The 288,358-nt window shown below is 38.8% G+C and overlaps 1 protein-coding gene across 1 annotated transcript; it reads right to left on the reverse strand.

Annotated features, from left to right (window-relative positions):
• Positions 1-2,364: 2,364 nt before the first annotated feature.
• Positions 2,365-235,115, reverse strand: TMEM131 (transmembrane protein 131). The gene is made up of 41 exons (XM_045980652.1): positions 234,801-235,115; positions 178,267-178,328; positions 156,951-156,991; positions 141,031-141,099; positions 124,887-125,010; positions 90,772-90,888; positions 88,422-88,544; positions 83,543-83,623; positions 80,939-81,089; positions 80,779-80,835; positions 79,514-79,575; positions 70,138-70,246; positions 67,429-67,537; positions 66,467-66,620; positions 66,199-66,369; positions 65,025-65,135; positions 64,800-64,934; positions 61,076-61,180; positions 59,626-59,712; positions 54,609-54,761; positions 54,433-54,508; positions 54,131-54,248; positions 51,926-52,064; positions 51,704-51,813; positions 51,155-51,221; positions 45,810-45,961; positions 45,032-45,174; positions 44,395-44,581; positions 42,830-43,015; positions 41,827-41,985; positions 40,837-41,420; positions 29,107-29,282; positions 18,268-18,389; positions 12,168-12,292; positions 11,810-11,959; positions 7,829-7,994; positions 6,569-6,690; positions 6,386-6,482; positions 5,552-5,649; positions 4,471-4,631; positions 2,365-3,422 (listed from the first exon to the last, which is right to left on the reverse strand). The coding sequence occupies exons 1-41, from the start codon at positions 234,979-234,981 to the stop codon at positions 3,138-3,140; spliced, it is 5,625 nt and encodes a 1,874-aa protein (XP_045836608.1). The 5' UTR covers positions 234,982-235,115; the 3' UTR covers positions 2,365-3,137.
• Between the last annotated feature and the right edge of the window lie 53,243 nt (positions 235,116-288,358).

Here is a 288,358-nt window from a genome sequence, read left to right on the forward strand (position 1 = left end):
GTTTTCATTTTCATTTGCTTCCAATATTTTTCAAATTCCTCTTTAATTTCCTGGTCAACCCATTCATTCTTTAGTAGGATGCTCTTTAAACTCCATGTATTTGAGTTCCTTCCAAATTTTTTCTTGTAATTGACTTCAAGTTTTAAAGCACTGTGTTCTGGATATACACATGGAATAATACCAAAGTTTTTTTTTTTTAACTGGTTGAGGCCTAATTTGTGATCCGGTGTGTGATCCATCCTGAAGAATGTTCCATCTGCACTTCAGAAGAATGTGTATACTGTTGCTTTAGGATGAAATGCTCTGAATATATGTGTGGTCCATCTGATCGGTGTGTCATTCAAAACCCTTATTTCCTTGTTGATCTTTTGCTTAGATGATCTGTCCATTGCTGTGAGTGGGGTGTTAAAGTCCCATACTATTATATTATTATCGATGTGTTTAATTTTGTTATTAATTGGTTTATGTATTTGACTACTCTGATGTTAGGGCATAAATACAATTGTTAGATCTTCTTTTATTATGATTTAGTGTCCCTCTTCATATTTTACTACAGCCTTTGGTTTAAAATCTAGTTTGTAAGATATAAGGACAGCTATCCCTGCTTTTATTTGATGTCATTAGCATGATAAATGTCCTCTACTCCCTCACTTTCAATCTGGAGGTGTCATTGTGTCTCAAATAAGTCTCTTGTAAGCAGCACATCCATGGGGCTTGTTTTTTTAATCCATTCGGATACTCCATGTCTTTTGGAGTATTTACATTTTAGTTTATTTTAAAAATATTATTTTGAGAGAGAGCAAGCACGAGCAGGGAGAGGGATGGGGGGCGGGGCGGGGGAGAGAAAAAGAATCCCAAGCAGACTTCTCATGGAGCAAGCTCAATCTCGATCTCACAAACCTGAGATCATGACCTGAGCTGAGATGAAGAGTTGGGTGCTTAACCGACTGAGCCACCCAGGCGCCTCCGAGCTTTTACTTTTTTTTTTTTTTAATGATTTTTATTTATTTGAGAGAATGATAGAGAAAAGGAGCAAGGGGAGCAGCAGGTAGAGGGAGAAGCAGACTCCCTGCTGAGCAAGGAGCCCAATGTGGGGCTTGATCCCAGGATTCCAGGATCTGAGCCAAAGGCAGATGCTTAACTGACTGAGCCACCCAGGCACCCCAAGCTTTTATTTTTAAAATTCAAACTCAGCTTTGTGCCAAGCAAACTACCATGCTAACAAGTTTTTCACCATGAACTGTTAGATTGAATCCTGTCAGTTCAGGTTAGGTGAGTCTGTTGCCAGGCAAACATCTCCCATGAGAGTTACTGGGAAGTAACAAAGTAACAGCAGAGGCTCTCGTTTTTATTTTTCATTTCATATGTTTGGTGTTTCTCAGTCCTGCTACTGTTAGCAACATGGGGTGAAATTAGAACTTTTTTTTTTTTTTTTAAAGAGGAAGGCATTTTTGGGAGAGTCAGGTGATTCTAATGAAGAAGTTCAAAGCCTTTAATGAGATACCTTTATTGTTTCTCTCGTAAATGAGGGTTAACAGGAAGCTCACCTGTTTCTGTTGGTCAATAACACCTGACTGGCTTTGGTGGAGAAAGAGAAGCTCCAGCCTTGAATGTGTGTGTCGCGGTTTTGCAAGTGCATACAGAAGATTTGCTAGTGAGACTGTCTGAGGGCCACGTTTGCCATGGGCTCTGAGCACCAGGGCTCCAGTCGTACAGGAATCTGGTGTCCCTGAGGGACAAAATATAGGTTGGAAAGGGGACGTGGCTGGTTCTACTGAGCCTTGGTGTAAAGCAGAGAAGAGGTGAGACTCAAATTCATTTTGTACGTTTCACCTAAACCACTTTGACCTTGGGGGATGGTTGGATTTCTTCATGATGTAATTGACCGCAAACAGAAAGTTTGTGTTTAATGTCTGCTGGTTACCCAGCAAGGCTGAGTGTTCAAAGGCTGGCTTTTAAAATGGACGGGAAATAAGTGGGGGAGAAAAGCCACTTGGAGCAGGCAAGATTGTGTGAGAGGGTCAGCCGGACTGACGCACTGTGGCGTACCCAGTGTGCCTGGTATGTGGTGTTTCTACAGGTTCCATTTGGAGCATCTGCGGGGATCTGAAAAATTGCAAAAGGGTCAAAACACTTCTAATTAAAAGGAAGAATAAATTTTAGATATGCCAATTATTTTCTCTCAAGGACCTTCAGTGACCACCATGGAAAGACATGGAATTTAATTAGACCACAGGGGTTTCCAGCCACGGTAAATCAAACTGCACAGAATAAGGCAATGATAGAACGGTACGCTCTGGGGTGAGAGAATCCAGTGATGAATAAATTCATCTTACCATAAAGAAGAGACATACAACAATTCAAGGCTTTTGAAAAAAGCATCATTTATTTCAAAGTACAACACAAAGTTGTATTTTTAAGAAATACACATTCAATCTTGTATCCCAAGACTTGGCTATGTGCATTTCAGTTTATCGTTAAAATAACTTCAGGTATACAAATGGTACATACCTCAAGTACAAACAGCACAGAAAATGCGTATGGTCTCAACCGAATGTTTTTACATTCATTCACGGTTCTTAAAGTTGACTTACATTTCTGTAATCTGCTTTTAAACCAAGACAGCCTTATTTTAAAAAAATACTCTGTATTTTTCAGCACAAAGTCCTCATACATTTTTAAAATTAGATCTTGGTGCATAATATTGCGAAATTATTAAAAACCAAACTTGGAAATTTAATAAAATTGTCACATGCCAGGACTTCTGAATCAACTCAGATTATCTCCTTAGCTGTAAATGTCAATTTGTGTTCAGACAGATAAATAAAGGACGGAAGAAGACAGGTGGTGGAGACTTGATAGCAGCTAAGGTTTTCAGATGCACAGGTCTTATTACAGTTTGTGGCTGAGTCCAGACTTTTCCCTAAAAGCACAACAGCAAATCTCATATTATCATAATTGCAAGAAAGATCTGAAAGAAGCGAGTGGTACAAGCCTGCCCTGCTTGAATCTGTTTTGCAAAGATGAGGAGGGTGGGGAGTGGGAAGCTACAGCAGTAACAGCCTTAAAAAGATGTCTCAAAAACTGGCATATCATGATCTAGACGAGGGCCCCCACTTTTGTTTTGTTGCCTAATTTCAATTCTCATGAGGAAAGTGTGAATTAGACCAAGGGTCGGAGCTTCTTCTTCCGATTGTGGGGCTCCATATCCGCCATGGGTTGTAGGTCTGCCCCAAGTCATCGGCTGGACTCGAGGTGGAGGGAGCATGAGGAGCAGAGGAGTTTTCTGTGCCCATAAGGCCAATGCTTGGCAGCGCGTTGGCTGGAGTGGTGAAGGGCAGGGTACTGTTCAGGTTGCTGGACCAGATCGAGTTGCTGAATGGAGTGGTGGACCACAAGCTGCTGGTGTTGCCAAGGATCGACTGACGAGACAGAAAACACGCAGCATGGAGCATCAGGACGGACAGGCACAGGGGTGCTTCGCGGGTGACGCTTATGCTAGAAACTGGGGCTGGGCCAGAAGTGCTTTCACCTTCTTTATTTTGAAACAAATGTGTCATACATACAGCCATCTCAGCATCTGAGCAGATGGGTCTGCTATCTTAAAGGGCTGGCAAACCACAGTGGGCCACATCCAGCCCTGCCTGTTTCTAAGTCAAAGGGCTGCGGGCACATGGCTGCCCCCCCTGGGGGAGAGCCCGTCCGGCCACGTCGGCATGACCGCAGCAGAGGGGAACAGATGCCAAGAAGCAGTATGGCCTGCGAAGCCTAAAATATTTACTGACCCATTTTAAAAGCAGCTTAATCATTCTTTAAAACTGAAGCCAGAATGATTTACAAGTAAAGAAGGTAAAGTATCTACTTTCAACCCTGCTTGTCTAATTTAGTTTTCCTGAGAATGAAGAAGGAATCACAGCAGGGTATTTTTCTGTCATCATTTTGTGGAAGCTGAAACCAGTAATTATCTTGGCAAGAATACTTCTTTGGAGCATGATCTCGACAGAAAAATTTAGCTGAAAAACCAACAAATGTACACTGGAAAAGCTCAAGCTAAGGTGCTTCCCCCAAGGAAAATTAATGCACCCTTCCAGCAGCTTGCTGCCGGGGGCCCGAGGGGCTACAGGTCATAGAGGGTGAAGGTCACCCTCTGCCGCTGTCTGGCTGCCAGCCACGGCTGCGGCCTGACTTGCAGGTTGGGAAGAGGCGGTAATGTTTTGGCTCAACTCGGAGACCCACCCAACAGGAGCTCACTAGTGCTTCCTATAGTTTCCTGACTGTAATCACTGACGAGTACGGGTGGGTCACTTGGGCAGAGTATGAAGACACGGCAATGAGGACCATAGAAGAACTAACCTGCCCCTTCCAGGCCGTGCTCCGGCCTCTGTAACGGCATCAGTGCTGCCTGAGGATCAGTGATAGTAACAGCAGGAGTGACGAGGGAGCAGGTGAGGCCGAGCCTCGAGTACTCACTGTGGCCGTGTGGGTCGGGGAACTGGAACTGGCTGGCCACGAAGGGCTGGGGTCCGTTGCTGGAGAGTCCCAAAGGTATGAAGGGCCACTACTAAACTCGTTCCAGCCTCTCTGGGAGGCCTGATTGCATGACCGAGATAACCCAAGTTTGCTGAAAACTTCTGCAAATAAGGAAGCAATCAAGTGTGTATTATTTTGCCATGCTCACTGGGGCATTCACTCAGAGGCACATGTCCCCCCAGCTCTCACTCGGGGCCCCTCACCTGCTCTGCCAGCTCCCGCCACAGCCTGGGGAGAACGGGGCACAGCGGGTGTTCCCCAGAACTCGAGCGCACGGCACGCAGTCTGAGCTCTTTACCCGGCCCGCTAGCTGGATGACACATGCAAACATCCCATTGCTAACGTGACTGCGGCTAAGGCAGAGCTCACACTGCAGCCTCTAGTCTGGGACACAAAGTAAGGAGCCCAGCGTGGCCAGGGGTCACCTTTCAGACACACAATCCCTTCCTGAAGTTCTTAAATAACCGCTGGGGACCACAAACCAGCTGGTACTCCTGGCACCGAGCTGGCTCTGCCGGACACCTGGGCTGCAGGCGGGTGGAAGAGGAGGCCCTTTAGAGAGGTTCCTGCTGGGCCTCCCTCGCTGCAGGCCGCTGTGCCAAGGGCTGATGGGGCCCGAGCCCAGGCATCTGTCTGGGAGAGCTGCAACAGCCCGGCTGCCCTGAAGCCAGCCTGCGTGTCTTCTGTCAGTGCCTGACTACAGGGATAAAGAAATGCGCTGACAAAATGACAGGCTGGGGGTGCCTGGGTGGACTAGTCAGTTAAGTGTCTGCCATCGGCTCAGGTCGTGATCTCAGGGGCCCTGCTTAGCACGAGGAGGCTGCTTCTCCTTCTCCCTCTGACCCCACCACTTGTGCTCGCTCTCTCACTCACTCTCAAATAAATAAAATCTTAAAAAAAAGACAAAAAAAGACAGGCTCTCCTAGTTCAGCGTGTTTCTCCACACATAAAACTAGACCTCATCCTCCCTTTTTCTTTGCCCACGGGCTTATTAGTTGCAGGTCTAGTGTTAAACACTCACCACCAGTTAGGTTAAAAGAATTTCCAAAGGCCGAGAACGAATTGAGGGGTGTGAAGTCAGGGCTGCTGGGGTTGCTGGCAGGACTCCACAAACCCGAGCTGGATGTTACAGGAGGAAATGCAACACACAGAGATGTATACTGGTTAGCGCGCACAGGCCTATTACACACAGCTTCGCAGACAGCGGGCGCTGCGTCACCCGGGGGTACTCCGGCTATGGAAGACAGGCTCCTGTGCCAAAAAGGGTTCAGGCACAGAGAGGTTCTGAGCTCCTAGCCTATGTGGGAGCTGTGAGCTGGGCTCAAAGCAGGTGTTCTGCGGAGAGACAGGTAGTCTTTTTTTTCCTTATGTTGATCTTTTGGTAATGGAAGATTGATTTTAAAAATTTCCAATCCAGCACTCACCCCATTCAGTACAGGGTAGGTCGAGTTGGGGCTGTATGGACAGTCTTTACTGTTACTGACCTGGGAAATCAAACCACAGCAATCGCTGCCCGTCAACGTGCCCAGGAGGGTTGCTCGGGGTCGGGAGAGCGCATCTCCAGTATTCAGTACACACTGTCCCGTACCAACTCTCAAGCATAGTTTGTTCTCCTCTATGTGCTCACATCCTTTCTTACAACAGACCGTGACAGGGAAAAAGGACGGACACACACCTGGCCCTCTGTCGGGGGAGCCACCGGGGCAAGTACAGCAACTGGGCCTTCTGCTTCCACCCAACAGACCAGAGCTCTGAGAGGATGGCCTACTTGGAATCTCGGGGGGAACACAGGTATGGATGGAAGAAGCTAGCCCTGCCTTTTAGCTTTCTTTTGATTAAGAATGGTATACTGTACCTGTCTGAGCCATCGCTGTCGACAGGAGTGTGCGAAATGCCAAGGCTGCTGGAAAAATCTGTTTTGTTTGAAGAAACTTTAGCAAAGCCATTCCCACCTGTAACAATGGACTCTGAATCAATCAAAGGTAATTCTACTGTGCCCAAAGCCCAGGTGTGACAGGTAGGACCCCAAGCCACTCACCTGGACTCTTGTCATACCCAGCTGTGACTGCAGCAAAAGTGGGGTTGCCGTTCTTGCCAGGGAGTGAGGCTGCTTTTGTCAATTTGTGTTTGCTTCCATTTGGCTGCTTGGTTTTAGGGTCACTTGAATGAAGAAGCAAAGAGAGGGCCATTCCTCATTAGTCCAGGCTGGAGGCCTGCTGGGGGCACTTGTCTTGGGCAGTTTGGCTGCCCTGAGACCGAGTCCATGCAGTGCCCTCACTGTACCTGGGCCCAGAGTTTGACGGGGAGCTGGAAACAGCCCAGGACAGCCCCCGAGTATGGCCTGGCCTCACCTAAAATGCTGCCAGACCTAAGACTGTGCCGTCTGATGGGACATAAGGGACCTGGGGGAAAGGTGTGAAAACAGAAGGCCCCTAGAAAAGAGACCAGGGCAGGGATGAGCATTTAGGGGCTGGCAAAGCTGCAATCCCATTTTAAAGACCACTGGATAGGTAGCCACTGGGTCGTGGGCTGAGGAGGAGACCAAGGGCTCAATGGCAGGCAATACTATGTGACAGGGTTCCAGTCTCTGGCGTGTCAGGACGTGGTAAGGGGCCCAGTACAGCAAGGGCCCCAAGCAGGGAAGCCTGCCCTCTGGATCTTTGGCAAGAGAGAAAAACTGGGCTGTCATGTCAGGCTGGGTGGTTCCCCAAGGGCAGAGCAGGGATGGTGACAACATTGGGCTCGGCTTGCAGGTGTGTGTGTGGGGAGAACGTGCAGCGCTGGGGGCATGCTGGCACTCACTAAGAACTCGTCCCGGGCTCCTCACTGTTACTGAGGTTGCTGTTATACCACGTTAGCCAAACACGGGGGGGCTCTGGGCCTCCACGAAGGAGCGCCATCGCTGGGTCCTGCCTGCCCGTCGGGAGGCTGCCGCCTCTGTGCATGGCATCTGGTGCAGCAGCCCTTGCGGCGGCCAGTCTTGGCCTGTAACTGCTGAGCTCTGCGGCCGTAAGGGCAAAATAAACATCCTGTAAAGCCGCTTCCTCAATGCACAGGGCGGCTGTAGACCTTAAATACTTAGGATGCTCACTGCCTCTTGAATTAGAAAGTAATTCTACTAAGTTAAATGATGCACAGCTGGGGTCGGGCACTAACCCCAGGAAAGGTCAGAAGATGGTAGAGGACAGGAATAGTGGGACAGGACAGCAGGCTGTGGCCACTGAGCGTTTCCAATCCAAGGGTGCAAGCATTTTCCGAACTTAGCTATCTGAAGGGTTGGGGACAGCCAGGGACCCACCTGCTGGAGCTGCTGTTGACGATGCTGCTGTAGCTGCCCCGGGTCGAGAACGGGCAAGGTGCAGCGGGGGGAGAGGGAGAGGCAGGTGTCGGTGAGGTCTGGCGTTGTTTCAAGAAAATGTCTGCGTTGAGGGTTTGCAGAGAAAGTTTATAAAGACTATCAGTAGCTGGAAATGAAAAATAAATGGTCTTGTTAATGTAGTGTTTTTTTACTCTTGAAATTACTTTTGATGTTCTGATAGAATGCAGAACTCAACCGCTTCTATAAAACAAAAATGAAAACAAAAACAGCCAGCAAGAAAGCTTTTACATGTGTTCTGCTTCAAGGTTTGAAAGGGAAAAAGGAAGTCCTGCGTCTCTCTGCCTAATGAGGCATTCCGATTCACTGCCATGACTCCTCACTCCTCCGTGCTCTGCCAGATGCTCCTGGACAGCTTCTCCTGGCTCAGGCTGGGAAGGCGGCTCTTCCTCGTCCTTCAGGGGTGGGCAGGTAAAGTCAGTGCCTGGGACCGGACAGAGTCCCTGTATTTCCACCCAGGCAGGTGTGGGGGTAGTGGGCAAAACATCCCTGAGTCCTATAGCTTGACTCTACCCTGCTGCTGCCCCAGTCCACGGCACAAGGATGTGAGCTCCTAGGAGAGTCCTGCTGCCCTTTAGGATAAGGTGTACACAGCTGTTTGAAAAATTTAAAAAAGAAAAAGCCTGCATAAATAAAATATTAATTCTGCACTCACTAAGAGGAAACACATAACTTCTTTCAGAAAACAGCATCATCTGGTGAGGTTGCATCCGGCCCCAGCCACGGGGGCTGTGGCCTCTGCGAGTTCAGTCCCCATGGGCTCCTGGGGTGTGTGGTTGCGCAGCTCCCCGCAGTTCTCCTGGCCCAACGGCCCATCCTGTCACCCTCCTTTCCCATCCCTGCCCAGCACACTCTTCTGCCGGGGCACATTCCCACCCCATCCCCGCCTGACGGCCTTTCCTGGCCCATGCAAGCCCTGTCTACAGCGAGGACAGCCTGCTCTACTTCCAGTCTCTGTGAACGGTCTGTTTCATCTCCCCTCCAGAAAGACCGGAAGCCGGCTCAGCACGGTGGTTCCAGTTCCCTTGTGATTCTCTCCCACACCCGTGCTTCTCCCCAAGCCCCCAGGGCTCAGAGCCCGGATGGAGAGGCATGTTCCCTGGCTGCGTCAAGGCAGCACCTATGGCACCGCCATGCGAAGCCGCCTTCTTCTCGAAGCCTGAGCCGTTCATTCCCCAGCTCTACTGACACCTTGCACCTACCCCAGGATTCTGGCATTCCTCAGTGGCGTTGGCCCCTCATTCCCTGTCCCTGCCTCCACTCTACCAGCTCTCACCCTTGACTATGTGGTTAATTCCTTTCTTATATGCTCTGTAGTCTGTTGACTTGATGCCCATGTTCAGGGACAGCCCATCTCAAAGCTCTCCACCGTTCTGCCTGCCTCGGAAGCCCCTACAGCGCAGTGTGTCTGGTATCACCTCTACGTGGCAGGACCATTATTTGTACAACTGTCCTGATCCTTCCCAGCCACCCCTTGCAGGACCCCTTCTCTGACTACCCCCTCCCCCAAAGGAAGTGAGCCGGGAACTGTCCGCAGTGGGACAGTCCTCCTTCAGTGGGATGTGTTTCCCTGGGCCCAGGAGTAACTTAGTAAATGTTGGAATGCAAGAGGGGAACTTAAGTCAGAAAAAGACTTTTTGGACTAACGCTTGAAGTAAGAAGAGAAGATGGGGGGAAGGTAGGAGGTGACCAAGAATAGCATAGGGCATGTGCAATTAGAGAACTTTTTGACTCAACAGAATTCCTCTGGGGCTTTCTGTTTGCCTTTCAATAAACCCTTGGATTTGTTGTCTTTTAAAGTCATGACGTTATTTGAAGAGAATTTTCTCAGCACCTCCTAGGGGCCCAGGGAACCATGCTACAAGGGGTCCTGCCTGGGGGTGGAGCGATCTCTCCACATGGTTTTCCAGTGAGGTGCCGGCTAGCACAGCCCAGTGGAGGATGGTCTACCCCCTGGGAAGCCTAGGAAGTGTAGCTCTGCTAGCAGGGGGTTTGGAGACTGGAGATCTCAGCCAGGTCAGTTATCAGTGAAGGGTGGAAAAGGGAGAAAAGAGGGGACAGGGAGTGTATTAGACTGATTCTTACTGGTTTCATGTAGCAGTTTTGTGTATATGATGGAGCCCTGCTACAACTTTCCAGTAAGGCTGGTGGAGAGAGTGGAGAGGTTACAGGATGTGGGACCAGGGTAAGGTATTCCTTGCTTGGAAAAGCACATAATCATTATGCAGATGTGGGCCTTGGAGCGAGTACACACTTTCTGCAGTGGCAAAGCCATCTAGCTGTCTGACAGGGAGCTCTGCCCTGAGGCACTGAGCTCTCGGAGGCATCGGCTGGCCTTCTTAGACAGGCCTGGGAGGAAACAGAGGCCCACAGCATTCTGCTTTCCAAACATTTTCTTCTCCAGACCGTTTGACTGGCATTTCTTACATTCCTCCCCTCCTGAGGTGGGGAGCCGAACTCACATGGGTTTGGATCTGGTCACCTTTTCTCCTCCATCCCAAACGAGGGACAACAGCATGTTTGTCAGGTGCCACTTGGTGGTGACACTGTCACGGCCAGCTATCTGGTCTTGAAGGCTGTGCCCGATTGACACCCCACCTCTCCTGTACCACGTGCTACTCATGGCAGCAGAGTTCACGCTGACCTAGCTGGGCTGCAGACAACCCTATGAAACTGGCTCCCTGGGAACCCGGTATGCCCAGTGCTGACAATGTCCCTCTGTGGGGGCGGTGATGTCTGTTTAATACGGCATGGCCCAAATCACAAAGTGGAAGCCAAGGACCGGTGTCCAGCTGAAACTCAGAGAGGAATCTAAGGAAACAAAAAGCATTCAGCCTGGACACCAGGACTACTGAGAGATTCGTTTCAAGATCTCTGAATGACCAGGAATTTAGGTTTGTATCTCATCCCAGGCAAAAAAAAAAAAAAAAAAATAGTATTAAAAAGTGCCAGAAAGTCTCATGACAAATAGGGGGCTAGAGGTTTTACCACAGAAAAGTGTCTCTTTCCAGTGAAAGAGGTGAAAATGTAAAAGTATTCATACAGGTGAAAATGTAAAAGGCGCCATGTTTCCTGTACACCGCACCTCGATTTCCAAGTTCTTTTCCTCCTTCGCTTTACTGAGGGCTCCAATCGCACAGTGTTCATTTAAATCCCCCTTTGCCCCAAACAATCTTTTGTTCAACTCTGATTTTCCCTTTGGCACAAACTGGCTAACTGTGGGTTCACTCTAACACCGTAGATGGGTTAGTCCTCAAGCTGGTCCTCTCTTGACCCTAAACACCTATAATTAGGCCCCTCCCTTGGCCTGTGTCTGTTGCCTTCTATTCTGGGTCGTAAGTATGTAAGGCGAGGACTGCTATCTTATTTTAGTAGCCTGTGCTACTGCCATGATTTACTGTTGGCCAAGTCTGACAAACAAGGTCAAGAAGCTAGTGAGTAAAATAGAGAAACCTTCACACAGGTGGTTTACGTAAAAGATGTGGGTCAAGCTGAAGGAAGACTGAATTTTTACAAAAATGATTATTACACTGGTAAACGTTATGAGGAACTAGTCAGGCAAAAAATGGCTGAGTTAACAATTTCCTAAAGAAGTATTTCTTTGGGTGATTCACCGCTCCAGACAGATCTTCCCACTTTGTACACTGGGAAGTGGTGTGGTCTAGAAGCTCTGGAAAAAGAGCCCTCATGTGAACTGTCTGATTTTTCTGGTGTAAACACTCCCGCCACGGTCAAACAAGCTACGACACTTTTACCAATGGCAGACTATTGAACAAGGGGCTTTGGCTGTCTGGTACAAGTGGCATCCAGCAGACCACAGATACCAGGCCTCCTTTTAAAACTCCATGGAGTTTTCCTCCCTCCATGGAGCGGACCCCATGGTTTCTCAATCCCCATACTTACAGCTGCCGGGCTTGTGAACTGGCACAGAATCCCATTCCGGGGGTGGAGAGTCTTTTTCACCTTCTGAGCTACTGGTGTTGCCTAGTTCTTGACTATTTGGGAGGAATTTTGCCAGGGCAGGTGGCCTGTTATCCACTAACTTATTTGTACCTACACAAAAATCATGAAACAAAAAAATCATTAACGGAGGATAATTCCTTTCTTTCAGGTCTGTTTCAATGAACCTTCTAATGAGGATGAGGATATCACTGTAGCCTTTTACAGGACTGATGACTACTAATCGATTACTGGTAACTCACAACTAATAATTACTAGTACAATGAATCATGAAAATATCCATATGGTCAAACAAAAGTACCTTTTGTTTTCTGGGAATTTCGTGATTTGGATCCACTTGTTAATGCAGTTGGAAGAGGAATCTTGGTTGGGAGATTTCTGCGTTGTTTACTTTCCAGTGGGGGGGTATAAGGGAGCTCTAAGGAACTGAAAGACAATCATGGATGGAAAATACAAATTTATGCCTTTGTTTTGGATCAGAGAGTAGAAGTCACTAATCACGCTACAATTTCCATTGCATATGTTTTTCTAATCTGGCTTCCTCAGACGCTATGTAGTCATGGTCCTAACTTAACACTGGCTGCTTTCCAAATGTTTCTAAGACTGCTCAGAAGACATGCAGCATTTGCAGATTTATCCTTTGCTATTCTGAGTGCTGACAATGAACTGAGGTCTGTTGTTTGATACTACGGAATGGGTTAGAGCACCTACCTCACATCGTATGTATAAAGGCTTTGGCAAAAACATGCTGTTTTGGGGGCTGCTAAATGCAGTCATTTTGCTTGTGAATGAGTCTCTCCCATTATCCGGACTACTAGTGGGATTCTTGAATGTGGAGATTCTGAAAAGTCTCCGACTTACAGTGTCAAAGGGTCTGCACATTTGTCTCATAGAAACTATGAAATGAACCAGGGCTAAGTTCCTGGGTTGCCTATGAAAATCCACTAGCCCACTGCAGAGCAGGACTGACAGATTTGCCTAAGCTCTAGGGTGAGTAGGGTGAGATGAATTTTCTTCTTTATTCTTAAACTCAAGGTTAACCCTGGGCAAACATTTAAGTATTATTTTTTATTCATTCAGAGTATATATGTGTTCTAAAAGATTCGGAGCTAAGCTTAACATAATAAACATTTATAAATAGAACTATTTGGCTCTGAACTTCCCGTCCAAGGCAAAATGGGAGGCATGCTGGGCTATTTTAGTTTCTATAGCCTGATGCAGAGAACATTAAAATCTGCTGGGAGAGAAGCAATCTCTAGGAGAAATGGACAGATGACCTATAGAAGGTAACAGTGTGAGGAATATAACTGTCTGGGCCATAAAGGTATTCTTTACGAAGTTGCTTCTGTAATGGTCACCAAGATCAAGTCAGAGGCTTGGGAAGGCCTTGGATGGGCTAACTGTGGTTATCCAAGAAAACACCCAAGAAGGGTGTTTTCCGGTGAAGGCATGAGACATAGCTGAGAGAACCCAGTGGCCTCTTACCAGGCTTCTTCCAAAATTTATCAGTTATCTCCACCATTCTGGTGATGGCCAGAAAGCTGTTGGTTCAAGGCTAAGCAGAGAGCTTGCTTTTCATTAAAAATCTGACCAAGGGACGCCTGGGTGGCTCAGTGGGTTAAAGGCTCAGGTCATGATCCCAGGGTCCTGGGATCGAGCCCAACGTCCGGCTCTCTGCTCCACAGGGAGCCTGCTTCCTCCTCTCTCTCTGCCTGCTTCTCTGCCTAGTTGTGATTTCTGTCAAATAAATAAAATATTAAAAAAAAAATCTGACCAAGTTTACATGCTGATGTAGATGTTTTAAAATGGGTGTGTCGCTGGCACTTTCCACCTTAGGGTACTTCCTGTCCTGTCCCCAACCCTCAGGTGTGTGACTCCAACACACCACTCTGGCCTCCCCGAGCCTGTCCTTCAGGTTCTTTTTTATGTACCACATCATCTTCCTTCTGTTGCTACTCCAAATTCTCACTCCTAGAAGGCAGCCTGTTTCTGTTAGGTTCTGGGATGGGGACAGCCCACCGTACTAATTCACGTCAGATCTCAAAGGTCAGAATGGTTCAAACCTTCCAGGTGACAGAATAATATATAAATATTAATAATAATATAAACAAACCCATTTTAACATAGGCTATTTACAAATATTTACATGGTAGTAGGTTAAAGTCATTTTCTTCTCTTTCTTTTGTATCTCTGCATTTCACAAATTTTCTATAATAAATATGTATTAGATTTGGAATCAGTAAAAGAGCTAACCAAAAATCCAAAGGGCTCTGTTAACCCAAGTAAGTAGAATTTTTTTGGCAGGTTAACAAACCAATGTGAAAAATTCACTTTTTATGGGCAAGAGTATTAATGTTACAGTTTTATAAATCTTCCATGTCCTTCCACTTCTGACAGTGTTATTTAAAAATTCTACCTAAACAACAACAACAATAAAGACTCCCATGAAACCCTCTGGTGCTGGTGGCAGAGGTGGGCGTGTGGGAATTATTTTTAGGTAAGTCATTTATAAGTATGGGGGTTAGGGGCTATTTATACAAAGCCTAACTCTGTGCCACTGTAAAATTAGTTGGTTTCTTAAGAAAAAAGATGTCAGACAACTATTTTATTTTTGCTGATTCATACTTTCCAAAATTAAGCTAAATGATCTTTATCAAGAAACCTTTTTAAAGGCTTCTGAGTAAAATAGGTAAGAGCCTACTTTATTTATAATTTTTTATTTTTTTAATTAACATAAAATGTATTATTAGCCCCAGGGGTACAGGTCTGTGAATCACCAGGGAGCCTACTTAATTTAAATGATTCTTTCTAAAAGGGAAAAACCATAAGGTGGTTCAGATGCCAGGCTTGATTTTTGCTCTGTAATATGGTCTGTGCCGCTGTCTGGTGAAGGGGGAAGGTAGAGAGCTGAAGCCAAGGTCAGGGTTTTCCCAGTGCTCACGGGTCTGGAGGCCAGTATGTGAAATGCGGTGCCCACGGCCCTGAGCTGAGTGAGCTATTACAGCAGAGTAGTAAAGAGGACAATTATTCTGTGAAGGCTCCCCCCCACACCCTCATTTTAGATTATTACATTTAAGTCGTATAAAGTGTTGATAAATAAATAGACAACAAAAGGATGAATGGATAGCTGCTTTCCTAAGCCAGGCTTGGTTCCACTGTGCCTGGGCTGAAACTCTCATTTCCTGGCCTCTTGGACCGAAATACAGTCTTTTGGAAGTCTACGGGTCCACTTACTTCTATGGTGTCGAAGCTGGCCAAGATGGACTGACTGGCTCTCTGCCATTGCAACAGCATGCTCCCCACTCCCAGGAAATGATTTTTTGAAGCGAACTTGAGGGAGTATAGTGGGAGGTGGCTGCACAGGCAGAGACCATGACTGAGCAGTGCTCTGGCTTTATCACCACCTATTTATAAGAAAACAGATTCCTCAACATTTCAGGATTGGGTCTTGTAGCTTAGAGATAACAGAACATCCCACTAATACTGACTATCAGCGTTTTGGTTGACTGATAGAAGGAACATTTATTCCCAATCATATAAAGCTTTCAAAAGAAGGTGATAATACATATATGCCTTATTAATGGTATCTCTTTTTAAGAGTGCACCTATACCCTGCAGATCATGGAATCACAGAGTAACACACTGACATAATTTCTGAGTGACAGGAGTTTTGGGTATCACTAACATAAGGACTGGCAGTGATTTTACCTGGGTGACAGAGCAAGGCCTTTACCGTCATAAACTCAGTGTAGACAGGGAACGGCTCTATTCAGAGAGGCCACATTTCTGGTTATTAAAAAAGCCAGTCTTTGTATGATCTCATGGATACGTGGAATTTAAGAAACAAAACAGAAGATCACAGGGGAAGAGAGGGAAAAAGAAAACAAGACAAAATCAGAGGGAGTCAAACCATAAGAGACTCTTAGTAAACAAACTGAGGGTTGCTGGTGAGGGGATGGGGTAACTGCGTGATGGACATTAGGGTGGGCACTGGGTATTATATGAGACTGATGAATCACTGAATTCTATTTCTGAATAATAATACATTTTTAAAATTTAAATTAAATTAGCATATAAAGAATATTTGGTCTATTCTTTGTGAAAACAAAAACAAAAACCAGTCTTTGTGTAACTCCATATCTGAGTGATGTACTAATGAATTTTGACTCTTTTAATAGATTTATCCCTGAGTTTGGAAAACCACAAAATAAAATTGGTGAGTTTAAAGAGATTAGAAGAATATGGTTGCATATGGATTTCTTCAGTTACAAAAGACAATTTAGAAAGACAATTCAGAGAACACTGCTTAAACTGTTTTGCTGGTAACGATTTTTCTCTTAACTATGCACCAAGAGGACATGAGTTATCCTTGTAACTGTCCCTTGATGGAGAGCCAGTAGAGAATGGCCGGTAGAGAATGGACTCCTGGAGCTTTCTTTTAACTCAAAGTCCTTATAAAATTAGTAGCATTCAAGTGAAATCTTTTATAAAATTTTCAAAATCAAATCTACTAATGGTCAACTGATTTTATAAAAAAAGAATACTGTAGAAGAGGAAAAGGGATGAAGGTAAAAATTAACATGTAGTATTTGTCTAAAATACCATGTCTCTGAGCTCAGGCATCAAGGCTAACACACAATGCAGAATGGGTAAAATCACCTGTAATTCTGCTAACGGTCAATTTATCTCATAAAAATTTGGAATATAACAGAAGTCAGTGGAAAAGGGATGAAGGTAAAAATTAACATGTACTATCTGTTTAAAAAATTATGTCTGACAGCTCACACATCAAGGCTAATCATGCAGATTTGGAAAAACCACCTATGGAATGATTTTGTTATGATAATTTTTAGAAGGTTGGTTTTTAAATCCGTGCTAAGAATTATAGCATGATTTTCTATTCTTACAAGATTTCCATGAAAACTATGGTTTTTCATAATCTGTATTTTTAGCCCCATTTACTTAAGAAGATCTTATCAATCACCTAAGCCTGCTTTAAAAGGCCTAGAAGGATAATCCCTAATCACTAGAGTGTTGTTCCAGTCCTGGGATGCCAGAATGTTGTTAGCACTAATTAGTGCCTCTGGTTGATTCTCTCAGGAGAGTCCAAGTGTGTCAACCATTGCTTCCAGCTGGATCAGATCTCAACAAACTGTGGGACTGGATCCAATAACAATTTGCACATAAGAGTGAATTTTAGGTCTAAATATTCCATTAGTAATTAATGACTGCCATATGCTGTATTATTTCATAAATTCAGAGACGAGCTTTCAATTCACTAGCATTAACACCTAATTTTTAGGAGCTGTTGATTCTGTGGAGGAGACTGCCTGTGCCTGAGTTAGGCCCTTCTAGGGAAAAGAGTCCAGTTTATTGGTGTTTCTGGAAAGCTCACGTATTATTCCCAGAATCAAAGAATAGATCTTCCCAAAATGTAAGGCCAATTCTAATGATAACAGTGCTTTCCTTTAGTAATTTATACCCAATTCTCTCAACCTCCTAGGTCAATGCTCACTTATCACACAAGAAGGTAAGTATCAGCTTCCATGCTAATGGCCATTTTGTACGATCAACTATGAAGGGCATGAACAATGCTAAAACTAAACTTAGCTTATTCGGTAGATCTAAGGTTTAGTGAAAGTAACCTTAGTTAATAATGACCTACTAGTTCAACTCCTTCATTCACTTGAGGAAACATTCTGCAGCAAGCCTTCCCTGTGGGGCCCACCAGAATCCTGTTCCATGGTGACTGGAATGGAGTTATTTCATAGTTAATTCTTGTCTGATAGGGGATATCTGCCCTAAGTTTATTTATTTTATCGGTGAGAGGGAGAGAATCTTCAGCAGACTTCCGCTGAGCGCAGAGCCCGACCTGGGGCTTGATCCCAGGACCCTGAGATTATGACCTGAGCTGAAACCGAGAGTCAGACGTTTGACGGACTGAGCCACCCAGGTGCCCGTTGCCTGAGCGTTTTTCAGGTAAGAATAAATTCTTTCAAGTTTTATGGCACAGAATTCTAGAACCCAATTGCAGCTTTGGGTTAGTGAAGAGACTCAGAGCTCTTTTTGAGAAAGTTGTGCTCCTATCTGTGGTTAAACCACCAAGGTCACCTTTATACGGAGCTGAAATGGCTCTCTGCCTGGGAACGAATTACCAACCTAAAATTTCATCCTAAATTTTCAGAACAAGTCCTTAACTCTGCCTTTTCCATGTCTGATATCAGCAGCATGTGGTCCTCAATCAACACCAGGCATTAGAAAAACCCTGAGAGGAGCATGATGTAGCTGTGGCTTTTGCTGCAGAAACCCCACAGTAACCAACCCACCACAAAAACATGACCTGATTCACCAGTCATTTCTTAGGTATACCTGATTTCTCTGCATACATTTATTTTTCTTACCTGGGTTTCACATCTGTTGGGATTTCTTTCTTTAAGGGTTTTTTGCTTTTTTGCTTCACTTGAGACATTTCATTTTCCTGTTTTTCAGGCATGGCTTGTTTTCCCTTTTGCTTTTCTGTATCCTGTAAAAAACGTACACTTAATTGCTATGAAGGATTAATAAAAATGAGTGATACAGCCCTATATAAGGCAGAGACACAAAATCAAAGAGGCAGCAGATACAACACGTTATATGTATAAAAAGAATAAACTTTTCCTATCTTTATTGTAGTTCTGTCAGTTTTTTTAGCCTTTGCTTTATTGTAATTATGTTTTGGAGAGCCTGAATTACAAAGAATGTTTTTATTTATACTCATGTTCTGCCTGGGGTGGGTGGTGGCAGTGGTAGGGGCAAATTGGTAGCTTCTCATTTTTAAGCACAGGGGTGGGTGTGTAAAATCTTGCTCTTTTACAAGAAAAGTCAGCTTGGAGTACAATATAAAGTCCTACACTTCCGGCAATGTTGCTAATCCTAAGTACAGGTAAAATCTGGGGCAAGAAAGCAGTGCAGGCAGCAATACACATTCACACCTGTTCACCAAGTGTTCACAAGCAACACCGTGAGCATGCAAGTGTTACAGTGGGTTTAATGCTAACCTTTCACCATCAACGAGAGGGGCTTCATTATTTATTCACTTACTCAACCAACACTTACTGGTCACCCACTTGGTGCTGGGCAATGGGGGCTTCCAGGGGCCGAGACCCTCTCCCCAAGGACTGTGAAGTCTAGCAGGAGGCAGACACATATGACGGTTGGATACTTGTACCCCCGTGGAGGGCTGTTCACGGGCTCTGACCACAGCAAAGAAGGGCTGTCTTACCTGGCCTGAGTGTGGAGCCTGCATGGAGAAGGCCACACCTAAGCTGTACCTTACAGCTGTGCTGTGTCACTGGTCTGCCTACTGCGGTTTCCGGTCCCTAACTGGGTAAGTACAGAAGCCACACTTAGGCATGTTTATAGTGAGTCCACACCGTTGTGGCATCCAAGCATGAGACCAGTGGCCTGGCCTCCCAAACAAGGCACAGATATGCTCAGGTCTTATTGAACTCATTGGGGAGTCCCATGTGGCATGGGTATGTACTACCTATGTGCTATAGGACCACCCACATGACAGACTAGAAAGAAACAACACCCTGGTTCTTCACCCCACAAAGCTGGAGCAACACGGTGTGCAGGGAAATACTGAGGCTAATCGGGGGACAGAAAGGGGAAGGATAGGCTCAGTCAAGCGGCACAGCTGTGGGTACAGGAGTTACTGGTACGGGTCAATGAAATGCTACCCAGCTTCACTGTTTATGGTCATTAAGCCACCCTGGGTTTTAACAGGTCGCATTAGATCAATCTGTTTAACTGTCAGGAGTAAATAACCAGAGAAAGGGCTAACCCACCCTCTTGCCCACATACCTTTTAAGACTATCCTGAATTATTCAAGAAGTATTTTTTTTTAATTTTTAATTTATTTTTTAAAAAACATATAATGTATTTTTATCCCCAAGGGTACAGGTCTGAGATTGCCAGGTTTACACACTTCACAACACTCACCATAGCACATACCCTCCCCAATGTCCAAAACCCCCCTCCCCCACAGCAACCCTCAGTTTGTTCTGTGAGATTAAGAGACACTTATGGTTTGTCTCCCTCCCAATCCCATCTTGTTTCATTTATTCTTCTATCTCCCTAACCCCCCCATGTTGCATCTCCACGTCCTCATATCATGGAGATCATATGATAGTTGTCTTTCTCCGATTGACTTATTTCACTAAGCATGATACCCTCTAGTTCCATTCACGTCGTCGCAAATTGCAAGATTTCACTTCTTTTGATGGCTGAATAGTATTCCATTGTGTATATATACCACATCTTCTTTATCCATTCATCTGTTGATGGACATCTAGGTTCTTTCCATAGTTTGGCTATTGTAGACATTGCTGCTATAAATATTCGGGTGCACGTTCCCCTTCGGATCACTACGTTTATATCTTTAGGGTAAATACCCAGTAGTGCAATTGCTAGGTCATAGGGTAGTTCTATTTTCAACATTTTGAGGAACCTCAATGCAGTTTTCCAGAGTGGTTGCACCAGCCTGCATTCCCACCAACAGTGTAGGAGGGTTCCCCTTTCTCCGCATCCTCGCCAGCATCTGTCATTTCCTGACTTGTTAATTTTAGCCATTCTGACTGGTATGAGGTGATATCTCATTGTGGTTTTGATTATTATTTCCCTGGTGTCGAGTGATGTGGAGCACTTTTTCATGTGTCTGTGGGCCATCTGGATGTCTTCTTTGCAGAAATGTCTGTTTATGTCCTCTGCCCATTTCTTGATTGGATTGTTTGTTCTTTGGGTGTTGAGTTTGCTAAGTTCCTTATAGATTTTGGACACTAGCCCTTTATCTGATATATTGTTTGCATATATCTTCTCCCATTCTGTCAGTTGTCTTTTGGTTTTGTTAACTGTTTCCTTTGCCGTGCAAAAGCTTTTGATCTTGATGAAATCCCAATAGTTCATTTTTGCCCTTGCTTCCCTTGCCTTTGCCGATGTTCCTAGGAAGATGTTGCTGCGGCTGAGATCAAAGAGGTTGCTGCCTGTGTTCTCAAGGATTTTGATGGATTCCTTTCTCACATTGAGGTCCTTCATCCATTATGAGTCTATTTTCGTGTGTGGTATAAGGAAGTGGTCCAATTTCATTTTTCTGCATGTGGCTGTCCAATTTTCCCAGCACCATTTATTGAAGAGGCTGTCTTTTTTCCATTGGACATTCTTCCCTGCTTTGTCAAAGATTAGTTGACCATAGAGTTGAGGGTCTATTTCTGGGCTCTCTATTCTGTTCCATTGATCTATGTGTCTGTTTTTGTGCCAGTACCATGCTGTCTTGATGATGACAGGTTTGTAATAGAGCTTGAAGTCCGGAATTGTGATGCCACCAACTTTGGCTTTGTTTTTCAATATTCCTTTGGCTATTCGAGGTCTTTTCTGGTTCCATATAAATTTCAGGATTATTTGTTCCATTTCTTGAAAAAAATGGGTGGTATTTTGATAGGGACTGCATTAAATGTGTAGATTGCTTTAGATAGCATAGACATTTTCATAATATTTATTCTTCCAATCCAGAGCATGGAACATTTTTCCATTTCTTTGTGTCTTCCTCAATTTCTTTCATGAGTACTTTATAGTTTTCTGCATATAGATTCTTAGCCTCTTTGGTTAGGTTTATTCCTAAGTATCTTATAGTTTTGGATGCAATTGTAAATGGGATTGACTCCTTCATTTCTCTTTTTTCTGTCTTGTTGTTGGTGTACAGAAATGCAACGGATTTCTTTCTATTAATTAATTAATTTATTTATTTTCAGCATAACAGTACTCATTGTTTTTGCACCACTCAGTGCTCCATGCAATACCTGCCCTCTCTATTACCCTCCACCTGGTTCCCCAACCTCCCCCCCCCCTCCGCCCCTTCAAAACCCTCAGGTTGTTTTTCAGAGTCCATAGTCTTTCATGGTTCATCTCCCCTTCCAATTTCCCACAACTCCCTTCTCCTCTCCATCTCCCCATGTCTTCCATGTTCTTTGTTATGCTCCACAAATAAGTGAAACCATATGATACTTGACTCTCTCTGCCCGACTTATTTCGCTCAGTATAATCTCTTTCAGTCCCGTCCATGTCGCTACAAAAGTTGGGTATTCATCCCTTCTGATGGAGGCATAATACTCCAATGTGTATATGTACCACATCTTCCCTATCCATTTGTCTTTTGAAGGGCATCTTGGTTCTTTCCACAGTTTGGCGACTGTGGCCATTGCTGCTATAAACATTGGGGTAAAGATGGCTCTTCTTTGCACTACATCTGTATCTTTGGTGTAAATACCCAGCAGTGCAATTGCAGGGTCATAGGGAAGCTCTATTTTTAATTTCTTGAGGAATCTCCACACTGTTCTCCAAAGTGGCTGCACCAACTTGCATTCCCACCAACAGTGTAAGAGGGTTCCCCTTTCTCCACAACCTCTCCAACACATGTTGTTTCCTGTCTAGAAATGCAACTGATTTCTGTGCATTGATTTTATATCCTGACACTTTACTGAATTCCTGTACAAGTTCTAGCAGTTTTGGAGTGAAGTCTTTTGGGTTTTCCACATATAGTATCATATCATCTGCGAAGAGTGATAGTTTGACTTCTTCTTTGCTGATTTGGATTCCTTTAATTTCCTTTTGTTGTCTGATTGCTGAGACTAGGACTTCTAGTACTATGTTGAATAGCAGTGGTGATAATGGACATCCCACCCGTGGTCCTGACCTTAGCGGAAAAGCTTTCAGTTTTTCTCCATTGAGAATGATATTTGCGGTGGGTTTTCATAGATGGCTTTGATAATACTGAGGTATGTGACCTCTATCCCTACACTCTGAAGAGTTTTGATCAGGAAGGGATGCTGTACTTTGTCAAATGCTTTTTCAGCATCTATTGAGAGTATCATATGGTTCTTGTTCTTTCTTTTATTAATGTGTTCTATCACATTGATTGATTTGCGGATGTTGAACCAACCCTGCAGCCCTGGAATAAATCCCACTTGATCGTGGTGAATAATCCTTTTAATGTACTGTTGAATCCTATTGGCTAGTATTTTGGTGAGAATTTTTGCATCTGTGTTCATCAAGGATATTGGTCTGTAGTTCTCTTTTTTGGTGGGATCCTTGTCTGGTTTTGGGATCAAGGTGATGCTGGCCTCATAAAATGAGTTTGGAAGTTTTCCTTACATTTCTATTTTTTGGAACAGTCTCAGAATAGGAATTAGTTCTTCTTTAAATGTTTGGTAGAGTTCCCCTTGAGAAGCCATCTGGCCCTGGGCTTTTGTTTGTTTGGAGATTTTTGATGACTGTTTCAATCTCCTTACTGGTTATGGGCCTGTTCAGGTTTTCTATCTCTTCCTGGTTCAGTTGTGGTAGTTCATATGTCTCTAGGAATGCATCCATTTCTTCCAGATTATCAAATTTGTTGGTGTAGAGTTGCTCATAGTATGTTCTTATAATTGTCTGTATTTATTTGATGTTAGTTGTGATCTCTCCTCTTTCATTCATGATTTTATTTATTTGGGTCATTTCTCTTTTCTTTTTGATAAGTCTGGCCAGGGGTTTATCAGTCTTACTGATTCTTTCAAAGAACCAGCTCCTAGTTTCATTGATTTTTTCTATTGTTTTTTTGGTTTCTATTTCATTGATTTCTGCTCTGATCTTTATGATTTCTCTTCTCCTGCTGGGTTTAGGGTTTCTTTCTTGTTCTTTCTCCAGCTCCTTTAGGTGTAGGGTTAGGTTGTGTACTTGAGCCCTTTCTTGTTTCTTGAGAAAGGCTTGTACCGCTATATATTTTCCTCCAGGACTGCCTTTGCTGTGTCCCACAGATTTTGAACCGTTGTGTTTTCATTATCATTTGTTTCCATGAATTTTTTCAATCCTTCTTTAATTTCTGGTTGACCCATTCATTCTTTAGAAGGATGCTGTTTAGTCTCCATGTATTTGGGTTCTTTCCAAATTTCCTCTTGTGATCGAGTTCTAGCTTCAGAGCATTGTGGTCTGAAAATATGCAGGGAATGATCCCAATCTTTTGATACCGGTTGAGACCTGATTTAGGACCCAGGATGTGATCTATTTTGGAGAATGTTTCATGTGCACTAGAGAAGAGTGTGTATTCTGTTGCTTTGGGATGAAATGTTCTGAATATATCTGTGATGTCCATCTGGTCCAGTGTGTCATTTAAGGCTTTTATTTCCCTGTTGATCTTTGGCTTGGATGATCTGTCCATTTCAGTGAGGGGAGTGTTAAAGTCCCCTATTACTGTATTATTATTGATGTGTTTCTTTGGTTTTGTTATTAATTGGTTTATAGAGTTGGCTGCTCCCATGTTAGGGGCATAGATAATTAAAATTGTTAGATCTTCTTGTTGGACAGACCCTTTGAGTAGGATATAGTGTCCTTCCTCATCACTTATTATAGTCTTTGGCTTAAAATCTAATTGATCTGATATAAGGATTGCCACCCCAGCTTTCTTCAGATGCCCATTAGCAGGGTAAATTGTTTTCCACCCCCTCACTTTAAATCTGGAGGTGTCTTCGCGTCTAAAATGAGTTTCTTGTAGGCAACATACTGATGGGTTTTGTTTTTTTATCCATTCTGATACCCTGTGTCTTTTGATTGGGGCATTTAGCCCATTAACATTCAGGGTAACTATTGAGAGATATGAATTTAGTGCCATTGTATTGCCTGTAAGGTGACTGTTAACTGTATATTGTGTCTGTACCTTTCTGATCTATTACTTTTAGGCTCTCTCTTTGCTTAGAGGACCCCTTTCAATATTTCCTGTAGAGCTGGTTTGATGTTTGCAAATTCTTTCAGTTTTTGTTTGTCCTGGAAGCTTTTTATCTCTCCTTCTATTTTCAATGATAGCCTAGCTGGATAGAGTATTCTTGGCTGCATGTTTTTCTCATTTAGTGCTTTGAATGTATCATGCCTGCTCTTTCTGGCCTGCCAGGTCTCTGTGGATAGGTCTGCTGCCAATCTAATATTTTTACCATTGTATGTTACAGACTTCTTTTCTCGGGCTGCTTTCAGGATTTTCTCTTTGTCACTAAGACTTGTCAATTTTACTATTAGGTGACGGGGTGTGGACCTATTCTTGTTGACTTTGAGGGGGGTTCTCTGCACCTCCTGGATTTTGATGCTTGTTCCCTTTGCCATATTAGGAAAATTCTCTCCAATAATTCTCTCCAATAGACCTTCTGCTCCCCTCTCTCTTTATTCTTCTTCCGGAATCCCAATTATTCTAATGTTGTTTCGTCTTATGGTGTCACTTATCTCTCGAATTCTCCCCTCATGGTCCAGTAGCTGTTTGTCCCTCTTTTGCTCAGCTTCTTTATTCTCTGTCATTTGGTCTTCTATATCACTAATTCTTTCTTCTGCCTCATTTATCCTAGCAGTGAGAGCCTCCATTTTTGATTGCACCTCATTAATAGCTTTTTTGATTTCAACTTGGTTAGATTTTAGTTCTTTTATTTCTCCAGAAAGGGCTTTTATATCTCCAGAGAGGGTTTCTCTAATATCTTCCATGCCTTTTTCGAGCCTGGCTAGAACCTTCAGAATCGTCATTCTGAACTCTAGATCTGACATATTACCAATGTCTGTATTGATTAGGTCCCTAGCCTTCAGTACTGCCTCTTGTTCTTTTTTTTGTGGTGAATTTTCCGCCTTGTCATTTTGTCCAGATAAGAGTATATGAAGGAGCAAGTAAAATACTAAAAGGGTGGCAAAGACCCCAGAAAAATGTGCCTTACCCAAATTGTGGGGGGGAGAAAGGGGATAAAAAGAGGTTCCGAAAAAAAAAGAAATTTTAAAAAGAAAACAAATAAATATAAAAAAGAAAAATATATATATATTAGATAAACTAGTTAAAAAATGTTAAAAAAGGAATGGGTAAAAGTTTTAAAAAATTTAGCAGAAGAAGAAAAAAGAAAGAAAAAAAATTGAAAAAAAAAAATTGAATTAACCGCAAGACTAAAGAATCATGGGGAGAAAGCCATGAGTTCCGTGCTTTGCTTTCTCCTCCTCTGGAATTCTGCTGCTGTCTTAGGTATTGAACCTGCTTTCCTTGATAGATGAACTTCGTCCTGGCTGGATATTTTGTTGATCTTCTGGGGGGAGGGGCCTGTTGTAGTGACTCTCAAGTGACTTTGCCCTAGGCGGAATTGCACCGCCCTTACCGGGGGCCGGACTAAGTAATCCACTCGGGTTCGCTTTTGGGAGCTTCTGTTCCCTGAACGCTTTCCGTAGAGTTCCAGAGGACGGGGATGAAAATGGCGGCCTCCTAGTCTCTGGCCCGGAGGAGCCGAGAGCCCGGGGCCCCACTCCTTAGTGCACCCCCAGAGGACAGCGCCCAATCACTCCCGCATCCCCAGCCTCCAGCCGCGCTCCGAGCTCACCCAGCCCGCGACCAGTTCAAGGTAACCCCGAGCTGAGAGTTCAGTCCTCGGCTCTGTCTCTGTAGCCGGCTTCTCCGTTCTAACACCTGTGAGCTCTGCGACACTCCGACACCCCCGATCCTTCTGTGACCCTGCGGGACCTGGGGCCACACTGACCCCGCGTGGGCTTCACCCCAGTTTAGTCTCTGGAGCAATGTCCCTCAGTGGAACAGACTTTTAAAAGTCCTGATTTTGGGGGCGCCTTGGTGGCTCAGTGGGTTAAAGCCTCTGCCTTCGGCTCAGGTCATGGTCCCAGGGTCCTGGGATCGAGCCCCACATCGGGCTCTCTGCTCCGTGGAGAGCCTGCTTCCTCCTCTCTCTGCCTGCTTCTCTGCGTACTTGTGATCTCTGTCAAATAAATAAATAAAATCTTAAAAAAAAAAAAGTCCTGATTTTGTGCTCTGTAGCTCCGCCGCTCGCCGGGAGCCGGCCTCTCCCACCGAGGTCTATCTTCCCTTCGTTTTGGATTCACTTCTCCGCCAGTCCTACCTTTCAGAAAGTGGTTGATTTTCTGTTTCTAGAATTGCTGTTCTTCTTCTCTTCAATCTCCCGTTGGATTTGTAGGTGTTTGTAATGTTTAGATTAGCTATCTAGCTGATATCCCGCTACCTGATGTAGTCTCAGCCTGCTACTTCTCCGCCATCTTGATTCCTCTCCTCTCAGGAAGTATTTCTTGAACACCTGACTCATCAAGCACTTTGTACACCATGAGCTCTCTGAGGATAAAGAGATGGTCTTTTTGTCCTGTTGTTTCCCATGCACAAAGTTAGCACTCAGGTGCTTAGTACCTAATTTTTTTTCATTTTAATTTGTCTTAAAAAAGACTGAGTATAGCTGACACATATATGACAAATTTCAAGTGTATGACATAGTGATTCAACATCTATGTTATGCTACGCTCATCACAAGTGTAGCTCACATCATCACTGCACAATGCTGCCGTGATATCATTGCCTACATTCCCTATGCTGTGCCTTCCATCCCTGTGACTTATTCAGATCACAACTGGAAGCCTGTATCTCCCACTCCCCCTCGCTCATTTTGCCCATTTCCCCTCCCACCTCTCCTCTGGCCACTACCAGTTTGTTCTCTGTATTTGTGGGTCTGATTCTGCTTTTTGTTTATTCATTTGTTTTGTGTTTTACATTCCACAAATGTGTGAAAGCAGGTGGCATTTGTCTTTCTCAGTCTGATTTTTTTTTTTTTACCTAGCATAACATCTTCCACCCATGCAGTCACATAGCAGGAGCTCATCCCCTTTTAATGGCCATGTAATATTCCACTCAAGCCTTCCTTTTTGAATGAATAGGCTGAGGAAGGTTGAAAACACATCTGTGGGATAGTGACCTGTCAAGTCTGTTATCTAGTTAGGAAGAAAACACAACTGGCAAGCAGATCAGTCAATAAGAAATAAAAGCACAGAAACTGTATGCAAGAGCACTGAGGAGGACGACTAAAAACCAATCCGGAGGGAGGACAGAGGTAATGGGGCCACATGGAGTCTGTACTGTGTCTATAAGAAACAAATGGTGGGGAAGGAGATGGGAGGAGCGGGAGGAAGCGAGCAGAGAGGGGAGAACGATGCCAGGGGTGCACAGAGAATGGTGGCAGATGGGGTCAGCTGGAGAGAAGCGTTAGGAGAAAAGCCAGAAAGGCAGGAAAGGAAGTGAGGAAACGTGAAGAAAGCCTGCCCAAAATGCTTTCCAAATGCTTATTCATATCACTGAAACCGCTGGGATTCCACTCAAAGACGAGTAGACAGCATTCTACTTCTATGAAGGAATCTGTTTGGTTATAATAAAGTACAGAACTCCAGGACTATGCACTGTCCTGAGGGTACAGGACCGTACGTGTGACTGGGGTTCAGAGCACCCCACCAAATGTGACAGACCCAAAGGGGAAGGGAGCTGACAAGAAAAATAAGTCACATGTAAATTTCATTTAAAAATTAACATGCAGATAATGCTATTAAACATCTTTAAGAAATGATTCCTTAGGTCACTAGATTAAAACTGAAAACGAAATTCGGGCCTATATTAGGATCATATTAAATTTGCAATATAGTTATCTAAAAATAAAAATGCCAAAACAGAATTATGCCTTCACTTTTCTGCATAGCACTTGTAACATACAATCTCAGACCTGTTCACAACAGTAACTTTACCTTCCATTTACCTAATACCTTTAGTACCAGGCATTGTGCAGTATTATCTGACACTAGTGACAACCCTGAGAGCTGAGGACTTTGAGAAGTGAGGCAGCTTTCTTGATCTGGTAATGTGTGCCAAGTAGAGTCCCTAGTTCTGGGTGACCGCTGAAGCCTGGGGTCTTTCCCTGGGCCACCTTCCTCTCTGCGACAGCCCCTGCCCTAACTGTGGGAGGAGTGAGCTGCTATTGATGCCCACTGTACCAGCAGTGGTAAGACAGAGTCCCATATAATTAAAATGGTCTAGTTCCTTCTCATCCTCTTTTGATACTTAAAATTTGAAACTGACTTCATGAGCCAGAGAAGTTACTATTCCAGACAGTCCCTGACTTTCAAGCAGTGTGTCCAATTTCTAACTACTTTACTTTATCAACATGCTTGCCAATGCTCCTGTCAGAGGGAAATGACGACCTCCAAAGTGGGGCCTCTGACTGCTTCCCGAGAGCCAGTGACTGTCCAGCCATGCCTATGCACTCAGAGGAGGAATTGCCAGAACATGTGCCTACATTAGAGATAAAGCCCGATTTATGAGACAGTGTCTCACGTGCTGCAGGGGACACTTCCCTCTCTCATTTGTTTATGGGAGACTGTCATACCTCCTTGAGGAGAGGCTCTGTGTCTGGGTTGGAGGTCTCCGTGGTGGTGGAGGAGCTGTCGTCATCAGCCAAGGAGTCTTTCAGATCGTCTTCCTGTGGCTTTCCCTTTCCCTTTTTCTCCTTTTCCTCTTGCTTCTTAGGTGGTTTCACCTTGCGCTGAAGAGGTTTTCCTTTCCCTAGGGATAAAAATCAAAGTAACTTCTTGATTTTTCAAATAGCTCAGAAAACATAGCCACTACAACTTTTCTCCAAGAGGCTGGACTCTCTCATTAGTGAAGGTTTCTTTCTCTACTTTATTTCTTCTCTGATTAAAACTTTCCAAATCGTGCTTGACTTCTTTGATGAGAATAGTTGTAAAAGTCAATTTTATTGAGGCACAATTTATGTACAATAACATAAACCCATTTTAAGTGCACAGTTCAATGATTTTTGGCAAACTGAGTAGTTTTGACAAATCTACGTCTGTTTTAGAATATTTTTTGATACCCCTGAGGACGATGTGGCTTTGAAAAGTGACAGAAGTGAAAAACAGAGATCCTTTCCAATCTCTTTGGAGCTGGAAGCTTGAGGGTGACACAGGATGAAATGTCCTTGGGCATCACCCGAGGGATGCTAAGAAGCCTGGTGCCAGAGCCATGCTGGCTGAGTCCAGATCCTGGCTCTCCCTAACCAGGTGCATGACCTTGGCCTCCAATAGGGGTTGTAATAAGGAATTGCATAAAGCCCTCAGAGCAGTGCCTGACACATAAACACCATGGAATGTTCTATATGGACGGAGTGAAACAGAGTTCTAGTGAGCTTAGTATTTTAAAAGATATGGATGCTCCCAAGACAAATGAGAAACCAACCCATAGCATATTTGAGTGCCTACTACTTCCCAGGCAGAGCTCCATGTCCTGGGAATACAACAGCCCCAACGACATAACCCTTGCAGCTTCCGTTCCAGCTGAGTTAGACAACGGCAGAGAAATTGCCAGACTCCAAAACCTGTGGAATCACCTAAAACTGCAGAAGCTACATGAACCACAGTCTCACCCACTGTCTACATGCCATTTGAAAATACAGCCTTTTGATAATGGGAGCTTAAACAAGTTATTTAAATCCTAATTAAATCCTAATGTCTCCTTGCCAGAAAATCCAACTCTGGCGTCTAGAACAGGGGTTGGCAAACGGTGGCCCTGGAAGGAATCTACCTTGCAGCCTGTTTTGTATGGCTTGTGAGGTGAGAATGATTTTTTTCATTTTTAAGTGATCAAAAAAAAAAGAAACAAAGAATATATGACAGAGACCGTATGTGGCATACCATGCCTCACGTACTTACTGTTTGGCCCTTTACAGGAAACCTTTGGTGGGCCTAATCTAGAAAAAGAACAGGTAAAGGTCTGACTGGATTTTAGGAATGACATTTTGTCATCTACTTTCACACTAATTCCAGGAGGTAATAAACTTGAAACTACAACTGGGACATTAAATCTCAAAAATCGAGAAGCCTTTGTTTTAGGAGAAGACCGGCCAGTTGGTTTAATTACAACAGCTTCTGCTTCACCCTGACGGCCTGGAGCTCCTTTCTGCCATGGCAAACGGGAAGGAGCCTGTCTGGCTCTGGCCCTCAGAGCCCCTGGATTTCTCAGATTCTGAGTTCAACAGTTCATGCTGCGAGTACTTCAGACTTTCCCATGTGCCTGAGATTGATACCCTAATGCAATGAACAATTCTGTCATGCTTATGAACATTCTCTGGGTGAGAAGCACTAGTTGTATAAATAACCAGTATTTACAGTAACTCAAAACCTGCTTAATTAAATAGGAAAGCATTAGGAGTAATTTTTTTTTTTTAAACTGGCTCAAATTTTGAAGATAAGGATACATAAAGGAGAAAAAGAAACACTTAACCAATAGTTAAGCCGGAAATTTGGGTAAAAAAAGCTTATTTCATGAAAGAAGCTTTTTATCTCCAAATCCCCATCTTTTACAAATTTCTTAATGTCCTGCCCTTGGACTTCTTCTCTTTAACTGTCAGTACCAATGATCTCTAATACTCCTCATTCTACAAGTTTGACTGGACACAGGACTATCCCTCTTCCCACTCCTGCCAGACCAGACATCATTATCCTTTTCTGATACTGTGATTCTTTTGGCAACGTTTTTTGCCAGCTTCATCTTTGCTGGTGTTCCCTAAAGATCAGCCCTTGGAACTTCTATTCCTCCTTTATATTCTCCCTGGGGGATGACTTTAATTAATTTGACATAAGCAATTCAAATCTGAGATGCCCCAAACTGAGTTATATATACTAAAAGTTTCTTTTGGGTTTTCAGTCTGTAACAATCATTCTTAATCTGCTGTACCTTAGCCGAAACCTAGGGAGCTTTTAACAAATATCGGTTTGTTTGGGCTCCACTCTGAGGTTCTGATGAAGCAGTTCTGTGTGGGACCTAGTGTAGGTAAGTATTTAAGCTCCTTAACTGATTCTCCTGTGTAACTAGGCTGAGAATCATTAGTCACGGTCTCAACACAGTCACCACTATATCAATCCAACAGCCCAGGCTAGCAGCTACTTCACTGTTCTGGATGGTTTCTTCAGCTGCTTCTGTTTCCAATTTCAAATGTTGGTGCGAAGGGAGAGAGCACACTTTCATCAAAGGACTAATAAGAATTCGGACTGGCTCAGCCCGATGACTGGCCTATGTGCCCTGCAAGGCTGTATGTATGGGGGGTGGCTTGTCCTTCTTGCCACTTAGTGCGGGATTTCTGAGGGAAGCTTGTTCCCAAGGATCTCTTCTATTCCTTAGGAACTGCTTGCTAGGGCTACAAATGGGCTCTAGGGAAAGACAGTCTAAAATGTTTTGCTAGGAGGAGACTGGAAAGTGGGAATCAGAAGTCAGAGGGAAACTGCCTTCTCAAAGATAAGTCATTTATTACCACGATACACAGGGGAGGACACAGGATATCCCATCTTAAGGGAACCATGCCTTAACTGGTGTATAAGCTATATAAAAACTAACCCCTCTAAATAATGACAGTAAAACTGGAAGGAGAAGCAGCTGAGAAAAACTGAGGTTTCCAGCAGTGGCCAAGGGATATACCCAACATGAGTGACAGGTTCCTCAGGTTTCACCCCACCATCTGGATGAACGGTCCCTGAGGCTACTCACACTCTGCCTACTTCCACCATCACCAAGCAGACTCGATTGAAGATGCTACCTGTCTACCGTGGGCAGCGCTTACCCCCTCAGTGATATTCCACATACAGTTTAAACACCTGAAGGGCAGTGATAAGCTTTACTGATCTCTCCATCCTCAGTGCCTTGCATGGTGCCCAGCACATAGCAAATGCTCAGCCAGTGTCTGCCAAGCTGTACAAGATGGTTTTGTGCCTTTGTAAACACTGAAATACGACTACAGTGTGATCTGCTCGGGGACTTGCCGCCTCTAGTCTAGAAGCTTATCCCATTTCACTCTGTCACGACTAACGACTAACGTATCAAGGGGACTGAATCCAAAGTCAGTCTTCGCAGCAAACTGTGTGATTCCACATACAGGACATCCTTGAAATACCATATTACAGGAATGGAGATTAATGGCTGCCAGGGGCTAAGGAAGGGTTAGGAGTGGGAGGGACGTGGGTGTGGCTAGAAAAGGACACACAGAGAAGGGATCATTATGGTAATGTAAATGTGCTGTATCTTGGCTAGATCAGCATCAGTACAGAAATACCTCTAGACATTGCAGGTTCGGTTCCAGACCATGACAATAAAGTGAATCAAATTAATTTTGTGGTTTCCTAGTGCATATGGAAGTTATCTTTACACTATACTGCCATCTATTAAGTGTGCAATAGTATTATATCAAAAAAACCAATGTATATACCTTATTACTAAAAAATGCTAACCATCATCTGAGCTTTCAGTGAGTTGTAATCACTGATCACAGATTACTAACCAAATTTAGTAATAGTGAGAAAGGTTGCAATATTGCGAGGATCGCCAACATGTGACACAGAGACACGAAGTGAGCAAATGCTGCTGGAAAGTGCTGTGGACAGACTTGCTCTGCGTAGGACTGCCACAAACTGTAGGAAAACTCAGTTATCTGTGCAGGGCAACAAAGCCAGGCCCAGGGAGATGCACGTGCCTGAACCCCAGCTGTGGTAACGTGCTGCCCATGAAGTTATGCCCAGCTGGTGGCTGCGATGCTTGCTCACAGAAACGATTCTGAGTTCAACAGTTCATGCTGCAAGTACTTCAGACTTTCCCATGTGCCATTTCTTCATTGCTTTAAAGCCCAATTAAGTATATTTTTTCTAATAATTGAGTGGATATAAAACTTTATTGGCAAAAGCCGTTTGTCCCTATCTGCAGGGTACCTCGGGACTGACCTATGCATACAGGGACATAAGGCAGGCTGCTAAACATTTGTGGCAGAGTACCATCTGCCTCTTACTGCTCTAGCATCCTGACTCAACAGAAAGTTCTAAGCCTCATCAAATAATCCAGCTACGAGCACTATATACATACTGTAGTCACCATGAGTACTGTGCACATGGGTGAGGCTAAGCATACATCTGCGTGAAGAACATTCTCATGTTCTCTCCAATAAAGACAAATGCCCATTGTATTAATCAGTGTCCTCCGATGGAAGCGGGAACTCTGTGCCAGCAAAGGCTGTTTTTTTTTTCCCCAGATGCAGTCTCAGGCTTCCTCTTCCTGCATGAGAACTACAGAACAATGTTTTACTTTGGGCCTTGCTGCCAGGAACCACGCTGCTCAATTTAACACTCAATGGTAACAACTCAGTTTTTTCTAGGTTTCTGAGGAGAGAGCACCATAATTAAAAACAAACAGATAAAACATCAAAAACTCCTTTCTGTCTTCACTGTTTTACCCAGGCTTTAATAATTTAAACCACCTCCAATTATTTTGAGGCAGCAAAGTATGAATTATAAATTTAAAGAATACATCCTGGTCATTTACTTTTTGTCTTCACTAAGGAGTGAATAAATTTGTAATCAACTAGTCTAGCCAAGCTGCTCTGGCTATCTCTCTCCCACGTTAAGTCATTTCATTAACTTCAACCCAAAAGAATTGTTTCAGTAAAGTTTCAATTAGCAGCAAGTGGTTTCTCTGAATATGTGCTGTCCCTAGCAGCGGCAGGCCCAAGGCAGGCCATGTAACAGCTGACGCTCTGGAGAAGCACTAATCCTGACAGAAATTTGTCTTCCTCCTCATGTTTTGGCTGCTGAAATGGTCTAAATGAGGCCAATAAATAATATAGACCCACACACAATTTACTGGGGTCAGTACCAGTCATGCAAATTTATTTCCCCACATAATAACTTTATATAAGCACGTTAAACTAAAACAAAACATGCATATGAAAAGACTTCCTCAGGAGTTCTTAAAGTTAAAGCAAATAATGGTTTTCAAACTTATTCTGTCTGATTAAGTTCTGTGCACAGACTGTGAAGATACTAGTTTAGCTCAATTCAAGTTAGAAAAGAAGTCCTTATTAAGTGAAATAATTTTACTTCTAACCCAGGGAAGGAATTCATGAATTTGTATGAATACCTATACTCTTTTTGTTCTAGCTTTTCTGGTACCTTTATAAGGTTGTATATACCAACTGTGGTGTGTGAGCAGAACCAGTAAGTTACCCAAGACCTTATTCGTGCACCACCAAAAACTTTACATTACACAGAATTCAATTATGTAGGGTTTTCATAAAATTATTATACTCAACTCATTTTGGATTTACCACAGATATTCAAAAGCACACTGAACTACAATTTAATGTTGGGAGAGGACAGCTTCTGTTCTGTCTAGGTATTTCTGTCCACTCCCTTTAAGGGCAACTCCCTGTCTGCCCAAAAACCACTAGAGGGACAGGTGCCCACCTCCCAAGGACATTCATTGGTTACGTTCACTAGTGGGTTAACACAGGTTATCCCAATCACCAGTGGACCTTGTTGAATGCAGGGTATGACTCAGCACTCTAGGCTGGGGTCCACAATTCTACATCTCTTAAGGCCCCCAGGTGATGTTAACTGTCGCCAGTCCCTGGACCACAACTTTCGGTAGCAAGTACTACGAACACTGCTCCCCTTGCACTGATACTAGCCCTTCTCTCTGCTTGCTCAGGTCCACTTCTCCACCCCTATTGGGCAAATCAGGTTAGATTTACTCCGAGGACTGGTTACCTTTGCCTGTGGGACAATATACACTAGTAGAGGAGGGACTGGAAAGTTTATCAACCAAGCCTCAGGCTTTACCAATACTTGGCAGATGCCATGCTTTGGGAAGCAGGTGAGTTTTTACAATGTTAGCTCTGAATCTAGTCTGTTTCCTTGCAGACAGCCCAGAAGGCAGATCAGATCTACGCGCACAGAACCCTCTATGTCTGTGACAATTGCACACACACTACATTCCTACACACTGTCTGGCCTCACCACTGTACCCTGCATGTCTCCAGTCCTCACTGAGGAGACTGACACCAGCCTCACGGACTTCTTCTCTCAACCTATCAGCTGGGATCCAGGCCTTGTAGGGGTCAGGTCAGTCATCTCTTCTCAGGACCTCTGAAATCCAAAAAAGCTCTCGGAGTTTCTCTCCCTAACGCATTCAGAAACAGAACTTGAGGCCTAAACTCTTAGTGCTGAACTGAAGTTAGACTTATGAATCACACGGTACATGCACTGTGTGCCTTTCCAGAATCTCAATTCCCAAACACGTGAGGCTTCCAGAAGGTTTTGTAAGGCTCTGTGGCCTCACTGTTGCTAATGGGCTTTACTTCCATATACCATTGCCAAGAACCTGTTACCGCCCAGAACTGCATTTCCTTGAAGCCCTACAGTCTCAGGTCTCATTGCAGACCACAGTCTCCGGTCTCACTTGCAGACCACAGTCTCCTGTCATTCCCTTGCTTCCACCATCTCTGCAGTTAGACATGTCGGATCTCCCATCCCTTGACTGTCCATGTTCTCCCCGTTTGTAGGGCTCCTTCCAGCCTCAGCTGGGACCCAATGTTACCTGTGGGGCTGCTCTGCACATCCAGCTCTCATGTCCCATGGACTCCCAGTCCACAGAAATGTGAGCTCCAGAAATGAGCACCAGACTACTCTCAAGTGTTTCCTGTTTCTGTCCTCCCACTTTGCCCCTCAGTCCCAGCAGCTGCGACTTCAGCTCAGACAGAAGCTCCTTGGACTCCCTGTACCGCTTCTGCTTCTCTACCCATTCATCTGCATCCACACACCTGTGGAATGAGTGTCTCATCTTCTGTAATCGACTGAACTGGGGCCCAGCCCACCCACCTCCTTGGGCACTTGCTTCTCTACTTTTTGGAGGCAGCAGGACAGTGTCGTTACAAGCTGAGGGCTTACAATTGGGCCTGGTCATGGCCTCCTGTAATGCCTGTTGCAACCTTTCTTTCTGGACTGAGTTTCCAACTGGAGACACAGGGTCACAGCAATGCCAGCCAACAGGGTGCACGAGGCATGTGCAGTCAGGCCTGGAACGTTAATAAGTGTTGACCAACATCATCGCTCTCAGCTCTACTGCCTTTTTGTCCTTCACTCACAGATATTTCCAAACGCCATGCTCCCCATTTTTTTCATTAAAAATACGACTACACAGCATTTTCATCCCGGGGCACCTGGGTGGCTGAGTTGACCAAGTGTCTGCCTTAGGTCCAGATCATGATCTCTGGGTCCTGGGGCTGAGCCCCGCATTGGGCTTCCTGCTCAGCGGGGAGTTTGCTTCTCTCTCTCTCTCTCTCTCTGTCTCTCCCCCTCTGCCCTTCCCCACTACTTGTTCTCTCTCAAATAAATAAATAAAATCTATAAAAAAAATATTCATTCCTCTGCATCTTTTTTTTTGTTGTTGTTAAAAGTTAAATACGGAAACTACAGATTAAAGAATAAATGCTCCCTTTCACTTACTTGCCCCCAGCGCACACCTAAGAAGTGGCCATTGTTAAGTCTGATGTGAACAGTACTCTCTACACCACAGTAACCTGGTTTTTCGTCCTATCACTTCACAGCAACTATCCTGCCAAGGTCAAGTAATGTCCTAGCTGCCAGACTGTGCAGCTCTGCTCTACCTTTATTTCTTCTGGCCTTGCTGGGAGAGGGCGACCACATCTTCTGACTGCTTTGTCACCCTGTCTGCTGGCCTTCTCCTTGCTGGCCCTGCCCTTAGGATTCTTTCCTTAGCCCTGTTTGTCCCATTTCTCACCTTTAAGATCAGTGCTGCGGTGTTCCACAGCTCCCTTCAACTCAGCAGGCTGAAGACCATGAGCACCATCTCCTGCCTAGTAACAGTCCCAGCAGGAGCTACGTCCCACGATGTAAGTAGTAGCTATCTTTTCCACTTTAAAGGTAACAAATGGGGGCTCAGAGATGTAAATGTCAGAGTCACACAGTTAGTAAGGAGCAGAGCCATGATTTAATCTGGGCCTGCCACATGTCTGAGCCTGGCCTCATGACTGTGTGCCACTCTGTGCCTCCCTACCCTAGATAAAGCTGCCCCTCATGCAACCGTAGCCAGAAATTAGCATGGCTGCAAACTACACCGTTTCTTCAGCTAATGCGGATACTGATAGGTGACTGCACCAGGTGCAGAGCTTCCTTAGGTTTTAACCCTCAATCCAGCAACGGCCTCCGTCCAGTGCCTAGGACTACGCAGCTATATGAGGCCCTGCTCAGGCTGCCTGTGAACAGAGGGCATTTCTGGGTGCCATCTTCCACAAGGAGAAGTGACAGGAGGAAAGACTAGGGAAATGGCTTGGATGGGCTACAATCTAGGTAAAATCTAGAGAGAGCTATTTATTTGAAGAGAGATCACTCTGAACAGGCCAAAAGAGAGAGCTTTTTTTTTTTTTTTTTTTTTTAAAGATTTTATTATTTGACAGAGAGAGAGATAGCAAGAGAGGGGATGCAAGCAGGGGGAGTGTGAGAAGGAGAAACAGACTTCCCGCTGAGCAGGGAGCCCGATGTGGGGCTCGATCCTAGGACCCTGAGATCAAGACCTGAGCCAAAGGCATATGCTTTAACGACCGAGCCACTCAGTTGCCCCAAAAGCTAGAAATTTCATAAGCTCATTATAAGGTAGACTTTTTGTCTGAGATACTGGGGAGGGACAGAGGGAAACAGGGTGCTTCTGAAAATAGAAGGTTCATATTTAATGTGAACATGATGAAGACTTGCAGGGGCTTGGGGTAAGCTTTAGAGAGCTTATAAAAGTTCTGCCCAGCTAAAAGCCTATGGTTTTATGACACACCACTGTTTTGCAACCTGGAGATCAACACCCACTTTTATAAGTTCTTCTAAGAGGCCAGTTTTCCACATGTATGTTACACTTCAATAAAAATACTTGCTAAAAAAAATTAAAGGTTTTGTTTCTTTCCTTCTTCCCAAAAAGCAGCAGTCGGAAGGGTAACAAATGTGATGTGATATAATGCGTGGAATCACTGTGTCCTTGTGGGCTCAAGAATCACTAACGATGTGGAGGTACACATACTCCATCTCCTAAATACCTTTTAGTAGGTCGACTCTAGGACCACTGTGACCATTAAAATCATTTTTTAGTTTTAATATTTATGTTCCAGATGAATATCATGAAAGTAAAAATGGACCTATCACACTGATGTTAGCAAACTATCTTAGACATAGGTAGTGAGGTATTCAGTTTGACTGCCAAATTCCTTCTGGTAAGAAATGATTATATATGTTGATTTCATTCATGCCCTCAATATTGAAAAAACTCATTAAGTAACTTGATCTAATAAAAAGAACTTTAAGGATTCATTTCCTGTTACTATAAAAATTACCCTAAAATAAGTAAGCTCTATTAATAATGAGTTAGCAAAAAATACATTTCTCTGGAAAAAGTTAAATAATATTTGAGACATTTTACTATTTTACAAATCCAAATGCATGTAATTCTAAGAGGACTCTACGTAACTAGTCTTCATATCCAAGAGTAGGAAATTCTCTAATAAAAGTCCTGGACTCTGGGACATTGGGTTTCTTCTGGTCTCTCACGACAGCCAAGCTCCCTGTTTCCCTGTGTAAATGAAAGGCAAAAACCCACTGGTACACGGGTACACCAGTGAGGGAGGTCCTGAAACAGGCTTGGAATCATGTGTACTGGCAGAGCTGCCATGGGAGAGAGAGGAAGATGCAAAAAGCTCGGGCTATAAAGGGATTAAACTGAAATAGAGCTACAGGCTGTTTATTGGTTTTTATATTTTGATTTTGGAAGTTACCAAATAGCCTACTTCTGTGTATGTGTTGGTAGGTCACGTCTAAGATCCCAGTACGCCCCTGCCTCTTGGTGTTTATGCTCTGTGGAATTCTCTCTCCTGGAGCATGGGTGGGACCACATTTCTGAGCAGCAGAACACTGCCAAAGTCATGTGATGTCACTTCTAAGATTAGGTCGTAAAGGACTGTGACTTCTGTCCTGCTAGCTTTTCTCTCTCTTGCCTTCTAAACTTCCTTGCCCTGGTGAAGCCAACTGCTTTAAAGTGCCACATGGAGAGGACTCATGAGGGTGGGGGTCACAGCCATCAAGGAACTGAGATCCTCAGTCCAACAGTGTATGGAGAACTGAATCCTGCCATCAACCACCTGAGTGAGCTTAGAAGCAGATTCACCTTCAGCTGAACCTTAAGATGACTTTAGCCCCAGGCAACACCTTGACTACAGTCTTGTGAGCCAGAGAAGCCAGCTAAGCTGCACCCAGATCCCTGACCCACAGCAACTCTGGGATAGTAAATGTGGGCATTCTAAGTGACAAAGCTTTGGGGTCATTTGTTACTGAGAAATAAGTAACTAAGAGCAGGGATCAGCAAACTTTATCTGTAAAGAGATAGATAGTAAATACTTTCAGGTTTGTGGACCTCATGGTCTCTTGCAGTTACTCAACTTTGTTGTTGTAGCATGAAAGCAGCCATAGACAATATGGAAATGAATAAGCATGGCTATGTTCCAATAAAACTTTATTTATAAAAACCGGCAGTGATTTGGCCCCCTGGCTGTAGTTTGTTTGCCAATCCCTGCTCTAAAGTACAGATTCTGTGGAAATATTATTATTATCATTTTTAAAGATTTTATTTATTATTTTATTTTATTATTTATTATTTTTATTATTTATAATTATTATTTTATTTTATTTATTTATATTCTATTTGAGAGAGACAGTGAGAGAGAGAGAGCATGAGCATGGGAGAGAGGCAGATGGAGAGGAAGAGGCAGACTTCCCCGCTGAGCAGGGGAAGGTGAGGGGCTCATTCCCAGGACCCTGGGATCATCACCTGAGCTGAAGGCAGATGCTTAACTGACTGAGCCACCCAGGTGCCCTGGAAATATTCTGAGTTAAAATGCATGGTCTCCATTTTACCACTGTATTAAAAATTAGTTTAACAATTAAAAAAAAAAGCTCAACCTATCACAGCACAACAATTACAGACAGCTGAACATGGAAACAGATGTCCAGGAAATTTCTAAATTTGGTAAATAACCTAAGAAGTTCAAATATTTTTTATGATAAGTGGATACCTCTCTATCTGCATCAGATATGGAAACGTTGGAAGTCCAAACTGGAGGTAAATTAGAGCCAGAAGAACACTTACTACATCAGCTGTTTACATCACAACTACAATCACAACAGCCCCTTAATCACGCACCCAATTTCCCCACATACATTATGCTTTTCTGCCAGCGAGAACTGATGATTACCTTTGCTTTTGGACAATGGTGATGGCGGCTGCTCTGTAAACACTTCTAGGGGTGGGGAATCGTGGTGGTCGAAGTCTTTGTCCATGGCTTCTATGAGACTGGTGATGTCTGAGTCCTCTGAGCTGTGCCTTGTGCTGCCGGCACGTTCTGGGTGGGCAGGGTGAGAGAGGGGGGCGGGGGACAGCCTGTCCAGCTGCGGCTCCTGGTGCTGAGGCACTGGTGGTGGGGGTGGAGGTGGAGAGTGCTGCTCCAGCGGGCTGTGGACATGGTGCTGACTGCTGTGCTGGCTCTGTTTGGCTCCTTTGGACTTTCTGCCTGCTGCGTGACCTTGGGCCACTGCACTAGAATCTAAGACAAGGGGGCTTGCTTTGCTAGCAGCTTGTGCAGAAGTCCTGCTAGAGGTACTTGAGCTGTTTTTTGCTCTGACGTTTTCCACGTCAGCTGAGTTTCTATTGCTGTGACTGCTGTGTGGGTGCACCGGTGGGCCACACTGCTTGTGACTGCCTCCACTGGTTCGGGATGACGAGCCGCCTGCTCCACAGAATCCCCTACTGTGACCGGGGTCACAGCTGAGTGTGTTCAAGCTGAAAAAAGGACCAACTGCAGATCAGTAAATAGCAACTTACAAAATCTAAGATTAAAAAAATGTTACCTCCTCAGGACAGCCACAAGAGAAATATAAATTAAGGAAAAAGAACCCAGCAAGAAATAGGAATGCTTTTCACAATTTTATAGGATCTGTTCTCTCTGAAAATTTAGCAATCAAGTCAGTGATCTAAGAATATTTTAATCCTTACTAACATAATAATAAAAACATGGGATTTGCTGAGTTCTTAGTAAAGAGAGCTATACACAAGCGATTATGAAGTTATTAGAATTAAGATTTCTTCCCCCTTGAGCAAAGATGAAAAGAAAAACTTATTTTTTCTTTTAATTATATCAGCCACATCTATATGTACTAGAGAATTTATTTCCAGCATGTGAACATACTTTCCTTCAGATGAAATACCAACGATTCTCCTGAGATCAAATGGTCTGCCCACATCAAAGGGTGGGTTCGAGGCCTCAAAGGATAGTCGCCTTCGAAATGGCTCCCAAATTCCTTGAGCTTCTAAATAGGCTGTTCCAATTACCAAGAGAAACAGTGCACTGTAGGGGCACAGAACGTGGAGAGTTAGGATTCACTTGTTAGTGTAAGGGTAACAAAATTTTATATTAAAGGCAGAGTTTCTTGGTAAAGTACAACTGGATATAAAAAGCAGAGATGCCTGAGACAATTTTTACTGGACTAGACAAAAAGCGTCATGAATAAAAGTCTGCAGGCTCCTTTTTAATCCCACTGAGCCATCCAGGCACCCCTGCAGGCCCCTTTTTATAGAATGCCAACTTACATGGAGGCTTATAGAGAAGAAATAATTACTTGTATCAGAACAGATACTTGGAGGTTACTTTTCCTTTTACGAAGAAGCTTTTACCTTGCGGTTTTAACCTTCTAGGCCAATTCTTTTCCCTTAAAGGATGTGTGGGGTAACTATGTAAATTTAGAGGCAAGTGTATCAGATCCTCTAAACACATAAATATACTGAAAAAAAGATAAGGTTGCTGAGGATTTAAAAAATATTTCTCATGTTTTGTGTTGCTTAGGCCTGCTTAAAAAAAATACTATATAATGTTGAGTAAATTACCTATGCCCAAATCAAGTAATTTTACTTGGCAAATTATGAGTGGTTTTTTTCCCTCTAAGAAATTAACATGTACTTAATTTCTATAAGAAATTTTAAAGTAGAAGATTTTTGCTTATTGTATATGCTACTCAACTGGGGTTCAGTTCTGACTGCTCCCACTAGTAGATGTGGTTTGATCGAGGCAAAAAGGTCTGTTCTGTTTGCTGACATAGTCCTAGCACTCAGAACAGTGACTGGCACACAGTGGGCATGCGAGCAATAGTGTCAAGTGATGCCTGAATACCAACCTCAAAAGAAGACACAAGTACCTCATTATTCCTGAGATGATGATGTACAGAGCCAGCTCCCAGTTGGGTCTGGGCAGGGCTTCTGCACAGGTTGCTAACATATGGTATGGAAGGGATGCATTCAATACAAATACAAATTCAGAGCCACTGGTTGTTATAAACTTCAGTTCACGAATAACTCTAGAAGCTGTGAAATCAGGAGTAAACCTGAAACAGAATAGCGGCAGTTAGACTAGTTTTAAAAATACACCACAGCAGGTTACATCTAATACCAGTCCCACACACCTCTGGTTCCTAAAGGGGAATTTTAGAGTTTGGTACATCTATTCAACTTTTTTTTTTTTTTATTTGTTTATTTCCAGCATAACAGTGTTCATTGTTTTGGCATCACACCCAGTGCTCCATGCAGTACGTGCCCTCCCTATTACCCACCACCTGGTTCCTCAACCTCCCACCCCCCCCCCACCCCCCTGCCGCCCCTTCATAACCCTCTGGTTGTTTTTCAGAGTCCATAGTCTCTCATGGTTCATCTCCCCTTCCAGTTTCCCTCAACTCCCTCTCCTCAACTTTTAAGACTTCATTTTAAGGTCTCATTTTAAGACCGAGAAAGCATTATCTATGAGGTTAATAACAAATACAACTATATTCTGTCAGTAATTAGTGAAACTGCATGAAAAAGAAGAATAATGAGCTTAATTATTAATTCAGGACGTGCTCTCTGAGCTTCTCTCCCTTCCTCTTTTCTCCTTTATCTGAATCCACTCTTTGTTATGTTATGAATATATCATATGTTAGGAATATATCCTGAGAGATAAAGCTAAATATATACATACAGAACCTGAGAGATAAAATAAAAAAAAACACACACACAGAACCAAAACCATCTTAGCCCTGGTGATCTTCTCTTCATCTCTTGTAGTACTGATTTCTGCCCTAATTACTTTGTTTTTATTTTTTGCTAACTGTATGCTCTCCAACCAGATGGTCGGCACCGTGAGGAGAGGCGTCTTATTCTCCATTGTGCCGTTAGGTACCAAGCACTATGCCGTACATGAGTACTATCATTCCGTACTGAGTGACTATCCATTGAAGATCATGAAAGTATCACTCAGTTAAGGGGACAGAGGTTACATTTTATTACACAAACTCTATAATCTAACAAGTTACCAATTAACTGTCAGAATAGGATGCAGCTATTCCCAATATAGGCATTAACAATGTCTTCTGACCAGAACATTATGCACTCCTCCATCGCACAACATAGAAAAACTGCATGTGTGCGATGCAGGGACCTCTCGTTACTGAGACTGAATTTATAATCAATTTCCTACCCAAACCGTATGCTTTAACACAGCCCTGGAAATAACTGTGAAACCGGTTTCTAAGATTATCTGATCCACTTTGGATATATAGGAAGTTTCACAAAGATACGAAGAAATAACTAAAGATGAAGGGGAAACAAATCAAATGAGTACATTTATGGATAAAGACTTTTTTTGTGATTATGAAAACTATCTGAACAACTGTACTATTTGAGGGTGATTGGGAAGCCAGTAATTCATTACACCTCCCAAGATAATACTTACAATATGATTATGTCTTTAGAGGCGTTGGCGCTTAGTGCAAACTCTTGACAATTAACAACTTTAAAACCGTATCCCTCACACGAGTACCCACTGACTTCAATGGTTTCTATGTGAATCTGAAGTTGTCCCGTATTCTCTACTTTAAATGTTCTTTTCAATGTGAAATTTGGTTCTCTTAGTTTCAAACCTAAAGGAAGGAGTATCAAGAGTATAAATCTTGTTAGCATGTGCTGTAGGTCCAAATGATTATCATATTCACCATAAATGTATGCCAAACATTATGAACCACCTCCTCATGCCGAAGAGATTAGCTGGTACCCAGACTTCATCAGGAAGTACTACTCCACTTTGTTGTACCATTTGAGATAGCAGAGATAGCAAAAGTTTAATTATGGTTTATTTTTCATACTCAGAGTAAATCATCTAAGACATGCAATGGAAATTGAACTTTTAAATATTTGAAGATTCAAATCAAACAACCCTGAAAACAAGTCAGGGTATTTCATTAAAAATCTTAAGTATTCATCACTAATATACACACGTGCACATAGAGAAATACTGTTTGTTTTGGGGGAACTATTTATTTTTGGAAACAAACACTGAAAGTTGCGCCATTGAAACTATTAGGAATACTTACTATCTGTACAATCTTTCAATAATGCTTCTGTGATTTTAAAGCGTAAGGAACTCCCTGGACCTGGAAGCTTGCCTGCCACCCTCAAGTTCTCAGTCGTTCCTTGTCCTTGGACCATCACAGCATCCACCACTGTCAGATTATTTCTGTGCAAGAAATACAGAATTTTCTCCCATTAAAATTTACGTTAATAAATTATAAATTTGTATAAATTATAGATAATTGATCTATAACTCATTTTTTAATAAACCATGTAAAAATGAATATACTAAACTTCAGAATGAAAACATTTACACTTCAAGAATTTAAAAATCTTTACACAAAGAGAAGCAAGAGTTTTTCATTTTTAAGAGTCACACATGGTATAGTAAGAACACTATTCAGGTTTTCAAGTTCTAAATATAATCACAGAGGTACATTTCATCAAGTGTGATATGTTGTGTGCATGTTTTGGACAAAGTGAATACCCTATTTATTTTTAATTTATTTTTAAAAAAGATCTTATTTATTTACCTGAGAGAGAGAGAGAGAGAGCATGGGGGGGAAGGTCAGAGGGAGAAACAGACTCCCTGCTGAGCATGGAGCCTGATCTGGGACTCGAGCCTGCGACTCCAGGATCACGACCTGAGCCGAGGGCAGTTGCTTAACCAGCTGAGCCACCCAGGCACCCGTTAATACCCTATTTAATAAATTAGATGCACAAACTCACATTAAAACAAATCAAATAAGGACTTCTGAGTAAGTACTAAAAATCAATGCACACTTAAATCACAGAACATACCTGATTATGATTAGTGAAGAAACAGTTCTGTTGTGAATTGGAGTAAACTTTACTTTGACAGATTTCTTTTCTCCAGGTTTTAAAATTAGGTTTAAAATTGAATGTCGAGAGAGGCCTTCTGTAAATCCTGTTGAACTCTGCAGTGGATGAGCCTTAAATCATTGGGTAAACAACAGAAGTCACTACTGTATTCTCTGGAAAGAAATTTTTTCTTTACCCCATCCACAGCCCAGTACTAGTTTCTTGAACTGATTAAACATGTGAACAATTTTATCCCTCATGATTCAGATACTGTTTAGCCTGCAGACAGAAGTAGCAACCAGTGATGGCCCTTCTCATTGTGCTTTATGTCCCCAAAAGGGCTTTGATTCCTTGTCACCAAAGTCCCTATATTTGTACTGGGCATTTGTTTTTGTATACATGTATCTTTTTATTTTTAAGACTAAAAAATTCTGAAATATAATACACATATATAAAAAGGACACAAATCTAAGAAGCAAATCTCAAAAATTTAGCACAAACCTAAGACCTGTGCAATCAGCACCCCAAAGTCCTATGTTGCCGTTTCCACTTTCATCCAATTTTCCTGTTCTTTCTCCTTCTGATGGGTATCAGCTGGAGTCTTCAGAGTGTATCAGATTTTTTTTATTTGTAAAAATATTTCCAACTCATATCTTTGAATTGAATTCAACTTTGAATATTATTTTGAAAGCTCAGCACATAATTACTGTTAACATTTGACTGACTGAAAGTTTAAATAATAGCTTAGCTTAATAATCAAAAGATGGCTTCTTGACAGCCAGTTACAGATAAGATTTAAAATATACTTTTTATTAAAAATATGATAGTTCACACTTAAGGATACACTGTTCTGATTTTTAAGCAACATTAAGTTTAAGCATTTTTGGTGTGTGGGGGGGAAAGGGTTGGAAACACTTGGCTACAAATGTCCACGGTTCTTCATGGCTCTGCTAACATGTGGAAGGGGAGTGAGGTTTGCATGACTTCCTGCTCCACTTGGCATAGTTAGGTTTAAAACATATAGATCTGGGGCGCCTGGGTGGCTCAATGGGTTAAAGCCTCTGCCTTCGGCTCAGGTCATGATCCCCGGGTCCTGGGATCGAGCCTCGCATCGGGCTCTCCACTCAGCAGGGAGCCTGCTTCCTCCTCTCTCTCTGCCTGCCTCTCTGCCTACTTGAGATCTGTCAAATAAATTAAAAAAAAAACCAAACAAACAAAAACCAAAAAACCAAACCAAACAAAAACATGTAGATCTATCTACTGTGTTGGTATGATTCTACAAACATAACTTACAGTCAATAGACTTAATGAAGCCACTATTTTTAAACTCATGCTTCTGAGGCAAAACATCTTCTTCTGCATCTAACCTTCTTCTGTCAATGTCTACTAGGACAACAGAATATCCTGACTGCTCCAAAATGGTTAGTCAGTAAGGTGTCTTTTAGATAAACTATTCTGAGGAATTGATGGACACATTATATACTATACATATATTCCCAATAAACACTAGCTAACTTAAATTCTGGTGACTTGGCAAACATTTGAGGATGTTGTGATACTTCAGGGATTCCATTAAGGCCTCAACTGATTCTCAGTAATTCTGCAGTTGTGGCTCTTTAGAGAGTGACCAGTGGGATCCCCAGGGTTCTCAGAATCTTTTCAGGATATCCATAGTGTCAAAATTATTTTTCTAACACTGACAGATGCTATCTGCCTTTTCCACTGTGTCAACATTTGCACCAGCGGTCAGCAAAATCGATGGTGGGTAAAACAACTGACCTTTCAGCTTAAAGTAAGGCAGTAGTATCTAACTTCCCTATAGCTACTGTCTTCCTCATTGGTATGTACTTGTAGTTTAAAAAAAAATTCTTACTGATTAAGCAATTAATGATATTAATAAATCTCAATCTTTGGACACACACATTTTTAGTATCGTCTGACAAAATGGGAAGTACGGATAAAGCACTCCTGCTGCCGACTGAAGCATCATGTTGTCTACCATTTGAGAGACAAACTGAACTGGCTGCTTTTCTCATGGAAGACCATTTATAGTTGAAAGAATGACTGATAGTCTGTGGTTGTTCAGACTTGGGTATTTGGTAGAGATTGTCACAAAAATGAAGTGTGTCTGTCCAATTAAGGAAAAACAACTGAAGTATTTGTTGCCCATGATAAATTTGAGTGAGAAAATTCAGAATTTTGGAAAACGTGATCTACCCCTGTGAACTTCACAGCTTTCCAATAGTTAAGGAATTCCTTGATGAGATTGGTAGTTATATAAATGAATATGATTTTTTGGATTTTGTAGAGTGAATCATGTCAACATTTGGAAGCTCTGCCTATCTAAGTGAACCAGTATTTCCTGAGTAACTGATGTATGCTGTTAGAATTAATTAAAAAGGCAGTTAAGATACTCTTTTTTTTTTTTTTTTTTTTTGGTAACTACGTATCTGTGCCAGGTCATGTCAGATATCTGTCATATACTTCACCCAAAACAATACAGCATGAAAGACTAAATGCAGAAGCAGTGGGGCTCTGTGTATTAGGTCTGAGAGCCATTAAAGAGATCTGTAAAAATGTAAAACAATCTGCTCTTCTTGCAAAAAGGCTTTTTGGGAAAATACAGCTATTTTTAATTTTTATGTTACCTTTGTTAAATGGAATGAGTTTATTCTTATTTTAAATGAATTAAATATTTTAAAGCTATTTCACAGTTTTTTCCCAGTTTTGAGAAATAACTGACATACATCACTGTATAAGTTTAAGACACAGGGGTCTCATTTAAATATACTGTAAAATGATTACTGCAATGGGCTCAGGCAGCATCCACCTTCTTATACAGACACAGTGAAAAGAAAAGAATGAAAAAAAGAATAAAAGGAAAAAAACTTTCTGTGATGAAAACTCTTCAGATTACTCTCTTAACAACTATCTACTCTATACAGCAGTGTTGGCTCTAGTCAACATGTTGTAATCACACATCACATCCGTAGTACTTCCTCGTCCTGTACTTCGAAGTTTATACCTTTTGACCACTTCTCTCCAATTCCCTCTCCCCTAACCCTTCTACCTCTGGTAACCACAACTCTGATCTCTTTTTCTAGGAGTCTGAGGTTTTTTTCCTTTTTTTAAGATTCCACATAGAAGTGAGATACAGTACTGCCTTTCTCTGTCTGACTTATTTTACTTGGCATAATACCTTCAAGGTCCATACATGTTGCCACAAAATGGTAGGAGTTCCTTTTATTTTTGGCTGAATAATATTCCACTGCATAAATATATACCATAAGTTCTGTATCTATTCACTCATTGATGGACACTTAAGATTGTTGCCTTGGCTATTACAGATAATACTGCAATGAGCATGGGGGTGCGGAGCGGATATCTTTCTGAGTTAGTGTTTTTGTTTCCTTTGCACATATTCCCAGAAGTGGAACTGCTGGCTCATTTGGTAGTTCTATTTTAAATTTTTTGAGGATCCTCTATGCTGTTTTCCATAGTGGTTGTACCAATTTATATTCCTACTCTTCTTTCCACAACCACACCAACATTTGTTATATCCAGTCTTTTTGATAATAGCTATTCTAACAGGTGTGAGATGATATCTTATAGTGGTTTTAATTTGCATTTCCTTAATGACTGTGATGTTGAGCATGTTTTCATATACTTTTTGGCCTTTTGCAGAAAAGATCTCTCAGTTTTAATTTTTAATATGGTAAATATTGAGAGATGTGACCCACATGAACAAAAAAAACTCTTTGGAGTCATGAATAATTTAAGACTGTAAAGGAGTCCTGAGACCAAATACTTTGAAAACCACGGGTTTTATAACCACTATAGAGAATGGTGATAGAATTCAACCTAACCTTACTCTAAGATCTAGAATTTCATATTTAGAATAAATTTGTGAGATCTAGAATATTCTTACTCATCTTCCTACCTTCATAGTGCCTACACTTCAGTGTTTTATACCTTGTAAATAACACTAAAGAACTTGTGTTTGATAAGAAAAAAAGGTAAATATTAGCTCATTTATTTCTTATGTGTATTTCCTCCCTTATAAAAACAGGGCAAAAGGAATCTCTGATTATTGAGCTTTCTAATTATTTGGAATCTAGATAACCTTGAGCTTATCAGGTTGTCATCTTATGCATTTTATGCATGGAAAAAACCGACCAGGAAAAGACTCCAAGAGAAAGGCACGAGACTAGAATATATGTCTACATTCCATGCTGGTGTTCTATTATTTGGCAGAAAAAAGATACATTGAAATTTACTTTCTTACATTGAAAATTACTTTCTTACACAAAATTGACTTATAGACAGTATAAAAAAAAACTACTATTCTACAAAGATTTAGCTTACACATGCCTTATAGACTAAAACACGAAACTATGGGAAAGAACACAAGTATTTCAAGAACTATAGAATATCTGGTTTGACAGGCTAATTAGGGACACTGACTATGTGGCATGACAGTATGGGGGAGGGCTCTGGGATCTGAGAGAACCAGACTTTTAATTTCGCCCTGCCAGTTATTTCATACCTGCTAGGTATGAACTTGGGGCAAGTTCCTTCCTTTTCCTGAGCTTTATTTTTCCCCAGCAACAGAACAAGGAAATCTTTACCTTTTGGGGTAGTCAGTAATTGCTCAGCCTGGCTGCTTGTAATGATTCTATGAAATTACAAATGTGAAGGTACCTACTATAATGCTGACACATACTAGATGCTCATGCAATAATGGAAGCATTCTTCAAGATGGCCCCCTAACACTGAAAACCTTCCTACTGCTTTTCTTTCCTGGCCTACTTAGCCACAGATTGACTTATCTAGTCAACATTCAGCACAGTCTTCCTGAGCACCAAGGAACCATTTGAAGGAATTCCCATGAGTTTGTTTAATCTGTTCAAGAACTATGGGTCTGGCTTTAATGGAGCTTATAATTTTATTTGGAAGTATCCAAAATAAAAATTTAAATGACCAAGCTCAATATTTTGAAGCTTAATAAAAATAAATCATGTTAGTATATACCTCATTTAGATATTCTCAGGGTTTCTGGTAGCCATTATTGTAAACCTTCATGGACTCAAGGAGTAATGCCTATAAACGGGAACCTTCTACCCAGTGTGCCTCGTGTTGATCTAAATCCCATCTATTCCTCTTGGGGTTTTTTTTCTTTGGCTTCTAATTTTTGGACTGCTCTGACTTCTTCAGTAACTTCCCATTCAGCCAAATTTAAGGATAATCAGTAGGTTTCCTCCATGTTTGCACTTATCATATCATAGAGTTACTTTTCAGGAATAGTATGAAGTTTGCATACTTACACTGTTTCTGAAGACTTGGAATTCTAGCGTTCTTAAATCTATCTTTGCCACCTTACTCAAGTTAAACCTAAAATAAAAAAAGTATATATATTTCTTCATAAACAGCATCATAATTAATGGGTAATTAGAGTAATTATCAAGTCTGTACTTTATTTGCAAATTACCTTTTGGCAGATTCTGAGGTCAGTATTACCAGATTAATAACCTTTCAAAAATTAAAGGCCACAACTTATAGTTAATATTTTGTTCAGTTTTTAAAACAAAAATATTTAATAGGTTCCACTTGCTTTCTCTTTATGATCTTTCATTTTTTTATATTTTTTTAGAAAGGCGTTCAACATTAATTTTTCTTGTCTTAAACTGAAAACTCTTCTAGATACTTAACACATTATAAATATCTCTCTCCAGAACCCCCTCTCAATTTTAATTACGGATTTAGAATTTCTCTAAGCCAAATCTATAACTATATAAGCTGCGACAGTTCTAAATGTGTAAAATAATAATTCAATGCTAATATAGAACATTTTGATTAATTAAAGCAGTGCTTACCTTGATATTAACTTATCTACAAAGACTGAAGGATTGGAATATAAAGCCAGAGGAATAAATTGAATATAGACAGGAACATCTGCAGGATTTTCCAAAGTAATCTCTTCTTCCTTAAACAAAGTAACAAAACAGTAAATGAAATGCTTCCATAGTTAAAAGTAAGAATAGATACTTCACAGCCCTGTTACAAATTTCCAAAAACCAACGTCAATGAATACTTACGGAGGAGCAGTTTGTATTAGTAAGTGGAAATTTCAAGTGCCGGGGTGAGCTAATTATAGAAGGCCAGGAGAGCTCAGCAGTGACTTTTGATAATATATTTTTTTGAAGGTCTGTATTTACTTCAAATAAAGCACTCAGTCTAGAAAAAAAAAATTTGTTAGTTACTATATCAAAATGAAATATCTGAGTTTTCTGAATATAAGAAATTCTAATTAGGCTTGTATACTTCAGAAATTTTATTCTGGCCCTGAATAAATACAGTTTTATTTGTTCTGACATTTTACTATGTTTTTAATAGACATCTATGAAGATGTCTGTTTTAGCACAAAGAGTTGCCAAAGTCTCTATCACTGATCACCTGTGTTGTTTTCGTACTGAATATGTGAAGGACAAGGCAGGCATATACGTATAACATATGGTGTTAAGGGATCCTAAAGGAACTTGCAGCCTAGTGGAAAGATCTAGACACCAAAAGCAGAGTGCTGATGAATATTCATCAGCAGAACTTATGAGAAGGCAGTGCATTGCTTGGCATATGGCTTTTTACCCCCTGAGATTAAAAAAAAAAAAGAAGGAAAATCTTAATATGCAACGAGGATGTCAGCTGAAGTGGTAATATATATGAGGGTTTTGTGCAGATATATGTAAAGTTATCAAAAATATTCAGGACCTCATTTGAATATTTCTCTACTTATGAGCATTCATAAGTCAGCTGTTTAGAACTCAAGAACATATTCCCTAAGGAAACACTATTACACACTGGGCTAAGGTTCCTGGGCCCAAACATGGAAGCCCACTTTTATTTATTTTTTTAAATTAAGATTTTATTTATGTATTTGACAGAGAGAGACAGAGAGAGAGAGAGGGAACACAAGCAGGGAAATTGGGGGAGGGAGAAGCAGGCTTCCCGCTGAGCAGGGAGCCTAAATCAGGGCTCGATCCCAGGACCCTGGGACCAGGACCTGAGCCGAAGGGGGACGCCTAATGACTGAGCCACCCAGGTGCCCCCAATGAAGCCCACTTAAACCCACAATACTACTGAATTGAGACACTCTAATATTGGTAAGAGTACAGATTTTATAAGGGGAAGAACAGAAATTCTCTGTAACACAAAATCAAGCAGCAGGGAGAATGCCACAGTCACTGTGTACCTGGGACATGATAGTATGGGACAGATGAGAAGCCTAGCTTCTTAGCTGGGGAGTGCTGGGCACACAAGGAGGAAGGGAGAGGTTTTGGTGGGGGAGAGGTGAAGAGGCTCTTCAGCACCGCTCCAAGTTTATCTATTCATAATGTTAACATTTGGAGACTGTCTATACACTGTAAGGTCTGTAATAGAAACGTAGGGGACCAAGAACTAGCAAATTCATTAGAGGTTTCGCTCTACTTATTTTCACCATTTTAAAGTAGAAATTTAACTCTTTTGCCTTAAGAAAATTTTTGATAGTAGGTAGTTCAGATAAACGAAACCCTCAGATTCAATCACTTATGGTTTGAAAAACTTATAGTACTATAAATTAGATTATCTTGATACTGACAAATACATTCAAATGAGTCAAGTGAAGAAGAGCAGTTTTTATCAGTTACCATGTTATCAATATTCTAATCAAATTCTCTTCTGGAGCACAAAAAAAATCGTACTTCTACCTTGCTGAGGAAGTGTGTTTCTGCTTTTGAATCCAGGTGTGGTAGGGTTTATCATTAGCACGTTTTCTGCCTGCCAGTGACATATGGTTGAGCCTCAGTGAACGGGGCTCTAGGTGCCCCCTAAGGGCTCAGCACTTGGAAAGGGAAGAGGCAGTTCTTTCACAGGGAAAGAACTGGTCTCCACTGTGGGATTCAACCTAGGAAATGTTTTCTCTGCCTGTAGCAGAGGGCAGTGGTAGCTCCTACGCAAATGGCTGTATCTCGAACAGTGTATGCATCCTCTATAAAGACAACTTCAAATAGTTCTTTGATTTTAAGGAAGTATCTCGAGCACTGAAGAAAAGAGAAAAATGGTAGTGTGTGTATTTCTGAGCAACATGCAATTAAAATGGCAATTTAAGACTCCTTCTTAATAATTTTCTGAAGATGAAGCACTATTTTCTTAGCTATAGAGAAGTAAAAGAACCTAATATAAGAGTAATATTTAGAAAGTAGTATCAACAGAGACATTTCAAAGTTGCAAAAATAGCTAAACATACTTAAAGCAAAACCACTCACCTATGACCTGAATTTTCCTTTATTCCCATCCATCCTTTGAACAGGCTTTGATGCAAATCCCAGTCAGCATCCCATATGTCCTCCTGCATGGCTACACCAGGTTGTACTTTGGGTTCAGCTAAAACAAGGACACATACTTTATGATAAACTCAGCCCTACAATCTACATCCACTTGTCAACTTTCCTTCAAATGATTTCCATGGTACCAAGGGATAGAGATGGACTTTGAAAGTGGCAGCTTTTCATCAAAGAATACTGTGGGTGGAGTCAAGGGGATGACAGAGAATAGCAAGATAACTTACATTTGGATAGAAAAGGCAAGCCAACATAGCAATGATCCCCACACTGCAGTCCAGGATCAAAATAAATGTTTGCAATCTACAAAGAGGCACAGGAGAACCGTGAATCCTAAATCCACAGAAGGTCACTGTAACACAATACTAACAGAAGGGAATCCTCAAATACAATGTTCTCAAACCTTTGACTTTTTTCCTGGCTCCAAGTCTTCCTTATTGCCCCGTAATCGTTTGTAGTAAAATCGCACATCTTCTGACAAAGATCGTATTTGTTGTATCTTTACCTTCTGTGAGAAGGAATTCATAATATTTAAGCTTTGATGAACTACTTTCCCCTGAAGAAAACAAACAAACAAACAAACAAACAAACTCATTAGTATATGGTTGGATTTTCTTAAGAACACACAATTTAGAGGTGACAGACATATTTTTCAGGAACCAAACTCCAAAAGACACTTGGAATTTTTATCACTTGATAATCTCTAATTTTGTAATCAGAGCACTCCCAAATATATCTATACTTATCTCTATGTGTGTGTGTGTATTTATATATATATATATAAAATTATTTTTTAATTTGGCATTTTCATGGCCTGTTATACAAAAATCAGCAGGACAAATCTCTATAATCTTGTGAAAATTAAATAAAATAAGAAAAATGTCCATATCTGATGTGAAAATAATGAGGCTGCCAACAAAGGTAATAAACAGAGATAGCTTTGAATAAAGGAAATGGTCATTGTCAGTTGTTTTTTTTTTTTAAAGATTATTTATTTATTTATTTGACAGAGAGAGAGATCACAAGTAGATAGAGAGGCAGGCAGAGAGAGAGAGAGGGAAGCAGGCTCCCTGCTGAGCAGAGAGCCCGATGTGGGACTCGATTCCAGGACCCTGAGATCATGACCTGAGCCGAAGGCAGCGGCTTAACCCACTGAGCCACCCAGGCGCCCCCATTGTCAGTTTGTTAAGCAAGATTTGTTTATACTAAGGCCAGGCTGCCCTCCAAGTATCTAAATTCACAATGAAATAATTTAGTTCTAAAATCAAAAGCCAAACAAGACAAGACAAAAGAAATCAGATTTATTTTACTCAGAAGTATTTTCTTTTTAAAAGAAAAAATATAATTTGTGCCAAAAACAAATTAGACATCTTTTAAAAATACAGGTTATCAACTATCTTAACACAGCAGATAGATTAAATAACCAGATAACCAATGACTGCTCTTATCAGCTGCATGCTTCTCCCTATGACAGGGTATCAGATTTTAAGTAAAAAATTAAATAATTTAAATAATCTTCAATAAGAATTATATTATAATCTTTCCTTTCATTTGAGTTCAGAATTCAATCTTATAATCTGATTCCTAGTCATTGGAAGAAGTCTCAAAAATTGCCATACCCACTGGGCTAATATCTGGTATAAGAAGACACAGAAATTAGGAGAGTACACAGAAAAAAGGAGTTGAAGGAGGGTGAGGTTAAAAGTAATACTCATCATTTGCACCCTAGGCAGAGGAAAATATGGCAGAAAGGTATCAGAGGTCAGGTATGGTGCTGGGACAGGAGAACAAAGGAGCAGGAAGCCGGTCTTTGACAGCCGGACAGCCTGAGCCTGGCCTCTAACCAGCTGTGTCTTCCTGGCATGCACTGGTAATAATCATTTTGCTCAAGTCCATGTTTTGTCTCTCAGGAGTGTGTGTGTGTGTTGGGGATGGGGGGAGGTCAAAAGAGGTAACAGGTACAAAAGTTCTTTTATGATAGTATTCAAATATTAAGTATTAAACTATGAGAACTTGAAATGCTAATTTGGATGTATTGTTTTCATCAACTGGTGCTAGTAAACTCCATTGAATAAGGATTTTACAGAACCTGGTGACTGTTATGGAATGAATGTGACCCCTCCCCCCCCCCCACCCCATTCATGCCTTTAAAATTCTAACCCTCAACTGACAGTATTAGAGGTGGGGCTTTTGGGAGGTGATTAGGTTATAAGGGTGAAGTCCTAATGAATGGAATTAATGACTTTAAAAGGAGAGACAAAAGAGCTTGCCCTCCCTCCCTGATCTGCTGGCTCTGCGAGGATACAGTGAGAAGACAGCCATTTGTAAAACCAGGACGAAAGCCCTCACCATATACGGCATCTGCCCAGTGCTTTGATCTTGGGCTTTCCAAGCATTCAGAACTGTGAGAAATAAATGTTTGTTGTTTAAGCCATCCAATCTATGGTAATTTGTTATAACAGCCTGACTAGGGCAGTAGCATCAAGTTAATTTGTGATTCCAAGTAAATAATCTGGTAATGTAAGCCATTTGAGGATATTTAAAAGTTTGATCCTACTTTGTTCAAAATCAACACCTTGTTTTTATACAGACGCTTTCTCATTTACTCCATCCCTGGGCCTTACACTGTGTCATCTACTGAATTATTCTGTTCTAGGATTTATGCTGTATTTAAGGAGATCATTGATTGAAAAGGCAAAGGAACAAGGTCTTTTTGGATAAATAATGAAGTCAAGTGCAAAGTGGAATGATAAGAAGACAAAGATTTAATTAAGAATCAAACAGGTTGAACCTATGAACTCAAAATTTATCTTTTTAAGGTGCTAAATTCCAAATTTTGGTTTTATTATATATAGCATTAAGATTTTTACAACATACTGTTTTCTCATAACCCACCATGTTTCCTTCCACACAGTAAGGGACACTTCTACATTTGCCCCCATGTCTCCTGAACTTACCACATCACCTTCCTGCAAAAGGCTGTGGCTGTCTCTTGGTTTTCCATTTCTTTTCTCTTTATTCTCTAGGTTCAAACTCTAAGTCATATTTTTGACTCTATCTACTCTACCTAGCTGCTTCAATTAGTAGGACCTTGTCAGGATATTCAAGCACAGTTTGAATCTGAAATGTCTCTTGCCTAAGCTCTCTTCTCCATTATTTTGCTAGTTCATCCACCCATTATCTACTAACTGCCTGCTTTGGAGATACAGGATCCCTTATTCCTTTCCTAGAGGATCTTAGAGTCTCATGGGGAAGACCAACACATAGAGCAATATTTTAAGCACATGTGACACCTGCTGCAAGGAGTAATTTAAAATCATTCCAAGATGTAACACTTAGTAACTACCTAGCAGAGTCAAGAAATCTTCAGAGAGGAGATGACATGGAATTGAATCTTGGAAAATGTGTAGTTCTTTGTCGGTAGGCCATGAGGAAGGGCATTCAAGACAGACTAACAGCCAAGGCTTAGAAGTATGAAAGGACTTTACTGCCTCTGCCAATGCCCTAAGCTCAAAGCCCTTCCTGACATTTTTCAAATGGACTATGAACAGAGTCCCTGGGTTGACCTCAGGCACTCTACTGTCACTTCCGTATGCAGCCTATATTTACTTCTGCCAGAGAAACAATGTTTAAAGCTCAGCTCTAATGATGTCATGCCTTTGCTTAAAAACTTCAGATTTTTACTTTTTTTTTTTTTAAGGTTTTATTTATTCGACAGAGAGAGAGCACAAGTAGGCAGAGAGGCAGGCAGAGAGAAAGGAGGGGAAGCAGGCTCCCTGCTGAGCAGAGAGCCCGATGTGGGGCTCAATCCCAGGACCCTGAGATCATGACCTGAGCCGAAGGCAGAGGCTTTAACCCACTGAGCCACCCAGGCGCTCCAGATTTTTAATTTCTTGAGGAATCTCCACACTGTTCTCCAAAGTGGCTGCACCAACTTGCATTCCCACCAACACTGTAAGAGGGTTCCCCTTTCTCCACATCCTTTCCAACACATGTTGTTTCCTGTCTTGCTAATTTTGGTCATTCTAACTGGTGTCAGGTGGTATCTCAATGTAGTTTTAATTTGAATCTCCCTGATGGCTAATGATGATGAACATTTTTTCATGTGTCTGATAGCCATTTGTATGTCTTCATTGCAGAAGTGTCTGTTCATATCTTCTGCCCATTTTTTGATATGATTATCTGTTTTGTGTGTGTTGAGTTTGAGGAGTTCTTTATAGATCCTGGATATCAACCTTTTGTCTGTGTGGAGATTCCTCAAGAAATTAAGAATAGAGCTTCCCTATGACCCTGCAATTGTACTGCTGGGTATTTACCCCAAAGATACAGATGTAGTGAAAAGAAGAGCCATCTGTACCCCAATGTTTATAGCAACAATGACCACGGTCACCAAACTGTGGAAAGAACCAAGATGCCCTTCAACGGATGAATGGATAAGGGGTACATATACACAATGGAGTATTATGCCTCCATCAGAAAGGATGAATACCCAACTTTTGTAGCAACATGGACGGGACTGGAAGAGATTATGCTGAGCGAAATAAGTCAAGCAGAGAGAGTCAAGTATCATATGGTCTCACTTATTTGTGGAGCATAACAACACGGTGGACATGGGGAGATGGAGAGGAGAGGGAGTTGAGGGAAACTGGAAGGGGAGATGAACCATGAGAGACTATGGACTCTGAAAAACAACCAGAGGGTTTTGAAGGGGCGGGGTGGGGTGGGGTGGGTGGGAGGTTGAGGAACCAGGTGGTGGGTAATAGGGAGGGCACGTACTGCATGGAGCACTGGGTGTGGTGCAGAAACAATGAAAACTGTTATGCTGAGAAAAAATAAACAAACAAACAAACAAACAAAAAAATACCACTTCAGATTTCATGGACTTACATGCATTTTTTTCATGCTATCGCTCCAACATGTCATTTCATCTCCTCTTACAATTTCCCTCGATTCTTGTCAAACTAGGCAACTTATTACTACATAAAGCCATCTCAGACTTTACTGCCTCTGTGCCTTCAGGTTAATCCCAGGGACCTGAATGTAAGTTCTGACTATCCTTCCTATCTATCCTGCCAAAAGAAATTCTAAGCTAGCTCACATGGACTTTCATCAATTACGTGTGTAGTTCACTCATAGCACTTCATTTTTAGAACTTTTAGAGCATTTTCTATATCCTGCTTTACATTTATGAATCATGGGTCCATTTCCCAATCTAAATAGAAAACTTTTCGAGCAAAGGGACTATTTCTTATTCCTCTTTATACCTCCTATGAAACCTAGTTCAATGTTTTACCTTAAAATAAGCAATTAATAAAGAATAACTCACTTTACTGTTGGATTCTAGGAACACAGAGCTAAAGGCAAAGAAAAAACATATATATATATACACATATAAAACCCCCATAAATTAAATCTCTTACTGGAAAGGAAGGTGGAAGAACCATATGTTTTGGGAAGCAAGTCAGCGAACCCACTGCAATGACAGCCTTCACAGGAATTGTTAGGATCTGTAAAGTGAAGAAGGAGACCATAAAGAAATGTGTTTAAGTATGAGATTGATCTTGATCATTACTGCATTATTCTTGAGAATATAAAAGAAGGTCATCTTGGGACTAATATTACCAATAACCAACTCAAAAGCAATATTAAAATTACCCATGAAAACTGTTCAATTTGACCAATGTACTCCATAAAATGCTCTGAAATACATTTCCATGTATTTCTCAATGATTCATTGAAAACATGGTAAATAAGATGAAACAATGGGGAAGAAGTGAAGAACAGATTTTTCATAATACAGGTTATTTTGTGGATGGTTACTTTAACAAGGAAAGCCAAACTGTACTCCTAAAACAATGTATGTAACACTTAGCATTTTCTAGAGTTATGTGATTCTAAATTTTTTGTATGCAGCAATTGACATCAACTTAATTTAAAAAATGAGTTTAACAGTATAGATGCTGAATATCAACTTACACTCTGTAACTCATAAAAATACTTAAGATATTTTTTCCTAATTCTCACCTTTATCCATACGAATAAAAATTTATCTTAGCTATGAAATGTACTTATTTCTCTCTCAGAGTGATAAACAAGAATTTTTCACTTCTGGAGGTAATTAGTTGACACACTCCCAACAAATCTATTATTATTATTACTATATATTATTTACATATATTAATATTAAATGACCAGTTCTGTTTATTCTGAATTAGCTTTCTTTTATGTGGGGGTTGTATGGGTTGAAAACAGGAGACTAGTGGAAGCAACTTGTTGAATTTGGCAGTGCTCAACTTCCTGAAGAACTTGTAAATATTAAATTAAAATCCTTAAGTGTGGCAGAAATATATCCATTAAAAAATTTGACTGAATGCAACATGTTAAACACCACAAAGAGTCTTTCAAAAGCTCAATGATTTTCACCTGCCTTTGACTTAGAATGACTCATGTAAATACAGTATCATAAAAGAACTCAAATTAAGATGTGATTTCTTGATTGTATCTTCCTTTTTGGGAATATTACACAGGAGTATATTAATGATTACAGAAGAATCAGTGATCTCATTCAGGAATTTCAGTCAGGATCTGTGCAATGCTATAACTATGTGTAAGCAGGTTTCCAAGAGAGCAATTAAAAATGTGCCAAAGCCATTTAAGTTGTTTTTAGTTAAGAGGTTTGGGTTATATCAGAAAACTAGGAGCTAATGAACACCAAGATTTTGTAAACTATTCTCAAAAGCTTAGTTTTTAAGGTATGAAACAGGTAAACTATAACTATTAGCAAACTTAGTCGTTTCTATAAAAACAAACAAACCAAAAAGACTGAATTATCAGAAAAACCTCATTGACATGAACCCCCATAGTCTTTACCTCATAGTCTGTGGTGATCTGTATGGCTCCATCGTGAATCCCTTCCAGTTTTTTTGCAGTAAGTTTGACTCTGAATACTGCAAAATAGCCTGAAGCTAATATTACCTGTACGTGGTAGAAAGGATATCATTCATTAGCCTCGCTAGCTGCAGTTTCCTATTAAAATGGCAAAGAATACTATTTGTAATGTCCTGACTTCCAAATTCTAACATATACTGTATGACACTGAATTACCATACCATCTTGTACAAATATCTCAAAATAATGCCCATTCTTAGATCCCTATTTACCACCCTTATTCCATGGCCACTGAGAAAACTGGCTCCCTGAGGAACAGATTCCCATCTGCCGAGGTGCAAAAAGGGTATGGTTCTCACACATCCTGCATGTACCTGCACCAACAGAGAGGGTGAGGGCTGGAGCAAAGGAAGTCAGATCCAAAAAAATCATAACCAACACTGATGTCAAGGGACTTGCTCCCTTTGTCTAGGAGGTTTTATGGGTTCAGGTCTTAAATTTAAGTTTTTCTTTTTTTTTTAAAGATTTTATTTATTTGACAGGCAGAGATCACAAGTAGGCAGAGAGGCAGGCAGAGAGAGAGGAGGAAGCAGGCTCCCCGCAGAGTAGAGAGCCCGACGTGGGGCTCGATCCCAGGACCCTGGGATCATGACCTGAGCCGAAGGCAGAGGCTTTAACCCACTGAGCCACCCAGGCGCCCCTTAAATTTAAGTTTTTCATCCCTATGAGTCAATTTTTGTGTGTGGTGTGTGACAGTGGTTGTCCCCTCTCCTCTGTCAGCACTTTTCAATTGTGAAATTCCCAAAGAAAAGTAATTCATTTTGTGACGTTGCACTTAAAAAATTTTTTTTTTTAAGATTTTATTTATTTGTCAGAGAGAGATCACAAGGAGGCAGAGAGGTAGGCAGAGAGAGAGGAGGAAGCAGGCTCCCTGCTGAGCAGAGAGGCCCCATGTGGGGCTCAATCCCAGGACCCTGAGATCATGACCTGAGCTGAAGGCAGAGGCTTTAACCCACTGAGCCACCCAGGTGCCCCTGAAGTTGCACTTTAATTATTAGTTACATTTTATCTAGAATTCATGGTTACCTTAAAATAAAAGATGGTGATACACCAAACATAGTCACTTTCTCCTTTTAAGAAGCATTTTCTGTGTTGGTTTTGTGCCTTTCTACTCTACTGTGTAGACTGCACATACCAGTACAAAGGTCTGAAGAACAGTGAATTGTTGGCAATGTGTGTTTTGTAAGGAATAGGATGATAATTTAGTTCATAGCTTTGGGTTTTAGAAAAACAGTTGAAAGTTTAAAAGTGTTATAAGCTTAAAGAAAAATCATTTTGTGGAGTTGCTATTTTGAAGTTGGCAACTCACTACAACTTCCTATTTTAAAAGTTCATAACAATGATCTCATCTTTCTGTTCCTTGTTTTTAATTTACAGTTTTATATAAAAGCTAATTCTAAAACCCTAAATTATCAAACTGGCTTTATGTTTTTTTTTTTTTTTTTTTTTTTTCCATTTTGGCTTTATGTTTTTAAATGGACCTTTCAAGTTTAAATAGGAAATGATCCAGATTTCTAGAATTATTAGATTTTTAATGTCTTCCCAGGAAACAGTAAAATGCAAACAGCTGGGAGTAGATATACATACACTTTTATTCTAACTTTACTGTTGAAAGGAATACATTAATGGCTGGCTTAATTATTACCCTTTTTCAGCATTCTACTTTTTTTTTTTAAGATCTTATTTATTTATTTGATAGAGACACAGAGAGAGAGGGAACACAAGCAGGGGGAGTGGGAGAGAGAAAAGCAGGCTTCCCGCTGAGCAGGGAGCCAGGTGCGGGGCTCGATTCCAGGACCCTGGGATCATGACCTGAGCTGAAGGCAGTTGCTTAATACTGAGCCACCCAGGCGCCCCTCAGCATTCTACGTTTATTAAAAATAAAACCTCAGCTGGAGTGACAAATATTACTTCTCACGGACATATATATATATATACTTGTTTTAAAAGGAGGCTTTATTTTTGAATCAAATTTAAAATGTTATAATTAAAATATAAACAGACATAAATTACCTCTGTTCACACATATCTGATTATGTAGCTTGAATGCTACATAGTTGCAATTAGAATATTTAGTATTGTTTTCCACTTTCTCATAAATCATCTTCCAACACTGCATCAAAAACTAATGATGTATTTTATGGTGACTAACAGGACACAATAAAAAAAAATCATCTTCCAAGTTTCTACACGCAATTATATAGTTTTTTTATTTGCTTCATATGCAATCATAGAATCATGATTTACTTTATGTATTTGACTGTTTCTAGGTATTTGAAATTATTAATAACACTATTACAAACATCTTCATTTTCACAGCTTTTAGGTTTTCTAAAAAATGTTTAATACTTTTCATTTATTCTAATGTATCCAAGTTATTAACATTTCAACATGTAATCAATATTAAAATCATTATCAGTAGTTTAATATTATTATTAACAGCTTACAATCCCAAACTAAGTCTTCAAATCTGGTGTGTATTTGACAAAAGACATCTTAACTGAGACTAGCCACATTTCAAAAGCTCTGTAGCCACATGTTAATTAGTTCCGACTGTCTGTCTGGGCAGCACAGTTTTATACCAGTGAGTTTTTAGCTCTTTAAATTACTTCCATGGGAAGAATTCCAGGAGTGGTACATAGTGCCAAAATGCCCTCCAAAATAGTTATTTTGGAGGGTCCTTCTGGCACAAACTATTTAAATAAATTGTTATAGCTGATGGCATCCCATGGAAGCATATTTGCCAACCATCTTTGTGCATAAGGACATTCTCTCTTTTACAAGACTGTCACAAGAAGTTCTATCCTTAACTTACAGACGAGGTATGTTACGCTCCTTCTCACATAAGGTAACTCTCCTAGTTCTGTTCTGAATCAGTATAAACTCCAAGTTCCACTTTCAGTAGTGGTAAGGCCTTTGACTGATATATCTGTTTTCTCTTGTTTCATGCTCTTTTATGACCAATTGTACCTATTTCTAAGACAGAGTTGAAGTATCTACGAAGGGATCAAACAAGGTTTGTCTCACTTACAGAAAACAGTCCAGAAATATTCTGTATAACTAAAAACACTTTCTACCAGTGCACAGGGCTATCTCTTTGGCCAAATAAATTCAATGAACACAGGGTTAGTGTAGTACCAATGGGAACTTCTCTTGTAATGACACTTGTGTTACAAAAAGATCATTTAAATTTTCTTTGTTACAGAACTTTTTTTTTTTTTTTAAAGATTTTATTTATTTATTTGACAGACAGAGATTACAAGTAGGCAGAGAGGCAGGCAGAGAGAGAGAGGAGGAAGCAGGCTCCCCGCTGAGCAGAGAGCCCGATGCGGGGCTCGATCCCAGGACCCTGGGATCATGACCTGAGCTGAAGGCAGAGGCTTTAACCCACTGAGCCACCCAGGCGCCCCTGTTACAGAACTTTTTATGACAAGCTAGAACTTAACTCCTTTGGGTTTCAAGTGCCCTCATCATCAAAGAAGGGAGTTGAAGTAGATTATCTATAAGAACCTTTTAATATCAAATAACTGATGCTATTAAGAGTCTCATAAAAACATTAGTTCAAGTACATGTCGTAGGAATAGTCTTTTATTTGGGGTTTAAACATACAACTAAGTTTAAGGAAACAATAAGAAAGTTTGCTTACTGATGACTGGTCTGATAAAGATGACTTTTCTAATTCCGGAAGGCTTGCAATTATTGTAGTTCTGTTGCCTCTTTCAGTAGCTACCAGTTCTATTGATAAACCGTCTCCTATGATGTGCCAACTTTTTATAGCCAACTTAAAAAAAGAGAAAGATATGAAAGGGATTACTATAGCCCTAGCATAAAATCCTTAAATGTGACTTAGAATAAAAACAATTTTTTTTACCTCAATTGGATTGCTGTTTATAATTGCAAATAAAATATTACTTGCTTCTGTAGCACTCAATATGCCAAAATCTATGAAACGTTCCTCTATTTTCGGGGGTAATACAAAGTACTGGAAAGATATTAAAAAAAAACAGATTAAACATTAAATCACACTTACATAAAAGCACGTTATCAAGAGAAAGTAGCTATATGGACGTACTAAGGTTTCTATATTTTATGTCAATATATACATAGATACAAATATATAAAATATAATTAAGAATTCTGTACAATGAAGTATTTTCAGTAATTAGAAATGAAGACGTTCATAGTCTCTACAGAATAATTATTTCTCCTCTAAAGACGCATAAAAGAAGCAGGAAGCTAAAGTACTAGGCACAGGTAAGTAGAGCCCCAGAGCTTAGGCAAAAAGTCCTTGGTCTCAGTAAACAACGTATTCATGAGAGCAGCCAAAAATGTGTAATCACTCAAGCAAAACAAATGAAGAAGGAGAGGGATAAATACTGAAAAGTCGCCTCAGCTCTGAAATTCTTACTGATGTTGGCTTTTTGGAGAACTACATCTCTATATGTTCTAATTTTCATTTTATCTTTCATTTCTTTCTTACCAGTTTTATTTCTTATCTAAAGTTCTTTCATTGATTATCCTAAGGATAGCTTAGTTTGGACCCCCACCCCGGCTCCTTTTCTGTATTCGAATGACCTTTATTCTTTTCTGCTATTCCAACTGTGTGTCTTTACCACCTTACTCTCTTATTATTTGGTTCTTTTCTTCATGGTGTATTTCCTGGTTTTGGTCACCACCTTCTTAAATAGTTTCCTCTTTGCCCTCCTTGTATTATTTTTTTCTTGCTTATTATTTTCTTCCACTTAGTTTGTTTTCAGTTTCCCCGTGACTATAACTGTTTAAAAGCAAAACCAAGAGAAAGCACAATGTGGAAAGATCTAAATGCCAGCTGTCACAAAAGGATTGAACTGTGTCTCCACAAGAGATGGCTACTGGGAAGGGTGAAAAACGAGTTACCTTGAAAGTACTAGGAGGAGAGATTAGAGCAACTTGTAGAGCTCAGAAAATGGCAAAGTTTAAGCGTGTACAAAATGATCGCCTAGTAATACCTGAACACACAAGAGATGGCTGGGAGCTTAAATGTTAAAGGTAGACGACATACTTACATCTAAAAAGCCTGTATATACCCGCACAGGTAAATGAAATTTAGAAGCATTGGTAATAAGTAAAATATTGTTATCTATGTGCATGGACAATGTGGAGGGCATAAAAAACAGAGTAAAAATGTATCCTGATTCGTTCGGGAGAATTAAGACTGGTTTGCTGAAGTTGTGAACCTAGGAAATGAGGGGAGAGAAAAAAACAATGGATCAGCATCATCTAGTTGGTAGATCAATAAAATGAAGAATACGGGGGGGGGGGTCCCAGACATACTTTAAACATTGTTTTGGTTTCTTCTGGTAGCAACACATCATGAATGAGGATAGCAAAGCTGAAAGTGTTAGTCAGGTAAATTGGCCTTTCCACAGGGTCGGCAGGACTGTCTCGGATGTGAAATAATGTGGCAGCATGATCAAATCCCAAATAACTATTTGAAAAAACATAAACAAAATAAATCATTTTTATCTCTACGCATTAATTTAAAATCCAAGTTCTTCTGTAGTAGTAATTTTACATTTAGCATTAAAGACTGCTACTGGAGAATTAGAACTATGAATATTTTAGAGCTTGAGCACACGATTTAAAATAAACCTTAGACTGCAAAATACTGACATGTAATATAAAAAATTATTCTCTATTGAATTATATGCAATTGAACAATTAAAATCAAGAATGTATTAACAGAAAGTTTTAAGCTACTTAAAGATCATGTTTATCATTTAGCTGTGACCAGCTTTGTTAAAAGGAGTTCCTACCAAGTTGCATATTAAACTATTATTGTTTTAAGTATAATAAAAAATGAACTACATTATATTATTGCCCATTTATAAAAAGTTGTAATTCTAGAACACTGTTTACGAGTTTATAAACGAATATAAATGATTTTATTTCAACTGACAATATGCTTTAATAACAAAACACAACCACTTGTATGTTACAAAAGGAATTACAGAAAGGAAATAGCTCCAATGACTTAAATGCTATTTAAAAATCATAGATTCCTTTTTCTATGTTATTACTGAATCACTAAGACTTCATTTAAGCCCAAATCATATCATCCCATTTACCTTTTTCTTCTAAAAAAGTAAAAACTATGAAGTGTAAGTTGTTTTTTCCAATAGTAATTCCATGGGGTTCATGTGAATTTGGGTACTACTTTTGCTAAGGTCAATTAGTAGAAAAACAATTTACCGATTAGTGAAAAGTTGTAAAGCTTATTTTAAAAAGAAACTCACCCATCTAAAACTTCTGCCTGATATGGTATTTCGAGTTTAGAATAACTCTTTTCTTTTGCTTTAACAGTTATTTTCCCAGAAAACTGAGATGGTTTTTTTGCCTTTGATGCTAAAAGGAAACATAAAAAATAATCTGTCACCTTTTGCTATGAGAGTTTCTACAGAGGTTGAGAGTGACTACAGACTGACAAAATCTTTAAAAAACAAAGTTGAGCTTTCAGATTGGCAAACAGGAGACTCTGACAACATTTTACATCAAATGTCACATCATTTTTCACCCACAAAAGGGAGAAATACTTTAATTTTCCTGTAATGGGATTAAACAGATAAGGAATTAGCAAGTGAACATAACTGAGGAAGAAAAAACAGTTATTTGAGCTGCTTCCGTGGAGTCTGAAGCTACAGCTTTCCTTACACCAGTGCTTTTCACACTGGGCACTACTAACATTTTGGGCCAGGTTAGTTCCTTCTGGAGTACAGGGGCTGTCTGTCCTGGCCATTGGATGATGCTCAGCTGCATCCCAGGCCTCTACCTGATAGACAGAAGTAGCAGCCCCCCAGATGAGACAACCAGCAATGTCGGTGGACAGTGCCGAATGTCCCCTGGCCTGGGAAGCAAAACCAGCTCCCATTGAGAACCACTGGTTTACGGCTGTATCAAGAACTAACACTAGAGCCATGTTATAAATATCAGTAAAGTAGCATGGGATAAATATCAGTAAAGTGTCATGGAAAAAGAAGTGTCAGGAGCTGCGAGCTCTGACTTCCTGTATTAGCCAAGCCTAACTCCAGAGTGTTAAGCCATCATGCTGTCCTCAGAGATGAAGTAAAATCTTTAAATTTTGTAGCATTATGAAAAATTCCATCTGGAATTACAGAAATAGATTCAGTTGGATCCATTCTGGGTACCCATTAGATGTTCTTTTCAAAGCAAATAAGGAAGCTGTTTATCTTTATCCCACTTAAGGTAGTTTAGGAACACTTCTAGTTAGGAGAACTTTATGTAAGTTCTGCAAATGTGTGTTATCCAACGTTAGCACAAAGAAAGAAAAATAAAAAAGATGGTATGAGATCTAGTATATGGCTATGTACAGACAGTGATTTCAGATTTTTAAAACTTGTATTAATCCTCATTTCTTTCTGTTTGCTGTGTAGCCCTTACTGGGCTCATTATCTTAGGAGGCTGTACAATATTCCCGCCATGCACTGGGGTGGTAGAAGGGGAGATGGGAGGTGAAAGGTGGAAGGATTTTCCCATGATGATAAAAACCACGTTTAAGAAAGATAGCATTGGTTTAAAAGATACATTTCCTTTTATTAATATTACATAATTTAAGAAATACTTTTTTGAGAGCCTGTGATCTCAGAAGAACTAACAGTACTGACATTCATTTATCTCAAGAAGGGAAACATTCACTGGGTTGTCGATTCAGGAGCTGGAGAAGAAGAGCTTGGGAGAACTATACAGCACACCTGCTCTTGGTCACACTCCCCCACTGCCTGAATTTATCAGAAGGATGGATCCTGAAAGTTTCAGGTTCAGGAACTACTACCAGCTGCTCTCCTTGTTGAGAGAAGAGAAGGTACTCACTGATGCTGATACTGGTAGACATGACTGTCGTTCTCCAGCAACACAGAAGACAATTTATCACAGATTTGGAAGTAACTGGGGCATCAAAACCTTCTACATTACTATTTCCCGATGGCTGGGTTATGAAAGTATGCCACATATTTAATCTTATTTCTTCAGGAGTTTTCTCTGAGCTCATAAGATGAACACTAAAGCTTGGCACCCAGCCTGTGCACTGCTCCAGAACCTCCCCAGAGCTCTTCACATACAAGGAGTAAGCACAGATGCTCTTACAAACACTGTGCAGAGTCTTCCAGTATTCTGCTACACTTGGTAGGGCAGAGTGATCAAATGCTCTTTTCTGATGAGGAGTTAGCTGTGAAATGTGGGCTATGAGTGGAGGTGGCTTCATCATAAAGCCGAAGTGTAAGCTTCAGGGCTCCTCATTTGCAAGGGCCCTTATGAGAAGAATCCCATTTGAGTGTCAGTTCTCATTAAGTACATTTAAGCAGTCACTAAATCACTATTTAAAAATTTCTGTGACAGCAAACTCAATAAATGTTCTAGTAAAGTGGGCAAAGCTGAATAAGAACATGCTATTAAAATATGGTAAAGTCTGGGTCAACATTTCAAATGTCAAAATATGTAATATACACGTCTGAAACAACAGTTCTCTAATTTGACAATGCTATCATGAAGGCTATTATTTTTAGGTTAGGCAGAACTGTCTGCCTTGTTTAAAAAGCCATTTTGTGAAACTGTTACAGAGAATACTTTATTTCTAGTCTCAAACTCAAACACGCTTCTGAAATCCATATACATTATCACTCAATTACAAAAAATAATGATTTCATTGTTAAGGCAAACCTTACTAGGTATATATGTGAAAACCCAAATTACAAAAATTTAATTCTAATCCTAATGTATTTGCTAATACTAATTGCAGTTTATGAACTTGCATTTTCTTTCATGAAGGAATCAAATAAGAGTTTGTGATGGTTTATAAGATAAACCAATCTAAGCAGTAATATAAAATCTGACTGTAAATGGTCAGTGTTTCTACACTAAGATATCAATATACCTGCTCTGGTTTATCAAAATAAGATCACTTCAGTAGAGAGAGAAAGCTGAATACTTACCATCAAAACTAATACTTGCAACCTTGGTATATTTACTTTCTGAAGCTTTCAGTGTAATTGGTTTAAAGTGTACCGTTATAGCGTCATTTTGTGGTGTAGGTCGAACACTCTGCAAACAGAAAAATATACACAGCCTTATTTTAGTCTAATGGCACAGTTACTTTATACTGGAGAGTCTACTGAAAAGTGAGGCAGAATCAAAATTGGAAAAGTTTAACTTTATGTGCTCCCTTTAAATAGAACAGGCCAAACTGACACAAGTTCACATTAATGTCATTAGAGTATCTTCATAAGCACTGGGTGTTGTACACAAACAATGAATCTTGGAACACTGCATCAAAAACTAATGATGTATTTTATGGTGACTAACATAACACATTTAAAAGAAAAGAATCTTCATTAAATAAAATGATGGCTAGCGGAAAAGTGTATGATAGGTGAGTGTAAAAATCCAGAGACAAGCTAGTACACTAGGTATGAAGACATAAAACAGAAAAGCATTTTCTAAACTAGTGCCCAGTTCATATTAAGAGAGAAGGAGACATGAAGATTCACGATAGGGTCCTTCTTAAAGAACTTCACAGTAACAAATGTAATATCCTGACTATGAAGAATGAACATGAATTTGGGAGCCAGTACCCCTTCGCCAGTAGTTTTGCAGATCCCACTTTTGGGGGTACTTTCTCTATGTCTCTAGGGCATGGCTGTGCAAGTGAGGCATGCTGCTGTTACTGGACAGGGCTGTGCTCCCAGCTGTGGGCCTGAACAATGGGGAGGACTGAAGGGCTGTGTAGCTTGGAGAGGTCAGAACAGTTTAAATTAAAAAAAATCAGATCTTTCTATTCACCAACTAAATCTATAATAACAAACACAGTAAAAGTTTGTAGTTCTGGAGCAAGCTAGAAAAATAAATGCATTTTAAGGTGCAGTTACTTTTTTTTTTTTAAGATTACATTTGTTTATTTGAGAGAGAGAGGGAGAAAGAGAGCGAGAGCACAAGCAGGTGAATGGGCAGAGGGAGAAGCGGACTCCCGGCTGAGCAGGGTGCCTGATGCGAGGCTCAATCCCAGGAGCCCAGGATCATGATCTGAGCAGAAGGCAAGACACCTAACTGAATGGGCCACCCAGGTGGTTTTTTTTTTTTTTTTTTTTTAGTTTTTTTTTTAGTTAGTTTTTTTTTTTTTTAATCTTTACTGACACAAAGCATTTTTCATTGGAAGGAACCTTAAAGATCCCAACCTGCTTCCCTGTTTTACAGATGAAGAGAATCTTGCAGTATGGAGAGATGTTTCAATACCTAGGCATCAAGAAGTGGGGCTGGAAACCAGGGGTCCTGACTTGATCCAGGGTCTGGGCCCTTTACTTGGCATCCTACTGCCTAAACATGTGTCAATGAAGTCATGGTACTGTACACAAATCTTGATCAATAATATTCCTTTAGAATTCAACTTGAATCTTACTTGGGTCTCGAAACCTTTCTAGGGTTTTTGCTGAATTTTCAGGGGCTTCCTGAACTTGTTGTCAAAGCCTGATGCTTTCCATAGAAAGAACTTCTGTGACACGGACCAGGTGTACCTGCTAACATGGGCACGGTCAGATCCCTGCAGGTCGCAGAGTTCTTTCCCCTGCTCCCTACCCACCCTTCCAGTTGATCTGTAGAAGTGGAAATCTGACTAAACCGAATGAAGGGCAGTTGCAGGAAGGCACAAGAAGCGCCTGAGAGAAGTATGAAGAAAAACTTTTTGCATTGTGTCCGTGATCCGAGGGAACAAAGCTGGTTATACACATAATGATTAAATGGTGGGGCATCTCCATTCCTACTGCTGATTCTTCTTTATTGGACCTGACGGTGGTTCTGCAGTTCTCTGAGCTGGAAATCTTAACAGCCTGAGCTCTTAGCCTTAGGCTCTCTCAGTAGTTTATCTTTCTTCTGAATTTCTCATTTGTTTTTGAATCTCTAATTAGAGCTGCAAGTGGATTTGTTCATACTGATATATTTATTATCAATAAGCTTGCTGTTAGTAGCAATCATTTAAAATACAAATCCCTTCCTTCCTTGAAGGCTGTGTGTGCATGTGTGTGTTATTTTAAGAATAAAACAACGCAGTTTGACCTGTGAGATAAACTACAAAATGGAAAGTTCTCATATACTATACTACTACACTAATATGTCTTCCAAAAGAATGGAAAGCAGTACAGAAGTATATGTGACAGTCCCATAGTGATGAGTTTATGCACAAAGAAGAAATTAACTATTTAAGTAAACTGTCAGTTTGAGTAAGCTGCCCATCTACTCTGGGCCTTATTTTTCCTGCTTGTAAAACACCAGGATTGGATTCAGTATTTTCTTAGATTCCATCTATCTACAAAGTTTTGTGATTCTATTAATTTTGTTCTTTTTCCAAATGAGCCACTTTTCTCCTGAGGTCGAGATTTGTTAGAGAGATGAGCAGATAAAGCTCTGTAGTTTGCAGAGGACTGCCACATGCTCTACTGAACGCGACAGAGCAGCAATGAAATCCTGACCATTTTCAAACATGCCTAAGGTGGCAGTTCAGTAGGAACAACCACAATACTTTTTGAGTGTTATCAGCCTGCACAGCAGCAAACCAGAAATAGCTAAGCAATGGTATTTATTAAAATATACTCACTCTAAGTTGTTAGTGGGAATGCAAACTGGTGCAGTCACTCTGGGAAACAGCATGGAGGTTCCTCAAAAAGTTAAAGGCAGAGCTTCCCTATGACCCAGCAACTGCACTATTTACCCCAAATACTAGCTATTTACCCCAAAGGATACAAACATAGTGATTTGAAGGGGCATCTGAACCCCAGAGTTTATAGTAGCAATGTTCACGATAGCCAAAATATGGAAAGAGCCCAGATGTCCACTGACAGATGAATGGATAAAGAGGTTGTATGTATATACAATGGAATATTACTCAGCCATTAAAAATAAATGAAATCTTGCCATTTGCAATGATGTAGATGGAACCAGAGGGTATTATGCTAAGCAAAGTAAGTCAATGAGAGAAAGACAAATACCATATGCTTTCACTCATATGTGGAATTTAAGAAACAAAACAGATGAACATAGGGGAAGGGAAGGAAAATAAAATAAGATGAAAACAGAAAGGGAGGCAAACCATAAGAGGCTCTTAACTATGAGAAACAAACTGAGGGTTGCTGGAGTGGAGATGGGTCGGGGAATAGGGTAACTGGGTGATGGGCATTAAGGAGGGCACTTGATGTAATGAGCACTGGGTGTTATATGCAACTGATGAATCATTAAATTCTACCCCTGAAACTAATTACAATATATGTTAATTAAATTGAATTTAAATTAAAAATTAAAAATATATAGTCACTGTAAGAAGTAAGATCTTAGAATACTTGATGAAAAATGTTTTTCTCACGTGAAACATAATACTTTAAGATTTTCCTTACCAGAGGAAAATGTTTATATCCAGTATTATTACATATATAATATATACGTATATATATTATAGCAATAGTAAGTATTTAATTGATTTGTGTTTTATATGAATGATCTGTTCACTTATTATCATTAAAAAACAAACAAACAAACAAACACCCAACCCTAAACCAGTTAAAATCCATTTTCTAAGGAAATAAAAACACAGCCAAACAAACAAAACACTTAAATAGTTGGCTCATTCTGGTGGCTTTAAAGGAAAAAGAATACATAATCATTAACTTGTATTAAGCATATTTACACTAACAATCTTAGTATCAGTCACTAACTGTTGCTTACTAAAGATAATTGAGAAGTGGAAAAAATATGGCAAGATTCCCAGGAAAGGCAGCTTGCACATGTTCTAAATATAGTTCTAGCCTTTTCTCATGATATTCATACCCAATTAAAGCTCAGTAACTCTCAAGTAAGATTCAAAGGCCCGAGACACTCTAAAACTACTTACAAAAACATTTGAGCAAGTAAGGAAAAAACCTTTCAGAATGTAACAATTGTATTTTTAACAGTAAAAATACACAAATTCACTAAAGCTCACATCAAGTTGACAGTGGTAAAACTGACAAATATATCCGGGCTTCTTATTCATTACCAGTAAGGAAACTTTATGCAAATGTTCCTCTTAAGCTATCTCATGCAAATTTATTCCATCATTTATACCACACTGTTTTTTAAGTGTTGAGGAAAATCACATTCTCAAGAGTTCTATTATATACCATCAATGCCAGGTAGGCTTGAACCAGGTATCTTGTCCAATTGCAGGTTAGAAACTTTTATTTTGAGACACTTGCTTCAGGGCTCCCATATTTAGAAAGATGAAGAGACTCTGAATTCCCTGAAGGGGAATTAAAAAACCCTCCAGCTTCTGATTAAGATGTTACATATTTGTGAAATGGACAGAGGCAGGGACACTTTTAAAAATGTGTCAGTCTCTATGTCTGGCATACTATGCAGACAGGGGGAAAAAACCTTAGGAAGCTCTCTTAAAACTCAGTTCCCATGGTAGATGGGCTTGTCCCCTGGCCGATAACGTAAGCAGTCTAAGCTAACACCATCTCAAGTGGACCAGTGCAAGACTCCCAACTCTATGTAGTGCATTCTCCACAAAGTAGCTACTATGACCTTCACAACACAGATGATGACCTTTACAAATCAGATGATGTCACTCCCTTGCTTAAAATTCTGTAATTTGCTGTTGCACTTCTAATAAAATCTAAACACTTCCCAAAGCCCAGAAAGCCATGATTAACTCTCTGGCCCTCACCTTATACATTCAACCCTTCCTTGTTTCCCATGACATCCAAAGTTGTTCCCGCCTCAGGCTTCTGCACTTGCTGTTCCCTTTGATGGGAACTTTCATCTGCCAGCTTCTCTTACGGGTGCCAACTGCTTACTCTTCAGTTATTACCTCAAACGTCAGCTCCTCAGAGACAACCCTATCTAAACCATCTCCCTCCCCCCACTTACATGCCATTCTGTTTCTTTTTTTGTTAGAACTTGGTTCAGTTTACAATTATGTTGTATACTGGTCACCAGTCTCCCAGCTAAAAAGTGAGCTCAATAGGGGTGGAAACCTTGGTTGTCTGATTTACTGCTGTGTTCTCAGTACTTAGCACAGAAGCTGGCATACAGCTGATGCTCATTAAGTATTTACTGGGTGAATAAAGGAAGAATGAATGAGGAAATATGACAAGACTACCAAAACACTGGCAGAGTTTAGGTTCTGGATATTAGAAAAAATACATACATGGGTAGCTACAGATGCAGATATACAGACAGGTATTATATAGATCAATAGGATTTTAGTAGAAATACTAAATATGAAATTAAAATGATATATTTGCAAAGACTTGATTGGGGTCATTATATACTAATATACTTTTAAATCACTTTTGAGTTTTTATGGTTGAAGAAGTCTTTAAAAAAAGTTCTGATTCATTTACCTTCTTTGGAAAATCAGAACCTGTGTATGTTATAGGACTGTTGTATTAAATAAGGTAACCCATGTAAAGAACCTAGCATAGTGCCTGACCTATAGTAAGAACAAAAATGTTGACTTATAACGTATCCTAAAACTCTCTAAGAAAAAGGAGAAACATGAGCCTCTTTCCTTCTCTTTTATAACTGAATTTCCGGGGCGCCTGGGTGGCTCAGTGGGTTAAAGCCTCTGCCTTTGGCTCAGGTCATGATCCCAGGGTCCTGGGATCGAGCCCCATGTCCGGCTCTCTGCTCCGCAGGGAGCCTGCTTCCTCCTCTCTCTCTGCCTGCCTCTCTGCCTAGTTGTGATTTCTCTCTGTCAAATAAATAAAATATTAAAAAAAAAAAGTTATAACTGAATTTCCTTCTCTTTCCTAACTATGGTATTTTTTCATTCATATTCTTATGATTGATAATTTCATTTTTAAGAAAATGTTTATTGAAAAAGGCATTAAAAAAAAAAGATTTTATTTATTTGTTAGAGCACAGGCAGGGGAGAGGCAGGCAGTGGGAGAAGTAGACTACCCCCTGAGCATGGAGCCTGAGGCGGGGCTCTATCCCAGGACCCCAGGATCATGAACTGAGCTGAAGGCAGACACCTGGGTGACTGAGCCATCCAGGCGTCCCAAAAGACATTTGTTTTGGTCCGTTTAACTGTATGTAAAAAGTTGGACAAAATTGCTTGGGCTAAGTAAAGTCATTTTCCCATTAGAGGGTTTCTCTAAGCCCTCACATTTGGAGAAGTGACTGCAGGCGTCAAGTGTGCCTAATAAGAAAGCTCTCACCAAGACCCCGCCCTGTGCAATGGCATCCCACAGAGAGAAGAAACCAACCATGGACAAACAGCATGGAGAACACACAAAAATAAAAATTATCAGGCATCTCGAACTGCGGCAACAGGCAGGTAATCTATCAGTGACAGCCAATGTCTGCCCTACAGGCGAAGAGCTGCCGTCTGCAGCAAAAGAGGGATCTCCCAGTGTGCTGCCAGGAAGCTGTGCTAGGAGAGGCTTTCCCAGTGGAGAAAGCACTTGAGTTCACCCCAGAGAAAAAGGGCTGGGAGGAGAAAAAGTGATGGATATACTACCACGGACACAGTTAATGTGCTCTATGTAGCCAACTGGGCTAAAGAAGAAATCAGTATCAAAAAGTTCAAAGAAGATAAGCAGGTTGTAGCCAGTAGAATCTAAATAAATCTAGCAGAAGGAATTATATTCTATTATGGAGGAAACCTAGATAAATGAACTCAGAAATGTTTTAACAAAAACAACCATAATTCTGGGTAAAGAAAGATTTTAAAATGTTAACATTTTAGTGATACAGAGGCCTTTGCATTTCATTGACTGGTAAAATGTAAAACATGTGTGTCTTCATGGTTGGAGAGGGAACTCTAACAGATTTCTATTTTTTTAATTTGCAAATGTGAGGATAATGGTGTCAAGGGAACAAAGGGGTTCTCCGACTCTCTACCATCTTTACTCATCAGCTAAAGGATGTTTTAATGGCAGACAAAGAAAAGCAGAGAAAATGAACAAAACCAAAAATTAATTCTTTTAAAGATTTTATTTACTTACTTGACAAAGAAAGAGAGAGAGAGAGCAACAGACTCCCTGCCAAGGAGGCAGCCCAATGTAGGACTTGATCCCAGGACTGTGGGATCATGCGCTACTGAAGGCAGAGGCTCAACCAATGGAGCCACCCAGCTGCCCTCTTTCAAAGGATCAACAGAAGTGACAAACCTTTAGCTAGACTGACCAAAACCATCTTTAAATACAGAGAAGACTAACTTACTAAAATCAAGAATGAAAAACAGGACATTGCTACCTATTTCACAGGGACAAAAGAATTGTAAGGGAATACTATGAACACTGGTATACCAACCAATTAGAAACTTGAGACACAGTGACAAAATCTCTAGGAAGACAAAAGCCACTGAAAGTGAGGCAAGAGGAAACAGACAATCTGAATAGGCCTAAAGAGACTGAATTTTAAAACTTCCCACAAAGAGAAGCCCAGGCTCACAGGACTTCATTGGTGAATTCTACCAAACATTTAAGAAGAGTTAACACCAGTTCTTCCAAACTCTTCCCAAAAATAGAAGAGGAGAGAATACTTCCCAACTCATTCTTCTGGAAAACAACAATTAACAAGACATAGCTACCTTTATAAGACAACAGATATTTTAACATCAAACAAAGAAAACAAGTATATTATTGTAGAACGGTCCTCGTCCAGAAGGGTGTTCATATTAACACACATATAACTCACATCTTTATAAACATTTACACTGTTCTTATTTTGCTCATTTTTCCATATACTTGTGAAAATGTCAATATAGTTAAAGAGACAAAATCAGTCCCTAACCCCTCAATATAGTAACAATCAGCATTACATATTTAGGAAAATGTAATTAATTATTGCTAAAATAGGAATTACAAAGCTATCATAGAACAGAAATATTCACTGTAATATTTTCTTATGTAAAAGGTCATTACTGGAGAACATGGTGACAGGTTCATTCCACAGAGACTTCGATGGTAATCTTTTCAAAAACTGAATCAAAAAAAGTTTTTTTAAAAGCAAGTATATAAAAATATTTCACTAAAATTGCTATTTAAAAAGAAAAATAACAAAACAAAGAGATATAATACTGCTGTTCATACTGTTGTGTTTTGTTTCAATGGTATCAGGGTGGCCAGGTCAAAAGAGCTGTTCCTTGTCATCTGTGGTGGGGTCCCAACCGTAAGGACCCCCTGAGAAGGACAGGTTCGAATCACACCAGACCCAGGCAACTGGACCACAGGTTTCTTTCAGCCTGCCAACAGTGGACAGGCAGGAACTCCAAGTGGGGCAGTTTCAGCTCACAGTAGAGTCGGGGAAGCTCCCTACCAAACCCCATCCCCCTAGTTCTTCTACTTAGCAGCAAAAAATTCTAGGTCAGACAGCAGGACACTGCCTGGACTATGATCAATGAGCACAGTTACTGCACATTAAAATATGGTTACCTGGGATGCCCATCTCTCGCTCCCTCATTTAGGATTTGTAAACTCTCCTCTCTATGGTCCATGCTACCAGCTGGCTATAAACTCTGGGTTTGGCTATGGATGGACAAAGGTCCCTAAGTCTCATGCCCATTTGATGTATCTCAATTTATCAGAATTCTCTGAATTTAGGCTACTGACATTAGCACAGATTATAATAAAAATGTACTACTTTCTTTTTCCATTATTTCCTATATATGTATCTTCAGGACTTCACCAGGAGGAAAAGTTGTGGACCAAAGGAAAATGTGGGTCCCTCTCTCTTTTTTCCCCTAAAATCGTGTAATGGCTCCCCAATTCCACTGTAAGGCCTAAAATTCACTTGTTCCATGTGTATGTGTGAGGGGAAGAGAGGACCCTGGTTGGTAGTCTGCTATCTAGCATGCTGTAGTAGTTGCCTGTTAGAAGGATACTTTGGACAAATACAGCATTCTCACATTACCTACCATATCTCTTTGCTTTATTATTATTTCCCAACTCATTTGAACCCTTTCTACCCCTCTCTCTTTACTTACCCATACCTTACGTCTAACAGCTAAACCTGATGGAATCATTATAACCCGTTTTTTTTTGCACATGGCACACATCCTAGGATTTATCAGAAATCCACAAGCTTCTTAAATGACAGCTAAAGAAGAACCTAAGGGACTTTGGTTCAGACTTGGCTTGGGGAAGATCATCTACTTTCCTTCTCATCTTTAAAGGTGGTTAGAGGAAGAAAAGGTTTCTCACATCACACTTAGAACCCAACTACACTAGGCCACCATAAAACAGAATCGTTTAGAAGAAGAGTTTAATTATTTTTAACTTTCTCTTAAGTTTAAAAACAGAGAATATATAAAATTGGAGAAAATAGATAAAAACTTACTGTTATTGGTACATCTTTTGTTCCTGAATTTAATAAATGAAGGTTTAAAACTTTTGGTAGATCTGTTAAAATTGAAGAAAAGAAATATTTCTTTAACATGTGTGCTTTACAGCAAGCTAGAATTTTTACCTTATTAGATATGAGACTGAACCTATTCCAGAACATGAAAAAGAACTACCGTTACACTAGTAAAAAGAATGCGATCCTACCCAGTTCATAAGGCTACCGTGTATTACAAGAACCACGCCTCTCTAAATAACCAGAAAAACAAAACATAATTTTTTAGTGGGATTAGACATTATTACTAATCATTTAGTTTTCCAGGAAAGCATAAGGAAACAAATTAATAATGTGCAATGTGAAATTATCACATTAAAACTAAATCTAATTTTCTAAAAGGGGTCTTCACAATCCTAAAAAACCAAATTCTAATTATACATGACCCACAGAAATCCCAAATTATAACTATTTCTATTTTTTTCTTAATAAATCCTTTAACTTGAGTGATTTCAATTTTAGAATTCAAATACTTTCTTTGAACATCTGGGACAAATCTAACATTATGTTATTATAATATAACTGAATAATTAATGTTAATAATAAAATATTAATAAAATTAGTAACAAAGTGGCATAATCTACTTCGAAGAATCCAGAAATAGTTTATTTTTTATTTTACTATTATTATTATTTTTTAAGATTTAAAAAATTTTTAAAAAGATTTTATTTATTTATTTGACAGAGAGAGAGAGACATCATAAGCAGGCAGAGAGGCAGGCAGAGAAGAGAGGGGGAAGCAGGCTCCCTGCTGAGCAGAGAGCCCCATGCGGGGCTTGATCCCAGGACCCTGAGATCATGACCTGAGCCGGAGGCAGAGGCTTAACCCACTGAGCCACCCAGGCGCCCCTCTTTTACTATTAAAAAAAGATTCAGAATAACTGAATATGTGACAAACTAGATTAAAAAACTCAGAAACTGTAACTTCTGTCTCATTGTTCTGTTTAGAAGACTTCACTTATCTCATAACCTTGCTTTCCCACCTGGTAAGCAATGGTGTCCCTCAGAGGAATGGGGTATGAACCCATGAGGGTTTGGAGTTCCCAACAGTAGGTTTCTACGAGATCGTGTAACTCACTGAAAGGTAACTCTCAAAGCTGAGTTACCAAGGAGTTAAAGAAGAGTCAGCCATTCAGCACTGTTCTGAACAGAGAGTTTTTTTTTGTTTTTTTTTTTAAGACTTGGAAAAATACTGTCTCTTTTCTTTACCTTGTGTTCGTAGTGTACCAAAATCTAACATTTCGGTTGAGGAATAAATTCCAGGAGCTTGGAAAAGAGAAAAGTAAACCATTAGATTTTACTTTGCCCAGAGTAAGATGTACTAAAAACAAAACAAACACATTTGCAGCTCCTTCGGTTTTCTACTAACCTGTTGTAACTTCTACCTCAACAGGAAGAATGATAAACTCTGTGCTGTCTGAAGCATTCGTTTTTATTCTGATGAAGGCTGTGTGGTTATCTGCTTCTCTGGATGAAAAGCTGGCTCTCATCACTCCCTTAGTTTCATAAGGAGGAATCTCCTGACAAGTTAACAGACCATATGTAGCAAAGACTTTGTAATGTTCCAAAACCACCACAGTTTAGTGAATAAGATGACTGTAAGATGCATTATTATTTTATATGCCTACTAAGAAAAAAATCACATAGCCACTTAAATATATTCCATGGATTGTAACACACTCCTATTTTGAAGAACATTAAATGTGGAAAAAAAAGTGCATCTTAGAATTGACGAAGCATGATATATAAAATCGAGCAAAGAAAAAAAATCATCTGGAAACAAACTGTCAATTGTAAAATTATCATTAAAAGACTGAATTATTCTATAAATCATTTATTCTTTAACGTGATGTTTGTGTATACAATTCACTCCTAAAATTCTCTAACAAATAGACATGTCACTAATGGAGGGAAATGCTTTTCCAGAAGTCTACAGAAATTTCTTTAAATAATAACTGAGAGAACTCTTTAAATGAAAGTGTCCATTCATTTAAAACTAAACACAACAAAGCTTCCCAGGCAATCACAGTTCACCAACTACTTTCAGTAAGGCTCTTAGCAAGTAAAATAGCAAACATTTTCAGGCCTGGAATGACAGAACATTCAGAAATACACTAGAAGGAAGATTCATCAGGAAAAAAAAAATTTTTCTTTCTAGATGTACTTTTTCCTGGTTTTACAACAATCTGGCTTCCTTGGGACTAATAGAATTTCTCTCCATCCACCTTGGGGCATATTTGAGGAGATCCCTGTGATATAGAATTTACTGGTCTTCACTTACCTCTATTCTCTTAACTTTTTAGCCTCAAAGTAGGAAAGAAGTGATTGGAACCCTCCTGGGGCCACTAGAGATGCACCATCCACTTCCCCATCTCTAGGGAGCTGACTGGTCTCTGGGCTTTTCTTATGTACACTGTAAATGGGCTGAGGGTGAGGTCAAGGCCAACTGACTTTTCTTACTCCAGGTTTGTAGGAATAAGAACAACTTTATCTTTTCTTGCAGCCACTGGGAGTCTTAAAACATTATGCCATCTCTGCTACCATTGATCACAGTTCTTAAGATAATTTTTTTTTTTTTAAAGATTTTATTTATTTATTTGACACAGAGAGATCACAAGTAGGCAGAGAGGCAGGCAGAGAGAGAGAGGAGGAAGCAGGGTCCCTGCGGAGCAGAGAGCCCGACGCGGGGCTCGATCCCAGGACCCTGAGATCATGACCTGAGCCGAAGGCAGCGGCTTAATCCACTGAGCCACCCAGGCGCCCCTGATCACAGTTCTTAAACAATGAGAAATCTCAATTCTCTGATGTTTTTTGGTTACCAATTATATTTCACAGTAAATTCTTAGTTCTTCTATCTAGAATTAGAATATAAGTTGAATAGCTACAGTTAATTCTCTGAAGCACTGTTTTAAATACTATTTCTCCCAAAGGCTTGTCAAACAATAACATAATTTCAAGATAAAATATTTTTGTGAAAGGATATACATGAACCATCCATTACATATTTCTACCTCCTAATGTGTTCCTCTATCGGAGGAGTTAACCAAATCCCTGACAAATCTGTTTCTAATTGCTCAAATCAACATTCTAAAAACGTCCCCTCTGCATCCCTTCCTAGGATGAGACTGGTCAGAAGACAGAACAAGAGGCTAGGTGTGTTTAATAGAGCAATTAATAAATAAATTTGATATTCTGAACGTGCTCATACCAGTAAAGTCTGTTGTCTCCAATTATGGATGAAGAGTGGTCTGAGTGCCCTCGGTACAAGAACTGCACCTCCTATGCTTTTCCCCTCTTGGGTTAAGGTGTGGTAAATAACATTTAAAGAAAAACCCTCTGATGACAGGAAACTTTAAAAATAAGGTAGCTGCTACATATTCACTGACTTGGCTAATATTTGCCAGTATTCTCTAAGAAAAAGTGGTTCTCTAAGAATTGACACAAACTAGTATTAACTGTTCAGTAATATTAAAGGTGGATGTAAATCACCTAAGAATTTAAAATGTTCTAAATTGTCACGAGGGCTTGACTACATTCCCTCTGAAAATGTCATCACTATCAACAATAAATCTGCATGTTCAATTCTCTACCTCAAACATACAATGGATCTTTCCCACAGCTTTTTTTTTTCTTAATCTTTGTATAAAGCACATTATAAACGATTATATTCAGAGACAACATTACTAATATAATTCTATGAAAGAAGAGTTGAAATCTCTCCTTTCCACATAGTGGGTTAAAGCTCCCACCAATTTTGTTCATTGCTCTTCCCAAAAATTACTACTTATACTTTTCTCTCCATGTATCATCCAATTTTCAAATATATCTGATGTAAATTTAAAATTAAGATATAATTAAGGGAAAGTCACCCACATTTATACAGCTGATAAATGTGGTGTATAATTTCTGGTGTATTTAAGAACATAATTGGTTCCATGTGACTACACATGAGAGAAAATACACCAGGACTCACCCACAGTTTTCTGGTACCTCCTTGTTGACCCGTTGGAAGTTCTAGGTGAAGATCTCCTCCACTAGAGTACATTTCTACAACCTATGACAAAAGAGCATGTGACGGTTAAGTTCAAAATCACATTCTCAATGTAACTGATTTGCTGTTAAACAGAAATACGTCTGACATCCTGTGTCTTAGAAAAACTTAAAAACATTTACAGATATAAAAGTAGCATAAATTTTATATCTTATCACTGGAGTCAGTTCTTCATATGTATGACCAATGGTGGTTATTTTTGATTAAAACAAAGTTAACTTCCAAAAATTAAATTTAGAGTATAGTTATATCAGACACTGGATTAAAGAAAATCCATCCATAGAACACCTTTTATTTTTTTCTGAAGGAAAAACAGTTTATGGAAACACAATTTTTGTACTTCTTATAGTAACACAGTGTCTTTTTTTAAAGATTTTATTTATTTGAGAGAGAGAATGGAGAGAAAGAGAGAGAGAACATGAGAAGGGGAAGGGTCAGAGGGAGAAGCAGACTCCCCACCGAGCAGGGAGCCCAACGTGGGACTCGGTTCTGGGACTCCAGGATTACAACCTGAGCGGAAGGCAGTCACTTAACCACTTAACCAAATGAGCTCCCAGGAGCCCAACACAGTGCTTTTTCAGCCACACATTTATATCAAGATTTAGCAGCAGATCTAACAACTACTATAATAGTGAAATAGTGAAGAATGCGTCATTCTGGGATATATGTAACATTTTTAATGCAATATGACAGTATTTGGTTTCTCTTGGTGGCAAAAATCACAGAACTGTTAATAATACCTCTGTGGTTTGCAGCTATACTCATGATTTTGCTGAGCTATAACTGATTACAATAAACTACCCATATTTCAAGTGCACAACTTGATAAATTCTGACATACATATATAGGTGTGGAGCTACCACTGCAATTAAGACATTAAATATAACCATTTCTCCAAATTTTCTTCATGCCCTTTGTAATCTAACTGTCTCTTTCTGCACCATCACACCCCCTAGCCAACCACAGAGCTGCGTCTGGCCACTCAAGATTAACTTGTATTTTCTAGAGCTTTATATAAATGGAATCAAACAGTATGCACACTTGTCCTAGCTGCTTTTACTCAGTGTAATTACTTTGAGATCGATCATGTTATTATATGTATTAATAGTTCCTTTCTTTTCTATGTTATGGTTATGCCACAATTTTTTTTTTTAAAGATTTTATTTATTTATTTGACAGAGAGAGAATCACAAGTAGACAGAGAGGCAGGCAGAGAGAGAAAGAGAGGGAAGCAGGCTCCCTGCTGAGCAGAGAGCCAGATGCGGGACTCGATCCCAGGACCCTGAGATCATGACCTGAGCCGAAGGCAGCGGCTTAACCCACTGAGCCACCCAGGCGCCCCATATGCCACAATTTTTGATCCATTCACCTACAGATGGACATTTGGATTGCTTCCAGTTTTTGGTCATTACAGATAAAGCTACTATGAACACTGCATTTCTTTAAGTCTTTGTGTGAACATCTGCTTTCTTTTCTCTTTGGTAAACACCTAGGGATAGAATGGGTCATATGGCAGGAAACTTTCCTTTAAGAGCAGGTAACCCAGTCTCTTAAAAAGAAAGAATATACTTAATTTTTTATTTAAAATTTTTTTAAAAAGATTTTATTTATTTATTTTAGAGATAGAGATAGGGATAGAGAGAGTGAGTGCACGCAAGTGGGGGAGGGAGTGGAGGGAGAGAGACAAGCGGTCTTTGCGCTGAGTCCACGGTGGGGTTTGGTCCCACAACCCTGAGATTGTGACCTGAGCTGAAATTGAGAGTTGGCCGCTTAACTGGCTGAGCCAATTAGGCACCCCAAGAATATTCTTAGTTAAATACAAATCTGGGGTAGAGTAAAAGAATGGGTGGAAGACCTTCACTTGTTTTACCACATAAGTCCTTTAGGGATACATAAAAAAAAGACAAAGCAGGAAAAACAGCAATACTTTAGTATAAACTTCAAGGTTTTTGGTGTATATTGTTAAAATAACACATTTAGCAAAGACTAACAAGCTAAGATTTTCTTTTGAGTATTACTGCCTGCTTTCTGTTTTATTTCAGTGTTCCCCTATAGTCCCAGTTGTATTAATAGTGATACCATCTAAACACATGGCCTGACTGTAGAACCTTTGCTGAAAAACCAGAAGACATCAAATACTATTTTGATAATTCTTCCAAGGTATTAAGGAAACAAGCATAACAATGTGTGGAAACAGAAGATTAAGACGTAGACTACTAATTGTAGGGAAAGGAATAAGGAAATGGGGACAGAAAAAGGCTACACTATAAAATTCAAAGGAAAGATCACATTAAAACTAGGAACACGACATATTCCTGATTTTAAGTCCAGTAATATTTATTCTAATTAAACAACATACAGAAAAAAAAGGAAGCCAACAACAGAGAATATAATTTATGTAAAAGAAACCTGCACAAGAATGTTTATTTTTGTGTCCACATATATATATATATATATATATATATATATATATATATGTAAATGTACTGAAAAGGGTGTAACAAGACACACCAAGATCATACCGGATAGTATCTATAAGGGGGGGTTTGGGACTAGAGCTAATACAACAGTTATCAGCTATGTGGTTATTTAAATTTAACTGAAATAAATAATAAATTAATAATAAATTAACTGAAATAAAATAAAATGAAATATTCAGTTTCTCAGCCACCCTAGCCACAAATTCAACTGCTCATTAGCCACATGTGGCTGGTGGCTGCTATGCTGGACAGAGCAGATACAGATATATCATTGAAGAAAGTTCTATTGGATAGCACTGGATTAAAAAGTGGAACTCAAGAGGATTTTTGCTTCATATGTTTGAGTTAACTTTTTTTTTTGCACAGTGAGAACGTACTCATGTTTGTGCTTTATCAAATCAGATGCAACCTGTGATTTACAGTATTTTCTTAAATTTAAGGATAAGACCAATGACACAGTATAACAGAACCATCAGGTTAAAGTGCCTTCCAGATAAATAATCTATACTGGTTCTAAGAGGGCAGCTTTGGCTTTTCCATTTGTTCTCCTGTGTGCTGGTGCCAAGTCCAGTGTGGGATATATTCTTCATTAAAATGTGGTAACTGGAAAAAGCCCAGATTAACAACAACAAAAATCAGTTGACTGAAAACAGACAAGGAAAGAAAGCAACAGGAATTTATGAGATTTCTGTATAATTTGTCATAAAAATTAGTCAGAACAGGGAAAATACGTAATTACCTAAAGTTAGCCAAAAGGATATAAGGATATAAAAGGACATAAATGATCAATTGATGATGAAGAGGAAACACTTTTCACTTGTAAAAACAGGACAGAAAAGCATTTTCTTCTCTTGTAACAAAGATATCTAGCTAAAAAATGATTAAAATTTGGGCAGAATATTCTGTAGCTATGTAGCTATGCTACTCATAAGTAGCTAAGTGTCGGGGAGAAACCCCTTTCTTGCTAATTCAGCATATAATTTCACAATTCATGTTCTAAAAATCTCACTATACTCTTCCTCACTTTCTGTTTATGAACATTTCTGCCAGTGGCTCTGGGATGACAAGAACCATTCTGGCTGTGAAAGCTCTGCAGTTCACCACAATATGCAGTGCTTTCCCTCCAATGGTTATGTTCAAACTACTGTTAAGGCCTGCAGCACTGGTCCTAAAGAACTCTGGCTGTGGATATTATGGACTATTCTGGAAAGCATCCACATCTCCTTCCAACCAGATGACACAAGTGGCAGCAAATGTCACGTAGTTGGAAGTCACTGGGGATGCAGGTGGAGATCTTAGGAAGTACATGAGGGAGGAACATCAGCCACTCCCACTGTGCAAGAGATGAGGAACTGGTGAGGAGATTTCAAACATGAAAACACTCAGTACTAAGACTGAGTAAGATAAGGAGTGGACTTTTTTTTTTTTTTTAAAGATTTTATTTATTTATTTGACAGACAGAGATCACAAGCAGGCAGAGAGGCAGGCAGAGAGAGAGGAGGAAGCAGGCTCCCTGCTGATCAGAGAGCCCGATGCCGGGCTCGATCCCAGGACCCTGGGATCATGACGTGAGCCGGGCTCAATCCCAGGACCCTGGGATCATGACCTGAGCCGAAGGCAGAGGCTTTAACCCACTGAACCACCCAGGCGCCCCAGGAGTGGACTTTTTAAATTAAAAAAATACGTTTGCTTTTATTTATTTTTTTTTTTAAAGATTTTATTTTATTTATTTGACAGAGAGAGAGCACAAGTAGGCAGAGAGGCAGGCAGAGAGAGAGGAGGAAGCAGGCTCCCTACAGAGCAGAGAGCCCGACGTGGGGCTCGATCCCAGGACCCTGAGATCATGACCTGAGCCGAAGGCAGCGGCTTAATCCACTGAGCCACCCAGGCGCCCCAATACGTTTGCTTTTAATCATGATTCTATAGTACCCTTCCCTTGGACTTCAATTTCCAGGCCGCCATCACCAAAAACTTATTACCAAAAGTAAGCATGAACAGTATTATAAAAAATTTATGTCATACTAGAAAAGTAGTGGCCTTGTGTATCTGAAAACTCCTAAGTTAAATGCAGACCTGTTAAAATCTAATACCAGAGGAAACACAGTTTTAGAAGTGGTCCCCCAAAATTCAATACTGGACTACTGTGATCCAAAACTCCAACCGCAACAAGCTGCACTAAAAGAAAGCCCCCACTTCTGTGATGCATCCATTCAACCCCACTATTTTAAGTAGTCTTGAAAACTCTAACAGACTGAGATTTCATGCTAAGCATTAGTTTTTGCCAAAATGAAACTCATTCAAAATCACCATCATAAACTCACCTGTAAAGGCTCACTGTGAGGATTGTGTATATTTATTATAGGTGAGAAACTGCTGTTCACAGGAACTCTGGCCCCAAGGAATGGCCTCAAGCGATATGGGTTTGGAACCCCAACACCAAATACCTATTTCAAAGATGAAAAAAATCTGAGTTACTCTGATAATTAACATTTTTATATTTATAACTGATAGATCCAGGGAAAACGAGTGAGTCTTATTTAGATGGACAAATCTTAACCACCTTTAAAAAGAGCACACATGTAGTTTCTATACTTGATTTGGCTACATATTTGATCGACTACATATATATGTGTATTTGCAATTATTTCTATATCAGAAATTAAAATGATAGCAGGCCTTCATGAGCTCATAGAATAGACGAAAGAAGAAAATAGGGACTCAAAAGATTTCCTTACTCTAACCATAAGGAGATGGATCTAGGGCCCAAGGGATTTCTCAAATATCAAGCTCAGCTCCAGGTCATACCAACATGGGAAGGCAAGGCCCTGGGTTGACTTACTAAACAGGGTGAGCCAGTCACTCAAATGACAAATATTTATTAAGTGCCTATGATGTGCTAGGCATAAATATACACATAGTGAATGATTTAATAGTGAATAAGAAAAATAATATGCCTGCTGTCATAAACCTTATATTCTAGTATGAGGAACAGACTGGGTAACAATAAAAAAGTTCCAAAAGCCAGGTAATGTGATATAGAATAACTGGCTGGGGTGAGGCTGGGAATATTCTTCTAGAGAGCATGGTCAGAGCAATCTGTTCTGGGGAAGTGATGTGGGCTGATGTCACCAGCAAGATGAGAAAAAGCTGCAGTGAGAGTGTATTCAGGCAAGGGGAAATATGCAAAGGGATGAGGCGGGAAAGGGGTTGACTTGTTTGAAGACCAGGAATGCCATGAGAAGCAGGGTCATGGGGTGAGGTAGCAGAGCTACGGGAGTCAGAACCTCAGAGCCTTGTCGGCTTTGGTCAGAAGTTTACATTTTGCTCTAAGAGCAATAGGACATTAGGATTTCCATGGGCAAGTTGACTAGATGTGATTTATGTTCAGGTCACTCTGATTACAGTGAATGATGGCCTATGGCAGCGATTGGAGGGATGTGGAGGGCTGGTTGGAGGCTACTGTGTCATCCAGAGAGAAGCAATGGTAGCTTAGAAGACAGCAATGGCAGTGAAGAGAAGAGAGGCAGACAGACTCAAGATATATTTAGGAGGGGGACTTTGTGAAAGATTAGATGTGGAGAAGTGAAGAAAGACAGTGGCCAGCCACTGAGGCTCTCCTTGAGAATGACCTGATCACAAGCCTCAGGTAGTCCAGCTTGGCCACAACCACCTAGGCAACTGGGAGTGCCTTTGTGGAGCAAAGGTCTTAATATTCTTATAATAGTCTTCATTTACTCAAGAGGTTCTTGTTAAATGAGTGTCATATATATGGTACTTCAAAGTTACTAATCTATGCAGGCTGCTTACTTACTTATTTACCATTAAAGACTTATTCACCAAACATAAACACAGGTGCCTGACTGATCAGTTTACTGTGACACTAATTTTCAAGATACATGGTATGTTCTGGGTCCTGGAGAAGAATGTTGAAAACCAAATCATAAACACTGTCAAGTAAGACATTAGCTGAGTAAGGAGTTAAACCAATGTGTTCTAAGCGCCATATAACACAGTGGTTAAGAGGATGGTTATTGTAGGTACAAAGACATGGGTTTGAATCCCTGCTCAATAATTTACTAGTAGCATAATCTGAACCAATTATTTAACTTTCTAAACTTCACCTTCCCTATCTAAAAAAATGAGGATAACGGTATCAATAACATAGGCAGAAATGCATACTAAGGTATGTATAGTGCCATATAAGCATTTTTTCTTAATAATCTTGATAACCTTGATATACAAAAGTCTTGATTCATAAAACATTAACTTTAATAACCTAAACAATAATTACATATAAGAAGAACAAATTTTAAACAATCATTTACTAAGAAAAGCAGGCATGTATATTTTACTCTTGAAACTATTATAAAAGTATAATGTGCAAAGTAAAATCTAAAAAAAAATTTAGTCAGTGTAAGATATTTTTTACTATTATTTTGCTAACCAATCTTACATTAATGCTTTAGCTGTAGCTTTAAAAGACTGTTCAGTCTGTTCTGAATAGGGATAGTCACAGACACAACAGTGAGTAAAAATGCTCTAAGGCTAAACTCTTATATTTCCTATTATCCCTGAGTTTTTAAAGATGGTTCTTGATAGGCTGTCATATGATACATCAGAGATGAGAACTACATTTTATAAAAAAATGAAAGTTTTACTCCTGGTTCTTACCTGGTAAGTAAATACCCCATGATTGGATGTGTTAATAAATAAAGTATTTTCTACATTTCCCACTACTCTTGCAAGAAAAACTACATCAAATGATGTATTTCCTCCTGGAAGTATTTTCTGAAAAAGAACAGCAATAAATAAAGTTAAATTAACAACTAAAAAATCCAATTGTGCTGACCACAGTCAAGTAGCTGAAGTTCTCTAAAACAATCATCTTAGAATTATTTCCATGAACTAGGTTCTCCCCCATGAAGGTAGAAGCTTTAAATTAGCTAAATTATTCTGCAATGGAAAAATAATAAAAAGATGTCTTCATATTGATGTATATAGTCATATAGCTTTGCCAATTACCAGCCTAAAACCCTGGAGAGCAGACAGTTTCCTTAGGTTCTGTTCCTTCAACAACCACTAGGCTGGAATGAAGTGTCTAATTATAGGCTGTTCCCTCAACACATAATCAAGCAGGGACTGAGCCAAAGCTAAACTTCTTATATAGATGTATTACTCTACTACTAAGCAGCAACTTGCACTATTCCAAAGAAGAAATAAGCCCAGGCCTCAACCCCCTGACCTACGTGACCCATTCACACAAGGCACTGTATGGGCCCACAACTTAAATTAGAAAATAAGGCAGGGGTGGCAGTTATGTGCAGAAACTCACTCCTGTTATTTTGTGCAGATTGAAGATGTCACTACAGTTAGTGAAATAAAACTTCGTTATGGGGCTCCTGGGTGGCTCAGTGGATTTAAGCCGCTGCCTTTGGCTCGGGTCATGATCTCAGGGTCCTGGGATCGAGCCCCGCATCGGGCTCTCTGCTCTGCGGGGAGCCTGCTTCCTCCTCTCTCTCTGCCTGCCTCTCTGCCTACTTGTGATCTCTCTCTCTGTCAAATAAATAAATAAAATCTTTAAAAAAAAAAAAACAACAACTTTGTTACAACAGAACAATTGGGTTACTCCATGGACTTCAAAGAGAATGTGACTGCAATTCTGTCTGCAATGAAGCCTTAAAATGTAGAGTCATCAACCTCTCTTTTCTGCCTCTGTGGCTCAAACTCTAAAACACTGCCCAGACTGTAGCTTAAAATACATGGCCTTGAGACTTCTGGCTTTACTTTAGGATGGAGAAAGCTGGAAAGAATGCTTCCCCCGCGTATCAATAACCAAAACAATAATTTACAAAATCATAACTTTTCTGGAACCTATAACGGATTTGTGTAAAAAGTAGTCCAAAATTTGAGGAAAGACATGCACCTCCAAGGAGACATGGGACTGTATTGGCTCACCATGGCAGAGAATGGGAAGATGAGGCTACCATATAAGAGGGTAAAATGTATTTAGCTAAAATGTTTACCCTCTGCTAAAAGCTGAGGGTGGGCTAAAAGGGGAGCATACAACCACTGGAAGCTGGACACACTAGATGGAGGTCACACTTGAACCAAAGTCAATAACAGAAAGATACCTGGCAAATCTCTAAGTAGCTTGAAATTAACACACTTCTAAATAACCCACCGACCAAAGAAGTAGTCACAAGAAAATTAAAATATTCTGAATCAACTGAAAATTAAAACACAACATATCACAGGGCATCTGGGTGGCTCAGTGGGTTAAAGTCTCTGCTTTCAGCTCAGGTCATGATCCCAGGGTCATCGGGATCTCCGCTCAGCGGGGAGCCTGCTTCCTCCCCTCTCTCTGCCTGCCTCTCTGCCTACTTGTGATCTCTCTGTCAAATAAATAAATAAATAAAATCTTAAAAAACCCACAACATATCAAAATACGTTGGCTACAGCTAAAGCAATACTTGGAGGGAAATGTACAGTATTACATGCTTATTTTGAGAAGAAATGCTTCAAATCAATAATCTGTGTTTCCAGAGAAAGGACTCAAATTAATAAAATCACGAATGAAAGGGGAGAGATCACAACTAATACCAAAAAGATAGAAGTAATTATTAGAAATTTTTACTAGCAACTATATGCCAACAAATGAAGCAATCTGGAAGAAATGGATGCCTTCCTGGACACTTAAAAATTACCAAGATTGAAACAGGAAGAAATAGACAATCTGAATAGACCAATAACCAGTAATGAAATTGAAACAGTAATCAAAAACCTCCCCAGAACACAAAAGTCCAGGGCCAAATAGCTTCCCTGGGAAATTCTACCAAACATTTAAAGAAGAAATAATACCTATTCCACTGAAACTCTTTCAAAAAATAAGGATTTTATTTATTTATTTGACAGAGAGAGAGAGAGAGAGAGAGCAGGAACACAAGCAGGGGGAGTGGGAGAGGGAAAGCAGGCTTCCTTCCAAGCAGGGAACCTGATGTGGGGCTCGATCCCAGGTTAGGGGATCATGACCTGAGCCGAAGGCAGAAGCTTCATGACTAAGCCACCCAGGCGGCCTGTTTCAAAAAATAGAAACAGAAGGAAAACTTCCAAACTCCTTCTATGAGGTCAGCATTACCCTGATGAACATGGATGCCAAAATACTGAACAGATCCTAGCTAAGGATCCAACAATACAATAAAGGATTACTCACCAGGACCAAGTGAGTTTTGTGCCTGGGATGCAAGGGTGGTTCAACATTCGCAAATCAATCACCATCGTAGAGCACATCAGTAAAAGAAAAGACAAGAACCATACAATCCTCTCAATTGATGCAGAAAAGGCATTTGACAAAATACAATATCCATTCCTGATTAAAACTCTTCAGAGTATAGGGATGGAGGGAGCAGTCCTCAGTATCATAAAAACCATCTATGAAAAGCCCACAGCAAATGTAATTATCAATGGGGAAAAGCTGAGAGCCTTTCCCTTAAGATCAGGAACAGGACAGGGATGCCCACTCTCACCACTATTGTTCAATATAGTACTCGAAGTCCTAGCCTCAGCAATCAGACAACAAAAAGAAATAAAAGTCATCCAAATTGGTAAAGAATAAGTCAAATTCTTCCTTTTTACAGATGACATGATACTTTATGTGGAAAACCCAAAAATTCCACCCCCAAATTACTAGAACTTATATAGCAATTCGGCAACGTGGCAGGATACAAAATCAATGCACAGAAATCAGTTGCCTTTCTATACACTAAGAATGTAACTGTGTAAAGAGAAATTAAGGAGTCAATTTCATTCACAATAGCAACAAAATCCCTAAGATACCTAGGAATAAACCTAACTAAAGAGGTAAAGGATCTATACACTAGAAACTACAAAACATTTATGAAGAAATTGAGGAAGACACAAAGAGATGGAAAACTAGTCCATGCTCAAGGATTGGAAGAAGAAACATTGCTAAAATGTCCATCCTACCCAAACAATTTATACTTTCAATGCCATTCCTATTAAAATACCACTGGCATTTTTCAAAGGGCTGGAATAAACAATCCTAAAATTTGTATGGAACCAGAAAAGACGCAAATAGCCAAGGAAATGTTGAAAAAGAAAAATAAAACTGGGGGCATCACATTGCCTGATTTCAAGCTATATTACAAAGGTGTGATCAAGACAGAATGGTACTGGCACAAAAACTGACACATAGACAATGGAACAGAATAGAGAGCCCAGATATGGACTTTCAACTCTATAGTCAACTGATCTTCGACAAAGCAGGAAAAAATACCCAATGGATGAAAGACAGTCTCTATAATAAGTGGTGTTGGGAAAACTGGACAGCTATATACAGAAGAATGATGCTAGGCCATTCTCTTACACCATACACAAAGATAAACTCAAAATGGATGAAAGACCTCAATGTGACACAGGAATCCATCAGAATACTAGAGGAGAACATAGGCAGTAACCTCTTTGACATCAGCCACAGCAACTTCTTTCAAGACAAGTCTCCAAAGGCAAGGGAAACAAAAGCAAAAATATACACAATGGAATATTATTCAGCCATCAGAAAGGATGAATACCCACCATTTACATCGACATGGATGGAACTGGAGGGGATTATGTTAAATGAAGTAAGTCAGGCAGAGGAAAGACAATTATCATATTGTTTCACTCATATGTGGAACATAAGCATGGAGGACCATAGGGGAAAGGAAGGAAATCCAAAGGGGGAGAAATCAGAGAGGGAAATGAACCATGAGAGACGGTGGATGCCGAGAAACATTCTGGGGGTTTCAGAGGGGAGGAGAGTGGGGAGAGGGTTAACAGGGTGATGGGTATTGAGGAGGGCACGTGCTGTGATGAGCACTGGGTGTTATACTGAACAATGAATCACTGAGCACTACATCAAAAACTAATTATGTACTATACAGTGGCTAACTGAACATAATTTTAAAAAATCTATTTTTCCCACCTTGAGAAACTAAAAACAGAGTATGTTAAACCCAAAATATACAAAACAAAGAAAATAATAGACAAAAGCAGAAAGGAATAAAGTAGAAAACAGAAAACAGCAGAAAGTCAATAAAACCAAAGATAATGCTTCAAAAAGGTCCATAAAACTGATAAAACCCTGAACAAAATGACCAAGATTAAAAAGGAAGAAGATAAAAACATAAGAAACTGAAATGTAGACATTAACATGTACCTTTTTTTTAATATTTATTTTTATTTGTTTATTTACAGCATAACAGTGTTCATTGTTTTGACATCACACCCAGTGCTCCATGCAGTACGTGCCCTCCCTATTACCCACCACCTGGTTCCTCAACCTCCCACCCCCCCCCACCCCCCTGCCACCCCTTCATAACCCTCTGGTTGTTTTTCAGAGTCCATAGTCTCTCATGGTTCATCTCCCCTTCCAGTTTCCCTCAACTCCCTCTCCTCTCCATCTCCCCATGTCCTCCATGTTATTTGTTATGCTCCACAAATAAGTGAGACCATATGATACTTGATTCTCTCTGCTTGACTTATTTCGCTCAGCATAATTTCTTCCAGTCCCGTCCATGTTGCTACAAACGTTGGGTATTCGTCCTTTCTGATGAAGGCATAATACTCCATTGTGTATATGGACCACATCTTCCTTATCCATTCATCCGTTGAAGGGCATCTTGGTTCTTTCCACAGTTTGGCGACCGTAGCCATTGCTGCAATAAACATTGGGGTACAAATGGCCCTTCTTTTCACTACATCTGTATCTTTGGGGTAAATACCCAGCAGTGCAATTGCAGGGTCATAGGGAAGCTCTATTTTTAATTTCTTCAGGAATCTCCACACTGTTCTCCAAAGTGGCTGCACTAACTTGCATTCCCACCAACAGTGTAAGAGGGTTCCCCTTTCTCCACATCCTCTCCAACACACGTTGTTTCCTGTCTTGCTAATTTTGGCCATTCTAACTGGTGTCAGGTGGTATCTCCATGTGATTTTAATTTGAATCTCCATGATGGCTAGTGATGATAAACATTTTTTCATGTGTCTGATAGCCATTTGTATGTCTTCGTTGGAGAAGTGTCTGTTCATATCTTCTGCCCATTTTTTGATATGATTATCTGTTTTGTGTGTGTTGAGTTTGAGAAGTTCTTTATAGATCCTGGATATCAACCTTTTGTCTGTACTGTCATTTGCAAATATCTTCTCCCATTCCGTGGGTTGCCTCTTTGTTTTGTTGACTGTTTCCTTTGCTGTGCAGAAGCTTTTGATCTTGATGAAGTCCCAAAAGTTCATTTTCGCTTTTGTTTCCTTGGCCTTTGGAGACATATCTTGAAAGAAGTTGCTGTGGCTGATATCGAAGAGGTTACTGCCTATGTTCTCCTCTAGGATTCTGATAGATTCCTGTCTCACATTGAGGTCTTTTATCCATTTCGAGTTTATCTTTGTGTACGGTGTAAGAGAATGGTCGAGTTTCATTCTTCTACATATCGCTGTCCAGTTTTCCCAGCACCATTTATTGAAGAGACTGTCTTTTTTCCATTGAATATGTTTTCCTGTTTTGTCGAAGATTATTTGACCATAGAGTTGAGGGTCCATATCTGGGCTCTCCACTCTGTTCCACTGGTCTATGTGTCTGTTTTTATGCCAGTACCACGCTGTCTTGGTGATCACAGCTTTGTAGTAAAGCTTGAAATCGGGTAACGTGATGCCGCCAGTTTTGTTTTTGTTTTTCAACATTTCCTTAGCAATTCGGGGTCTCTTCTGGCTCCATACAAATTTTAGGATTATTTGCTCCAGCTCTTTGAAAAATATCGGTGGAATTTTGATCGGAATGGCATTAAAAGTATAGATTGCTCTAGGCAGTATAGACATTTCAACAATGTTTATTCTTCCAATCCAAGAGCATGGAACAGTCTTCCACCTTTTTGTGTCTTCTTCAATTTCTTTCATGAGTGTTCTGTAGTTCCTCGAGTACAGGTCCTTTACTTCTTTGGTTAGGTTTATGCCCAGGTATCTTATGGTTCTTGGTGCTATAGTAAATGGAATCGATTCTCTAATTTCCCTTTCTGTATTTTCATTGTTGGTGTATAAGAAAGCCACTGATTTCTGTACATTGACTTTGTATCCTGCCACGTTACTGAATTGCTGTATGAGTTCTAGTAGTTTGGGGGTGGAGTCTTTGGGGTTTTCCATATAAAGAATCATGTCATCTGCGAAGAGAGAGAGTTTGACTTCTTCCTTGCCAATTTGGATACCTTTTATTTCTCTTTGTTGTCTGATTGCCGTTGCTAGAACTTCTAATACTATGTTGAACAAGAGTGGTGAGAGGGGACATCCTTGTCGTGTTCCTGATCTCAACGGGAAGGCTGCAAGCTTTTTCCCATTGAGGATGATATTTGCTGTGGGTCTTTCATAGATAGATTTTATGAAGTTCAGGAATGTTCCCTCTATCCCTATACTTTGAAGCGTTTTCATCAGGAACGGATGCTGGATTTTGTCAAATGCTTTTTCTGCATCAATTGAGAGGACCATGTGGTTCTTCTCTCTTCTCTTATTGATGTGTTCTATCACACTGATTGATTTGCGAATGTTGAACCAACCTTGCAACCCAGGGATGAATCCCACCTGGTCATGGTGGATAATCTTTTTAATGTGCTGCTGGATCCTGTTTGCTAGGATCTTGTTGAGAATCTTTGCATCCATATTCATCAGTGATATTGGTCTGAAATTCTCCTTTTTGGTAGGGTCTTTGCCTGGTTTGGGGATCAGGGTAATGCTGGCTTCATAAAAAGAGTCTGGAAGTTTTCCTTCTGCTTCAATTTTTTGGAACAGCTTCAGGAGAATTGGTGTTATTTCTTCTTCGAAAGTTTGGTAGAATTCCCCAGGGAATCCGTCAGGTCCTGGGCTCTTGTTTTTTGGGAGGTTTTTGATCACTGCTTCAATCTCATTACTAGATATCGGTCTATTTAGGTTGTCAATTTCTTCCTGGTTCAATTTTGGGAGTTTGTAGCTTTCCAGGAATGCATCCATTTCATCTAGGTTGCTTAGCTTATTGGCATATAACTGTTGGTAATAATTTCTGATGACTGTTTCTATTTCCTTGGTGTTAGTTGTGATCTCTCCCTTTTCATTCATAATTTTATTAATTTGGGCTTTCTCTCTTTTCTTTTGGATTAGTGTGGCCAATGGTTTATCGATCTTATTGATTCTTTCAAAAAACCAGCTTCTAGTTTCATTGATACGTTCTACTATATCTCTCGTTTCTACCTCATTAATCTCTGCTCTAATCTTGATTATTTCCCTTCTTGCATGTGGAGTTGGTTTGATTTGTTGTTGATTCTCCAGTTCTTTAAGGTGTAGAGACAGCTGGTGTATTCTGGATTTTTCAATGTTTTTGAGGGAGGCTTGGATGGCTATGTATTTCCCCCTTAGAACAGCCTTTGCTGTATCCCATAGGTTTTGGACCGAGGTGTCTTCACTCTCATTGGTTTCCATGAATTGTTTAAGTTCGTCTTTGATCTCCTGGTTGATCCAAGCATTCTTAAGCAAGGTGGTCTTTAGCTTCCAGGTGTTTGAGTTCCTTCTGAACTTTTCCTTGTGATTGAGCTCCAGTTTCAAAGCATTGTGATCGGAGAATATGCAGGGAATAATGTCAGTCTTTTGGTATCGGTTGAGTCCTGCTTTGTCACCCAGTATGTGGTCTATTCTGGAGAAGGTTCCATGTGCACTTGAGAAGAATGAATATTCTGTTGTTTTAGGGTGGAATGTTCTGTATACGTCGATGAGGTCCATCTGGTCCAATGTTTCATTCAATGCTCTTATTTCTTTATTAATTTTCTGCTTCGATGATCTGTCTATTTCTGAGAGCGGCGTATTAAGATCTCCTACTATTATTGTATTCGTATCAATATGACTCTTTATCTTGATTAATAGTTTTCTTATGTAATTGGGTGCTCCCATATTGGGGGCATAGATATTCACAATTGTTAGATCGTCTTGGCAGATAGTCCCTTTAAGAATTATGTAGTGTCCTTCTGTATCTCTGACTACAGTCTTTAGTTTAAAATCTAATTTATCTGATATGAGAATCGCTACTCTGGCCTTCTTTTGAGGCCCATGGGCATGAAAGATGCTTCTCCATCCCTTCACTTTCAGTCTGGGTGTATCCTTAGGTTCAAAATGGGTCTCTTGTAGACAACATATGGATGGGTCCTGTCGTTTTATCCAATCTGCAACCCTGTGTCGTTTTATGGGCGCATTTAGGCCATTCACATTGAGAGTGATTATTGAGAGATAGGTTTTTATTGACATCGTGTTGCCTTTGAAATCTGTCTATAGATTGTTTCTATATTTCTGTTCAATGATATTCTTAGGATTTTTTCTCTCTTATAGGACCCCCCTTAATATTTCCTGCAGTAACATGTACCTTTTTATACATAAAAAGGATGATTAAGGAATATTACAAGCAACTGTATGACCATAAATTTAATAACTAGAAGAAATGGACGCATTCTTTAAAAAACAGAATCTGCCAAAGCTCATTCAAAATGAAACAGATGATAAGGACAGACCTCTACCCATTAAAGAAGTTTGATTTCTCATTTAAAACCTTCCTACAAGGAAAAACCCAAGCCTGGATGGTTTCATTGGCAGAATGGTAGAAGTCTCTATCATCTATTTAAGAAGGAATTAATATCTATCTTACATACTTTACAGCACATAGAAAAGGAGAGAACATAGAAAAGGAGTAAAACAAAACCTTGTTTTACTGGCTTAGCATTACCCTGATACCAAGACCAAAGACATGATGAGAAAAGAAAAGTCAGTAAGTCTCATGAATGTGGACATACAATCAACTACAAAATATTGGCAAATTAAATCCAGTCGATATATAAAAAATGATAATACACCATATGACTAAGTGGGTTTTATCTTGACAATGCAACTCTAGTTCAACATGCAAAAGTCAAATCAATTTAATTGATACTATTAACTTACTGAAGAAAAAAAGTCAGATGGTCATTTCAAAAGGTACATAAAACAAATCGGCAAAATTCAATATCCATTCATGATTAGAAATCTCAGTAAGCTGGTATTAGAGAAATTTCTCAACCTGATAAACAGCATCTAAAAAACCCTAACTACCATATTTCATGGTGAATTACTGAGTGCCAAAATGTGGAACAAGGTAAGAATGTCCTCTCAGGACAGCTGAACAACATTATACTGGAAGTACTAGTCAGCGCAATGAGAGAAGGAAAAGAAATAAAAGGCATACACATTAGAAAGTAAGAACAATCTGTCTTTATTCACAAACAACACAGCTGTCAATATAAAGAACTCCAAAAATATCTTCAAAAATCCTTCCAGAATAAAAGAGTTTACCAAGTCACAGGAATCAAGGTCAATATATAACGATCAGTTGTATTTCCATATACTAGCAATGAATTTCAGAATTCTAATTTTTTAAAAAGCATAATTAACAATCACACACATGCACAAATACTGAAGTGTAAATCTATTAATGTGCACGTTCTGTAAGATGAAACCTGCACAATATTGCTGAAAGAGATAAAAAAAAAAAAGCCTTTAACATCAGGGAACTAAAAATCAAAACCAGTGAGATACTACCTCACACCCATCAGAATGGCTAAAATTAACCAGTCAGGAAATGACAGGTGTTGGCGAGGATGCAGAGAAAGGGGAACCCTCCTACGCTGTTCGTGGGACTGCAAGCTGGTGTAGCCACTCTGGAAAACAGTATGGAGGTTCCTCAAATAGATACAAATGCAGTGATCCAAAGGGGCACGGGCACCTGAATGTTTATAGCAGCAATGTTCACAATAGCCAAACTGTGGAAAGAACCTAGATGTCCATCAACAGATGAATGGATAAAGAAGATGTGGTGTATGTGTGTACACACACACACACACACACAGACACACACACACACACACACACACACAGGAATACTATGCATCCATCAAAAATTGAAATCTTGCCTTTTGCAACGATGTGGATGAAACTAGAGGGTATTATGCTGACAGAAATAAGTCAATCAGAGAAAGACAATTATCATATGATCTCTCTGATATGAGGAATTTGGTGGGGTTGTGGGGGAAGGGAGAGAAAAATAGAACAAGATGGGACTGGGGAGGGAGACAAACCATGAGAGACTCTTAATTTCAGGAAACAAACTGAGGCCTGCTTATGGACACTGTGGAGGATGTGTGCTATGGTGAGTGCTGTGAATTGTGTACGACTGATGAATCACAGACCTGTACCCCTGAAACAAATAATGCATTATATGTTAATAAAAAAAAAGAAGCCTTTAAAATGGAGATATACTGTGTCGCTGGATTAGAAGACCTAATATTGTTAAGATGTTAATTCTCCCCTGATTTATATATCCAATGTAACTGCAATAAAAATTTCAGTCTAAGGAGAAAAAGTTGCATGCAATGTGAGATAATATCCTACAGCAGAAAAAGTACAGTATTGATAGGAAAACTGATGAAATTCATATATTTTAGAAGATTTTATTTATTTGCGAGAGAGACAAGAGAGCAATCATGACAAGTGGGGGGAAGGGCAGAACGAGAGGGAGAAGCAGACCACTGTTGAGTGGGGACCCTGCCATAGGGCTCAATCCCAGGACCCTGAGATCATGAACTGAGCTGAAGGCAGATGCTTCAGCCACTCTGAGCTGACTGAGCCACTCAGGTGTCCCTCATATAAGTTTTTTAGTAATATTGTACTAATGTTAATTTCCTTGTTATGATAATTGTACTCTGATTATATAAGATGTTAGAACTAGGAGAGACTAAGTGAGGGATATAAGGAGTCTATCTGTACCGTTTTTTATACATTTAAGAGTATATCAAAATTGGAGGGAGGAGTCAAGATGGCGGAGAAGTAGCAGGCTGAGACTACATCAGGTAGCAGGAGATCAGCTCAACAGCTTATCTAAACATTGCAAACACCTACAAATCCAACGGGAGATAGAAGAGAAGAAGAACAGCAATTCTAGAAACAGAAAATCAACCACTTTCTGAAAGGTAGGACTGGTAGAGAAGTGACTCTAAAAGGACGGGAAGATAGACCGCGGGGGAGGGGCCGGCTCCCGGCAAGCGGCGGAGCAATGGAGCACAAAATCAGGACTTTTAAAAGCTGTTCCACTGAGGGACATTGCTCCAGAGGCTAAACCGGGGTGAAGCCCACGCGGGGTCAGCGTTGCCCCCGGTCCTGCAGAGTCACAGAAGGATCGGGGGTGTCGGAGTGCCGCAGAGCTCGCAGAAATTAGAACGGAGAAGCCGGCTACAGAGACAGAGCCGAGGAATGAACTCTCAGCTTGGGGATACCTTGAACTGGTCGCGGGCTGGGTGAGCTCGGAGCGCAGCTAGAGGCTGGGGATATGGGAGTGATTGGGCGCTGTTCTCTGGGGGCGCACTGAGAAGTGGGGCCCCGGGCTCTCGGCTCCTCCGGGCCAGAGACTAGGAGGCCGCCATTTTCATTCCTGTCCTCCGGAACTCTACGGAAAGCGTTCAGGGAACAGAAGCTCCCAAAAGCGAACCCGAGCGGATTACTTAGTCCGGCCCCTGGTAAGGGCAGTGCAATTCGGCCTTGGGCAAAGACACTTGAGAGTCACTACAACAGGCCCCTCCCCCAGAAGATCAACAAAATATCCAGCCAGGACGAAGTTCATCTATCAAGGAAAGCAGGTTCAATTCCTAAGACAGCAGGGGAATTCCAGAGGAGGAGAAAGCAAAGCACGGAACTCATGGCTTTCTCCCCATGATTCTTTAGTCTTACGGTTAATTCAACTTTTTTTTCTTTTTTCAATTTTTTTTCTTTCTTTTTTCTTCTTCTGCTAAATTTTTTAAAATTTTACCCTTTTCTTTTTTAACGTTTTTTGACTAGTTTATCTAAATATACATTTTTTTCTTTTTTATATTTTTTCTTTATTTGTTTCATTACTTAAATTTTTTTCTTTTTTTTCTGAACCTCTTTCTATCCCCTTTCTCCCCCCCTACAATTTGGGGTCTCTTCTGATTTGGTTACAGCGCATTTTTCTGGGGTCTTTGCCACCCTTTTAGTATTTTATTTGATCCTTCATATCCTCTTATCTGGACAAAATGAAAAGGCAGAAAAAATCACCACAAACTAAAGAACAAGAGGCAGTACCAAAGGCCAGGGACCTAATCAACACAGACACTGGTAATATGTCAGATCAAGAGTTCAGAATGACGATTCTGAACGTTCTAGCCGGGCTCGAAAAAGGCATGGAAGATATGAGAGAAACCCTCTCTGGAGATATAAAAGCCCTATCTGGAGAAATAAAGAACGAAAATCTAACCAAGTTGAAATCAAAAAAGCTATTAATGAGGTGCAATCAAAAATGGAGGCTCTCACTGCTAGGATAAATGAGGCAGAAGAAAGAATTAGTGATATAGAAGACCAAATGACAAAGAATAAAGAAGCCGAGCAAAAGAGGGACAAACAGCTACTGGACCACGAGGGGAGAATTCGAGAGATAAGTGACACCATAAGACGAAACAACATTAGAATAATTGGGATTCCGGAAGAAGAATAAAGAGAGAGGGGAGCAGAAGGTCTATTGGAGAGAATTATTGGAGAGAATTTCCCTAATATGGCAAAGGGAACAAGCATCAAAATCCAGGAGATGAAGAGAACCCCCCTCAAAGTCAACAAGAATAGGTCCACACCCCATCACCTAATAGTAAAATTTACAAGTCTTAGTGACAAAGAGAAAATCCTGAAAGCAGCCCGAGAAAAGAAGTCTGTAACATACAATGGTAAAAATATTAGATTGGCGGCAGACTTATCCACAGAGACCTGGCAGGCCAGAAAGAGCTGGCATGATACATTCAGAGCACTCAACGAGAAAAACATGCAGCCAAGAATACTCTATCCAGCTAGGCTATCATTGAAAATAGAAGGAGAGATAAAAACCTTCCAGGACAAACAAAAACTGAAAGAATTTGCAAACACCAAACCAGCTCTACAGGAAATATTGAAAGGGGTCCTCTAAGCCAAGAGAGAGCCTAAAAGTAGTAGATCAGAAAGGTACAGAGACAATATACTGTAACAGTCACCTTACAGGCTAATAATGGCACTAAATTCATATCTCTCAATAGTTACCCTGAATGTTAATGGGCTAAATGCCCCAATCAAAAGACACAGGGTATCAGAATGGATAAAAAAACAAAACCCATCAGTATGTTGCCTACAAGAAACTCATTTTAGACGTGAAGACACCTCCAGATTTAAAGTGAGGGGGTGGAAAACAATTTACCATGCTAATGGGCATCAGAAGAAAGCTGGGGTGGCAATCCTTATATTGGATCAATTAGATTTTAAGCCAAAGACTATAATAAAGAGTTGAGGAAGGACACTATATCCTACTCAAAGGGTCTGTCCAACAAGAAGATCTAACCATTTTAAATATCTATGCCCCTAACGTGGGAGCAGCCAACTATATCAACCAATTAATAACAAAATCAAAGAAACACATCAATAATAATACAATAATAGTAGGGGACTTTAACACTCCCCTCACTGAAATGGACAGATCATCCAAGCAAAAGATCAACAAGGAAATAAAGGCCTTAAATGACACACTGGACCAGATGGACATCACAGATATATTCAGAACATTTCATCCTAAACAACAGAATACACTTTCTTCTCTAGTGCACATGGAACCTTCTCCAAAATAGATCACATCCTGGGTCACAAATCAGGTCTCAACTGGTATCAAACGATTAGGATCATTCCCTGCATATTTTCAGACCACAATGCTCTGAAGCTAGAACTCAATCACAAGAGGAAAGCTGGAAAGAACCCAAATACATGGAGACTAAACAACATCCTTCTAAAGAATGAATGGGTCAACCAGGAAATTAAAGAAGAGTTGAAAAAAATTCATGGAAACAAATGATAATGAAAACCTAACGGTTCAAAATCTGTGGGACACAGCAAAGGCAGTCCAGAGAGGAAAATATATAGCGGTCCAAGCCTTTCTCAAGAAACAAGAAAGGGCTCAAGTACACAACCTAACCCTACACCTAAAGGAGCTGGAGAAAGAACAAGAAAGAAACCCTAAACCCAGCAGGAGAAGAGAAATCATAAAGATCAGAGCAGAAATCAATGAAATAGAAACCAAAAAAACAATAGAAAAAAATCAGTGAAACTAGGAGCTGGTTCTTTGAAAGAATCAATAAGATTGATAAACCTCTGGCCAGATTCATCAAAAAGAAAAGAGAAAGGACCCAAATAAATAAAATCATGAATGAAAGAGGAGAGATCACAACTAACACCAAAGAAATACAGACAATTATAAGAACATACTATGAGCAACTCTACGCCAACAAATTGGACAATCTGGAAGAAATGGATGCATTCCTAGCGACATATAAACTACCACAACTGAACCAGGAAGAAATAGAAAACCTGAACAGGCCCATAACCAGTAAGGAGATTGAAACAGTCATCAAAAATCTCCAAACAAAAAAAAGCCCAGGGCCAGACGGCTTCCCAGGGGAATTCTACCAAACATTTAAAGAAGAACTCATTCCTATTCTCCTGAAACTGTTCCAAAAAATAGAAATGTAAGGAAAACTTCCAAACTCATTTTATGAGGCCAGCATCACCTTGATCCCAAAACCAGACAAGGATCCCACCAAAAAAGAGAACTACAGACCAATATCCTTGATGAACACAGATGCAAAAATTCTCACCAAAATACTAGCCAATAGGATTCAACAGTACATTAAAAGGATTATTCACCACGATCAAGTGGGATTTATTCCAGGGCTGCAGGGTTGGTTCAACATCTGCAAATCAATCAATGTGATAGAACACATTAATAAAAGAAAGAACAAGAACCATATGATACTCTCAATAGATGCTGAAAAAGCATTTGACAAAGTACAGCATCCCTTCCTGATCAAAACTCTTCAAAGTGTAGGGATAGAGGGCATATACCTCAATATTATCAAAGCCATCTATGAAAACCCACCGCAAATATCATTCTCAATGGAGAAAAAATGAAAGCTTTTCCGCTAAGGTCAGGAACACGGCAGGGATGTCCATTATCACCACTGCTATTCAACATAGTACTAGAAGTCCTAGCCTCAGCAATCAGACAACAAAAAGAAATTAAAGGCATCCAAATCGGCAAAGAAGAAGTCAAACTATCACTCTTCGCAGATGATATGATACTATATGTGGAAAACCCAAAAGACTCCACTCCAAAACTGCTAGAACTTGTACAGGAATCAGTAAAGTGTCAGGATATAAAATCAATGCACAGAAATCAGTTGCATTTCTGTACACCACCAACAAGACAGAAGAAAGAGAAATTAAGGAGTCAATCCCATTTACAATTGCACCCAAAACTATAAGATACCTAAGAATAAACCTAACCAAAGAGGCTAAGAATGTATACGCAGAAAACTATAAAGTACTCATGAAAGAAATTGAGGAAGAAACAAAGAAATGGCAAAATATTCCATGCTCCTGGATTGGAAGAATAAATATTGTGAAAATGTCTATGCTACCTAAAGCAATCTACCCATTTAATGCAATCCCTATCAAAATACCATCCTTTTTGTTTTCAAAGTAATGGAACAAATAATCCTGAAATTTATATGAAACCAGAAAAGACCTCAAATAGCGAAATGAATATTGAAAAAGAAAGCCAAAGTTGGTGGCATCACAATTCCGGACTTCAAGCTCTATTACAAAGCTGTCATCATCAAGACAGCATGGTACTGGCACAAAAACAGACACATAGATCAATGGAACAGAATAGAGAGCCCAGAAATAGACCCTCAACTCTATGGTCAACTAATCTTTGACAAAGCAGGGAAGAATGTCCAATGGAAAAAAGACAGCCTCTTCAATAAATGGTGCTGGGAAAATTGGACAGCCACATGCAGAAAAATGAAATTGGACCACTTCCTTACACCACACACGAAAATAGACTCCAAATGGATGAAGGACCTCAATGTGAGAAAGGAATCCATCAAAATCCTTGAGAACACAGGCAGCAACCTCTTTGATCTCAGCCGCAGCAACATCTTCCTAGGAACATCGGCAAAGGCAAGGGAAGCAAGGGCAAAAATGAACTTTTGGGATTTCATCAAGATCAAAAGCTTTTGCACAGCAAAGGAAACAGTTAACAAAACCAAAAGACAAATGACAGAATGGGAGAAGATATTTGCAAACGACATATCAGATAAAGGGCTAGTATCCAAAATTTATAAGGAACTTATCAAACTCAACACCCAAAAGAACAAACAATCCAATCGAGAAATGGGCAGAGGACATGAACAGACATTTCTGCCAAGAAGACATCCAGATGGCCCACAGACACATGAAAAAGTGCTCCACATCAGTCGGCATCAGGGAAATACAAATCAAAACCACAATGAGATATCACCTCACACCAGTCAGAATGGCTAAAATTAACAAGTCAGGAAATGACAGATGCTGGTGAGGATGCGGAGAAAGGGGAACCCTCCTACACTGTTGGTGGGAATGCAGGCTGGTGCAGCCACTTTGAAAAACAGCATGGAGGTTCCTCAAAATGTTGAAAATAGAACTACCCTATGACCCAGCAATTGCACTACTAGGTATTTACCCTAAAGATACAAACGCAGTGATCCGAAGCGGCACGTGTACCCGAATGTTTATAGCAGCAATGTCTACAATAGCCAAACTATGGAAAGAACCTAGATGTCCATCAACAGATGAATGGATAAAGAAGAGGTGGTATATATACACAATGGAATACTATGCAGCCATCAAAAGAAATGAAATTTTGCCATTTGCGAAGACGTGGATGGAACTAGAGGGTATCATGCTTAGTGAAATAAGTCAATCGGAGAAAGACAACTATCATATGATCTCCCTGATATGAGGACATGGAGATCCAACATGGGGGGTTAGGGGGATAGGAGAAGAATAAATGAAACAAGATGGGGAGGGGAGGGAGACAAACCATAAATGACTCTTAATCTCACAAAACAAACTGGGGGTTGCTGGGGGGAGGTGGGGTTGGGAGAGGGGGAGGGTGTTATGGACATTGGGGAGGGTATGTGCTATCGTGAGTGCTGTGAAGTGTGTAAACCTAGTGATTCACAGACCTGTACCCCTGGGGATAAAAATACATTATATGTTTATTAAAAAAAAAAATAAAGGATGAATACTCACTTTTGTAGCAACATGGACGGGACTGGAGTGATTATGCTGAGTGAAATCAGTCAAGCAGAGAGAGTCAAGTATCACATGGTTTCACTTATTTGCGGAACATAACAAATGACATGGAGGACATTGGAGATGGAGAGGAGAAGGAAGTTGAGGGAAATTGGAAGGGGAGGCGAACCATAAGAGACTATGGACTCTGAAAAACAACCTGAGGGTTTTGAAGGGGTGGGCGTGGGAGGTTGGGGGAACAGGTGGTGGGTAATGGGGAGGGCACGTTTTGCATGGAGCACTGGGTGTTGTGCAAAAACAATGAATACTGTTACACCGAAAAAATAAATAAATAAATTTTCAAAAAAAGAGTATATCAAAATAACATAATAATAATTTCTTAGAAAGATTTAAAACAAAAGAAATTGACAAGCTAATTCCAAAATGTAGATGGCGAGAAAAGAGAATAAAAAGAGCAAAACAGGGGCGCCTGGATGACTCAGCTGGTTAAGCGTCTGCCTTCAGCTCAGGTCATGATCTCGGGGTCCTGGGATTGATCCCTGTGTTGGGCTCCCTGCTGAACAGCGGACCTGCTTCTCTCTCTCCCTCTGGCCCCCTTCCGTGCTCATGCTCTCTCCCTTACAAATGAATAAAATCTTTTTAAAAAAATCTTTAAAAAAAAAACAAAAAACAAAACAATTTTCAAAAAAAACCCTGGAGGACTCACAATATCTAAGAATTATTAAAAAGCTACAGTAAACAAGAAAGAGTGGTATTGATGAAAGGGTAGACATTTTAGAGTCTATTAGATACATATTAGGACATAATGGAGAGTCTAAGAAACAGACCCACCCTTAGGTCATCTGAGTTTTGACAAAAATGCAGAGGGGTTTCAATGAGAAAGACTAGTCTTTTCAACCAATGGTGTAGGAACAACTGTGCATTCATATGCAATACAAAACGAGCATGAATCTCAGCTCATCCCATAAACAAACATTAACTCAAAATGGATCACAGACCTAAATATAAAATCTAAACCTATTAAACTTCTGGAAGAAAAATAGGAGAAAATTTTTGTGACCTTGGTTTGGGCAAAGCTTAGCTACAAGTCCAAAAAGCATGACCCATAAAAGAAAACTTGATAAAATGGACTTCACGCAGATTAAAAACTGTCTTTGGAAACATTCTGTAAGGAATGAAAAGATATGCTTCCAACAGGGAGAAAAGATGTGCAAATCACATATATGATATGGACTTATATCTAGAATATATAACGAATTCTAAAGAACTCAGTTAAGAAAACAAACAACCCAATTAAAAAAACAGGCAGAAGAACTGAGCAGACATTTCACCAAAGAAAATATATGCATGGCAAAGAAAATGCACGCATCAAAGAATATAAAGGGGCATTAAAGATGGTGAAAAGATGTTCACCATCATTAATCAGTGATGAATGCAAATTAAAATAAAAATGAACACTACAACTATTTGAGTGACTAACACTAAAAACAAGCAAACAGAACGCATCCTCATAATACGGAGTACTAACGAAGATGCTGAACAACTGGAACATACATTCATTCCTGTTAGGAATGCAAAATGGTACAGTCATTATGAGAAAGCATTAAGCATATACTTAGTGTAAGACCAAGCAATTCCACTCCTAAGTATTTATATTAAGGGAAATGAGGAAAAGAAAATTTATGTTCACATAAAAATCTGTATGTGAATATTTATAGTGGTTTTATTTATAACAACTCCAAAGTGGGGAGAATGTAAATGTCTCTGGTGAATGGATAAACAAACTGTAATGCTGTCATCCAGTGAAATATTACTGAGAAATAAAGCAGTACAAAGAATAGATACATCCAACTACCTGGATAACATGAAATGCATTATGCTAAATGAAAGAAGTTGGACTCCAAATGCTAGGTAATGCATGGTTCCTATTTACATAACCTCTGGAATAGGGTATACTCAGAGGCTTGAATTGACTGAGCTGTCAATTACAGGACTATGAATTTTTGAAACTCAGAACTATACATTAAAATGGATGAATTTTGGGGCACCTGGGTGGCTCAGTGGGTTAAGCCTCTGCCTTCAGCTCAGGTCATGATCTCAGAGTTCTGGGATCGAGCTCTGCATCGAGTTCTCTGCTTCCCTCTCCATCCCCTTCACCCTCCCAGCTCCCTGCTTCTCTGCCTACTTGTGATCTCTGTCAAATAAATAAACGAGTCTTTAAAAAAAAATAATAAAATGGGTGAATTTTACGGAAAGTATGCCATAATAAAAATATATACATATATACATTTGCACATTCACTCGAGACAGTATTTTAGCCTGGAACTTTTTTATAAGGGTCTCAGTTTTTATAAGGGTCTTCCAGTTTCCTGGAGCAAGGACAAGTAACCCAAAGTTTAGGTTTCACTATCAGTAGGCAAGAGTAAACTCCAATCTCCTTTAAGACAACAAAAATCTCTAAACAAAATGGGTAATTTCACTGAGCACAGGCAGTCTGTCCATAATTCCCAATGCTGTGAGTTTAACTATAAGGGGTCATATTGTTGGCCACCTACGTACCATCTTCATGACTCCTGACAGTTCAAGGACTTGTTGCTGACACCAAAGGGCACAGAGAGGAGCCTCAAGGCTCTTTGAGAAAAGAATGTCATTTTCCCCATCTAAGATACCAGTGCTTGTAACAGAGATGTTTAATTTTTTAACAAACCAAGAAAACAAAAAGGAAAGAAAAACACACTAAAAAATGCAGAGTTAAGCAGAAACTTCCATATTTTAAAGCAAGGAGTGAGGTTAACAGAAGCCTCACAGAAAGGGTCAGTGAAGAAGTGTGTATGGCTCATTTTGGACACTGCATTAAGGTAGGAAAACTCATTTACTCTTAGCATTTCAACTATAACTCAGGACTCATGAAGGTTTATAATCTGATTACAGATTATAATTTTTTCTTGAGGGTGGTCCCTCAAAAACCTCAAGCAGTAAATGTAATGTTCAGTTGGTAGCACTGAGACAGAGTGATAGCCATCACTCTGGGGAAAATGCAACTTCAACGCAAGCTAACAGTGACAGTACTATGCCCTTTACTGTAAGATGTGTTCCAAGTTCAGAGACATAAAAATGTTGAAAAAATTGTTTTAGAATCAATGAGTATGGTATCCCTGTTTGACAACATTTCTAATGTCAATGAAGATATTTGTAACTTACTACAGGGAAGTTTATCCAGCCAGAGAAAAACTGGTTTCTTTTAAAATTTTAATGGGAACTTACATATACATTTATTATCTTTCTATATCTATATTCTATATATCTATATTCTATTATCTATATTTTATATAATATTATCTTTCAAAAGTCCATCTAAATTCAAAAAGGAAGGAAAATGATCATGGAACACTTAATTCTTAGTATAAACTTTGGCTACTACCAGAACTGGATATCTAGTCTTGAGTAAGTAGGGGATGTATTAGAGACCGGAGTTTCTAGTTCTGTCACTAAGAAACTGATTTTGGCAAATAATTTAACCTCTGTAAGTTTCAACTTCTCCTAAATTCAAAATGAGCCATTTTTTTTAGATGATCTCTGAGATCCTAATTATTAAAGAAACCATAAACATGACCAGTCTGTTTAATTCCTATGGAAGATAAGGCTTGGCTTCATGATGTCATTTATATCTGAGGAAGGACAGGAGGAATCTAGAAATGAGAGTGTAAGTTCTCTTTCATAGTTCTCAGTATCTATCAAGACTTGACTCTATTCTTATTTTAGTACTTGAAGAAGATGCTGAGACAGAACAAGTATTTCCCTCCCTCCCCTCCTCTCCCCACTTTTTCTTCTTCTCATCCTCCTTCTCTCACCACTCCCCCCTAATAACAGGGAAAATCTAATTCCAAGTGACACTTAAGGATGTAACAAAACAGAACAGCAGGCCAAGAACATAACCTTCCCGTAAGAGTTCATCAGATTTGCTACAATTTATCCTTTGTCCCCTTTCCTGTACGCTTTCTAAATTAGATGAATTGGTGTGATAAAAAATTAGACAACAGTATAAAGTAATGAAGAACAAACAAGGTGTGTTAGCTTTAACCCAACGTTATCTGCAGCTAAGTATTTTACCTTTGTACCACTGCTTAGTCCCTGCCTGGCTCTCTCAGTAAGCTCAACCAGGTCCACGACTTCACCAGTGACTCTTAAACTTCCATTTTGAATCCAGTCTTTTCTCTTATAATCTAAACTCAGACACCAGCTGGCACTTGGCACTTGTACCTGGATGTCTAAAAGACATCTCAAATCTAACACGTCAAAAACTTAACTACTGATTATACTCCTGAAATCTGCTCAACCTTCAGCCTTCTTCATCCCAGTTGATGGCAACTCTGTCCTTTAGTAGTTTGGGACAAAAACTACAGTCAATCTTGACTCTCCTCTTTCTCTTGGTCTCACATCAGGAAATCCTGTTGGCTATGTTTTCAAAATACATCCAAAATCCAACAGCTTTCTTCACTTTTTTTTTTTTTTAAGATTTTATTTATTTGACAGACAGAGATCACAGGTAGGCAGAGAGGCAGGTGGAAAAAGAGGGGGAAGCAGGCTCCCTGCTGAGCAGAGAGCCTGATGGGGGAGCTCGATCCCAGGACCCTGAGATCACGACCTGAGCCGAAGGCAGAGGCTTTAACCCACTGAGCTACCCAGGCGCCCCGCTTTCTTCACTTCTTCACTCTTGTCAGAGTAACTGTCTTTTACCAAGGGGTATTGCAGTAGTTAATGTAACTGGTGTCCCTGATTCTCCCCTTGTTATTCTGCAGTCTCTTTTTGATAAATAGTGATCCTTTTAAAGCATAAGTATCATTTAATTTCTCAGCTCAAATCTGTGAAGGCTTCCAATTCCAATCAGGATAACAGCCAAAGTCGTCCTCATAGCTAGTAAGAGCCTTCACAGTTTATCCCCTCCCATCCCCATTCAATTCCCTCACTCTTGGTCACTCTGGTCTAGCCACACGGTCCTGTTTGCGCACAGGCAGGCTTTCACATCAAAGCCTTTGTACTGCCTGTACCCTGTCTGGAATGTTCTTCTTACATATATTCTACTTCCTTCCACTCAGTACTTTCTCTCACCTCTTTCAAGTCTGTCCAAATGTCACCCTCTAAATGAAGCCTGTCCCATCTTATTTACAATTGAAAGAGTGATGGCAGCATAAGATGTCAGCATGAGACTGACACGGAAGCATAAGATGTTCTTCCTTTTTGTCCCCCTTTTTAAGCTATGGATTAGAAATACATCCAAAAACAGAAGTGATTTTGTGGGAATTGTGGGATTCAGCACCATATGCCAGGGGACCTGGGAGTTGTCTCAACCACCTGTGCATCTGGTAGTAGGTGGGCAGACTTCAATATGGGTTGCAGAATCAGTCCACTTGCCCCAACCACTCTTGCCATAATGGGAAAAAAACCCAAAGAGTGCTGACCTAGGCAGATACCCATACAAGACAGATGTTTAAAAAAAAAAAAAAAAAAAGGCTGGTCACAGTGAAAACTGTAAGAGGAATTTTCCCAATGCCACTTCCATTTCCCCTATTCCACCAAAGCCAGCACTCCATGGGAATGAATTACCCAGCAGGGGAGACCTTTACAATAAGGGAAAAGGAGAGCAGTGAGTGAGTACCCAACTAGCCCCATTGTGTAGGGTGTGGCAGGAGAAACCAGTTTCTTTCCAGCAGCACCCAGAGTACTGAGGCAGGACCTCCAAAATTGGGGAAGGGAAGAGAGCAGGAAAGAGAAAAGCATATAAAGGGGCATTAAAGATATACAGTTACTGGTAACTGTACTTAGGACTTCAGCAGGAAGCCTGCCCATGAATACTTCGCCTGAGGATACTCCCCACTGCACTGGGTCTATAGGCACCTCAATGGCCCAATTGCTAAATCCACATCTTGTCTCACTGTGCAGAGACTCCTCGTGCTCACTCCCAAGTGCAGTGGTGAGAGCAAACCCAGTAAATGGAATGTTATCAGGAAAACAGCAGGATGTGTGGGCAAGTGAGAAACACAAACTTGAGCACCACCTTCTGGAAAATCTAAAAGGTGGAGAAAATCCAAATATAATAGCACCAACAAAGAGTATACCACATCTGAAGACAACTAGTAAAGATTCAGGAAGGGGTCTCCTACTTCAAATACAAAAGCAGAAATGCAAAATTTCAAGAAACATGAAAAATTGAAAAAACATGATCACCAAAAGAACAGTAATTCTCCAATAACCAAAAGCACAGATTTTTGCAATCTAGCTGTTAAAAAAAAAAAAGAACTACTTGAATTCTTTAAGATTTTGTTTATTCATTTGAGAGAGGGAGAGCACAAGCAAGAGGAGCTTCAGGCAGAGGGAGAAGAAGCAGGCTCCCCACCAAGCAGAAAGCCTGGTGCGGGGCTCAATCCCAGAAGCCTGGGATCATGACCTGAGCAGAAGGCAGACGCTTAACCAACTGAGCCACCCAGGTGCCCTCAAAGTAGTTCTTCCGAACAAACTCAGTGATATACAAGAAAACTAAAAAGGACAATTCAATGGAATCAGGAAACAATACACAAACAAAATATTTAAGATATTTAACAAAAAGAAGAAACAATAAAAAAAGAACCACACTGAAATTCTGGAGCTTAAGATTTCAATGATTGACATGAAAAAAATCCAACAGAGAACATGTATGGCAGAGTACAGCGAAGAAAATGCAAAATAAATGAACTAGAAATTTTGAATTATCAATTAGAACAAAATGAAAAGAATTTTAAAAAGTGAAGAAAGCCTATTGAATCTATCTAATTCCATCAAAGAACAAATATAATAATCAGACTCCCAGAGAAGAGAGGGAGAAGGGGGCAGAAAGTTTATTTAAAGAAGTAACAGCTGAGAACTTCCCAAACTTGGGGAGAGACTTGGACATCCATGTACACGAAGCTAACACATCACCCTATTGTCTCAATGCAAAAGACCTTCTCCAACACATGGCATAAAGGAACTGCCAAAAATCAAAGACAAAGAGAGAATCTTAAAAGCACCCAGGGAAAAAAGGAGTGTAATCTATGATAAGGAACTCCATGAGGCTATTAGTGATTTCTTAGCAGAAACCCTACAGGCCAGGAGAGAGCGGGATGACATACTCAAGGAATTGAAAGAAAAAACTGCTAGCCAAGAAGACTTTTATCTGACAAAATTATCCTTCAGATGCAAAGGAGAAATAATTACTTTCTTGGACTAACAATTCACTGGTAAACTCTGAGGAAGCTTATCCCTGCTAGACTTGCTTTGTAAGAAATGCTGGAAGGAGTTTTTCTAGTGTTATTAGATGTTACCAGTGATACAAAAACATATGAAAGTATACAACATACTGGATAAAGGTAAATACATAGTCAGACACAGAAAATCCTAATTCTGTAAGAGGATGGTTTATTAACCATTTAACTGTACTAGAAAGGCTAAGGAGAGTATTAAAAATAATGATAGTTACTATAATTTGTTAATGAACACAGTATAAAAAGAGGTCAATAATGACATCAAGCATATAAAAGGGGGAAGAGTAAAAGGTGATGCTTTTACACAACTGAAGTTAATCAGCTTAAAATGGGCAGTTTTATAAGATGTTTTATGTAAGTTTCATGGTACCAAAAAGCAAAAACAGATTCACAAAAGTTAAAGAAGTAGGAAACAGAATGGGGGAAAAAAACCCACAAATCTAGAAAGGTAGGCAGAAAAAGAGGGGAAAAGAATCAGTGGAAACACAGAACAACCAGAAAGCCATTAAGAAGACTACATTTTAAGTCCATGCGTATCAAGAATAACTCTAAATGTAAATGAACTGAATTCACCAATCAAAAGGCACAAAGGAACTAGATAAAGAAATGAGACCCAACTCTCTATTGCCTACAGAAGGCAAACTTCAGCATTAAGGACACATACTGACTCAAAGAGAAGGGCTGCAAAAAATATTCAATGCAAATGGAAACCAAAAGAGAGGGGCGTGGCTAGGCTTGTATCAGATGAAACAGGCTTGAAAAGCCAAAAATGCTAACGAGAGACCAAGAAGGTCATAATATAATAATAAAGGGGTCAATGAATCAAGAGGATATAAAAATTGTAAATATATATGTGCCCAACATCAGAGCACCTAAATATATTAGCAAATATTGCCGGATGTGAAAGGAGAAATCGACAACACAACAACAGCAGGTGACTTCAATACCCCACTTTCACCATCAGATAGATCATCCAGACAGAACAAAAGCAAGGAAATGTTGGATTTGAACCATACATTAGACCAAATAGACCTAGAGACATTTACAGATCATTCTATCCTAAAGCAGCAAATATGTGTTCTTCTCAAGTGCACACAAAACATTCTTCAAGGCAGACCATATGACAGTGCAAAGAACAAGTCTTATGGCAAATTTAAGAAGACTGAAATAATACCAAGTATATTTTCAGACCACAACGGTATGAAACTAGCAATCAGAAAAGGGAAGCTGGAAAATATACAGATGTGTGGAAATTAAACAACATATGCCTAAGAAACCAGGTCAAAAAAGAAATCAAAAGGGAAACAAACAAACAAAAAAACTGAAACAAATGAAAATGGAAACACAACATACCAAAACTTATAGGATGCTGCAAAAGCAGTCCTAAGAGGGACTTTATAGTTATAAATGCATATAAGAAAATAGAAACATCTCAAATAAACATCGTAACTTTACTCAACGAATTACTTAACTCAACGAATTAGAAATAGAAGAACAAACCTGAGTCCAAAATTAGCAGAAGGAAAGAAATATCAAAGCAGAAATACATAAAATAGAGACCAGAAAAACAACAAGGAAAAAAACAGTGAAACTAAGAGCTGGTTTCAAAAAAATAAAACAAATTTGGTAAACCTTTAGCTACACAAACCATGAAAGAAGACAATATTCGAAGTCAGAAATGAAAGAGGACACATTGCAATTGATATTAGAGAAATACACAGGATCATAAAAGACTATTATGAACAATTATATACCAACACATTGGATAACCCAGAAGAAATGGATAAATTCTTAGAAACATACAACCTACCAAGACTGAATCAGGAAGAAACAGAAAATCTGAATAGACCAGTGAGTAAGGAGACTGACTCACTAACCAAAACCTCCCTACAAAGAAAACCCCAGGATAAGCTGATGTCACTCATGCATCAAACTCTTGGGTGGGATGCCAAAACAATGAACACTGTTATGCTGTAAATAAACAAATAAAAATAAATAAATAAATAAAATTAAAAAAAAAAAAAGAAAAAAAAATCTAAAGGGACAGAACACTTCAAAACTCATTTTATGAGGCCAGCATTACCAGGACACCAAAGCCAGATAAGGATAAACAAAAAAACAAAAGACCAATACCCTAGATGAATAGATGCAAAAATTCTCAAAAAATATCAGCAAACTGAATTCAACACACACTGAAAGTACTATTCACCATGACCTAGCAGGAATTCTGCTTGGGATGAAAGAATGGTTCAGTATATGCAAATCAATAAATAAACATTTAACAGAATGAAAGATAAAAATCAAATGATTCGTCTCAATAAATGTAGAAAGCATTTGACCAAATACAACACATTTCCGTGATAAAAGCCCTCAACAGATTAGGTACAGATAGGACACAATTCTACATAAAAAAGGCCATACAGGAAAATCCATAGTTCACATCATATTCAACAACAACAACAACAAAAATTGAAAGCTTTTCCTCTAAGATCAGGAACAAGACAAGGGTGCCCACTCTCACCACACTTACTCAGAGTAATAATGGATGGCCTGGTTAGATCAATTAGGCAAGAAAAGGAATAAAAGGAATCAGAAAGGAAGAAGCAAAATTGTCATATTTGCAGATGATCTGATTTTATACAGACAAAATCCCAAATAAAGACTCAACCAAAAAAACTGTTGGAATTAATCAACAAATTCAGTTTATTTGCAGGATATAAAATCAACATACAGAAATCAGTTGTGTTGGTACAAACTACAATGAAACACTTGAAAAAGAAAGAAAACTATCCCGTTCAAGTGGCATAAAAAAACACTTGGGAATAAATTTAACCAAGGAGGTGAAAGATCTGCATAGGTGAATCTCATTTTATTGTGCTCCACTTTATTGCACTCCAAAGATACTGCCTTTTTTTTTTTTTTTAAACAAATTGAAGGGTGTATGGCAACCTACAAGTCTATTGGTGTAATTTTTTTTTTCAATGGCATTTGCTCACTTTGTGTCTCTGTGTCACATTTTGGTAATCCCTGCAATATTTCAAACTTTCTCATTATTACTATATTTGCTATGGTGATATGTGATTAGTGATCATGACTCACTAAAAACTCAAATAATGTTTGGCATTTTTTAGTGATAAAGGTCTATGCATTGTTTTTTTAAGACATAATAATACTGCACACTTAAAAGACTACAGTACAGTGTAAACATAAATTTTATGTGCCCTGGAAAACTAAAAAAAAAATTTCATTGTGATAGTCACTTTACTGTAGTGATCTGGAATCAAATCCATAATATCTGAAGTATGCCTGTGTTAGGAAAACTACTTGATGAAAGAAACTGAAGAAGAGACAAACAAATGGGAAGATATGCCATGTTCACTGATGGGAAGAATCAATATACTGATAACTGTCTGTTAAAATGTCCATACTACCTAAAGTCATCTATAGAGTCAAGGCAATCCCTATCAATGACCCAAAGGCATTTTTTTTTAACAGAAATAGATAAAATAATCCTAAAATTCGTATGGAACCAGAAAAGACTCCTAATTACCAAGGAAATGTTGAAAAAGAAAAACAAAGCTGGGGACATCATGTTGTTTGATTTCAAGCTGTATTACAGAGCTGTGATCACTAAGACAGCATGATACTGGCACAAAAACAGATACATAGACCAATGGAACAAAATAAAGAGCCCAGATATGGACTCTCAATTCTATGGCCAACTAATCTTCAATAGAGTAGGAAAAAATATCCAAAGGAAGAAAGATAGTCTCTTAAATAAATGGTGCTGCTGGGTGTGATGCCAAAACAATGAACACTATTATGCTGTAAATAAACAAATAAACAAAACAAAACAAAACAAACAAAAAAAGAAAATACAAAAAAAAATGGTGCTGGGAAAATTGGACAGCTATATACAGAAGAACGAAGCTGGGCCATTCTCTTACACCATACACAAAGATAAACTCGAAATGGATGAAAAGACCTCAATGTGAGACAGGATTCTATCAAAATCCTAGGGGAGAACATAGGCAGTAACCTCTTCAACATCAACCACAGCAACTTCTTTCAAGACACGTCTCCAAGGCAAAGGAAACAAAAGTGAAAATGAATTTTGGGGACTTCATCAAAATAAAAAGTTTCTGCACAGCAAGGAAATAGTCAACAAAACTAAGAGGCAAACCACAGAATGGGAGAAGATATTAGCAAACGACACTACAGACAAAGGGCTGATATCCAAGATCTATAAAGAACTTCTCAAACTCACCACCCAAAAACCAGATAATCAAGTCAAAAAATGGTTAGATAACATGAGCAGACAATCCTCCAAAGAAGACATAAAATGGCTAACAGACACGTGAAAAAGTGTTCATCATCATTAGACATCAGGGAAATTCAAATCAAAACCACATTGAGATACCACCTTATACCAGTTAGAATGTCAAAAATCGAGAAGTCAAGAAACAACAAATGTTGGAGAAGTTGAAGAGAAAGGGGAACCTTCTTACACTATTGGTAGAAATGCAAACTGGTGCAGCCACTTTGGAAAAGAGTGTGGAGATTCCTCAAAAAATTAAAAATAGAGCTACCCTATGACCCAGCAATTGCACTATTGGGTATTTACCCCAAAGATACAGATGTAGTGAAAAGAAGGGCCAAATGAACCCCAATGTTCATAGCAATAAAGTCCACAATAGCCAAAATGTGGAAAGAGCCAAGATGCCCTTCAACAGACAAATGGATAAAGAAGATGTGGCCCATATAAACAATGGACTATTACTCAACCATCAGAAAAGGTGAACACCTGACTTTTGCATCAACATGGATGGGACTGGAGGACATTATGCTAAGTGAAATAAGTCAAACAGAGAAAGTCAATTATTATATGGTTTCACTTATTTGTGGAGCATAAGGATTAGCATGGAGGACAATAGGAGAAGGGAAAATTGAAGGGAGAGAAATTGGGAGTGGAAGATGACCCATGAGAGACTATGGACTCCGGGAAACAAACTGAGGGTTTTAGAAGGTAGTGGGATGGGAGAATGGGTGAGCCTGGTGATGGGAATTAAGGAGGGCACGGATGGAGCACTGGGTGTTTATAAGCAAACAATGAATGAAACACTACATCAAAAATGATGTACTGTATGGTGACTAACATAACACAATAAAATAATTAAGTAAAATGGGCAGAGTAACTAAACAGATATTTTCCCAAAGAAGACATAGCCAACAGGTATACAGAAAGATGCTCAACAATTCTAATCATCAGGGAAATGCAAATGAAAACCACAATGAGATATCATTCCATAACTGTTAGAATGGCTATCATTAAGAAGAGAAAACAAGTGTTGATGAGATGTGGACATAAGGGAATCCTGTACACTGTTGGTGGGAATGTAAATTGGTTCAAAACAATACGGAGGTTCCTCAAAAAATTAAAAACAAGAACAACCATATGATCTGGCAATCCTACTTCTGGGTATTTATCCAAAGGAAATGAAAACAGCATAGTGAAGAGATATAAGCACTCCCATGTTTACTGCAGCATCATTCACAATAGCCAAGTGTCTATCAATAGGTGAATAGATAAAAATGATATGATATACACACAAACATTCCCCCCATGGAATATCAGTAAGCCATGAGAAAAAAGGAAATCCTGCCATTTGTAACAATATGGATGGACCCTGAGGGCATTGTGCTAAATGAATTATATAAAATCATTCATTATATAAAAATATTCATTAAGATCTTCAACCCATGAGAAGAGATTATATTAAGAATAGTAAAATATGTGGGCTAAAACATTTTTAGTCTCAGATCGAGACAATGTTTTCTCAGTCTTCAAATTATCTGAAAATTTAATCAAAATGTTCTAGACAATCAAGGAAAAAATAATCTGTGTTGCTTACCTATATCTAAAAGGGACTACATTTTTATAATTCTTACCATAATCCAAATTAGACTATTATATAGAGTATTTAAAAAATCTGTATTCTTTGATACAAAACATGTATTACATGTTTCTTTTTAGTATTACATGTTTTATGGCCAATATACAATATAGTCATGAAAGATGAATAGGTCTAAATTGCGGTCATAATATTATGGAATTTTAAATTATAAGTATAATTAACTAGACAATTATAGCTTATTAACAGGTAACTGCAAGTAACATAATTAATTATTAGAAGTCACAAACAGAAAAACAAATTGTCACACAACCACATTCTTTACTACCCTTATTCTTCTTGATTTTCAGGTTAAAAAAAGACCTTACCAAAGGGGTTATTTGCCTGTGGGTTATTATATGGTTATATAAAACTTGGCCTTTTAGAAAAATAACTACTCTTTTCTCTATTTCCTACTGGTGAGTTAACATAGAGATGATACTGGTAAATAACTGAAAACTTAAGTGAGTTATAGAAAATGTTTTATTTTCAGGGATATAAGATCTGACCAGGAATTTTGAAGGTGACAAAGAGTTAAAATAAAATTTCAGAAAGGGTCTGCTCTCCAGGACATGAGAAGACTCTTTTCATCTTTCACCAAAGGCTCTTAATGTAGGCATAAAAATGAAGTGGAGGGGAAATAAGGTTATTTCTTCCCCCAAGAATTCATTCCATTTCTCCCCTCCATTCTTCAGCTGCTGGAGTCCACACCTTACTTCAGGAAATTAAGATGGAAACCAAGAGGAAGAAGAAGAAAGAGAAGACAGCATAGACTTTGGCTATCTTCTTTTGAAACTAAATCTAGGTGATTCAGCTGTAGATTTTGGTAGGTATAGATTATTTTTATTGTTTAATTTCACTCCTGACAATGGAAAACAAATATTGATTTTTAACTTATTCTTTGACTAACATACAGATTTACTTTATCTTTTGAGGAATTTTCAGAAAAACACTTCTCTTTGCATAAAATTCATGTGTAGAAATAAGTCCTGGGGGAGTCTAATTCGGAAATGTCAAGCTAGTGGCCGTTAGCTTGTTTCGTTTGGTCCACACCATCTGTCTTTTTAAAACTGAATTTATTTTCAATGTGTAAAAACTGGAAGATATCATACAAAAATTCCTACTTCTGATTCTTTTTGGAACATAAGAAGAACCATGGATGTGCTTACATTCCTACATGGTTAACCACTGGCTGGACCTGAGTGCGGGCTGATCCCTTTAGACTGGCCACATGTTCTCCAGGTCACCCTCATTCCACGTGGCCCACTTCTCTCATTTACATTATTTATATGGTCCCTGTTAGTAATCTTTATTAGTAATTCTTGGCCTAGTCTTTGTCTTATGATAGAAACATGAAAAAAGTGAAAACCCTGGCCTTTAACAAGGGTGAAGCTTAGGCATTTTGAAACAACAAAACATTGCTTGAATTAGCAGAGAATGTTAACGAGTTAAAAATAAAATCTGTACTGCAGTTGTGAACTATTTTTAAACTGTTTCCATTTTCACTTCCCTATTTTGCTCTTGAACCCAACAAACAAGTCTCTGCACACTGGCCATTCCCGGAAGTTGGATGGTTGCATTTACACATAAGTGCACCTCTATACACAGGTGGTAGCATATACATCTCACATCACAGCTTAATATGATACAAATCGCTGGGTAGGCCAATAGAACACATAGACACTCATCTTGGATCTTATCATTAACTGCATGACAGGGGCAAACCCTTCTGAAATTGAGCTCTTTCTTCCTTTGTATAATGAGGATACTGGACTAGATGAATATGTAAATCTTTCCCCAGCACAGCCACTCTATTGTTTGAGAACATCAGCATGTTTATAAAAGCTCTGAAAACATCTTTTAAGTAACAACAAAAAAATAACTTCAGGGAAATTTAAGAAATACCTTAGAAAAAGGGACATCTTCCATGAGAACCACAAAAATAGAATTTTTATTACTGAAAGTAACATGCTAACTCATCAGTTCCTTGCTAATACCTTTAAATTTAAAAAAGCCAAATTTATGTAATTTTATTTTTTACTCCAGAGGTTGCTAGCTAGGAACAACATATGATGAAACAGAATTTTTGAAAGGAGAAATGTAATATCTAAATAAATTCTATAATTTTAGCTACTTTAAAAAAAGATCCTTTTTATTTGGTCCTATCTCTTCAAAGGAGTCAGTGGAAACTCTGGGAAGATGAAATTAAGTTCCACTCACTTATCTCCCTCTGGTGTTTGTTATTTAGCTTTTTTGGAAGCTCATTTATTAGTTATTTTAGGAGCCTATCAATTATTAAAGCTTAATGTGTGCATTGTCTCAAATTCAAAATTTTTGAAGGCCCAAGTTTTCAGTCAGATATTTTTTTTAAATTACAAGTTTGCATACTATCTACAAAAATGATTATAAAGTTAAATTTCAGAGGATACTTGTGGTAGACAGAACTCTAAAACAACCCCCTAAATTTCCTGCCCGCATCTCTGAGATTGTGACTATGAGGAGATATCACACCTGTGGTTATTTGTATTACACAATAAAGGGGAATTTGCAAATGTAACTGAGGTCATTTTAGTTAGTTGACGCAGTTCATCAAAAAGGAGACTATCAAGGTAGTCCTGACCCGATTATACGATTAAGGCAGAATTTTATCCACTGGTGGCAGAAGAGGAAGCCAAAGAAACCCGAAGCATGAGGGAGATATACTCCTGGCTTGAGGGTGGTGACAAGCAATGTGGGCGCCCTAGGAACTGAGAGAGGTCCCTGGCCAAGAGACAGCAATGAAATGGGGACCTCAATTCTATAAGCATAGGAACTGAATTCTGCCGAAAATTTCAGTGAGTTCGGAAGTGGATTTTCCCTGAGTTTCCAGTCAAGGACGCAGCGCAGTTGACATATTAACAGCTTTATAATACTCTGAGCAAAGAGCCCACTGGACTTATGACTTAAAAAAACTATGTGCTAGTAAGTGGGTGTTGTTTTAAGCTATCACGTTTATAGTAGTTTATTATGAACAACAGAAAACACAGTGCTGAGGAATTACTTATTTTTAAAAAGGAAAAAAAATCAACTAAATATCTGACTGCTATATTTTCCAGAGTGCCTAGGTTCAAACTGGAATTAAGCTGTTTCATGTTGAGAAGAACAATGTGTGTTTAAGAGTAGAAGTGATAATTCTTAGGAAATGGGGCAAACTGAAATCCAGAACAAATATGAAACACTCACATTGGATTTTAAGTATAGCAAAATGAAATTATACATAAAAAAATCTAGCTATTTCAATTTCAAACTTAAGGGAAACATTTATTGTAGAAATACTTACCCTATTTTGAAAAAATGATGCATGAAAATGTGATGTTGTAGCAGATATTGATACTAAAGTAATAGTTTCTTCAGAACTAGGATTATGTAAGTAAACTTTTTCCATTTTTGGCATTCCAACTGGCCTGTAAAAGCAAAAAACAAAAAACACAACAATAAAAACCTGTCACAAATACTTCATTAGATTCCTAGTTGTTAAAAAATTAAATATCAAAACCATTAGACAAATATACATCCAAACATATAAAACTATTTATTAAATTGGTTTATATTTAAAATTACACATGAAAATGCACTCAGCAAATGTATAGTGAGTGCCAATTTTATGTCACACACCGAGCCGGGGACTGGGATATGATAAAGAAAATCTCTGCCTGAAGGAAGCTTATAGTCTAGTGAGGAAGCAGGCAGGAAACAAAATGGTCAGATCCTTTCATTGCTTTCTGTAATACCGCCCTGCTTTCCTACTAATTCTGAATCATGTCCTCTTCTTCCCAAATTCCACTGATAAATGCTCTTCAGTTTAGGAGAAACTGAGTGGCAAAGTTATGTGAGCAGATCTGCTTTATGAGTTAGGGGGCATTATTGTCCTCATTTTATAGATGAGGATACTGAGGCACAGAAAAGTTATTTAACTTATCCAAAGTCACACTTGGAATCTAAGTTTGAATCCAGGCCACCTGGCTTTAGTCCATGTTCTAACCCATCATACTAAACTGTCTCCTCTCAAAGGAATAACATAAACCACAAACTCAGTGGTCTGATATCCACAGATGCATTTTAATGTTCTCCTTGGCATCCACATTATAGTTTGTCTCAAAAATGAAATCTCCTCAGTTATATAGTCCATTAAGTACGTACACAGCTAATCTTAGTTGTACAGGCCTCCTGACTCATACAGCGTTAGAGAATTCTGCATATAAATTACACTTCTTGGGGCGCCTGGGTGGCTCAGTGGGTTAAGCCGCTGCCTTCAGCTCAGGTCATGATCTCGGGGTCCTGGGATCGAGTCCCACATCGGGCTCTCTGCTCAGCGGAGAGCCTGCTTCCCTTCCTCTCTCTCTGCCTGCCTCTCTTGTGATTTCTCTCTGTCAAATAAATAAATCTTTAAAAAAAAAAAAAATTACACTTCTTCTATGCTCTCTAATCATTTAATTGGCACCAGTCTTACTTCCTCAACAAGATTATCAGTACTATTTCGGACAAAGGTTACATTATATATGCACCGTGTGGTCTCCATGTTATCTAGCACAGACTCTTGTTAAGAGGGTTCATGGGTGAGCTGCATCCCCCCACACCCCTCACCAGTGGAAATTAAGGTATTCCCTAACCTGACATCAATCAACCTAAACAAGTGACTAATGCCTTGTTTTTACAGCTTTCCAACCTGGCTCAAGCTGGTCTCATGTGCACAGCCCTCATGCCTTTACCAATCTCTTTGTTCTGTGTTTTCCTCTCTATCCTCTATGCCAATCCAAATTCTCATTTTCTAATTCAAATACAGTTTCTTTCACAAAGTCCTCTCCTCAGGCAACTATTCTGGTCCACATTTTTATTTTATTTATGCTACTGCTCTCCTCGAACACCACATCCCCATACACACACAAACAACAATGCTGGAAAATTGTAGAAGCTAGAGAAAGGTATTGATCCCAAGTATTAACTAAAAAATAGTAAGAAACCCTTGGGGGAACAGAAGGTTGCCTTGAACTGGAAGGTGGGGAAAAAGCAAGGGACAAAAAATAGCCTAAGCTGACAATGAAAGGCTAGGGGTTAGGAAGTCTTCAAAATTTCATTCTTCTCCATTTCCTTCCCTGCTTGCCTTGGGACAATCAGAGCCTGCCCCCTCAAACTAGAATACCAGAGGGCGGGCCTTACAGAGATACAAAGCTGATAATCAACTACCCTGGAGCTTACAACCTCTAAGTCCTCTCTTTGGTCCTCCAAAGACTAAGACTGATTACAGTTTAGGAAGACACCTCCATCCAGATGCTTCTGCGTATCAGACAGAGTGGTGGCCAACACAGGACAAATAACAGTTTTCACACATAGGTGAGTGTGGAACTGGATCCTTTTTCCTTGGGGATCATCTTCCTTCTTAAATTCATAGGAGATAAGAACCAAAAGGTGTGGTATTCTGCCTTTCCTCAATATGCATTACAAGAGGAATGCAAGCGAAACTCTTAAGTTCACACATCAAAATTAACATGATCTGTAAGTGGTATAATCAATCAGAAAACATACCATGTTGTGGTAAACTGTAGTGTTCCCAATCTGCTGACAGAACCTGTGAGAGGATTATACTTCTCCGCTTTAACATTAGGCTTGGCCGTAAGATTTTCTTTGGCCATTGAAATGTGAGCAAAAGTGACATGTAACATTAAGTTTTAAAAGTCATCTTTTACTCTTTACTCTTGCACATTGTTCCAAGAAATGGCATTTCTCAGATAGGCATGCTGATTTCAGTCTATATCCCACTAAGACTTTGGGGCTGGTTGTGGTCATAGTATATATATAACTTGGTAAGTTCTGAATAATACACACTTGAAGTTGGTAAAGTTGAACCAAGAACTAAAAATAAGCACAATGTGATATATTTAAGGAGCTATGGCAAGATATTAGTAAAAGGAAGTAAGAAACCATATAGAAAAAAAAGAAAACATTAGTATAAAAATACAATGTATAAAGGCGGATCGAAAACTATTAGTGAGTTGGAAGATCACACTGACAAGTTAGTTGAGAATTCAGCAAGAAAATACATATATATTTAGAATGTTTTAAAAGACTAAAAAAAAGAGAAGCAGAGATAGGGCATAACTAGAAATGGTAATATTTAGAAGAATACTTAGGAATATTTAAAGAGTATGGATAAAATGAATGGGTAAAATCCAAACTTTAAAAATAACAAACTAATTCTTTTTCTTTAAGGATTTATTTATTTGAGAGAGTGCATGCACATGCGTGGGGTGGGCAGAAGCAGAAGGAGAGAAGAGAAACTTTAGCAGACTACACTCAGCAAGGAGCCCAACCCGGAGCTCAATCTCATGATCCTGAGATTGTGACCTGAGCCCAAACCAAGAGTGGGAGGCTTAACTGACTATGCCACCCAGGCACCTCAAATATAAACTAATTCTTAATTGAAAGGCTTTATTAAAGTGTCAACAAGGAGAGATAAGGAAACACTATACTTAATTAAACACAGAGTAAAATTAAAGGCATTGCAAGAGTTCCTTATACAATGTAGATATCAATTGTCCCAGCACCATTTATTGCAAAGACTATATCTATTTAATTGTTTTGGCACCCTTACCAAAATCAAGTGGCAATAAATGTGAAGTTCTATTTCTGGAATCTAAATTTTATTCCATTTATTTATGTCTTTCCTTATGGCAGTGTCACAGTGTCTTGACTAAAGCTTAGCCAAGAAAGTTTCTGATATTGGGGGGAGCCTGAGTGGCTCAGTGGGTTAAAGCCTCTGCCTTCAGCTCAGGTCATGATCCTGGGGTCCTGGGATCAAGCCCCGCATAGGGCTCTCTGCTCAGAGGGGAGCCTACTTCCTCCTTTCTCTGCCTGCCTCTCTGCCTACTTGTGATCTCTGTCTGTCAAATAAATAAATAAAATCTTTAAAAAAAAAAAAGACAGTTTCTGATATTGGGCACTGGAAGTTCTCTCTCCTGTTGGTCTCCTTTTAAAACAATGGCTGCTCTTGTGTATATATACCACATCTTCTTTATGCATTCATCTGTTGATGGACATCTAGATCCTTTCCACAGTTTGGCTATTGTGGACAATGCTGGTATTAACATTCGGGTGCACAAGCCCCTTTGGATCACTATGTTTGTATCTTTAGGGTAAATACACAGTAATGCAATTGCTGGGTCATAGGGTAGCTCTATTTTCAACTTTTTGAGGAACCTCCATGCTGTTTTCCAGAGTGGTTGCACCAGCTTGCATTCCCACAAACAGTGTAGGAGGGTTCTCCTTTCTCCACATCCTCGCCAGCATCTGTCATTTCCTGACCTGGTAATTTTAGCCATTCTGACTTCTTGCCTTTATTCTAGTAACATGGTGTATTAATTGAATTTCAGATGTGGGGCTTGAATTCATGATCTGGATATTAAGACCTAAGCTGAGATCAAGAGTCGGTTGCTTGACCAACTGAGCCACCCAGGCACCTCGATATATAATCATTTTTATGTGTTGCTGATTTTGGTTTTTATTATTTTGTGGAGGAATTTTAACAAAAGGGGTATTGGTCTGTAGTTTTCTTGCAATGTCTTTGTGAGGTTTTGGCATAATGGTAATGCAGGCCTAAAACACTGAGTTGGGAAATGTTCCCTCTTTTATAGTTTGGAGGAGTTTGTAATGGATTGGTATTAATTCTTCTTTGATTTCTTGGTAGAATTAATCAATAAGGCTTTCTGTGCATCAGAACTTTCACTCTGGGAAGTTTTTTGATTATTAATTCAAACTCGTTACTTGTAAGTCTATTCAGATTTTCTATTTCTTCTTAGGTCAGTTTCGGTAATTTGTCTTTTTACGAATTTGTCCATTTCAACTAAGTTAATGAATTTGTTAGCATATAGCTGTTCCTGGTATTCCCTTATAATCCTTTTTTAAAATTCTGTAAGGTTGATAGTAATGTCACTCTTTCATTTCTGATTTTAGTAATTTGAGAGTCTTTTCTCTTTAATGCTTGGTCAGTCTAGCTAAGGGTTTGTTGATTTTGTTGCTCTTTTCAAAGAACCATTTCTGTTAATTTTCTCTATTATTTTTTTTTAATATTTTATTTATTTATTTGACAGAGAGAGAGATCACAAGTAGGCAGACAGAGAGAGAGGAGGAAGCAGGCTCCCCGCGGAGCAGAGAGCCCGATGCAGGGCTCAATCCCAGGACCCTGAGATCATGACCTGAGCCGAAGGCAGCGGCTTAATTCACTGAGCCACCCAGGCGCCCCTCTCTATTATTTTTATCTCTTATTTATTTCTACTCTAGTCTTTTTTTTTTTTTTTTTAAGATTTAATTTATTTACTTGACAGAGAGAGAGGGAATAAGCAGGGGGAGTGGGAAAGGGAAAATCAGGCTTCCTGTTGAGCAGGGAGCCTGATGCAGGGCTTGATCTCAGGACCCCAGGATCATGACCCGAGCCAAAGGCAGATGCAGATGCTTAACCACTGAGCCACCCAGGCATCCCTACACTAGTCTTATTTCCTTCTTTGTAATTTTTTTTTTAACGTGCTTTTCTTTTTCTAGTTTCTTAAGGTGCAAGATTAGGTTTCTGATTTGAGGTTTTCTTTGCTGATTAAGACATTTACCGCTATAAGTTTCTTCCTGGGCAATGTTTTTGCTGCATTCCATAAGTTCTGGTATGTTTTATTTTCATTTCATTCATCTGAAAGTATTTTCTAATTTCTCTCTTGATTTTCTTCTTCGATTCACTTGTTATTAAGTATGTTGCTTAATATCTCAAGATTCCTTTTGTTCTATATTACTTTCCAGTTTATTTAATTAGAGAATGAAGTTACCAGAAAACATACTTTGTATTACTTCAAAAGTTACTGGGGCTTGCATTATGGTCTATTATATCCTGGAAAACATTCTATGTGTGTGTGAGTAGTGTAAGTACTTTGTTGTTGAGTGGAATGTTCTATAGATGTCTACTAGGCCTAGGAGCTCTGTACTGTTTTCAGCACTTCTAATTCTTTTGTTATCTCTTGGCTTAGACAGTCTATCCATTATTGTAAGTGGAGTACTAAAGTCTCTATTAATACTGAATTGTCTATTTTCCCCTTCAGTTCTGTCAATTTTGCTTCTTATCCTTTGGGTTTCTGTTGTTAGTAGAGTCTTGCTTTTTTAATCTGAAAATCTTGGTCTCTTAATTGGTGTGTTTAGACTATATTTAATGTTTAATTGGTGTGTTTAGACTATATTTAATGTAAGTATTGATATGGTTAAAGTACCATCTTGCTAGTTATTTTCTATTCTATCTCATCTTTGTTTATAACTTTTATATTCTTAACTCTCTAGTCCTGGACCAATTAAACTAGAAATGAACAACAAAATGGGGTAACTCGATTCCCTATGAATATGTAAATAGATCAATGAATGTGTAAATAACCCATGGATCAAAAACAAAACCTGAATAAAAATTAAGAACTATCTGGAACTGAATGAAAATTAAAAACTGAATTCATTAAAGCTTGTATAATACTGTCCATTCTGTGCTTACAGAAAAATTCATGAACTAAATCTACATATTTGAAAAGAAAAAAAACCCTAAAAGTTAATGAGTTAAGCATCCATGTCATTAGATAAAGAATAGCAAATTAAATTTAAAGAAAGTCCAAAGAAAGAAATGTTAAAATAGGAATGGAAATCAATGGAGTAAAACATGTAAAATAGAGATGATCTACGAAATCCTAAGTTCACACGTCTTGGGAGTAAAAAACTAGTAAGCTGATAACTACCTGACAAAACTGAGAAAGAAGAAAGAGATGGCACAAAAATATCAATATCAGCAATGACAGGAGTTACAGCTACAGATGCTGTAGACATTAAAACAATCATAGAATGATATTAGCAACTTTATGTTAGTAAGTTTGAAAATTATCCTGAAATTGCCAAACTCCTGGAAAAACATAGCTTACCAAAACTGGTAAATTAAAAAAAATGTATGTAAGCGTTACAAAAATAAAACTATTAAAGGGGCACGTGGGTGGCTCAGTTAAGTGTCCAACTCTTTTTTTTTAAAATCTAGGTTTTATTTTATTTTTAAAGATTTTATTTATTTATTTGACAGAGAGAGACACAACGAGAAAGGGAACACAAGCAGGGGGAGTGGGAGAGGGAGAAGCAGGCTTCCCACTGAGCGGGCAGCCTGATGTGGGGCTAGATCCCAGGACCCTGGGATCATGACCTGAGCTGAAGATAGCTGCTTAACGGCTGAGCCGCCCAGGCACCCCAAGCGTCCAACTCTTGATCTCAGCTCAGGTCTTGATCTCAGGATTCTAAGCTGAAGTCCCATATTGGGCTCTACACTTAAAATGAAACAAAAAACTATTAAAAGAAATTAAATTCATAATTTAAAACCTTACCACAAACAAAATTCCAGTCCAGGAGTACCTTCTACTGGCAAACTTTACCAAATATTTAAAAGTAATATTCTACCAATTATTTGGGGGTGGACAGTGAAATGCAGGTACAAAATGGGGAAAAATGAGGAAGAACTCTATGACTTTGGATCTGTGTTGGGAAAATATGAATTAGAATTATCAGTATCAGGCATGATTTACATATATGCATTTATTTTTTAATTAAAACATTTTTTAGAGAGAGAGTGTGTGAGTGGGGTGGGAGACGGGGGGCGGGGGGGGGAGAATCTTAAGCAGGCTCCATGCCAGGGTGGAGCCCAACTTGGGGCTTGATCTCATGAGCCAGATGCTTAACCAACTGACTTATGCAGGTGCCTCTACACATATGCATTTATATATATGCATATATATATATATCTGAACAGATAAAGATATGGTATGTATATATAGAACGAAATATTATTTGGCTATGAGAAAGGACATCTTGCCACTTGCAACAACATGGCAGTCCTTGAGGGCATGATGCTAAATGAAGTCAGAGAGAGAAAGACAAACACTGTACATCACTTATATGTAAAAAAGCTGAACTCAGAGAAACAGAGACTTAAAATAGCAGTTACCAGGGGCCGAGGAGTACAGAAAGAGGGAGATATTGGTCAAAGAGTACAAACGCTAAGTTAGAAGATGAGTAAGTTCTAGGGATTTAATGTCCAGCATAGCAATTATAGTTGTTAATACTGTATCATATAGTTGAAAGTTGCTAAAACCTCCAACGTTCTCATCACAAAAGAGAAGTGATAAGTATGTGATGTGATGAAGGTGTTACCCAACTCATTAGCTCTTCAAACTTAGTGGAATTCCTCTTGCCTCTGGTAAAAGGAGCTAGACCCCTTAACAAACAGGCTCATCAATACCAGGCTGGAGGTCACGGACCATGAAAGTAGGGAAGTTAAGTATAGATCCTGCTGGGGCCTCAAATTTGGGGCATGATGCTGCAGGAAAAAGCTGTATAAAGATAGCATGGAAGATAAAATTCTTTTCCTCAAGCTTTATATAGACATAGAACAACAGTACACAGAAATAAAAATGGCTTTACATCCTAAAAGTTTACCACTAACATGCTTTCTTCAATAAATACGCTCTTTCACAATTCAAGTGTTCTGTAAGCTAACTGGCAACAGTCATTCACCTCCCTATAAATTTGACTTACTTAATGTTTTCCCTCCTGTGGCCTTAGTAATAATCAATCTCAGTTAAGATAAAGAAGACAGAGTATACGAGGGACAGGTAGTCTGGGGGATTCCTTCAAGAAAACAGGACTGGAGATGGCCTGCTGCAGGAGCTGACCACGGGGTAAGTGAGTAGCTTGGAGGTACTTGGAGCCTGGAAGCAGGGAGCAGATCAGAATGCTTGGTGTGCAGTGCTGCTGAGGCTGGCCTTGCCCTTTTTTCCAGGGATCAAAGAGGAAAGGCCCTGGTCACACACTACAGAAATGAACTTTTGCTCAGAGGAGAAGGGTCATCTACTTACGTTGTTCAAAGAGGTTTGGAGTAAGAGAACAGAAGGAAGATCTCAGGAAGGGTGTTAGGAGGCTACTCTAGCTAATGTGGGTTCAGACAGAGCAGGCTTCCTGTAGCTCTGGGCAGTCCACATCACAGGAAGCAGAGGGAGGCCTCCTTGAACAGACCTCATATAAACAGCTTCCCCTGGTCCTCCCTCTCCTCAGTTCCCTTGAGGATGTGAACAGGATCCATGATAAAGTGGGAGGCTTGAAAGAAAAGTCACACTAAACCATGAAAACTTTGGCCAAGTACTAATGCCTGCTTACTTGTAAATAAATAAGCAGTGCATTAATTTTCTGCAACATAACAAATTACCTCAAACTTAGAGGCTTAAAGCGATACCCATTTATTATCTTACAAGCCTGTAAATCCAAAGGCCAAGCCCAGTATGACTGGGTGATGTGCTAAAGGACTAACTCACTCAAGTTCAAAGTCCTCTTCCAGGCTCATGCAGGTTATTGGCGATCTTGAGGTTGCTCTCAGCCTCTTGCCACATGGCCCTCTTCAATTCCAAAAGCAGCACAAGAAACTCCCTTGCATCAAACACCTCTCATGCTTGAAATCACTGCATTTCTGTCTATGACTGCTAGAGACAAATGTTGAGGGCTCATGACATCGGCTCAGGGCCCCGGATTATCTCCCTAACTTAAAGGTCAACTGATTTGGGACCCTAATTACATCTCCAAAATCCTTTATGGCAACATCTAGATTCGTGTTTGATTGGGAGGTGTGTGTACATATTGGAGGCCAGGAATTTGGAGGACCATCTTAGAATTCTGCTTGGCATAAGCAGCACGTGTGACTGGAGGGCTAGACAGGCAAGACCCTGGGTGGCTCGGTGGATTGGGCCGCTGCCTTCGGCTCGGGTCATGATCTCGGGGTCCTGGGATCGAGCCCCGCATCGGGCTCTCTGCTCCGCGGGGAGCCTGCTTCCTCCTCTCTCTCTGCCTGCCTCTCTGCCTACTTGTGATCTCTGTCTATCAAATAAATAAATAAAATCTTAAAAAAAAAAATAAAGCAACATGGGGGGGTAGGGGGATAGGAGAAGAGTAAATGAAACAAGATGGGATTGGGAGGGAGACAAACCATAAATGACTCTTAATCTCACAAAACAAACTGGGGGTTGCTGGGGGGAGGTGGGATTGGGAGAGGGGGAGCGGGCTATGGACATTGGGGAGGGGAGGCGAACCATAAGAGATTATGTACTCTGAAAAACAACCTGAGGGTTTTGAAGGGTCAGGGGTGGGAGGTTGGGGCAACCTGAGGGTTTTGAAGGGTCAGGGGTGGGAGGTTGGGGGAACAGGTGGTGGGTAATGGGGAGGGCACGTTTTGCATGGAGCACTGGGTGTTGTGCAAAAAGAATGAATACTGTTACACTGAAAAAATAAATAAAATGAAAAAAAAATAAAAATGAAACACAGATTTTTCAAATGGCCTGCAGCACTGGTTCTGTTTGTTTCTACTGTCAGCTCCTCCAAAGACAGAAGGAGGGCCAAAGGGGAGAGAGAATTATTTATAGATAAACCAAGCAGAATCAAATATATGGCAGTTCTCTGTGCTGTTTTTGCACAGCTACTGACTGCCCATATTCCAGAAGAGTCTGAGGTGCAAAAGAATTAGGAAGCAACAGCCATGAACTAGAGACGAGCATGGAAAGTAAGCTGCAATTTTGTGGTCAGTGGCAAGTTTCCCATGCCACAGAAAGACAAAGCAATGCCAGGAAACAGCTGCAGAAATGGCTGAGCAGCTACCCTCAGACAAACCTTATGAATGGTAGTGACACAGCACTCTACTAAACACAACTTCTGGCAGGAAACTGGGCCGAATCAATATGCAGTACTTTGTACCACTCAATGACCACAAAATTCGAGCATCTTCTTATACACATTTGAGACTGAGGGCTGAGGGGACAGCCTTGAGATTGGGGGGGGGGGGGGGGTGGAACAGTTAGAAACTGAAAAAGTGAAAAGGAACCAAACATGCCTTCAGAAAAGAGAACCTACTTGATTTTATCCAAATATGAAAAAATGATTAGAAGAAACACCTTTCAAGAACTGAATTTAACTTGAAAATAAAGGCCTCTGTTTTTATCAACAGACTATTCAGTAACTTCCATTTTTTAAGCCATTAAAAAAGGTCTCCATTTTAAGCTTCAGATTTGAAATCAAGATTTCCTGCACTTAATAATTACATAAACCAAAGAACTCAGTAAACCAAGTTTCAACCCAAAGCAGTTTTCACAGTCTGCAATAAATGTCTGAAAAAAGGAGTTGTTATGGAAACAGAAAAATATTTAACAGCATTGGCATAAATAACTAAGAGGGATGCAAACGGACGGGGGGAGGTGGTCATGCCCAGATTTTTCCAACTAATCATTAGAGAGAGAGCAGGGAAGGGAGAGGGGGAAAGTAGTGGAATTAAAGAATAAATTTAAATATAAAGGATGAAAACAAAGAAAGCCTAATTTTGAAGAAAGTTAACTTGATTTACTGTGGAAGAAGCTCTAGACGGCAGTAGGGCTGCTCACAGTAGTGAGAGGAGTCAGTACAGAGGGGTCCAGAAGGGGGCCAGGGTACATCCTAGAGCTGATCCTCACTAAAGGGCCTGGAGCTTTCCTGGAAGCCCTGGGTGACCATCAGATGCAACTTAGAATGGTAGATTCTATCCAATTTAAAGTTTATCCAGATACTGCAAATGATGTTTTAAAATTATGAGTGACTTCTGGTTTAGCAAAAAGACCACAAACAGTGTGGAAATAGTTCAAAGAAAATATAAGGCAAAACTTCAGTGCATGAGTCAAGGTAGTAAGCAATGATAAGTCTACTTACAATTTTTGGAAAAAATATTATGAAGTGTTAAGGATATTCTTCTCAAGTCCTAAAATTACTGCTATACATATCAAGTCAATGAAACATTTATAGCATGGGCATTAAGACAGTGCACTGCCAGATCAAGTAGAAAAGTAAAGCAAATGTTCAATGTAGTCTGGCAAAAAACACTTGATAATGTAAACTTAATAACTGAGATGAAGAAAATCAACAGGCAATCTTACTGGACTTAAAGATAACGTACAGTATATAAGCATTAAGTGTCAGATATGTGCCAGAGAGACAAAGATAAATAAATTATCTTCACAGCCTGGTCTAGAAGGGAAGCAGACACCTAAACAGACAATCAGAGCAATAACCAGCATGCAGATAGAAGGTAGTATATGTCATGAGTAATAAAGACTGATTCCATTTTTGATGTTTGATTACTGACAGCTTTTAAGCCCCATAATATCCCCTCACTTTATATGCCACAACTGGGCAAGCCGGTAAGAGAGCCTGTACTCTTGCTCTTAGATGCCATGAGTTCAAACTTTCCAAGTCTGCCCCAGCCTCACCTCCAACCACAATAAAAGTCAAGCCCGTCTCCTTTCTCTGCTCTCTCAGGTCATTTTTCAGACTTGCTTGGGAGCCCACCCAGCTCTCCCCAGAATGCTTTATTCTGTGAGTAGAATAAACCTTCCTGCACCCTCTTCACATGTGATGTCATCAGTACTGAGTCGGTATTCCCCCCAAGATAGGTTCATTTTTGCCTCATCTAGTTTCAGTCAGATTTCTATCACTTAGAACCAAATAACTGGAGTACTGACCAAAACAGAGGGAATAAAGGCACTCTGTAATTTTTGTCAATTTTCTTACAATATGAATAGCAGTAGTGTAATTATGTAGAATGTCCTTACAGACAGAAATGTGTGCTGAAGAGTATAGGAATAAAATGTTATTGTGTCTGCTTTCAAGTGATTTAAAATGGACAAAAATATGAATATGGCAAAAATCTTAATTATTGAATTTAGGTTAAGAGTACATTCATTACCTATTCTTTGTTCTTCGTTTGTTTTGATTATATGAAAGCATCCATACAATTCTTTTTAGAGGAGAGACTCAAAGTATGTACAACATGGCTAGAGCTTAAAAAGACCACTTACTTTCGCGAAGTGATTTCCTTTGGCAATCCGTTACTTCCTAACCTACCAATAATTCACCTTTTGCAGTAAAAATGCACAACCTCACTTTCTTTGAACTAGAATTTCTACTTTCAACTTTCATAAAAAGAAACTTAGCTTGAAAATGGCTAGGCAAATCCTTCCAATCACATTGCCTGTGATCTTCCAGGGTTGAAGTTCTAAATTTAGGGACCTCTCTGTTTACATCCATGTGGCAGCTCTGTGGTCTATCAACTTGAGTGGGCTGAACTATAGTTCCCAGAATTCCCTCATACATTTCTGCCTAGGGTGGGTTACGTGTGATGCTCTCTCCTGAGAGCTGGAACATGGAAGGGAGGCAGCTGCCATTCTGTAGTACATAGTAACTTCTCCCAGTTATTCACTCAGACACTAATGTCGGTGCTGCTGGGAAGGGATTCTGCAGGTGTAATCAGTTGACTTTAAATTAATTAAAAGAGAGATTAGGTAGCTTGTCTTAGCTAGGTGGAAGCCCTTTCAAAGAGAACTTAGCCCTTGCCTGAGCTAGGAGACTTGAAACAACAGATGGATCTGCAACTGCTCAACTTCCTCAGGATCTTCCCTGAGAGCCTGCCTGTGGACATCAAGCTTCAGCACTTGCTCACGATCTTCCCTTCCTGTGCTGTAAATAAGAGCTCATGCTATGCTTCAAATAATTTTCTTCACTGTATTACCCAGCCCAGTTTGCACTGGAGTTCACGTGTCCATTTGCACACCTTCATTAAACTTTCAGTTTCTCTCATGAGATTTCAGTTCCAGTCTCTTAAGAAAATCCCATTTATTTCCTCTCTAGTCATACATTAATTCATGTATTCCTATCAGTTCTCTTTGTTCATGACACCAAATTATTCTCTAGCTTAAATATTAACTGAAAACCTTTAAATTCTGCGTATCACTTCATCCCACAACTCCATTCTTAGGACTCTCTCCTGAGAAAACTCATGCTGTGTTTAAATCATTAGTTTCAGCACTGATTATAAGAATAAAACATTTAAAGCAACACAAAACAATAAACAGATCCATACAATTTGATGTTTTCTAATACCATAAAAGAAAGTAACAGATAATTCAATAGAATAATGAAAAAATGCAAAACGTGTTATATTTAGAAAGCAGGTTATACAACAGTTTATGTTCAGAAAATACCACTGTTTTTTTGTGACTCAATAAATAAATAAAGATGCACAGAAGAAGGACCTGAAGGATAAAAGCTCAATGTTAATGTTTCTGCATGGTAGGACTGCTAGTAATTTCTTACTTTCTTCTTTCTCCTGATTAGTAATTTCTAAGTTTACTACAGTGGACATGCACTGCTAGTATAACAAGCAAAATCCCAGTAAGTTCTGTACTGGTGACTTAATAACCTGTGGCCTCGAAGAGGAATTCTTCACTACCTCTGAAAAATCCAGTATGGACTTTGAGAGGGATGTCCAGAAAACCCCTTAACTTGTATGCGCAACACTGTCTGTAGGTGCAATGCTGTGTGCCTTTGTGTGCATTTGGAGAGGTGAAGAAAGAGGTTCACAGCTTTCATTTAGTCCTCAAGAGATCCATGATCAAAAACGGTTAAAACTGGGGTGCCTGGGTAGCTCAGTGCGTTAAGCCGCTGCCTTCGGCTCAGGTCATGATCTCGGGGTCCTGGGATCGAGTCCCACATCGGGCTCTCTGCTCAGCAGCGAGCCTGCTTCCCTCTCTCTCTCTCTGCCTGCCTCTCTCTCTGCTTGTGATCTCTCTCTGTCAAATAAATAAATAAAATCTTTAAAAAAAAAACAAAAACAAAAAACGGTTAAAACCACCAGTCCAGCATCTTGCATGACCTTACCTCAATTTCTCCTATTTCTGGGGTAGGGTATTATTTAAAGAGTCCAGGGAAAGGTAATTTGGAACAGAAATTTCCAATTACTACTCAGGCATTTTGTATAGCTGAAAATATCTTTATCTCAAGTGATATATAAAATCTATAAAACTCTCTCAAAAATTATAAAATAAAAAACAGCTGGGTATAACTTTTGACAAGAACTCTCTAGAGTGGTTACTGCTAAGCTTTCCAAGAAAGAATACTCTGTTTGAGACTAATGATTTTGGTGTTGTATGTCGACCTCCTCTCCTTACCCTCACCAGAAATACAGCTCATGCCCTTGTCTTAGAATGGAGTTCATTAGTCTCTGTTCTGGGCCACTCTAGAGTGAGCGAACATATTCCAAGAGAATTTTACTGTACAGAGAAAACTCACTAGTAGTTAGAAAATAATGAACTATTTTATGGAGATCAAAATATGTGCCATGTTTCATTAAATATCTTGCATTTGACAGAAGGAGACTGTGGGCAACACATTATTGTGATGTTCCTTGCAATCTTAACACTGTACACTTAAGCCGTTTTTGTAAGACAGAAATGACAGTGATATGTTTCCCATATAAATATTATGGTCTTTAAATCTAACACCCAGAAGATAATTTTACTTACACAATGACTATTCTAAAATACTGATTCCATCTAGAAGTGCACAAAGATCCACACAAACTTCTCTCTACACCCCTACCCCTAAAATCCATGATCTCTGTAGGAATATAGTCTTAAAAGATAGGAGTTGCTATCAGATATCTTGCTTTTTATGCTAGCTACTCTACCATGGTTCTGTACAAATACAATTAGTATATTATTTCAGGTTTTGAGATTATAAATAATTTATTTGAACTTAATGTGTTTACTAGTAAAAAATGGTTAATTACAACGTTGACAACATTAAAGAAATTATAATTTTCACTTACTGAATCAAAGAGATCTAGATACAGTTTCTCCACCACTTTTTTTTTTTTTCCTGCTAGTTTACCAGAGTGGCATGGCTCTAGCAGTTATATCACTAAGAAGTTCTCTTTGTCTACTTGCTGAATTAGATTAGAACCAAATACAGGTGAACACTTGTCTTTTCTTAGTGTATCTGAGACGTGCAAAACCTGAGACTCAGAGGTAGAAGGGAAGCCAGAAATATGGTTTGAGGAAGCAATTCTGTGGTTGAACCATGTCTTTCCGTGGGATTTTCTTTTGTCTGCTCTTTTGGGTTAGTGATGATTATATTTATTTGGTGATGCATAAGAGTCTGTACTTTAAAAGCACATGCAAATAAATAAATAATATATCTTTCTATATCCACATGAAAAATCTTTAATAGTAGAACTGGAAATGAATTACTAATCACAAAAGTAACCTAAAAGTATTATGCTGCTTCTGAAGATAAAATCCTTTGAACCAGGGAATTTATGAGGTGGGTATCTTTCAAATTTTAAGAGTTAATATTATATGATAGACTCGTAACAGATACTGGCTTCCCATTTTCAAACCACATTCAACAACATTGCTTTCTTGTACTTAAAAATGTAACTTTCTCAGAGAGATGATACAGATAAAAACCAAGACAAATGCATGCATAAAATACACATAACAGTTTAATGGGAACCTGTGGTCTGAAAATTTTAAACTTACTGTTCATGGAAATCCAGCATTGGTGGCTCAAATCGTATAGGTCTGCAATTACCCCGGTACAGAGATATACTGTAAGTAAAAAGAAAAGAGCATAAGAAACAATTCTTTAAAAAATATGTATATCCCAAAACTGAAGTCAGACACTTGAGTTTTGTCACAACAAACTATCTTTAAGGAAAGTGTAGTCTAATATTCTGTTGGGAGTGTGCATTACTTTTCTTAGTAAAGGAAATCAATAAATATGTATTTTTAAAAATGAAAAAAAAAGAGTATTTTTCCTATTCAAAGGCAAGTGAAAACAGAAAATGCTCAGGTAGACTCAACGTTGAAATTTATGTGGTTGAAATACTTGATAACAATATATATCTTAATATGTTCACTTATTTTTTTTTGATACATGCACCATGAACAATAGTCAACACAATTATACATACTTGGCAGACAATACAGTATACAGACAAAAACTACAATGACATTTTAACTACAGTGGCAAAGGAAATAAACAAAAATGAATTTGGGGATAGAAACTTTTAAGAACTGAAATATCTTTTCCATCTGAGAGTTTAGAACATACTGATCTATTTAAGTATCACTTTTCACCATCCCACTTGATACTAGAACTTCTCACTAAAACCAATTTCTGAACAGCAAGCCTCCTAGTCATCACCATGACCTAACAATGATGTGATACAGAAATGAAATGGGGGTTTGGGGGATGTCCACATACCTCAAGTCATCTGCTTAAGTATTGAGAGAGTCAGAAATTCAGTAAACCACTGAAGTTTCTAAATAGTAAACGTTTATCTTTCTGTTGTATTTTAAGAAATGATATTAGAGCAAAACCATTCTGTAAAACTTTATTTCCATCAACACAATTCAGAAGAACACAAGCTTCGAATGATATAGTAATTTTTATTCAGGAAATCCAGGACATATATTAGAAATAGACAAGGACATTCAGAATATGCAGGAAATTTAGCTTTAACTCAGTTCTTTAAATGATTTAGACTATTTAAAGATTAAACAGTCTGAGTAGTAGATCGAAGCACTAAAAGTAATGAAGTCTTAAGGTGTTTTTAGCTTGAAATCCCTCTACACATGCTGAGCAGAAAAAAAGGAAAAACACAAGAAAGGCGGAAAACAGCAAATGTAAGACTACTTTACTGAAGCACAAGTCTAAAGACACTGGGACAAAGGCGACACAGTTCTCCCCCAAGACAGGAGCCACATGCAGCAAGAGGAACAAAATCTATTCCCTCTTGATTTCCGCTCTTCTTAGGCATGATCTAACAAGGACACTTTCTGGCATCTTTAAGAGATGCCCATCAGCTCATTCGTTTCAAGGGTATGAAACTCAAACAATAAAATCTTAATCCAATCAAGGAGGAAAAATATAATGCATGAAGTGAATGCGTGTAAGTCATTAATTCATATATATATAAACACTGACTCTATTAGATGCTAGAGATACAAAGAAGATTAAGATACTGGTTTTTTTTGTTTGTTTGTTTCACAGAAATGAGCATCTATTTCCCAAGTTGCACATGGAAATGTCTAAAGTAGCCAGGAAAGGTAAGAAAAAAGCAAGCCATATATATTGTGTTGATTCAACACAAAATCAATGAACACGAAGGGGGCTGTCTAGTGGCTGGGGCTATGGAAACAAAGCAAAGAGCCTGTTCTCATTGCACTAACATCCAGTAGGGGAGACAAAAGTAGAACATAACAGGTAATATGGGACAAATAAAAACAAACCAAGCACAGTAAGAACAGAGAAGGTTTTTCTGAGGAGGGACGTTGGAGACGAGACCCGAATGGCAGAAATCTGGGGGAAGAAAGGAGATCTACTTGGCATGCTGTGGAACAAGAGGGCTGAGGTGGCCAGAGTGACCGGAGGGAAGGGGAAGGAAGGGGCTGAGATCAGAGAAGTACAAAGGCCAAGTCTCCATGCAGGAATTGGGATTTTATTCTAATTATGACAAAGAGCCTCTATAGTGTCTTCTGCAAGGGAGTAACATCATCTGACACATCTGAAAAGGTTAATTCTGGATGCTGTGTCAAGAACAGATAGTAGGAGACCCAAAGCGGAAGCAGGAAGTCTGCAGAAATCCAGACAAGAGGTGATGGCAGCAGTGGTCTAGGGAGGATTACAAGGCAAGGTGGGGAGAAGTGGCTCTTCTGAATATATGTAGGAAACTAAAGGAAACAGTCATGCAGATGGATTGATTTTGAAATGTGAGAGAAAGGAGAGAAATCAAGGATGACTTAATTCTAAACTTTTGGCCTGAGAAACTGGAGAGAGTCATGACATGGGAAGAGTAGGTGAGAGATAGGAAGGATAGATGGGTTAGACGTTCAAGAGTATTTATTGTTTCAGACATTTAAATCTGAGATGTCTTGAATTTGAGATGAGATGTCAAGCAGGCACCTGGATATACAAGGGTATTGCTTTCTATTAAAAAGTTACTGATTTTTGTGTGCTGATCTTATAGCCCAAGTCACTTTGGCAAGTTAATTCTAACAGTTTGTCTATAGATACTCCTAGATTTTCTCAGCACTATATGTGCTGCCAAAAACAATCACCACCTTGGGTTACCTCTGTAGATAAATCACCTGCAAGTAACAATCACACTTCTTCCTTTTAATCCCTAGACCTTGTTTTCAATTTTTATGCCTCATGTGGGCTAAGATCTACCAAAAAATACTCCACAGAAGCCATGTCCAACAATTTTTCTTTACAGATTTCTCACAAAATATGATAGAGGGACCAATGCATTAAAGAAGATTCCCTCATAAATAAATGTGTATTTTCTAAACAATAGCAAATTTATGTCTAAGGAACAGTTTAATATTTGAGTGGGTACAACACAAGTTGTCATAGGTATAATCTTATTTAAAAAAAAAAATTCAGTAACATAGTTTTCATGTATCCACAGCTGACTGAGATGCTTGCCACTATGCCTACTTTAAAAAGGGATGGCACTGTTTAGCATTTTATTAACAGAAAGCAAATGTTTGCAAATCTTTAATGTTGAATAATAAACTGGGGCAGAAGTAATGTGAAAAGTGTACTTTACCAATTTCAAAGAAACAGAATCTGAGACATTATAATAGTATATTGCATGATTTTTAACCTTTCCAGTGACTGTATTTGTTTGAAAGTCTCAAATATTTTTATTCTTATTATCCACTTGGGAACAAGGAGGTACAAAAAAACTGTTTTCTGACTTCAAGCAAGGGAATGACTAGAAAGACAAAAGAAATCTTGTGGGCCATGGTCTATGGTGGTTGGTGGACTGTCAGGTTAAAGTTAAGCAGGTAGCTCCCCAATGAAGCAAATAAAGGCTTCTTGGAACTTTGGGAATTTTTTTAAACTAGGAAATTTTAAATGTTTTCCTAAAGGCAGTTACTATCCTAACAAATGGTACTCTTCAGCCAGTATTTCTTAAAGAATGGGTTGTGGTCTACCTACACCATAATCAGCTAGAACGCTTGTAGAAAAGCAGATTCCAGAGCCCTACCACCATAATGTGATTCCTTACATCTAGTCTGAAGTCCAGAAACAGTGTTTCATGTACACTCCCACATTCAGGAACTACTCTTTTGTCATCTTGATCCATAACAAGTACTGCAGGCAGACATAAGAGGGGACAAAAGTACCTTAACAAAACTTTTAAAGTCATCAATAGTTTAAAATAGAATTTTTATTAGAGACAGCTAAAAAAAACCATGACTTAAGAGAAATTATATAGTTTATACATTTTAGCTTAAATTTGCATTTCTCTAAGGACTGAAAATGTTGAAAATCATTTCATTTATTTATAGTCCAACTAGATATCTTCTGTAAAATGTCTATTCAAAGTTTTTATATTGGGATGTCTGTTTTACTGAGTTATATGAGTTCTTTACAGATTCTAGATATACGTCCTTTATCAAATATATGTCCTGTGAATATCTTCTCCCTCTCTTTCCTATTACAAATAGTATCTTTTGGGGAGTGATTTCATTGAGATGGTGAGATAGGCTGTTGCTAACTTCAGTCCCCTTCACAAGAAGATCAATTAGCAACTCTTCATGGATAGGACACTGTTGTAAAATTCCAGAACACAGGGGTGAGAGTGAAGAACCCTCCTGGACCACAGAGGCTGAAAAGGACTATGCAATAGAAAGGTAAGAGGAATGGCTGCACTCTGATCACACTGCCCCTCCAAGGCAGGCATAGAGCCACAGTAAAAGGGTCTCCTAGGCATACAGTTTCTCCAGAGGGAAAGAGACCAAGGTGGATATCCAGCTTCTGCTTCCCAGAAGGCCCACTTGGGTCTTGTCACAAGGGGATCACAGGAGGAAACTGTGGGGTGAATCTGTAGGTCTTGACTACTGGAGAGCATATTGGGATACAGTGGAGGACAGGATATACAGCAACCAGAACTTGACAGACCACCCTCCTCCTTGAAACAACACCCAAGTGGAGATCTTAGCCAGTGGCTATACCCACCTACAAAGTCAAACCAGAGGCCCCGTCTGGCCAGTGATCTCGGTGGACAATTTTACATGATTTGTGTCCCCACCCAATGAGCCATACCAGCCATGAGCCTGTTCTGCAGCCTCACCTAGGCTGGGAAGCAAATTAAAAGACCTGCCTAGGGTTGAATATAACCTCCAGCTCCACCCAACCAGGAAGCCTAACTAGAATATCTGGAAGCTGTATAACTCAACCTGCAGGCCTGCTTAAAATGGCACTTAGCAGAGAACTCAGTCAGTGGCTCAGCTCACCTGCAGAGCTGAGCTGGTGGCCCTGTCTGGCCAGGGAGCTTGGTGCGCAGCTTTGCTACATTTAGGTCTCCAGCCATCAAATCATAATGGTCATGGAGCCTGTTTTATGACCCCATCCAGGCAGGGAAGCAAATTCATAGTCCTAACTGCTGAGTAAAGCATGCAGTCCTGCCCAACTAAGAAGCATGAGCAGGCACTGTGGAGGGCATGTTCCAGCTATGCATGGACAGGGAAGCAAGTCAGTAGTCCTATCCACCTGTTCCCAGCCAGTGCAACCCTGCTGACATCAGAGCTCCATTAGCATCCTTGCCCAAATAGAGACCGACTTGGCCACGGACATTATCAGCTGACTCATCAAGAACCCCAAGTTAAGCTGACTAAAGAACTGTCTCTGCAAAGACACACACAAAACCAAACAAAGTTTTTTAAAAAATGCATAAATGAAATGAAAAGTTCAACAAATAGAGGATTTCTATTAAATGAATTATATATTTAATACAGAAAAACAACTACCAAATAGAAACCCTAGGGTTTCTTCATCCTAGGGATGAAGAATATACAATATATACAATACAAAGAATATACAATGACTTGACTGAAGAATTCAATAAAGAGCTTCAACAACAGATCTGACCAATCAGAAGAAAGAATCAATGAACTGAAAGGTTATTTGAAATTATCCAACAAGAGGAGCAAAAAGGAAACAATGAGAAAAAGTGAAAAAAGCATGCTGATTTATGGAGTAACTTTAAGAGAAACAATATATAGTTGATCTCGGACAACGTGGGTTTGAACTGCATGGGTCCACTTACACGTGGATTTTTTTACATGATACTATTTTTTTTTTTACATGATACTATTTTAAATGTATTTTCTCCTCCTTAAGGTTTTCTGAATATTTTTTCTAGCTTATTTTATTGTAGGAATACAGCACATAATACATAAAACATATAACACATATGTTCCGGTCAACAATAGGCTATCAGTTAAGTTTTCAGAATGTTGAAATTACATGTGGATTTTCAAAGGCATGGGGGGTTGGTGCCCCTTACCCCACTGGTTCAAGGGTCAACTATAGCTTTCAGTGTATGGATTTCAAAGTTCTTTTCATAAATTTATCCTCAAGTAGGTAACATCTTTAGAGGCTACTGTAAATGGATTTTTTCTGTAACATTTTATGGTTGCACTTGTAATACAGAAAAAGACTTTCTGATATTGACTATATATTTTTCAATCTTACTAAATTCACTTATTCTCATAGCTCTTTGGGTATATTCTTTAGGATCGTCTATACAATCATTTTATTGACAAACACCTTCCTTCTCTTCCTTCCCAAATGATGCCTCTTATTTCTACTTTCTGTCTTAATGTTACTGACTAGCACATCCGGCACAATACTGAGTAGAAGTGATGAAAGTAGACATCCTTATCTTGCTCTCAATAGAAAGAAAGCATTCAATCTTTTGCCATAAGCATCATGCTGATTTGTTGTTGTTGTTGTTGTTTCCAACAGATGCTCTTTATCAGACTGAGGGAATTCTTTTCTATTCCTAGTCTGCTGGATGTTTTAAATCAAGAATATATGTCGAATTCTGCCACATGTTTTCATTTCAATTTTTTAAATTTCCCAAATTGTTAATGACTTCTAATTTAATTCTACTATGTCAAAGAACATGATTCTGATTGCTGAGTGCATTGTTGAATAAATATCTATGAAGAAAAATATTATTACAGTAAGTTCATTGATAGTGTTGTTCAAGTCTTTTATACCTTTACTGATTTTCTGTTTGTCAGTTATTGACAGATGAGTGTTGAACTCTCCAACTATAACTGAGAATTTATAACTGTGTATTTACCTTAATTTCTGTTTATTTTTTCTTCATGCCTTTGGGAGCTCCGATACTAGGCTTATACTTAGGACTACTGTATCTTCATGATGAATTTTCTCTTTTATAATGATAAAATGTCTCTCTTCACCTCTGATAATATTCCCTGTCCTAAAGTCTAATTGGTCTGATAATGTTATTCCCCACCCTATCTTTTTACTTTTAACTTACTTGCATTTTTATACTCAAAGTGCATTTCTTCAAAGTCAAATCTCTCTGAACAACAGGGAGAAAATATTTGCAACACAGGACTACTACCTCTAAGAAGATAAACAGTTTAAAATGGAAAAAATAAATATCAAAGGTCTTATGGAAAAATATGTAGAATAAAGACAGACAACATCAAAAAATAAATATAAGCATGGCATAAAATATGTAGAAAGATATACAACCTCACTAATAACTAGAGAAAGACAAACTAAAACTATATGAAAAATTTCTGACCTATCAGACAAAAATTAAAAAGTATGATAATATATTCAGTAGGAAAAGTTGTAGGAAAATAGGGACTTTAATTCATTGATGAGGGTTATGCAAATTGGTGCAGCTCTTGAAAGAGAATTTGGCAACATTAACAAAACTACATACGCATTTACCTTTTGACTCACCAATCCCATGTCTAGAAATTTACCCTAACCATGTACTTTCAACAATACAAATTACATATGCACTTATTTTCTTTTTAAGATTTTATTTATTTATTTGACAGAGAGAGATCACAAGTAGGCAGAGAGGCAGACAGAGAGAGAGGAGGAAGCAGGCTCCCTGCTGAGCAGAGAGCCCGATGTGGGGTTAGATCCCAGGACCCTGGGATCATGACCTGAGCCGAAGGCAGAGGCTTTAACCCACTGAGCCACCAAGGCACCCCCTAAAGTATATTTCTTATAGACAGCATATGCTTTGATCTTTTTAAAAAGATTTTATTTATTTGACAGACTGAGAAAGACAGCAACAGAAGAATACAAGCAGGGGGAGCGGGAGAGGGAGAAGCAGGCTGATGTGGGGCTTGATCCCGGAGATCATGACCCAAGCTGAAGGCAGACGCTTAATGACTGAGCCACCCAGGCGCCCCAGATCTTTCTTTTTTAATACAGTCCAATAACGACTTTGAAACTTTTTACATTTATTCTAATTTTTTATATAGTTAATTTCGGTCTACCATCTTACTATTTGTTTTCTATTTTTTGCCATCTGCTTTTTATTCCTTTTGTCTTCTTTATCTGCCTTCCTTTAGATCAAGTATTCTTTTAGTATTTCACTTTATATCCATGACTGCTCTGTTAGATCTCTTTGGGTTTTTTCTTTTTAAATGATTTTAATGTATCTTCCAGTATTTGTTTCATTTTTTCACAGTCTAACTCCAAATAATATTATACCACTTTACATACATGTAAGAACTTCACAACTCAATTTTCCCTCCTCTTGTCCTTTGTGTTGTCATCATACATGTAATGTGTATAAGTTATCAATTTCATAAAACATTGTGATAACTTTAGGTTGTCAAGGTCAGTTATCTCAAAAAAATTTTTTTTAATGAGAAAACATGTCTTTTATATTTTTCCACATATTTTCACCTTTTTGGTGATCTCCATTATTGTATCTAGAGCTATGTTTTCATCTGTAATGGTTATTACCTTCAGAATTTAAAGGAACTGCCTTAACATTTCTTATAGTGACAGTCTGGTGGCCACATGTTCTTAGCTTTTGTCTGGAAATGTATTTGTGGAAGATATTTCTGCTGGATGTAATATCCTGGGTTGACAACATTTTCTTTTGATATTTTAAAATATCAATTTGCTGATTTTGTGTTTGCACTGTCTCTGATGAAGAGCCAGCAGTCATTCCCAGCTTTTGTATCCCTACATGTAATTTATTTCTTCCTGGCTGCTTTTTGTCACTAGTTTTTAGGAACTGGAATATTATGTGATTTCGTGTGGTTTTCTATGTGTTACTTGTGCACTGGGTTTAGTGAAGTTCTCCAACAGCTCTCCCCCGTCCTCCAATTCCTGGAACTTAATTACACCTGTGTTAAATTGCTTGCCATTGTACCATAGGTCACCAGGGGTTTGTTTATTCTTTTCCAGTCCTTCTTTTTTCTTCCTGTGCTTCAGTTTGGGTTACTTCCATCACTATGTCTTCAATTTCACTTTTTTTTTTTTTTAAGATTTTATTTATCCATTTGACAGACAGAGATCACAAGTAGGCAGAGACGTAGGCGGGAGTGGGGGTGGGGATGGGGGTGGGGGAAGCAGGCTCCCTGCTGAGCAGAGAGCCCAGACCCTGAGATCATGACCTGAGCTGAAGGCAGAGGCTTTAACCCACTGAGCCACCCAGGCGCCCCAATTTCAATTTTTCTTTTGTAATGTCTACATTTTTATTAATCCCACTCAGTGGAATTTTCATTTCAGAAACTGTATTTTCCAGCTCCAGAGTTTCCATTTTTTTTTTTTACAATGTCCATTTTTCCTTCATTATATTCATGTTTTCCTTTAAATCTATGAACATATATAATGGATGTACTGAATTCCCTGGGTGCCACTTCCATCATCTCCATCATTTCTAGATTTTTTTCCCCCCTTGGCTATGAGTCCATTTATTGGTTCTCTACACATTCAGTAATCTTTGATAAAAATAATTATTTCTATTACATTATTACTATTCTAAGTTACTTTCATTTCCATATGAATTTCAGAATTAGCTAAACTGTAGGTAATCTCTACAAAAAAAAAAAAAAGCCTATGGGGATTTTGATTTGGATTGCATTGAAATATACAGATCAACTTGGAGAGAACTGACACCTTAATATTGACTTTTTATCCATGAAGACAGTATTCTCCCTCCACTTATTTGGGTTTTCTTTATTTACTCTTGGTGATGTTTGGAGATATCAGTGTACAGTCTTGCACATCTTTGGTCAGACTCAACCCTAGGTTCACTGACTGCCAAATCTACCCAGACTAGGCTACGCCTAGGAAGCTAGGGCATATGAGGCCTGCCACTCAGCTGCTGAGCACACCAGGACACAGAGCTCTCCAGGACACAGAGCTATGTAGGAAAGGGGGACTGTTCTTTTCACCAGCTTCCCACTCTAATGTCCATACTTGTAAAGGGTGGCGGGAGGGCAGACAAACATCACCTGATTGCCACCAACCACTCAAAAGCCTCTACAGCATGGAGCCTAGGGAAAATGAGATCTGCCAATATTCTCTGGCTGCCATATCCAATTGGAATAACTGTCTCATCCCAGTGAGCTGGGGGAGATGGGAATACCTACTTGTCTGCCAAGCCCACTGAAACAGTCTGATGCAAGGCAGAGCTGTGGAGTGATGGATGCAGTCTCTAGCTTGAATGCTATGATCTCCCACACCGTTCTTACCACGTTTATACAGATTTTGTTGAATAAATGTTTCTCAGTTCATTGTAGGTCCTTTGAAGTATCTCCAGATACTCTGTCTTTGCTAATTTTAATCATCCTTACAAATGTTTCTTATGGGGAGAAGTCCGCAAGCTCCTCACACCATCATTCCAAAAATCTCAATTCTGTCACACTTGTATTTAAGTTGAGAATAATGTGATGCTTTAAAAAAATAAGTGAAGTAAACTGGCCCACTCAAAGGAGCTTACCAACATCTGCTTCTGTGGTTTAACGCAAAGTTAATCCTATCTTTACCTAAGCTCACTTCTGGTAAGTTGACTTCCTATCATCAATTTACTACAGTCTTCAAGATTTATGTAAAGTAGTGCCTTTTTTGGGGGGGGGGGGGGGCGCACATATCTGTCACTTCATGTGCAGCTAAAAGCTCCAGAACTAGAAAATAAAAGTACAAACCCCAGTGAAATCTTTAAAAAACAACAACAACAACAACAAACAGCAACAGCTTAAGGACATTTAGCTTTTTTTTTTTTTTTACAAAATTTAAAACAGGTATTAGTGAAACTGTAAATATTAGCAGATTTTTATCTTCCACTAAAATATTACCGAGTTTTGGATCTAACTACGATCTTCTGGATGCTTATGGCTACTATAGGCAACCAAAAGAGTTGTACTTAATAATAAGGAAACTATACAGTCAATTAAATAATCCCAACACCATGTATTTCGCAGCCCAAAATAAGACAAAAATGGCTTATCTGGCTTATTTCCCAGGTATACCAGGAAACTTAAAGATTAGAAGAATCTGGTTCTTCTCATGAACATTAAGTGTATACACACACATATACACATATATCCTTCTTACCTAGCTGTATTCGCTAACATTTTCAGCTCTTATGAAAATAACAACTGTAGCAGGATTCCCAACCCAAGAGCTCTGCATTAGCTGCTTCTCTGTCTGAAATGTTCTTTCCTAAGATTTTCACCAGGTAAACTTAAACACCATTTCAGAGAAGCCTTCCTTAACATCCTATCTAAAGAACCTATGGAGTCCTGTCTATTCCAGACTACTCTCAAGCTGCATTTACTTATTTAGTGGCTTACTGTCTGTTTTCCTCATTCGAACATAGGCTCTACACCAGGGCAGGAGTCTTAGACTATCTTGTCCATCCAGCACTGTAGCAGTTTTAAAATATGGCCATAGATTCTCTGATACTCCTCTCTTCAAGAGATGGAGCTTAATTCCCCTGGCCTTGGGGGTGACTTCTTATGAATGGAATATGGCAGAAGTGATGGTGTATGACTGTAAGACTCAATTACAAAAGACACTGTGGCTTCCCCCTCATTTCTCTTGCATCACCTGTTCTGGGGTCACCAGCTGTCGTGATGTGGCAACATTTAAACAGCCCTATGGATGGTTCAACATGGTGAAGGAAAAAGGCCTCTTGCCAACAAGCCAAAAAAAAAACTAAGCCTTTTTTTTTTTTTTTTTTTAAGATTCCACTTATTTATTTGACACAGAGAGAGAGAGATCGCAAGCAGGCAGAGAGGGAGGGGGAATCAGGCTCCCTGTCGAGCAGAGAGCCCGATGTGGGGCTCAATCCCAGGACCCCGAGATCATGACCTGAGCCGAAGGCAGAGGCTTAACCCACTGAGCCACCCAGGCGCCCCTAAAACTAAGGCTGTTTGCGAAGAGTTACATGAGTGAGCCATCCTGAAGAGGATCTAGCTGGCCCAGGCCTTCAGATGTGGGTTGTTACCTAAACTGCCATCTCAGGAGGGATCCTGAGCCACAACTGCTTTACTGAGGTGCTTCCAAATTCCTCACTCCCAGAAACAGGAAGATGATACATGCTTGCTGTTTGAAGCCGCTAGGTTTGGGGGTAGTTTATTACAAGGCAAGAGATAAACTACTAAGTCACCAGTTCTTACAACAAAGCCTGGCATACCCGAAGATCCCAGCAAATGTTTGCTGAGTGACTGAGCAAATAAATGATCACACACCCACAACTTACATTCATATAACATTTTAAAGTTCGCAAACTACAGTTGGCCAAATAAATCTTCTCATTTGATCCTCACAACAACCTTATAGAAATACATAACCTTATTATCATCTGTAAGATATACCAGGCAGAGAAATAATCTTCCCCAGTTTGCCAATGAAAGTCGTGCTCAGAGCAGTGAAGTAGCTGCTTTCTAGGCCCCAGAGACGGTGAACAGAGAACTCAGGACTTTTGACTCCTCATCTTCCACCACAGGGCTCCACACTCCCAGGAAAAGTCAACCATGAAAGATGGTCTCATGTCACAAAATACTCAACCATTACTGGTATTTATTGTAATATTTTGGTGTTCAACTCAAACACTGATGGAGCACTATCCGCACATCCTCTACCATTCTATCATTGTAAACAAAATATTGTCACGTAATAACCATATTAAGACAAATCAGAAGGGGTGAGCCAGAATAAAGGAGAGGAATAGGAAAAGAGGATACTGGAAAATTGTGTTTTCCATGGTTTTACTTCCCACAATTCTGAGGTCATGAAAGCAGCAGTTCATTCTCTTGCAGAGTATCCTGAAAGCCCATGGAGCCAAACCTGTCCCCAGAACTAACACAGATGAGAAGGGTAGGTGGTGAGGGGGAGGAAGGAGAGGAAAAGGCCAGGGAGAAAGAAACGGTAGCCGGAGGCTAGCATCTACAATTGTACTGCTATACAATCCACTAGGTACAGAATCACTCTATTAGCTGAGCTTTTCATGTTACAAATTTCCCTGGGGCAGGTAAAGTTTCACTTAAAGAGTGAGAGTTTTGATCCAAGAGATCATGTACAGGAATTTTAAGAAAGCATGGGGCAGAATCTACTGGCTTACTAATAAAGCCAGGAGGCAGGCAGCATGTGGCTTATACATCTGGGGAGCACTAACAGTGAGAAATTGATGCAGAAAAGACAAGAGAAGTTCAAAAGACAAAGTGTCCCTCCCAGCAATCTAACGCTTACTGGACACTGGCCATGCTGCAAGGGGAGACTGGGTAGAGGCCGTAATCTCCAGAGGTGGACCAGGCTCTGGAGTCAGAAGCCAGCCTTCACCTCAGCTATGCCTTGGGCCTTGTGGATCATCTTGATGATGCAAGTGAAGGGCATGCCTGTGTCTTATGTACCTTGATCCCTACAACCCTTTATGACATCCTTTTCAAGTGTGCTTTTTTTCCCACACAGTAGGCTGTGTTTTGTCACTTTAACACCTGTGCTCTCTGACCTCATCAGAAGGGATGTCTTCATTGCCCTTCAAGACGCCTAAAGGCAGGGGCTACACACACAGTCCCAGCACTGAGCAGATACTTTCAGAAACCTCTAGGAATATTGGCTGAAAAAGAAAATCCAGGGAATACAGAAGGACTACATACTTGCTGTGCACACAGTCAGAGTGAACACAACACAGGACTGGCAATCAGAAGATGACGAATTCTAACTGAAACTCTGCTGCTTTCACCGCAAGCATGAAAGGGTCTCAGCTTCCTCGTGTGTCAAACAAGGGGCTCAATAACACTACCTATTAGGGTCTCCTGTACTTAGAATCCTTTGAAATCATGTAACTTTCACCTTAGTCAAATTTTGAAACCCAAACCCAAATGCTGACATTTTTACAGAATAGTTTTTTAAACTGAAAAAAATTATAATTTCTGTTGTGTTTACAACTACACATTTTATTTACAACTTCTGTTGTTACACAACTGCATACTTATATTTTCATTCACACTTTATTTTACATATGCAATTTTATTTAAGTTATTCTTACTTAAAGGAGAGCTCTGGCAGTGTTTACTTTGTGTAGCACTGAGCCACATGTTAAAAAAAAACCAGCTAAATGTGTGCAAGCTATGTTCTGATTATGTTCTTGTAAGTGCGGAGGCTGTATCTGCTTTTCCATGTCATGTGTATGTTTTAAAATAACTTATTAAGGGTGAGTCACAAATATAGTCCTTTAGTTTTTTGTTAGCTGATATTAGGTTCAAAATCTAAATTTAAGCCTGTATATTGTTATGGATTGTATTCCCCACCAAATTTGCATGTTGATGCCCTCCCTAACTCTCCGATATGATAGGCCATGCCTTGAATCAAGACCAACCTAAGCGACTGGTTGAACAGCAGCAGCCAACAGAGGTAACACTATATGACTTCAGAGTGAAGGTCAAAAAAAGTGATACAGCTTTTACTGGCTTCTCTTTGGGATGTTCACTCTTGAAATCCAGCTATCATACTGTGAGGGAGCCCAAAGAAGTCTTTGTGAAAAGACCACACAGAAGGGCCCAAATGTAGGCATTCTAGGTGACAGTCTAGCTGAATTCCAGGTAACAAGCTAACATCAGCATGCGAGTGAACATGCCTCCAGCTATAGAGTCTCCCCAGCTGAGGCCCCCATCACCACAGAGCACAGACAAGCTGTCTCTGCTGTGCTCTGTCTAAACTCCTGGCTTACACAGTCTGACAGCATAATAATATGATTGCTCTATGCCAGTAAACTGGGCTAGTTTGTCAGGCAGATGTGGATCACAGATAAGTGGAACATGAGATCAGAATATAATTATGTATTGATGTAAATTCTTCATTATACTAGGAAAATAACTTAAAGCCAAATCTTGATCATGGATGAATAACATCATCTTCATAAATGTGGCCAATATAATTTCATAGCTAATTTCCTAACTGCTGGGATAAAGTAATAAGAAAGTAGCACAAGATAACAGGTGTGCCTTTCTTCCAACTAGTTTAGCTCTAGAGGAGTCAGGGGGTTCTAGTGTTCTCAGATGGTCTAGCCAAGGTGGCATCAGGCTAGACATGGAGTATTCTGGAAATAATCCACCCCAGTCCCAAAAATATTTGCGAAGGGGTAGAGGGGTAGAAGGGTGGCATGAGGCTTTATAATATGAGAGCGGAGAAGTCTACATCTTAGTGTAAGTGGTGGGTGTGTCTTTTGGGTAGGGTTCATGGTGTAAAGCAGGTCTCAACAGGGCATATAAAATTAGGCAGACGGACAGAACAGTGAGGAAGTAGGGTCATGTTACTGCAGATCTGAGAGTGAAAAAAGCAAAACCAGTGAATACTGAAGGAGTTTCATTATTGTATTTATGAAGTTGAGTTTTAATTGTCTTACTCTGAGTATGTGCTACTTCTCTCTCAGAATAAAGTTCTTTGCTGATGAAAACTGCATTTCACTAGGCCAAGGACATTCAAGGATATTTAATTCACAGCTCTCATTCTCCTTTAAATACCAGGTACAGACCCTCACTGGGTATGGAAGTTCATCAGGATAGTAACTTTCTGTTTGTATTGTCTCCCTTTAGATGTGAGAAGCTACCAAAAGACCAAAGAATTTGGATGTGAGAAGGATATCTTCAAATTCACATGCATGTACCTATTTTCATAATACCTAAGGGTAAAACAGCTCCCTTGTTTGTTTTCACAGAGAAGCTGTGTTCAAAAGGGGTCTCTTTCAGTGACTTATGTTTCACAGCTCTGAGCTCCTCCCCCAGAGGCCTGCAGGCAGACACCTTATGGTAACTAAGGGCAGGAACAGTCAGTCCATAATAGGTAGCAACAGCCAGGGGAAATTACTAGGGAGTTACAAAGCTGACCCTCCCCCGATATCATGGGGAGAAAGCCTATATGATACCTCACCTGCAAATTCAGATCTCAACCTGGTTTTCCACACTTGAAATACATGATATAATGTGATTTATAACTTGCTTTTTCCTCTTCACCAAAAAAGGTGGTGCAAGAGAAGGACAGTATTGCTGGAATCCCCCAAAAGGAACTGAAATTATGTTAGTATCTTAATAAATACATACAATTTTATGTTATAAAATATACATATATTCCTTACCTTTTCTGTTGATACGAACTGAGTCCAAGTGTTGTCTCAGTCTGTGAAAGGAAGAAAACAATGAAAATACTGAAACCTTTCTACTACAGACAAACAGAACATCCAAAATATACTGCAGTTTCAACTTCGATCATATACTCACTTAGATTTTCAGGTTAAACCCAATCCTTAAATCATAGGAAATGATATGTCACATTATGTAATTCAGTAAGAGAATAACTGGGGATTAAATTTTAAACATACATGAAAAGAACACAGAGTTATGTGATTTTTAAGAGTTTGCTAAACCAATACATCCTGTGAGAAGAGTCCGCTATGCAATCACTTTGGGAGGCCAGCTGTGCCTCTCATTGCTCACTGCTTACCAACTGTGTGGCTGGTGCTGGTGTATAACGGCTCCTGCCGCCATGGAGCTCAAGGGTGTGGGGGCAGAGCCATTTTAAAACTAAATAAATATAGGAGCACCTGGGTGGCTCAGTTGGTTAAGTGTCTACCTTCAGCTCAAATCATGATCTGAGGGTCCTGGAATTGAGTCCTGTATTGAGCTCCCTGCTCAGCAGGGAGTCTGCTTGTCCTTCTCCCTCTCCCTCTGTGTGCGTGCTCTCTCGCTCTCTCAAATAAATAAATAAAATCTTTAAAACAACCTAAATAAATATGAAAGAACTATGAAAATATTGGAAAGGTACTGTGAAAGAAAATAAATACGTGATGTGTTTCAATGTATCATGAGGGAAGGCCTGTCTCAAGAGATCATATCTACACTGAATGTGGTTAAGTGTAAAAAAGCTGTGTGTGCGGCAGGGATGTCCATTATCACCACTGCTATTTAACATAGTACTAGAAGTCCTAGCCTCAGCAATCAGACAACAAAAAGAAGTTAAAGGCATCCAAATTGGTAAAGAAGAAGTCAAACTATCACTCTTCGCAGATGATATGATACTATATGTGGAAAACCCAAAAGACTCCACTCCAAAACTGCTAGAACTTGTACAGGAATTCAGTAAAGTGTCAGGATATAAAATCAATGCACAGAAATCAGTTGCATTTCTGTACACCAACAACAAGACTGAAGAAAGAGAAATTAAGGAGTCAATCCCATTTACAATTGTACCCAAAACTATAAGATACCTAGGAATAAACCTAACCAAAGAGACTAAGAATCTATACACAGAAAATTATAAAGTACTCATGAAAGAAATTGAGGAAGACACAAAAAAATGGAAAAATGTTCCATGCTCCTGGATTGGAAGAATAAATATTGTGAAAATGTCTATGCTACCTAAAGCAATCTACACATTTAATGCAATCCCTATCAAAATACCATCCATTTTTTTCAAAGAAATGGAACAAATAATCCTAAAATTTATATGGAACCAGAAAAGACCTCGAATAGCCAAAGGAATATTGAAGAACAAAGCCAAAGTTGGTGGCATCACAATTCCGGACTTCAAGCTCTATTACAAACCTGTCATCATCAAGACAGCATGGTACTGGCACAAAAACAGACACATAGATCAGTGGAACAGAATAGAGAGCCCAGAAATCGACCCTCAACTCTATGGTCAACTAATCTTCGATAAAGCAGGAAAGAATGTCCAATGGAAAAAAGACAGCCTCTTCAATAAATGGTGCTGGGAAAATTGGACAGCCACATGCAGAAAAATGAAATTGGACCACTTCCTTACACCACACACGAAAATAGACTCCAAATGGATGAAGGACCTCAATGTGAGAAAGGAATCCATCAAAATCCTTGAGGAGAATGCAGGCAGCAACCTCTTCGACCTCAGCCGTAGCAACATCTTCCTAGGCACCACGGCAAAGGCAAGGGAAGCAAGGGCAAAAATGAACTATTGGGATTTCATCAAGATCAAAAGCTTTTGCACAGCAAAGGAAACAGTTAACAAAACCAAAAGACAGCTGACAGAATGGGAGAAGATATTTGCAAACGACATATCAGATAAAGGGCTAGTATCCAAAATCTATAAGGAACTTAGCAAACTCAACACCCAAAGAACAAACAATCCAATCAAGAAATGGGCAGAGGACATGAACAGACATTTCTGCAAAGAAGACATCCAGATGGCCAACAGACACATGAAAAAGTGCTCCACGTCACTCGGCATCAGGGAAATACAAATCAAAACCACAATGAGATATCACCTCATACCAGTCAGAATGGCTAAAATTAACAAGTCAGGAAATGACAGATGCTGGAGAGGATGTGGAGAAAGGGGAACCCTCCTCCACTGTTGGTGGGAATGCAAGCTGGTGCAACCACTCTGGAAAACAGCATGGAGGTTCCTCAAAATGTTGAAAATAGAACTACCCTATGACCCAGCAATTGCACTACTGGGTATTTACCCTAAAGATACAAACATAGTGATCCGAAGGGACACGTGTACCCGAATGTTTATAGCAGCAATGTCTACAATAGCCAGACTATGGAAAGAACCTAGATGTCCATCAACAGATGAATGGATCAAGAAGATGTGGTATATATACACAATGGAATACTATGCAGCCATCAAAAGAAATGAAATCTTGCCATTTGCGACGACGTGGATGGAACTAGAGCGTATCATGCTTAGTGAAATAAGTCAATCGGAGAAAGACAACTATCATATGATCTCCCTGATATGAGGACATGGAGAAGCAACATGGGGGGGGCAGGGGGATAGGAGAAGAATAAATGAAACAAGATGGGATTGGGAGGGAGACAAACCATAAATGACTCTTAATCTCACAAAACAAACTGGGGGTTGCTGGGGGGAGGTGGGATTGGGAGAGGGGGAGCGGGCTATGGACATTGGGGAGGGGAGGCGAACCATAAGAGACTATGGACTCTGAAAAACAACCTGAGGGTTTTGAAGGGTCAGGGGTGGGAGGATGGGGCAACCTGAGGGTTTTGAAGGGTCAGGGGTGGGAGGTTGGGGGAACAGGTGGTGGGTAATGGGGAGGGCACGTTTTGCATGGAGCACTGGGTGTTGTGCAAAAAGAATGAATACTGTTACGCTGAAAAAATAAATAAAATGGGGGAAAAAAAAAAGCTGTGTGTGGAAACAAGGCTGTGTAGTGGTGGGGAAAATAACAGGCACACAGATCCGACTTCAGAAAAGAGCCTGGACATTCAAGAAACAGACAGAAGGTCTATTTGGATGGAGCTCAGAGGGATGGGGGGAAGAAAAGTAGAAAATGAGGTTGGAGGGCTGGATGGGGGCTAGACTATGCTGAGTCCTGGTAAGAAGCCATGGTAAGAAGTTTGAAATTTGATCTACTCTATATGTGATACAAGGGATCTGAAGGAGTAAGAGAGACAGAGACAGACATGGTCTGATTTAATTTTAAAGACACTATTCTGGTGGCAGTGTAGAGAGGATGGAGGAGAGGAGAACAAGACAGAAAGCAAGAAATTGGTAGACAACTGAGGAAGGTAAGTTCTTAATAATGATATGTGAGAAAATGCCAAAACTCTAAGGAATATCATCAGTGAACTTATCCCAAAAGGTTAGCTTCTAGGTGGTAATTAGAAAAAGCAGAAGAGTTGGGGCATTATTTTTCCCATTAATATATGTTATTTCACAATGGTATTTTTGGAGACTGTATATGAAGAAATATGACAGATGTGGGAAAACGTCCTTAGTGTTTGAAAGTGAAACCTTGGGTGAGGATGAAGTGTCAGGATGTCTGTAATTTTCTTTAAAATGTTTCAGCAATATGACTTGCATGTACATGGAAGTATGTGTGTATATAAATACAAATACAACAAAATGTTAATAATCTATCTCAGTAGGTAAATGGGTATTCATTCTTAACTCTTATTTTCTGTGCTTAAAAATGTTTAACTTTTCATTATGAAAAAAATTTTTAAAAGAATATTTATTTATTTGAGAGAGAGAGAAAGCACAAACGAGGGGAGGGGCAGCAGGAGAGGGAGCTTGACACAGGGCTCAATCCTAGGACCCTGAGATCATGACCTGAGCCAAAGGCAGACACTGCACTGAGCTTCCTGGAGCCCCCCAAATTTTTTATTGTGGGAGAAAACATTTTCAAGTTATGTATCTGATAATGGGTTAATATATAAATATATAAAGAAGCACTAAAATTCAACTTTGCTATTGATAAATAGCAAATAAACAAACCTGATTTAAAAATGGGTGGGCGGGGGCCTGGGCAGCTCAGTAGGTTAGGTGTCTGACTCTTGATTTTGACTCAGGTCATGATCTCAGGGTCCTGAGATTGAGCCCTGCTTTGGGTTCCACTTGGCATGGAGTCTGCCAGAGATTCTCTCTTTCCCTTTCTCTCTGCCCTTCCCCTGCTTGCATACTTGCTCTCTAAAATAATAAATCTTTAAAAAAGGGGGGCGGTGCAAGCCTGATAAACATTTCTCCACAGAAATATACAAATGGCCAATGGTCCCATGAAAAGATGTTCAACATCACTATTAGGGAAATGCAAATCAAAACTACAATAAGACACCACCTCACTCCCATCAGGATAGCTACTATCAAAAGGCCAGAAAATAACACGTGCTGGAAAGGTTGTGAAGAAATTGCTATCCTTGTGCACTGTTAACAGGAATGTAAAAGGTGGTGCTATGGTGGAAAATGGTATGGTTGTTCCTCAAAAAATTAAATATAGAATTACCACATGATCCAGCAATTCTACTTCTGGGCATATACCCAAAAGAACTGAAAGCAGAAAGCAGGGACTCAAATAAATATGTAGATATCCATGTTCATTGCAGCACGGTCCACAATAAAGTGTGGAAGTAATACAAGTCTACTGATGGATAAATGGACAAACAACATGTGGTTTATATGTAAAACAGAGCATTATTCAGCCTTTAAAAAAAGGAAGAAAATTCTGACATATGCTACAACATGGATGAACCTTGAAGACGAAGTCTATACTAAATGAAATAAACCAGTCACAGAAAGACAAAGACTACATGATCCTATTTATATGAAGTACTTAGAACAGTCAAGCTAATAGAGATAGGAAGTAGAATGGTGGTTGTTAAGGGTTAGGGTGAAGGGAATGAGGAGTTATTGTTTAATGAGTACAGAGCAGTTTCAGCTTGGGATAATGAAAAAGTTCTGGAGCTGGATGGTAGTGATGCAAAAACAAATATGAATGTACTCAATGTCACTGAACTATATAAAATTAAAGTGGCTAAAACAGTAATTTTTATGCTACATATATTTTACTACAATTTTTTAAAAAGTTACAGTAATGATGACAGTGTGCTACTGCCATAAAGATAAGACAAACAGATCAAGAGAACTGGAGAAAGTCCAAAACTGGACTTACACATGTACAGTCATTTGATTTTCAACAAGGCATCAATGCAGTTAGTTCAATGGAGAAACCTTTATCTTTTCAGCAAATGGTGCTGGAACAACAGGACAAACTTATGCAAGGGAAAACTGAGCCTTTATCCTTATGTCACACCATGTACTCAAATTACTTTTATACTTATAGTTTTAAGCACAAAAACTAATTATACAGTTTCAACAAGAAAACATAGGAGATTATCTTTGCAATTCTGGAAACAAAGATTTTATGAACAGGACAAAAGCAACTAACTGCAAAAAAAAAAACAACAAACTGACAGACTAGACTCCATAAAAATTTTTAAAATATGCTCACCAAGAGACATTGTTATGAAAATGAAAAGGCAAACTGTACACTGAGAGAATTTTGCAATCACATATTTGATGAAAGACTTGTATACTGAACATATAACTTGTGAATATAAATTTAAAAAACAACACCATTTTTTAAAATAAGCAATTATAAAAATGTCAGTTAATCACATGAAAAGGTGCTCAGCATGTTATTAAGGAAAAGCAAATTTAAACTATAATGATATACTACACATCTATTATAATGTCCAAAATTGAAAAGACACTAAGAGTTGGAGAGAATGTGGAAAAACTACAACTTCCATACATTGTCAGTGGGAATGTAAAATAGAACCACCACTCTAGAAAAAGCTTGGCAATTTTTTACAAAGTTAAACACACCCCTACCATATGATGATGCCTCTCCACTCCTAGGGCTTTACGCAAGACAAACACAAGAAAAGCATGTGCACAAGAATGGTTACAGCAGTTTTATCTTCATAGCATGTCTATAGCAGGTCAATTCTGGGACAACCCAAATTTCCATTAATAAGTGAATGGATAAATGCATAGTGGTATGTCTACACAATGGAATACTACTCAGCAATAAAAAGAGAATAAAGACTGGGAAAGTTTCTTGTTTCCTTAAACATTTCTTTTTCATTTTATAATGCAAACATTTTTGAAAGCAAAAAATAACATTTGAGCAGAAAAAAGAATAAACTGATGATACAACATAGATGAATCACAAAATAATTATGCTGAGTCAGACACACCCCCACCCCCACCGAAGTACATTCTGTGTGAATGCATTTATATAAAATGGTTTATAGTATAAAACGATAGTGACAGCAGAACAGTGATTGAAACTGCCTAGAAATGGAGGGTGAGGGTGGAGGGATTACCAAGGGTCACAAGTAAACTTTTGGGTGCGATGGATATGTTATCTTGATTGCAGTGATGGTTTCACAAGTGTATAAATATTTAAACTCTTCAAACTGTATACTTTAAACACATACAATTGATTGTGTGTCACTCATACTTCAATAAAGAATGTAACCTAAGAATTCTAGAACATGCAACACTGTGGTTCTTATGTGAAGCTGACTAAAAGGGAACTCAGAAAGTTTATCACCCATGTACACTTTCTTAAGAGGGAAAAATTCTTCATGAAGACAATCTGGCCAACAAGATTACTCATGAAGAATTGCAAATGAGGAAGCTGTCTTGTGAAAGATAGGCAGATGGTCACGGCAAAGGAACTGTGGAAATAAGATTAGAAAAGCAGAAAGTAAATGTTGTTTTTAAAGTGTAATCCACAAAACAGAAAAATGATTTAATCATAATAAACAAGAATAAAAATCTCAGCACATGCCAACAAAACACCCTAGGTATTAAAAGAGAAAGATCACAATAGATACGATTTTGTTTTTGAAGTAATTTGAGAAATAAAGGTTTAAACATAATTAAAATGTGTATCTGAAAATTAAGCTCCTAAATCAAGAGAAAACAACAAAGATAAAAATTACATGGAATAAATATATATACAGAACGATGAAATGAGGTAAACTCATCCATTTAAAAAAAGACTAAAGGATTGTGTTAGAAAACTAAAGCCCAACTATAAACTGTAAATACCTAATACAAAATGATGCAGAAATGCTGACAAACAATGGGCAAAAACAGGGTAAATGCTCCTACCCCCCAAAAAGGAAGAGAAAAAGCACACAGATAAGGGTTACAACACTAATAATCTTACAATGAAAAAATTTGTGAGTTTAGGTTTTAATCTGTATTTTCTGGGTGGATAATATGGTTGAGCAGTTTTCAAATGTCCTTTCTGCCACCTGTACATCCTTTTCAGTGAAATGTCTGGTCATGTCCTTTGCTGATTCCTGACTGGATTTTATTATTGAGCTTTGAGAGTTCCTGATAAATTCTATAAACTAGGTCCTTTGTCAGATATATGGTTTCAAATATTTTCTCTTGGTCTATATTCTGGCTTTTTATCTTTTTCACGTGGTCTCTGGCAGAGCAAGCTTTTAATTTACAAATTTTTCCTTTATGGATTATACTTCTGTTATCAAGTCTTTGGTGTCAAGTACTCTGCTAGCCCTATATCCTAAAGCTTTTCTCCAATGTTTTTTTCTAAAAGTTTTATAGTTTGGGGGTGCCTGGGTGGCTCAGTTGGTTAAGCGACTGCCTTTGGCTCAGGTCACGATTCCAGAGTCCTGGGATTGAGTCCTGCATTGGACTCCTGGCTCAGTGGGGAACCTGCTTCTCCCTCTGATCCTCTCCCCTCTCAGGCTGTTGCTTACTCTCTCCCTCTCAAATAAATAAAATCTTAAAAAAAAAAACACCAAAATAATAAAAATAAGAATTTTATAGTTTTATATATTTTTGCATAGTTTTATATTTAAGTCTACAATCATTTATGAGCTAGTTTTTGTATAAGCTGTGAGAGATGTCTGTGTATTTTAATACTATTTTAATATCTTTTGATGTTCTTTGTTCTCAGTTTTTAAGGCTATTTTTGAGCCAACTACTTAGCTTTTTTGGTACCATTTATCTTTAAAACAGAGGGTATGAAATGGTAATGTGAAGAGAGTAAAGAGTCAAAAATGGGCATGAGACAGAGAGCAGATAGTTCTGAGAAGACTCAGAATTTGAAGTAAAAAACAAAACCAAAGAATCTGTGTTCAAATACCAGCTCTGCTCTTACTAGCCAAGTAACCCTGGGAATATGTGAGGAGGCTTCCTGTCAGCTGTGAAGAGCTGTACAGATGTTAGCCTCTACTGAGGGCCTTCTAGTGTCCCAAACATTTCTCCACCTCCAACAAGCAATTAATTTGACATGATGAGAAATAACTGCACTGGGCATTGAAATCAGTTGTTATACTGTAAAACTTGACTATGCAGAATGAGAAATCAAAGCTATGTCCACAATGAAAATCATGGAAAATTAATAAATGAAACTATTAACATGTACTGCATTTGGGTATTGGGATATAAGGATAACTCCCCAGTTCCCACTCTAGAGTACAGTGGTTTAGAACTTACGCTTTAGAGTCCAAAAGCTTGGTATTGAATTCTAGCTTTACACTTACTAGTCACTTACTAGGTTAAGTTACTTAAACTCTCTATTCTTTAATATCTCCCTTGAAAAGTGATCATGTAGTTAATAACTATCTCATGTATTTAAGAATTAAAAGTGCCAACCTGGCACTTGGCAATATCCAATAAACATTACTTAGACTTATTATTTTTCCAAATTTTCCATATTTTTTACAAGCATGTATTTCTTTTGTAATAGAACCACTTTCTTAAAAGAAAGATGAATACTTTTATAATTCTGTGTATGTCAAAATCACAGCTCCCTCTTCCTTTATCTCAAGAAAACACTAAGGCCATTCCCAAGAAAATTTAGAACAGTGGTTGATAATCTATAGTCCATAAGCCAAGTCTAACCTGCCACCAAATTTTTGTTTTTTCCTTTTTTATTGTAGTAAAATACACATAATGTTAAACTTACCATTTAAAAAAAAATATTTTATTTATTTATTTGACAGAGAGACACAGCAAGAGAAGGAAGTAGGGAGTGGGAGAGGGAGAAGGAGGTTTCCTGCTGATCAGGGAGCCCATGTGGGACTCGATCCCAGAACCTTGGGATCACAACCTGAGCTGAAGGCAGACGTTTAATGACTGAGCCACCCAGGTGCCCCATCTTAACTATTTTTAATTGTACAGCTCAGTGGCATTAAATACATTTGCAGTGTTGGGCAACCGTCACTACCATCTATCACTAGAACTCCTTTCTTCTTGCAAACTTCAAACTCTGTACCCACTAAACAACTCTCCAGTCCCTCCTCCTTCCAGGCCTGGCAAGCACCATTCTTACTTTGTCTCTACAATTTTGACTAGTCTAAGTACTTTGTATAAGTAGAACCATACAGTATTTATCTTTTTGTAACTGACTTATTTCAATTAGTGTATGTCCTTAAGATTCACTCATGTTATACCATATGTCAGGTTTTCCTACCTTTTTAAGGTTGATAAGTGTTCTATTATATGTATGAACTTCATTTTGTTTATCCGTATTATCTGTCCGTGGATCCCTGAATTGCTTCCATGCTTTGACACAGTAATCATCCTTTTTTAAAGCTGTTACATTCAGTTTGCTAGTCTTTTGTTGAGGACTTTGCATCAGTGTTCATAAAGGATACTATCTCTACTTTTCCTTCATTGTCGTGCCATTGGCTTTGGTATCAGAGTAATGCTGGAATTATGAAATGTTCTCTTCCTCTTCAATTTTTTGGAAAAGCATAGGGAAGGATTGGGAGTTTTTCAAATGTTTGATGGAATTCACCAATGAAGCTATCAGGTGCAAATTTTTTTTGTTGGGAGATTTTGGATTACTGATTGACTCTTCTTACCAGTTATATAGGTCTCTTCAGATTTTCTATTTCTTTATGATTTAATCTTGGTAGGTATTGTGTTTCTTAGAATTTGTCCATTTAATTGAGGCTATACAATTTGTTGGTGTACAACTGTTCACAGTACTCTCCTATAATTCTTTTTATTTCTGTATGATCAGTAGTGACGTCCCCACTTTCATCTCTGAATTTAGTAATGTGGCTGCCTTTCATTCTAAATCCACATAGGTAAGACTTTGTCAACTTTGTTGGTATTTTCTAAGAAGCAATTTTTGGTTTCATTTATTTTCTCTATTTCTCATATTCTCTAGCTCATTTATCTCTGTTCTAATCTTCATTACTTCTTTCCTTTTGCTACCTTTGGGTTTAGCTTATTCTTATTTCTGTAGTTCCTTAAGTTGTAAAGTTAGGTTATTGATTAGAGATCTTTTTTCTAACATCAGCATTTACAGCTATAAATTTCCTCCTTACCACTGCTTTTGGTGTATTACATAGTTTTTTGGTATGCTGTGTTTTCATTTTCATTCATCTCTCTATAGTTTTTAATTTCCTTTGTGTAATTTCCACAAATATGTGAATTTTTCAGTTTTCCTTCTGTTACTGATTTCTAATTTCATGTGATTTCTTGTGATTGGAGATGATACTCTGTGTGATATCTATCTTTTAAAAACTATTGAGGACTTCTGGGAAGATGGCAGAGTAGGAGGATCCTAACCTCACCTCTTTCCCACAGACACACCTAGATAACAGCTACATGAGTGTACTAACCAAGAAAACACTGTGAAGACTAGAAGAACAGACTTGTCACAGTTAAATGTTAAGAAGAAGCCACACTGAAAAGGGTAGCAGGGGGAGAAACGTGGTCGGGAATCAATCTGCCTGCAAGGCTAGCCACAAACAGGAGAGACACCACAAACACGTGGAAATGTTAGGAGCAAACTCCACACCAGGCACCCCAGACATGGGGACCTACCCTAAGAAGATGAGACCACGTAACATTTGGCTTTAAAAACCAGTGGGGCTTAAATTTACAAGTTTTAAGATTAGTGGAGCTTTACTCTGGTTACTCTTAAAATCAACAGTCTTAGTTCTGGGAGAGCTAGGGGCCTTAGGAAGCGGAGTCCCTGCCTTTAAAGGGAAAACAAGACAATCCCCCGGAGATAGTTCATAGAAGCAGCAGTTTGAAAAGCATGTGGGGTATATGTGAAGATGATTATTTATTCAGAACATATGCTGGAGGAGCTGGGCTCGTTAGAACACTTCTCTAAGAACAAAAGAACTTTCCGTCCCCCACCCTCCCAAATAGCAGGATACCTGTGAGAGCCAGTGAAAACACCCTACTTGCTAAGACTGTGCACCACACAGATCTTTTTTTCCTGCAGATCTGCCTGCATCCAACCTGCCCTACTTGGTAAGAGTGTCTTCAAAGTGGCTCCTGCTCTGTCACTTCCAGCAAGTAGTCCTGGAAGGGACCAGTACCACTCCAAAGTAACTTCTGCTCTGAGAAAAGGGGGAGATAACCACACACACCAGTTTAACTGCAGCCCCAGCATGTGAACTGGGAGTAGACACCTGATCTGACTGCCAGCCCTGTCCACCAACAAAAATCTCTCAGGGGGCACCATGAGACAGCACTGCAGTTCCATGTAACGATAGACCGGGGAAATGGGCTGTGGGCAGGCATCTGGTCTGACCACTAGATACTACCCAGCTACTTTCAAAATTGGAAAACAGGGATGATTTTTCTTAATACATAGAAATAAACACAGGGTTAGACAAAATGAGGACACAGGAATATATCCCAAATGAAGGAACAAGACGAAAACACCAAAAGGGGTACATGAAATGAAGATAAGCAATAGACCTAAGAATTCAAAATCATGGTCATAAAGATACTTACTGCACTTGAGAAAATAGTGAAGGATCTCAATGAGACCTTCAACAAAGAGGCAGAAAATATAAAAAAAGAATCAATCAGAGATGAAGAACTCAATAACTAAAATTAGAAATACATTAGAGGGAATCAACAGCATATTAAAGGAGGCAGAACAGATCAGTGAGCTGTAAGAAAGAGTAACGGAAAGCGAACAACCTGAAAGAGCAAAAAGAAAAAAGAACAGTAAAAAATGAGAATAGGCTGGGGGAATTAAGAACAACTGCCTTACAGGGATCTGAGGAAAAGAAAGAGAAAAGGGGGCAAGAACTTTATTTGAAGAAATAAAAGCTGAAAATTTCCTGATTCTGGGGAAGGAAACAGAAATCCAGATCTAGGAGGCACAGAGAATCCCCAACAAAATCAACCCAAGGAAGTCCACACTAAGACACATAATAATTAAAAGGGCAAAAAAACTGTGATGAAGAGAGAATTTTAAAAGCAGCAAGAGGAAACAGTACACTCAGGGGGAACCCCATAAAGCTGTTAGCTGATTTTTCAGCAGAAACTCTGCAGGCCATAAGAGAGTGGCAAAGTATCTTAAAAGTGCTGAAGGGAAAAAACCTACAACAGAAAATACCTGACCCAGCAAAGCTATCATTCAGAATAGAAGGAGAAAGAGTTTCCCAGTCAAAACTTAGAGGAGTTCATTGCCACTAAACCAGTCTGCCAAGAAACAGCAAAGGGAATTCTCTGACTGAAAAGAAAAGGCCATAATCAGAAGTAAGAGTTTTAAAAAGAAAAATTTCACAGGTAAATGCAAACATAATAAAAGTAGTAGAGTCATCACTTACAGAAAGTTACAGACATTAAAGCACAACAACAGCAAAATCAGCTACATATATAAAAATGAGTCAAAGGATACACAAAATAAAAAGGATGGAGAGTATGGCATTATATACATAGGATGTGGGTATGAGGGGTAAAAATTTAGTGCTTCTAGAATCAATTCAAACTTAAGTGATCATCAACTTAATATTGACTTCCATTTGCATAAGGCATGTACATTAACCTAATAGAAACCACAAATCAAAAACCTGTATTAGATGTGCAAGAAATTAAAAGGAAGGAATCGAAGCATATCACTAAAGAAAGCCATTAAGCAAGGGAAAAGAGCACGAGAAGGAAGGAAGAGAGAACTACAAAAACAACCATATAACAAGTTAACAAAATGGCAGTAAGTACATATCTAACAATAATTATTTTGAATATGAATCCATTAAGTGCTTCAATCAAAAGACACAGGGTGATGGAATGGATAACAGAACAAGACCCACCTATATGCTGCCTACAGGAGACTCATTTCATACCTAAACACATATGTAGAATGAAAGTAAAGAGATGGAAAAATATGTACCAGGCAAAATGCAATTAAAAGAAAGCTAGATAGCACACTTTTATCACAAAAAAATGGACTTTAAAACAAAGACTAACAAGAGACAAAGAAGGACTCTTTCTACATGACAAAACAACCTAACAAGAGAAAAAATAAAGACATTTTCAAACAGACAAGATTGTAGAGAATTTGTCACCAGAAGATTTGCACCAAAGGAAATAATGGAGGATAATATTCTTCAGGCTGAAGGTAAATGGTCTCAGCAGCTCAAACATACAAAGGATAAAGAGCATTAAAAATAAAAATATGTAGGGGCACCTGGGTGGCTCACTTGGTTAAGCATCTGACTTAATTTCAGCTTAGGTCATGATAACCTGAGCAATAACAACTATAAATATTTAAGTACCAAACATGCACCTAAATATATAAAGCAACTATTAACAGACATAAAAAAAAATTGAATGCTCTTCCTCCTAGATAATTCCAAATAACACATCTTCACGTTTGCTCATTCTTTCTTCTGCTTGAAAAAAAATCTGCTTTTGAACCTTCTAATAAATTTTTTCAATTCAGTATTCCTGTTTGGTTCTTTTTAATTTTTTCTATCCCGATTTTTTTTTTCCTCCATGAATGGGTCACACTTTCACATTTTTTTGTATTTTTTTCTGTTGAAAACCAGACATGCAAATCTAACAACAAAACAACTCTGGACATCAGATTTTCCTAGGGTTTGCTTTTTTTTTGTTATTTTCTCTTTACATGTGAAGGGTATTTTCACTGCGTATAGAATTCTAGTTCTAATTTGTTTTCAGTAAATTTTATTATTTTTTGCTCCTCCTTACTTGCCCTCAAGTAAATCCCTAGTACTTCTCTGACTCTACAAGATCTTGCTGAGAACCCCAACTGACACATATGATAAAGGGTATCTACTGGGGTGGAGAAAAACTATACTAAACAAACACTTAATGAAATGCTGGAGGTTTTCTCTCTGAGACGAGGTATCAAAGTAGGGTCAAAGATACTCACAAATACCACTTATATTCAACATCATGATTGTAGCCAGTAAAGTGAAGCAAGAAAAAGAATTAAAAAACTAAAAGGATTGTAAAGTTAGAAACACAATGTTATTAACTTAAGACTATGATAGTTTATGGACCTGGTCCAGAGCATCTACAGATAAGTTTTTAGAAACAACTAGCAATTTAGCAAGTTTGCAGTAATAGTCAATATATAAAAAACAACTGCATTTCTGTATTTTATGTTGGCCCATAAGAATTTCCACTTTCATAGAACAGAAAAGGCAACCGAGCCCAGAAATAGATTCATGCATCCATGGATCCTTGACTTATGCATAAAGTGCCACTGAAGAATACTGGGGAAAGAAAATATTGGGGAACAGTCAATGAAGGGTACTGGGACAAGTCAATATCTATATGAGAAATAAAACTATGGCCTCACACCAATAACAAAGTCAATTTCAGTTAGCATTACAGCTATAATTATGAAAGGCAAAACAATAAATATCTGTATTTATTTTTTTTTGACCTTGGATAGGAATATATTTTTTTGACCTTGGATAGGAAAATATTTTCTTGGCAGTACACAAAAAGTATAAACTGTAATGGAAAATAGAGCTTAAGCTACATTAAAATTAATTAAAAGTAAGAATTTCTTACTTTTAAGTCACCATTATGTGTGGAAAGGGTAATCCACCAAATAGAAGATACTTCTAATATATATAACCAGAATTGTACCAGATTTAAAAAGAACTCCTATCACACAAGAGGAAAAAAGACATGCAACCCAACAGTTATACAGGGCAAAAGATTTAACTGAGATTTCACAAAAGATATCCAAATGGTCAAATAAACATGAAAAGTTACTCCACCTTGACTATGGACTCTGAAAAACAACCTGAGGGTTTTGAAGGGACGGGGGTGGGAGGTTGGGGGAACCAGGTGGTGGGTAATAGGGAGGGCACATATTGCATGGAGCACTGGGTGTTGTGCAAAAACAATGAATACTGTTACGATGAAAAAATAAATGAATTAATTAAAAAAAAGAAAGAAAGAAAAGTTACTCCACCTTATTGGGAATCAGAGAATTGCAAATTAAAAGTACAATAAGAGACTATCACTCAAACTTCAGAATACTTTAAAAAAAATATAAAGTACTGCAGAAAACTTCCTGATGATAGAACTGTAAGTTGGAACAAGCACTTTGGAAAACCATATGGCATTACGTACTAAAATAGAAGATTCATAAACTATATCCCAGCATTACACTCAACTCTACCAGAAATTCATGTTCAACAAAGACACCATTTATTTTTTTTCCCCCCCTGTGGGTTTTTGCTGCCTTTTTTTTTTTTTGGTTTATTTACAGTATAACAGTGTTCATTGTTTTGGCATCACACCCAGTGCTCCATGCAGTACGTGCCCTCCGTATTACCCACCACCTGGTTCCTCAACCTCCCACCCCCCCCACCCCCCACCCCCCGCCACCCCTTCATAACCCTCTGGTTGTTTTTCAGAGTCCATAGTCTCTCATGGTTCATCTCCCTTTCCAGTTTCCCTCAACTCCCTCTCCTCTCCATCTCCCCATGTCCTCCATGTTATTTGTTATGCTCCACAAATAAGTGAGACCATATGATACTTGATTCTCTCTGCTTGACTTATTTCGCTCAGCATAATTTCTTCCAGTCCCGTCCATGTTGCTACAAACGTTGGGTATTCGTCCTTTCTGATGGAGGCATAATACTCCATTGTGTATATGGACCACATCTTCCTTATCCATTCATCCGTTGAAGGGCATCTTGGTTCTTTCCACAGTTTGGCGACCGTAGCCATTGCTGCAATAAACATTGGGGTACAAATGGCCCTTCTTTTCACTACATCTGTATCTTTGGGGTAAATACCCAGCAGTGCAATTGCAGGGTCATAGGGAAGCTCTATTTTTAATTTCTTCAGGAATCTCCACACTGTTCTCCAAAGTGGCTGCACTAACTTGCATTCCCACCAACAGTGTAAGAGGGTTCCCCTTTCTCCACATCCTCTCCAACACACGTTGTTCCCTGTCTTGCTAATTTTGGCCATTCTAACTGGTGTTAGGTGGTATCTCAATGTTGTTTTAATTTGAATCTCCCTGATGGCTAGTGATGATAAACATTTTTTCATGTGTCTGATAGCCATTTGTATGTCTTCGTTGGAGAAGTGTCTGTTCATATCTTCTGCCCATTTTTTGATATGATTATCTGTTTTGTGTGTGTTGAGTTTGAGAAGTTCTTTATAGATCCTGGATATCAACCTTTTGTCTGTACTGTCATTTGCAAATATCTTCTCCCATTCCGTGGGTTGCCTCTTTGTTTTGTTGACTGTTTCCTTTGCTGTGCAGAAGCTTTTGATCTTGATGAAGTCCCAAAAGTTCATTTTCGCTTTTGTTTCCTTGGTCTTTGGAGACATATCTTGAAAGAAGTTGCTGTGGCTGATATCGAAGAGGTTACTGCCTATGTTCTCCTCTAGGATTCTGATAGATTCCTGTCTCACGCTGAGGTCTTTTATCCATTTCGAGTTTATCTTTGTGTACGGAAGACACCATTTATTTATAATAGCCAAAACTGGTAACAAGTGAAATGTCCATAACAGCATAAATTTTATATAAATTGGGCCATATTCATATAATGCAATACTATTTGGCAAGGAAAATGAATAACCACAGTCACACTCAACAGCACAAAGAATCTTTGAAACTTAACACTAACAAAAAGCTGGAGAAAAAAAAGAATACAAATGGTATGAACTCCGAAAAACAGATGAACTATAGTGTTTAGAGACACATGTTTAGATAGTTAAGACTTCTAGGGAAAGAAATTATCATACACTTCAGGATTATGACCAAATCTTGGGGATAGTGACTTAGAGAGAGCTTCAGGGGAAACTTATAAGAGTGTTGGCATGTTTTTAGTTTTTAACTGGGGTGATGTGTTTGCTATACAAAAAAAATCCCCATATTTTATGCATGTACATATGAATTATATCTCACGACAAACACCTTAATTAAAGAAAAAGAAATTAATCAAATTTTTAGATGTCTTTATACTCCTTGCAGGAAGACTCAATATAGGATCCCTGAGTACTTAGACCATTCATACCTGTCTACGTCTAGAATAAACCAGATTCATTTTCTAGAATGCACAGCTTCCAATGGCTTCAACTCTAACTCCTTTTAGTTACAGAAACTAAAAAAACTTGTTTAGGAGCTCAAGTTATTCCCAATAACCTCTTTACAACTCCTGTTAAGTTTTACTGTGGCTATCTTTAAAAATTATTATCTTTTAAATGTAAGCTCACCCAAGAACAAGAGAACTACTAAACAACCAAACTACATGCTCACTTGCTTATTCTATTGAGTGTTTTGGTGTGTTGCAAATAATTGTCTAGTTAAGGAAGGTCTCCATAGTCCTTTCCCAACCAACTTGACACAGAATAGTAGACAAAATTTCCATAATCTTTTCCCCAACTTTCCTCTGAGAAGACTGGGAAAAGAGTTATTTCTATAAATGAACAACTTTGGCTGACTAACCATGGTCCTGCAGCTGAAATAATGGGGGCACAACGAAGTGGAATCTGTTATCTATGATGTATGTATGAAAAGATCTCTTAGACCTGAACTGTCTTCTAAGCACAGCAATCAGGAATTTACCTCCTTCTTCTAAGACAATCTTGTTATTAACCTTCAGGCAACAGAGCAATGGAAAGTATTAAGTGTTATGAGCTTTAGAATCAAAATTGCTTCTTATTCTTCTTGGACCCCTTATTAGTACTGAAATTTGGGGCCACTTAATGAACTAGCTGAGACTCCAGCAAGTACTTAAAAAATATCAGTTCTAGCTAATCCTGCCTTAGGTACCTGAAAGCCAGGTAGTGAGCAGAGATAATAGGTGCCTATAGGTTATGAGAACGACCAATGAGCATACAATGAAAAGAACATTTCTGTTTCTTGACCAGTGAAAGGGGAGGAGAAGACAGGAGAGGAGAGGAGAGGGGAGGGGAGGAAGGAGGGGAGGGAAAGGGGAAGGTGGGGAGGAAAGGAAAAGAGATGAAAGGAAAAGGAAAATACAAAGCTAGCCTTTTCCTTGGGCTTTATCTTCATTTGTTTATAAGAAAGTTAGATTAGGAAACAGATTAAGGCTTTTAAGTATATCTTTTGTTATTCAATCTTATAATTGATCAAAGGAACAGGTCAAGAAAAGCCAACCACTCATATCAGTTAGGGTTGGAATGGTAGTTTGAGATAATTCTTGACCTGCAACCCCTATGGTAAAGAGTCTTGTATTGACAAGCAGAATTCTCAGGGTCTGTGTTCCTCTTAGGAATTATTTATCTTTCTATATTCTATATACCAAATCTTAGTAGCCCTGCCGAACAGGAATGGCAATGGCCAAAGCACCAACTACAGAAAACATGTGCTAAGAGGATTACTGTGATTTCTAATCACAACCTAATATTATTAGTGGTAACCCAGGCAATGCACTGGGAGGACCTGCATATTATATGTGGTGCTGTGGAAAGAGCTCTGAAAGCAGAAAGGCTGGTTACTTACTGAATGCTGGAATCCTGCACTAGTAATTGAATACTGAGCAAATTATTTGGTGTCTATGAGCCTCATTTTCCTTATCTTTAAAAAACAAGGAAGGTAAATCCAAAGTTTCTAGCAATTTTTTATGAGCTTTGGCAATTTTTATGGACTTAACATCAATTAATTTTGGGGGGCTTAAAAAGTTACTATGAGCCAAGCGGCATGAATGTAACATAAAATTCAGGATCAGAGAAGGAATGGTCTCAGGCAAAATTCTCATTTTAAATAATGCAACACAAGCCTGTTGCTTCGACTCTCTCCCTCATTTAGTTATAATTTAACTCGAAAAACCTTGATAATATATTCTGCCATAGGAATGCTACATGTAATTACTTCTGTTCTAATCATACCATAAGAAACCCAGGAAGCTGAAACCCAGGAGTTGTTTAAGAAATGGTTTAAGCCACTGGCAAATTATCATTAGAAAGAATCATTATGTCAAACATCAAAACTGTTGTTCCTAGGAAATGTTCTTCAATATTAAAATGAACAATTTACACGCATCTATTCAAAAGGGTCTTATATTCTGCTACCTGGGGATAAATAATACACTACAGCATCTTGACATTAGATGTACTGCAGGAGTCTCAGTGAGGTTTCACTGTGGCTGAGGTAACCAACTGGTACCACCTACCCTCAACATTGTTCCTGTCTAAAATTACCTCTGCCAGGGAAACTCTTGAGAGGACTTAACCGAGGTCTCAACCAAGCTCCTGCCCAAGCATTTTGAAAACTCAAAGAGGATGAGCAAGACACATCCCAGTCTACAAGCTCTTCCACAGCTAAATCCATGTAGACAGGGACCGACAGCCTCCCCCGACGAAAACACCAATCAAGCTCCAGAATTTTCAAAATGAATTACCATTTGCAACCTAGATGTCTAGTTCTTAAAGAACATGGGTCCTTCTTCAATCAATCAATAAAGGAGAATTTTTCCAGAAATTCAGTCCTCATTTGCCTATTATCCAGATCCTGCAAACCACCTAAAGGGAGGTATTTAAAATAGTCATTCCTATAGGTTCTCTTAAGTTCTCAGCTTGCAACAGATTAAAGAACTAGAAAAAAGAGACTAAGCTCATTTTCTAGTAAGGTGGCTTTACAAAATTTGAGATTATATATCTTAAGTTTTTATTCAGTTTTTCAATATAAAAAGCTGTACAAACACTTTTCTGCAAGTACCATGCAGACACTGCCTGCTGTGTTTCTCAACATCTCTTATGTAAAGGTATGAATGATATGCTTATTTAAAAATTTGGAAGCAAGAAAAAAGTTATTCAGAACACTTACTTGCTTTATTGCCAGAGAACAAGAACCTTAAAACCCATCACTTTTTTCTTGTTCTCTTTGGTTTATGGTCTGAAATCTAAATTTATGATAAAATGCAAACAGAAGTCTTATTTGAGGTCGCTAGCACAATTATTTTTTCTCTATTGCCTTAATCTAACTTTTAGTTTCCTACCATTATTACAAGCTACAGGGAATAGCTTTTCAGAACTGCTTAACTTGTGTACTTGGTTTAACTAAGTAAATAAATACATCATAGGAAGCATCACATAAGAGAAAGACAAACAATCACACCTGGAATGAGAAGACGAGAATTCTAATACTAGCCATTACCATAAAGTAATGGGATCTTTGGCACCTTTCTTAATCTAAACCTTGGGAAAACTGTGAGTCATGCTACCAAATAGATGGTACTTGAAAACACATGTTATAATTACAAAAGTGTAAGTATTATAAAACAAGCATAGAATATAATAAAAGTTTGGAAGAAGGAAGAAAACATCTCAGTCATAAAAATCAGAGGGGTGGTTAAGATGCCTTTACTCTCTTTTTTAGCTCTGAAATTCTAGAACTAATTTTTAGCTAGGGAGACTAAAATAGGCTTCATGGGATATCTGTGCTAGGTGAAAGGCAGGACACCAGATTATACCTTCCAATTTTATGTATAACATATTTAAAGACGTGGCTTAAAATGGCAAGTGGAAAGATGATACAGATGTATATTTACAGAACTTATACTCTAGAGAAGTCTTCTTCCAGATAAATATTCTGAGGTCTGACATTTGAACTGAGTACTTCACTCACTGGTTCTATACTCACAGAGTTAACCACCAGTTCCACTGCCCCTGATCTGACTCTCCCCATGTAACCTCCCAAACCACCCCCAGAAATAATTAATTTAAAAGATAATTCATATAGCTAAGGAGGTTTTTGTTACGGAATTGTCTGCATATAAAGCTCATAAAATATATTTCACAGAAACCAGTTACATTTCTTAAAGATAAATAACAATCTGATAAAATTCAAGGTTTGACACTCATAATTTTTCAGCTTAAAATAAAATTACCTGTAGTAACCCTCCATCATCAAACCGTAGTACTTCTATTATGCTCTCCGACTGAATAAATGCTGTGAAGGAAACAAAACATACTATCACTTTACAGAAACATGAATCTGATTTAAATAAATATCTTTTACCTTAAGGTTAATAAATACAATTATATATTTTAAAAAACATACTGCTTGAGGGTGATGGTTAAAGAGGAAAGTGCAATCCTTCAGGATCTTAGCAACTATAAAATACTATGAAATAAAACAAGACAACCTATTTAGAAAGTAGTGGTTACAAACTATAGGCTGTGTAAGCCACCTGCCAAATATATTTCTGCCATACTTCCAGAAAGCACAAAACAAATTCAACTAGATGCAGCTGATTATTTTCACCAACAGTTAACTGAAAATATCACAAGCACATGGAAAAGATCATCAAAGGGTTCTATTACCAAAAAAAAGAAAAGAAAAAGATAAGCTCTTTTATAGCGATAATAAGACCTGGAATCAACAGTCAAAAGAGACTTGGAGGGAGAACAGGCAAAGAAAATGGGAAGGGGAGATTATTGCACTCCAAGAAACTACGTACAATGCAAAGAAAAGATATTTAAAAAGCTCACATACTTTTGTCATATGATCTGGTTGTTGTACTCACAGATATTTTCCCAACTGATATGAAAACGTATGTCCATACAAAAAGCTGCAAGCAATTCTGTATAGCAATTCCATTCATAATCACTCTAAACTGGACACAGTCGAGGTGATGTTCTTCAATAGACGAGTAGATAGACAAACTACAGTACCTCCACAAATGAAATATTATTCAGTGATAAAAAGTAAAATAAAAAGCAACATACTGTTTGATTTCAAGTGTATGACACTCTGGAAAAGGTTATACTACAGAGGTGGTAAAAAGACCAATGACTGATAGAAGTTTGGGGAGAGGAAAGAAGATGTAAGTGAAGCAAAGGAAATCTTTCAGAACAGTGGAACTATTCTGAAGGACACAGGAATGGAAGCTACACAGCACTATGCATTCATCAAGACAGAACTTTAGAGTGAACTTACTGTATGCAATTTAAAAAATCATTTAGGAAACCAGGGGGTCCTGAGGTGAAATGAATATGACAAAATAATTTAACTATATTACAAATGTATGAAACCACCTTTCTAAAGTGTGGGTTAGAATGGAGAAAGGTGCTGACATGAGTCATGCGAAAGTGAGTGGAAACTATAAGACTAAAGGTAAAAGCCCAAAAGAAAAAGAAACTGTAAGCACTATACCCTAATTGATAAAGTCATTTCCCATGGGAGCTTGGGTTAACAATTCTTTTTTTTTTTTTTTTTTTTTAAAGATTTTATTTATTTATTTGACAGAGAGAGAGATCACAAGTAGGCAGAGAGGCAGGCAGAGAGAGAGGAGGAAGCAGGCTCCCCGCAGAGCAGAGAGCCCGATGCGGGGCTCGATCCCAGGAGCCTGAGATCATGACCTGAGCCGAAGGCAGCGGCTTAATCCACTGAGCCACCCAGGCGCCCTGGGTTAACAATTCTCAAGTCACTTCCATGTTTACTGGAACTGAACAACTGAAGACACAGAAAGGAAAAGTCAGACTTCTCACTACTGGATTAAGGGTATATGCCAAAGCAAGGGGAAGAAGCGATCATGATCCATGTGGTACTGAACTGAGGTGGCAACATCAGTATGAACTCATATTTAGTTTAATATAGATGTATAGAAATATTCATGTTATGTATAGAAATAATCATAAATATGTGTATATGAAAGGGTTAGTATACACACATATACTTTCTTGCTTTGTCAGTTGAGAGGGCCTAGAAGTAATGACACCCCAGCAAGTGCTAACCATCCAAAAAACCCCCAAAATACTGTACTGATGAGAATTTGTCAAAGGGATTTAAGAATTAACAGAAAGAGTTCCCATATAGCCAAACCTGGAACAACTTGAGCAGTACAACAGTGCTGGATTACAGCCCAAAATATAAAATAAATAGCCATGAGTCCATGCTCATGTAAATAAATGATTGAATAAATAAATGGGGGAGAAGATACAAGACTCCCAGGCAGAATTCTAAATAATTTATGGATTTAGAGATGGAGGATAACTCCCCATCTTTTAACAAGTGTGGGATGCACATAGGGACTTCCTTCCAAAAACAGTATGTAAAGGAGGGGAAAAAAGAGTAATTTTACAGTGGAGAAATCTGACAAATGTGACCTCAGTCAGATGATCTAGGTCGACATCCTAAGTGAAACGTCATGCTGACAGTACGTACCCTTCATGTGACATAATAAAAATGGTATTTTATCTTTGTGGTCTTCCTCCCCAAATCACATAACCCCAGTCTCATTATGAGAAAAACAGACAAATCCCAACCAAGAAACATTCTACAAAATATCTGAGCAGTACTCCTGAAAACTGTCAAAGTCATCAAAAAGAAGTAAAGTCTAAGAGACTATCTGTCACAGACTGATGCAGCCTAAGCAGATAGGACTACTAGATATAATACGTTACCTGGGGGTGGATCCTAGAAAAGAAAAAGGAAATTACGTAAAAACTAAGGAGATCTGAGTAAAATATGGACTTTAGATAATAATCAAGCATTAATGCTGGTTCATCACTTGTTTAAAAAAAAGGTACCAAATTAATGTCAGGTGTTAATAATAGGGAAAAGGGTGGGGAGGATAGAAATTGTGGTATCTTTAAGATGTTTATATAAATCTAAAGCTGTTTTAAAATAAGTTTATTTTGGGGGGCTGCCTGGATGGCTCAGTCGGAACAGCATGTGACTCCTGATCTTGGGGCTGCAAGTCTGAGCCCCACAGCAGGTGTAGAGATTACGTAAAAAAAAATAAAAATAAAAATAAAAAACTTTAATGAAATAAAAAGTTGACTTTTAAAAACCAACATTCACTGACTCCTCTTTCTTGGTCTTTGAGTATTTGTCAGGGAAGCAGCTTACTATTTCATCCCACAGACCTGGCTTTTCCAGGCTGACTAAAGCTGAAAGTCAAGCAGCAAGATAGTATACCAGCTAATTAGATTACCTTACCTAACTGAATGGCATTTCCTGCCTGCCAAGCATCACTTTTCCCTTGTTTTAGGAACCACATCCCGATTTTATTTTGGGTAAGTCCTGTGTCAGTCTGCTCCACTGCTCATTCCCCATCAGTTCTCAATGTAGAGAACATTCCATAAATACTGAGTGCAGGAGGGAAATCCCACCTTTTTTGTTCAGATGCAAGTACCACTATTTGCATTTGTTGATGCAAATGACCTCTTTCCGGTTTGTTATCTAGTCCTAGCTTGTGGTTAGTTTCAGATACAAACTGTGAAGGTAAAAGGTAAAAGACTCTGCCTAGGGGCACCTGGGTGGCTCTGTGGGTTGAGCCTCTGCCTTCAGCTCAGGTTACGATCTCAGGGTCCTGGGATCGAGTTCCGCATCCAGCTCTCTGCCCAGCGGGGAGCCTGCTTCCTCCTTTCTCTGCCTGCCTCTGATTCTTGTGATCTCTGTCTGTCAAATAAATAGAATTAAAAAAAAAAGACTCTGCCTAGCTCACCCAACCCATTACCCTCCCTTCCTCTACCTTTTAACATAAACTGAAATTTAGATGATCCAGAAAATATCTTTCAGTTATACTCCTGTTGAAGACAGATTTACTGATGTAAGAACACAATGAACTAACAAGAATTAGCTGAAGAGCCAGATGCTCACAATGGAAGAGACAAAAAGTAGGAGCTCCCAGTTGGAAGCTTTCAGTAAGAAAGTACCAGAAACATGATCTATTTGGAGGCTGCTATTAGAGTTATGCTATAATGACTATCACCCAACTTCCCATCATCAAGCTGTATCAGACCTTCAGCTAACTGAGAACTTTCCTACATAAAGATAACGACAGCAACATAATTTGGTTGCATTGTATTTTTAATTAGGAGATTTTTAAAAAATATGAATTACCTTAGTTGAAAAAATTAGTAACAGCAGCTATTTCATAAAGACCTAAAAGGAAAATACTGTGTCATATATCATCAGTTTCTCTTTAAAGATATAGAAATGAATAGGATTCAACTCAGGCATGAAATAAAGTTAAGATATTTCACTTTAAATGGCCAGTTTTAAGAACTTCAAATTTTATACCTAGAAAAATACAACTGACACCAGATAAGTACTTAATCATTTAAAGTATTAACAGTGTTAGACTGTGAAATACAAAAAGTAACCTAAGCAAGCCAAATTCCCCTGTTTCTGGATTCAAAACGACAACTTACAGCTATTTCCTCTCCTAAGAACTTTCCCCCTAATTTTGTATTTTAAATGAATCCCAGATTGTCCCAATCTTCCCCAGTTCAAACGGCAACCAGATGTAATAGAAATGAGAATAACATCCAATAATTATCATCACTATGTTATTATTAGCCTTCAAACTAAAGCTATGACACAGACATAAGAGGTTTCATTTTAAAATAAGTAGGCACAATGAGGCTATGCTTCAGGTCACCGAGCAATAAAAGTGGCAGAGACAGACTATAAATTTCAGCAAAAGGACCCCAGAATCTATGGTTCTAAACCCATCACTATTTACTTACAAAGTAAATTTGACATTATGACTTAATGGTACCTTGAAGCAACCTAATTTCTAAAATTAGGCATATATTTCCAATAACAAGTGAGGAAAGAAGGAAGGGATTTATATTTCTGGCTTTTATGATTTTGCAGGCATTAACTGTGAACCTGGGCTCCATAAGATGTACTTTAAGGTCCATGTATCCGCCCACATTCCCATGATGTCTGAGAGGAACAAAGACATTTCCATACAGTGTAAAAATCTCGTATGTCGGTCTTTAATCATTTTCAAAACAGAAGTTTAGAAATTGAGTTTGTTTAATTCCCTATTTCATTTAGTAATAACACAAGCAAAATACCTTTGCTTTAAAGGCAAATTTTTCTCTACTATAATTTCTTTCTTTTAGCTAGAGATTTCTTTTCCTGAATGTTACAATCTGCCTGTTTTCACACATCTTTGGATATAATGAAAACAATGAATGTAAATAAGCAGTAGAAATATGTGTCAGATGGGTGTATGTGCGCGCACGTGCACGTGTATGTATACCAGGCATTGGAATTCTAGGCTGTCACCACTGATTCTCTACCTTCTAGCCTTCATGGTCTCCTTACCCATAGGGAAGGAGGTTGGGCTAGTTAAGTAAGTGACTTCTTTTTAATAACCAGGAAGCAAAGAAAGGGCCACACAGGCAGGACTTGGAAGAGCACTCAAACCTGTGTCAAACAACCACCCTGCCTGGAATATTCTTCTCCTGGCTTGTGTCTTCTCCTTCAAGTCTCTCCCAGAACACCATCCCTGAGCCAGGTTTCCCATAACTGTTTCAAGCACCTCTCGGTCATCCTCTATCATCTGCCCTATTCTAACTCATCACTTGTTCCTGGTTTGCTTGTCATCTAGCACAAAGTCTGAAAAACTGCAGATAAAAAAAACTGGTTAAAATAATGGCATTATTATTTCAGAATTCATCATTATTAATATTATCTCTTACAGTTACACTTGCTCAGGATTTTATTTCAACAAACGATCACTAACAAAAATTTTTAAACATTCTGGACTAGATTTGTGTGAGTCCCTTCTATCTGTAAAGATACCCTGACTGAAACCTTGTTTCTCCCCCTCATTAATTTTCTTTTTTTTTTTTAATATTTTATTTATTTATTTGACAGACAGAGATCACAAGTAGGCAGAGAGGCAGGCAGAGAATGAGAGGAGGAAGGAGGCTCCCCACTGAGCAGAGAGCCCAGTGCGGGGCTTGATCCCAGGACTCTGGAACCATGACCTGAGCCAAAGGCAGAGGCTTTAACCCACTGAGTCACCCAGGCACCCGTCCCCTCATTAATTTTCTTATCTGAAAGATGTAATATACACCTAAGTTATCTTCTTCCCACATTAAAAAAAAGGAATTTATATACGTCAAATTCTAATTTTACCAAGATCACTCAATATTACCAACCCCTTAAAAAGGCTGTGTCCATGTTATTTACTCCAAATCAAAATATAGATTTATGCAACTCAGATGTGCCAGATACACACCACATATCCAAAGAGGTGTGGCATATATTTTCAAAATTAACTTCACAGTTATGATAAAATACCATAACTAATTTTCATTTTATCCTGAAATGCTTAATTTATATAAAATGATCAATAAACTTAAATTTTAAAATGAATGTCTGAGAACTACCAACGACTCTAAATAAGCAACAGAAAATCACTAATACACTGAAGCATATCCTACTTTGTTCCCCCTTCCCAGCACAAGCAGGGATTAGGGGGAGCACTAGAGGCACTATATAAAACAAGCAGATCAAAATAATAATATAAAGGCTCTTAAACTATTCTGCAAAAACTATTCTGAAACCATAGCTCACAAAAGGATCTCTGTGATAAACCTAAACAGGCTGACTGCCTGCTAAAATAAAAAAATTTAAATAGTATCCAAAAATAATAGAATCAACCCAAGTGTCCACCAACAGGTGAGTGAACAAACAAAACCAGATATATAAATACAATGGAATATTACTCAGCAGTAAAAATGAAGTTCTCATACACGCTACAAACACGGATGGACCTTGAAAATATTATGCTAAGTGAAATACATCAGACCCAAAAGGACTAATATTGTGATTCTACTTAAATGAAATACTTAATATAGGCAAATTCACTGAGACAGTAAATACATCAGAGGTTACCAGGGGATAAAGTTAGGGGGAGTGGGAGTTGTTGCTTAATGGTTACTGAGTCTCTGCCTGGGATGATGAAAAAGTTTTGAATAGATAATGGTAATGGTGGCACAACAGTGAATATAATTAATGTTATTCTATAAAAATAATAGTGAACTCTGTGTTACAAATATGTTAAATTTTTTTTTAATTCCTGCAGACAATTAAAAAAAAACTACACACTACATCTCATTAACTTGAACCAAAAAACAAAACACAAAAACACAACAAACTATTAACAAACTGAAACCGGCAGTGTATAAAAAAATTACACATCATGACCAGTGAGATTTAAGTTGTTTTTAAGTTTTAAGCCAGTCTTGCACAATCTATTTAATTCACCACCACCAAGAGGCTACAGAAGAAAAATTACTTGACCGTACTGATTGAAACAGAAAGTGTATTTGACAAAACCCAACACACACTCATAACAAAAACTCTTAACAAGATTGGAGAAAAGTAGATCTACCTCAACCTTCAGGTAATACCTTACTTAATGGTTAAAGAATGAGACTGGGAACATCAGAGATGTGGCTCTTGCCATTCTTAACACAATACTAGAAGTTCTAGTCACTACAACAAAGCAAGAAAAAGAAAAACCTACGCACTGGAAAAGAAATAACACTATCTCTATTTGCAGGTTACATAACTATCTATATAAAAATCCCAATGACTCAAAAGCAAACAAATAAAAAACCACCTATATCTAATAAGCAAATTTAGCAAAGTTGCAGAATAAAGGTCAAATCCCAAAAATCAATGCATTCTACATATTAACAACAAACATATGGAAACCAAAATTAAAATGACCATACCATTTATAAATACATGAAATAATTATATATTGTCTAAGATAACAAGTACAGAATAATATACCTAAATGCACTAAATGCCAATGAAAAAAAATCTTAAAAAGACCGAAATAAATGTGGATATACACCATGTTCATGGATTGTTAAGAGTCAAAATAGTAAAGATGTCAATTCTCCCCACACCAACCTATAGATTTAACACAAATCCTATGAAAATACCAGGATGATTATTTGCAGACAACACAAGCTTATTTTAAAAATTAGATGGAAAGGCATAAACCCAAGAACTGCTAAAACAATCTTCAAAAATAAGAATGAATTGGAGGAATCACTCTAACAGATATTATATCTTACAATACCTATATCATTAGAGCATGCTATTGTGGACAAATGGACATATAAACCACTCGGACAAAAAGAAAACCTAGAAGTAGACCCAAACGAATATCCCCACCTGATTGACAAAACTACAAAAGCAATTCACTGGACAAAGTACAACTTTTCCAAAACACAAAAAATCAACTAGACATCCATAGGCAAGAACCAAAAAACCTTACTTCTTTACAAAAACTAACTCAAAAGGGATCACGGATCTAAAATGCAAAACTGTGACACCTTAAAAAAATAACTGACGAGAAAATCTTCACGATCCAAGGCTAGGAAAAGAGTTGTTAGAATTGACACCAGAATCACAATTCAGTAAAGATAAAACTGAAAGACTGTACCTCATCAAAATCTAGAACTTTTACCCTCCAGTGATCTGTTAAGACAAGGGCAAAAACTATAGAAGGTGAAAATTAGGGTGGATATTTGTGTAAACATATATTCAACAAAGGGACAGAATCTAGAATACACAAACAACTCTCAAAACTGAAGAAATAATCCAATTAGAAAAGAGGCAAAAGAGAAAAACAGACGTTTCACCAAAATAAGTATTAAGATGGCAAAATGAGTGCAAGAAAAGGCAAGCAACATCATTAGCCAACAGGAAAATGCAAACTAAAACCACAGTATCAGAATGGCCAAAGTTAAACTCATCTATCAGAATGTCAATACCCAAGTCATGATAGTGTAGCATTCTTTCACAAGATGTTGCCATTGAGACAATCTAGGTAGCCTGAGGTGATGGATAAAAGGCCAAATGATAACCTAAGGCTAGAGCTTTTTAAAAGGAAAAGTTGGGAATGAAATGTCCACATGGGCTTTAAAAAGCTATGGCATCTTGGGTCGCCTGAGTGGCTCCGTTGGTTAAGCGTCCACCTTCTTCTTGGGTGGTGATCCCAAGGTCCTGGGATCAAGTCCAGCATAGAGCTTCTTGCTCAGTAGGGAGCCTGCTTCTCCCTCTGCTTCTGCCCCTACCCCTTGCTTGTGCACTCTCTCTCTCCCAAATAAATAAAATCTTAAAAAACCAAAAACCAGAAAGCTATAACATCTTCTAGGCAATCTAGAAGGCCTTGTGCAAGGGGGCTGTACATATACTCAGGAAAGACCTGAAGGCCTAAATGCTCTCATACCTGACTGACCCTGACTGAGGCACTCTCTGTGTGAGCAGGATGTGAAGGCTAAGGCCTAATGGTCAACTGCCTGGATAGTGAACGTGTGTGGCAAGAGCCTCTGAGCAGAGACTGAGAGAATTACTCATTCCAGGCATTTAAGGCAATCTCTGTTCAATTTACTGGCTGACCATAAGACTAACCAAGCCAACTGCACTGACCATTTATGACAAAGACTTAAAAGAATTAGTTCAGAAAAGACAAAAGAAAACAAATAGCAACAACAACAAACCTGAGGAGGGGAAAAATCTGATTGTCAGTTGCCACATTACATATTACTTTAAATGTCCAGTTCTCAACATAAAGTTGAAAGGCAAATGTATGGCCCATACAAAGAAGAAGGAATATTCAATAAAAAACTGCTGCTGAAAAAGCCCAGATGTTGGAATTATTAAACACTTTAAGTCAGCTGTATTAAAAATGTTCAAATAATTAAAGGAAACCATGGGTAAAGAACTAAAAGAAAGTAAGAAAATGATGTCCCACAGATAATATTAATAAGGAAAACGAATTTGTTAGAAAATCAAACTAGAAAATGCAGTAACTGAAATCCCCTAGTTTTTAATGAACTATTATAAGCAATATTTTAAAAGGGAGGGGGGCAAAATGTGGCCTATACACAGGGAAAAAGTACAGTGGATAGAAACTTCCCTAAGGAAGTCCAGACATAGAACTTATTAGGAAAAAATGTTCCATAAACTACTGTAAGTATGTTAGAAACAAAGGAAAATATATGCCAAAAAAAAACTAAAGGAAAACATGAGAATGTTGTCTCACCAAACAGAAAACATGGAATAAAATCAGAAACCAATAACGCAGTATAACTAAGGAAACTCAAAGTACGTGGAAATCAAAAAACAATCCTATGAATGGATACAGAAGATGTGATACATACACACACATGCAATGGAATTACTTGCCATAAAAAAGAATGAAATCTTGCCATTTGCTACAATGTGGATGTAGACAGAGTATTGTGATAAACAAAATAATTCAGAGAAAGACAAATACCCTATGATTTCACTCATTTGTGGAATATAAGAAATGAAACAAATGAACAAAGAAGAAAAGAAGAGAGAGGGAGGCAAACCAAGAAACACACTCTTTTTTTTTTTTTTTTTTTTTTTTTTTTTTTTAAAAGATTTTATTTATTTATTTGACAGAGAGAGATCACAAGTAGACAGAGAGGCAGGCAGAGAGAGAGGGAGGGAAGCAGGCTCGCTGCCGAGCAGAGAGCCCGATGCGGGACTCGATCCCAGGACCCTGAGATCATGACCCGAGCCGAAGGCAGCGGCTTAACCCACTGAGCCACCCAGGCGCCCAAGAAACACACTCTTAACTATAGAGAATGAAGTGATTAGCAGAAGGGAGATGGTGAGGGGGAAGGGTTAAATAGGGGATGGGTATTAAAGAGGGCACCTGTGATGAGCACTAGGTGTTGTATGTAAATGATAAACCACTAATTTCTACAACTGAAACTAATATTGCACTGTATATTAACTAGCTGAAATTTAAATAAATACTTGGAAGAAAAAAAAATCCTAAGTAACTAATGTGTCAAATAAGAAATCAGAAGAAAAATTAGAAAATATATTTTGAAGGAAACAAAAACCAAGGCACAAAATACCAAAACTTACAAAATGCAGGGAAAACAGTGCTTAGAAAATTTATAGCTGTTCTGTGTCTATATTAAAATAAAACTAAGATCTCAAATAGCCTAGCCTACCATCTTAAGAAACTAGAAAAAGAGCAAACCAAGCCCAACCTAAGTAGAAAGAAGAAAATAATAAAAGTTGGAGTGAAAATAAAGAAAATTGAGAAAAGAGAAATTAATGGAACAAAAATATGGTTCTTTTGAAAACATCAAAATTGACAAATTTTTAGCTTAGGCTGACAAACAAAAAAATCATGAATGAAACAGGGAATATGACTGCTGACCTAACAGAAATAAAAAAGAACCTTACACAGAAGTAATTATAGAAGAGTAACTAGTAACAACTACACACTAACAACTTAGCCCATATGAAATGAACAAATAAATACCTAGAAAGACACAAACTACTGAAATTAACTGGAGAAGAAACAGAAAATCTGAATGGACTTATGACAAGAGGTTGAATTAGTAATCAAAACATCTTCCAGCAAAGAAAAGCTCAGGGACATATAGTTTCACTGATGAATTTTACCAAATGTTTAAAGAATTAACAATATTTCACAAACTCCTCCAAATTTTAACAGAGAAGGAAACAGTTCCCAACTTTTTCTATGATGCCTTAATACTCTGAAACCAAAAATCAGATAAAGCCATCACAAGAAAAGAAACTATAGACCAATATCCCTTATGAATATGGATACTGAGTTCTCAACAAAATACAGCAAACCACATCCAGCAACATATGCAGAAGATAATCTAAATAAATGGGAAGACATTTGGTGTTAAAAGTTTGTAAGTAAAACTTAATAATGCGGAGATTGCTATATTCCCCCCAACTGCTTGCTTTTTTCTAAATTGATAATTTGACCCTAAAATTCTTAAGAAAATGCAAGAGACCCATAATAGCCAAAATCATCTTGAAAAAGAACATAGTGGAGGACTCACATTTCTTGATTTCAAAACTTACTGCAAAGCTACACTAGTCAAGACAGTGTGGTAGTAGGAATAAAGATAAATGTACAGATCAATGGAATAGAACTGAGAGTCCTTAAAGATCAATCACATTCATGAGCAATCGATTTATGAAGGAGTGCCAAGAAATTCAGGGGAGCAAAGGATGGTCTTTTCAACAAACAATGTTGGGAAAACTGACTAAATGCATGCAAAAAAATGAAGATGGACTCTACCTCACACCACATGCAAAAAGTAACTCTAAATGGATCGAAGACTTGAGTCTAAGTGCTATAAAACCCTTAGAAGATGACAAGTGAAGTCTTCCCAACCTTGGATTAGGCAATATTTTTCATCTAAGATAGCTAAGCAATCAAAGACAAATACAGACACACTGGACCTCAGAATAAAAGCCTTTGTGCTTCAAAGGACACAATCAACAAAGTAAAAAAGATAAACCACAGAATGGGAAATTTTTGCAAATGATACATCTGTTAAGGATATGTACACAGACTACATACAGAGAACATCCACAACTCAATTAAAAAAAAAAAGACGAATATCCCAATTTTTAAAAATGGATAAGGAATCTGAATAAACATTTCTTAAAAAAAAAAGGGGGGGGGAATAGCCAATAAATACATGAAAAGATACTCAAGAACAGTCCTCAGAGAAATACAAATCAAAACCAAAGTAAGAAATAAGATACCACTTCACACATTCTAGGATGGCTATAATCAAAAAGATTTACAATAACAGGCATTGGCGAAGATGTGGAGAAACTGGAAACCAGTAGGCTGCTGGTGGGAGTAAAAAAATGGAGCAGTTACTTTTAAAAACAGTTTGATAGTTATTCGCAGAGAGAGTCAAGTATCATATGGCTTCACTTATTTGTGGAGCATAACAAAGAACATGAAGGACATGGGGAGATGGAGAGGAGAAGAGAGTTGTGGGAAACTGGAAGGGGAGATGAACCATGAGAGACTATGGACTCTGAAAAACAACCTGAGGGTTTTGAAGGGGTCGGAGGTGGGAGGTTGGGGAACCAGGTGGAGGGTAATAGGGAGGGCACGTATTGCATGGAGCACTGGGTGCGGTGCAAAAACAATGAGTACTGTTACGCTGAAAATAAATAAATAAATTTAAAAAAAAACTGAAAAAAAAAACAAAAACCAAAAACAAAACAGTTGGACAGTTATTCAAATAATAGGTGAATCTGGTAAAGGAATGTGAGTATTTTTAATTCTGTTTTGATTCTTAGAAATTTTCTGAAAGTTTGAAAATATTCCAAATATTATAATTTAATTATAAAATATTATAAAATTTTGGATGTTTAAACATGTTTACTCTTTTAAAAAGCCATGTATCATGCTACAGTAAATGTCCACTTGGAAACAGTGGTTACTGCTGACACAGATTAACTTTGGAATAATAAACCAGTCAAGTGTCTGTGACTACAAGTGGTATTACAGCCATCTTAAAACTGCCTTTAAAATAATATGCCGACTCACCTACTGTATAGGAATTTTATCTTGCATGTATTTCCACTATGCAATCACCTAAGACATATAGCATATGTAGATAACATCTGCATTGCATCCATATATACATAATACATAACATCACATTTCAACTATTTAGATAAGTAATCATCCACATCTTATCAATATAATTTTTATTGCACATGCCCAGAGAAATGACCAATATAAGAAATTAGAAAATGAAGAGCAAGTTAAGCCTAAAATAGAAGAAAATAATAAAGAATACAAATCAATGAAATAGCAGAAAATAAAGAAGAACCAAAGAAATCAAAAACTTCTTAAAATGTTTGAAAAGTTGAATAAAATTGATAAACCTCTAGCCATACTAGTCAGCAGAAGTCACATATTAGAAATGAAAGAAATGAGAGACTGGACACAACTATACTTTCTATAAACAAAAGGCTAATAAGGGAGCATCATTAATAATTCTGTTAATTTAGTCAACAACTCAGATTATGAGATTGACAAATTCTTTCAAAAATTCAAAATGCCAAGGATTAGTCAAGAAAAAATAGCTAACTTGAATAGCCCTAGATGTATTAAATGAATTATTCTCCAGTTAAAAATCTCACAAAGAAATCTCTAGGCCCAGATAGATTAACTGATGAATTTTCCCAAATATTTAAGAAAAAAAATACCAATTTAACACCAAATCTCCGAATATAGAAAAGGAGAAACTTTCTAACCATTTTATGAAGCCAGAATTACTGATACCAAAAACATACACTTTAATGGAAAAACTACAGATAATATCTTTCATTATTATATATGAAAAAATTCTTTTTTTTTTTTTTTTTTTTTTAAATATTTTATTTATTTAACAGAGAGAGATCACAACTAGGCAGAGAGGCAGGCAGAGAGAGAGGAGGAAGCAGGCTCCCTGCGGAGCAGAGAGCCCGATGCGGGGCTCGATCCCAGGACCCTGAGATCATGACCTGAGCCGAAGGCAGAGGCTTTAACCCACTGAGCCACCCAGGCGCCCCTATATGAAAAAATTCTTTAAAAAATTCTTATTAAAATTTCAGCAAATGTAATCCATTAGTATACAAAGAGGACAAATACATCATGACTATGTACAATTTATCCCTGCCATGTTGGTTTAACATCCAAAATAATAATAATAATGATGATAATAATAGTGTAATCCAACTTATAAGACTAAAAAAACAAAAAAAACAGGCATCTCAAAAGATGCAAGAAAGACATAGGATTAAAATTCAACATACTTCCATCATAAAAAGATCTTGGGAACGTAGGAAACAAAAAGAACTTTCTTACACTAATAAAAATTATGTACCAAAGTCAAAGCTATTGCCATACTAAATGGTGAAAGACAAAATACTTGCCCTCTAAGATCAGAACAAAGTTAAGGATGTTTCCTCTCACTACTCCTATTCAACATATTGAAAGTTTAGCCAAATCAAGAAGAAAAAGAAAAGTATCTAGGGTGGAAAAGAGAAAGTGAAATTGTCTTTAGATACAGGTATCATCATATTCAAAGCAGAAAATCTCAGAAATCCACAAAAATCCTACCAGAATAAGATTAGCAAAGTGGCGGGATATGATAGCAACATACAAAAACCAACTATATATCTAATACTAGCAAGAAACAATGAGAAACTAAAATTAAAACCATTGACAGTATCATCAAAATAAATGAAAAGAAATATATTTGACAAAACATGGCTGGGAGAAATGAAAGAATACCTAAATAAGTAAAAAATACCTAAATAAATGGAAAAATGTACCATGTTTGTGAATCAAAAGACTTTTTTTTTTTTTAAGATTTATTCATTTTAGAGAGAAAGCATGCAAGTGGGACAGAGGGAGGAGGAAAGAGAATTCCAAGTTGACTCTGCCCTGAGCACAGAGCCTGATATGGGGCTCAATCTCACAACCCCAAGATTACACAACCTGAGCTGCAACCAAGAGTCAGAAGCTCAACTGACTGCACCACTCAGGTGCCCCAAAAGACTCAATATTGTTAAAACACCAATTCTCCCCTGACTGAGATATTCTGTGCAATATTAAAGAAAATCTCAGCAGACCTTTTCATAGAAATTTCAAAATGATTCTAAAATATATAAAGAAAAACAAACAACCCAAAGTTTAAGATAGTTTTGAAAAAGAAAATAAGCATTGGAGGACTTAGCACCTGATTTTAAGACCTAAAGCCTTTGTAATCAACACAGTAGAATACTGACACAAAGACAGTAGATAAATGGAACAGAACTAGATAAATGGAACAGAACAGAAATTTCAGAAATAGACCCCCATATATATGGTCAATGGATTCTGACAAAGGTATCAAGGCAATTCAATTTCTCTAAACAATGCTGGTACAACTGTATAGTCATATGGGAGAGGGGAAAAAAGAACCTCAACACCTCAACACTTAACAAAAATGAACCTGAAATGAATGATAGAACTTAATGGTAAGAGCTAAAACTCCAAAACTGCTAGAGATTAACAGAAAATTTTAGTGACCTTGGGTTTGGCAAAGATTTCTTAAGTAGGATATAAAAAGTCATTAACTATATATAACTATATATAAATACAAAAAGATACATTTCACTTAATTTTGTTTTTAAACTTTTCTTTAAAAGATGGTGTTACAAAAGTAAAAATAGAAGACACAGACTAGAAATAAATAGAACTTGACAAAACATTTATCAGACAATGGATTCGTGTCCAGAATACGTAAAGAGCTCCTGCAATTAAATTTTAAGAAAACAACACAATTTTTTAAATGCACAAAGATTTAAACAAACGTCCAAGCAAAGCTACTATGAATGGTCTGGGGGGGGGATGAGAATATGAAAATATGGTCAAAATTCTCATTCAAGAACAACAAATTAGAGGGCGCCGGGGTCCGTCAGTGGGTTAAGCCTCTGGCTTCGGCTCAGGTTAGGATCTCAGAGTCTTGGGATTGAGGCCCACATGGGGCTCTCTGCTCAGCGGGTAGCCTGCTTCCCCCTCTCTCTCTGCCTGCTTGTGATTTCTCTCTCACTGTCAAATAAGTAAATAAAATCTTAAAAAAAAAAGAAAAGAAAAACAAATTAGAAACACAATGAGGATACCAATACATAACCCACGAAATGACTAAAGTTAAAATTAAAATTTTTTAACATACCAAATGTTGGTAAGGATGTGGAGAAACTAGAAGTCTAACACAGCTGATGGAAATATAAAATGATGCAACCACTTTGGAAAACAGGTTAGCATATCTTTTTTTTAAAAATATTTTATTACCTATTTATTTGACAGAAAGCATGAGCAGCAGGGAGGAACAAGGGGAATGGGAGAAGCAAACTCTGTGCTGAGCAGGGAGCCCAACACAGGACTTGTCCCAGGACCCCGAGATGCTTAATCAGCTGAACCACTAAGGTGCCCAGGTTAGCAGTTTCTTAAAGTTGCATTATGCTCCAGACATTCTACTCCTAGATATTTACCCAGAAGAAAATGAAACACATGTGCATACAAAGATTTGTGGATGAGTATTAGATGAAGCCTTATCTGGAATAGCTCTAAAGAGGAAATTACCCACATTCCCATCAATGAGTGCATGAATAAACTAGTATAACCACACAATGGAATACTATTCAGCATTAAAAAGAAACAAACTATTAAAACATAAAATATCATGAATGAATCTCAAAATAATTATGCTGAGTAAAAGAAGGCAGACAAAAAATACATACTATATGGATCTGTTTATATAAAATTTTAGAATACGCACACTGATCTATAATAACAGAAAGCAAAAGGGAAGTTGCTTGGGTCTAAAGTAGTGGGAAGTAGATTACAAAGGGTCACAAAGAAACTTTAGTAAGAGGGTGTATAATGTTCATTATCTTTAGTGTGGTGATAGTTTCACCTGTTTATACGTGAGTCGAAATTCAAACTGTACAGTTTAAATGTGTACGGCTTACTATACATCAATTTACTGCAACAAACCTTCCTGTAAAAGGTCAAAATTCCTTTCTGTATTCTACACATGGTTTGTTTCTTTTTATACAACAGTTTTTGAAGGATTCCAAATCACACCTCATCTTAACTATACGGAGGGTTTTCTTCATAGGTATAACCATTCTCCTTGTCTTATTCCTTGCAGCTGCATACTCAACCAGCCTATTACATTGAAATACTTCCCCTCAGAAATACATAACTTTCATGTGATGATGATGGCTATCAATCTCATTAAGCTAAACAGAATCTTGTAGAATATCCAAAATTTTAACACAAATGAGACAGACAAATAAACGCCTATCAAACCAATATTTAACCATAGCATTAAAGCAGTAAATGGGTGGGGCACTTAGGTGGCTCAGTTGGTTAAGCAGCGGACTCTTGATTTTGGCTCAGGTCATGACCTCAGGGTCCCCTACACTGGGCTCCTGCTCAGCAGGAAGTCTGCTTGGCGATTCTCTCTCCTTCCCCCGCTGCCCCTCCCCCACCCTGCATGTGCACATGTGCTCTAACAAATAAATCCTTTAAAAAAATGAAGCAGCAAATGGGAAAAAGGAGATTTGTATTCTACATTTGTATTTGTATTTGTATTCTACATTTGTATTCTACATTTTCATCTAGATGGCAATTACAAAGCATATACATATATAAAAATGTAAAAAGCCATATTTAAGGATGTATATTCTTTAATGAATGAATATAAGTTATGCTTCAATTAAAAAATTTAGTCGACATTTGAGGGTACCAGTTCTATAGTTCACAGACATTCCTACCTTATCCCAAACATGTCTCTGTGGCTTTGGAGCTCCAGTCCTCTCTCCAGTATGCTCTGAGCCCACATCCCTAAACCTCCTATCCCTCTTGGTACCCCTCCAGACTCCAGTAAAGACCATCAGGCAAGGGCCTCTCTATAGGATATGCTCACTAAGGTGGTAACAGACTGGGGATGCAGTAAATCTCAGTAACCTTGCAGAAATACTGTTTGACTTTTTTTTTTTTTTTTTTTTTTAAACATTAAGGGTACCTTAGAAATCTCACAGAAGCCGAATGAGTTCAGAGCCAGTACTAGGACATCGGTTTGCTGATTCCTAGAGCCCCATATTTACACATCTACATCCTAATTTATTAGCTCAGATTCCAAACTAGTCTTTTACACAACGCAATTAAAAACTACTCAGTTGTAAACCTGTAACCAAAGATAACTAAAATTTGAGCAATAAATTCAAAAAGAGGAATTAACTTTATGAGACACTAATGTCATCATAACAGCCTAAATTTACAATAGAGGGAAGTACAGTGAACTAGGACATAGCCAACAAACCAAGAGGAACTCATTTCCTAGAGAACATAGTTTTAGGATTTACCAGAGTCGCCCATTTTTAAATTAAAATGACTAACCAATAAGAATGGAACCAAGAGGGGCGCCTGGGTGGCTCAGTGGGTTAAGCTGCTGCCTTCGGCTCGGGTCATGATCTCGGGGTCCTGGGATCGAGCCCCGCATCGGGCTCTCTGCTCTGCAGAGGGCCTGCTTCCTCCTCTCTCTCTGCCTGCCTCTCTGCCTAGTTGTGATTTCTCTCCGTCAAATAAATAAATAAAATCTTTAAAAAAAAAAAAGAATGGAACCAAGAGGGGTGCCTGGGTGGCTCAGTCGGTTAAGCATCTGTTGTCAGCTCAGGTCAGGATCCTGGAATGCAGGAATTCAGCCTGTCATTGGGCTCCCTGCTTAGCGGGGAGTGTGCTTCTCCCTCTGCGCCTCACCCTGTTCTTGCTCTTTCTCTCTCAAATAAATAAATAAAATCTTTAAAAAGGTAAAAAAAAAAAAAAAAAGGGAATGGAACCAAAGGGATACAAATAAACCAACAACTCAAGTGATGGTGGAGACTCACATGAAATACCATCTGACATATTTTAAATGGTAAAATTACCTTTGATTATGTGAAATTGATCTCAAGTGGTTAGAAAAACATGGTCTCATTTAAATTTGGCATGTAGGTTCTGGTCTACTTTTGTGGCCAATAGTTCCAAAGACAATTTAGTTTTGTAACAAGCCTTTGTAATGCTAGGCTTAACTGTTTCATTCTTCTAGCCCTGCCTGAGCTCCCAGTGGGTAACTTCTGGGGACACAAAGGGGTGGAAGGCACTTCCTTTGGTCCCCATGGTATGATTACATGACTGGATGGAGGAATGCCAGGCCTGTGGGTGAAAAGTATTTATTGTGGCCTGTTCTCTTGGTCATCCCATTGGTGAGTAAGCCTCCCATTCTCTCTCTATTGCCGTGGGCAGACCAGGACCATCGATGCCGTTGGGTAAATATCTCATTGCTAGGTCCCCTTTCCTGGTTTTTCTGTTTGTCTATGTCTGTTGACAATTCTAAGTTTTAGGCCCCTCCAGTGTGGGATATATAGGAAACAAAAAGAAAATATAGGGAATTTACCATAGTGTCATTCTTCAAGTCCTAAAGTCCCTAGCCAGTCCACCTTCTTTCTACCTTTCAGAATCTTTTAGTGTTTGTCTATTAAGTTGTTTCCAAGGTATTTCGTTTAATTTAGAGGTGAAGAACAGGGAAAAGTAAGCCTATGCCATCCCACTAAACCTAAAAAAGTAAATGCCTGGTAAAATAAAGATTTAAATTGACCCAGAGTCTCCTAACAGACAACATGTTCAAATACAATAGGAAATGACTCATTACAACACAAGACCACACAATGTAAATGAGAAAAGACAATCAACTGGAGCCAAAACTAAGACAAATCCAATGTTGGAACAGACAAAGATTTTAAAGCTGCATAATATTAAAAAAGTAAATAAAAATGCATAATATTGTTTCAATAAGTAGTTACAAATTCCTTTGAGAAAAATGAAAAATACAAACCTCAGTTAAGAAATACAAGTTTAGGGTGGGGGGATGAGGCAGTTCGGTGATGGGCATTAAGGAGGGCACGTGATATGATGAACACTGGGTGTTATAACAACTGATGAATTGTAGTGATGAACACTACATCTGAAACTTATGATGTACTGTATGTTGGCAAACTGAATTTAAATAATAATTTAAAAAGAAGTGTGTTACTAAAAATGTAAATTATAAAACTGAAGGCTCTTAACTGAAAATTGAGGAATTAAAAATAAGATTCTGTAAGATCAAAAACTCCCCAAATTTGGTGAGAGATATAAACCTACAAAACAAATCCCAGGCAGGATAAACCCAAAGTTCATGCCAGGACATGTCACAAGTAAACTGCCAAAAACTAGATAAAAAGTCTTAAAAGCAACCTATGAGAAATGTCATATTACCTACCGAAGAACAGCAATTCTTAGGGCAGTGGATTTCTCATCTGAAACCACGAAGGCCTGAAGGAAGTAGCACATTTCATAAGTGCTGAAAATACAAGAACTGTCAATTGTGAATTCTACATCCAGCAAACCATCCTTCAGGAAAGGCATAAAAATTAAAATATTATCAGATGAAAAGAACCTAAATAGTTCATCACTACCGTGTCCACCCCTAAAGAATGGCTAAGGAAACCTCCACCAAAAGAAAGGAAATGGTAACAGATATGGAAACAAGAATTACGTGTGTGTGTGTATATATATACACACACACACATATATATATATGATCTATATACTGAAAACTACAAAATACTGATTTGAAAAAAAAAAGGCTTAAGTAAATGAACATGCATACTATATTGATGGATTGGAGTTTTCAATGTAGTATAAATGTCAATTCTCCCAAATTAGTATACAGATTTAATGCAATTCCTACAAATATCTTGGTAAGGTATTTTATAGACCCAGACAACCTTATTCTAAAATATACACAGAAGGGCACATTCCCTCAAGTAGCTAAAATAATCTTGAGATATAAGAATAAAGTGGAATGAATTACTCCACCCAATATTAAGGCTTATTAATAAAGCTAAAAGCACTCAAAGGCAGAGCGGAACTGGAGGGATATGCAGAGATCAATAAGATCCCACACAGAACCCAGGAACAGACCCACACAAATTATTAACTGATTCTCACAAAGGTGTAGAAGCAATTCACAGGAAGGATAGCCTTTTCAACAAATGCAGGTGCTACAGCAACTGGGACGGGACACATATAAGAAATAAGTATTTAGTATCTTAGAACCAATTTATTTTGCTTGTGCTAAGCAGAAACATAAAAGTTATAAAATATTTACAATGTCCCATCAGATAACTTGTTGATTATACAGATAACACCCCCCCTTTTTTTTTAATTGCATTCTTTGTTTTAACTCATGTGGTGCTCATCTCCTATACTCTGATCAGTTTCGGGAGCAAATTAAATTCTAGTTTCTTTCAAGGAACTCTTATAAATGACAGGTCATACTCCATAAGTGGTAAAAGGATAAAGGACTTAGAGTTAGGAAAATTATCTTGGACCCAGTAGTAATCGGAGGAAAACAGATAAATGTCAAAATGAAAATGTGTTATAATTAGAAATAAAGAGTTAAAGAACATTTCCTTTTTCAGTAAACAGTGGAAACTAGACATTTGTATTAAACATGATTTTTGTAAATGCATGATTTAGTATTTTTATTCACTATCAGTCTTTAATAGCTTCTTTAATAGCTTATTCCCTACCTGACATAAATTTTAAGTTTAAAAGATTATTCAAAACACATTAACTTAAAAATAAAATTAGATGTCCAAATAAATGTGAGATGTTTTACAAAGAAGAAAAAAAAGTTGAAGACACCAATTTGGTAGGTTCCAGACCAAAAAAAAGAAACAAAAATCCTATTATCCCCAAGCACTTAATGTTTTACTTAAATATAAATTTTAATAATACTATGACTTCTAATTTTGTTGTTTTTAAATTTTATTCACATATTTTCATGTTATCATATGATTATATAAATACAAAAATACATTATACATATTTTTCCCCTCTAGCAATGAGGCACAAACCTTAATTTACCTCTAGTCTGTCCTGGTTTGCTTCAAAGCTCTAGGGATACCATTTTTGGCACTAACCACTGGATATAAACAGAAGGTACCAGCTAACTCACAGGATAGGAAGGGGCAAGGTTACTTTATGATCTCATTGTGGGGTGGGTCAATTACAAACCTAAACTTAAAAAAAGAAATGAGTTACCTCTTCAGACACTAGCGGGGGGGGGAAATGTGTCCAAGCACTAAAATTTCTATTCCAAAAGGACATAGACTTCCTGTTTTGAAAATGTGCTGGAAAGTTTCCTACCTGTTGTCACAGCTGCCAAGTATGTTGACAAACAAGGAAGAAAATTCATAATTAGGCCTCCAAGATATAATTAGCTAGTGCCATAGTAGGTACCCTGATCATTTATATTTAAAAAACAAACAAGAAAACTTTTGACAGGAAATATGACACACAGACTAGGGGCTACAGCTAGACATTGCCTGTCTTCAAGGAGCTGCCAGACCAAGAAGGATAAACACAAACAAATCAAGTACTGGGGGCTCCGGGTGTGCCATCACCCAACTAAGCCGCAAGTCTTCAGATGCCTCCAAGTAGTGTTTAAATGTGAAACACAAGTGAGAGGTGTGCCTTCCTTCCAAAAAGCACAATAGGCCAAAGGAATCAGAGGTATGAGAAAATATGGTACTTTCATAAAATAACATTTATTAGGTCTGATATTTAAGAAGCAGTGGAGGAATTAGAGAAAAATCTGGCTAGGGAAGCAGAGGCTGAGTCACACCCCATGCTAAGCCCTGGAAGTTATAGGTTATTTTTTCCCATTTTTCTAGTAACTTGCTCAAAGCCACAGAGCATGTAAACAGCAAGGTCAGGATGAGAGCCCGTCTGTTTTTCGACAATATCCCATACTAATAGGGACAGAGGGTCCTCTCAAAATTGGCTTCTTGAAGGTAGAGGAATCCCATGGTGAACCAGTAGACTAACTAACCCTTAAACTGGTCATTAAAACAGCAGTTCTCAGGGCGCCTGGGTGGCTCAGTGGATTAAGCCACTGCCTTCGGCTCAGGTCATGATCTCAGGGTCCTGGGATTGAGCCCCGCGTCGGGCTCTCTGCTCCGCAGGGAGACTGCTTCCTCCTCTCTCTCTGCCTGCCTCTCTGCTACTTGTGATCTCTCTCTCTCTGTCAAATAAAATAAAAAAATCTAAAAAAAAAAAAAAATACAGCAGTTCTCAAAGGATGGGTCCTTGGATCCTTACATCTAATCCCCTTGGTGACCAGTAAAATGGAGATTCTGGGTCTACTTCTAAATCCACTGAATCCTAGTCTCTGGGGCTGAGCCTGGGACTTTGCATTTTACAGTGATACACACAAGCTTTGGAGATTAGTGATTTAAAGCCCTTTTCAACTGAAGCTAGGTGGATGACCAGATTTGAAGGGGAGTATGAAGAAAGGAAAAAGGCTTAATTCAACCTCAGACTACAGGATTTAAGAGAACAATGGAATATGCAAGTGAAAATGCTGATGCAGGCAGTCCCACAACAGTGTTTGAACTTGGGGAAAGAGGTCAGAACTGGAGACATTCCAAAAACAGATGAAAACTGAACTTCCTAAGCTTTAAAAAAATCACCAAGGTGGGGGGGGGGGGGCGCCTGGGTGGCTCGGTTAAAGCCTCTGCCTTCAGCTCAGGTCATGATCCCAGGGTCCTGGGATCGAGCCCCGCATCGGGTTCTCTGCTCAGCAGGGAGCCTGCTTCCTCCTCTCTCTCTGCCTGCCTCTCTGCCTACTTGTGATCTCTGTCAAATAAATAAATAAAATCTTTAAAAAAAAAAAAAAGTCACCAAGGAAGAAATGGTAGAGAATCCTAGTCTATATTGTTCACAGATAGGGTAATTATAGACACGTGTATATAGCTTAGTCAGGGCAGAATGTCCCTTGGGAGCAATGGAGTTACTGAGAGTCGAGGTATCTGAGAAAGAGGACCAGAAAAGCAAAGCATCTTCATGGAGGCCAAGAGAGGAAGGTTCGACAATGTCAAAAGCTATCATACAGAGAGGATGGAAGGAAAGGGAAGTAGAGACTAAAATAAGCCACCAGATTTGGCCAATTGGAAGTCACTATTAAGTCTTGAGACAGGTTTCTGAGTGGCAGAGGAGGACAACTAGTTTTATGTTGATCCAATAATATTAAAAAAATATGTAGCACACATTTAAGTTTATCTCAGTTGCCGACCCAAGTGTTGGATATTTTTGTGCAGTTCAGAATCCAATTGAGGATCATGCATTACAAATGGCTGTAATGTTTCTTTAGTCTTTCAATCAGAACAGTATCAAATATTTTTTGTCTTTGACAACATATTTTTAAAGAATCCAGACCTAATGTTTTACAGAATATCCCACAATCTTCATTTACTTTACCTCAAATTAGATTCAGACTGAACATTATATAGATGACATGTGCATCCCATCATTAGGCAGATTAGTTGATTTGTCTGCTATTACCGGTGATGCTGAATTGGATCACTGGACTAATACAGTATCCACCAGATCCTTCCATCAGAACTAGGTTTTCTTTTTGTAAAAAAACAAGTAATTCATACAGAGAACACTGAGCTAGTAGGCATCTATCTAACCAACAACCTTTCATCAATGATTTCAGCACCCACTGATGATTCTTGCCCAAATCAATTATTACCCTGGTGGTTATAAAATGGTAATTAAAAAAATAAATAAATAAAAAATAAAATGGTAATTTTCTAATTCAGTCATTCCTTGTACATTTACTACATGACAATTTTTGGTAATGCCATTTTCATTTCCCTCCACCCTCTTCATTTCTGAGTATCACTATACACTCATGGGTTTTTCTCTGAATATAATTAATTACTACTATTATTCTTTTGGGATACTCAAAATGTCCCAAATTTGGTCAAGTAGAGTCCCTTCAAGCCAGCTCTTGTGTCCTTATGCTGTGTTCCCATTCGTCCTTGAGCACATCTTTGCTTGCTGGCAGACACACACAAAAGTGTTCCAGGATCACCTTGTAGTTTTCCTGTCTGAGCTCTAGATGGTTTCCTGACAGGTTTACACACACACACACACACACACACACACACACACACACACACACCACCACCACCACCACCACCACCACCACCACCACCAGACCAATTCTATATACAAATAATTTCCACATTAGAGGGGAAATATGTCCTATTTAATTTTATGAGGTCAACATTATCCTGTCACCAGAAACAGACAAAAAAATGCTTTAAAAAACTAAAACCAATATCCCCCATTAACACTGATACAAAAACGCTTTAACAATGTTTTCCCATGTTGATGTCAGCAGTATTTTAAAAATAAGTAACATAATGACCAAATGAGGATAACACCAAGAATGTAATGTTGGTTTAACATTTTTTTTTAAACGTTACCACATTATAACATACTCAAAAAAAGACCCATCTACAACCATCTCAACAGATAAGGAAAAGGCATCTAACAAATTCACCAAGTTGTAATGAAAACTATCAATGAACTAAGAATATAAATGAACTTCTCCAACCTGATTATGAGCATCTATGAAAAACCTGCTATTATCATACACAATGGTGAAAGACTGAACACCTTCCCCCTAAAACTGAGAACAAGGCAAGGATGTTCGTTCTTGCACTTTTGTTCAAGTGTTCTGGAAGTCTTGGCCATTGCATTGAGGCAAGAAAAAGAAGCAACAAAGTGCAAAATACAAATATGGGGCAACTGGGGGTGGCTCAGTCGGTTATGTCTGATTCTTGGTCTCAGCTCAGGTCTTGATATCAGGGTCATGAGTTCAAGCTCACACCTAGCACGGAGCCTGCTTAAAAAAACAAAGACAAAGGAAGAGAAAAGAGAAAGGCATGCATATTGGAAAGGAAGCTGTAAAACTGTTCTTAGTCAGAGACATGATCATGTATGAATCTACCCAAACTAGATGAATCCACATATGAATTTGCCTTAAGGCATTATTAGAATTAATAAGTAAACTATTACAAAGTCAACATTCACAAATGAATTACATCTCTATATACTAACAATGAACAAATGAAAAATAAAAATACAATTCTATTTACAATAGCATTCAAATACATAAAAGAGAATAAATTTAACAGAATACATGCATACTTATACACTGAAAACTATAAAATACCACTTAATGAAATTAAAGACCTAAATAAACCAGAGATGCACCATGTTCAAGGACTGAAGATTGAACATGGTTATAATGTCAGTTTTTCTCCAAACTGACACAAAGATTCAAAGCCCCAACAGCCTTTTTTCTTTTTTTAGGAAACTGACAACTTAAGTGTGAAATATATAGAAATGCAAATAAATTAAAACAGCAGTGCAATTTTTTAAAATAACAAAGTTGGAGAACTTTCACTACCTCTTTTAAAAGACTTATTAAAAAGTCTCAGTAATCAAGACTGTGTGATACTGACAAAATGACTAAATCAATGGAATAGAATTAAGAAACCCAAAACACACACACACATATATATGTTATATACATATATATAGTTAACTGATTGTGAGAAAGATTAATTCAGAAAATCCGAATTAATATACATATATATAGTTAACAGATTATGAGAAAGATTAATTCAGAAAAATTAATTTCTCCCAATTAAGTAAGATAAAGGAAACTCTTTATAAATGGTACTGGAGGGGCGCCTGGGTGGCTCAGTGGTTTGGGCCGCTGCCTTCGGCTCAGGTCATGATCTCAGGGTCCTGGGAACGAGCCCTGCATTGGGCTCTCTGCCTGGAGGGGAGCCTGCTTCCCTCTCACTCTCTCTGCCTGCCTCTCTGCCTACTTGTGATCTCTCTCTGTCAAATAAATAAATAAAATCTTTAAAAAAAAAAAATAAATAAATGGTACTGGAACAACTGAATACCCACATGCAAATAATGAATATTTACTCTCACCTCATATCAGATACAAAAATTAGCTCAGAATGGGTTATAATCCTAAATATAACAACTAAAACTATAATATTCTGGAGACACACATAGCAGTAAATCTTTGTGAATTTGTGATAAAATTGTGGCAAAATTGTTACAGGTCTCACAAAGCACAGAACCTTGCATGAAAAAGGTGAAAAATTTAGACTTCACTTAGCTTAAAAAAAAAAAATGTAAAAAATGGAAAGGCAAATAATATACTCAGGAAGAAATTATGTATAGGATAATAAGTAATGAATAAAATAATAGTATTAGCTATATATCTGATAAAAGAATCACATACAGAATATTAAAGAATTTATAAAAATTAAGACCATTCAATAAAAATGAGGCAAAAGATTTAACTAGAAACTTTATAAAAGGAGATCCATGAATAACCTAGAACCACATAAAAAGATGCTCATATCATTAGCTCTGAGGCAAAAGCTAATTAAAACCATAGTGAAATACTGCTACACATCTACTAAAATGACTACCAACACCAAATGGACAAGGACGAACAGCAAGAACAGCTGGAAACCTCATGGTGATGGCAGTTTGACTGCTTCCTATAAAGGTAAAATGTTAAAAAAAAAAAAAATTTTTTTTTTACTTGGATGTTCATGAGAACTTTAATCATACTGGACCAAAATGTGAAACAACCAAAATGCCCGTTAACAGATGAATAAATAAGTTGTAGTATATCCATATAATGGATCGCTACTTGGCAATAAAAAGAAGTGAACCACTATGCATGTAACATCAGTGAATCTCATAATCACTATGCAAAGTCAAATAAGTCAAGGGAACAACTGCAGTGCAATTCCAGTATGACTCCATTTATTCTGAATTCTATAAAGGACAAAACTGTCAGGAGAGAAAGCAAATCGGTGGCTGCCTGGGGCCAGTAACGAGAAGAAGGCATTGACTGCAAAGATGTTCAAGGGAATGTTTTGATTTGATCAAAGTGTCCTGTTATTACAATGGTGGTGGTTTCATAACTGGGTATATCTGTGAAACTAATCAAAGTACTTAAAACTGGTGAATTTCACTGTACGTAAATTACTTCAATAAAGTTGGTTAAAATATGAAATAAAGGAGGTAGGCACAAGCTCAATAAAGTTCACTTATCTTACAGGGCTATTTTAGGTACACAGTGCTCTACAGCCTAATATACTCTAAATACCCCTAAGGCAAACAACTGTCATGTGGTTTTTGTCTTTTATTATCTCCTATCCAGTGAGGAGAGAGAGAAAAAGTTATGCTGCCTAATTTTTTTTAAGATCTTGGGAAGTAGAGAGATTAAAAAAATTTCTTCAAGATTGCTAGAACAACTTTAATTTTTCCACTTTAAACACCAAATAATGTTTGTACTACATCATGTATTTTTAAAAAGGTTTCACATCCGGGTGCCTGGGTGGCTCAGTGGGTTAAGGCTCTGCCTTCAGTTCAGGTCAGAATCTCAGGGTCCTGCGATCAAGCCCGGAGTTGGGCTCTCTGCTCAGCAGGGAGCCTGCTTCCCCCTCTTTCTCTCTGCCTGCCTCTCTGCCTACTTGTGATCTCTGTCAAATACATAAAATTTAAAAAAATAAATAAATAAAAAGGCTTTACATCTATGCAAATGTATCGTGGTCAATTTCTGTTAAAAGTTCAAAATATCTGAATATGGAATGAACTAATATTTGAAAGAATGTTATCTTTTCAAATATAAACATTTTCCTCAGTCTGGTTTTCTGACCCACAGGCATACATAAAAGTGACACAGGTATAGTAATGTTTTACAACAATTCAACCCACCTCCAGGAAAACTAGCAACCCAAGCTTTCATATTCCTACATGTTCTGCCAATAGGACAGTAGCAATCCCTACACACCCATTACTGTAACACAGCTCAAAGGCCTCTATTTTTCAGTTAGAACTCCTATGTCCCCGGATAAAAGAATATAAAGAAGACCACCATCTAAAAGTTTCAAAATACTGCTCTAACATTTAGGAAATTAGGAGACTTGTTAGGCATTCTACTGGGTTTATTCAAGACTGACAATTATGCTGTCACTTTTTTAAGATTTTATTTATTTATTTGAAAGAGAGAGACAGAGACAGCATGAAAGAGAGAAGAGTGAGGGGATGGGCAGGGCAGAGGGAGAGAAGAAGCAGGCTCCCCGCAGAGCTGGGAGCCAGATGTGGGGCTCCAACCCAGGACCTGAGCCAAAGGCAGACTTCTAAATAACTGAGCCACCCAGGTGCCTCCTCATGTTACTTTCTATTACTGAAACTGGTATGCAAGTCACACACTTTCCCTTTAGAGTAAATTCAGTCCTACTGTAAACAATTACCATCTGGGGGAATATAGTTAGAGAAGAAGTCAATATTTTCCATAATTTCTTTCAAATAGGCAAATAATTCTTGCTGAGGAAAGCAAAAACCACATGTAGCTGGGAATGTAGCTTGCTAAATACATAGTTAAGATACAATGTCCTTGACTAAGTCAATTCTACTACAGATTGTTTTACCCTTAGACTATACCTTCACTTCCAGACAGAAAAACACATCAAAATAAAATGACATCTACTGAATGCCTTCTACCTACTGAGCACTGAACTAGACAATTTGCATGCACTATTCTTTTTTAATCCCAACAAATCCTGGGAAGGACAATATTAATCTCTAAAACAGGGAGATAGGGATAATGATAAATCATTATCAAATGATTATGATGATTAAAAATACACTATTAACTACTCTCAGGAAAATCTGGGAAGACACTGCCTCACATAATCTTTAAACCCCAGCCCCTTCACCTATGAAATACATATGTATTTCCTGTTACAACAGGCAGTACAGTAAAGTACCTGGCATATAATAGCCACCACTTACTTACTAAGCATCTATTATCAAGATTATTTATGGGGCTACTCAGCTATGCACCAAATGGAAACCAGGAATAATGAATGTAGACGGTGTGACAAGTCCTGTGACTGGGCACCAACTCATCTGATGTCCTAAACAGTACAGATTATTTAAAAATTCCCTAATGTAATGAAAATTACTGCTTCTGGAAATATGAAGAAATTCTCTAGTGAATTTTGATTTGTAAGCTGGCTTACCCCTAAACAGGCTAACTTTGAAAGCTAGCTTCTACCTTTTTTTAGTCCACCATGGAGAAATGATCTAAATATAATTCTGAAATCCACATAAAGGTAGCAATAGATGGCACTGGCCAAGTTTCCTGGTGTGGCTCTTTCAACTAGATCTAAAAATGTAAATGAGTAGAAAAAGAACAGTAATGTAAGGATGATCCAGTAACAGAATAAGCAGAACCTAAAGAAAAAATTAAGCAGAAGCAAAATCAGAAACTAAAGAAAAATTTTACATGTGAGGCTAGCAAATTTTTTCTATGATTTTATTTATTTATTTTACAGAGAGTGCATGCACATGAGCAAGCAAGTGTGCACACCTGCACAAGCAGGGGGAGGGGTACAGGAGGGAGAAGCGGACTCCTGGCTGGGTGTGGAGCCCAAGATGGGGCTGGATCCCAGGACCCTGAGATCATGACCTGAGCCGAAATCAAGAGACAGCTGCTTAACCGCTTAACCCACTGAGCCACCAGACACCCAGAGACTAGCAAATTCTTACATTTAAATTGCCATCATTAATTTAACAGGGCTAGCTGTATTTTTTCCCTTGTCATAAAACAAGCTTCTATCATGGATGTCTCATGTTAAACTGTCTGATTACTAAGGCTGACACAATGCATACACCAAACATATACGCCTGGAAGAGTAAGTAGAGCAGTTGCTCACTGTGACATAATTCAGCAGATGCTAAACCTGTGCAGTGTCTGGCACTCAACTCAGCTGCAGTCTTTCTGGGTGGTTCCCAAGGTCCAGGAAGGGCCATTTGCTTCAAATACCTGATATTTTACTTTAAGAAAACCCTTTTTAAATTTTCTTATTTCTTCCCATTTTTCAAATCTAACTACTTAAATGTCCTGATCTTAAAAGTACTCCGGGAAAGCAAAGTACAATACAAATAAAAAATATAAACTACTCCAGGACAGGAATCACCTCTTATTCGTCCCTGAGGCCCCAATGACCAACCCAGTGTCTGACACGCTACTTGGCCTTTAATAAATGTTTGCAGAGCTGAACACATGGAATACCTTCAGACCAAGGTGTCATCCTGGTCCAGCTGAAAATAACTGCAATTTGGCTAGCCTGGTATTACGCAAGCAGTCCAGACTGAAACACAGTAGAATATGGAAGGACAAGAAGAGGTAGCACTAATCTAGCACTTACTACATGCCAAGCCTTACAGATGATCTCATTCAGTCGTCATATCAACCCTCAAAGGAAGGTACTCGTACCAACCCCATCAAAACATATGAGGAAGCTGAGGCACGCGGGCTGGATAACCTCCTCCTGGTCACAATCAAAATGGTATTCCAAGTGACCTTTACGTCTGGTCTCTACAGGGTAGTAGATAGGAAGCCAAGTTCCACACAAGACTGATAATTTATCAGGAAGACATGAGCTTGCTCTGACCAAACTTTTTCCAGGAGTGTTCAAAGATCTAAATTCAGTCACACCCACTCACTACAAACAAAAAAGGCACACATGTTAAATGGGTGGCAGTGGTGATTAGTGGTGATTAGAAAGCAACTATGAAACTGTTTTGACTCATTCTAAAACTGGGTTACGTGGATCCAGATCTAACATCCTTGCTAGTATTGTTCTCTCCACTTTATAAACTGACCAACATAACTTCATTTATACAATCAACCTAAGTCTTTCCTGTGGGCACACAACCTTGATACATATCTTTAACCCCACATTGTAATTATTTGTTTATGCCTGCTACTCTAGCAAGAAATTCTTGGAAGCTAATGACTAAGTCTTACTCATAAACATATTCCCAGAGCCCAGCAGTGTGCTCAGGAAAAATTGGTTGCATGAGAAACGCAAAGTAAGAGAGAACAGGAAGTGTAACTTAGTACCGGGTATATAAAGTATTCACCTATGACTACAGAATGGAAGGCTTGAGAGGGCTCCATTTATTTAAATTCCCTGGGTATAGACCAACTGGCAGAAAGGAGTTAAAAATCAAAATATGAAGATCACATGGAAATAAGGAACTTTAATAATTAACAAATTATAATTTAAGAATTACATACTTAAAAATCTAAAGCTTACAATGGGGAATTTTTCAAGAGGGTTGATACTGAAGGAGAGACCGTGATGGTAGATTCATTAAGCATTCTCAAACCAAAAGTCTAAACTCCTCAACACTCCATAAAATTTTTTTAAATGTAATCTAAGAAGAAAAGGACTCTCAGCATAAGTAACTTGTCCAAGGTCACAGAGGTAATAAGTACTAGAACCTCAGTGTTTTTCATCAAACCATGCTGTCTTCCCACATAAAATATCGTGTTGAGAAGTCTTAAAGAATTTATTTAAGGTGGGGGGAAGGAAGAGGTAAAGGGAACCCCCAAACTCCCTCTTTGAGACATAGACACATTATGACAAAGCTAGTGTCAAGCCTAAGACCTAAAAATGGGTTACCCGTTCTAAGCAAGGTCAGTTCACAGTGTGTTTGCTTACTTATGGACCCCAAAAGCTTTATTCGAAGACAAACCTTCTGCTTATAAGGAAAAAATGGTCCTGATAAGAAACGTGTAAACTGGATCACACTGAAATGTCTTTTCTCATTATTCTCAAGTAAGGTCTTCTGCCTCCCACAGCAACCCTAGTCTACTTATTCCTGTCCACAGCAACTGACCTATCCTGGGCAACCACTTGGAACCTGTAACTCAAGTGTCTGTCTGCAGGCCTGCTCAGCCCACTATGCTGGAGGCTTTTTTAGGGCCAGAACTGTGTCTTTATCTTTTAGACATAGGCTAGGATATAACACCCACTAAATAGGAAGTAATGAATTAATTTGCCAGTATTCAGCCTCGTCTGGTGACCAAGTAAGAACTCGGGTGTGACTACCAGATAAGGGCTCAGAGGGTCTGTGTTTAAAAACAAAACAAAACAAAAAAAAGGAAAACAAACAAACAAAAAACAATGTTGTGTTTTGATGTTTTAAGTACTAACATTTTGAGAAACCAGCATGAAGTTCCGAGGTAAACAGAGGGATGGTTAGGAACTAGCCCACAAAGTATATATAATTCAACACAAGACTTTCAACTGAGTCAAGATTTTCTGAACACTTGCTGTGTACCATGCACAATGCAGATAACAGTGGGCTCCTATCTCTCTATAATGAGTCCTCTAAGAACCAGTTCCACCCTCAGAAAGAAGATAATCAGATACAAACATAAATCTTCTGAAGGTATGCCAAACCATGTTGGCATATGCCTGCAGGGAAGACTACACAAAGCAAGACAAAGAGTGACTTCCAACAGCTGTGGTAAACAGAGACCGGACCATAGCAAGCTTCTCAGCTGCCAACATAACGGGGACCCCTTCTCCAAATCACTAGCCAAGGCAGTTTTCGAAGGCACAGCCTTCCCATCAGAACATCCCAACATAACAAGTTATGCTCAACAGCTGACTTAACTCACTAAAGAACAATTTGTTGATAGGTAATAATTACCAAGCATGTGTAAGACTTTTATTTTCAACTGTCTGAAGACAAATCACTCCGTATGTGGCACTGATCTTAAGCCCCCTAAAGATACCCAGGCGGTAGGTGGTGGGGTATAGGCTTAGACCACTGTTTTATCACCAATTTCTTCCAGGCCCAGGCCAACAGCCCCTGTTGCTTAGGACTTTCAGCCTAGCCCCATTACCTCCTTCCAAACTTCTCTCTCCTTGCATTATCGCTTTCCGACCCTGTGTCTGCAACCCAATGCCTACTTCGTGTTTTGAAAACTTTTCCTTTTCAGAATCTAATTAATGACACTCATAGGCCTCCTCTGTTACCTTCAAACGTATCTTTCTGTGCTGAAGCTCCTCCAAATAGGTTGTTACCCCAAGGTCTTGGAGCACTCATTCTGCAGTGATTCAGAAACCTATCTACACACCCATCTGTTGAAGATTATCCATATATTGCTGTATATATAACCTGCTCCAGTTTAAAAAAACAAAAAACTGATGCACAAAGAATCTAGAGGAACAGAACCACTAAGCTGAAAGCCAAAGCCAAACACCTTCTGCCACAAGTAGCTGGAATCCACCATGGGCTTTCACCTCGAAACAACACTGGATAACCTGGTTACTGCAACTAATACAAAATTGTCTACTTCTCTACATTTTCCCAGGGCCTTTCACAACAACTTGTCTGATGCTGTGGTGCAGGGACCCCAGGTTAGTAGTCTACCTCTACAGACCAAGACCCTGGAAACATTCCATTCCATTCTGATTGTTGACTTGAGAATTCTTTAAGAGTGCTGCTGTAGCAAGTAAAGAAATGTTTCCAGGAGTGTGCTGCTATGAACTAGAAGTAGGAAATATGAAACATCTTTCAGGAGTATCTGCTTAGGAAAAATTGTTTTTCTATTGAAATCAGCATGGAATGAAATGCAAAATTTGCCTATATGATTAAAATAAAACCTAACAACCTTAATAAAATGGCTATCTCTTTGGGGTTTGTCCTTAGACTTACTATGCCCCCCAAGGAACACCTTAGTATGGAGCATGAGAGTGTTAAAGACTGATGCAAGAGGAAAAAGCTCTAGGCACAGTTTCTTCCCCTAGGTGAAAGGAGCAGGAAGATATAAACAGAGCCACAGGCCAAAACAAACAGCACAGGAAAACACTTTTTTTTTTTTTAGGGTAGGAAGTATTCACTAAAGATATCAAGAACTAACATTGAGTACCCATGTTAAGTGCCTAAAAACTCTATTAAGCATGTGTATACCCATTATATAGCTGAGAAAAGTCAACAATTAAATAATTTGTCCCATGGACACATACAGCTAGAAAATGATAAACCAATACATGAAGAAAAATCAGCCATCTGCCAAACCTTGATCTTGTCTATTTACCAGGCACCAGATCCCAGTCAGAAACCGGCCAAATGGAAGAAGTGGTGCTCGGCCAATCTGGGTCCAGGTCCCAGAACTGTGGCCAGAGGAGGATGACAACCCTGAGTCTTTTCCCACAACAAGAACCAAGTGCTGAGTTCTTGGCCAACTTCTTATTCATCAGCCATGCCCAGTACATCTAACTTACTTCCACCCAGGGGCATGCCAGTGGCAGCAAAGCAAAACAGAAGAAAGAAGCAGCAGAAGGCTTCATAAACAAATGTCACTGACTTCACTACGTGGTCTAAAAACTGGCCCTACTGACCCTCAACTGTGCTCGGCCATACAAAAGCTTAGTTTGTTTTTAGATGTGGGGGGCGGGGTAATAAATAATGATTAAAATCTGCTTCACCGTTCTGCACTATTATTTGTTTTGAGCCTTGACTTCTGGCTCAAATACTATAAAGAAATATTGTATTCAACAACTACTTTAGAATTTCATTGATAATTATTTAGACATATGAGGAATATGGGAACCACAACACAAAGGCAGCTATGGAAGGAAAAGTGAAACTTAATCACAGAACTGCTGTGCATAAATTACTCTGTCAATATTAAGTACACATAACCCTTCCCACAGAACCTTGGGTAAAGGTCAGGGAGAAAATCATGGGTCTGCAACACTGACAGTTGTCAAAGAGTACAGAAAATGCTGACATGCGGGAGATGACACTGACTCAGTTAGGTCTTGCCTTAGCTGCTGATAAAAATTAGTCCTAGACTGAGCACTGCTCCAGATCCACCTAACAAATCTTAAAAACAATACTCCAAAAAAAAATCAAACTTTCAAGAAACTTAGTTGCACCTTAGAACAAAGCTCAAGAATATTTCTACGAATTCAAAAATACAGCACCCAAAAAGTAAAATTCACAACACCTGGCATTCAATTACAAACAACTGAGCAATGAGGTAAGAAAACATGAACCAATAGGAGGAGAATAATCAGTCGGAACTAACCTGGAACTGGCACAAAAGTTAGAACCAGCTAACAATAAAAAAGGTTTTGTAAGGGTGTTCCATATGTTCTAAAAGTAGAGAAATAAAAGATATAAACAATACTGAACTTACACTTCTAGAGATGAAAACCACAATGTGTGAGATGAAAAATACACTGGATAGGATTAATGACAGATTAAACATTGCAAAAGAAAATATTAATGAACTCAAAGGCACAGCAACAGAACCTATCCAAAATGAAATACATGCACACACACACACACAAAAATGCAGAAACTGAATTGTATACTGAGTTGTGGAGTCAACTTCAAACTACCTAATATGTGTATTAACTAGAGTCCTTAAAACTGAGGTTGGGGGTGACAGGAAAAATATTTAAAGAAATAATAGCTGAAAATTTTGCAAACCAAATGAAAGCTATAGATACACAGATCCAAGAAACTCGGTAAATCTTAATCACAATAAACATGAGAAAACTATACCAGGAGATATCAAATTGCTCAAAACAAGGGGCAAAGGGAAATCTTAAAAACATCAAGGGATAAAAGATATGTTACATAGAGAGAAACAAAGATAAAGATGACATCTAATTTCTTATGGGAAACAATACAAGGGAGAAGACAGTGGAAATGACATTTTTAAAGTACTAAAATAAATAAAAACTTGTCAATCTATAATTATATGCCCAGCAAAAATATCTTTTAAAAGCAAAGACAAAATAAATACATTTTCAGACATAAATGCTGAAAACAATTCATACACACTACAAGAAATGTTTAAGGAAATCCTTTACACAGAATTGTGGACATAAAAAAGAACGAAACTCACTGGAAACGGTAACTAAATACTAACTATACAGACTAAATGTAAATATATATATTTAAACAAAAACCATAATGATGTATTGTGGGACATAAAACATGTAAAATAAGAAACATAACAGCAGCATAAAGGAGCAAAGAGAAAAATGTAGGTAAACTATTATAAGTGGCATAATATCACTTAAGGTGGATTGTGATAAACACCTATACTATAAATCTTAAAGCAAACTTTAAATAATGTAATTTTTTAGTTATAGCTAATAAGTCAAAATGAGATAAAAGACAATAAAATCATTAAATAGTCAATTAATACAAAAGCCGGCAAGAAAAAATGGTAAAGGGAACAAAGAGATGGACAAATGGTAACAGAGCAAGATGACAGACTCAACGCTAATCATATCATTAGTCACATTAAGTGCATCCAGTGTTATGGCAACTAAAAAGCAGAGATTATCATATTGGGTAAAAGCCAGACAACTCTATAAGCATCACATTTTAAGTAGAAAGACACAAAAGACACAACTAGGTTAAAATCAAAGATACAAAAAAATGTACACTATACTAAGACTACTCCAAAGAATGCTGGAGTGGCATTAACATCAAAGTGGATTTCAGAGCGAGGAATATTATCAGGGATAAAGAAGGTCAATTTACACTGATAAAGTGGTTAGTTCATCAAGAGAACAGAACAATTCTAAACATTATACACCTAATAATAGAGTCTCAAAATACATGAAACAAAAACTGATTAAATCATAAGGAAAAAATAGATAAATCCAAAATTATGGTCAGAGATATTACTACTCCTCTCTCGATACTTGCTACAAGTAATCAGAAAGTCAGCAAGGAAAGGGTAAACTTGAACAACAACAATGATCAATCTGATCTGACTGATATTTGTAGAACACTCCAACAACAGTAGAATCCACATTCTGCTCAAATGCACATAGAACACTTGACAAGATAAGTCCATCTAGGCCATAAAACAAATCTTAAATTCAAAAGGATTCAAATCATACAAAGTAAACTCTCTGATGAATGGCATTAAACTATAATTCAATAATAAACAAATCCTTGGTAAATCCCCAAGGGCCTCAAAATCAAAGATCTCGGTTCCTACCTTAAGAAATTAGAAAATGAGAAGGAAATTAAGCTCTAAGTAAGCAGAATAAAGGAACTAATAAAAATCGTAGTGGAAATCAATATAAAGAGGGACCGGAGAGGAAGAAAAATACCACCAAAAGCTGTTTTTGAACAGAGTATTAAAACTAATAAACCTCTGAACAGATTGATCAAAATAAATTAAATAAAGGGGGGGGGCACAAATTACATAAGGAATGAGAGAGGTGTCACCTCTACACTCTACAAATATTCAAAAGATACTAGAACATTATGAACGAACTTGTCAATAAATCTGACAACTTAAATGAAATGAACGAGTTCTCTGAAAGACTTTAATTACTAAAGCTCACTCAGAAAGAGATAACTTGAATAGCCTTTTACTATAAAAACTGGCATTGTGGTTAAAAATCTCCCCACAAAGAAATTCAAGGCCCAGATGGCTTTAATTCTTATCACACATTACAAGAAAAATAATTCCAATTCTATTTGGACTCTTCCAAAAAATTAAAAAGAAATACCTCTCAACTATTCTATGAGGCCATTATTACCCTAATACCAAAAGCAAGTACATTACATGAAAACTTAACATTATCATGACCTCATGACCACAGACATAAAAATTCTAAACAAAATTTTAGCAAAAATAAAGAATCCAATAATATGTTACAAGAAAAATACATCATGATCAGGTAAGAAACTCAAATTGGTAACTTACCATATTAACCTAAAAAAACAAAAACAAAAACAATATAAAAACCCTCAACAGACACAGAAAAGCCATTTGATAAATTCAGCATCTATTTGTTAAAAACCCTCAACAAACCAGATGTAAAAGAGAACTTCCTCAACCTGAGGAAGAGTATCTATGAAAAATGTACAGCTAAAATCACACTTAATGGTGAAAGACTCACTGCTTTCCCCCTAAGATAATGAACAAGACAGGAATGTTCACTCTTAATTACTTCTGTTAAACACTGTCTTAGAGGTTCTAGCCAGTACAATCAGGCAACAAAAATAAAATGTAACCAGACTGGAAAAGGGGAAGTAAAATTGCCTTTATTTGCAAACATAATTATCTATACAGAAAACACAATGGAATTTACAGAAAAGCTATTAGAACTAATAAATCAGTTTAGGAAGACTACAGAATACAAGATCAATATACAAATATCAATTCATTTCTATATATTAGCAAAGAACAATAACAACTGAACTTTTAAAATACCATTTAGAATAGTATCAAAAATATGAAATACTAGGGGCACCTGGGTGGCTCAGTAGGTTATGCATCTGCCTTTGGCTCAGGTCATGATCTCAGCAACCTGAGATGGAACCCCACATCTGGCTCCCTGCTCACTGGGGAGTCTGCTTCTTCCCTCTCCCTCTGCTGCTCCCCTTGCTTGTGCTTTCACTCACACACTCTTTCACAAAAAAACAAAAACAAAAAACAAAAAACAAAAAAAATCACAGTGAAATACTGGAGATAAATCTGATAAAAGGTATAAAAGATTTTTACAGTGAAAACTACAAAATACTACAAAGAGAACTTAAAGTAGACCTAAATAGAGAAAACGTCCCTCTTCAGAAGACTATTAACATGTCCATTCTCCCCGAACTGATCTATACATTTAATACAACCCCAATTAATATCCCAGCAGTCTTTGTTACAGAAATTGATAAACAGGACTCTCAAATTCTTTTTTTTTTTAAAGATTTTATTTATTTATTTGACAGAGAGAGATCACAAATAGACAGAGAGGCAGGCAGAGAGAGAGAGAGGGAAGCAGGCTTGCTGCTGAACAGAGAGCCCGATGCGAGACTCGATCCCAGGACCCTGAGATCATGACCTGAGCCGAAGGCAGCGGCTTAACCCACTAAGCCACCCAGGCACCCAGGACTCTCAAATTCTTAAGGAAATGTGAAGGATATAGAACAGGCAAGACAACTTTAAATAAGAACAAAGCTGGAGCACTAACACTGCTTCAGTAATTATTGCAAAGCTACAGTAGTCAAGATAGTGTTGGGCATCCAGATAGACAAACAGATTACTGGAACAAGAAACTGGATATAAACCTATGCATAGGCAACTGACTTTCAGTAAGTGCACTGACAATACAGTAGGAAAAGAACAGCCTTTTCAAAGAAATGGCACTAGAACTGGATAAGCATATGCAACAACAACAAAAAAGAACTTGGATTCTTACTTTGTTTCATATATAAAAATAACTCAAAATGGGGCTTAGATCTAAAGGGAAGACCTAAAACTATAAAACGTTTAGAAGAGAACCTAGGAGAAAATATTTGATACCTTGAGTGAGGCAAAGATTTAGCTGCAATACCAAGAAAAGAACAACTATTAAAGAACAACTTGAAAAACTGGAACTTAATTAAAAACTTCTCTTCAAAAGACATCTGTTAAGAGAATGAAAATACAAGATACAGACTGGAGGAAATCTCTGCAAACATGTATCTCCAGAGGACTCAGAGCCAGACTATATAAGGAATTCTCTAATTCTCAAGTCTCAATTACAAAACAAATAATGCAATATAGACATGGGCAAAAAAGAGCCACTTTACCAAAAAAGATATAGGGATGTCAAATAAGCACATGAAAAGATGCTCATTATAATTTTTCACGGCGGAACAACTACTTTGGAAAACAAATTAGCAGTTTAAGTTAAACATACACCCACTGCATGATCCAGACTTTCCACTGATAGGTATTTATGCAAGAGAAAAAAAAAAACACAACAAAACATACGTGCATACAAAGACTTGTCCATGAATGTTCATAGAAGCTTTAATAGTCACACACTGGACTACTACTCAGCAATTAAAAGGAATAAACTGTTAATACGCACAAGAAGTTGCACGAATTTCAAAGCATTGTGGTAAGTAAAAGAAACCAACTCCAACATCATAGTCTCAAAACTATATACACCATAGGATTTCATTTACATGACATGCTCAAAAAGAGAACTACAGTGATGGAGAACACATCATTTGCCAGGATTTAGAAGTGTGGACAGAGTGTGTGACTATAATGGCAAAGCACAAGAGAGTTTTGGGGGGTAATGCAACTGTTCTGTATCCTGATTGTGGTGGTAGTTACACAAATCTATACATATATTTATAGAACTACACACCACACATACACATGAAACATAAAAACCAAATTTGTTACAGGTAGCATACTCTACACACAACACAGACCTGTTCATTCCATCCCTCTCTCCTGCTCTCCCTCCCTTTCTTTCTCCTTGGTTTTTTCTTCTGCTTTCATTCTGCAGTGTATCAGGTAATCATGAATAACAGACGCCAGAGATCTGCATTGTTTGTTTGTTTTTTAATTTTTTAAATTTTTATTTATTTGACAGAGAGAGATCACAAGGAGGCAGAGAGGCAGGCAGAGAGAGAGAGAGAGAGGGAAGCAGGCTCCCTGCTGAGCAGAGAGCCCGACACACGGCTCGATCCCAGGACCCTGAGACCACAACCCGAGCCGAAGGCAGAGGCTTTAACCCACTGAGCCACCCAGGTGCCCTTATCTGCATTCTGTTTTATAAGTATATAATAAGAATCCACTATGGGATGTAATACTAATTTATTCAACTACATATGGATATTTAGGCAGTTTTTCAGTATTTTTCAATTACAAACAATCACATTATGAATAACCTTGTGCATATGTATTTGTACGTCAGATGTGTACCTTCAGGGTCAGTTTCTAGGATTGGGATTGCTGGGTTAAAAAACTTAACATGTATGTAGTTGTGTCAGATAATGTGCCAAATTTCATTCCAGTAAGGCCATACCTTTTTGTGTTCCCACCATCAAAGCTGTGCTTTTCCACAGGCTCACCGAGGTGTTATCAAGCTTTTAAACTGTTGCCAGTCAGGTAGGTGAGAAGTGGTAGCTTATTTGTTGTTGGTTTTTTTTTTCTTAGACAAAAAGGACATTTGTCAATTTTTAAACTTTTTAAGTAACTTTATTGAGATATAATTCACATTCTATGGAATTTCTCATTTAAAATACACAATATACAGTTTTTAGTATATTCACAGAGATGTTCAATCTTCGCCACTAATTCCAGGACATTTTCATCACCCCAGCAAAGAAACCCCAAACCCTTTAGCAGCCATTCCCCATTCCTTCCTCCCCCCGTCCTAAGCTTTCTCTCTCTACTGATCTACTTTCTGGCTCTAAGGATTTGTCTATTTTGGACATTTTTTTGTGGTCATACATGGTCTTTTGTGACTGGCTTCACTCACTAAGCATGTTCTCAAGGTTCATTTGTAATTATAGCCCACATCCATACTTTCTTCTATGGCCGAATAATATTCTATTTTATTATTCATTCATGAGTTGATGGGACGTTTGAGTTATTTCTATTTTTGGGCTATTGTGAAAAATACTTCTAAGAACATTCCTATATGAGTTTTTGTATGCACATATGTTTTCATTTCTTTTGGGAATATACCCAAAACAACTGCTGGAACATACAGTAACTCTATACTTAGCATTTTGAAGACTTGCCAGCCTGTTTTCCCAAAAAACCTGCATCATTTTATATTCTCAGCAGCGACGTATGACATTTTAATTTCTCACATCTTCACCAATACTTGTTATTATCTGTCACTTTTATTGTAAGTGTATCAGTGGGTGTGAAGTTCTATCTCATTTTCATTTTGGTTTGTATTTCTCTGATGGCTAATGACACTGACCATCTTTTATGTGCTTATTGTTTGGAGAAATGCCTATTTAGATCCTTTGCCCATTTTTAATTGGGTTGTAAGAGTTCTTTACATGTTCTAGATACATATTCCACATCAGGTATGTAATTTACAAAAATTTTTGCCCATTCACTTTTTTGACATTGCCCTTTGAAACTCAAAACTTTTTCATTTTGATGATGTCCAATTTACCTATTTTTCCTTTCACTGTTTGTGCTTTTGGTGTCTTATCTACCAGGGAAACTCAAGCACACACTCAAGGCTGTGACAGGCTAAACAATGGCTCCTCAAGATGTCCACATCCCAATCCCCAGAATCTATGAATGTTACTTTACATGGCAAAAGGCATTTTGTGGATGTGATTAAGTTAAAGATTTGAGACAGGGGGATCATCTTGGATTATCTACAGGAGACCAATGTAATTATATTAGTCTTTACAAGAGGGAGGCAGATAAGAGGATCAGAAGGCAATGTGACAATGAAAGAAGCTGGAATGAATGAAGCAAGATGGAGTAATAAGAGGAAAGGACCATGAGCCAAGAAATGCAGGCAGTCTCTAGAAGCCCACAAAGGCTCTCCACTTAAGCATCTGCAAGGCACACACACCTGTCAACATCTTGATTTTTATAATTCTGCCCCTTAGAACTACAAGGCAATAAATATGCATTGTTTTTAGGACACTAAAAACTGTGGTAATCTGCTACAGCAGCAACAAGACATTAATACAGGGTACAAGGTTTTAATTGGGGGGCGGTCATATAGGCACTCCCTTACTCACACATTCCAGACTCCCCGAAGGAAAGCAGGTATATAGCATAAACCACATGGACTTAAGATCTGCTTACAGAATTTCTATTCTATTCCACTTATTGGTCTATATACATACACCAATACCTTACATTTTGCAAGTATATAATTGCTTTACAGTATGTTTTAATAACTGTTTGTGCTAGTCACACCTCATAACTTTTCTTTTTCAGCAATTCCCCAGCATTCCTACATGTTTATTTTTCCATATGAACTTTAACATCAACTTTCCTAACTCTATAAAAAGTTGTGTTGGTATTTTTTAATTGCATCTGTGCCAAATTAATGTTAACTTGGGGAGAACAGACATCTTTATGATGTTGAGTTCTCCAATCCAAGCACAAGGAATGTCTTTCCACTATTCAAATCTACTTCTCTGGCTTCAGAAATGTTTTAAAGTTTTCCTCAGATTCTGCACATTTCTTGTTATTCTTAAAACTACTTTTTATTGCTGCTATTACTACTGATAACTTTTTGGCAGTGTCTGAAATATTTCAAAAGCTTTTAAAAGAGTTTGGTAAAGAGGGGGAAACAAAAAAAAGAGAAAAAAGAAAACCATAAATAAAAATGTACACATGAGCTAGAGGGAACAAATGTGTGAATATGTGTGAGAGTAGCCTGTTAGCAGTTAACAGCCCAAGTTCAATGGGCATCATGGACAGGTTTTCTAAAGGGAACAGAGATATGGTTTAGTTCACCATGAGAGTTCAGTGGAAGGAAGTTAAGATAATTGCTGCTGTAATACAAATAGCCAAAATCAACAGCTTAGAGTAAAAACCATAAGAAAAGTTCACCTGATACAGCATTAACATCTACCCCCTACTAACTCTTAAGACTAAAACTCTTTAAAATGTAAGAAATCTTCTATTATCAAAAACATCTAATATCAACCAACTGCCACCATCATACTTCACAAGAGACACTGAAGGTATTTCCCTATAAAGATAAAAAAAGATAAGGCCTGCTTTTTCACTATTTTTATTTAAGTATTCTAACACTCTGGCCAATGTAAAAATTAATGTAAATGTACATATTAATATTATTCAATAAGTTGTTATTCAATCATTTGGAGCCTAGAAAAATGGCAATTTCAAATGGTTTAACTTAATGTGTGTGTATGTGTGTGAAAGGAAAATAGAAAATATTAAAAAAGAAGTCCACAAATTTGTTCCACAGAAGTTCCAAATTTGTCTAATATTTTAATGCAATCCTGATCAAAAAGCAAACAGAGGGGCACCTGAGTAGCAGAGTCAGTTAAGCGACTGCCTTTGGTTCAGGTCATGATCCTAGCTAGGGTCCTGGGAGCAGGGAGCCTGCTTCTCCCTCTGCCGCTCACCCTGCTTGTGCTCTCTTCTCTGTCAAATAAATAAATAAAATCTTTTTTTAAAAAAAGCAAATAGAAATTTTACATTTTCTTCAAAATGATTTTAGGGTTTGTAGAGAGTACAAAGAAAGTGTTTTTCAAAGAACAGCAATTTAGGGGGAGAGAATGACCTGCTAAGCCAGCTAATGAAATGGACAAATGAATAAAATAAGAGAGATGTAATACTTAAAATAAATTTAAAAGAAAAATACACATCAGTTAGGAAAAAAACGGAAGATCAAGTAATGCATTCAAGTATGTGACGACTTTGCATGAAAAGGAAATACTGTGTTTAACTCAATAACTGATATTAAGGCAACTAACCATTTGAAAAAAATAGATTCCCTACCTGATACCAACAGACTGATGAATTAGAGATTTTCATTTAAAAATAGAATTTGGGACGCCTGGGTGGCTCAGTCAGTTAGGCCGCTGCCTTTGGCTCAGGTCATGATTCCGGCATCCTGGGATGGAGTCCTACATCAGGCTCCTTGCTCAGTGGGGAGCCTGCTTCTCCCTCTGCCTGCCCCTATGTCTGCCTGTGCTCACTCTATCTGACAAATAAATAAAATCTTTAAAAAATAAAAATAAAAATAGAATTATAGAGAAAACATATTGAGTATGTTTTATGCATAGGGCTTTTTACACATAACAACAAAGGCAGAAATCATAAAGAAAAAAGTGACAGATTTGGCCAATAAATTTTAAAACAGTGATAATAAATAGAAAATTGAAATGTAGAAAATTCAAATGCAAATGGAAATATGGGAAAAATGAAATCCGTAACTGTTCATTTAAGTCAAAAAAGAAAAATCTAAACCCCAATGGAAAAACTGACAAAAGACAGGATCAAACAAATACAAAAGAAATATAAACAGTAGGGCATTGTCTGGGTGGCTCAGTGAGTTAAGCCTCTGCCTTTCGCTCAGATCATGATCCCAGAGTCCTGGGATCAAGCCCCACATTGGGCTCTCTGCTTGCCGGGGAGCTCCTCTCTCTGCCTGACTCTGCCTACTTGTGATCTGTCTGTCAAATAAAATAAAATAAAATAATCTTAAAAAAAAAAGAAAACAAACAGCTAGCAAATGTATAATAGTATTCCTAGTAATTTTTTTAATGTGTCAGACACTGTGCTAAGAGCTTTTCACCCACCACCTCTGTAAATCTTGCAACAACTCAATGAGAAAGATGCTCTTATCATCCTTACTCTATGGGTAATGAAACTTAGACACAAAGTGGTCAATCATATTTACCAAAGTCACACAGCCAGAAAGCAGAAGATGACTAGAGCCCAGAGCCACACTGTGAGTCACTATTTCCACTTCCCAATGATTACCTCTTAGAGTCCTAGGCAAGGCCGTGAAATTCTCTCACTGACTTAGGTCACTCACAAAGCACTTCTGATATGTTCTCCAACTCATTGCCATACACGGAATGGTAGTTCCCAGAATTCTTTCCTCACTGACACACATTTTGACCGAGGTCCATATGCAGACTACTACCTAGGATCACTCAGAATTTCCTGAGGTTCTGTGAATCTCTGAATACCAATTAGAGCTCTTGACCCCTCCTCTCTGAACTTGAGGTACTTCTTACACCTAACAGCCAAAACCAAGAGTTGGACACAACCAACGGAGCCACCCAGGTGCCCTGGTTCCTCATACTTGATGGACAGAAACTGTTCTCCATTTACTCATTCATATTTTATAATTTGTTCAAGTTTTACAATGAACATGAATTTTTTGTGGAAGCGAAAAAAGGTTTTCCAAACTGACCTCCAAACTGTATGCATAGGAAGACTTACTATATATTATACTGTCTCATTTTACTGGAGATTAAAATCAGGTATTATACTATCATAAGCAAGCACCTGCCAAGAGTACTGACAACCACAGAGGAATTGTAAGCAAGAAAAGATGTGAAGAGTTAAGAAAGAAGGACTAGCACCCCACACAGGGCTAATATGAGGATTAAATGAGATAAAGTATGCAAAGCAATTAACACAGTGAAAATACTTGATAAACATTAGCCATCATCATTAAGTAGTTACAGGCATTACCAATTATAGGCAATAACTGCAAACATAATATATTTCCCAAATGGTGAAAAATCAAACTTGTATAGACACTAGCATTTCAGTAATACCTCTTCTTCTTCAATAGGTTCGTCTTTAATTGGTTATGGTTCACTACTTCTCTGACCAAGAGAGGACTGAATGTGTTGAAACCCTTAAAATGCTTGGTCCGGGAAGAACACGACCCAGTCCTTAACCTAACCTCCAAAAGTTCATGCTCCTATACGAGCACAAATAAACCCAAATGCAGTTGGGAAGGAACTAACAATATTCAGAAATTTTCTATTTACAAGAATTTCTAAGATCCTATTAAAATTCAATCTAACTCCAACCTGCTTCCTTCTTACATCTTCTTCTCTTCAACATGAGTCTCAAGTAACCTTTTGTCACATCCGGACAGAACCCAAGAGAAGCCCCCAGTACCATGAGGTAAACCTTTAAATATGAAATAACTCCCCTACATGTGAAAGATCTGAAAAAAGAAACTGACTTGTGGTAGTGCTATCTACTACTTCATTTCCTATTTGCAAATGAAGAAGCAATACTTCAGATGAAGTCACCAATTCACCAAGCATTTTTTAAAGTGTTCCAGTCTGAAAAGTGTTCCACTGCCCTCTCTCTCTCTCTTTTTTTTTTAATTTGACACAGAGAGAGAGATCACAAGGAGGCAGAGAGGCAAGCAGAGAGAAGAGGGGGAAAGCAGGCTCCTTGCTGAGCAGAGAGCCCAATACGGGCTTGATCCCAGGACCCTGAGATCATGACCTGAGCTGAAGGCAGAGGCCTAACCCACTGAGCCACCCAGGCGCCCCAACACACTGCCCTCTCTTATGCACTGCTCTACTAAAAAACTTCTGGAATGACAAACTTTACTTACAAAGAGCTTTGAGATGAAGCTTAACTTCTAGACAGCACCTTTCTACTATAAATAATTCCCTAGAAAATCTTCTGCTTCCAACCATTCCCAAAAAAAGAAAATCCAGCTAGGGCCCTTGCCATACCCTGGATACTAATTGCTAATTAATTTGCAGCAGTAGAGTTGTCTTAGCCTATTTCTCAAACTTGACTGCTGCAACAGTTTTTCACTATTACATGTTTTGATCCAAATGTAATACTGTAACTATATAAAAACAATTAGTTAAGAACCAAAGTTAGACTGTCATAACATTTTGCAATCGTAACTGATTTAGAAAAGTCACACATTTCTTAGAACTTAAGATGACTTAAAATAACATTTTGATTTTTAAGTAAGCAATCTAACGAAATACTTTAAGCATGTAGAATTTTTTTGTTTCAAATACAGAGCTTGTTTCTTTTCTCAAACGCAGCAAGTTCACGACACGCAGTCACACAATAATTGAAATAATTTGTTCAAAAATGCAGGTTTGATTTATAGCAGCATAAAAAATAAAATACCTAAGAATAAATATAGTAACCAAGAGGAGGAAGGCTTGTACCCATTGAAAACTACAAAACACTGCTGAAAGAAATTACAGACAACACAAATAAATGGAAAGACATCCCATGTTCAGAAACTAGAAGACTTAATACTATTTAGATATCCAAACTATCCAAAGCAATTTCAAGATTCCATGCAATCCCTATCAAAATGACAAGAGCATTTTTCGCATAAACAGAAAAAGCCATCCTAAAATCCATTAGGGATTTCAAGGGACCCAAAACAGCCAAAACAAACTCTGAGGACTTACATTCCCTGATTTTGAAACATGTAACAAAGCTACAGTAATGGAAAGTGTGCTAACTGCATAAAGAAACAAATAGACCAGGGGCGCCTGGGTGGCTCAGTGGTTTAAAGCCTCTGCCTTCAGCTCAGGTCATAGTCCCAGGGTCCTGGAATTGAGCCCCATATCAGGCTCTCTCATGCTTCCCCCTCTCTCTGCCTGCCTCTCTGCCTACTTAAGATCTCTGACAAATTAAAAAAAAAAAAAAAAAAGAAAGAAAGAGACCAGTGGAATAGAGCCCAGAAATAAATTCTTATATATAGTCACATGACCATCATGCAAGGTTTCCAAGACCACTCACTGGAGAAAGGACATCTCTTCAACATCTCTTAAATAAAATCTTTTTTTTTTTTTAAATGTGCATGATCCAGAATGGCCTGTAATCATTTTAATGGTTAACAATATGGATGATACGGATGTCTAAAGTCGTTTTAAAAAAAAAAAATGGTGCTGGGAAAACAGGGTATTCACGTGCAAAAGAATGAATGTGGACACTCATCTTATATCTTATACAAAAATGAACTGTAAACAGACTAAATAGAAAGATCTGAAACTAAAATTCCTAGAGAAAATGGGAAGCGCTTCATGACATCGGATTTATCAATGTTTCCTCAGTAGAACATTAAAAGTACAGGCAGCAAAAGCAAAAGTAGACAAATGGAACATCAGACTTAAAAACTTCTATGTATCAAAGGTTACAATCAAAAGAGTAAAATTACAACCAACCCATGGTATGTGGGAAAGCATTTGCAAATCATCTATCTGATGAAGAGTTAATAACCAGTATATATAAAGAACTCCTCCAACTCAACAACAGAAATAACCCAATTTAAAGGTGGTCAAAGGACTTGAATAGATACTTCTCACAAAAAAAAAAAAAAAAAAGAGAGAGAGAGAGAGAGAGAGATGGCCAAAAAGCCTATAAAAAGATGCTCAATGTCACTTACAAAAATGCAAATGAAAACCAGAATGAGACATATCCTTATATTCATTAGGATAGCCACTACTAATGAATAAAAACAAGTGTCAGTGAGAATGTGGAGAAACTGAACCTTTGTGAACTGTTGGTAGAATTGTAAAATGGTGCAGTACTATGGAAAACAGTATGGCAGTTGCTTAAATAATTAAAAATAGAACTACCATATGACCCAGTAATCCTACTTGTGGTATATATCCCAAAAGAATTACAAGCAGGATCTCAAAGAGATATTTGCACACCTATGTCCACAGCAGAATTATTTGCAAAAGCTTTCAAGCAGCAAAAGCAATCCAAACGTCCATTGACAGGTAAATGGATAAATGAAATGGAAAAAAATGGTCTATAAGTACAGGAGAATATTATTGAGCCTCAAAAAGGAAAGAAATCCTGTCACATGCTACAATATGATGAACCTTCAGGACATTATGCTAAGTGAAATAAGCCAGCCACAAAAAGGTATTCACTCTTGGTATCTGCATGATACCTCTTACATGAGGTATCTAAAATAGTCAAGTTCATCAAAACAAAGTAGAATGATGGGGCAGGAGCAGGGGAGAGGGATAGGGAGTTGCTGTTCAATGGATATGGATAGAGAGTTCGGGAGATCTATTCCACAATGTGAATATACTTAATACTACTGAACTGTACTCTTAAGATGGTTAAGATGGTAAATTTTATGTTACTTGTTTTCTTACAATTAAATAGAAACAAAGCAGGTTTGACACTTGATTGTGATAGACATGTCAAGGATCCTCTTAGACCTTAGGCACTTTTCAGACCTTTGCTCTAAGTGCTAAATGTAACAAAATGGATCACACAAAGAGTTATGGCTTTCTAAAAATCTTTCTAAGGCAATCTCACAGGAATGAAAGAGAAATTGATTTAGTACTACAAATGAAACCATGTAACCCAAAAATGTCTTCATAAGAATGAACAAAGCATTAGAAATGAACATCTTTGGGAGCTCCTGGACCTCTAACAGAAGTCTCAGAGATTTCTGCATTGTCAAACGCCGATGCCACTTCCAGCCTTTGGATTAACTCTAGTTCCTTTTAATCAGGGCTAGTTTCTGAGACTATCCCACATGTTTAGATTAACCTATCATACCAATCTAAAACTAAGGACTGTTCACAGAATTTTGTCTTAATCTTGACCTAAGATTATATCAGGTTCTTAAACCACTGAGAACTGAATCAGTAGCTTTCACTACCAAGTATCTATTCCCTAGATTATCCATTCATGAGTTTCCTTGGTTTCCTTTTACAAATGTACATGACTGGGGTGCCTGGGTGGCTCAGTCATTAAGCATCTGCATTTGGCTCAGGTTGTGATCCCAGGGTCCTGGGATCGAGCCCCCACACCAGGCTCCCTGCTCAGCGGGAACCCTGCTTCTCCCTCTCCCACCCCCTCTGCTTGTGTTTCCTCTATCGCTGTGTCTCCCTCTGTCAAATAAATAAAATCTTTTTTTTTTTAATGTACATGATCCAGAATGGCCTGTAATCATTTTAATGGTTAACAATATGGATGATACGGATGTCTAAAGTCGTTTAAAAGAAGTGCACTTCACTGGAATAACAATACACTGCCTCTGCAGAAACTGGCAGTTCTGTTTTTTATCCAACTGGTATATATCAGAATCTTCGACCTTAAGTACTCATCCAGGATTATGTATTTGGTTCTAGGAACAGACAGCTTTGGATGGAAATCTGGCTCAACTACCTACGAACTCTGTTACCTTCAGAATACTACTTAATTTCTCTGTGCCTGTTTTATAGGTTGCGGTATGTAAGAATCTGAAACCTTAAAATCCAAAAGTTACAAAAGTGTGGTTTACATAAGTGTATATTGCTCAGTTACAAGGAAAAGCAACATGCAAAGAAGAAAAAAGTAGTGTCACCCTATGTCTTATTACAGCAGAATTCCTAATGACACCAGGGACCAAGGTCCAAGTTTCACCCCTACTCTTGACTCTCAGTCCAGTCTCAGGTAAAAGGGGAAAGATAAGGTCATTTCAGGTAAACCTTCATTTAAAACCGAATGCCTGGTATGTACATACATAGCAGTTGACAGAGGTTCAAAATTCTGGTCTGGGTGAAGAAATGTCACCCATAAAATAATTTAAGTTGCTAAATGTTCAGAATGAATGACAGATGAGTAATAAAGCCAATGTGAACAGAAATGGAGAAAGCCCAGAGGTGAGAGCCCACCACAATGCCTCCAGGCTGAAGGTCATGGGAGAGCTGACTAAGAAGGGGAACAGACACTGACATCACTTGCTAAGGGTCAAAAACAAGACCAATGTGGCAGAAAGAACAATCACAGCATTAGTAAAACTGGGAACCCGGAGATGGTGTGATTATTCTGCCCTGGACATGTGTACTACGTGCTGGTGGCTGGACACACGTGTGACAGAAGATATCCAGTGGGCGACTGGAGAGCAGTGACTGAGGACTAAGGCAGAATGATAACCAAGAACTACAAAGTCCTGGAAATGAACGGGGAAAAGTTCCAAGAAGCAGCTATCAACAGTGTCTGATGCTGCTTAAAACAGATAGTGAGGAAAAATTCAGCCATAGAAAAATGGCCTCTCCATCTGTCAAGGCTGGTCAGTCAGAAAGCTCAAGCCACATGCAAATGAAAAAGCGATTCTAAAATATCAAAGACTCAGCAATGATTTAATTTCCCCCCTAGAGTAGTCTGGCTTATTACTACTCCGGATGATAACAAATTAGATGATTTTACATCTACTCTCAAAGCTGATCTTTTTGGCAAGGGTCTATGAGGACCCACTGAAAGGATTATAAAGAGAAGGAAAATAGTCATTAACAAGAGAAAGAGAGGATACACTTTTTCCAACTACAGGATTCCAAAGCTTCTGGCAGTAGCAAACAGCTTTTAGTAAAAGTAAGCCAACAAAAGTTCATTAGTGAAGCAGTGTTAACAAAGTAATGTTCTCCTCACTGGGCTTTAAAGAGAAGCCATTCTACCACCATACAAAAGATTAGAACAACTGACTCTTAAGAAAAACACTTCTAAAAATATTTTTACATTAAAAATAATTTGATTAGGAAAAAAACCCACTCCTAATCAATTCTACCATCCTAAGACAAATTCCCTAATCACATTTTCATCTCTTCTGACCTTTATTACTAAGTATTTTGTTCATATGTTTTGTAGATAAAATACTTTTGGACCCTCCTCCTGTGTCGGTCACAAATACAAAACTTAAAAACAAAAATTTCTACACAAAACTAATCCATCCAGCAAACAAATTTAAAGGTCCTTGGGACACCTGGGTAGCTCAGTTGGTTAAGCATCTTCCTTCAACTCAGGTTATGATCCCAGGGTCTTGGGATAGAGTCCCATGTTGGGCTCCCTGCTCAGTGCAGAGCCTGCTTCTCCCTCTCCCTGCCACTCCCCTTGCTTGTCTCTCTGACAAAAAAATAAAATCTTTAAAAAAAAGTCCTAATGAAGATTATCAAACTTTGCCTTGCCATTAATAGACAATTAATAATACATGCGACATTGAAATTTGTATTCCTGAAAATCTGTCCAAGTTTATATCTACTAGATACATAAAATGCAGCTTTTTATTTATAATAAAAGATAACCATGCCTTCCAAAAACCCATTTGACAGTGAAACTTTATTACCTGATATAAGATGCTTTTTTAAAAAGCTCTTCTTTGCTGGCCACAATAGGCAGATTAATAAATCAAAATACTACTGGGGCGCCTGGGTAGCTCAGTGGGTTAGGCATTCGACCCTTGGTTTCCATTCAGGGTCATGTAATTGAGTCCTGCACTGGGCTTAGTGCTCAGCATGGAGTCTGCTTGCCCCTCTTCCTCTACTCCAATCTCTTTCTCAAATCAATAAAAATAATTTTTAAAAAATCAAAATACTACTAAAAATTGTATGTTTAACACACATACACATATTTTTCACTATACAGATCAATTTCCACTATTCTCAACATCTAGATCTTAGCTTCAAAGAATATTTTGACACCAATCCAGAATAAGTGAGTTCTTTCTAGTAATCATAGTAACTTCCTCCTCTCCCAAGTCTTTCAAAATCCTTACAAACTGCAGAGCACAGCCAAAACATTCTTAAAGGTCCCTTTTCTCTGAAGTAATTATACACTCCCACTGATCAGTAAAATTGGATGTTAAGATACAGGAATGTTAAAACCTTCAGGATGTTAAGACAAGGAATGGCTCACACTTCTGACTTAAGGAAATTAACATCTAGTCCAAACATAAAAAACTGCATTAGATAATGCACTTAGCTATTTCTGCTGTTTTTCTTTAAGAGACATTGAGTTTTATTTTGCTGTGAAGATTTTCTAGTGAAATTCTGCTGCAACTGAGGGAAAATATACAAAATACAAAATACCCAGGGAACCATCATTAATATTGCAGGAAAATCTTAACTTTGAAATACTAGTTTATACTACTAAACACAAAAAATCTTCAAGGTATAAACTGACAAACTGAACTCAGCTACCTTTACAAATCTGCCCAGGCTTCCTGAAAAAAACTCAACAGCACGTTTTCAGGGCAAATGCTGTTATTTGCGACCCATCAGATACCAAACTCATGGTATCACAATCATGTAAAAATCTATCTCATTTCTTCTACTGAACTCAAACAAAAACAATACTATAGTTTGATCAGCAAGAAGGCTCAAAGCATAGGTCATTTTTGGAGCAACCTCCACAGAAGATTTGATTAGAACCAGATTTCATATATGATGGGTAGAGGCTTATGTTCTAAATTAGTATAATTACCGTCAATATCTTGACTAGCTGGTGTGTACATTGAAACTGTTCATACAGACACAACGTCTCCAAACACCACAAAAGGTGTTTGATTCTGCCAGGACCACCAGTCAGCCACATCTTCTCGGACTTCACACACTGGCAAGAAATTCTCCTCAGCTGAGCCTTAGACTTACCGGTATTAGACACGTTCACTAAAACTTATAAACTAAACAAACAGGAAATTAACAAATATAATTTAGGCTGACATTTCACAAACAAGGGATTTGTTAACTATACACAGGAAATTAGCATATATATAGCTGCGGGAGGAAAAAGCAGCAGAAAAATAATATAACCTTAATGTTTTACGAGATGCAATCATTATTTTATTTCCATGTGCTAATGGCCCATGAAGATAGTCATTCACTCAAACAAATGTTAAATCCCTACTGTGTGCGTGGTACTGTACAAAGTAAGCAAAAGAACAGAAAAAGCAAGGACACAACATCTGCCAAGGACTACCTGAAACAAAAGGAGACATGCCCATTAAATTACTGTACTGTTTTAGCTTTATTGGACACCAACTACATGCCAGACCGTACTGCACACCAGAGACGCACAATAGTAACAATAATCTAGCTGCAGATCTGTAACCAATCAATGAACTATAACAGTAACAGGTCTGACTACTCTTAAAGCAGCAATATTTTATTCTGGAAATAATCTTGCCTCTGTCAATTCTTTCAATGGATGGCAATTCTCTGAATAATTTCCACCTATGTTAACCCAAACTAAGGTTGCTTACAGAGTTAAATGAGAGAGTGTAATGTTTTGAACAAAAATAAATAACAGTAGAGAGGGACACATTTGTACTTTAACATTAATTTGGTTTGCATTTAGCTACCGCCTTCAACATAGGTAACAAGGGACAAGTCATAAAGCAGAACACCAACCCGAAAGTTACTGTGGCAAGACATTATTTTCTTGTAGTAGCAGTACAGTGGGAAGTGGAAGCTAAACTAACAAGTTTTGCTAAGCTTTTTAAAAACCACTCACTTTTAGTGATTTCTTTGTGAAAGGTCTGTGACCACTCATTTCCCCTAGGCTCAAAACCAAGTAGTGCCAACACAACTACAGATTTGGTCCTCTAGGTTACAAAATAATTTTTAACCCTGTAGAAGTACCAGTTCTACAGTCATTCGATACTAATGAGCTTTTTAAAAATAAGGATCAGCCCTTAACTAAATTACAGATAAAGTTTTGCAAACTAGAAATGGTATTCGTTTTTAAACTCTTCCACATTAAAGATGACACTCAAAAATGTAAACAGACTAAACAGACTTCTAATAGCTTACTAGAGAACTAAACAAAATTGTGTTATATACATTGAACTGGTGGCTAAACAATCAATACGGCAAAGCGATAAAGGAGAGGGAAGACGAAGATTCCTCTCCAAGAAATGTTTGAACAAATTCAAAGTGAAATTTCGGTAAGCTATGTTTTGAACCCTTTCCACCAGTCTTGCTATTTTTACTACATTTTCTGTGTGCCGGCCGTTATTAAAATCACAACCAAAGGGGGGGAAGTGTCCTAAAATTTGATTATTAACAGCAATCAAGTCTAAAAATATGCCCCTCCTACACAGTGGGCCAAGTGGCAAGAAGATACGAGAACTCAGGAAGTTTTGAAATGGCACTGACAGGAGTCAAGAGGAAAGACAAGGAGAAGGAATCACGGAGAACGAGAGCAACTCCGTGCAGCCAACGCCGCGAGTTGGCATTCGAACTGCAAGTTCCCGGCTCGGGACGGGACTCGACCAAGCAACTTCGCGCCGGACGGAGCTGCGCGCTCCGCCGCCCTCCGAGCCCCGAGTCGCAGCCCTTCCTCCTCGCTCGCAGCCCCGCGGCCGCCTCCGCGAGGGCGCGCTGACAGCCGCGGGGCCGGGCCTGGGAGATGCCGGCCGGCTGACACCCACCTTCTTTCTCGGCCCGCGCCGCGGCCACTACGAGGGTCATCACCAGGTGCAGCGCTCCCAGTAGGCCGGCGGCAGCGCTCCGCGGGCTCCAGCCGCGGCTGGCCGCGAGCTCCACACCGGCCCCTGCGGACGTGGAGGCGGCGGCGGCTCCTGCTGCTCCTCCTCCAGCCCGCTTCCCCATCCCTGCCGGCCGGGGGCCGCCGCGCTCGAGGTTCGGCTCGGCCCTTCTCGGCGAGGCGGCGGCAGGGGCGGCGCGGGAGCCGTGGTCCGGGATCTGGCCGCGGTGCGGGGGGCGAGGGCGGTTCCGGGCCCAGGGCTCGGACTCCGGGCGTGGGTCTGGGTCCGTGCGTGCGTGTGAGCAAGAGTGTCAGTCACGGCCTCGGCATCGCCTACGGAGAGTCGAAGCGGAGAGGCCACGGGTCAAGCACGGCGGGCGGCCATACTGGAAACGGGCACGGGCGGCGGGCTCTGGGCGCTGGCCTGCGAGGGGCGGGGCGCGGTCCTGGGCACCGCCCCCGTCGTGCCGTCACCTAGGGGGCCGGCAGATCAGTCTGTCGGCCCCGGAGTCCGTGGGTCCGAATTTCTTGTCCCGCTCTCGGAGACCCACGGCTTCACCTACCGGACGGGACACGGACAGTACAACCCCAACCTGTCACCGCTGCCCCGCGGAGAAGGAGGAGGGGAGCAGGCCCGGGCCCAGCCGCCAGGACTTATGATGGCGGTTCACGCTTCTCAGAGGCAATGACGGCAATCACGTGGAGACAAGGGGGCCTTGCCGCGCAGCCGCCTTTGGTGTGGGCGGGGCTGGGAGGAACTGCGGGGTGCTGGGGGAGGCTCGCCTGCTGCTCCAACGCGGGAACTAACCCCTTGCATCTCCCGTACTGCAATGCGAGAGGCTTCCAGAGGACTGAGTGCGCATCCGGACCTCGAGGCCCAGCGCGGAAAATCCATTCCAGTGACTCCTCCTGGAGTGACTCCGCCTTTCGGGTCGCCTGAGAATACTCCTGGCCTGATTCAGTTCCTGGTGGCATTTCGTTTAGGACTGGACCCGCTCCATTCATCGTTGTATCTTCATGACACACTACCCAGCGCTTAATGGAATCATCTTGCTCTTGGAATTGTGCCTGCTTTGCTGCGGGAAATCCCTTTGCAGTGTGTATTTAACGCAGCAGTGGCCCTGGACGGGGAGGGCAGATTGTTCTTTAGAAAGTGCCCAGTGGCCATGCTGGCTTTGTCCGTCTTGGAATAATTCTTAAGACGTTTTCTACAGTTAGTTCCTGCAAGGCCCAAATCAAACGCCTTCTTTAGGCTCCTTCAGGAAGCCTTCCCATGCCTCTTTCCACCTTAGGTGGCGGTTCTTGGTGGGCGTGGATTTCCCTTACAAAATTTAAGTTCCTTGAGAGCCCCTCATTATTCGTCTTAATAACTTCCCTTAACTTAGTAACTATCTTAGTAACTTCCCCAATTCCATACAGTATTGGTTGAGTGAGTCCTTTGTATTTTTTGGGCTACGTCCACCTCAATACATCTGAGAACAAACTACAAAGGAAAATAAAATTTCAGAAAGGCTTACAAAAGGGACTCAAAGTGCTGCCCTATGGCAGTAGTCTTTGTCAAGCAAGCACTTAAGTTTTTTATTAATATATTTTTATAGCCTTACCCTAATGATTTTGAAAAACAATTTTCCTGAATATTAGTGTTAAAATTAATCAAATTTTGTTCTTGATGTAATGTAGGAATAATTACCTAAGTTGGGTTTTCTGTATTTGTATATGTAAGGAAAGATTTCTGGAAGACTTAACTCACTAAAGAAATCAAGCCCAAGGCAAAGTAAGTGGGTGTCTTAGCTGGGTCAAAGAGTACTTTCCAACGTGCAGCACAAAGAATTGGCAACCCTCCCCCCATTTTAGGTTTAGGGCAGACAAGTCTCTCCAACTATGAAATGCTCAGGTTCTCTTACACAGGAATCAACCACATCCTCTGATTAGCCTGAGGCTCAAGAGCCACATGGGAAATAACTTGCATATGTCTGTAATTGGAGCTTAGACGTTGGACTCTGATCAAACATGTCTGCCTATTTCCCAAGAAACTAATGCAGCTTAAGTTTTAGGGCTCCTCCTCTGCATAAGTTCCTTCCAAGGCCTTCTACCTGTGTATTTATAAGTTTTAATCTTGTTCTTAATGAGCACTCCTCTCCCCAGTAGTTGGAGAAGTTTTAGGGCCCACTATACCTGAACCTTCCCTGTACCTATGGACATTGGGAGCCAGAGGGGTAATAATGAAGTTTGTTTCCATTATAAGGAAAAGGAGACTGCTGGGAGAATAATAATAAATGAAGGACTTACTAGACAGCTTGATAAACTATGTTGAGCACTCCAGGTTGAGCCACCATTACCCCATTATTTCCTCTCCCCCAACACTCAAGTGCCTTGGGAAGGAGAGAACTAGGAGTTAAAACAAATGATCACCAAGGACCCTTCTGAAGTTCTTGATTAGCTCCAGACCTCCCTTCTCCCCTTTGAGGAATCAGAGATCTGGGCATTTTGGCAGGTGGAGGCAGGCTCTTCAGCTGGCAAAATTAGGGAAAATCTGCTAACCCAGCAGTTCTCAAAGTGCTAGACCAGCATCATTTGCATCACCTGGGGGTTGAGGGCCAGTAGTCTGTTTTAATGAGCCACCTGAGTGATTCTAGGACATGCTCAAGTTTGAAAACTGTTGGTATAAGCCAGGAACTATAGGCTGTTGGGAGTCCTCATCTCTACTTGTTTTGCTCTCTCGCCAGATTGGTAAACTACTATTAGAAGCAGAGTTAAAAGGAACACAGATGAATTTGGGCTTAAATCCCAGCCCTGCCTTTATTAGCTACATGATGATAGGCAAATTGCTCAACTTCTCTGGCCTCGCTTTCTTTTTCTGTAAAAGGATGCCTAATAAATTTGGGGAGATGAAGCAAGATACGTTTGTAAACATACAGACTCTGCCTGGCACATAGTAGGAGATTGTCAGAGGTAGCTAGAGTACTTATTTTTTTCAAAACACCATATAAGGCACAGTGACAGTTTCAAAGATCATTGATTGATTTATGGTCCCACTTCACTCACAAAATATTTGAGGACACTTACAAGAATACTCGTATTTAATAAAAATATATTTAAAGTTTGGGACCAAGAGGAGAAAACACAGTTGGAAGTCCCCATGGCTCTACCTTCCTGGCTCCCTGATTGACTGCATGTGGTCTCCTGGTATTGGACTCTATAGTCTATCAAGTCCCAACTTTAAGTCACCAGCCAGACCTTGCTGTGTCTATTACTAGCCCCACCCTAGCATCTCACAGACGTCTTAAACTCACACGAACTCCTGATCTCCCATAGCATGCTTCGTCCACAGCTTTTCCTATCTCCAGAGTTGACTCCGTCTATCCAGTCGCATAGGCCATAAAACTAAGCGTTATTATTTATTCATCTCTGCATTAGATCTAGAATGTAGCCACTTCTCACCACTTTCACGGCCCACTCTGGTATGAGTTGCGCCATCTTCTGCCAGGAATTTTGCAAGAACTTGGTTAAGAGTTTCCCCTGTTTCCAACCACTTTTATAATGAAAAGTTTCCACTCGCAGCACCTGCCTGATGGAGCTGTGTTATACTTCAATGGATTCAAGCCAACTGAAGCTGATAAAGGACTGTGAACTTTGAGTGACCCCTAGACCAGACCCTTATTAGACCTGACCAAAGACCTGTTCCTGTCCAGGAAACAAAGGGCCTTGTTTTATCCAGTGCTGTTCTTTCCGGCACAGAGTCCTGGTTTCTGGATTAACATAGCCACCTCTAACACTTAAAAAATTCTGGCTTTTCCTACTTTGTGAATTATTTACTCAGTGAATTTTTTCACTGGTGTGTTTCCTTGTCTGACAAGTATGTAGACTCAGCTTTGATTTTTCTTTTAGTTCTGGTGCTCTTTGCTTTATATTTTGACATAAATTTGCATGATTTTTGTCAACACAGCGGCCAGAATGACCCATTTAAAACATAAGGCATCTCATACCTCCTGCAGTGGCTCTCATCTCAGTGTAAAAGCCAAATCTCTTATGATGACCCACATGGCTGTATGGGATCTGGCTCCCCGCGATCCTTGACTTCCAGGCTCAGTCTGTTTCAGTTCAGCCGCCACCGTTTTGTTCCTCAAACATACCACGGATGCTTCTGCTCTGGGGTCTATATCCTAGCTCTTCCCTCTGTCTGAAGTGCTTTCTTCTCCTCCACTTCTCTGCTTGGCTCACTCTCTCACTTCCTTTCAGTCTTGGCTCAGTTACCACCTTCTCTGTGAAGCATACTCTGATCACCACTGTTAATACTGGAATTCAACGTGCATGCCCCCACGTCCAATCCTACCTACTCTGCACTCATTTTCTCTTTTTCCCATAAATCTTATCAATTTCCCTAATATATATATAATTTATTTATTCCTTGTGTATCGCCATTATCTGTCTTTCACCCTCATCTGTTTTGTTCACGGGTGTATCCCAAGCTTCTAAAATGTACTAAGCACTTACTAACACAGAGTGAAGGAATGAATGAATGAATGAGTGGGACGGAAGGATGAAACAGTTAATGAATAGAACCAAAAGATAAAGAGAAGTAAGACATACTCCTTCCATTCCACAGAACTTAAAATCCAGTGGATAGGATAGACATGTACACAATATGATAAGGAAGAGTGAACCGAGGGAGAGAGAAGAGGAGAGGGAATCTGAAGGTAACTCTGGGTTCTGCCAATTTCTCTATGTATCCAGCCTTTTCAACATCTTCAACTGATTTTTTATTTGTTTTCAATTGCATGTCTCTTTCATCTAGTTCAGAGTATGCACAAAGCCCACAGCAATCAGTTGAATAAGAAGGAAGATAGCCTACTGAGAGTCTTCTTCAATTTACAGAGTGATCTCTTCATTTTGTCTGCTGTATGCCTTATTCCTTGTTAGGTTTCTCTTGGTGGTGTTCTTTTAAAAAAGAATCAACTCACAAAGCCCCAGGTTTAAGTCTGCTCCACTTACTTACTATGTAAATTGCTGCAGCTAGGGTAGGGCAAGTAAACAGGGAGCTTCATGCTGTAGGATGAGGATAGTGGTTTATGAGGGGGTGAGCTGAGCCCACTATCTGTGTGGACTCTATCCTATTTAAAGCTTTTTATCATATATTCTTCAAGACCTGATTCCTTTGCAGTTTCCAAATTCACGTGAACTAAAGCCTTATCAAAGATAATAACCGCTACCACATATACACCTCTAATAAGCATCTTGATTTTGATGCTAGAATTTACTACAGTTTTGTTTAATATGTTCCTTCCAAGCTGGCTGGCGCATATTATAAGCCTATAGTATTCTTCCTAGCATTTGTAAGAAATATTTTTGTGGTAAACATCCTAATTTGAAATAAACCAAAAATTTCCGCCACCATTCAAATTCTCCACAACATGCTCCAATATCTGTCTTAACTTTTTCTCTTCTAGAAGAACTATCATTAATCTTACGACTTTTCGAAATGATTCATGTGGTTTGGTGGTCTTTCTAGTAAAAGGAAGGAGATAATTCTTTTTTAAAGATTTTATGTATTTAATTTAGAGAGAGAGAAAGTGAGCAACAGAGGAAGAAGGAGAGCACAAGCTGGGGGAGAAGCAGAAGGGGAGGGAGAAGCAGGCTCCCCACTAAGCAGGGAGCCAGGCATGGGGCTCTATCCCAGGACCCTAGGATCATAACCTGAGCTGAAGGCAGACGCTTAACCAATAAGCCACCCAGGTGCCCAGGAGATAATATTCTTGAGGACAGACAATGCCTCAGTATTTTTCCTCTTCCTCCCACCTCCCCTACCATTGTCCTCTCTAGCACTCAGTAAGTACTTTGAAACACCATTTTAGACTGCCCTGAGTTTCTGAACTGTCCTAAACACCACTATTAAAAAGACCTACTTCAACCATCATTCAATTGTGCTTAAAATGTCACCATTTGGGGCGCCTGGGTGGCTCAGTGGGTTAAAGCCTCTGCTTTCGGCTAGGGTCATGATCCCAGGGTCCTGGGATCGAGCCCCACATCCGGCTCTCTGCTCAGTAGAGAGCCTGCTTCCCTCCTCTCTATCTCTCTGCCTGCCTCTCTGTCTACTTGTGAGCTTTCTCTGTCAAATAAATAAATAAAATCTTTAAAAAAAAAAAAAGTCACCATTTGGTGGTAATTAGGAGCCTTGCAAAGCCATTTGGGGGGAAAAAAGACACTGAACAATGTGTTGAGGGATTTTTGTGTTCCTATCTCTCCCTATTATTTAACTGTTTGTAGCTGTAAAAATTCCAGGAATATACAGTAAAGGCAAGGACGAACATATTCAAGATGCTCAGGTGGAGATCAGAAATGATGAAAAACAGAATTAAAACATTAATAATATATGAGAGTAAAATGACATCTGCTGAGATGTGCTATAAGAGAGACAAAATTTTCTTTGCCAAGTCCAGTGTGAATTCCATGAATGAGGAATTAAGAATTGGTCACTATGTGTGGAGCTCATAATGGCAGTCTGAGAGTAGTTATCACAGGTAACACACACACACATGCTCTTTGTGCAGTATTTTCTGTAAAGTGAATTCCACTTTCTCTAAACATCATCATGTTGATTTCTGGTATTTTTTTTTAAATTTTATTTATTTGACAGAGAGAAATCACAACTAGGCAGAGAGGCAGGCCGAGAGAGTGGAGGAAGCAGGCTCCCTGCGGAGCAGAGAGCCCAGTTTGGGGCTAGATCCCTGGGATCATGACCTGAGCCAAGCGCAGAGGCTTTAACCCACTGAGCCATCCAGGCGCCCCGTTAATTTCTGGTATTTTAACCACAAGTAAAATTTTGTATTGTTCTTTTTTTTTTTTTTTTTTTGAGAGAAAAGAAGTGCATGTGCGTGTGCCCGTGCAAAGAAGGGTGGGGAGGGGTGGGGTAGGGAGAGGAGCTGAGGGAGAAGGAGAAAGTCTCCAGTGGAGAGCCTCACTCTGGGCTCTATCCTACCACCCTGAGATCATAACCAGGGCAGAAATCAAGAGTTGGCCACTTAATCGGCTGAACCACCCAGGTGGGGCCCCTAAATTTTGTATTTTAAGTCTGGTATTTTAAAACCGTGTAACATGGCTGGTAGAATGTTTTTATGGTCACAAATTAGCAAGTCTTTGACTTATTCTTAAAAGAAACGTGTCATCAAAGAAATAGTCTGTGCAAGTTCTCAAGAGTAATATTTGCGTTTTGGAGTTAGTCTACATTAGGGTTAACATCTATATTCTATCATTAAGGTTTGATGCTTTGAATACCTTTGATAGTACATGGGCCAGGGAATATTAACAGCAGACTCCTTGATGTTCATAAAATATGCGTCTTGTCACACAATGGAAAATACGAGAACTTTTGTTGTTGTTGGAGAAAATATTGTTTTCTTTTTGGCAATGTGGTTTCACTTGTGAATAGCCTCACACCAAAAATCTATAGGAATTTAGAACAAGAAATGACTGTACATATTTAGGTAAGGCTTTGGAAGTATCCCCTTCACGTCCAACTATTATTTGGAAAATTACTCAGCCTTTCTAAATCTGTTTCCACAGTTTCATGTTTTAAAACATGGCAAAAAAAATAACTACTGAAGGCTAATTGAAAGGATTGAGTAAACTCACTTCTGTGGAACTATCTTGCACCTGACAAATGCTCACTAATGTTCCTGTTGTAATAATGATTATCATTCCAGGAAAGGGGATTGAGGCCCAGAAATGAAGGGACCTGTCCAAGAGAGTGGCACACCAGAATTTCATTTTGTGTTTCATCTTTAGGTCCATTTAATATTTTCTATATCTACAGTGTTTTATTTGGTGGAGTGTAGAATGTAGTCACTGATGAAATATAAATGTTTAAAAAGCCATTGGAGAGAATTCAAATTTTGATTTTTAGAGTTTGTATGTTTTCAAAAGAGCAATAACAGAGAATATTTGAATACTGGGTGGATTTTTGATGAAGAATCATTAATGGATATGATCCTGATTATTATGGATTTTTTAAAGAAGAAACTTTATAATAACGCCAAAGGTTGAGGAATTAAAACTCTCCTGCTCTACCTAAGTGACAGAACAGATCAATCCAGTAATACTATAAGAGGTGAATCAAATGAGTCCTCAAGAAGGTCTTCCCTTAAAGCTCTCCCTTATTAGCCAGAGCTTGAACTTCCCTGAAATACCGACTTAAGCCAACACTATATGCGAGCCAAAGTAGGCCAGGTTATTCTCTGATAATAAACAAACTCCAAATTTCAATGACTTAAAACCACAGACTTGTTTCTCTTTTCCGTGACATGTGTGCCCAGGACCACAGCTGGTGGAATAAACTGGGTGCCTATAGCAGAGTGAAGAGTGCTCCTGAAGGTCTGATAATGGCAATTAAATTATACAATGGAATTGATTTTTCCTCCCGTCTACTCACAACACATTGGTCAAAGCTAGTTATATGGGGGCACCTGGGTGGCTCAGTGGGTTAAAGCCTCTGCCTTCGGGTCAGGTCATAATCCCGGGGTCCTGGGATTGAGCTCTGCATCAGGCTCTCTGCTCAGCAGGAAGCCTGCTTCCTCCTCTCTCCCTGCCTGCCTTTCTGACTACTTGTAATCTCTGTCTATCAAATAAATAAATAAAATCTTTAAAAGAAAAAAAGCTAGTCATATGGCTGCACCCGACTTCAAAGGACAGGGAGGTGTAATCCTGCCTATGGCTGCAAGGAGAGACGGCAGGACAATTTAATAGCTCTAATGACTACCACAGGCTTTAAATTCTCTTCTCTTCTCCTTGGGAAATATGAAACAGCAGCCTGAGAAAAGATGGTGAAAACTGGTTTCAGTTTCTCACGAATTATGAAGTTATACAGACTAGCCTTAACTCTCTAACATTTATACTTTGTTAGTTGGTTTAATATATTTTTGTTTGTTTTTAAGTTTTTGCTTAAATTCCAGTTAATAATAGTGTAATATTAGTTTCAGGTGTACAATACAGTGATTCAGCACTCCCGTACAACACCCGGTGCTCATCATGACAAGTGCCTTCCTTGATCCCATCCCCTATTCCCCCATCCCCCCACCCCTCCCCTCTCCGGTAACCATCAGTTTGTTTTCTATAGCTAAGAGTCTGTTTCTTGGTTTGCCTCTCTTTTTTTCTCCAGGACTCTTTTGTTTCTTAAGTTCCACGTAAGAGTGAAATCATATGGTATTTGTTTTTCTCTGACTGGCATTTCTCCTAGTATTATATTCTCTAGCTCCATCTACATCATTGCAAATGACAAGATTTCATTCTTGTTGTGGCTGAGTAATATTCTAATCACCACATCTTCTTTATTCCTTCATCAGTTGATGGACACCTGGGCTGTTTCCATAATCTGGCTATTGTTGATAATGCTGCTATAAACATTGGGATGCATGTATCCCTTTGTATTAGTATTTTTGTGTTCTTCAGATAAATATCTAGTAGTGCAATTGCTGAATCATAAGGTAGTTCAATTTGCAACTTTTCGAGGAACCTCCATACTGTTTTCCAGAGTGGCTGCTCCAGTTTGCATTCCCACCAACAGCGTGAGAAGGTTCCCTTTCTCCACATCCTCTCCAACACCTGTTGTTTCTTGTGTTGCTGATTTTAGCTATTCTGACAGGTGTGAGGTGTTATCTCATTGTGGTTTTGATTTGTATTTCCCTGATGATGAGCGATGTTCAGCATCTTTTCACGTGTTCATTGGACATCGCTGACTTCTTTAGAAAAATATCTATTCATGTCTTACGCCAATTTTTTAATTGGGTTTTGTGTGTGTTGAATTTATAAGCTCTATATAGATTTTTTTATAGATTCAGACACATCATTTGCAAATATCTTCTCCCATTCCATAGGTTGCCTTTTAGTTTTGTTGATTGTTTCCTTCACTGTGCAGAAGCTTTTTATTTTGATGAAGTCCCAATAGTTTATTTTTGCTTTTGTTTCCCCTGCCTCAGGAGACATATCTAGAAAAAATACACCAGAGCCGATGGCAAAGAGGTTACTGCCTGCATTCTTCTCTAGGATTTTAATGGTTTCCTGTCTCCATTTAGGTCTTTCATTCATTTTGAATTTTGTGTGTGTGTGTGGTGTAAGAAAGTGGTCCAGTTTCATCTTTTTGCATGTTGCTATCCAGTTTTCCCAACATCATTTGTTGAAGAAACTGTCTTTTTCCATTGGATATTCTTTCCTGCTTTGTCGAAGATTAACTGACTGTATAGCTGTGGGTTCGTTTCTGGGTTTTCTTTTTTTTTTTTTTTTAAGATTTTATTTATTTATTTGACAGACAGAGATCACAAGTAGGCAGAGGCAGGCAGAGAGAGAGGAGGAAGCAGGCTCTCCGCCGAGCAGAGAGCCTGATGTGGGGCTCGATCCCAGGACCCTGGGACCTTGACCTGAGCCGAAGGCAGAGGCTTTAACCCACTGAGCTGCACAGGCGCCCCCGTTTCTGGGTTTTCTATTCTGTTCTATTGATCTATGTATCTGTTTTCATGCCAGTACTGTACTGCCTTGATCTCTACAGCTTTGTAATATAACTTGTAATATAACTCTGGTTTAAAATATTTTTATTTGAATGTAGTCACCAATGAAATATAAATGTTTAAAAAGCCATTGGAGAGAATTCAAATTTTAATTTTTAGAGTTTGTATGTTTTCAAAAAAGCAATAATGGGGAATATTTGAATACTGGGTGGATTTTTGATGAAGAATCGTTAATGGATATGATCCTGGTTATTATGATTTTTTTTAAAAAGAAACTTTATCTTTTAGAAACATATACTGAAATATTTGTGATTGAAATGATGTGATGGGATTTGCTTCAAAATAATTTACAAGGGGAAGTAGGGTCACGGGGTAGGGTTATAGATGGAAGAAGGTTAGCCATGAGTTGATTATTATTGAAGCCAGGCAACCTGTACATGAAGGTTCATTATGCCAGTTTTTCTGCTTTTAAGTATGCTTGGAATTTTCGATAATAAAAAGTTTTTAAAAAGCAATAATAGGCCTTCAGCTATTTCAGCGCCAGACCTAGCGTCTCTAGATATGGCTTACAAGGGATCCTAGACCCTCACTGGGGCTGGTGGTATCTGGCTTGGAAGATGAAATCAGGAAGCTTCATCCAAAGTATTTATGCACTTGCCAAACATTTGAAAACAACCAAACTTGGCCCAAGGTGGCAACAGATAACGCCCACACCTTGCAGCATCTGGCAGGACCTCAGAACCTCCTCCTCTTGCCTACTGAAGAGGCTGAGTGCTCAGAGCCTCCTGAGGCCATGGTTGCTTGTCCAGTCAGCATGTACGACTTAAGTTCAACCCTGAGCTAAACTCCTTTTCTCAGATTACTCTTCAAGTAAAGACAGGACACAAAAGTTTCTTTGCTCATTAACACAGTGCCCAGAGACCACTGACATCTCTGAGATATGTAGAAATGTGTGGGACATGAGCCTGGGGCACAAACAGGGCTGCTATAAATGCTCCTCCCTGCTTCCTAAGGCCCCTGGACTTCATTAAAGTTCTTCTCCCACTTTTTGAGCCAGCCCACTCTCAGCTCTAGCCACTGCCTCCTTGTTCCTAAGAGAGGTGCTGGTTGTAAGCATCACCAGGGTGACACCTGGCACACTGTACATCCTCTCTCTGTCAGCCCTGCTCCCTTGCCCACAGTTGTGCATCTCTGTCACATGAATTGATTCTTCATGATCTTGCTTTCCCTGCCACAGTTGACTATGAACTCCTATCCAGGCTGGTCCAATAAGATTTTCTTGAAATTTTTACTAAGAGATAGGGACATTCAGGCTGAATTCTGAGTTATGAAAATGTCAGAGCTTACATATGACCATCTACAAATTTTTGCTGCAAAGTCCTTAGAACCTCCTTGAATCCTCCTCTCCAGAGGACTCCGCATTTGCATGGATGCCATGAAATAATCCAGTATCTCTAAATTTGTCTATATGTAGGACCAAGTTCCCTTTCTTTGTGGAGTGCCTTGAGGGTGTGGTGGGAAGGCTCAAAGATGGCCTCCAATTATCTCCACATTCTGTTATTCACAGCTTTCTGTAAACCACACCCTCCCCCACCTGGAGTGTGGGCTGAATCTAGTAACACTTCTAATGAATAGATTATGGCAAGAGTGATGTGATTGCACTATAAGATTAGGTTACAAAAATCTCTGTCCCCTCTGGGGGAAGAGAGCCATTCTGCTATGAATCTCCATATGGAAAAGCCCACTAGGCAAGGCCCTACCCCACAGCCGGCAGGGACCTGAGGCTGTCCAACAGCCATATGAGTGTGCTTGGAGAGTAACTGGTATCCTTGTGATGACCAAGACGACAGGCCAGACTGATACTTCAATTATAGACTTGTGAGAAACTGAGCCAGAAGAACCCAGGTAAGCTATCCCCAGATTACTGATAATAAATGTTGTTTGAGTTGCTTAGTTTGGGGGTAATTTGTTACACAGCAACAGGTAACTAATACAAGGGGTTATGAATATTCAAAATAAAAAGGAAATCTTAAAAACTCATGAAAACGAAAGGAGACCTAACCTAATCCAGAATTACAATGCTGATTTTAACAATTCTCTGTCAGGATTTAATTTTTAAAAAAAGGTAGGCAGAAATCATAAGGACAGAGAGGACTTACGTAACACTTTCTACCAATGTGACCTAATTGATGTTTATGGAACACACCACCTGTGAGCAGAACATACAATCTTTTCAAGTGCGTGTGAGCTCATTAAGATACACCATCTGCTGGGCTGTGAAACAATCCTTGGTAAGTTTACCAGGACTCAAATCATTGAATATGTTCTTTAACCACAATGGAATTAAAACAGAAATCAGTATTAAAAAAGATATCAAGTGAAAATACTCATGTTTGGATGTTAAACACTTCATTTATTTATTTATTTTAAAGATTTTATTTATTTACTTGGCAGAGAGAGAGAGAGAGGGAGAATGAGCCCAAGCAAGGGGAGCAGCAGGCAGAGGGAAAGGGAGAAGCAGGCATCATGACCTGAGATGAATGTAGACGCTTAACCAACTGAGCCACCCAGGTGCACCTGGATCTTAAATAGTTTAAATACTGCACATGTCAAAGAAGAAATCACAAGAGAAATGAGAACCTATTTATGACTCAAGGATAATGGAGACCTGACATAACAAAATGTGTGGGATGAAGCATAAGCCTCGTTTATGGGGGCAGGGGGGATAACTGTAATGCTTACACTAGAAAAGAAGGAAAGCCTAAAACAAATAATGTAAGTTTCTGCTTATAAAACCCCCAAAATTAATCTCGTATAAATAGAAAGAAATGATAAAAATAGGAGTGGGAATTAATAAAATAGAAAATAGACAAACAATAGAGAAAAATCAATTAGTTCAAAAATTGGTTGTTGAGGGATCATTTTCCTGGCCTCCTCCTTTCTTTCATTCTGGAGCTCATCTTGACTATTAGATATGATGTTCAGCTTTGTCCTCATGACTAAGACTTCAGCTTCTATATCTTGTATCCACTCCAGTTAGTTTAAACCAGAAGGAACTTATTAAGAGATGTTGGAAAAATCACACTGTCCTTAGAAGGGCTGAGATTTTAGGGACATTGTCTATAACCTCTTCACAGGACCAACCTGGTAGGGAAGATTTGATCCCAGAACCACACTGTCTCTGTCTCCACTGCACCAGCAACATGAGGCCTCTGTTTCCTCTTCCAGGTGGCTTTCAAATGATCTCTCACACTGATTTCATCTGATTGACAGAATCCCGTCAAATATCCATACCCAAGTGGAAAGGGATGCTAGATAAGATAGGATCTGGCTTCTATAACTGAAGGTACCTTCACACTCTAAGAAATCATTAGAATATACACAGAGGGCATTTAAAAGATTCTAGACAGGCCCTGAAAACAGATGAATACCTTAACTTTTGATTAGTTCCCAACACATTAGGCTTCCTATCTAAGACGTTCTATTGTCTACCTCCACCATCCTTCCATCATAACTGCTGAGCAGGGAACTCTCTTCTGGCATACTTCTTTTCTGCTGTTTCCTCCCATATATGGTATATTTGCCCAGGGCCTTATTCATGCATTAATCCAGTGTCTACTAATTGAGCCCCTACTACATGCCAGGCACTGTGGTGGGCACTGAAGACACAGTGCTGAACAATCAGCTCAGTTTATGACCTTGTAGACTCTACCAGTACTCATAAGGACACTTCTACGGAAGCTAAGATAAATGGACACAAGCCAGATTAGCCAGAAAAGTAGACATTGTTATTAAAAAATAAAGTATCTCACAGACTCCCAAGGATGGGACTATGGGTTGGTTTCAGAAAGAACATCTCTGAGAACACTTCCCTCCGTGTACCTCTCATCTCTTTCATTCCTATCCCTGAGGATGCATGTTCTCTATCATTCCATTCCCATAGCAAAAAAACACGTGGGCTGCAGTGTCTGTTCAAGACACAGAACAGACCAAACCAGAATTTCAGACTAATTGTTAGTAGGAAGAAGTGGGGCCCATTAGATGTGTTTGTGTGGGTGGATTTGGGGGCAGGTGTAGTATTTCAGAATATTCAAGGCTACCAGGGACCTAAAAGGGGCAGTAAAAGGATCTCTGCAGGCTGGCCTGATGCTCCCAAATATTATACTAGTTGTCCCAAGTCGCCCAAGTAGGAATGTGATAGTGTTTGCACTTATTAATGGAAGTTGTAAAGTAACAGACATTCACCCTGACTTGAGTTCATCATAACTTCATGGAAAAATCTGGAACCAAAGACAAATGCTAAAAAGCAGCAAAGGTAATTTAGCTGTACTCAAATCTTTGCTCTAGTTGTCCTCTCTGGTGTTCTGATACACTACCACCATCAAAGCAATTGTCATTGTCACGTGGCACCCAGCTCCTGGGACCAGCACCCTGCAGCCACCAGGGTTCCAAGGGCATGTAAGAATGCTCAGGTAAAATGTTTTTCATTGATTAAAAATAATAATAAAATCTTGGGCTTGGAAATCTGCAACTGTTTTAAAGTTACGATTAAAATATCCTTTTTTCCCCCCTTGATGGGCATTAAAGAGGGCACGTGATGTGAGGAGCACTGGGTGTTACATGCAACTAGTGAATCCTTGAACATTACACCAAAAACAAATGATGTACTATAAAAAATCCTTTATGTGGGTACTCAAACAGACCATTTCTATCATAGAAAGTGGGAAGAGCTGGGCAGAGGCAAAGGAAAAGCAGGTCTTTAAGGGGAGCAGGTGCAGCATAGGGGGCCACACAGTGGTAGGGGATCTTGCGCAGGTGTGATGTCCCCAGTCCCACTATGCTCAGCAGCAGAGAGAGGATCCCCACCTGGCCTCAGCTCTTCCTGTGATTTCTGAAGTCAGGCTCACCACCCTTTTCCTGCCCTCAGTTTCCTTCGGGCTACGATGCTTTCCTGGGCATTTCCTTTCCTGTTTCTCAAACCCAGATTTGCATTTTCCAGACACAGTCTAGCAGACCCACCCTACCCCATGCCATGGTCCCTGCAGAGCCTCGTCTTGGACTATTGCAAATCTGCTTTTTCAATGCGAGTTTTCAAAATCCATTTCCCCACAACTGAATATAACTGTTTGGGTAGATTGTGAACAAATAAATGTGAAAACAAACAATGTGACACAGTACCCCCCAGTGCCTATAATGTAAATTTCAGATAAATCCTACAGCTAAAGGTGAACAAAAGGGAAGTTACATTTCCTATGGGTTTGGAGTGAAGCTCTCAGAATCCTGAGCAAAGGTGTTCCTTTCTTCCTACACTCTTCCAGGAAAACAGAACAAGAGTAAGCATAAGGAGTTCAATCTATGTTGCTAGACATTGAGAATCATTTCAAAGCTTTTTTTTTTTTTTTGCCTCTTAATACCTTTCTATCTATAGAAATTTTTATTTTAGTGAGAACTTGTGGAGATGTGTAAATATTTTAGCGTCGGTTTTTCTCCCTGCACTGAATTGGAATGTTTTGTGTGGATTATTGTCATGAGAAAGTAAGGATTTCATTAAAATATTTAATAAATAGGGACACCTGATTGGCTCAGTCGTTTAAGCGTCTGCCTTCAGCTCAGATCATGATATCAAGGTCTTGGGATTGAGTCCTGCATTGGGCTCCCTGTTCAGCAAAGAGCCTGCTTCTCCCTCTGTCTGCTGCCCCCCTCCACTTGTGTTCTCTCTCTCTCTGACAAATAAATAAAAGTTTAAAAAATTTTTAATAAATATATTCTAAAACTATTTTAAATTCTATTTAAAATATTGTCTGTTAAACAGGTAAACAAAACATCTCAGAATAATAGACACTGTAGAATATCTTGTCTAATTAAAGAATCCCTTGACACATAAAATGGTAATCACTGGTCCTAATCACAGTTAAGGCTAAGGCTCAGAACTCAGATTGCCAGCATTTTTTGCTTGTTTACTTTTTAACTTTTAACTTTGAAATCATTGTATTCATGTACAAATGTAAGAAATAAAAACACAAGAAGTCCTGTGTACGCTTCACTCAGTTTCCCCCAATAGTAACATCTTGGAAGTATAGTATACTGTCAAAATTTGGAAATTGACATTGGGACAATCCAGAGTTTTTCAAGTTTTCACCCATTTTAATGCATTTGTGTGTGTGTATGTGTGTGTTTGGTTCCATCCCATTTTATCATGTGAAGGTATGTGTAATTACCATCCCAATCAAGATTCTCTTCCACTACCACAAGGATCTCTCATCTTGCTCTTATCTCGATACAGTCCTCTCTCTCCCTAACCTCTGGTGACCATTAATCTGTTCTCCATCCCTATAACTTTGTTATTTCAAGAATGTTATGCAAATGGATCCTTTTGAGATTGACGGTTTCCCCTCCGCAGAATTCCCTTGAGATCTGCCCAGGTTTTAATCCTGGCTTTATGTCTTACTGGCTGTGTGATCTTGGGCAAGTTACTTAACTTCTTTGTCTCAGTTTCTGTTCAAACCAACATCCGCCTGATTCCAAAGCCTCACTGAGTCCAGCCACACCATCTTGCCTCTTACATGCAGTTGAGAGGAGGTCTTTTGTTGGTTATATCATGGGTTTCCCTATGGAACCTTGGAATGCGACAGGGCCCATGGACTAATAAACCTTCTCTCAACATTTTCAAACCAGTCCAGGGTAAGGGAAAACACTATTTGGAAATGCCAGCTGGATAGTTTTAGGTTTTTACATTTTTTCATAATTTTCCTCTTTCACTAAGTAATTGTATATATGTTTAAAGATACATTGTTTTGAATGGAAGCCCGTTTATGCTGCTGCCAGTTTTTATTTTTCGTCAGTTTCTCCTTCATCAGTGAAGATGTGCATCCAGGTAACATTTACCTGTTTTTTGAAAGTCACTTGATACAACCTTAGATTGCGACATGGCTCTGGGTATACTGCCAAGGGAATGGTCCCCCTACCGTGCCAGTTGGCTGATTATCTGTGGTTATATGTGTATAAAGCATTTTTATAAGTTCACGGAGCTCTCTGAGCTCTCTGCTCAAATGTCAGTTCTACAGAGAGGCCTCCCTGACCACCCCTAAAATAGCATCTGCCTCCTGTCTCTCTTCATTCCTTCACCTGACTATATTTATCTTCAGAGCACTTGCCACCGCTTGACACGTTATAAATTTATTTGTTTACTGTCCGTCTCTCACCTTCAGAATGCAATCTTCAGGAGAGAAGGAACTTGTCTGTTCCCTGCTATATTTCTGTTGCCTGAAGTGGTCTCTGACGTATGACATTTTTAGAATGAGTGAATGAAATGCAGGGGTGAATGAGTGAGTTCTCCCACTGGTAATGGTGGGAGGAAGGGGACAGTCTGTCCCTGGAGAAATGGAAGGACAGATGGTAACTGGAGCAGCAAGGACGCAGGGTATGTCAGGGACCTCCACTTGAGCCACAGGGCAGAGGGAAAAGGGCTCACAGAATGAACACAGGGACAGCAGTAGTGAAGGTCATGACAATAGCAACTCTGGGGCAGGGATGGGTTCTAGTCCACAAACTTGGACTTACAAGGAAAGCAAATTTATTTTTCTATCACTGAACCCAATTGCTGTTTTGAGTCTGGACGTTGACATGAAGGAGACACTTAGTAGGAGCAGAGTCACTGCCCTGTCGCACCTCTGCCCTGTGATGGGGCCGCATGTTGACGTCATCTGTAGATGACCGAGACTGTGCTGCTGTCTGTCTGCATGGAATGGAGAGACCAAGACCCACCCATGTTCTGAGCCTATCTCACCAGGATCTCTCCTTCATTGGCTATTTCTGACTCATCTCCTGGGTTCTGTTACAAGAAGGTCATTTCCCTACCGCTATGTTCTCCTTTTTAGCCATGTCCATAATTTCTGTTCTCAATTTCATGGTAAGTTTTCGTTCTTTATTCTCTTCCTCGCGTAAGACTTTTCCTCTTATTCTCAAGTCTAAAGGTTTGGTAATAAAATGAGGTAATTTTGCCCAGAGACTCCTACAGTGCCCTTTCTCATCATAAGTGTTATAGAACATTTCCTAATTAAAACATCTCATTTATTTCAGTAGGCATTCTTCCTAAATCAAGTACTTAGTTTCATTTAAATGATGGGTATTATATTACAACTATATAGATTAATAAGGCATTAGCACTTGGGTTTCTTTTATTATAAATGAATTATTCATCTGAATAATGTGTCTTTAAAAAAACAATTTAAATGCAATCATCATACCAAAATTTCATGAGGGAAATTTTAGCACTATTATTAGACAGGTTTTACTTTAAGAAAATGGGGTATTCAGATCAAATGTTAGGAATTCAAAAAATCTAAGCCAGTAACCAGCAGTGTATGGCAGAATCCACTCTGGAGGCCTGGGTCCCACCCTTGAACACCCTGACTTGAAGGGTCAAGGTGAGGTCTGGACATGTGTGTACCCTTGATTGCAAGCCCAAAGTGTAATCCAGCTCCCTCATTTATTTTACTGATGAAGAAATGGAAGCTCAGAGAAATGGTTTGTCCAACCTCACCCACATGAAGGAAGCAGTTTCCTCAAGTATATTCCAATAGGTGGGGACTCTAAGCTTTTCTGGGTAGTGATATTTAAGACTCATCACAAAACTCAACTTTCGTCATGACCTTATAATTCTGTAAACGAAAATGATGATGAAATTCTTAGTTCCTACTGGAATCAACCCTCAAGTGTTCAGGTTAGCAGTTCTCAAAGGTCATATTTACATTTCGCCAGAGTCAGTTGTCTAAAAAGAGAACATCTTGCAGTCCTACCCGGGGTGGTCTGAGTTCACAACAAGGGTGGATGGTCGGCAGTGGACACAACCATGGTTAGAAGTCAGTTGAGAGACTCTGTCTCTCAACTCTGTCATAGATGGTCCATCCTAACATGACCCGACGTTCAGGATTGCCCTGGACATATCCTCACGGTCCACTGGTTGCATTCCTTCAGGACATGTATAGAGAAGGCCTAATGACCTAGGACTCATCTACATCATGGATGTCACTCTCCAGGGAGTGGAAAACAAAAAAGTTCCTTTGATTCTTTAGCCCCTTTCTAAGAACTTACTTTATTACACTCCTTTACCATCAATTTTCTCAAAAGAACAGTGGGAATTTGCCATCTTAACCTCCTCAGCACCTATTAGTCTAGTTGGTCCACATCCCACTCTCTGTTTCTGCAGAGTAACAGTGTTCTTTCATTCATCCAATTAATATTTATAAAGTGCTGAATTTGTGCCAGGCACTGGCCTATAATAATAATTTAAGACTCCTGACACTACCACTTCCCAAAACACAATTAATGGGCGAAGTCTAAGCCCAAATCATCAATAAATCTTAACAATAAGGCCCTGAGAAGTGGTTTTGATTAAACTCTCACCTTCTTTGGGGCCTAGTGCCTCTCTCAAACCTGCTACTCTCTACCTGGGGAATAAATGGCTATTTCTTAGTTCTTGCTTCTTTTTCTGGCTGGAAGCTGAAGAAGACGACCAGACCACCAGGCAAGACAAGATGTGGCCTCTCAGTAACTACTTCAGTTCCTTTTCTGAAGAGAATCTTAATATTTTGCCTTTGTGTTTGATGCCCTCAGTTTCACTATGATATGACCGTAGGTGGGTTTATTTCTATCCACTGTGCTTTTTCCATTTGAGCACTCACCTTCCTTCAATTCTGGTAAATTCTCTGCCATTATCTCTGAAATAGATTGTATCTCCCCAATTCTTACCTCCTTTGAAACTCCTATTCAATTTCTATGAGGTTCTGCCATTCTCTTCTTCACATTATATTGATTTTACTTTAATAATTTCCATTCTTTCCTCTCTGTACTTTGGTGTAATTTCCTCAGACCCATTTTCCAAACCATCCAAACCAATAGTTCTCTCTCTATTCATCTAGTCTGTTTAATTTTTCTATTGGGTTTCTCAAATTTTAATGATTATATATCCCATTTCCAAATTTTTTTGATTCCTTATTTTCCTGCCTTATAGGTTTTATTCATTATTTTATATTTTTGGACATTTTAAATCTCTCAGATTGCTTAATTATTATTAGTTCTTGGTGTGTAAATCTCATCGTTGGTTGTATCTGCTCAGTCTCTTCCTTATGCTTTCCTATGGACACATGTAGTAACCTAACACTCTTGTGGTAAAATAATACAGATACTGCAAGATAATATTCACTGTCTTCCTACAATGAGTGGTCAGTTTAGAGAGTATTGTTCTCCCTGATGTCCAGACCTCACGTTTTGTATGAAATAGTTCATGTCACTTTAAAGCCCTGATCTGAGGAGAATGCTGTAGGTTGCTTTTCCTATAATTAAGATTGGAATGGGGAAAATAAAGGAGAAAGTATCTTTCCAAATCACTTTAATAGAAGTCATGAAATAAAAAGCCTCTTGCGAAGTTGTTATAGCTATGTCACTATCAAGGCTAGATTTTAAGTGTTTGAAAAAAGTCTAATAGTCTTCGTCAGAGGACCTCACACTAAGCCATGTTTTCTCATCTAGTTATCTTCAAGTCTTCCAGCTCTTTACTCTCCAGTGAAATTTCCAGACTACTAAACATCCTCGCTTCCCTCCTTCATATGTGCTTGGGAATGCCACTACCATTCATCAGCGTGCAAGGATGGAACAAGAATGTCACTAGCTGAGAGAACCTGGAACTCTTGCCCTTGTCCCAACCTGTCTTCTACTCATGCAGCTCAAGGCTATCCAACCTTTTTAGGTAACACATTACATCACTGAGTTACACCAGTTATTTAAAACCTTAAGTGTCTCACACACAAACCTGCTGCCTGGACTCTGAAGGCAGCTTGTGCATGCGACTTCTGTTGTATAATCATTGCAACACCAAAAGACGTCAATAGAGATGGTTTCATGCCCTGCTGTACTCCAAATATCCTACAATGGCCCTTTCTTGGGTCTAGAGTCAAGGAGGCCATCACAGAAAGAAATAATAAGAGCTTACCTCTCTGTGCAGGAGGACCATCATATTTCTGAGGAAAGAGCACTTGCGTATATGAAACAATGGGAGTACACAGCCAAATGCAAAATCATGTGGACCAGACAAATGCTGCAGAAGGGAAGGGAAAGAATAAGAGTTGGTAAAGCTTCATGGGCAGACTCAGATCTGCTCTGGTCTTGAAGGTTGAGTTGGGCCTGTGCATAAAACATTCCAGGTATATGTGAGGGTAAATGCATTCTAGAGCATGCTGACTGCTCATGCTGCCCTTTTGGTAGAAGTGGATGGATAAGCACTGGTAAGGGGAGGTAGTAAAAGGCAGGGCATTGGGGGTAAGGAAGCTACAGAGGAAAACACTGATAAATGATTGAAGCTTAGGAGGGGAGATGTTGGCAGGCAGATGACAAGCAAACATATGTAATAATATAAATAGCCATTGCTCACCAAGTTCTTCTTATATGTAGGGCTTTGTGATAACTATGTTATATGAATTTTCTCATTTAATCCTCACATACCTTATGAGATAGAGGGTGCTATATCCCCCTTTTCCAGATGAAGTTTCTGAGGATAAAGGAAGTTAATTAAGTTTCCCTAGGTTATACAGGTAGCAAGTGGTATAGATTTGATCCCTGGAAGTCTTGCCCCAGAGTCCATGTTTCTAATCACCAGGAAATACTATGCCTCAGAGGTTATAGTGATTTGCCTTAATGCTACTAAAATTGGAGCGTGTATTATCTTGATTGTTTTCCATTGATTGTAATATGAAGTAAGACACTGCTCACTCAACATATACTTATGACGCTGCCAATCCCTAGCTTTATATTGTATGCTGAGGATATCAAGATGAGTCAGATTGATCACTGCCCTCAAGGAGGTGACAATCCCCATAAGGAGGTCACAGGAAGGAGAGTCATGCAAACACATAATTATAATACAGTGTGTCAAATGATAATTCAGTGGATATTTCTAGGTGCTAGGGAATCTCAGAAGATAGAGTGGCTAATTCTATGAGAGGGAGTTTGGGAAGGCTTAAGAATAAGGCGATATTTAAGATAATTTTTAAAGAATGAACAGTTAATCATACGGATGTGACTGTGAATAGTTTTATAGCAAAGGAGGTAGTGTTCAAGGGCATAGAGGTATGGGAGTGCATGGCAGCTTAGGGAATGAGCGCAGTTAGAGAAGAGAGAAGTACAAATTCAAGGGTAATCTTCAAATGTGCTTTTCAGACCATGTTCCCAGGTGATATGAGTTCACCAAATATGTTTGGAAACTATTGCGTCCCATAATTTCTTTTGGATATTCATAACACATACAAGCATATTAAAGTCTTTATCAAGTATTGCAATAAACAAACCTGTCAAACTCTTTTATAAAAATCTCCCATTTTAATCATCCACTGAGTCCTTTTTTTTGGTCCCAAAATAGCACTTATACTTTTCAAGAATTTTGATTTTACATAGTTTTCATTTTTCTGTTGAGATTCTTTATCTATTCACTCACTAAAATTATATTTTCCTCTAATTCTTGGAACAGAAGTTATACATTTTCTTTAAAGTCTTTTTTGCTAGTTTTAAACCTGGCCCATCTCAGATTTGGTTTCAACTGACTGCCTTAAATTTTTTTTTACTGTGGATGACATTATCTTATTTCTTTGAATGTCTGGCAACTTTTCGATTATTTACTAGACATTGTGACAGTACATTTTAGGGACTCCGATTTCTCTGAAGGGTACTGATTCGTGTTTTAACATGTTGATTAATTAATGGATTACTATGAGGAACTTATAAAGTCTTAGGTATATACTTGGTTAGTGCCAATATGTGGAGAGTTCAAGATGTTTCCCAACCCTTTCTAACTTGGCAGAACTTAGCCTCCAATCTCTTATCACACATGAACCATTTTGGGACTTAGCTTTAAACTTTATTAGGGTAAGTCTGAAGTAGATGTTACTACTAGGTTTGGAGTATATCCTTACTCCTAAATTCAGGATTTCCAGTGTCTCAGCTGGGTGACAGGGATATTAATGAGGTATAAACAAGATCTCTATTCTAGCAGGGTTATCCTTCAATGTCCTCAAGTACCGTTCAGCCTCTGGTATTCCATTCTCAGCATTATAGCACTTGCTGTCTTCTAAGCTTCAAGAGGTCTTTCCCTGCACTTTGGAAGTTCATCCTTCATCGTTGGATTAAGGAGGTTTCCCATATGGACTTCTAAAGTCCCCTCTCTTTATAGTTCCTTCCTCTGCTATGTCGTACCCAGCAGATTCCAGCTATTTCAGATGACCTGAACTATTATTTCTACCTCATCAGCTCAGATAGACAAGTCTGCTTGGACTTCAGTGCTCTGCTGTGGTCATTTAGAAACACCCCCCCCCAAAAAAAAACCCCAAAGAACAAAAACAAAACAACCCCAAACTTTCTCCAAGCAGAGATTGGGGCAATAAAGACGTTCACCTTACAAGTTTCCTTTCTCTCAGTAATTACAGTCTTGTGCTATTTGTTGTCCATTGTCTTCAACAATCGCCTATATATTTTGCCCAGTTTCATAGTGATTTATGGGGAGCGAAGTTTACTCTGGTGCCATTTATCCTATCATAGTCAGAAATGGAAGTCCAGTATAAATAGCACATAAAACTGGTAACCTACAAAATTGACTTTGAGAAATACTGAGATAAGTTTATTCCTATTGTTAGTCCCACTTTTAGTAATAGTGACTCATGTATTCCCGGAGCTTGCTTTACAACTCCGTTTGGATGTCCAGTAGGCCTCTTAATCTTAAATGTCTAAAGCAAGTCTTAATTTCCAAAGACTTTCTTTCATACCTACTCTTTCCCCAGTATTTCCCCTTTCAGTAAATGGTAACTTCACACATTTAGTTTCTCAGGTCAAAATCCTTAGTGCTGGTATTATTCTAGACTATATTCTTTACCTTATACTCTATATTAACTACATTAGCAGATCTTGTTCTGTATTCAAAATACATGCAGGATCTGATCAATTTTCATCACCCCTACATAGTATCTTACATCAAATGACTATCATCTTTCACCTGCACTATTGCAATAGCTCAAAAACTGGTCTCCCCGCTCCTTTTTTGGTCCCATCAGTCTATTTTTTTTTTTTTTTTGGCAACCAAAGTGACGTTAAATGTAAGTGATCTTAAAATGTAAGTCAGCTCGTGTCATCCTCCCTACTCAAACCCTTCCACTGGCTTCTCAGCACAGTTAAAAAAAAAAAAGAAATTCAAAGTCCTTCTCATGCCCTAGAAAACCTTCATTTGTTTTGAACTCTGAATATCTGTTCTTCTTCTCTTCCTACCTTCTATCGTGGCTCTTCAGCTATAATAACCTTCTTGATGATGTCTCTTGAATATGCCAGGCATGCTCCTGTCAAAGAGCCTTTGTATCTGCTGACTCCTTTTTCTAGAATGCTCTTCCTCCCAGCATCCACAGGGCTCACTCCCTCATTCCTTATGTTATATACTAAGAGAAGTCTTCCCTGACTGTCCTATGTAAGATTCTACTCTTGCTATTCTCCAGTGCCTTACACTGCTTCATTTTCTTCATAGCATTTATCACTGCCTGACAAATGTTATATCTCTTCATTTAGTTTTCTTAAAGTAATCTCCACAGGGACTTTTGTGTGTTTTGTTCATTGCTATATCCCAGGTACATAGAATAGTGGGTAGCACCTTATAAACTCTCAAATAGATGAAGTAGAATAAATTATGGAAATTATAATAAATTTATTTAAATGTTATTTTTATGAGGCTGTCCATAATGATAAGAAAAGATTTAAAAAGGCACCCAAAACTTCAAATACATTGGAAAAATCTGAATATTTTATTGACTCATAAACCAAGGCCATCAGTGCAAAAGTACTTGTTGGTTGCTATATATCTCATAGTGGGGAAATTATCCTATTTATTTAGTGAAGTTTCCTGGGTTTGGTCATCTCCTAACAGGTTACTTTTAATAAAAGTCTGAGGAGAAGAACATATAGAAATAAGAAAAAAATGCAACACTCTGGGACAATGCTATTACACCATCTGTGTTTTCCAGAAGAAACTAATTTTTTCCCTTCTTAAACAGAAACAATGGCATAAATAGCCTTCATTACATGGAAGGTTTATTATGCATAGGTTTGATTTGGAGTATGAGAAAATATGTCTGTAGAGGAAAAAGTCTCTTGTATTTGCATTCACATAAAATGAGCAAATAACTATAGGCCCTTACAGGAAGAGATTACCTAATGAAAATCTGCTGAGATATGGTGATCCCCTTACATACTGGAGTTCTTATAAGGCCAAAGGGTATCTCCTGAAATAGAAGTAGGGCCAAAGAAGCAAATGCAATTAAATTACACCTTCTTTGGAATGAATTCTCACCTGGGATTGTTCCATTTGCTCACTGTTCCAGAAGAACAAACCCATGATGATGGTGGCCATATTATTCTAAGCCATCATGATCAGCAACTCAAAGAATATTGGTTCCAATTCACACAGTTTCCCATGTCATTATAGATTTCCACAAAAAGTAGTTTCAGAGTTCTGGTTCCAGCCAAAATGAAATAGCTGTATTCTTCCCAGGATTTACCTCGTATAAATAAATAAAACCCTGGACATAACACAACAAACAAGCAAAGGATGATTCTGAAAAGTGGAAAGAAGTCAGACTGTTGAAAGATGTAAGGACTTGAGGAAGAACATGGCGAAGAGTTTGCTGGGTTTCCTTTTTGCCTCCCATATATCCTGAATGGACTGTTGGAGAGGCATGTAATCTGGAACCACCAATAAGCAGAGCAAAGGGACAAAAAAAGATCCAAGAAAATCCTCTCCCCCCTTAGTGAAGGAAAATAAAGAGAGAGAGAGAGATGTATGAAAGAAAAGAAAACCTTTTTGATAATATCTGCCCTATTCTAGCCAAACATCAATGGACAAATATCCCCACCCAAGGTTTTTGAATGCCAATGCGGAGCTAATTCATTTTTTCTGACAGTCCCAAGAAAGCGGGAATGGAGTTCTGATTTATCCACCCAGTGGTGCTGGTCGGGTCAAACAGGGAGCTAATCTTCTACCTGCCACCCAGCAGAAGCAGCCAGTACTCTGAGTTTCCTGCTTTGGTACTGTATAAAGTTCAGTGGATAACAGAGCACCTATCCCTACCTGACAGCAATGAAACTGAAGGAGGCAGTTTGTTCTGGGGCTAGTCAGTCACAGGGATGGATGTGTCACCTAGGCCTAGCAGGGAGATGAGCTTACACTCAACTTGGAGACAATAAGACAGTGTGAGTCAGTGCTAACAAGGTTGCTGAGCTTCCACCCCACTCATTTGCAGTCACAGGCTGTATGAATCATTGCTCAACCTTTGTCAGGATGGTGTCACTGGGGGTCCAGACGGGAGCTGAATGCCCACCAACACCATGACTTATATACCACATCTGTATGCCAAAATGGGTGATGCTCTGCTAAACAAACAAACAAACAAACAAAAAACAGAATTCAGTCTCATGATGTAATAATCAAAATGTTCAGAATACAACCAGAAATCATTCAACATACCGACAAACAAGAAAATCACAATTTGAGTGAGAGAGACAACCAACAGATATCAACACTCAGATGACTCAGATGTTGGAAGTATCTGATGAGGAATTTAAAACACCAATCAACAAGCAACACAAACAATTTAACAAGAAATTACAAACATGTTTGAAAAACATGAAAAAATAGAAAGTCTTAGAAAACAAATCAAAAATATTTTTAAAAGAACCAAAGGGAAATCAAATTATAAAACTAAAAATACAATACCCCCCCAAAAAAACTCACTGAGTGGACTCAATGACAGAAAACAAATATCACAGAGGAATGAATCAATGATATTGAGAATAGAACAACTGAAACTACAACTGAACAGTGAAATAAAATACATGGAAAAGAAAAAGAACAGAATTTCAGCGACCTGTGGAACTCTGATGAAAAAGATTGAACATTTATATTATTAGAGTCCTAAAAGGAGAGATGAAAGAAAGAGGAGATAAAAAATATTCGAAAGAGGGGCGCCTGGGTGGCTTAGTGGATTAAGCTGCTGCCTTTGGCTCAGGTCATGATCTCAGGGTCCTGGGATCAAGCCCCACATCGGGCTCTCTGCTCCGCAGGGAGCCTGCTTCCTCCTCTCTCTCTGCCTGCCTCTCTGCCTACTTGTGATCTCTCTCTCTGTCAAATAAATAAATAAAATCTTAAAAAAATATATTCGAAAGAATAACAACTATTTCCCAATTTTGGTAAAACATATAAAATGACACATGCGAGAATCTGAGTGAACCTAAAACAGGATAAACCCAAAGAAATTCACACCAAGACACATAGTTAAACCCAAGGACAGATTAAGCAACCAGAATGAAATGACATTTTACCTATATGGGAAAAACAATTTGAATGACAGCAGATTACTTATGAAGGACCAAGGAGGCCAAAAGGAAGTGCCACAATATTTTTTTAAGTGTTGAGAATAAGAGCTGTCAACCATGAATTCTATATTCTAGAAAAACTATCCTTCAAGGTTGAGGGGGAAATAAAGACATTTTTCAAACAAAGGGAAACTAAGAGAACTTTTTGCTGACAGATGTAGCCTTAAAGAAAAGCCAAAGGAAATTTTCTAAGGAAAAGATCACAAGATTAAGGCTTAGAACTACAGAAGAGAAAGAATGATGAAATGGGTTAAAAAAAAAAACAAAAGGAGGGTGTATGTGTAAATATAATACACTATGTCATTCCTCACATGTTTCTTAAATAATATTTAACAGTTGAAGCAAAAATCATAATAGTATCTGATTTAATCCATTTATATAGAGGACATATCAGAGAATTATATTTTTAAAGTGGATAAATGAAGAAAGATTTCTGCCCTTCACTTAAAGTGGTAAAACAAAGAAGACATACAAATGATCAATAGGTATATAAAAAGATGCTCAACATTACTAATCATTAGGGAAATGGAAATCAAACCATAATCAGATGTCCTGACATCTGTTAGGATGGTTATAGATGTTGGCAAGGATATGGAGAAATTGGAACCCTGGTACACTGTTGGTGGGAATACAAAATGGTATAGTTGCTATAGAAAACAGTATGGAGGTTCCTCAAAAAATAAAAATAGAACAAACATGTGATCCAAAAATTCCACTTCTGGGTATTATCCAAAGGAATTGAAATCAGGATTAGAAGACATATTAGCACTCTCATGTTCACTGAGCACTATTCACAATAGTCAAGATGTTGAGACAAGCTAAATGTTCATTGATGTTTGAGTGGATAAAGAAAATGTGTTCTAACCATACAGTGGGATATTGTTCAGTCTTTAAAAAAAGAGAAAATCCTGCCATACGCAACAACATAGTTAAAGCTTGAGGACATTATACTAAGAAATAAGCCAGTCACAGAAGGACAAATACTGCATGATTCCACTTATATGAGGCATCTAAAATAGTCAAACTCATGGAAACAAAGAATAGAATAGTGGTTTCCAGGGGCTGGTGAGAGGGGAAGATGAGGAATTTCTAATCGATGGCTACAAAACCTTAGCTATGCAAGATGAATAAGTCTGAATGATTTGATGTACAGTTGTTTATAGATAACAATACAGTATTATATGTCTAAAAATCTGTTAGAAGGTAGATCTCATGTTAAGTATTCTTAACACAATAAAAAGGTAGTTAACTAAAAAAATTAAATTTCACTAATAGAAACTGTATAAATCCACCAATATACTTGGGGATGTCAACACCCCATTCTTAGCAATTGATAGAACTCTTAGAAAATCAGCAAAGATAAAGATCTGAACACCAGTCAACAAGATCTAATTGACGTTTATAGAACACCAAGACCAGCAAATTACACATTCTTTTCAAGTGCCCACAGACAGTCACAAAGACCACACATATCCGGGGGCATAAAACAAACCTCAACACATTTGAAAGACTTGAAATAATACAAACTAAGTTCCTTAAATATAAGGGAATCAAGGGTGGAATCAATAACAGAAAGCCATAAGAAAATCTCTAAACACTTGGATGTAAAACAACAGAATTTTAAATTGTCCATGGGCTAAAAAGAAAGTCTCAAAGGAAAAAAGAAACATGTAACTGAATGAAAACAAAATACAGCGTATCAATATTGGAGGCAAGCATCTAAAGGAGTGCTGAGGAGAGATAAAACAAAAATAAGAAATCAGTGAAATTAAGTAGTTCCATCAAAAATGGCAGAGTAAAGATCAGCAAAACTCCATAAAAGTAATAAGAGAAATGGCAAACTTTACAGAATTAGTGCTTTTCAGAACTTCAGAAATAAACCAAAGTCTTTTAGCGGTCCAGGGGTAGTGTTTATTCTGAATTAGAGTATGAGCAGTGATTTTTCTAGTATTTTAATTTCCTCTTTTCCCACACCCTACCCCTAGCTCTGTAGCAGTCTTGAAAATCAACTACCCAGAATCATGATGATAATGATTTTAAATCAGCTACTTTTAATATGTTCAAAAAGAACTCAAGGAAACCATGTCCAAACCATTAAAGGAAAGCATGATAGGCACACAATATATAAAAATATAATTCACATGAAATCTTGAAAAAGGAGGACAAAGTTGGTGGACTCACACTTCTTTCTTTCAAAATTTACTACAAAACTACAAAAATCAAGACAGGGTAGAATTGGCATAAGAATAAATGTAAAAGAAAAAAAAGAATAAATATGTAGATCAATGAAATAACATTGAATTTTCAGAAATAAACCCATACATCTATGGTCAATTGATTTTTGACAAGTGCCAAGACCATTCAAAGGTGGAAAGAAGAGTCTTTTCAATAACTGGCACTGGAACAATTAGATAATTACATTCAGAAAGAATAAAACTGGGGCTCCTGGGTGGCTCAGCCGGTTAAGCATCTGCCTCCCTTTCAGGTCATAATCCCAGAGTCCTGGGATCAAGACCTGCATCAGACCTCCTGGTAAGTGGGCAGTCTGCTTCTCCTTCTTCCTTTGCCCTCTCCCCTTTCCCTCCCCAACTTCTATGCTCTCTCTCTCTCAAACAAATAAGTAATATTTTTCTCTAAAAAAGAGAATAAAACTGGACCCTTACTTCATCCTATTTACAAAAATGAACTCAATAAGTATCAAAGACCTAAATCCAAGGGCTAAAACTATCAAACACTTAGAAGGAAACAAATATATCTTTGCAAACTTGGATTCAAGAATCGTTTCTTAGGGGCACCTGGGTGGCTCAGTGGTTTAAGCTGCTGCCTTCGGCTCAGGTCATGATCTCAGGGTCCTGGATCGAGTCCCACGTCCGGCTCTCTGCTCTGCAGGGAGCCTGCTTCCCTCTCACTCTCTCTGCCTGCCTCTTTGCCTACTTGTGATCTCTCTCTGTCAAATAAATAAATAAAATCTTTAAAAAAAAAAAAAAGAATGGTTTCTTAGTTATGAGTTAAAAGCTCAAGCAACCAAAGAATGAACAAATAAATCGCCCTTAATCAAAATAAAAAACTTTTGTGCTTCCAAAGACTATCTGGTAAATGAATAGAGAAAACATGATATATATCTATATATAAAATCGGTATCTATCTATCTATCATCCAGCTATCTAATGTAATACTACTGAACCATGAAACTTTTATTTGTAACAGCATGATGGACCTTGAGGGCCTCATGCTGAGTAACATAAGTCAGACAAAGAAATACAAATACTGTATGATGTCACTTACATGTGGAATCTAAAAAAAAAAAAAAAAAAAAAAAGCCCCAACAGCCAAAAACCAAAAACAGAAGAAAAAGATCATAGTTGTGGTTACCAATGGAGGGGAGGTGTGGGCAGGGGATTGGATAAAGGTGGTTAAAAGGCACAAACTTCCGGTTATAAATACTTGGAATGTAATGTACAACATGATGACTACAGTTAACAATACTTATGGTATATTTGAAAGTTGCTAAGCAAATGGATTTTAAAGGTTGTGATAACAAAGAAAACTTTTTTCTTTTCTTTGTAATTATATGATGAGATATATGCTAGCTAAACTTATTGTGGCAATCATTTTAAAATATATGTATGTCAAATAATTCTGTAGTATACCTCAAACTTATACAAAACTCTATGTCAATTCTATTTTAATAAAACTGTGGGGGAAAATGTGAAAGGAACTCACTGAATGGGAGATAAATTTTGGAAATCATATATATGATCAGGGTCTAGTATCCAAAAGATATAAAGAACTATTACCATTTAACAATAAAAGCCAAATAACTCAATTTTAAAATAGGCAAATGATTTGAAGAAACCTTTCCTCAAGGAATATGTACAAATGGACAAGAAGCATGTAAAAAAGGTGTTCAACATCATTGTCATTGATGAAATGAAAATCAAAAGATTTTCAATGAGATACTGTTTTCATACCTACTAGAATAGCTATAATTAAAATAAGACAAACAAAAACAAATGTTGGCAAGGATGTGGAGAAATTGGAACTCTCATACATTGCTGGTGGGAATATAAAACGATCCAACCACTTTGGAGAACAATTTGACAGTTCCTTAAATACTTAAATGTAGAGTTACCATACGACCCAGCAACTCCATTTCTAGGTATATAATCAAAAGAATTGAAACCAAATGTGGACATAAATGTCCACAACATTATTTACAATATTTTTATTTATAATTACATTATTTACAATAATTACAATTATTATTTACAATAACCAAAAACTGAGAACAATCCAAATTTCCATCAGCCAGCAAGTGGATAAATAGAATGTGGCATATCCATACAATGGAATAGTATTCCACCACAAAAGAGCATGAAGTACCGATTCATATGGATGAACGTAAAGACATTATATTGAGTGAAATAAACCAGATACACTGGGCACACATTGTATAATTCTATTTATATGAAATGTACAGAATAGGCAAATCCATAGAAACAAAGGAGATTAATAGTTACAAAGGACTGGGGGAAGAGTGGATGAAAAGTGACTACTAATGTGGAGGGGGTTTCTTTTTTAGGTGATGAAAATTGTCTGGAATTAGTGGTAATGATTGCACAACTCTGTGAATATACGAAAAAATACTAAATTGCACATTTTATAAGTGTGAATTGTATGGTTTGTGAATTACATCTCAATAAAAATAAATAAAATTGAAAACAAGAAAATAGGGAAAACCAGTGAAACAAAAGCTGATTCTTCAAAAAAAATTGGTAAAGTGGATAATCCTCCAGCAAGACTGATGAAGATATAAAGGAGCATACACAAATCATGATGGCTATCTGACAAAGATAAAAAGGAGAATACACAAATCATACACAAATCAAAGGATATCACTACCGATTCTTAAGTCATTAAAAGCATAATATTGGAGGGGCACCTGGGTGGCTCAGTCCATTGGGCGTCTGCCTTGTGCTCAGGTCGTGATCCCAGGGTCCTAAGATCAGCCCTGCACTGGGCTCCCTGCTCCGTGGGAGGACTGCTTCTCCCTCTCGCACTCCCCCTGTTTGTGTTTCCTCTCTTGCTGTGTCTCTCTCTGTCAAATAAATAAATAAAATCTTTTAAAAAAACATAATAATGGAATACTATAAACAACTTTATGCTCATAAATTTGATACCCTAGAAGAAATCGTCTATTTCCTTAAAAAGTATGAACTTCCATTTGTATCTTTAGGGTAAATACCCAGTAGTGCAATTGCTGGGTCATAGAATAGCTCTATTTTTAAACTTTTTGAGGAACCTCCATGCTGTTTTTCAGAGTGGCTATACCGGCTTTCATTCCCACCAACAGCGTAGGAGTGTTCCCCTTTCTCCGCATCCTCGCCAGCATCTGTCATTTCCTGACTTGTTAATTTTAGCCATTCTGACTGGTGTGAGGTGGTATCTCATTGTGGTTTCGATTTGTATTTCCCTGATGCCAAGTGATGTGGAGCACTTTCTCATGTGTCTGTGGGCCATCTGGATGTCTTCTTTGTAGAAATGTACGTTCATGTCCTCTGCCCATTTCTTGATTGGATTATTTGTTCTTTGGGTGTTGAGTCTGATAAGTTCTTTATAGATTTTGGATACTAACCCTTTATCTGATATGTTGTTTGCATATATCTTCTCCCACTCTGTCAGTTGTCTTTTGGTTTTATTGACTGTTTCCTTTGCTGTGCAAAAGCTTTTGATCTTGATGAAGTCCCAATAGTTCATTTTTGCTCTTGCTTCCCTTGCCTTCGGTGATGTTTCTAGGAAGAAGTTGCTGCAGCTGAGGTCAAAGAGGTTGCTGCCTGTGTTCTCCTCAAGGATTTTAATGGATTCCTTTCTCACATCGAGGTCTTTCCGCCCTTTTGAGTCTATTTTTGTGTGTGGTATAAGGAAATGCTCCAGTTTCATTTTTCTGCATGTGGTTGTCCAGTTTTCCCAGCACCATGTGTTGAAGAGACTGTCTTTTTTTCCATTGGACAGTCTTTTCTGCTTTGTCAAAGATTAGTTGATCACAGCGCTGAGGGTCCATTTCTGGGCTCTCTATTCTGTTCCATTGAACTATGTGTCTGTTTTTGTGCCAGTACCATACTGTCTTGATGATGACAGCTTTGTAATGGAGCTTGAAGTCTGGAATTGTGATGCCACCAACTTTGGCTTTCTTTTTCAACATTCCTCTGGCTATTTGGGGTCTTTTCTGGTTCCATATAAATTTTAGGATTATTTGTTCCATTTCTTTGAAAAAAATGATGATATTTTGATAGGGATTGCATTAAACATGTAGATTGCTTTAGGTAGCATAGATATTTTCACAATATTTGTTCTTCCAATCCATGAGCATTAACATTTTTCCATTTAAAATTGTTAGATCTTCTTGTTGGACAGACCCTTTGAGTATGATATAGTGTCATTCCTCATCTCTTATTATAGTCTTTGGCTTAAAATCTAATTTATCTGATATAAGGATTGCCACCCCAGCTTTCTTTTCACGTCCATTAGCATGGTAAATTGTTTTCCATCCCCTCACTTTAAATCTGGAGGTGTCTTTGGGTCTAAAATGAATTTCTTGTAAACAGTGTATTGATGGGTTTAGTTTTTATCCATTCTGATACCCCGTGTCTTTTGATTGGGGCATTTAGCCCATTTACATTCAGGGTAACTATTGAAAGATATGAATTTAGTGCCATTGTGTTGCCTGTATGGTGACTGTTACTGTATATTGTCTCTGTTCCTTTCTGGTCTACTACTTTTAGGCCTTCTCTTTGCTTAGAGGACCCCTTTCAAGATTTCCTGTAGGGCTGGTTTGGTGTTTGCAAATTCTTTAGTTTTTGTTTGTCCTGGAAACTTTTTATTTCTCCTTCTATTTTCAAGAATTTATTTATTTATTTGACAGAGAGAGACCACAAGTAGGCAGAGAGGCAGGCAGACAGAGAGAGGAAGGGAAGCAGGGTCCCTGCTGAGCAGAGAGCCCTATGCAAGACTTGATCCAGGACCCTGGGATCATGACCTGAGCCAAAGGCAGAGGCTTAACCCACTGAGCCACCCAGGCACCCCTCCTTCTATTTTCAATGATAGCCTAGCTGGATATAGTATTCTTGGCTGCATGTTTTTCTCATTTAGAGCTCTGAATATATCATGTCAGTTCTTTCTGGCCTGCCAGGTCTCTGTGGATAAGTCTGCTGCCAATCTAATATTTCTACCATTGTATGTTATAGGCTTCTTGTCCTGAGCTTCTTTCAGGATTTTCTCTTTGTCACTAAGACTTGTAATTTTTACTATTAGATGATGGGGTGTGGACCTATTTTTATTGATTTTGAGGGGGATTCTCTGTGCCTCCTGGATTTTGATGCTCGTTCCCTTTGCCATTTTAGGGAAATCATCTATGATTTGCTCCAATATACCTTCTGCTCCCCTCTTTCTTCTTCTTCTAGAATCCAAATTATTCTAATATTATTTCATCTTATGGTATCACTTATCTCTCAAATTCTCCCCTGGTGGCCCAGTAGTTGTTTGTCTCTCTTCTGCTCAGTTTCTTTATTCTCTGTCATTTGGTCTTCTATATCACTAATTCTCTCTTTTGCCTCATTTATCTTAGTAGTAAGAGCCTCTATTTTTTATTGTATCTCATTAATAGCTTTTTAAAAATTTCAACCTGGCTAGATTTTAGTTCTTTTAGTTCTCCAGAAAGAGATTTTATTTCTCCAGAAAAATTGTCTAGTATCTTCCATGTCTTTTTTCAAACCCAGCTAGCACCTTGAGAATCATCATTCTGAACTCTAGATCTGACATATTACCAATGTCCATATTGATTAGGTCCCTAGCCTTTGGTACTGCCTCTTGTTTCTTTTTTTGTGGTGAGTTTTTCCACCTTGTCATTTTATCCAGATAAGAATATATGAATGAGAGAATAAAATACTAAAAGGGTGGCAAAGACCCCAGAAAAATGTATGCTAACCAAACATAAGATACCCCAAATCGAGGGGAGAAGAAAGGGCATAAAAAGAAATTTTAAAAAATTAAAAAATATATATACATATATATTAGACTGGTGAATAGAACAGAGCCACCCACTTGATTTTGGGTATAATTTGGTCTCTTAGAAGAAACTACCTCCCAAAATTTTAAAGAAAAAAAAACTTATATATATACAAAAATAAGGGTAAACACGATGACTATAAAGATGAAAATTTTTTAAAAATTCTAAAAAAGGAATTGATAAGATAAGTTGGTTAGAAAAGAAAGAAAGAGAAAGTGGAGAGAATTTGCTCAGGCTGGAGACTAGAACAAAGCCCTGTGCTAGATTTAGGGTATTATTGATCTATTAGAAGAAATTGTATCCCAAAATTTTTTAGATGAAAAAACCCTATATGTATACAAAAAATAAAGTTAGATACAATGAAGGATAAAATATGACTATAATAATGAAGGTTTAAAAAGTTTTTTTTTTTAGAAAGGGTTAAGATAAACTAGTTAAAAAGCATTAAAAGAGGAAAGAGGACAAGTTAAAAAAATTAGAATAAGAAAAAAATAAAATTAAAAAATTTAATTAACTTTGCAAGACTAAAGAATCATGGGAAGAAAGCCATAATTCCATGCTTTGCTTTCCAGTCCTCTGGAATTCTGATCTTCTTGATCAGTGAACTTGGTCTTGCCTGGACATTCTTGCTGATCTTCTGGGGGAGGGGCCTGTTGTAGTGATTCTCAAATGTCTTTGCCCAAGGTGAAATCGTGCTGCCCTTGCCAGGGGCCAGGCTAAATAATCTGCTTGGGTCGCTCCCCTCTCAGGAGCTTTTGTTCCCGGTCAATCACTCCCATCTCCCTGGTCTCCAGCTGTACTCCGAGCTCACCTGGCCTGTGACTGAGTGTTTCTATATCTGGCGCACCACCCTGTTTGGAGTCTCCAAATCCAGCAGATTCCTGTCTCCAGAGGAGGAAGGTGGGTCTCCCTGGATCTGCCACTTGTGGGGTCCCTGCTCACCTGACAGTGCCATGGATCACAGTTTAAGGTAACCCCAGGTTGAGAGCTCACTCCTTGGCTCTGTCTCTGTAGCCTGCTTCCCCATTCTGATACTTGCAAGCTCTGCCACACTCAGACACTCCCCATCTTTCAGTGACCGCATGTGACCTGAGACCACTGTTCCCATGAAGGCTCCACCCCCACTTAGCCTCTGGAGCAATGTGCCTCAGTTGAGCAGACTTCTCAAAGTTTGGATTTTATGCTCCTTTGCTCCACTGCTTGCCGGGACATGGCCCCTCCCTCCATGGTCTATCTTCCAGTCACTTCAGATCACTTCTCCACATGTCCTACCTTTCAGAAAGTGGTCAATTTTCTGTTTCTAGAATTGTTGCTCTTCTTCTCTTTGATCTCCTGTTGGGTTTGTAGGTGTTTGGAATGGTTTGATAACTATCTAGCTGAACTCCTGCAACCTGATGTCATCTCAGTCTGCTACTCCTCTGCCATCTTGATTCTCCCCTGAGTTTGATATGTTCTTAATAGATTTTGGATGCTAGCCCTTTATCTGATGCCATTTTTGAATATTTTCTCACATCCCGTAGCTTGTCTTTTACTTTTGTTGACAGTTTCCTTTGCAGTGCAAGAGCTTTTTATCCTGATGAAGTCCCAATAGTTGATTTTTGCTTTTGTTTCCCTTGCCTCTGGAAACGTGTCTTGAAAGAAGTTGCTGTGGTTAATGTCAAAGAGGTTACTGCCTGTGTTCTCCTCTAAGATTTTGATGGATTCCTAGCTCACATTTGGGTCTCTCTTCTATTTGGAGTTTATATTTGTGTATGGTATAGGAAAGTGATCTTCTGCACATAGCTGACCAATTTTCCCAAAACCATTTGTTGAAGAGTTTGGTTTTTTTTTCCCCCCATTGGATGTTCCAGAAGCCATTTTTGCTAACAAAACAAAACAAACTGTAAGCAGACTAGAAAGAGACAGGAAATTCCTAAACTTGCAAAGAAATCTACTGCTAACATCATACTTAGTGATGAAAGCCTGAATTTTTTCTTTCTTACCGGCAAAAAGGCAAAGATATATGCTCTGACCACTTTTATTCAGCAGAATAATGGGAGTTCTAGCCAGTATAATAGGTAAAGAAAAAAAGAATTAAAATATGCACAGATTGTAGGGGCGCCTGGGTGGCTCAGTGGTTTAAGTCTCTGCCTTCGGCTCAGGTCATGATCTCAGGGTCCTGGGATCAAGCCCCGCATCGGGCTCTCTGCTCAGCAGGGAGCCTGCTTCCTCCTCTCTCTCTACCTGCCTCTCTGCCTACTTGAGATCTCTGTCTGTCAAATAAATAAATAAATAAAATCTTAAAAAAAATATGCACAGATAGTAAAAGAAGAAATAAAACTGCCCCTATTACAGGTGATATGATTATCTACTTTGAAAATCCAAACAGATCCATAAAATAATTTCTGGGATAAGTGATTTTAGCAAGGTTTCAGGATGCAAAATCAATACACACAAAATTCAGTCTCAGTTCTGTATGCCACAGAAACCATTGCAATCCAATTTTTTAAAAAGTTGCCATTTATAATCATTCCAAAGAAGATTAAATAATTAGGTATAAATTGAATAAGCATGTACACAATCTGCATGCTGAAAATTATAAAATGCTGGTTAAAAAAATAAGTAAATGGAGAGATACGCCTTATTCATAGATTGTCATCTGCAATATAGTAAAGATGCCAATTCTCCCCAAATGATTTCGATTTGACATAATTCCTATCAAAAGCACAGCAAGGTGTTTTAATACCCATAGACATTAAATTTATATGAAAAGGTAAAGGAATTAGAATAGATAAATCAATTTTTAAAAAGAAGAGTAAAGTGAAAGAAATCACTCTACCTGATATTAGGGCTTACTTATACCTTTATTTTTTTCTTCAAGTTTTAATTTAAATTCCAGTTAGTTTAACATACTATAAAACTATATTAATCAAGGAAATATGGTATTGATGGAAAGATACACACAGAGATCAATGAAATAAAATAGATAATCTAGAAAGAGAGCTACACAAACTTCCCAAATGATTTTTTTTGACAAAATTGCAGAAGAAATTTAGTGGAGAAATTCAGTATCTTTTCCACAAATGGTATTGGAGCAATTGGACATCCATGGGCCAAAAAAATAAATCTTGACTTAAAACTTGTACCTTATAAAAAAATTAACTCCATGGGCACCTGGGTGGTTCAGTCAGTTAAGAGTTTGCCTTCAGTGCAGGTCATGATCCCAGGATTCGGGGATCAAGCCCCACTTTGGGTTCCCTGCTCAGCAGGGAGTCTGCTTCTCCCTGTCCCCCTGCCACTCCCCCTTCTTGTGCTCTCTCTCTCTGTGTCAAATAAATTAAAAAAATCTTTTAAAAAAATCAACTCCAAATGGATCACAGACTAAAAGCTACAAAATTTATAGAATAAAACACAAGAGAAAATCTTTAGGCTCTTGATCCTGGTGAAGAGTTTTTAGGCTTAGCACCAAAAATATGATCCATAAAAGGAAAAATGGATACATTAGGCCTCATCACAATTAAACATCTTGCTCTTCAACAGGATAAGTATAAGAAAAGGATTAAAATCTGGGAGAAATATTTACAAACCACATATATAACAAAGGCCTTGCACCTAGAATATATATATATATATATACACACATATATATATTTCATATACATTTTTGAAATATATATCTGTATAAATATATATAGTTCATTAAATATATATATATTTCATATGTGTATATATATGAAACTCTCAAAACTCACCAGGAAAAACTAAACAAAATCAACCAATGCAAACTAACAAACAAACAAAGACCCAGCTAGAATATGGACAAAAGTATGAAGAGACAGTTCACTGAAAAGGACACACGGTGGCAACTAACCAAGTGGAACAGTGGAAAGATGTTTAAAATCATTAGGCACTAGGGAAATGCAAATTAAAACCATAATGGAACACTACCACCAACCTATCAGAATGACTAAGAGGAAAATTAGTGACAGCATCAAATTCTGGTAAGGATTCACAGATGAATGGATATTCATACATTGCTGGTAGGAATCTAAAATGGTTACAATCATTCTGGAAAACAGTTCGGCAATTTTTTATAAAACAACATGCAACTACTATATACCCAGCAATTATATTTCTGAACATGTAGTCTAGTGAAATAAATGTATATTTATACAAAACCTGTGCATAGCAGCTTTATTTATAATAACTCAAAACCAGAATCAACCTAGATGTCCTTCAACTGGTAAAACAGTGGTACATCCCAACTATGGAATATTACTACTCAGCTATTAGAAGGAAGGAATTATTGATACATGTAACAACTTGAATGGTCCTCAACGGCAATATGCTGAGTGAAAAAAGCCAACCTCAAAAGGCTACACATTATATGATTCCATTAATACAACTGTTCTTGAAATGACAAAATAATAGTGATTGAGAACAGATTTGTGGTTGCCAGGGGTTAAGGAAGAGAAAAGGAGATGAGGGGTTTTGTTATCATAAAAGGTTAGCATGAGGGAGATCTTTGTGGTGATGGTGCAATTCTGTATCTTGATAGTTGGACCAAGTAGCCTCTGAGGTTCATGTATAACTCAGTGTCCAGTACGGAGCATGTCACAGGCAACCCTATGCAATGATGATAAAACTGAATTCATCACTCTTATCCTCAAACTTGCTCTTCTTTCTAGATTCTCTGCCTCAGCAGATGATGTTACAATTGCACTACTCATAGGGACTCACTTTAGACTCATTTTTCCTGTTCCTGCCCATAGCAGTCACCAGGTACTTTGAACTGTAGCTCCCCAAACATTTCTCACATCTGGTGCTCCTCTTCTTCCTGGCTGCCAAGCTACACCTGGCCTGTCTTTTAGCCTATGGGTCTCTGGCTTCCCCTACTGCTCTATAGGTCTCCACTGACACACCCTTCACACTATAGTCAGAATAAGCTCAGGAAAAGCATGAAAGATGCTAGCCCATTTTAAACACTTAATTTGCTATCACAGTTTCTGTCTTTTTTAACCTTCTAGAAAAGACTTTCTCCTAGGTCAAGGAAGGGAAATAGGGGGAGGTGCTGGGGAGGAGAGGAAAATACAGTATTGCCTCATAAGCTGGTATCCCAAAGTTGAGTGTATGCTCCTTGGGGGCAGGGTCTGGGCCTGGAAAACCTCTAAATCTAACAGCCTGGAGCACTAACCGTGTGCGAGAATGGCTCGAAGTTTACTCTGAAGCCCTCAGTGGCCCAGGAGGTAGTGTCATTATCATCACTGATATGTTACAGATAAGGAAACTGAGGCACAGAAAGCCCTCAAAAAAAATCAAAGTCCAACTTACACTGGGCTGTTCTTATCAAATCAAATTTTAGAAATGAAAAATTGCACAGCGAATGTTGAAGCTTTGCTATACATTAAGGCAAACCAACTATTTGGCCTTTTCCCCACTTTTAAAACTTTTTTATTATTCCTTTATATCATTTTTCATTTTCAGTGACTTTAGTCACATAAGGGGCATGTCTAAATTCTTTGTGAGGTGTGACAAGTAACAGGTGTAATGCTGACAGGGGATGAAAGGTGCACATTACTTAAAAGTGGCTATTTGTATTTTAAAATGTTATAGATTATCTAGAAAAATGGTTAATCAAAGAAGTTAGGAATTTGAAAAAAAGAAAAAAAGAAACAGGAACAGGTAATGCTCTGATCAGGAGTGGGAAGTCTTTCTAAGATTCTGTATGAACTGCAGATTCTGTATGAACTGCTTGTGTGTGTGTGTGTGTGTGTGTGTGTGTGTGGTCTGCTCCGGTTCCTGTAGTACAGTAATGATTAAGTTAATGGTACACGTTTCTAGAGTTGCAGGTACTTATTGTCACTGGAGCACTCAACCTCCTCTCCAGGTGCTCTTGATCCACTGGTTCCCTGAGAATCTTACCCCGTGACTGTATGTGCTGCTAGTCTCACACATCTCCAAGCTAGCTCTGACTTCAACAGCCTTTCAGGTAGCATGTTGTGAGTCAGGATGTGTATCTAATCCTAGGGCTGCCATAACAAAGAACTACAAATTGTGTGTCTTAGGAAAACAGAAATGTATTGTCTCACAGTTCTTGAGGCTGGAAGTCCAAAATCAAGGTGTTGGCAGAGCCATGATTTCTCTGGAACCTGTAGGGAAGGGATTTTTCCTTGTTTCTTGCTAGCTTCTGGTGGTTTGCTGGCAACCTAATTCCTTGATTTGTAGGTTCATTACTTCAATATTCTGTCTTCTTTCCTCTGTGTTTGTCTCTGGGTCCAAATTTTCCCTTTTTGTAAGGACACCAGTCATATTGGATTAGGGACACCTTACTGCCCACATTTTAACTTGATTACATCTCCAAAGACCTTACTTCCAAATGAGGTCACATTCTGAGGTACTGAGGGTAAGGACTTCAATGTAACTTTTTTTGTGGGGGAGATAATTCCATCCATAACCGTGTTAGGTCCAAGCTTTCCTGCATGTATGGAGCTGGGAGGACTCCATGATACTCCCTTCCTCAAAATGACATCCATCTTGGGGCATTTGTTTGGTTGGGTGTTGCCTGGGGAAGCTTGTCTAGTACTCTGCTCTTAGGATATCAAATGCCTCAGATCCCAGATGTCACAGCATTCAGGGGCTCCTCCATGTAACTAAGGCATCTGATGGCTCACCATGGGTGGAAACAACCCAGCAGACCTCTGGGCTCATCTTCCTAGTTGTCCTCACTTTCCCTTCAGCCTGAGGGCTTTCTATTTTTATCCTATTGTGTTGTATACTTGTTCTTACAATATTCCTTAATTCTTTTGGGGATGAAATAAAGTATAAAAGTAAATTAAATGAATGGCAATTGCCTGCCACAGTTTGGTGGCTTAATTAAATAGCAGCACAAGGGCAGGCTGTGATTTCTAAGGACTCAGTGTTGCCATGACAACCACCAGGTGCTGACTCCTCCACTTGGCCCTTCCCCAACCTCCATTACTAAGTCCAGCTCATTCTCACACCTTGACTCAGGCTCCACCCTTCTGAGAAACCATATCTGAGCAACAGACAGAACTGTGGGGTTCTCCAGGTGTCCTCAGAATCTTGGTCTCTTCCTCTGTTGCTATACTCACCTTGTGGAATTCCAGTTGCCTGTTTCATTCTGTCTCTCTCTCTCTCTCTCTCTGGACAGTAGGCTTCTCAAGGACAGGGATCATTTCATAATTTATTTCTATAAGCACCTAATTCAAAACTTTGCCTTCAGGGAGTTGCCATAGCCATAGATGGAACACCAGCCTTTAGGACTCCTGAAGGCCTGCCTCTGGAGCTGCCATATCATGTTGCCAAATGTGCCTATTCAATTTAAAATTGAATTTAAACGAACTAAAATTAATTAATTAAAAGCAAAACTTAGTCCCACTAGTCTCAGTTCAAGGGCTTAGTAGCTGCATAGAGCTAGCAACTGCCACATGGGACAACACAGCTGTAGAGCGTTTCCATCATCACAGAAAGTTCTACTGGACAGTGCTGGTCGAAAGGAGCCCATAACTAGTCCCACATGGAGACTCTGGCTGTTTGCCCGTTGCACTCCTAACCCGTCAAGAGTTGCCAACTAGTTTTAGCCTGGGAAACAAAATGGGAAAAGCAAGCAGTGTATCCCTCTGTTAGGATCATGAACTAATGTGCCCTCACCAAAGAGACCAACACAAGTGACAGGACACATTTCTCCACCAATCCCTAAACAAGCCTGGACCTTCCTGCCCCTACGTTTTTTTCACCTGCTGTTCCTCTGCCTAGAATGTCTACCCTAACAAGAACTCCTGATGTCTTATTCATTCCTCAGCTGTAATATAAGTATATGTGCCTTCACCTGCATAATAAATCCCTTCTCTGCCTGCCGGCCCTCAGTAGTGTATATGTGTTTGTGTGTGTGTGTGTGTGAGTGTGTGTGTGTGTGTGTATGAAATCTTCCTCCTCACATTACATCCTGTATGTTACTATGTAGTGGCATTAGAATCTATGAGCAGATTATGTTCTATAATTAGCAGAGAGAGCAAAAATCAAGTAGAACCAAAGCTGCCCTTGGAATTCTCTTAAATCTGCCATTGTACGAACATTGGGGAGGGTATGTGCTATGGTGAGTGCTGTGAAGTGTGTAAGTCTGACGATTCACAGACCTGTACCCCAGGGGCAAATAATACATTATATGTTAATAAAAATAAATAAATAAATAAAAATCTATCCCTCCCCCCAAAATATCTGCCATTGAACATGCATTCTTGGTTTCCTTTCTACAACCCCATACAGAAATTCTTAGGGACATTGAACTGTAAATATGACTGAGACAGACTAAGGGGGAAGAAGCAGAAAGAAGATCCATAAACAGATTTGCAGACACACAAACCTCCTGCCCTTTAAGACAGCCACACCATCCCTGGCAGGGCAAGGACCATCTAGATTTCCCCTGATGGACAATCGTTCCCTCCAGTGGTCCTCAGAGTACGCTCTTTGGGGCCAGTAGCACCGGCATCTCCTGGGAACTTTTTAGAAATGCAAATTTTCGGGCCCTATCCAAAGACCTACTTGAGCAGAAATGCTAATCAACTCTCCAGATGATTCTGTGGCAAGTTAAATTTGAGAACCACTGGTTTGCTCCTTCTGGCTCTAATACTGAGCCTCTGTCGCTTCGTACAGGTTGATGGATTTGTTTCCTCTGTGAGATGGTACCTTGGTAAGGATGAAACATGTCAGGTCCTGAACTGTGAAAGCACCCAGCTCAGGGCCCAACATGTAGTGGGTCCTCCCTACATGTCTGCTGAATTGTAATCTGCACACTCTTGAGTGTTGCCTTCTTTGCATGGGACTCTTTGAGGAGCTGGAGAAACTGTCGGCTCCCTGCCTGCTGCCCTTCCCGGATGATGTTTCCATAGAACAGTGTCATTCCCACTCTTTTGAGACACTAGTCTCAGCTCAGAGGAAGTGGAAGAGGGGTTGGGTTTTCAAGTCTCCGGAGAGCTTAAGGGCATTGGAGATAGACAACACATTGTCTGCCCCCAGGGGCGTTCTCCCTCCTCCTCACAATAAAAGGCTCTGCCTGGAGGCAGGCGAGGTCATTACTATGGCGTAGGAGGGGCAGGAGCGCTGGTGGAGCCTGTGCTGTGTTGCCAGCACTGTTTGTTCTAAGGCCTTGCCATGTAACTAAGCAATCCTCACAACAGCCCTGTGAGGAGAGCACAGACATCATTCTCATCTCACACAGGAAAAATGCAAGCAGAGAGGGGTTAACTAACTCACTCATGGCTGGTTCGTATGAAGTAGAGTTGAGATGTGAACCCAGTCTGGCTCCAGTTCCTGAGATGTAAGCACATTCATCTACTTCCTCTCACACTGAGCCAAATGAACTCTAAAAAGGGATGTCCCATGGGGAAAATAAGGAGCATACTAATGGCCAGCCATGGGGAAAACGTTAAATAGATTCTGCGGGATTCATAAAATGGCGTACTACATGGCTGTTAACTACGTGGCATGCGATTTACTTGGTCACATAGAAAGATGCTGTGGATCTAAAAACAGTGCGTACACACCCTAATTTTACCCCTTCCCCCCACACACATTATGGAAGATTAATTTATGTGTAGAAAAAAGACTGGAGGGCCGCATATTTCCTAGAGTTACTGTAACAAATGATCACAAATTCAGTGATTTATAACAATGAGATTGTTACTCTTATATATATAACAATGGACACTTACTCTCTCACAGCTATCTGGAGGGCAGAAGGCTGAAATTAAGGTGTTTTGCAGAGCCACACTCCCTCTGAAGGATCTAGCAAGGAAATTTCCTCATCTCTTCTGGCTTCTGGTAGTTGCCAGAAGTCCTTAGACCTCTTGGCTCATAGAGGTATCACCTCAGTCTCTGCCTCCACCTCCATGTGGCCTTCTCCCCTGTGTGTTTCCTTTCTGTGTCTTTCTCTTTTTATAAGGACACCAGTCATTGGATTAGGGCCCATCCAGATGACTTCATCTTAAGTGAACCGAGTGCATCAGCAAATACCCTTTTCCAAATAAGGTCACATTCTGAGGTTCCAAATGAACATGAATTCGGGGAGACATTATTCAACCTAATATACTCTGCCCTTTGGCACCTAAAAATTCAAGTCAGTCCCACATGCAAAACACATTCACTCCATCCTGAGACTCCCAAAGTCTTACAACATTTCGGTATTAACTTTACATCCCAATTCTCATGAACTCTTATCTTCTAAAAGTTCTCAGTCAATGGGGCGCCTGGGTGGCTCAGTTGTTAAGTTTCTGCCTTCCGCTCAGGTCATGATCCCAGGGTCCTGGGATGGAGCCCCACAGCAGGCTCCCTGCTCAGCAGGAAGCCTGCTTTTCCCTCCCCCACTTCCCCTGCTTGCGTTGCCTCTCTCACTGTGTCTTTCTCTGTCAAATAAATAATAAATAAATAAAAAATAAATAAATAAAAATCTTTAAAAGTTCTCAGTCAAGTATGAATGAGACTCTGGGTATGGTCCCTCCTGCAGTGAAATTTCCCCCTCTCTGTGGATCTGTGAAACCTAGAAAATAGGTTGTCTGCTTCCAAAATACAGTGATGGGACAGGCAAAGGACAGACAGGAGCATGTCCAGGTGTACCACTGCCCTAACCTCTACCGATGCTGCCCCTTGATACTCAGTGTGTAAGATGCCTGGGACCATACAGGTGTCTACCATACAGTCCCTGAAGACCCAAATGCCTCCACTACTGATGCCCAGTTTATTCCAATCCCTGTACATGCTTGATGACCTCATGCTGCTTACTTTTGTGTTCTAGTTTTCTACTGATGAATCTAATTAAAAAAAAAAAAAACCCAAAAACTCAAGCCACCTGCTTTAAGCTTTTTGTGTTGGAAGTTGACTGAGACTTTGCTGAGTGAGTCAATTTGAAAGGTTGACTCTATTACCTTACTTGAGGCACAGATATTCACAACAGTTTGTGAAAAATTGCACAATTTTGTTATCATGAAGTACATTTTTCTACCTTGTAAATGCTTTTTTTTTTTTTTTTAAACATAATGTATTATTTGCCCCAGGGGTATAGGTCTGTGAATCATTAGGCTTACAAATTTCATAACACTCACCATATCACATACCCTCCCCAATGTCAACCCTATTCCTACCCCCCACTTCCCAGCAACCCTCAGTTTGTTTCCTGAGATTAAGAGTCTCTTATGGTTTGTCTCTCTCCCGATCCCATCTTGTTTCATTTTTTCCCTCCCTACTCCCCAAGACCCCCTGCCCTGCCTCTCAAATTCCTATCAGAGAGATCATATGATACTTGTCATTCTCTAATTGAGTTATTTTGCTCAGCATGATACTCTCTAGTTCCAGGTCGTTGCAAATGGCAAGATTTCATTTCTCTTGATGGCTGCATAGTATTCCATTGTACATATATGCATATATACAGCTCATCTTCTTTATCCTTTCATCTATTGATGGACATTTAGGTTCTTTCCATAGTTTGGCTATTGTGGACATTGCTGCTATAAACATTTGGATGCACGTGCCCCTTCAGATCACTACATTTGTATCTTTAGGGTAAATAGCTGGAAGTGCTTGCTGGGTCATAGGGTAGCTCTATTTTCAACTTTTTGAGGAACCTCCATAGTGTTTTCCAGAGTGGCTGTACCAGCTTCCATTCCCACCAACAGTGTAGGAGGGTTCCTCTTTCTCTGCATCCTCACCAACATCTGTCGTTTCCTGACTTGTTAATTTTAGCTATTCTGACTGGTGTGAAGTGGTATCTCACTATGGTTTTCATTTGTATTTCCCTGATGCCAAGTGATGTGGAGCACTTTCTCATGTGTCTGTTGGCCATCTGGATGTCTTCTTTGCAGAAATGTCCATGTCTTTTGCCCATTTCTTGATTCGATTATTTGTTCTTTGAGAGTTGAGTCTGATAAGTTCTTTATAGATTTTGGATACTAACCCTTTATCTGATATGTTGTTTTCATATATCTTCCCCCATTCTGTCAGTTGTCTTTTGGTTTTATTGACTGTTTCCTTTGCTGTGCAAAAGCTTTTTTATTTTGATGAAGTCTCAATAGTTCATTTTTGTTCTTGCTTCCCTTGCCTTTGGTGATGTTTCTAGGAAGAAGTTGCTGCAGCTGAGGTCAAAGAGGTTGCTGCCTGTGTTCTCCTCAAGGATTTTAATGGATTCCTTTCTCACATCGAGGTCTTTCCTCCCTTTTGAGTCTATTTTTGTGTGTGGTGTAAGGAAATGCTCCAGTTTCATTTTTCTGCATGTGGCTGTCCAATTTTCCCAGCACCATGTGTTGAAGAGACTGTCTTTTTTCCATTGGACAGTCTTTTCTGCCTTGTCAAAGATTAGTTGACCATAGAGCTGAGGGTCCATTTCTGGGCTCTCTATTCTGTTCCATTGATCTATGTGTCTGTTTTTGTGCCAGTACCATACTGTCTTGATGATGACAGCTTTGTAATGGAGCTTGAAGTCTGGAATTGTGATGCCACCAACTTTGGCTTTCGTTTCAACATTCCTCTGGCTATTTGGGGTCTTTTCTGGTTCCATATAAATTTTAGGATTATTTGTTCCATTTCTTTGAAAAAAAAAGTGATATTTTGATAGGGATTGTATTAAACATGTAGATTGCTTTAGGTAGCACAGACATTTTCACTTTTTTATTTGTTCTTCCAATCCATGAGCATAGAATGTTTTTCCATTTCTTTGTGTCTTCCTCAATTTCTTTCATGAGTATTTTGTAGTTTTCTGAGTACAGATTCTTTGCCTCTTTGGTTAGGTTTATTCCTAGGTATCTTATGATTTTGGGTGCAATTGAAAATGGGATCAACTCCTTAATTTCTCTTTCTTCTGTATAGCTATTGGTGTATATAAATGCAACTGATTTCTGTGCATTGATTTTACATCCTGACACTTCACTGAATTCCTGTGAGTTCTAGCAGTTTTGGAGTGGAGTCTTTTGTGTTTTGCACATAAAGTATCATATCATCTGCAAAGAGTGTGAGTTTGACTTCTCTGCCAATTCAGATGCCTGTTATTTCTTTTTGTTGTCTGATTACTGAGGCTAGGACTTCTAGTACTATGTTGAATAGTAGTGGTGATATCAGACATCCCTGCTGTGTTCCTGACCTCAGTGAAAAAGCTCTCAGTTTTTCTTCCATTGAGAATTATATTTGCAGTGGGTTTTTCACAGATGGCTTTGATGGTATTGAGGTATGTACCCTCTATCCCTACACTTTGAAGAGTTTTGATCAATATACTTTGTCAAATGTGTTTTCAACATCTATTGAGAGTATCATATAGTTCTTGTTCTTTCTTTTATTAATATATTGTATCACATTGATTGATTTGCAGATGCTGAACCAACCTTATAGACCAAGAATAAATCCCACTTGGCCCTGGTGAATAATCCTTTTACTATACTGTTGGATCCTATTTACTAGTATTTTGGTGAGAATTTTTGCATCCACTTTCATCAGGAATATTGGCCTGTAATTCTCCTTTTTGATGGGGTCATTGTGTGGTTTTGGGACCAAGGTAATGCTGGCCTCATAAAATGAGTTTGGAATTTTTCCTTCCATCTCTATTTTTTGGAACAGTTTTAAGAGAATAGGTATTAATTCTTCTTTAAATGTTCTTTAAGGGGCGCCTGGGTGGCTCAGTGGGTTAAAGCTTCTGCCTTCGGCTCGGGTCATGATCCCAGGGTCCTGGGATCGAGGCCTGCGTTGGGCTCTCTGCTTGGCAGGGAGCCTGCTTCCCTTCCTCTCTCTCTGCCTGCCTCTCTGCCTACTTGTGATCTCTGTCTGTCAAATAAATAAATAAAATTAAAAAAAAAACAACAACAAAATGTTCTTTAAATTAATTCTTTAAATTCCCCTGGGGAGCTGTCTGGCCCTGGGCTCTAGTTTTTGGGGGATTTTTGATGACTGCTTCAATCTCCTTACTGGTTATGGGTCTGCTCATGTTTTCTATTTCTTCCTGGTTCAGTTTTCATAGTTTATATGTCACTAGGAATGCATCCATTTCTTCCAGATTGTCAAATTTCTAGTGTATAGTTGCTCATAATATTTTCTTATAATTGCTTCTATTTCTTTGGTTTGGTTATGATCTCTGCTCTTTCATTCATGATTTTATTAATTTGGGTCCATTCTCTTTTCTTTTTGGTAGGTCTGGCCAGGGGTTTATCATCTAATTAATTCTTCCAAATAACCAGCTCCTAGTTTTGTTGAGTTGTTCTACTGTTCTTTTGGTTTCTATTTCATTGATTTCTGCTCTGAGCTTTATAATTTCTCTTCTTCTGCTGGGTTTAGGTTTTGTTTGCTGTTTTCCTTCAGCTCCTTTAGGTGAGGATTAGTTTGTGTATTTGAGACCTTTCTTGTTTCTCCAGAAAGGGATTTTATTTCTCTAAAATCTTCCATACCTTTTTTGAGTCCAGCTAGCACCTTGAGAATCATCGTTCTGAACTCTAATTCTGATATATTACCAATGTCCATATTGATTAGGTCCCGGGCCATTGGTACTGCCTCTTGTTCTTTGTTTGTTTGTGGTTAGTTTTTCCGCCTTGTCATTTTGTCCAGACAAGAATAGATGAATGAGAGAACAAAATACTAAAAAGGTAGCAACGACACCAGAAAAATATACACTAACCAAATCAAAAGAGACCTGAAACCAGGGGGAGAAGAAAGGGAGAGAAAAAGAAAAAGAAAAAAATATATATATACATATATATTAGACTGGTGAATAGAACAGAGCCACACACTTGATTTTGGGTATATTTTGGTCCATTAAAAGAAACTACCTCCCAAAACTTTTAAGAAGGAAAAACATATATATGCAAAATAAGGGTAAACATGATGAAGGGATGGAACATCACTGTAAAGATGAAAATTTTAAAAGATTCTAAGAAAAAAGTTGTTAAAAAAAAGAAAAAAAAAGGAGGAAAACATGTGATCAGGCTGGAGATAAGAACAAAGCTATGTGCTAGGTTTAGGGTATATTTTGATCTATTAGAAGAAATTATATCCCAAAATTTTAAAGAACAAAAAACCTGTATGTATATAAGAAATATGTGTAAATAGAATGAAGGGGTAAAATGTGACTATAACAATGAAAATTTAAAAAGATTTTTTAAAAGGTATTGATAAGATATGATAGTTTAAAAATGTTAAAATAGGAAAGAGGAAAAATTTAAAAAATAGAATGAGAAAAAAATAAAATTAAAAAAATTTAACTTTGAAAGACTGAAGGATCATGAGAAAAAAAAATATTAATTCTATGTGTTGCTTTCCCCTAGCTCTGAGTTTAGCCATTCTCATTGTTTGGTAAACTTGGTCTTTGTGGACGTTCTTGCAGATATTCTGTGGGAGGGGCCTCTTGCAGTGATTCTCAAATGTCTTTGCCTGAGGCAGAATTGCACCATCCCTGTCGGGGGCCAGGCTAAGGAATCTGCTCCCATTTGCTCTCGGAAGGTTTTGTTCCTGAACGCTTTCCACACAGCTTTGGAGGATGGGAATGGAGAAGATGGTGCCTCCCAATCTCAAGCCCAGGGGAGCCGAGAGCTCAGGGCCCCACTCCTCAGTGTGCCCTCAGAGAAAAGTGATCAGTGACTCCCATCTCCCTGGTCTCTGGCCGCACTCGGAGCTCACCCAGCCTGTGACCAAGCATTTCTTTCTCTGGCACACGGCCCTGTTTGGAGTCTCCAAACCCAGCAGATTCCTGCAACATGCTCCCACACCACTGCTCCTGGAGGAGGGAGAGGCGGTCTCCCCAGATCTGCTGCTTGTGGGGTCCCTGCTCAAAGAGTCTGTGCCTTGGATCACAGTTTAAGGTAACGCCAAGTTGAGAGCCCACTCCTTGGCTCCATCTCTGTAACCAGCTTCCCCACTCCACTACCTCGGAGCTCTGCTGCACACAGGCACCCCTGGTCTTTCTCTGATCTCACAGGTCCTGAGACCACACTGCCCCTGCAAGGGCTCCATGCCCAGCTTAGTCTCTGGAGTGACGTCCCTCAGTGGAGCAGACTTATAAAAGTTCTGATTAAAAAAAAAAAAGTTTGATTTTGTGCTCCACTGCTCTCACTTGCTGCTCTCTTACTTCTGGCCCTCCCCCCCATCTTCCCGTTGCTTCAGATTCACTTCTCCGGGTGTCCTACCTTCCAGAAATTGGTCAATTTTCTGTCCTAGAATTGCTGCTCTTCTTCTCTTCTATCTCTTGTTGAGTTCATTGGTGTTCATAATCATTTAATAACTATCCAGCTGAACTCCTGGGACTGATGATATCTCTGCCTTCTAGTCCTCCCCCATCTTTTCTCCTTCTCCTACCTTGTAAATGCTTTTTGTTGAATTTTTAACTTGTCTCCTTTAAAGATTATTAGCCCTTTGTTTGCTTTTTATTGTTCGTTATTTGTTTACCTTTGCCTGGTGGCCATTGCACATTCTTCCCCCTAATTTTTAACCTTCCTGAGCACTTTGTTCTAAGTGCATTTCTTATATGTGGCTGTATTTCTTTACAATAGAACCATAGGATTTTTTGTAATCTGATATTGTTTTCCTGTTAATAGGAGAGCCTATTTATTATATATATATAATAAATATATATTTATTATATATAAAAAATAAATATATATATATTTATATATATAAAATCTATCTGTATCTACCTACCTATCTATCTATCTTTATCTATCTATCCATCTATACATACATTTATATATATCTATATCTATCTATCTATAGATAGAAGGATAGATATTTAGATAGAAAGAAGGAGCAAGCATGAGCAGGGGCCTGGAAAGGGGCAGAGGGAGCTCCGTGACCAGTGTGGAGCCAAAGAAGGGGCTTGACCTCATGACCCTGAGATCATTACCTGAGCCAAAATCAATAGTTGGATGCTTAACTGACTGAGCCACCCAGGTGCTACGTTTTTTAGTTTAACTAATATCTTTCGTCTCAATTTTGTCATTTTAGGCTATACTTCTTGTTTTGATTGCTTTACAAAAATCTTTCACTACTTTTTCTGACATTTTATGTGTGTTTTTGTGTGTATGTGTGTGTTTCAGATAATTAGAAGATACATATTTTGTCCTGGTGGATTCTTTTTTAAAGTAAATTTTTAAAAAAAAATATTTTATTTATTTGACAGACAGAAATCACAAGCAGGCAGAGAGGCAGGCAGAGAGAGAGGAAGAAGCAGACTCCCTGCGGAGCAGAGAGCCCGATGCAGGGCTCCATCCCAGGACCCTGGGATCATGACCCGAGCTGAAGGCAGAGGCTTTAACCCACTGAGCCACCCAGGCGCCCCTAAAGTAAATTTTTTAATTGAAGTATTATGTTGTGATCTAGTTTATGCTGGCCTCTTAACTTTTTGTCTTTTCTCTGGAGAAGCTTGGGTACTGATGATTGGAGAAATTTCCCATTAAAGCCATCAGAGTTTATAATTTTTGTGAAAAAAGTTTTAATTACATATCCATGCTTATTTAATAAATTAATATTAACTAA

The sequence above is a fragment of the Meles meles genome, chromosome 16 (assembly GCF_922984935.1).
Source record: "Meles meles chromosome 16, mMelMel3.1 paternal haplotype, whole genome shotgun sequence".
NCBI lineage: Eukaryota > Metazoa > Chordata > Mammalia > Carnivora > Mustelidae > Meles > Meles meles.

Coding starts and splice junctions, on each gene's coding strand:
- TMEM131 (XM_045980652.1), bottom strand. CDS start 234,981: ATGGGGAAGCGGGCTGGAGGAGGAGCAGCAGGAGCCGCCGCCGCCTCC. Junction 54,249..54,432: donor CTTGCCTTTTCTATCCAAAT/GTAAGTTATCTT, acceptor TCCTTGTTTTAG/CTGAACCCAAAGTACAACCT. Junction 3,423..4,470: donor CCCCGACCCACACGGCCACA/GTGAGTACTCGA, acceptor CTGTCTCGTCAG/TCGATCCTTGGCAACACCAG.